At 39.3% G+C, this 248,791-nt stretch overlaps 2 protein-coding genes and 1 long non-coding RNA gene across 13 annotated transcripts; 1 reads left to right on the forward strand and 2 right to left on the reverse strand.

Annotated features, from left to right (window-relative positions):
- Window positions 1–13,217: 13,217 nt before the first annotated feature.
- Window positions 13,218–19,236, reverse strand: LOC120409653. The gene is made up of 2 exons (XR_005601391.1): window positions 19,083–19,236; window positions 13,218–13,410 (listed from the first exon to the last, which is right to left on the reverse strand). It is a non-coding gene; the product is annotated as an uncharacterized LOC120409653 (long non-coding RNA).
- Window positions 19,237–19,500: 264 nt separating this feature from the next.
- Window positions 19,501–113,967, forward strand: TMEM131 (transmembrane protein 131). The gene is given in 42 exon segments (XM_039548392.1): window positions 19,501–19,605; window positions 39,500–39,561; window positions 50,784–50,824; window positions 57,362–57,430; window positions 67,272–67,395; window positions 68,306–68,422; window positions 69,307–69,429; window positions 70,104–70,184; window positions 72,805–72,955; window positions 73,090–73,146; window positions 74,069–74,130; window positions 79,210–79,318; window positions 81,009–81,117; window positions 81,826–81,979; window positions 82,081–82,251; window positions 82,504–82,614; window positions 82,700–82,834; window positions 83,273–83,377; window positions 84,705–84,791; window positions 87,890–88,042; window positions 88,196–88,271; window positions 88,374–88,491; window positions 89,999–90,137; window positions 90,230–90,339; window positions 90,696–90,762; window positions 91,685–91,836; window positions 93,130–93,272; window positions 94,398–94,584; window positions 95,643–95,828; window positions 97,796–97,954; window positions 98,539–99,134; window positions 102,258–102,433; window positions 103,643–103,770; window positions 105,093–105,217; window positions 105,365–105,523; window positions 106,197–106,371; window positions 106,690–106,811; window positions 106,919–107,015; window positions 108,134–108,231; window positions 109,447–109,610; window positions 112,952–113,224; window positions 113,226–113,967. Coding segments are annotated over 41 exon segments (5,523 nt in total). The 5' UTR covers window positions 19,501–19,605; window positions 39,500–39,528; the 3' UTR covers window positions 113,307–113,967.
- A 12,291-nt stretch (window positions 113,968–126,258) lies between these two features.
- INPP4A (inositol polyphosphate-4-phosphatase type I A) lies at window positions 126,259–199,973 on the reverse strand. 11 transcript variants are annotated; one of them, XM_010394222.2, is made up of 27 exons: window positions 199,932–199,973; window positions 193,839–193,974; window positions 175,249–175,311; window positions 172,690–172,908; window positions 171,814–171,858; window positions 170,235–170,353; window positions 170,004–170,120; window positions 168,915–168,994; window positions 167,374–167,485; window positions 166,341–166,431; window positions 165,516–165,663; window positions 162,545–162,675; window positions 162,099–162,203; window positions 161,218–161,326; window positions 159,558–159,572; window positions 156,869–157,052; window positions 155,163–155,381; window positions 153,912–154,050; window positions 150,991–151,023; window positions 147,932–148,104; window positions 146,062–146,185; window positions 145,108–145,234; window positions 144,587–144,727; window positions 143,157–143,254; window positions 139,550–139,662; window positions 139,055–139,209; window positions 126,259–129,228 (listed from the first exon to the last, which is right to left on the reverse strand). In XM_010394222.2, the coding sequence occupies exons 4-27, from the start codon at window positions 172,793–172,795 to the stop codon at window positions 129,096–129,098; spliced, it is 2,817 nt and encodes a 938-aa protein (XP_010392524.1). In that variant the 5' UTR covers window positions 172,796–172,908; window positions 175,249–175,311; window positions 193,839–193,974; window positions 199,932–199,973; the 3' UTR covers window positions 126,259–129,095. The 11 variants fall into 11 exon arrangements, with proteins under 11 accessions (XP_010392524.1, XP_019138355.1, XP_019138358.1 ...); XM_019282810.2 differs by having other exon boundaries at window positions 153,780–154,050; XM_019282813.2 differs by having other exon boundaries at window positions 159,558–159,575.
- Window positions 199,974–248,791: the final 48,818 nt, after the last annotated feature.

Below are 248,791 nucleotides of genomic sequence, written 5' to 3' on the forward strand. Positions count from 1 at the left end.
AACTCAGCCAATATTTAAAAGAGTATTTTCATAAATGGTTTGACCTTACAACCCTTTAACCTGATGAGTCACTCCAGATCATACTACAGCTTACTCATGAGAAAGAATGTAATTTTTGGATCCTTAGCATCTGACCTCACAAAGTATGATGCAAACTACCACCACGAGTGAGAAAACTACGTGCCATATCAGGGTGCTGGAATCTCTTGCTGGAAGAGATGGAGCTTTTGTGCTCCCTCCTGAGTAGCTCCTGCTCTCTACTGACTTCCACCTCTATCCATGTCAAAAACAGTGCAAGTGGATCGAATGCTTGCAAGATCCAGCCATAAGCGTTCTCACTCCTAAAGGGCCTAGTCTGGCAACAGGCTGAGTCTTCTCCAAACTGGCTGTGTATCTGCAATCCTTCATTATTGGTTTCTTTAAGAGGGTTGGCAGTGCCAGGAACTGCCTTGCCAAACATGAAATCCTTGCCTTCACAGAGATCGTGAAATGTGTCTCTCCTGCCCTCCCTCCACCTGGATAGGCAGACACACAGGGACGCACCCACACACACCATCTACACATATACCTGTGATGTATGGGTGTATATGTATATACACATTAAAGGTGGGTTTATTTGCTTTCTCCCTTTTCAGGCTTCAGAAAGCCTATGGTTTCAAATTCTTCCATGATGGCTGCCAGCATCAACCTTTGATAGGAGGGGAAGGACAAGAAGGAAGAATCTCATAAAATCACATGACTTAGCTGGGATTCAGGATAAAACCTTGTCACTCATAAAGAGCATGTGAACATGGACAGCAGCTGAACCAAGTCCACAGCACAAGTTAGCAACGCTTACATGGTTTCCTATTTTGAACTTTTCTATCTTGACGTGTATTTTTGCTGCTACAAAAGAGCAGGTAATAAGAAACTTGGTATTTCTGTGACATTAAGAAACTGTTATCCTTTAAGTACTATTGATCTTTCTGAACGGTTTGAGGTTTTACCCTTGGCTGGTGGTTTGTTGAAATACACCGAAAGATATATTTTGTAGGAGTTGTCCCAAATCAATCTGACACCAGAAAGCCACATCTAGTAGAACAATGTGGCTACAAAACTTCCCTGCAGCTGTTGCCTTTGCAGTGGACCCTGTCCAGATGCTCCCTCCCAGCATGGAGAATGTAAACAGAAGATATATTGCAACCTGGGATTCTCTATTATATTGTTAATTTTTCAGCTGAGAGTGAGGTCCAATTCCTGTTCATGCTCTCTCCCTGACTGCAGATGAGGGCTTTTCCTACTGTTTCAGAGCAGAGGCTACAGTGACAACCCACACCAGAATCACAACTTGACACAAAGTCAGGTTCTCTGGGCTTCTACAACTACAGTGCTGGGGTGATGGGTGGTACTTTGTCCACTCATACATATGCTCTCAAGGCATATTTATCCCCATTCTTCCACCACATCACAGCTACAGGCTGGATTAGTAAATAAAGCAAGCGTGGAGCATGGAATGGGAGGTTAAAACGTCGCACTGGAAAGTCAGCAGTTTTAGTCATCGGGTAAAATCTCCTGTGACGGCATTCCTTTCTGAAACCCGATCCCGGAGAGAACAGTTTACAGAGCTGAAGAGATGTCGGGTAATGATCTACAGCCCTGGCCTTCCTGAAACGTATTCCTCCCAAGCATCTGTAAGCTGTCAAGTCATCCGCGTAGTCCTCACATATGTGTAATACATCCTTGAGCCATGACTTTTCTCCTGTGGTTCAAAGCTGTGTTTTCATGTGGCTCTGAGCACTTTAACTATGTGCAATATTGGGATACAGGTCCAAACAAAATAATTTTATATCAGCTGCCCTATTTTTAGAGGATAGCTTATGTTCTGCTTGGCTAAGTGAACAGAAATGTTTGGGAATGGCCCCCAACAAACTTGTAAGCTGGAAGTTTAAATGCTACAGCTAAATTTAGGCAATCACATGATTATGTGTCCAGTTAGGACCTTATATCTGAAGGATGTCTTCAGACTTTTCTGGGAAGTTAGGATCTGTCAGAAGAATTGCAAAACTTTTAAAAATTGGGTAGTCTTTTCTTCAGACCTGTTATTACATACAGTAATACTGTTGCTAGCTAAACATGGTTAGACTCAGTGATCTTAGAGGTCTTTCCTAACCTTAATGATTCTATGGTTCTCTATACTTTTAATGACTTGGGGGATTTTCTTCCAGATTTTGGAACCAAGCATGAGGAAAGGAGGAAGAGAAAGGACTTCTCCTTGTAAACATGGATATTTGGATTTTTTTTTCAGCATTATTCTGATTCCCAAAGAAACTGTAGCCCACATCATAAACCAACTAAATTAAATAAAGTAATTTTCATAACACATTCCAGTAGTGAAATATTCAGTATGTGTAGAGTTTGAGATGAATGTATCACGTCTAGGACTTTTAGCCAACCTCTGGGATTCATGTTGCAATCACAAGTTGCCCAGAGATTAAAGCAGCGCTCAAAGACAGAAGGCAGCTCTTCTGCATGGGATCTGTCTGACTGCATATAGAAAAGGCATGACTGTCTCCTTATTTCCTGGATAAGGTTGGGCAAAAATGTAATTTCTTTTGTGATTTTAGAAAACATTTCGAAAGATCTCTAAGGGTAGTACTACTTAATAACAGCATCCTGAAATGCCAGCTGAAGGCACTGCTGCTAACAAGGAGTATCTGCAGCTCATGGTTCCTCCTTTTACAATCTGGTTACCAAACTCAATACCCAACCTGCTGTGGTTTCTCACAGTTGTTGATCCTAGGATCTATTTGTCAGGTGCACCTTTAATTACTGATGTAATTATTTCCACCAATGCATGGGTTATGTTGTAGAAACCCATAAATGACATTATTGCCCTACAGGTCATTATCCATGTCATCATCCATGTATCATAGGCACAAAACCACATGCTCTTTATTGCAGAAATCTTTACTGTCATTTCCATACACTTCTCTCCAGGAATTCTCTTGTAAATACCCTCCAAAATTTAAAGAGGTGCAACTTCTATTTGATGAATTTTTCTTGTTTTCACATGGAATCACCAACTGTCTCATCTGAGAAAAAGCCCAGCCCTTACAACCAGCATACTCCCTGCTCCACATTAATTCTTCTGTGTCCATGAGGCACTAGAGATGGCTTGTCAGAGGTGGGATCATTCTGCATTGCAATGATAATTAAGAGAATTTTCAGCACACAATGATATTTGATTTTTTTGCAGGCTAAAACAGACAGTGAGAGACCACCTTCCATTCAAGGTTACTCTACACCTTGGTAAGTATGTTACTCTGAAAAAAAAAATCAGCTAAAGCTGATTAAAGCTGCAGGCAGCTTTCTAATAAAGAACATATTTTTGGTTCGATTGGCATGGTAGCTTCCCAGGACAGATAACATATACTGCTTGGTATTTACTTTAGGATATTCCCTCTCTCCTTCTGAGATTACTGAAAACTTGAAATGTCTACAACATTCTCTGTAGTCTTTGAAAATTACTTACAGATGACAGGAAGGGATCTGGTGGCCTCTCATATTTGTCTTGAGTCTTTTCCAATTAAAGAATTCAGGCAGTGGGAAAACTTCAGCTGTATCTGTTTAGTCAAAAGAAGTCCATGACCAAAAGCTGTTCAGCAGTAAAGCACAAAAAGTAGTGTGACAATTGAGTTATGGAAAATCAACAAAGTAAAATCAGCAGAAAGCATAACTTCATGAACACCCAGAAAAAATCAATCTCCCTGTTGTAGCTGGTATCCTTTGCTCTACTTCAAATAGCTGTATTTAAGTGATTTCTTCCAGAATTTTTAAAATATTGGTGGTTTTGTTCACCATGCCTGGATTCATTGGAAAGGAACAGATTGCAGAACTGAAACATGCATATATATAAATTCTTTAGCAACATACAGCATTTAATTCCTTATTGGTTTTATATAGTATTTGCAGAAGTGTCTAGTAGCTGGAAGAAGGAGTAAGAGGCACAGTCTATGACTGATCTCTTGATAACTTAGAAAATAAATGCTTTTATAGTTGGGTCATTTATTCCTTGTATTTCTGTGTTCCTCTTTTGTCAGAGCCTTTACTGTTAATATAAATTTACCATATGCTAGGTAAGTGGAAGGCAGTTGGATTACCAGGTGTGATGGGACCAGAGGCTTCCAAAGGCCCTTCTCCCTCCTCTGCAAAAGGAAAGCACTGAAGTCACACCACAGGGATAGGAGGTGCAGCACCACAGTCTCAGAGGTACAGCAGATGGCTGGGCAGATCTCAGATATCTTTGGCAATGGGGATTCAGTAACTCTCACTGTCAGAATTACGGAAAAAATTTTTTTAAATGGCCTTCCTTCAGCAAGAAGGAGACAGGCACAGAGACAGGACACACATCCAGTATTTCTATTTATGAGCCCAGAAGGCTTACTAAGCAGTTTCCCCATTAGGAAAAGAAAAAAAGCAGAGCTTTCTGCAAAGGGCCTATTGGACCACACTGACTGTTTGGAGTCATCTGATACACTGGGAGAAGTATAAAGGATTTAAATATCTGAAACCATCACAGTGAGAACTGTAAAAGAGAACAACTGAGTTATCAGGTGATGGCATGTGCTATAATTGCTAGATCATATGGAAATAACATTCAGCAGCTGTTATTTTACCAGCATTAATAACTCTAGTTCTCCCATAGACACAAAGGAATAAAAAGTCTGTCTGCTGCCTACAAATCTTAGATCAAAAGCCATGGGCCTCAAACAAGATTTTTGTCCCAAATGTCTGCATTTTATTCTAGAACTAGATACACAACACAAATTGACTGAACTAAAATATTAATTTGCCTGGTAACTATAATTTTCCCACCCATCATTCTGCTCTACAAAGTCTGAATGAATGTGGACTTATGTTCAGTGAGTCACAGAAAAAATAAAATAATGGTGATCATCTTTACACGTCAGCCATAGCGCTACATGGAAGTCATTCTACAATAAAGAGCCTAGAAAGTTAAGTGATATTTTACTGCCACAATAAGAAATTTTTCTAGGCCTTTCTTTTCCGTGAAGAAGTAAAAAACGAGAGCAAAAACTCCATTATGTACAATTCTAATGTTAATCTTCATAACATCTATTTTACTTGAGACAAAAACTTAAACAAATACTTTATTGCAAAGGCATTGGTAACCCACGGAATCAGTGCCTTAGATCACCTTACAAATTTTTGACCACACAGCAAACAAATTGGCAGAGGTATGAGTCAATATTCTTTCACTCTAATTAAGAGAATAAGGCAGTTTGCCTTAGTTGCTGTTTATCTACCAAGAAAAGCGTATTAGCAGCAAGCCTGGTCACCTAAAAGCAGGACTCTGTAGGATTCTCCCAGTTCAAGGGCCAGATTCAGGTTTAGGAGAGTCTTGTAAGTCTCCCATCATTGCCCTGATGTAACTTAAGCCTTCCTCTGCAAAAACCTGAGCAGGTCTTTAACTCAACCATTACCTTTTTAGCAACTCAATTGCCTCCAAGCTGCAACACCCAGTGCCTGCTCTCTCTGAGACAGGTGAGGGAATAAGTAGTTTAAAAATATTAGGCCAGACAGCACTTCCTCCAAAAGATGGTGCAGTATTTTATTAATAACACGCTATGCAGCTTTATAGTGTAATTGCTGCCTCTGAGCCAGAGGCAGTAAAGGAGGGCACTGCTGCTCTCCATGCTGGGCCTTTCCCTGGTAGCCACTGTGTACTTTGGATTTATGCAGTGGGCTCAAAACAGAAAAAAACCCTTCTAAAGAGAAATTCATTGGCCTTGAGTAGGAGGGCTTTCCAGTCACTGAGCTAAAGGGAAAAAGAAAGGAGAACGGCATCTTGACAGCATGTCAAGGCCAAAAGCTTTTGTCAAAATTTTTCATGTGTAGGCTGTGCATCTTGCAAAGCAGAGTCTTATAAATCTTTTCTTGATGTGCAGGAGAGAAAAAAGCAGAAATATGGCTCCTTGGAAATTGTGACTGAACAGCAAACCAAAAAGCAGCAGAAGGGCAACCTCCACAGAGGGGGTTACTTGCATTGAGGAAGCTTTGCTGGGGATTTCCCTCTTCTGGTCAGAAGATAGTTTTAATGAGGCAGAACTTTGTGTATTGAATTTGGAATGAGTAATACAGGGAGATTGTGTGCCCAAGGGGAGACTATTAGAAACTTTTGTTTTAACATTTACTTTGTAAAGAGTTTGCACAAAAGCAACTCATAGTTTGTTAGTTGCAGAAGCTAACTCCATGGACAGGTTAGCAACGAGTTATAAACACTGAGACAGAAATTTAGGGTGGTTTTCTAAAGGTATCAGCTGTGAATTCCCAGCCTCGGGGTGAGTCATTTAGACCAGATGCAGCATTTCAAGGAAACATTTCTAGTGAAGTGACTAAGGAGTTGGAGGAGGCCCAACTGCAATGCATTCATAGGCATCCCATGGGTCAGGTGAAAGAAGCTGTTTTAGGGGCCCCCCAGGCCAGATGGTATTTGCAGATGATGCAGAGACAAAAGCCAAAGGAGGTGGAGTTGCCCATATAGAGGGAAGCCTCATCCAGAAAAGCAGGAGCTGCAGAGGTGTCAGCACCCAACAACCAGAGGAACATGTGTGAAGAGCCATCCAGGCACCTGCTGCTCTGTGCAGAAATCAACACCTGAAAAGAGTTGTGATTTGGTGAAAATATGATCCATGGAAAATATTTAGAAGTCTGAGGGGGAAGAAAGTGTACTGCCTGAGTAACACTGGGAGCTACTAATGACTGGCCAATGCAGAGTTCAAAAGAAATTCATCTCCCATCAACTTTGGGGGTGTGAAAACTCAGTGGATTGTGTTTTGTGATCAGTATTTCTATTGCTTTTGTACTGAGAGTTGCCTTCATCTAGGGACCCTGAAGGTGTTCTGGGCTACGGAAGCGAGTAAATGTGCTCTGGAGCAGAACTGAACCCCTGCACAGAAATCTGACAGGAAGAGATGTTGCTCCGGGGAGTTCTTTGGGCTTCAGGTGCTTCTAGAATGAGTATGGAGTGACAAAGATTAATTGCTCCCCATGACAGACCTAAACTAGGTCATTGTGTAATAGTATGCCTAAGTGAACCTGTTGGAGTATTTGAAACTACAGCTGTTCCATCAGGTTTTCTCCTTGTCAGGATGCTGTCTCATGTGGCATCAAAAGTTGGGCTCCAAGTAAGAACAAAAATGTGATTGGTATTACCAGATTCTAAAGACAACAGCCAAATATTTCACAGCATGTCATGGCAAAGAACTGTGAAACATCCCACTTTGAATAGGTATTAAGGAAATATTCACAGATGACAAAGAATAGAAGTCATTGCTCTAATACAAGTCATTTACCTTAAATTTGCAAGGATTTGAGCATGCAACTGGGTGTAGTATCAGGTGATATACCACAATGTGCCTTTGCTTTTTTTTTTTTCTTGTCATAATGGATATCTGTGAGGTATTGGGTGGTGGAAAATGGCCTGACCACATCTACATCATCTTGAACTTCCCATGCTGGAACTATTAAAAAAATCTACTCAGCTGCTTCACAGACAACTGAGAGAAAGCTTTGCAATAGCTATAAGAAATGTAATTCAAAATAGCAGCAAACTTTCCTGCAGTCAAGAGCTGAATGTATTATTGGTTTTGACTGGGAGTCTGCATCATCCAGTTACACTGACATTGACAAATTAAGACAGAGCACAGACCACTGTAAGATCTGCAAAGTACCTTTCATATTCATGCTTATACCAGAGATATTTCAGAGGATGAGAAATTACCTAATTTAAGAGACGAAAACTGAACACATTCAGGAAAACCCATAGGAGGGAGATCCAGACCAAGCCAAAAGGTCTCTGAAGCTTTTTTAGATGATTAGTTAAGAAGGCTTAACTCTCAGGGGATGTCATTGGTTTCTGCACTGAAACCTTGAAGAGACAAATTGCACAGGATGGATGGGCCTGGCTGATAGAACAAACATTTTTGTCTCACCAATAATCTAGAATCAGGAATTCAGGATATCCCCCCAGCATGAGCAGGCATTCCCACACTGGAGCCTGTGAGGACTGGTGAGCTTCCTTCAACCACAGAAATCACAACAGTGATCAAACTGATAATGCTTTCAAATTCTTGCTGAACGAAATAGGGAAATGTTGCAGAAAGTACCTGGCTGTGATGCTGTATGGTCGTCTCTGTGGGAAATTGCTGTGTTTGTATTATATCACACTTTTTGTGTTTGATGGGTGAGGAGAAGAAAATGGAAGATGTGCCAGAGCTTTTACTCAGTGCTCCTCTAAGTCTTAAAGTTCTATGTGTGAATGATAAAATAACCTGGAAGAAGAAAGATTTATATAGATAAAACCATGCCTATAATAAGGTCTTCATGGTAAGGTATTTGCTTTATTTCACATTTGATCCCAGCTGAGTGAGAAGAACACCAACAGTTTCACAGTACCCCACCCAGACTTTCTTCAAGAAAATCAGTTCTGTCAACTATAGGACCTGTGTCTGCAGGGATTATACTTTTTGATCATATAACCACACAGATTGAAAAGAAAAAAATTAAGTTCAGACTAAAAATTGACACTGCTGTATAGATAAAAAACAGCCACCACTTGTTTAGCGGGAGTAAGCAGAACATCTGGCCTCTAGTCCTGTAGCTGGCTGGTTGAACAGAGTTTGGGAGCACTGAGGAGCTACTGCTGCCTAGGAGGAAGGGAGTGCCCAGCATTAGTCACCAGAAACCAGGTCTGAATCATTACATGGAGTCCTGATTCAGCAAGTTAAACATTGATGCTAAACAGGAGATGGGTCCTCAGCATTCTTCACTGAAGCGGACAACTGCAGTGAAAAGCAGGGGGACACCAGTGACAGGACTGGAGAGCCAGGAGGACGTAGGACTGGGACAGGCCACCTGGCTCTTCAAGGGCTTGGACTCAGGCATGAGATGGTGGTGTGCTGGGGGGAGGATATCCTATGTCTGAGGAGGACAGTGACAACAAGAGGGTGTATGGGGTGGCCCTGGGAGCCTACAGCCACGTACAGAATTTGCCTTCCCCCATCTATTTTTGCTCCCTCTGAGCAGACGATACGAAGGCTCACACTTAGGCCTCCTGCACACAAGAGCAACTGCCCACAATTACGCAAAGCAAATGTGTGTTTGGAGAATGCCACATCAGCAGTCCTCCTAGGGTGCATGGAGGATTAGAGCCAGCCCCGAATGATGTTTACACAAGAGGATTTGATCTGGGCTTCCTAGTGTGATTCACAGGGCTCTGCCCTGCTGGAGTAGCTAAAAGTTAATTCCTCTTGCTTCTGTACTTGGCCCTGGCACTCTGCTTTTTACAGCGACTGCATCGGTAACAGCAATATTGCAGCAGTCATTACAGTCCAATTTTAACACAGATATTTTTAATTGGCGCTTTTTTTCTCTACATATTTTTCCCAACTGTATTTTTTGTGCTTACAAACTTATATTTCAACTGCAAATCCTGCTTCCTTTATTTAGATGAAAACCAGAACACTAACATTTAGAAATACAAAGTTGCCAGCACTGTTTAAACATCCTTCTTTAAATATGTAGGTTTGCAAAAATGAAACTGGTGCCTCTGTATTTTGACAGCTAAAAATGACATTGGTTTCAAAGATATGAAGCATGAAAAGAAATGAAAGGTTAAACTATAAATAACTCAGTTTTCACTTGTCCTCCAGAAACTTAAACAGCTTCCTATACATTAAGCCACTAAGGTACCAACTCATTCATCAATGACCAGGTGTCTCCCTGTTTAAACAGAAGGCCAAGTAATTATTGACAATTGTATCTGTAAAAGTGAATAAAACAGTACAGAGGTGTTTCTGACACTAATGGAACCAGCCTTAATCTGCTATGTGCAGACACAGAGCTTTTTCATCTTGGAGCAGGGTACTGTGTCTTTACGATCTTTGAGCAAAAGTCTACAGCCTGCTCAGTCATTAGATCAATATGCTAGGTGAAATGTAGTAACAGGTGTGAGAATTTCACATAATATCACTGTAGCACTAGGTTTTGTTGGTTTTTTATTAGGGATAATAGTTTCAAAAATATGCTTCCTCATACCTTTTCTTATGAATTTATATGTTTTCTATTCAAAGCCTTGGTGCCCTCTCTTCCTGCTTTTTGATCAGTGTAACCATTCTGTATCTCAGTTTTCTGGCTTTAAAAAGATACAAGACTCACAAACAACACAAAAATCTAACAAAGCTTCACTACCGAAAGCTTCATTTACCAAAATTTTTAAGTGTTTTGCTTTCCCCATACTTTAGGAGCAATGTGCAGGTGAACTAGAATGTAAATAACTAGCATGTAAATAACCATGTTTTGAGCAGGATTGAGAGTTTAATACCTGGAAGTCTGGGATATGGCCAGCCCTTATTTGGCTTAGGCTTGATTATGATACTGAATGATCTCTGCTTTCTACTTGGCCTGACTTCTGCTATGCAACTTTTTCATTCAGGATGATGGTTAAAGTGCAGGATATTACAGCTAATTTATCTTGGTTTGCTCTTCTTCTTCTTGAAGATTTGTTTCATTTTTAAGTGTGGTGTGGCTTTCTGGATACTTCCAACACCAGCAGATGTTGCTCAAGCAAGACGTTTGACTCCCCAGATCCATCTGTCATTGTTTGCCCAAATGGTTCCCTGGGGATGCTTCCCTTACTAGCATTTCCATGAAAGTAGGCTGATGGCTGGCTACACAATCCCCAGCCAGGAAGTCCCCTTGGCTGCTTTTCATCTAGTCCCTTTCTTCTGATACGTCCAGCTTTGGTGGGCTACAAGGAGACAGGCCTCCTCTGGAAGAGCTATTGAGTTTACTTGATACACTCCTGCAATCGCGTTGTGTCAAAGTACAATGAGAAGCAAAGGAATATTGGCAAGAGAACATCACGTATAAGCTATGATTAAGACATTAACAGAACCATTATTTATTACTCAATTTTCTATCACAGCAACCTAGATCAAAGGTTTTGTCTTTTATTCCCTGTGGAAAACCTTATCTGGATTGAGTCATACTATTCCGTTTTTCTGCGGAACTCTCTCCTACGTGGGTTTTTCAAGAACTTGCAAATGTACTTTCTTCAGCTCAGCCCTCTATGACCATCTCCTCCCCACTTGCCACCTAAATCATTTACACACAAGTAAGTCTGGATTTTATTGCTGACTGTTTCTTTTGGAGCCACAAGAAACCCATTTGTCTTTGAAAAGCTTAATTTCATTTCAAAGAAATTTTAAAAATGTCAGTTTAGAGTTGCTCTGGTTTTAATTTTTTTTCTTTGGTTTCAATATATTGCCATTTTTACATCTTACTTGAACAATCCAGGATTATGTACTATGAAATATGAAATGATATACCAAGAGTGTTGTTGTCACAAGGAAGAGTTTGCTTCCACTGCAGTGACTAGCAATTCACTCTGTGTCTGTGTACAACTGCTGCATTGCCATTGTGGGAACTGACTACTGCAACTAAGCAAAAGTGCCCATGCAGGGTGGTGCATGCAGTTGCTTATGGTCTGAGCCAGCTGGATGTTAGCCAGACTGGTCTGGGTATCAGGTAGCTGCACTAACCAAGAGCTCAGAGCCGTTGGTAAGTCCTGCAGAGAGAACAGTTATGGTGAATGCACACACAGTGTCACATCGCCACGGTTTCAGTTTTCATATCAGAGCTGGCCTGCAGCCTGGTAGCTCAAAGTATAAGAGCAGGCACGCAGGTCTCCACACCCATCCATACAGATACAATCCCTGAGGTATGTATAAGGTCTTTCAATATTCCAGAGAGAACATCAGTTCCAAAATGCTGTTTTCTCTGGGTTCTCAGTTCTCTCTGTTAGATTAAATTCCACCTCCACCCTGATGCATGCCCAGACGTCTATGCCTCAGTTTGGACAGGCAAAGCTGACAGCTCTTGTGTTGCTCGATGGGAAAGTAGCACCTGGAAGAAGAGCAGCAGGTTCTTATTAAAAACAAATTTCTTCCAAAAAAATTAACTAGTTATGCAGGAGACTCAACCCAGGCTTCCTTGGCCCTCCAACCAACCACAGCTCCTCATCCAAGGCAGCACTTCATCTTTCGAATCTTTTTGTACTCTGCTGTGTAAAGACTGGGATGTCTCATACTCAGCCATATTTCAGCTTATGCAGACTGGGATTTGATAGACACTAGATAGAATTTTGCAGGAGAGTAAAACATGCTAGCCCAGTTAGGATGAGCTGGCACTTGGAACTGCAGCAAATTCCTGCAGTACTGGCTATAGCCCATTTGCTCAGCCCCATGCTGTTACTGAAGCGTGTTGCAGGAGCTGTGTTAGTCCTGTCCTGCTCAGTTGGTGCCTCTTCTCTCTTTTTCTGCCCCTTTTTTTCCTGCCCTGCCTGGTGTCTCCTCTGAAGGGTGCAATGGAGGACACAACACTCATGAGCTCTACACCCCATCTCCTCAGACCTCACTCTTTTCCTTGGAGCCTTATAGCACAAAAAGGCTATACACAGCACACTTTAAAAGGTGAAGAGATCACAAACAAACACGGAAGCTGAGGGAATAGAGCCTTGAATGTTCATACTGGGGCTGTACTGGGGCTAACCCTCACCCATAAATATCTCTGTAGTGCTTCTTGGAAGCCTTTATTTCCCAGTGTGAGAGATGAGATAATAAGCACTTGGAGACATGTTAAAGTGATGTCAATCAGTTCACATCAACAAAATTTCAGGGAAGATCTTTTCAAACCTACAAGACCATACCGTGAGAATCTACCCTAGCCTTTGGTCTCTCTCTTTTTTTTTTTTTTTAAATTATAACATGCAGAAGTGAAAGAGAGGCTTACTCACAGCAGCAGAGAGGAAGTCAAACAAGAGTGAAGAGCCATCATTTATACAATCCAACCCAGAAACAGAAATGAAAGAGACAACAGCAGAGCAAAAGGGAAGTGCATATCTCAGAGCCTGTACACAGAATGCTAGTACTAATGATAGCCTAGGCTACCTGAAAGGACAGGTAAGTCCACACATCCCCTTATTTATACTTCCTATCATAGAGTATATGACTCAGTTAAGATGGAGAAAATATTTAGTGTTGTCTAGAGGGCAGTGAGAATGAGGTAATCATCAAACTCAAGCTCCTCCAGAAGTGAGACTTTAAAAACACAGAGCAGAAGATGCACCACGTGCACAGAAAGCAGTAAAAATCAGATTGAACCATTTTCAATTTTTAAGGCATTTAATCAAATTAGAATTTCATCCTGTCTCATCTTGCAAGGTAATCTTCATGTGCAGGTGTCTCTGACTTCAGTCTCCTTTGAGGATGAGGGGCCCAGGCAGCAACCGGAATCCACAGCATTTGATGTGTGCCCTCTTTGCATGCTTCATCTATTGTTTTGTTCAACCTGTAAATTGAAATCAACAGTACCTCATAAAAAACGCCCTCCTGTGATACAGGTTCCACGAGCATTGGCAGGTAATCTGGGACTGATAAACACTGGCCAGGAATCTCAGATGGAGGTGTCTGTGGCCGAGCTTCTGAATCTGAATGGAGGCAACTGGATAAATGATCAAGTGTGTCGGTGATTTCAAACTTTCCATGAAAATGAGTTGCACTTCAGTCTGAGTATTATCTAGCATCTTTTCACCCAAGCACAGAAACCCTTTGGCACTGGCACATCATTGCAATGCTGTTGGATGTGCTTATCAGAAAAGATAGCAAACAGCTGAGTGTATCGCTATTTTGGCAGAATCCAATTTAATTGAAAAAACAGGTTTCCAGTGAAGTTTCAACACTCAGAAAAGCTTTAGGAACTTAAGGATGCAGTCCTGTGTATCTTTGGGCTGAACAAGATATTTGGTTCATGCACATTCTGTTCAGGCCCATTTCTTTTCTATTTCTTTCTCCTTTCTCTGTTTTTCTACTGCATCAGTAGATTACTTCTACAGTCATGGATGTTTTAGCATGAGATGCCTGCTCTTGTGGCAGAAAATTCAATACACAGGATTTACCACAGAATTAGCAGCTATCTAGCATGATTCTGTGGGTACCATACTATGATACCATGTCAGCAGTCTTGGATTTCTACCAGACTATGATAGAGAGGAGGACTGCGTTAGAAAGTTCCAGCTCTGGTGAATCAGTGTGGAGTATGGGTGGAGTAAATATCACAGACCTTGCAGTCACACCAAAATACCTATCCACTACACCTGAAATTGTGGCTGCCAAACATTGGGGGAGGCAATAATACTGTGCTGACAGCAAATGGGACTGTATTGCTGCACCCCTGGGGAATGAATCCGGAAAATCTGGAGCATACTAGCAAGGCATCTAACAAACACACAGTCAAACAGGAGTAGTTCCCTTCACTGACAGTACTCTTACAAACAAAGCTAACCCAGTTTTGAAGTCGTCTGCTACTCCAGATTTTCAGGTGGAATAGAGCCCTTTGTGTTCTATCTCCCATATTCACTATGACCCAGTGCACAGCACTGCATGGGATAGGGCATGAGGACACTGCAAATGCATTAGGTCAAGTAACAGTCACTGTACTACAGCCACACAACACCCCTTTCTAGCCAGCCTCCTCCATGCCCCCACCTTTTTATATATCAAACCTATATGCCAGACATAATTAATTAGGTCATCCCATATCTGCCTGGCCCACTGTGCCTCATGCCAGGATCACAACAGGAGAGAGGGACAATGACATGGCATTTGAAAGACACTGATGTAACAGTATGGAAACATGAACTGGTGGTCAAATAAATGCTTGTTTCATTTCCAGGTGTGTATCCACAGCAACAGTTCACATCCCAGTTCACCACGGTGATACTACAGCTAGCACTATTACCAGCAAAATATTGCATCATTTCTTTTATTAGAGAGATGTGGCAAACCAAAATCACACAGACTGTAATGGCTTTTATCAAGGCAAAGCTGAAAGTGGGCTCTCATTGGGCAAGTGTGTATTAGATTATGAGCCCTATCAGAAGGCTATCATCCCCTTCTCCAAGAAATTAACTTCTGGATCATTACATTTAACTCCTAAAATGTAAAATTTTTAAAAGAAACTAGGGAATTTTTTTCTCATGGGATTAACAAAAATCATATGACATACCTTGGATTTTAATTTAGGTGCATGATCATATGAGTGATTAAGCAAACAGAAAATTGAAGCAGAACAAATAATAACCTCCCCCCATTTACCACTGTTTATGTAGAAAATAAAATCATTGAGTAAAAAGAAGGGTTCACTGAAAATAATTCTTGTAGACAATCCTGAATATTAAAATCCCAATATATCATATCTCCTCTGTTTTCTTCATGCACAAGTTTCACACCACCACCAACATTGGAAATAAAGCCCTCCAATGACTTGAAGCTAGCATGGAAAATGAAGCAGTGGAGGAGTCCTGAGCCACTAGTCCTTAATGCAGGGCTGCCTTCAGCACACAGGTCCAGTATTGGCAAGTAAAAGACACACCACAGATCCATGGGCTAGTAAACCCTGCTTTAGGGTGCTCAAAAACATAAGCAAGTGATGCAGAGCACTGAAATGATGCGAAGTCGTTTTGGCAGCTCAAGCTTATTGAAACATTTCCAAAAGGACAATTTTTCCCTAGCTGACTCAGTAGCAGTATGTGCATTGTTTCTCTGTCATCCATCATAACATTGAGGCAAATGAAGCAATCTAAGGAACGGCAATAAGCATTATCTGGAAGAGTGGTTTTATAGAGAAAGGTTAAAAGAGCTTAATTCATCCAGTTTTGTTAAAGCAGAGGTAGATGGAGGCATGTCTCCAGCCAGCAAATGCTTAAGTAATGCAAACCTTAAGGATGGAAAGGAAATACTTGGGCTTATACATATGGGAACAAGTAGGAATAAATGAAAAGAGGGCAGGGAAAGACTGAATATCAGAAAATCTTGTTGGCAGTGAAGAGTAGAGCCTTTGCAAACTTTTCAGAGGAATTTTTAAAGTAATTTAAAACATAATTTGAAACATACTAACAAACAAGCTACTAGGAGGAAGTCTGTACTAGCAGAAAAGTTGATTGGATTACACAACAGCCTGCTCTATCTCCATTTTTTCCTTTGCTTGGTTTATCTTCTACCAATTCACAAAGTACAAGATTTGGCAAAAGCAAAAAGAAAGTAACTTGAGGCACATTCAGGACAGAAATCTCAATGCTGATTTAAGAGAGTTCATGTGCTCTCAGATCCTGAGACATGGACTCCACAAAAATTTCTCATTTGTTTTGAGTGTAACATCACTTGGATTTGATCCATGTCCCACAGAAGAGGTAACTCCCTGCAGGAGAGACAAGGTGGTTCAACCAATGGATTATTGCTTTTGGAGTCTGTCAGATAATCTCTAGCTAACTGAAGCAGTTGAAGATGTTACAGCTTATAACTAACCAGACTGTCACTCTCCCCAAAATTTCTGGCTCCATATCAAGGTGGCAGAAAACACACATCTATATTTTAGCAGTTCTGGTTCCTTGCCCAGAAAAAAAAAAAAGACTATAAACTATCAACAAAGGTATCTTACATGATAATTGAATGCCAGCACTTTGGTATGCTTAGGAGGAATATTTTAAACCACCACAGCTCAGTAAATGTAGCAGGCTTTAGGTACACACCTTTTCACTGAGGGTGAACCGACCACCATACTCTTCCGCTATTAAGTTTACTCTGTGCTAGCAGTCATGCTAGCAAAGCTGACAATGGCTGCAGGAATCAGAAAGTCTTTCTGATGTGTTCTACTGTAGAACAGGGCATTTCTTCATCTGATGAGTCAGCTGTTGAATTTTAGTGTCTAAATATTTATATAATTTCTGTTTATGGACACAAATACATTTCCATAAGAACTATATTCTATGTCTTGTCATGGTTTATTATAAGAAGCTTTTTTTTTCCAGTATAGAAATTGTTTTTTAAAAACCGTTCAACACAAGCAATACTGCAGTATCCAAATGTTAATATTTATACGCACTGCATGTATAAACAAAGCAACTTGAAGAGTCTCAAATATGTATGAAGTAATATAACCCAGATTAAAGCAGAAATAAATTAATGGAATGCTTTCTTGCTTTATCATTTACAGACATTGGACCATATTGTATTGGTTTTTTCTGCACAGAAAACAGTGGGAGTCCTGGACAAAGATGAAAGGGAGAATACGTACTGTGAGCTGTTTGTTTTCTACTCATAATATCTTTTTCAAAAGACATTCTGTATTTAGCACAAATAAAAACTGCCCATATTTTAATGCTGTAAGGTTAAAGATTCACAGATACCACAACAGTAGGACTCATAGTTCTTCTCTCATTTATATCATGACCTTTTTTTTTTTTAATAGCACAGTTGGCATTTCCATTTTTACTCCAAGGCAGATTTTGCCATGCTTACATCTTAGTTTCATTAGAGTTCCCATTCATTTTAATGGGTAGGATGCTCTACAGCATGAATTACGAGAAAGTCTGTCTGCTTGGTTGTGCAATACTGAATTTGAAATACGAGAAATAGAAAATAGCTGACTTCTTTTTCCAGAGGAGTAATAAGCGTACAGCAGAAGTCCAGTTAGAAGGTAAAATCAAGATCATACAGGGTCCACTGTAACAAGAAAGCACCACCAACTGCTGTTTGTCTTTCTGAGTGCTTAGGTTTGATCGTGCTCTTTGATGTACATACCTAACCCCCACAGAAGTCAATATGTGGGCTTCTGTGCACAGCAGTGATCAAGCTTTATATTTACTGTGGTTTGGGTGGTTCTGAAAACTATGAACAGAGACTCAAGCTCATAAATCATTGATTTGTATATACGCATTTTCAGTGCGGTAGTCAAAAGATTATGCAGCTTTGAAAAATTAGTAATTACACAGAAGCCTTTGGTTCCTCCTCACATCTTCTGGAAATAGCCACTATTGCTGAGAAAGGTTTCAACCCAGTACTCCTAACTTTCCATTTCTCCCTTGAAAATAAACCTCGTTGATGCTGTGGCCATAGTTCAACAAAACAACCATATCCAGACTTTCAAGGTGTCTTTGGGGAGTTCTAACAATAAAGAACGACTGTGTAAGAGCCATAACAAACGTTACTGTTTTTAGTTAGGCTGTTAGTCAGTCCCTTAGAGGCTCTGCATCTATTACACCACCAAGATCTGTTATGTTGTTGTGACAGATGAAACTCAATGATCTGTTCAACCGCTTCAAACCCAGCGTGACGTGTTAATCAGGTGGTGAAATGAGCAGTTAAGAATGGCACGTGGGTGCATACAGCTTTTTTATTCTAAAAAGCTAAGGCAGTTCTTCAGTGAACAGACTTTACTACAGACTTCTCCTTCCCACGCTTTATCCAAGATGACTTTGGGACTATTAGTCTTGGACAGACAATAACCAGTTCCCATCCCTTACTGGGAGCGTCGCCACATGGCACACCTGGTGTAACAGCTTCTGTCAGCACTGGTTCCACGGACCCATTTCCCAGTGTAACCTCCGCTTGACAGACACCAACCTCATATATATAAGGTGCCTTCTCCCCCACTGCAAATTCACTTCATGTGTTCCCAAAGGCCTCATGGCCACGCATGTCACCTGAACAGACAGTGACAGGTACAGGTCTTCCCTCAACAGTGGCAGACGCGTGGTGTCACGCCCTGGCTCCAGCACAGGGCTCCACCGCGCCTCAGGCATGCAAAACCTCCCTGTCCTCCGGTTCTACTGCGGCTGAGGGTGCTGTGCCGAGAGGACCGGACCGGCCCGGCCCGGCCCAGCCCAGCAGCTGGGGTGGCGGGTATTCCCTCAGGGTGACGGCTATCGACACCCCTGCTGCACAACACTCCAGGCCTCTAGCAGGGAAGATAAGACACGGGAAAAGAACAGTAACACCGGAGAGGAACGTCCCCGTCTCCCCAGCAAGGCCGCGGGGCGCCGCGCACAGAGGGAACTGCCCACCCGCCGCCATCTTGGACGCGGCTGGGAGAAGCCCCGGCAGCCTCCGCAGGGAAACCACAGCGTCCCTCGGCCCTCCCAGAGACGGGGAGAAAAGAGCGCTACCGAGGCGGAGTGACCCCACCTCGAGTAGCCGGCGCTTACAGAAGATCTAAAATCACATTTTGGAAAGCGGAAAAAAAACAGAAAAAAAAAAAAAATTAAACCAAAGCGACCTAGTCGGCAGCCTTACGCCCAGAGCAGGCGGGCGAGCGGAAGAACAGCTCGCCCGCACGTAAAATGGCACCTCCCCGCGCGGCCGGGGCGTGGCCTCGCCAGGGGGCGTGGCGGCCCGTGACACGCGCGTCAGGAGCCGCAGCGCGCGCTCGCGGGGGTGTCCGCCCCGCCCCTCCCCGAGCTCCTCCGCGCGCGCGCCGGGGCCCGGCCGGAGACAGACGCGGACGCTCCGTGGACCCGCGGCGGCGGCGGCGGCGGCAGCGCGATGACGGCGGCGCCCGGCTGCCCCCGCTGCTCCCCCCGCTGCCCCCGCTGCTCCCCCGGCAGCTGCCCCTTCCCCCGCGCCGGCGGCTGGGCGGCCGCCTGGCGGGGCGCGGCGCTGCGCTTCGCGCTGGCGCTGCTCCTCCACACGGCCCGGGCCGAGAAGGAAGGTGAGACCCAGATTTCCCTTCCCTTTCTTGTCCTCCTTCCCCCGCTCTTCCTCTTCTTCCTCCGATGGCGGTGGGGCCGTTGGCGGCCGCGGCCCGCGCCCGCTCCCCGGCGACGACAGCGAGGTGGGGGGGCGGCTGGGAGGCCGGGGTCGCCGCCCCTTGTCCCGCATCCCGCCGGCTCCCGCATCCCGCCGGCGCCCGCTGCCCTGGGTGTGCGGGGAGTCGCGGCGCTGCCTCCCCCGCCCCGCCAGCGCAGCTGCCGAGGTGCGGGTGTGTGTCTGTGTCCGTGTGTGTATGTGTGTGTCGCTGACGTTTCGCGGGGGTTTCTCCTCCCTGGCAGCGGCGGGGATGGGGATGGAGCTGGAGCTGCCCTTTAAATAGGGGAAAGGGAAATAAATAAATAAATAAAATACGAGGTTTTCTCGCGTTGAGCTGGTTTCCCTGCGGCAGGCTTCCAGCAGGAGACGAAGCCAAGCCAAACAGACGGGCGAAGCTGCGTGAGAAAGGGCAGAAATGCACGCTTTTGCATGGCTTGGATTTTGATCCCTCACCAAGTGGCAGTGGGACACCCCTTCTCCTCCCCGAACTTTTGACAGGTGTCCGGAGCCTTTGCGGGGTCGATGGCGTCTTCTCCAAACTTTATAAAGTCCCTGTCTGACTTTCCCTAACTTGTAGTGTCTGTGATTTTGGCATGAAATCCTTTCATTGTGGTTTAGCAAGGAAAAAAAGCCCCGAGCGAAACACCTAAGCATAATGTGTAGCATTGCTGAGAACAGCTTTCAAGCATTTCCAAGGTGCAGACTCGTAGTCTGCTTGAAAGCATGGCTGTGTGGCAGCATTAAAAAGCAGCAGGTAAATATAATGTATTACAGAAGTAGGTGAAACAGATTTGCTTTAGATGGACAGGAGAATTTGCTTTTCAGGCAAGTTGCTGCACTGGAGGAGGGAGGAGATCGAGGTCTGACAGGCAGAAAAAGAGTAAGAATAAAAAGGGTATGGAATAGGAGCTTAGCAGTGAGGAACTCATCATGTACCTGGACCAGACTTGAGGGAGGAAATACATCCTAATAATGCATGTATAAGAAAAAATGTAGATATATCTTAATAAAGAAGGGCTCAATTCCAGTCATTTCCTAGTAGCTTCTTTTTAAAAATATGATGATGTTGATATTAAGGGAATTAAAAACCCCAATCAGTTGTTGCACAGCCACTCTTGTTCAATTGACTTTGTCTACACAGAATGTAGAGAAGTGTTTAGAAAACAGTGTGAGTATGATCCCATATCCTTAGAGTGATTAGAATGTGTAAGTTTGTCAGTGTGGCCTGTACTGTCTTGAGGTACTAAAAGAGTTCAAATGCTCAAGAAATTCCTATTTTTAACTCTGATTGTGATTGCATTCCTTCACAGGTAATAAGTTATATGTGTTTATAAGCTTTGTCAGTGATGTCATGTACTGGTATGATGAAATTGATTCATGCCCTAAGAGTTGTGACGGCTGGGGCCATGGTCTGGTTTGGTTCATTTGTGAAGAAGATACTGGGGTTTTTTTCTCTATGGACTTCCTTGGCATTCCTAAATAAACAAAGGCAGTTTTAAATTCACAGAGTTTGAACCGATACGATTGAAGCCCTTCAAGAAAATGGAATAGTTTGTACTGATAATGTTTCCTTCTGTTTATACAATCTATTACTTAAAACTTATCCCAGCAACGCATCTGTTATTTTCAAAAGATGAATTTGTTTCTCAAATAGAACATAGGTTTCTTTTAGTCTTTAGATATCTGACATGTGCTTTTCTTGCCAAATATTCTGTTGCTTAGTGTAGTCTGAGTGATACATTTAAGGTCACTAATAAGTATTTCTTTGATGTTTGTTGGGGTTTTTTCTTAATTATTCATCTTTTATGGACTCCTGAGCAGAATTCATTGGCAATCTGCATTTGTGGATCACGTGTTGGAAAGTGTTGTCTTGCAGTCTTCCTTTTGCTGAGTGCAATGACTGTTTAAACCCTGGATTAAAAAAAAGGCAACACAAAACATAAACCAAACAACAGTTTTAAAGCAAGACAAAGGTTAAAGGAACTTGTGCGATCTTGTCCCACTGATCTTAAGCTAATGTAAGTGCCAGTCTGCAAGAGGTAGTGACTTAGCACAGGAGAGGAAGGACCGCTTTGGACACTGGGCCTTTAGACCAAGGTGGGAGCTCAAAATGAAGCAGTAGTTGAGAAGAAAGGAGGGGAGGGTGTTTAGGCTCTCTCCATAAGTGCCTTAGATTTTACCAGGTTGTGTCGAGTTAAACGTAGTAAGACGCTGTTTAAAAATAATAATCAGGAAGCAGGGAAGTAGCTAGGAATATCCTTTCCATCTCCCAAATGTGGGCATACATTTTTCATTACAGCTGCAGGAAGGAAGCTGTGGAGAGGGATTAGGGCTGAGGTTGTGCATTGTTGCTCCTGAGCACTGCTGAGTTGAAGGTGACTGTAGTAAGACAGTGCAGTATGTACTTCAGAGAAGTTGCTACAGAAAAAACCTGATAGAAGCAAGTGCCAGGTGAATAGTGTGAGACAAACAGATCAGAGTATGACAAAAGAAAGTGAAAAATGAATGTGGAGGACACTCTTTTTCTCTTACCTTGCATATACATGAGGAGAGACTTGGGGGAATGATGGGGCTGACAGAGAGAAGATAATGCCGGCTTCATGTGAAGAAGGACCAGCAAGCAGTTCTTTATGGATGGAGCTGTCACAAGTAGAAAGATGATTGATGCTGGAGTATTCTAGATAGACGTGGCTGTTTTGAGTACCCAATCTTAGTTAAGGAGTGTGAGGGGGGAAAATGTAACATAAACAACTTTGCCTAAAAGCAAGAAGCAAAACTTAAGTTGTTTGCGTGTTCTAGCTGTAAATCAAAGTCTCAAGGAACTGTGACATTGCTGTACACTCTCTATGTGCTAGAGAAATAGAACTCATGGAAATTACCTGGTATCTGAACAGACTGCAGAGCAAAGAAAACTGCATATGAACCAGCCAGAGAACCTTAAACACTGATTTCAGACTAAACACTGATATGTGACTTTTCTTTTTTTGTGCCTAGCTGGGTCCTCAGTGCCCATGTATTGCTGAGGAATGAGTATGACTGAGAAGGTTGTAAAATTTTATGGTTTGGGTTTGGTTTTTTTTTTTTTTTTGCTTAGGAAATCTGTGAACCATTGCAAAAGAATGACATAGCAGGAAAAAATTTCAGTCTCAAAGAGCCTCTTGCTATTTAGGAGGGGCAAAAAATAGCTTTAGAGTTTCTTTGGCAAATATGTATGATTTTCAGGATTTTTGTGAGGCTTATCCTTTCCTAGTGTAATTATCACATTCTGTATTGCCACATAGATTGAGGACAGCTATCAGTTTGTATTGGTGTGCTTTTTATTTAGTGTTTTGTTTGGGTTTTTGGGGTTTGTTTTGTTTTGGGTTATTTTGGGAGGGAAGGACACACGAGATACACAGAACAGCCTTCTGGGTTTTAGGTTGCTGGAAGCCATAGTAATGCCATAACCCCATGGTAAGTAAAGTGTTTTGAAGACAAGTGTCTAACATGAGGATGGTTTTTCACCTGAACTGTTTTGTGTTAGCTACCTTATTTATATACAGTTATATTTATTTATATATGTATATTTTAAATCTTCAATTTATAGAACTCTTTATTTGGCCAGCTGACTTTTATTTGGCCTTTTGAGACTACTTTGATAGTTCTCTTACCTACCCATCTGCTCACAAGACAGGTGCAGATAGAGCAAGGTTGATATTTAGGCTATGTTCAATCCCTGACAGTATTTTTTGAAGTTACATCTTAGTGCTGGATCTGGGAAAAATTTCTACTTAAACATCTACATTATGATACCAGATAGAGCAGTGAAAATAAGACTTTCTTTTTTTCCTAATGCTTGATGTATTCTCTTCTAGCTTCCTAGAAACTAAGTTAGTTACTGAGTGTAAGCAGGATATTGTCATCAGAGCAGTGCACTGATATGTTGGAGTTCTGGTTCCATTTTTGTCATTCTTTCTAATCTCAGACAAGTAACATTTCCTTTTTGTTTTTTATTGGTATCTAAAATAGCAAACCAGGATACTTCACATGAATAGCAAAAGTAGATTAATGTTGGAAGATGATTGGGAGAAAGCTTATATGTTTAAAATAATGTTATAAAAAGTCTCTTCACATACCCTGCTTGTGTGTCATATCCTGCTGTCAGAACTAGTCTACAGCATGCCACCGTTTACTTTTATGCTGGTGTTTTGACCCTGACTTAAATCAAAATGTGATTCAGAAAGAATGACCTCAATCAAACTGAAAACACTCCAGCAGTTGAAGTAGCACATCAGAATCATGAAGACTGAGGAAAACACAGTGGATAAAAATTGACCATGCTGTCTCACTGTGGTTTTGAAACAAGTGTGGGACAGCTGATTAGGTTTGCACTGTGTCTTTGCTCTTCTGAATAAAAATACTGAGCATGTGCTTGGATTGAATAGTCTCTTACTTGCTTGTGAAGTCTTCCGACTAAAATAAAGGAAAAATTGTACTGCAGTGGACAGGAAATTGAGACCCCATATTCTCCATGACCTTCAGTGTAATCTCAGAGTGGGTACTATTCCCTCCCTACACCTTTTTCTCCCTCACTGGTGTGCAGTTACATTGCACATGTGAAGCAGACTGGGGTCCCCTCACCTGCAGAGGTCCATTGAAGCATGCTGTGCTCAGTTCAGGGCCTTGAATTGTCATCTCTTGAAGGAACTTGCTATGGATTTGTGTAGTGCCTAATATGATGAAATCCCAGACTTCGCAGAATTCGATAGGTTTTGCATTATTTAAAACTTTCATTTGTGATTTTTTTGTGAATGATTGCAATATGGATTGCTCTGGGTCATTCAGACGTGTTTGTGCATGTTAACATTTTCTTCATCTGTTTGCAGTAAAGCCTGGACGTTTGCTATGTGTCACTTTATTTCAAAACCTACCCAGTTTTACGCTGCTTAAAGTGATACGTGTTATGGTTCCATGGTGTGATTTACTGAGTCTGTAAGTTCAAAGCATCTTTTCAAACAGTAAACTTGGTAAATGACCTGGGAGTCTGACAGTGAATGGTGGCTGCTGTGGTTCATGTGTAACTAGCAGTAAAAGTTATGTGACTGAAGCACAGGCTAGAACCAGTTCGGTTTGTTCCTGTGTTTGTGGGTTCAGCAAGAATAGAAGTCTGTAATGATGTCTTTTATTTCTCTTGCTTGTACCTTCTGTCCAATGCAGCACCCCTGACTTTGTCAGTCTACAGCATGAACTTACCTGGGTATAACAGCAGCTCAAGAAAGTGCCTTTTTTTTTTTCTCTAAAAGACAGCAGTTGAATTAAATTTCCACTCTTCATAGTAATAAATGGGGGTACTTAGAAGTGGACTGAGTAATACTTTGAGCAGCCTCCTCTAACTGGACATTCTCTGATCAGGTGACTGGGGTAGAGCCTCCAGGGTCACTTCCAGCCTGCATTATCCTGTTGTTCCAAAAGTTGAGCACAATTGGTACTTACAGTGAAAGCAACTGATTTGATGCATTCACACTGTGGGAGTCACCAAACTTGGTTTAAATTACAGTTATTTTAAAAATAGTAATTCCTGTTTTTCAAAACATTTGTGTTAGTATTTCAGCATTTTTAATTATTTATACCAAGACAGAGAATGCAGAATTTCTTCTTGCATAGGGATAAACCAAAGGAACCAGTGACCATTAGAGCTAAATACTTTCAGTTTATATTTCTAGTCATAAGTACAAGCAAAGAATAATCTTGTATCAGATCTGGGTTTGTTAGAGGCAGCTGTTAAAATTTTAATGGGATGCAGGATTGTTGTGTATTTCTGTTTTGTCAACTGTCCTCATGGAATAATTAGTGATTTACTGACTGCAGCAAGGATATGATGCAGCATTTGCATTTAACATTTTTGAAATAGGGTTTTAACATTTTCTCATAAGCAGCCTTGATTGACTTTTGCTCTGGAATATTAAAGGGACTAAACCAGGATCATGTTCATCTCTCACTCTTTTTGAAAACCTTGGGTGTAATGGGGAAATAGCAAAGAGCTGAAGGATTGCCATGTAATTCCAGTCTCTGAAAAGGAGGAGAAAATTCAGGTGTCTCACTAGTTAGAGATTTTCCTTCTTCAATTACCAGACTGATCTTCTCACTAAGACTATCATAGATGCATTTTTAATACCTCTCTTCCTGCTGCCTGGAGTAGCTAGCAGCAGAGAACCATCTGAGAACAGGAGTTTTGCTGACTTTATCAAACTGGTTTTAGAGATACCTGAGTGAAATTTAGTGGAAGTGTACAGGAAATGAAACTACTTATGTAACAGCTCCTTCTGTCTATGTATACAATGAAGCTACAAAATGTTGTGTAATAGAACTGTTCAGGTGACTCTAATGCAACATGCTTAGTTTTTTAAAGTTATTTTATCAATGGATCCATTAATTATTCTTCATAAAGTAGTTTGTCTTAGCAATGTCTTAAGGGTTTTCTGAGGGTTTTTTTCAGTTGAACACGTAGATCTATGTTGGACTGTATGGATCCTGTGTAGTAGGATGTGTGCAGACTTTTTAAAGTTACATAAACTTTAAAAAATCCCAGACAACCCTTGGTTATAGGGTTGGGTTTTTTAAAAATTGTTTAAGTGAGGAAGCACAGCAAATATGATGTTAAACAGATTAAATCGCCATTTGAGGGAGTGATGATAGGAGATAAAGTTGTAGACAGGCATGGTGCCAATTTAAGTAGTTTGAAACACCTATTTCCTACTAAGTGTTAACTAAACCTAATGTTATATGCTAAATGAGTTTAAAGACTGGCTATCTGAAGCTTGTAAATAAATATGAAATCATCTAGAAACATAGAAGAAGTCTTAATGAATCAGTGATTTGCACCAAAATACTGTACAAACATTTACAGGTGGAATTTGTAGATAATGATAAAAACTATCCAGGCAACTAGATAAACTGCAGGGTGTATGGTTTTGTTTTATTCCCAGCAGTGGTTCATGCTCTACCTCAGAGGCTGGCTACAAGGAGCTCTTCCTGGCTCTATTCTGGGACCTGTCCTGCTTTATATCTTTGTCACTGATCTGGAGTTGGAATACTCAAGGGCAAGTCTGCATTTTGGAGAGATCTAAGCAGGACAGAACAATGAGCTGACAGGACCTTCATGAAATCCAAAAAGGACAAATGGAAAGCCTTTTATATGGGACAGAATAACCACCTGCAGGGAATACAACCTGGAAATGCTATACATGAGTCAGCAATGTACCCTGGTAACATACAGGAGTGTAGCCACTGGAGTGAACAAGATGATTATTCCTGTTTACTCAGCACTTAATAGACCACACCTAAACCACTGTGTTCGGTTTTGCTCTCTGCCATCCCACTGGAAGTCTGCAAGGATGGTCAGTATGTGCATGACCTATGAATGGAGGCTGAGGGACCCATAGAGATATGTTTTGGAGGGATCTTGTGGCAGCATGCCAATGTCAAAGCAGTTTATGGAGGAAAATGGAGCCTGACTGCTCATGGTGATGCATGGCAGAAGCCTGAGAGACGGTGGCCATAAAGTGAAACAAGGAAAGTTTGTTTTGTGCCAGGAGATGCTGCTCTGTGATGACCTGAGTAAGAGAGGCACTTGGACACTATAAAATAGCATTGAAAACTCTATTTATTAAAACTAACCATATAAAGAGAGAATAGTATAGATAATCTTGGATCTGTTTTAATGCTGGGAACCCTGAATTGTGCAGCACCAAAGAGACCTTTGAAGAGTCCGTGTGCAACAATGTGCAGACCCCATCCTTAGAAAGGTTACCCCATGTTGTTTTTATTGCTGAATTTCCTTGCAAGAAGAGTACTCTATTCATAGTTTTTGCTGTCAGGTAGAAAGGATGCTCACATGGGAACTTCCACCTGCACTTCCAGATAAAGCAAGGCCACCCAGGTGGCATAATAGCTGGTGGAGCTAACTGCAGCTTCTCTGTTTCAGAGGGCTGTCCGGGCTCCCCCTGCAGCCACGGAGTACGTGCAGCATGGGCCTGACGGCCAGCCCAGACATGCAGCCCAGCACAGGCGTGGGTCTGCTCAGCTTGGCTCTTGTCTGGATCGCTGACTCCTCCATCTGTCACAGTCTTCCGGTCAGGATGGCTATGATCTTCTGGCTTGACATAATGAGTCTGTATTTCACCATGAGGATGGTCAGACGTATAAACAGGTTCTCTAGAGAGGTTGTGGAATCTCTGACCTTGGAGGTTTTCAAGGCCCAGCTAAATGACAGCCTAAGCAACATCATCCAAATTCAGCATTTGCTGTACTTCTGCAGAAGGTTGAGCTGGATGGCATATTAAGGTCCATTCCATCCTCAGTTTTCCTGTCTCTATATTTTGTGTCTCCCCTGTGATCTTAAAACTTAGTTGGAGCTTGCAATAGTTTTGTTGCAGTTGATGGGAGTATCTGCAAGACAGGAGAAGTCTGACTTTCCATGTAACTCTGTGGTGAAGTCAGTGCTATGGTAATAGTAGTTTAGATATAATTTAGGTAGAAGTAGAGTTGTAATTGTACCAGGAAGCTTCATGGGTTGCTGCATCCCTGAAAAAAGTGTGATCATAGAAACAAGACCCTGTCAACCATTCCTTGTTTCTGTAATTGTGGATCACATAGGCTTTATTTGTCCCCTGGTTTTTGTTCATTCTCTTGAAAAATTTGTTTCAACAGGCATATTCGTATCCTGTCTTTCATGTGAAGCGTAGTACAGCTACTAGTTTTCATCTTTGCCAGCTGCTGGCAATATAACAATACATTGAATATTGTGGTTTACATGTTAATATACAAGATGTATTAAAGTAGTACTTAATGATCTATGCATCTGATATGTCTGAGGAAATACTGAGAGATTTCGATATTTAATGTTGCGAAGTTTTTGACTATTCCTTTCTTGCAGTGGAGGACATGGAGTACTTGGTCCTCACTAGAAACCATTTCTGGTTTCTAGTGCATGCTTTGGTATTCTGAACCTGTGCGTAGCTTCAATCTGTGGAGCCAGCAACAGGCAGTTTAGAGGTACCAGAAATTACCATTATCTAGTGTGTACTAAGAAGCACTGAGGCTACTCTTGCCCTCTAAGTTGTGTCTCCTAAGTATAAAAAGGTAAGGAAGGTATGTATGTGTGTAACTTTTGTCTTATGATATAATTACTTTTGTATTACCATATACCTTGTCATCTGCCTTTTGTGTAGCTTAACTAGGTCGTGAAGTGCCCAAATAGTTTGGATGACCTGCATCTTCTGAAAGAATCAAAAGATTAATAAATTCCTTGTTTTGGGAGAAACATGATTACATTTGATACTGAAGGAGAGATGGTTGTCATTGACAGAGACTGAATCTTCACAGTTGAAGTCACTCTGCCACTCAGTACTACTGAATATCATTATCTGATGGAGAAAAGACTGACATGAACTTCCAGTTCATCAGGGAAAATTTGATCAGAGTTTCAGTACTTGATGAGTGCTGTGAATTCTTCCTTGGATTAAATGAAATTTCTCTAGGGAAAAAGACTAGACTAAGGATCTCAGAGACTGAATAAAACATTTATTTATTTAGCATTATTTAATTAATTGTGCTTTAAAGATACCGGTTTTGTGAAAAAAAACCGCTCTAATGTTGAATTTAGCAAAGGTGTGCCTATTTAGGTTGAGACTGGGTACTAGGCATATCAAAGTAGAAATGAGAGGTATTTTTGAGTGAAGATTTGTCTTAGGGGGCAACTTGGTGATGAGGGGTTGTTGGAATCTTCAAAGTAGAATTAGATGTCTTTCCATAACATATTCTGTCACTAAGCCAAAGGGTTTGGAATTATTGGGTGAAATCATTATCTGTGTTGCACTGGGTGTCAGCTTAGATCATCACAGCTGTTTATAAAAGACTCTGACTAGAAGAGATTGTTTATTTATTTCTAAGGAGTAACTGCTTCCAAGGTATTTTAGGTGGCTAAATTGCATTTCTGCAAGCATTTCATTTTCCTGTTGCCTACTTGCACCTTTAATTTCTTATTAATGATTTTGGAGTGTTCCCCCCAAACTGAAATTCGCCCATTTAGTTTCATTCCTTTTGCTGTGTATTTTATCTTCTTTCAAAACTTTCAGCCATTCTTCTCCACCCATTTCTTCTCTGGTTTTATCAGACCTTGCAGCCCGCTTTTTCCTGCTGGTCTGTGCTTCCACATGACAAGTCAACAGACTGCTATGCTCAGCAATCAATAGGTAGTGTTACTGCCACATCATTAACACTACAGCTCTAACATCAGGCCTTTTCTACCTTTTCCTGGCCTTTGATTGTTGTATTTGTAAGCTTGATATGGTAGCTGAACAACCATTATCTCGCCACTCTTTTTTACTTGTCCTCAGGCTTAATAGCTGTTTCCAGTGGACACTTGAGTGTTGCCAGGTGAGCATAGGAGGGGTGGAGATAGTGTGCTTCTCTGTCCCAACTATACTTCTCTCCAGTAACTTGGTATTAACCAAGTCGCAAGTGTTGCACAACAAAATCTAAACAGTTGTGTTGTCCACGTACCCTTGTTCTAAAAATTCATGCAGTTCCACCCTGATAACTGATCAAGAAAAAAAGGGGAGGGAGGCAAAATCAGGGCAGGGAGGAGAGCAGAACTCTCACTTAGTAGGCTGCTGTTTCTGTGCTGTAAGATGAGTGTACATCCTCTGTAGTAGGTAGCAAGGTGGGAGTCAGGACAGAAAACTGAGCAGTGTCCACCAAGCATAAGCTGTATCTCTTACCTGATTGCATTCACATTGCCAGCAAGACATTTAGATGTCAGGAGGTATCTGCCTGGCTCTGTCACTTTCCTGTTCTGTGGAGCATTTTTTGGAAACTCTGAAAATTGCATCTTCCTTCCTCTTTTCTATGGTGTGTAGAACAATGCTTGATCTCTGTGTTTATTAAGGTAATTAATCATCCTGGATGTACCTTTTAGGTAGGTCTTTCCACTGTGTCGATACAACCCATTTTTTTGAGTAAGTGGTGGTCTGTTCAGTGGCTCATTTCATACGAGTGTAAGTTTGTAAGACCAATGTTAATGGTAATAGCTAAAATTATTGTCATTTAATGCATTGTTCTCCTGAGGCTGCAGAAGCCATGAACAGACTTCCATTTCTGGCAAGCTCCATATTGAATGTTTCTATATGCTAAAAAGATTAGAATTCCATTAAGAGCGTGTTATCTTTTCGCACATCAGTTTTCAGTGCTACGTGAGTAGTAAAACTGCCACGATGAAAAGTTTCTGATCTAAAACTTGGGAAATTGAGATAAATCCTTTAGAGTAGTTTGGAAGGACTGTTATTTTTTCCCTCTCATTGCAGGACAACTTACCTTGTTTTTGAGGGTAGTTCCAATTAATTTTATGTCTGTACAAGCTCAATAAAAATGTGTATAGGCATATAACTTAATTTAACATACTGAAATTTTAAAATTGCCATCATTAGAAAGAATAGAAAGCCACATTTTGTATGGCCCAAAGCTGGAAAAAAAGGATGCTATTTGCAGATGTTTGTTTTCTCTTTAGCTTCCTTTTAAATTTTTTGTTCTCTTTAAATGATTTCTGAGAAGTTTCCATGAGTGTCAGGATTATTGTTCTCTTTGGCTTAAAAATAATGTGCACTGAAGTTTTTCTCCTGCTGAGAGAATTATTTCTCCTTTTTATTTTTTTATTTTTAAAATTTATTTTAAAGTAAGTTTTCTCATTCATACCCCCCTATGAATGGAATTGAGTATTATTTTCTGAGAAGCATTTTGGAGCCAGGAAGTAAATATCTTTGGAGGAACAAATGAAATCTTTGAAAACTTTAAAGCACCAGCTTAAAGCATCCGGCAGCTTTCAAAGTAGTATTTTGGTGCTTTTTTCCAAGTGAAGTTTTATGGTCTTTATTGCTACCACGGGAAATCCACCATTTTGGCCAATAGCAGATAATTTTTTTAACTCATTACAAAAAAACTGGATGAAAATAAAAATTGCTTTAGTTGAAGTGGACGGAAATGCACATTTCTGTAAGGTGGAAATACAGACTGAATATAGAATAAGCTTCTGAGAATAAAGATACTTGAATAAAATGTGATTTTTTTATGTCAACCTGAAATCATCTAATGTAATTTTGTTCAGAAAATAACTAAATAAAAGCAGATTGTTAGGTATAGTACATGTTACTTTCAGTGATCTTTTCTGTTTCTATGTGTCGGGGTCCCTTTCCCCCCGCCATGTGGTACTGGGAGAGGGGCCCTGGGGGGAGACACGGGGTTTCCCTGGCCCTGGTCAGCCTCATTCCCCATTGGTTGTTTTGTGTTCCCCTGCACGGGCAAGGACCCTCGGGTCCCGTGATTGAGCAGTTCCTTGGCAGAGCCCCGGCCATGCGGCTGGAGAAATAAACATCTCTGAAACATCTAGCAAGAATCAGTCCATATATATTTCTTTTCCACGGGCCTCATTGTCTGATACATGTGTTGCAGTATCCCCGCTGTAACATCTATGTATGTTTGTGTAGTTTTCTTGCAAGGATATATCTATCACAGAACACATGCAATCAGTGTTAACTGTAAATGAAACCTTTAAACAGTTGCACTGTCTTCTGAAGCGTGAAAGTTGTGAGCCAGATGTGTGAGCAGTGGCTTCAGGGTGGAGACCCTCTTTCTTCCTTTCTCAGTCTAAGCAGTAGCTTCATTGTCTGTCTGGAGCCTGTGTCCTCGATCAGAATCATGCTGTCACTTTCTGTTTCATGGCTAGCTTTAGAAACTCAGTTGGTGACTGAATTCCTAAAAATCTGCATCAGCTTTAACTAAGGGGAAAAGAGATGAGTGGATGAGCACAACGTGACAGCTCTTCTTACTAGGGAAGGGCCTTGCTGTGTAAAGAAGCTTGTCTTTTATCTGAAGGTAGAAATGACACAAAAGTAAGTTAGTGAAAGATTATATGCAGGCTTGGTTGGGTGTCAATGATACACTCAAACTGTGCTGTTGTGTGCAGTAAAGTACAAATCATTTGACTTTTTCTCCCCACTGTGAAATAGTAGTGTGCTCAGGTATTGCAGTGCAAGTGATCTACTGTCTCTGTTCAGCTCGTATTAACTTGAGCATAGGTTGGTGCATATGAACTTACTCAAGTATGTATTGTGTAAAGTCAGAAATTCTTTTTAATCAGTAGTACAAAATGAGGGTTTTAGTGAAGATTCTGTATTTTTGTTATTTAGCTTAATGTATTGCTTTTTCATTTCACATGATGATTAAAGTGCATTGTCTAGGAATGGTTGTATTTCAAATCTAATATATAAATAGAAAATACAAATTTGGCCAGTTGGCTTTTTGAGGGATGGTTGCTAGAGGTTTTAATAATGAAGAAAGAATGAATATGTTTCTATGCAAAAAGCCTTCCAAGTGTGACATTTGTACATGTGATCTTTACTGCATTGTGTGTATTTTCTTTGTTGTGATGACTCTTCCTGAATTGGAAATTTTATTAATTGGAAAAATTATTAATTTCCCCTTGTTATGGAGTACTGGAAAATAAACAAGCAAATTGCCTAGGTAAGTGCAAGAGGATTTAGCTGGAAAGCAAGCCTGCTGGCTGGTGATTCTCACTTGCCTGACATTCGCTGTCTCATAAAAGAATGACCTTTTACATTTCCAGTGAACAGTCACCTGTTGGGATGTAGGCAGAAATCCAGGCTGATAGCTAACACTGACTCTTCCGTCTTGGAGAACAGGCCTTTCTTTAATCAGATTTATTGTGTTGAACACTGAACTGGGACATGTTTCTTGAGGCTCACCAGACTTCTGTAGTCCTGAAGCTGATTAAAATGGTTGCTCGCATACAGTGTAATACTGTTTTCCCTTATCTGTATGGTATTTTATTTTTTACAATGTAATTTTCCGTCCATAATAATTTTATTTTTTTGTTCTGTATCCACCTGCCTGTATTACCCATGTTGCTCAGTTTTCCACTGTTCAGGATGATTGAAATTGTGTGACTGTGCATTAGCAGTTAATTCATAGTCAAAGCTTTAAAAATAACTTGTTCAGGTTTAGTGCTGCCGTTTAACCAGTAGTGATACAAATGTAGCAATTACAATTACATTGACAGAAGTGAGTGGCATTTAGCGCATTGTAATTGGCTCATGTGGTTATAGCTACCTTAAAGTGGGCTTAGTCATTAAGACAAAGAGTTGGAAACTGGACTTCAAAAAAAACCTTAGTGTAAATTAGAAATTATTTAAATAATTGATCTGTCCCTATTTTGGTAAGATATGACACTATTTTCAGAATTTGGAGAAAATTTGGAGACTAGATGATACAGGTTTGTATAAATCCAATTTAAAAGAAGTAAAACTGGTTTAGACAAGACTTAGGAAAGAAAACAGTTCTTGCAAACACGTAAGAGAATATATAAAGATCATTAACATAGAAATAAATTAATGCACTGTTACTGAGTAGCTTTAAGTTATGTTTCAGAATAGTGTTTTTATAAATATACATGCCAGAATATACTTTCCTATTAAAATGAAGAAATTAGCAGTGGCTAAAGGAAAGATAAGTGTGCACAGCCACCTTAAAAATCAGATCTCAGTCAGAGTAGGCCTCATAACCTGTGAGCTGTGGAGATTTTTTTCATTGTTGTGCACCAGGAGCCTTGGCATATTCACTGCTCTCGCATTACATGCAAATTTATGCTGTTCTGTGTGATTCAGTCACAGCTAAAGACTGGTGTTGGCTAAAGTGATTTTGATATTAAGTTCCTGTTTGCTTAGATGTGTAGGATTTTAAAATTTTCTTCTTACTTGATGGTTTATAGGTCTGTATTTTTCTTGTTTTAGCCCCAAATATGAAAGGCTTAGACAAGAGACAATCAAAATAGGGATGTGTTTGAGCAAGATTTGTCTACTAGCTATATAAATTTGTGAAAAGATGCTTCTTAAGCTTTGAGGAATTTAAGTTAATTCAGCTACTGTTGGTTTAATTTTTGTCATGTTAGGTGTTTACCATCAAGCACTGTGATGTTCTTGGAAAGGGCAGGGGAAAGCATTTAGGAATCTACTGGTAATAATGACTAGATAGTGCTTTTATTGTTCCAGAAAGCTGTGGTTTGGGGACTGGGGGCTGTGGTTGTGGTGGTGGGTTTTCTTTTGCCATTTTTAAAGAGTTTGGAAAGCTTGGAAAGTGCTCTCAGTAGAACAAGCTGTTCTGAAGCAAGTGGAAAGACTAGGTTCATGGTCTTTTTCTGATATCTTTTATGGGCTTTTCATAGTAAAACTAACTTAATCAAAGAAGTTGCATTTTAAAGGTTGTAGATTGAAACAAACAGAAAATGAAACTTAGAGTATTTTTAGTGTTTGCTTCTATATATTCTGTTAATAGTAACCTACTGTCTGAGAAGAGGAAACCAAGGATATACAAGCTAGAAGCTGGAAAAATTTGACCCTGAAATACTGTAATATCCTAGTAGCAAGAGTGACTGAAATTGTTACATAGTCTCATGAATCTGTTACATTTGCTTTTTGAAGAAGCTTGAAAGGATAGAGGTTTTCTGCTGAGAGGAATTTGTGTATACCTCTCAGAAGAAAGTATTCTGTTCAGCATAGGGGAAGAGGAAAGGAGACTATGATTTTTCTAGCCTTGAAATCTGCGGATATGAATATGTATCCTTTTCCTTCTTTGGTCCATGAACATTTAAAGTTTGACTAATAGCTATTATAATTAGCCTTCAGGGCTTCAATTGCCTGTAGGGTCAGGAAGAAATTATTTTCCTTATGTGTAATTTGGCTTCTTGGCTGCTGATTTGTGCAGTGGCAGATCACGCTGTGACAGCCGAAATGCTTCCTACCCCAAATATTATGTTGTACCTATCTTGTAGCAGTTGCCAGTCATATGGCAGGGGTGACTGAAATGGCTCGGGCAGCAGTTGTTAATTTGCTGCATTTTACTGTTCCAGAGTATTAAAGTATTTGTATTTGCTACAGTATTAGACTGGTAATGGACCATGATGGTATCAACTCAGGCTTTGGGAAGAAGTTTTTCCAGGGGAAATTGTTAGGGACTTAGCAGAAAACAGTCATCTTCCTCTGTAGCATGGGGAATGGTTCACCTTATAAAGCACACCCAAGTGATCTCATACTTAATTACTTACAGTGACTTTGCGCATTGGTAACAACCTGTTGTCTATTGGTGACGTACATATTTTGTGTAAAAGGACAGAAAGAACTGTTTTGGGGCTTGCATTGCAAAGTTTGTAAACTTGCTTAGGTCAGGTAGCACAAGTGCAAAAATGAGCGACTGCTAATTCTGGAATGGGCAAAAGCGTACCTGGAAGGGCACTGTCAGCATTTCACTTTGAAGAAGGCTTTGTCCTCTCTGTGGTCCATGTTGGACAGTTTGAGAGCTGGTCTTAGAGGGATTTGGGTGATTCTTTATGACTCGTCAGTGGAGGTTTTTTAAAATGTAATTAACTTTGCCTCATTTGAGTGAGGTGACTTGTTGCTCATCCTGAGTTAAGAGTCTGAGAAGCCAGTTGCAAAAACAAGCTTTCATCTCATGAAGGTATACATATTTACTTTCCATTTCCTTGCTTTGATGAAATAACCAATAAAGAGAAACGCAGGCTTGAAAGTTAGTCTAAACCAAAATAAAAGGTATAACCACAGCAACTTCATCACCATCTCAGTTGAGATGTGCCTGCTGTGAAATGGCCAGCAGCCAGGCTTTGCAGTGCATCTGACTTAACCTGGCACTGTCATCTGCCCTCTGAAAATATTTCTTAAATGATATAATGATGAATGGCACTTCTATTTAACAGTGTCATCCACTCAAAATGTTCTGTAACATCTGTTGCTTTGTTCATAAGTTGTCACTAAGATGAAATAACTAAAGAGTGGCTGAAAAAGTGTTCGGGGTCTACAGGTCTGAATTCAAGATGCTTGGGTAGAAAGTTTGGGCTAATTTCTGGGGACTTCACTGTGTGTTGTCCTTGTGGAAGAATGGTTGCTGCTTTCTGCTCTTTGTACTGATGGTGTATCATATTTAAAACAAAGGGAAAAAAGCCTCAAAAAATATTAAGAATTTGTGATTAGATGAAATAGCCTTTTATGCTTTGCTGGTTGTTGATAGATTATTTATATAAAAAGTTGTTTTCTAATGATTTTTTTTGTTTGTGCCTGATGTCACAATCAAATGCTGTGTATTCTTTGTTTCCAGACCAGAGATCTAGAAAGCGATACAATGCCAAAAAGTCCAATCTCAGAGGTGCAATTCATTTTGATTAATAGGAAGGTGTGCTTGTATCTGTAAGTTTTTAAAATTGTGATTGCTGAACTTTGAATAAATCAAATACATGAAAAAATATAATTTCATTCTGAATTTCTCCCCAAGTTAAAAATTGAGAATTTTCCCTCTGTGTCATTTAATCTGTAATTTGGGATTCTTGCACAGAGGATAGGCATGATACTTCTGTGAAATCACAATTAACTGTCATACTCTGCATTTTAACCTAACATGTCAAAGCTTCATTTTCTTACATCTTGCAATGCAGTACACTTACAGAACTTTTTGGTGATTTTAAAACCAAAATTAAACTGTGAACTGAATGTCTTGCATCATATGTATTGCCAGTTAAATTGAGAAGAATTCACTTGTTCTTTGTTCTAGCATTAAACTTTAAACTGGCAGACCTATTTCAGTAATTTAAGTTTTAAAAGCCCAAACTTTCATAAACTGTAGGACTTGATATTGTAAAAGCTTTTTACATGCTGTTTTGGTTTGGTGTTTTTTGGGGTGGGTTGGTTGGTTGGTTTTTCCTTTTTTTTTTTTTGTTTGTTGTTTTTGGTTTTTGTATTTTCTTTTTCAGTGTTTTTTTTGGTTGTTTTTTGGTTTTGGGGTTTTTTTTTGGGGTCTCTTGCCCTCTGTTCATTATAGCTCTTCCATATTAAATGATTGACCAAACTCCTGATTCTTGGATCAGGGATGGATTTTGTTTGTTTTGGGTAACATTAAGGTAATAACAATAAACACACACAAAAAAATACTAAGTTATTGCTGACACAACTGACTAGGATTTCTCATGCCACTGTAAATATTGCAGGACATACATGTTGTTTATAATCTGAGCTCCTTTCTCCTCTGTGGTGATTCTTACACTCCACCTGAGCAGGGCTGCTTTCCCAGCCTGTGGCACATCAGAATTGTGTGGTATGGTAGCTTGAAAAGTAATTGCATAAAATTTTGTAGTTTGGGGATTTTATTTATTTGTTTCAGGTTTTTTGCATACTAAAAGAGACTTTTCGAGATGACTGCAGCAATCTTTGTCTTGTGTTAACTTTTACTTTGGGTCATGTGAAAGCAAGGTTGTGGAGCTTGTGCCTTTAAGGAGAAAGTATCGAAATATGGGGCGAAGTCAGGGATGCAGAATGGGATTTGCAAACAGTGGTATGTTAAGTAGTACAGTGAATTTTGGGTACTGAGTGAGATGTCACCAAAGCAGCCAGTGAGGAAATGTTTGGAACAAATATATGTCAAAACTAACGTTTCTCTGCATGGTAGGTGCCTTTACTCCTGTCTACCAAGAGTGCTTTTTGTTTTCTGAAAGTACTGTCACTTTTTCTTTTAAAGCATCATAGAGTGGCATTGTTGGCAACCTTATAATAATTGTTTTTTATTAGAACACTGAGCTCCAAAGTGGGAGATGAAAGTTTAAATCTCCTTCTTCGGACTGGGATTCAAAATCCATCTTCCAGAAGTGCGCACTGTGTACTGGAAAATCTTAAAATTCTTCCTGTTGAAATTGTTCCTCTTTGTGGGAAGACAGGCATGTTATCACTCACTCAGCTTCATCTAGGATGAATGGTAAATGGTAAAGACAGTCATGGAAAAAGGACGTAGGGTAGAGGAGGAGTTATTTATAGGGCTTTTTTTTGGTAATACAATTTTCTCATTTAAGGTTGTTGCTGCATTTTGTTCTAAAGACCTGCTTTTGTGTGTGTATGTGTGAGAGCAGAATTTTGCAGGGAAAAATGTAGAATTCTTTGAACTTTTCTTTCCTCTTTAAATCATACTCGTTCTTGTACAGATTATTATATTTTACAGGAAGGGCAATACCCTTATTTCTTTGTCTTTAGAAGAAAGTAGCATCCCCTACATTTTAAGAGGTAATGAAAATAATTGCCTGACCAAACTTGTAGAGGAAATGAGTGGAGCATTTGAGGATCCTATATGTGACTGAGGCATGAACTTTTCATGGAGTTTAGTCCTACGGTGCAAACACTTCTAAACTGTTTCAAATTTTAATATGTGACTGTCAAGATGGAGAGGATTGTTACCATGCCAAGGATTAGGCTGCAGTGTGAAGGAGGCTTTCCAGGTGTACAGTTAAGATTGTTGGTGTGTAAATGAAACAGAAATTCAGAAACAAACAGTGTCTGAACTCTTTGTGGGCTTAGACATATTAAACTCAGTTGTTCAGGTACCCAGCCTGTCATATTCATTGAAGTATGGAGTTAGCTTGGTACAATCACTCTTTTTAGGGACCCTTGAAGAACATGTTCCCTTTGGAGTTAAACATTTTTAAGTAAAAGGCTAATTTGCCACATGTGGTACTTCTCGAGCAAAATTAGTGTCACAGATTTGTGTTTGATATTTTGTTAGCTTCTGCGTTGTTATTTTGGTTTGTCATAGCTGTCTACAAAATTATATACAACGGATTTTAGATATTTAAATTGTTCTTTTCATTTATAACTAAATGGGTTCTTGTTAAATTACTTCATTCTTTTTGTTTTTCTTTGCAGCTTTCATCCAGTCGGATGGCATAATAGAAATGCTGCGTTTTGATGAAGGAGACCTATTGCAGGTATGTAATCTGAGTAAATCATCTGAACTAGCAACATTTCGTCTTCTTTTTGACAGCTGCTTTTTGAAACACATGGGTTAGTGGAGTTTTGAAAATAAGCAAACATTAAGCTCAAGTCTGCAGAACCTTTGGACTTTCTAAAGTTACTTTCAACAGTATACTTTGGTGTGTTCAGAGGTTCTGGTTCCCTGATGTTTTGTGGTGGGAAAACTGGTGGGTTTTACCACAGGTTCTCTCTGGCCTGTGTCTCTGTCCAGTTCCTTTTATCTCAGAAAAATTGGGGGATACTTTGTGTTTAACGCTCATCTTGATCTAGAGTTGGGATGCAATTGGCTAACTCATCTGTAGGAACTGCAAGTGTTTTAAGATTCGCAAACCTAAAGGCAGTTCTTGGAACCAAGTTACCACTGGGTTTAAAAAAATTCTAGTTACTACAGTGAAGTAATTACTGTTGCAAGTAGGTGTTTTTCATGTATGATGTTGCCATTCCTGTCAGTTTTCTTTTGGTCTGAGTCAAAGAGGAAAAAAGTTAATTTTAAAGGGTATCTGCTGAAATTTTGAGATGGCAGTAGTAGTTGGGATGACATACATAGCAGCGTGGCTTGATACTAGAGCTACATAGCTCTGAAGTTCTATTGAGTAGGATTTCATATGCACGCATTTTGTGGATTGTATGTATGTTGAGAATATTTTTCTTAAAATTCCTTGATGGTGATAGCCTACTGCTTGAAAGGGAGCAGAGGAGTTACCAGGTGCAGTGCTTGATTTATAATTTCTACGTCCTATCTAGTCCAGACAAGTCAACATATGCGTCAATGTATTACATGTTTCAGATTTATGATGGTGTCTTTTTTTTCCCCCGCCTACCAAGTTGTTTGGGTTGTTTTTTTCTGTAACTCAAGAGTATCTTACTATAGGTGTTAAGACTATAATGTACCAGAGTAAGATACTTCAAAGTTATGTAAACTAGTGACAGGAAACACTGAAGTTAAAAACAAACAGGAAACCCCCAATACAAACCCCTCAAACCCCCCCCCCCCCCCCCAGCCCCCAAAAACCCTACCAAAGAAGCAAACAAAAAAGCCTCAGGTTCCTCATTAGCCAGTTGTTTAGCTGTCATGTGCTAAACACATTCTCATAATAGATATCTGTGTATAGGCTTATGTTTGGATGGGTATAGTGGTGGAAGTTTTCCATATAGTGATTACAGTCTCAGTTATTGAAGCTTTTGACTCTGAATATTTCTTTAACTTGCATGAAGATACCACATATCACTAGAAATACAAGGAAAAAACCCACAAGGCTTAGTTTCTTTTCTTTTACATACTCTATTACAATACACCTGGTTTGACACAAGTGGTATAGTAAAAACGACAGACACGTCATTGGCCCAGTGTTTAAGGTAAAGAATATGTAGTGACATTTGCTCATCTATATTTTAAGTGTTCCTTTTTCTCCAGGATCCTTTTTTTTTAAACTAATTCAAATTAATCTTACAAATCTGTAATTATCTTACTCATTTGAGCACTCCATTAACAACCAGTTCTTAGACCAAAAAAGTAATGGTACTGCTGTGAGCCACTCAATAAGTCATATAAAGATGGGAAAGTAAAAGGATTGTTAATTACACTATTGCAAGGTGTAGCAGAGACAAGAGAACTTCTTATGGTGGGACAAAGTCAAGCAATTCTGCATGTTGCACCATAAAATTTGCAGTGCTTTAGATCTCATTGGGCTACCACTTCCCTTAATATGTTGCTGAATGTTTGATTTAAAGCAAAACAAGAGAGACAAAATTTCTGATAAGTGGTTTGTATGTTTTATATTATGGTTGTGGCTCTTAAGCCAAACATACGTATATAAAGTGAAACCACTTCCTTTTAATCAGAATGATAGCGTATACTGTTTTCTAGCTAATAGATAATTTGGGTTTTTTTCATGTAGATTTTAATATGGTGACCTCTTGTGACTACTTACTGCAATTTAAAAAAGCCATTACACTGCTGTAAAACCAGGCTTATGTCTTGTGAACAGGAGTTACTAAAGTTTTAAACCTACCTTGATGTCACTGACTGTTTCTCTTTCGGGCTTTCCGTAAGCTTCCACAAATGTCTGTTGTTCATTACAAATACCATGATGCAGTAGTAAATCAGTATTGTCTAATGTTATGTCACCTTCAGGTGATTTTTTTTTTTTTAATATAAAAAATAACCAATACAGTACATAAAGTGATTAATAATCAGTGAGGTATCAAAGCTATCTCCAGTCTTGGTTTATCTCCACTTCCCTAAAGAATTTGATGTCTTTAGAGTGGAAGCAAGCTTTTTCTTGTTTGAAAGAGTTGCTTTCCAACTAAGGCTAATCAAATGCCAAGCCTTGAATAATTTTATTTTTAGGGATTCCTGCCACTTCCATCCAGTTAGTGTCAACCCTCTTGATGCTGGTTTTCTTTACTTATTTGGAGTATATACTGTTGGTAAAATACTTACGTGTTTCAATCACATTTCAGGAATTTTGCTGTAAAAAATAAATGAAATGTGTTGAGAAGTCTGGTTTGACCAGTCTGACTGAAATCAGCTATTTATTGAAAGAGAATAAATCTTTAAATGTTTAAGCAGAAAAACATTTCATGGGTAAAAATAAACTGACAGTGGAAATTTCGTGAGCTCATGCTACTGAATAACTAGCAAAAGTAGAGACTGTACTCTCTGGGTGTGGACTTAGAGTTTGTGGTTTAGAAAGTGCTGTAGCATGTAGTTCAACCTTCTGTTTTGCCAGAGCGAAAGTGAGAATTCGGTTCTTTAGCATATGTGTTCAGATTAAAGGTTTATATCTAAATAAATTTATGCTAGTTCTGTCTGTGGGTTAAATTTAAATAATGAGGGAATTTCTTAATTCTGTCTGTTCACGTGAATTGGTTCCTTTAAAAACTCAACTTTTTGAACTCTTCAAATAATTCATTTAGATCCTGAACATAGGGTAAGAATAGTATTAATGTAAATGCAGTGTACAGTTTGGTTGTTTTCTTCAATAGCAGGTGGTTTGCAGATGTCTATATAGTTGTTTGGCACCTCAGAGTCATAGACTTGGTTGATTGTAATGGACCTTGGGAGATCATGTATACATTTATCAGGTGCTGTTGTGTGTAGATGGGCTATGCCTGGCCGGTGCTTGACTGTTCTGTTCTTAAAACCTCTAGAGAAGTACATAGTTGTTTCATACCTAAGCTGATTTTGCTGCTGCTTTTTTCTCAAACGTATGTTCACTTGGGTTTTTTGTTAGGTTGCTTTGCCTCTTCATCAAGAGAATTTTGTGCTATAATCTACCTACAACTTCTTCGTGCAGGTTTTTTAGAGCACTCTTTAACTTTACTGGATTTTTATTTATCAGTACTTAAAGTATAGCATTTATTTGGGACATTGTGCTCAGAAAGAGGACAGAGTAGTTCCTTCCCTGTCTAGTAATGCTTGTTTTAGTAATGCCAAAATGAGTTGTAAATTTTTGGCAGCATTTTGTTTGCTCATATAGTTCGTATTTCACTATGCTTTCCAGGCACATTGTTTTCTTTAGTGTGCTATCAGTTACTCCCTTCCCAGTTTTACATTGAAGCTCTCCTTCATCTGAACTTTGCTATGTCAGTGTCAGGCCATCTCCATCTCCTCCATGTGTCCTGATTATTTCAACCCTTGTCCAGACCTGACAGATGCTTCATGTCTCTGACAATGATGTCATCTGCAACTATTAGGAGGGCTGAAGTAAACTACAACTGTTACTTTTAATAAACTGTTCTTTCATGCTAAGCTGGCATACTGTCTCACTTTTTGAGGACTTTGAAAAGTGAACAGTAAAGGAAAATTTATTTTTCAGAGCAAAGTTTTCTTTTTTTTAAGCTAATAAAGGACTCTTTCCCGGGTAATTCTATTTGTTGTTAGAGCTTTTGCCTTGGGTATCTAATATTCTTCTGCACAGTATAGTTGGGACCACTATTTTCTAGAGTGATTGTTTTTGTTTTGTTTTGCTTTTTTTATTCAGACTGAGTGTTTGGAAAGTACTTCTGCGTATGTAGTAGTATTTTTAAAGTAGCGTATTGCTAAAATAAAAAAGGAAAGTGGTAAGACTTTCCAGTCAACTTATCTTAACATGAATCTGCTGCAATAATCATAAGTGTATGAAACAATTTTTTACAGGTGAACTCCTAGAAATTATTTTACTGATAATTACTGGTTTGCAGAATAGCTGAAATAGGGAAAAAAAGAAAACTTGTGTGCTTATATATACTTAATACATATTTGATGTCTTTGTTCATAAACTGCTGTAAACTGCTTATTACAAAGACTGGTAGTGAGAACAGTTGTCCTACATGACAAAGAGACAGGACCTTAATATGACTTGCAGTGGCTTTGTAACACAGAAGATGTGGAACCAAATTACCTTTGTGGGACTCAGCAATGCTGATGTCTTACTGGAGGAAGTTTAGTATTTTCTGCATGACCTATTCTTCATTCTCAGTGGCACAGCAAAGAATTCTCTTAACAGAAGCAAGAAGCATTCAGTTCTGGTATATCAGCAATAGTGTTCTCAGGGAGCAACGTCTCAGTGTATTTTTTAATTAACTCGAATTTTCATATTGTATGTTGACTTTTTAAAGGGGTTTGATGTGATGCCCGTTGATATCTGTGTAGCCAAAGCACTAAGAATACAGGCCTTGTAGGTAGCAGTGAAGTGGCTGGACCATTGACCTCGATGGGTGTATTCTACAGGACAGAGTTCAGCTGGCAGTCAGTTACCTGTGATAGAGCTTGGAACTGAGGACAGCACTGCTAAATGTTGTCTTTAGCAGCCTGGTTGGTGGTATGGAGTGTACTCTCAGTGAGTTTGGAGATGATACCAAATTGGCCAAAGTAGTTATTACACTGGAAGGCAAGGCTGCTATTCAGAGGGCCTTCGGCAGGCTGACAGGAACCTCGTGACATTCAGCTCAGACAAATGCAAGGCCTGCACCTGAGAGGGAACAACCCTGTGTCACAGGATAGGCAGGGCTGTGACAGCAGCACTGAGGAAAAGACATGGGGGGATTCTGGTAGACAACAGGTTGAACCTAAGTTCTCCGTGTGCTGTTGTAGCAAAGACAACTGCCAGCCTACTGAATTGTGAACAAATGTGAACCCAGAAGATAGGGGGTGTGATTTTTCCCCCCACCCGTGGGGCTGCAGCTCGAGTATTGTGTCCAGTTTGGGCTACGCAGTGTAAGGAAGGCACTGACATACTGGAGCAGGCACAGCAGAGGAATACAGGATGATCAGGGGCTGGAAGGTGTCTCATGTTAGGATGTATTTTTTCAGCCATTAGAAAAGACCAGAGGAATACTGATTGCTGTGGGCAGTGTGGAGAAGAGGAACCAGATTTTTCACTGTGTGCACTGGAAGGATGAGAAGCTTTGGACACAGGTCCAAAAACCCATGTCAAGACAAAAAAAGGCTGTTAAATTGAGGAGGTTCAAACACTGGACCAGGTTACTAAAAGAAGTTGTAGAATTTCTATCTTCTGAGATACCCAAAACATGATGGCCCAGAGCTGTGAGCAACCTGCACTAATGAGATCTCCACTGAGCAACAGCTGACTTGATGGCCTCTGGAGCTTTCTTTCCCGTATGTGTGATTTTTATAAAGGAGTAAGAGCCATCTTAGTTCATTGCCATTGCTTGTGAGCAGCTGAAGTTCTTCTGCTTCTTGTACTGGAAGAATTGCCATCCCCAGGCTTTAGATAAAAATAATTGGTGCCCAGGAGTGACTGTTGCAAAGCCAGTGTCGGTCGCATGTGTTGCATCAGCTACAGTCAACTGATGTTTTTGTTTCCTTATGTGAGTCTGAGTCATGAAAGACCATGGCAAGAATGACTTCAGTCCACTTCCAGCTACCTTTCAGATTACAGCATTCATTTTTTCATTACCTGAAGCAAGATATTCCTCATTAATTATGTTTCTTTTAATTATGCTAATTATTATCATAGAGCTCATGAGTGCAACAATGAAGATTTAAGCTGCCATCTATGTATCACTTTTTGTAGCAACATTTAGTTGCAAGCAGCACATACCTTTTTTTACAAAAAGGGACCAGCCTTACTATGAAATAGCAAGATGTAAAATGTTCTGAGTCTTTCAAACTGCAACAGTCTTTTAAATTGGTGTGGATACTCTCTTTTGTAGGAATGCAGAAAACTTTGGTTGTTGAGAATTTTGTTAACATTAAAGAAATATACTTGTCTGGAAACCCCAGATCTTGACTAAGAGGGTCTGCCTCCTTGCTTTGCCCCCACCATCATTGTTGAAGACTTCTGAGCTCTAGTTTAGTTGCTTAAACATAGGTAACCAGTGCTATTTGAGATGTCCTGGGCTATCCTGGGCATCTACATGGACCTGGCAGATATGGCACAGGGTGTAGGAGAAACCATGTCCTTCTGGATGTCACTCTGAGACCAGGCAGGCTGCCCTGGGACATTTATCTCAAGTGGCAGCAGATGCCTATGTTTAGATGACTGAATGTAGTGCTAGGTAATATGACCTCTTACCAAGAAGTGGAGAATAGCTATTATAACAAATTGGTGAGACATTAAAATTAACTTGGTGGTTGTGATTGTTTGTTTGTTTGGTGGGATTTTTTTTTTTTATGTTCTGGCTGAAGTTAGCAACCATGGGTATTTCTTTAGAGACAGCTTCAGGCTGTAAAGTATGGATTTTGATTCTCCATCTATGCAAGATTATTGTCTGGTGTCTTCCACAATTATACTAAGTCTTTAAGGTGTACTTTGAGGTACAGATTCTCTGTGAAATCTGTCTTGAGAATATAAGCCTGTGGAGGGAAACGATTCTTAAGTCTTGAAACCATGGTGTTGGCTGACTGCCTGCCTTCAAATTTTCTAGCTCACTGTGTGCAAGTTTTCTCAAGATCTTTATACTGAAATCCTCTTGGTTTATAGTTTAATCCTTTTAGGGTTATATAAGAGATTAAATTAAGGCATGATACTGTTAGTAGCAACAGCCTAAATGTTATATGCTGTCTTTAAATTAAAAAAAATATATATTTAAAAAGTATCATCTATCTTCAAGGCTTGAACACAGCCTTTTGGGCAGAAGGATCATAGATACTGCCCAGTAATGGTAAAAGGGGTGATTTTTCCCTCTCTTTTTTCCCACTCCGTTGTATATTTCTACTGTTTCTTTTGTGCTGACCTTAGGTTTTGTTGTTAGGGATTTGGATTGGGAAATTAATCCAATTGAGGAGGTTTTTTTTCCTGTAACTTATCTTATTATATATCTTGAAATATTAGTAGTGTGCACATGCATTGTGCTTCCTGATCATTACAATATTTTGTTATTTGTAATGCTTCTCCAACACAGATAAGATCTAATAAATGTTTCATATAAATCATATCTTGCTAATTCTGCTCTTTTACAATGTATCCTTTATGGAAGAAAAGACAAAGCTGTATTTTTTAAAGAGCATAATTTTATTTCTCTTTACCTGATAAACCAACAGTATTAAACAAAACATACACATTAAATAGTGGTTTTGCTTTACTTCCTGGCAGTTTTGTGCAGTCACGCAGGAAAAATAGCAGGCCAGACTGCAGTACAATAGGTCCAGAATTATACTTGAAGATCAACTTAAAAACAAAAAAGCCAACCAAAAAAACCCCAAACAAACAAAAACATATTTAGGATTTGTAACTGAACACAGTTGTATGTTTTTGTTTACTGCATGACTTGAAAGATTGACATGTAATAAAAATGAGTGGTAATTATAGAAGCTGCCACATGAGATTTATTTTTGGTTTAGTTCCATGATGCTATGGTTGCTGAAGCTGGTATGCTACTTCTTTGCTCTTGATTGACCCTGATCCAAAAAACAAAAAACCCCAGCAAAATCCACACAACAAAATACCCACAAAAACAATCAAACAAACCAAAAAGCAAACAGCTCCTGCTCAAAAAACAGAAAATGTCATTTAAATGAATTTATAATGCTGCTTGTGTTTAATGGACATCTGTAAGCAAAAAACAGGCTTTTCCTTTTAAACATGAATCTTTGATGCGTTTTTGCTCTTGAATATATCTCAGAAATACCAGTCTTATCAGAATGATTTGTAATTTTATACCTGATCTACAGATATTTGTCTTAATATTTTCATAGCAAATGTGTAATTTCAGAACATTGGGGAAAACCTTGGGTGTGCAGTCAGATAATTCAACTCCCAACAGTTAACTACAGCCATGGCAATGTAGTAGTTGCACTTTTGTCAGTTATGTGTATTTCCGTTTATTTCTGCATTTTTCTGGAGTTAAATTTGATCTCCACTGCCCTCTGTCTAAAAGTTGGCCTGGGTGGGGTCTTAGGCTGAGTCTTATATTAAGGTATTGACAGCCAATTATGATACTTAAGAGTACATATAACTAACAACTTAATAGAACATGCTGTCTTGTTAGAGCCAAAGCTAGTTGTCAAGGATGGGACAGTGCTGGTAATGGCTATTTTAGTTGCCCTGTCATAGGATCTGAACCTGTTAGCTCCATCATCTGACTGTCAGGTAACTGCTGGTAACTTAATTATGTGCTTTAGTTATGTTTTGAAAGAAAAAAACCCTTTGTTGGTGAAAGAAAGATTTTATTTAATTCTAGTGATTAATGTGCTTTCAAGGACATTGGTAAGGATTACAGGGTTTTATATATGGCTTTATATATCTGTTAATTTCACAGAGTAAGTTTGGTTGTTGTCATTTAACCCCAGCTGGAAGCTTAGCCCCGAACAGCTGCTTGCTCTGCTTCCCTCAGGGGATGGGATAGGGGAAGGAAATCTGAAGAGTAAAAGAGAGAAAACTCATGGGATAAGATAAAGACACTAAGATAAAGCAAAATAAAGAAATCACAGAATTATAATCACAGAATATTTTGAGCTGTAAGGGACCCACAAGGATCAACGAGTCAAACTACTAGCCCCGCACAGGACAGCCCCAAGATTCACACCATGTGCTTGAGAGTGTTGTCCAAACACTTCTTAAATGCCTATTTCAGTGCCAAACCACCGTCTGGGTGAAGAACCTTTTCCTAATACCCAATCTAAACCTTCCCAGACACATGCTGTCACAGAAGTCATATACCCACTGTCCTTGCCTCAACCCATAAGTTTTCTCATGGTTGAATTGAGAAAATAATGTGTGGCAGTTTAAAACTGGAAGATCTGCCTTTGTCATTCCAGTCTGAGGAAAATACAAGGTATGGAAGGAAGAGATCTGTCTTTTTCTGTTTATTTCTTTAGATTTCAGAGCTAATTAACTTGTTAGGCAGTACTTCCTAGAAAGTTTTAGATAGAAAACATTTTGTACCTTAAGCGTTCATCACTTAACTAAAACTATTTTAAATTTCTTCCTTCTTCATTTTAATTGACTTTCTCTTACAACGTGTTGTAAATTGTTTCAGAGTAGTAAGTATTTACCTGTATCTTACTGGAAATAGAAAATGGAGTGTGACATTGGAAGTTAAGAAGCTGAACTAAAAGCTTATGAGTATATGAGTAGTATACCTTTGCTGGGAAGACTTGGAAAGATGTGTAAGCTTTTTTTTTCTGTTCATTAAAATAATGGTGTTTTAATGAAGAATAAGAAATTGACTGTTCTCCTAATTACAGTACAAATGTCATAAGTAAGTTTAAAGGAAAGCTTGCTGACATTGAAATTACAATAACATAAAACAGCTTGTTTTTTAGTCTTTTCTTCACTGAGGAAAAACTGCACTGATAATTTTGTACTGTGAAGTGTAATTTCATGTGAGCCCCTTTCTGTAATAACCCTTTAGCAAGGCAGTCTAGCTATCTATATCAGAGGTTTTAAACCAAAAAAATCTGATGAATGCTCTGTGTTGCCTTTCAAGTTACAAATAGATTAGCGTTGTTTTACAATGGTAAATAATACCCTTCCAGTTTTCTTTAGTTTGTTGCAAATTGGAGGGTGAGTAAACCAAATAACTTCATTCTGAATCTGGAACACCTCTTAGATTTACAATCCAGAATTGATCCTTGACATGAATCAAACATTAATGTTTGTCGACTCAGTGATTTAATAGGAGTAATTATAAAATTTTCAAAAAGTGTCTCCAAATAGCAAAATTAAAGTTCCTCTAATAATAAAATCTATATTTTAAGCAAAGATCATTTTTAAGAAACTATTTAAAAAAATAATTTTGGCTTAGAAAAAACCAAAGAAATAAAGTGTAATTTGTAGCTGAACTAGAAATCAGTGAAGTGTCCAGCAAAGGGACTTGATTTTTTGTTCTGAAATGAGATACAAGTTTGCATTCCCATTGCAAACAAGTGCTATCCTTGTGCTAGAGGTGAACTGGGTCTGATGAGCCAAGGTGCACTATAGACTTTATCAGACCTGTGAGCTTTCCTCCCACGCTCAGGAGATAAATATTTAGCTTGGCCATGACATGTCTTTAACAGGACAACTAAAATCCCCAGTTTGATCACCAAACCCTGTGGGAAGACAGTTTTCCAAGTCTGCTACGTTTTAACATGAGCTGTATCAGAAGGGCATTCCATATGCAGGCTTCTAAACCAGTTGGTATTTCTTAGGCAAGAGTAAACTAATTGGAAATCCCTAGACAACCTAACCTCCTTGTTTTCAGGTAATTAACTGTAATGTCCAGCAGAGTTGAAGGAAGTGTATGAATTATAGAGGCTAGAAGATCATTAGCAGAGAAGGAGATGATGTTTCCTAGTCAGATGGAGATTATAGCCTTCTTTGTTTTCTAGGTGTTAAATTACATCAATGACATAATTACTGAACTGTTTCTTGTTCTATATGCTTTTCTTTGTAGTTTGTTTCTTACATCTATGCTAGGTTTTTCTTTTGTTTCATATAGTGTTTTTATTTCCTGGACTTTTATCCTTCTCTCAGTTTTTAGGTTGTTAAGTTGCTGCTTGTTTTATAGTTTGTGGGCATTCCTACCACTGGAACTGACCGCAGTTCTTGTCCAGGGCCAAACTTAATTTCTTTAGTTGGAAAAAAAACAATTTACATTTTCTGCTCCAGTTCAGAACTTCTTTTGTCTTTCAAGCTCTGATTTACTAACTTGTTGCAGTTGCCAGGTTGTTAGGTTGGGGTTTTTTGCCTGCTGGGGGTAAAATGCTGTTGGTGTCTTAAATTTAATTTTTTTTTTTCTTTTACAGACTGAGACAACTTTAGGCCTCAGTTCATATCAACAGAAAAGGTAAGCATCTTTCTTAAAGTTTAATACAGACTTTAATTGTGAGGTTTGTGATACTTTTCATAAGAGTAATAAAGGTTTAGTGTAAAAAAGATCAAATACAAACCATGTGATTTTTTTTTCAATTATTTTTCTCATACAGAGGAAATGAAACTAAAATGTGAGGTAGTTTTTAATACTGAACAGCTAAATCATAGAATGGTTTGGGTTGGAAGGGACCTTAAAGATAAGCTAGTTCCATCCTTCTGCCATGGGCAAGGTTCCTGTCCCTCACTATCCTATCAATAAGGAATTCCTTCCTAATATCTCATCTAAACCTTCCCGCTTTCAGTTTAAAGCCCTTTCTTCCTCGTCCTATCACTAAATGACCTTGTGAAAAGTCCCTCTTCACCTCTCTTGTAAACCATACTAGGTACTGGAAGGTGGTCTAGTGTCACCTCAGAGCCTTCTCCTTCAGGCTGAGCAGCCCCAACTCTCCCAGCCTGTCTTTGTAGGAGAGGTGCTTTGTCCCTCTGATCATCTTCGTGGCCCTTCATGAGGAAGAAGCTTCACATGTGGAATAAAAAACTGAAGAATTCTTTAATTCCTTTTGTAATGTATATCACAGAGCAATTCTGTGTAATTAAACTCAGAGCTCTGCTTGTAGATTTCTTTAAAAATCATTTTACTGTAGTTTCTTTTATTGAGGAGAAAGTGGGTTTGTTTGCCTGCTTCAAAAGTTGTTGGTGTCCTTTTGAAGAAAAGTTTGATGCTATTTTTGATAGATTCTTCCCCACATTCCTTTTTCCCATCATAGAATCATTAAGATTGGAAAAGACCTCCAAGATCACCAAGTCCAGCCTTCAGCCAAGTGCCACCATGCCCGCTAAACTATATCATAAAGTTCTACATCTACTTGTTTTGTGATCATGATGTCACCTCTTCCCTAGGGAGGCTGTTCCAATGCTTAACCACATGATGATTTTTTTTCCAAATATCCAACTTGAATCTCCCCTGGCACAGCTTGAGGCCATTTACTCTTGTTCTGTCTCTGGTTGTCTGGGAGAAGAGTCTCACCCCTTACATGGCTGCATTCTCCTTTCAGGTGATTGTAGAGAGCTGTGAGGTCACCTCTGAGCCTCCTTTTCTCTAGACTATAAAACCCATGACTCTGTCTTGTCCTCTCCTGTCCTGAAGACATAATCTGTTACTGAAGAGCTTGCCATGTATAATATCTGAGAAGGAAAATAAGTGGCCTCTTTTTACCCTGGTCCCTGATTTTTCTCTAGAGAATCATCAGATACTCTTGTTTATTTAATGAGTGCATTGAACAGTAACAATGAAGCTTATTTCTTGTACAGTAGCATTCAACAAACTCAAAGTGCATTTTCAGTAAATACAGCTATGTTTTTTCCACAACCTGTTTTCTGTTCCTTTTCAGGAAATCTAGTAAAAGAATTTTCCATTTCTGATGAGTTCCTGTTTTACTGTGTGTATAGTTGCTTAATTGCAGGCTTAAGATCCTTCTTTTTGCAAGTTTTGAAAAACCTATGAAATCTCCAGCTGTGGTCAGGAATGCAAACTCACTATGTGCTGCAGTATGTCAGTCAGATTGCAAGTATGAGAACATGAATTTTTAGGAATGACAATTGAACTAAAGATAACAATGATTAGTGTATTTCTATGTCTTGGATAGAGCCATACTTTATTGATATTTTTAAAATGGAATAGTATCTTGTTTAAATCATCAAGTCTCAATGGCAGAAGGAAGTGCCTATATTGGCATCCACGCATTAGGTGCAATATTTTTGTTTCCCAGAAAACAATTGAATTTGGTGGTTCTTGAGATTGAGGCCATTGACTGGATTGCCTACAGGATTTTTTGTTTTAATTTCTCAGCTAAGAAGATTGTTTTCTGTATTGGAAACTTAAGTGTTCTGGAGTGTGTTCTGTTAAAACACTGGTTTAGATATCTGAAAACAAATAGTCCATTCCACTTAGGAACGCTGGCCTATTTGAAGTTCGGACACAATGTGATGAAGGTCTGCATCACAAGCTCTCTGATACCATGTTACATAGTAAATACCAAATTTGCTTTCTGTTTTTCTCTCTCACTGCTGTTATTAGTTTTGCATGACTCTTTCCTTTTTTTCTGTGATTTTTTTCAATGGCATTGCTAAAAGCAATATTTAATTTCTCTAGATGACTTGTCTTTGCTTGTCCTTATTAGAGATTATAATATCTTCTTGGTATAGCTTGCCGATATTTTTTCCCTATTTAGACAGTTTATTCAGTTCTCTGATCTACTTTTTAGCACTAATTGGAAGGAGGGAAATGAACTAGCAATTTAATTTGTTTTGTTCATGCCCATGGTCAGGTTACAGTGCATCTATTCAAGCTTCTCCCTGTTCTTTCCCCAGACACTCCCCTTTGGGAATTGTTAGCTTTGAACTTTGTCTAGTATGAGTGTGTTTTTCTGATACAGGGTTAATGTTGACATATCTGAGCCAGCTACTATCTGGGTAGCCCTGTTAAAAAAAATTGTTGCTCGTATTTTTATTCATCGGCCTTTATAGCAACAGGTACGGCCAGATACTGGAGTGGTTCCATTGTTCGGTGGGAGTTCACTTTCTCACTGAACCTGTGATTAATACCCATATTTCTAAAAAAATTTTAGTTTTTAAAATTAAAATGTCTTTTCTGATACATGCAGCTCAGCCTTATTTTTAAATATTGAAAAGTTGTGGATGCACGCAGGTTACTTACAGAACATTTTTGGTAAAAAGTCTGCAGTGTCTCTTTTCGAGGATTCTGGCACAAAAAGTACCCACTGTGAAGTATTTTCCAATTTGTCATTTTAAAGGTTCACATAGTTATTTTTAGATATGCTTTAATTTGATTTTGTGGTAATGGAAATAAAGTAGCAGCTTTCTAAGAGTTCATGTTGCTAAAAAAAATCATGAGATCACTTGCTGTTTCACAGCTTAATGCTGCTGTCTTTATTTCTTTACAATTTATGGCACAAGAGAGGAAATAAAACCCTTTAAACAACAGCTAAACTAATGTGGGAAAAATAAATGTGGAGTATGCTTAGATTTGAATTTTCTACCATAGTAATTAAAGATGTTACAGATAAGATTCCACAGAGCATATAACTCCTCCAGAAATCCCAGAACAGCTAGAAAGGTAAGGTGAGGATACAGAGACACAGTTGCTGCCCAACTTTGCAGAAATCTTTAAATACTGTATGTGACAAGCATTTTCTTCATCTCCAAGTGCAAAGATGTGCATTGATTATCTAAAATTGGGTGCCTAGTACTCTGATAAACAGCAAAGCATTATGGAAGTACTGAAGAATGTCCTTAAGACAGAAGAATATTGTGGCTCAGCACAGATGGATACCCATATCAGCTACAGTGTTTGCAGGCATTGCTATTTTGACCGTGTTTATGACAGCATTTGTGACTAACATTATTGAGACATGAAGTTGCACATCAGTAAATTGCATCTGGTAGTAGGTTGCTTCTGGGTAGCAGCAGAACCTTAGTCAGTAGTTGAGGTAAATGCCCACTCAAATATAGCATGGATGGAACAGGGAGGATAATGATCCTGCTGAGGGACTGAGTGTAGTTCACTCTCAAGTCTCATTTTTAAAATCAAAATTCTTGCAGAAGGAAAAAGGTATTGAGAATATTTAAATCATGGGTTCAGGTGCCACCTGGCCAGTTCTTAGTCTGCTGATGCTTGTTGGCAGGTATTAGCAGTCCTTTCTTCCAGATGCAACTTTTCTTTTTTGTGTTGTTCTTCTTGTCTTTAAAAGTTAGAAAACTTGGAGGGGTAGGGAAAGAAAAATGTTTAAATTGTGATATAAGACCGGGAGCCATATTTCTACATGCATACAATAGTAATTAACTTCATGTTGTTATGCTGTAAAGTTGCCCTACCCATGGGTGTATCCAGCATTCAGTGAGCAAATGCCCAGCAGAGCAGACATTATAATCATTTCCTAGTCTGCTGCAAGTTGACTCCTGTTGGGCCCTTTAGTAGGCAAAGTTTGTGAATCCCAATATTGCTTGTTCCTGTTTGAATCTTATTATAGTTGTTACTTTTGTTATCATAGTTGGCATTCATTATGATGTCGCTGCCTTTGCCAAAGTTTAACCATTTTAAGTTTTTTGTTGTCCAGCTGACTTTCCAGGATAATATAGCTCTGTGGCATGAGAAAATGTTGCCTAAATTTTACACATATGTGGAGAATTGAGTATGTCCTGATTGTTCAAGTTAGGCCAAGTTACTCTTGACAGTATTTTCAATGCATTTGAAATAAAGATTTTTTTAATATAATTTTGTAAAGATTGTAAATATTTTTAACATTTTTCTATAAAAAGAGTTGATATGTCATTCTACCAATAATTACCAATACAAAAGAGGTGCTGTCTGACTGTTCAGGGTTTTAATTTTGGAAGAAATTGACAGAATTATTTTTAAGATCACTTTGAGTGGTTTCTGTTTAGCGTTACCTTGACAATGGAAGTACAAGAGCTTTTTGACCTTTTTAATTTAGAAATGCACTCTAAATGGTTTTTAAAATTAGGCTCTAAACTCTGGAGACATACGATTCACTCGTTTTATCCTTACGAAACATAACTGCTCGTATAGTTTTCCAGTTGTATTCTCCTGTGTCCAGTGTCTCTGTAAACTTCATATTGTTGAGCATTTGTTCTATGGTTTGAGGTTTGACTTTAGCTGAGAAGGTGTACCTAAGCACTCTCTTATTTGACAACTGTAATGTGTCACAGCTGCACTTAAGAGTAGCAAGAATTTTAGGGGTTTTTTTAAGATCTGAATGCAGTTTTTCCTCTTGGCATTTTCTTATATCTTCACTTCTGTTGTACTGTGATCTGCACACACATGCCATATGTACACACACATATTTAAGTATATATTAAGGCTGACTGGATGTACTAAGCCCACTCCTGTCCTGATAGTGTTTTATTACTTTTATGTGGACAAAGTTTTTTTTAGTGACTAGGCTCTGTAGCATTGAAGATGTTTTGACATCCAAACATAGAGAGCTGGAAATTGATTAGCATGCTGTGTATTATACTTGAAGTGTGAAGTTTCAGTTGTGGAGTTTTAGAGTGAGTCTTTGAGACATTGTAATTTTATTTAAAAAGCTTTTGATTTGATTTTGATTGAAGGATACAATTAAGATTTCCTAACCTATTCTTAAACTTTTACTCCTGTAAATAGCTTCCTTGTTGAAGTGGTTCTGGAGTATGGAAAGACATCTGAATTTTGGCAATAATTAGTTTTCCTGGAATTGCACTGGATGGAATTGGATTGATCTTAGTTCAAGGCCCCAGCTTTCATAAGACAAGCCACATGTGCATGTCCCATTTCCTAGCTGCTCCTTCTTGTTGAGGCAGAACTGTGTAGTTCTGGGTAGAGAACTGGGTATGTGGAGTAGCTTTCCTTACCCAGGACAAGTGGCTCCAGCTCTGTCTTTGGGCATCTAGGATTGATACAAAGTCAGAAAACAATGATCTAAACCAAGAATGCTGTTTTAATATCAGAAGAAAAAGCATTTGAAGAAAAAAAAGAGGCTGTTGGTCTTGCCATTCAGGAGCCATTGATCATCTTCTATTCTTTAGCCTTCCCTGTTTATTTTTTTAATGTTGTTGTCTCTCTGTTTTGTTTTTTGTATGAATAGGATTTTTACTTGGCTCAAAATAAAGTGTTTCAGTTACAAAGATGCTTAACTGTGGTCACAGTCACATCATTCTGAATAATAAAAAATGTTTCAGTCAATGAAACTGCTTTGTATTTTTTACTTACAAGTTTTGTTGTGGGTTAACTATTGTGCTCTGTGTAACTATACTGATAAAATAAGCAATAATAGAGAATGCTTCCAGATACTTTGTTGACTTCACTGTTAGATTGTGTGAGTGCTATTTAAGTTTTGGTCTTCATCTACTAGAATTCTCCTAAAGAGATGCCAGTGGGGGGTTAGTATAGGCAAAGCTAAGGAATGTTTCCAGAGCAGAGTCACTGTCTCCTGGATATTGCAAGTTTTGAACAGTATTGGCTGTTTTCTCACGTGGCCTCAGTACCATCGAATGGATCCAAGATTTTTTATGTACTAGTACAGAAGTAACTGGAGAAACTCAGGGATGTGTATGTAAATTACTGTTACACATTGGACAATATCCAAAAAGTCTTTCATAGCAATGTTTGGATATTGCAATGAAAGATGATGTCAACCTGTTTAGTGTGTTGCTTCACTCAGCCATCATTATATAAACGAGAGGTTTACACTTCAATTATGTCCATTTTCAAGATATCTGCTCTTGCATAATCTTTCTTGGAGACACCACGTAAACATGTTATAAAATTACGGTATTCTGACTAGACAAGTTTGTTTTGTTGTTTCTTCTTTTGAATTAGTTGCTTTGCTAGTATTAATGAATATTGTGCTAAGAAAGCACTGTTTGAGGTGGGAAGGGAGCAAAAATGTGTCATTTAGTAGTATCTTTTACAGCATTTCAATTTTTCTTGCAGTGTATCCCTGTATCGGGGAAATTGCCGACCTCTCCGGTTTGAGCCACCAATGCTGGACTTCCATGAACAGTAAGTTGAAAAAGTTGAAAAGTCTTTTGATCTGCTTAGTTATACAAATTTAAAAAAACCGACCAAGCAAACAAAAAAAACCCAAAGAAAACAAAAAAAAACCAAAAAAAACCAACAAAAAAACCCCCACCAAAAACAAACAAACAAACAAAGCCCCAAAATAAAAACCAACCAAACAAAAAAACCCCCCACCCACCACAAAAACCAAACAACAAGCAAAACCCCAGAAAACAAATAGGAACAGCATTTAAAGCTGATGGAGAAGGTTGTATACATAGATTGCATTAATAGATTGTGTGATTGACCTACAGAGAGATGCTGTACTCAGTCTTAAGCAGCATGTAGCGACCTGTCAACTGCCGTGGTTTTGATTATGTAGGTACTTGTACTTTTTAGGTACTTGTACAGCTGCTCTGCAGAGTGGGCAGTTTTAAGTCTGGAACGTGATGTCCTGAGGTGAGATTACCTTTCTGCTTGAATGTAACCCACGTCAGGGAGCATGTACCCTAGCATATCAGTTTTACTGTTGCTTTGGTGGCAAAGAAACTGATGGTGGATCTCCAATTATTAGAACAGTAATGTTGAGTTGTGAAAATACAGCCTCAAGGAGAGCAAATAGCCTCCAGGAACCTAGCTCCGTGCTCTCTACCTTGCAGCTGGTTGCTGTTTCCACTAAACAAAAGGGAGGAGGAAGGAAATTAAACATTTCATCGATGTACCTGTTTGTAATCAGTTCCTCTGAGAATTACATCAGTGTTAACTTGTCTTACCATTACCTGATTATTGTGTATAGGTAGCTCAACAGTCAAAATTGGTTCTGGAGTTGGTGTTCGTAGAGCCTCTTTGTATGATTGATACTTTGACTAGCGTAAACTGCAGTAAAGCCATTTCAAACATTTTGTTACCAGTTCAGCCTGGAAGAATGAAAACAGCCCAGGTGTGCCTCAGCACAGCATTGCTTCCCCCATCCTCAGCCAGTACTGCTGCTGCATGAAAGGCTGTTTCATTTACAGAGAAGCCACAGATAATTAATAAAAATATAGTACCCTTTTCTGTTGGAAAGAGTATTGTACAGTGTGGTGACTACAGAGTTGTGCAAGGAAGCTCCTGTATATTGACATGGTATATACTTGTGTCTTTCTGAAAGAAGGGAAGATGTAACTGTATATTGTTTGCAGAGTAGCTTTCCAGAAATAACCTCTATACAAAAAACCCCAATGTAAATGTCACTAAATAACAAAGCTATATGAAAATGCCTCATTTTACAGAACTTATTTGTACTCAGCCTAACAAAATTGTGGCTTTACTTCTGATAACAGACAGAATAAGTCACTCTGCCCTCTCTTCCTTTTTGCTTCAGAATTTCCTTTAGTTTTTAATATTGTGTGGTTTTGTTGTTTTTCTTCCTAATGTCAGTAACTGGTCCTAGGTAAGAGAATATTGGGTTTCTAAACTGAATGGCAAAATACATAGTGGTAAACCCTACTCTACTGCATCTCTGCTGTAAGAAAATTAGGTTATAGTTAATAAATTATTTCAGTGAGTGCAGTACAAATTCAAACTTGTAGAGCAGTGTGCTTTTAGTTAGAGTTACTGTAAACTTACCTATTGGTTTGAGTTTAAGCTATTTTCTTTTAAAAATTGTAAAAGTTTTCAGTTCATAGTAATTCCAGACTTGGATATTGAGAATGTATTTTATGTACCTTTTTCTACTATGAATAAATTTGATGTTCTCTAACATATCTTTTAAAGGTTATCTAAAGTTTGCATGCTTATGCTCTGAGGAATGCTATACGTGCTTCTTTGTTTTGTGGATTTCCAAAGATGATTTTTTTTCCCCTTGCTACAAGTAGATCCAAGACAGTATCATAAATATTTTGAGTCATTCTTCATTGTATTTCAGCTTTTTATCTAAGCTGTTATTGTCAAAACTGAAATCACTGAAAAAATAGTATAGATCTAGTACACTGTTAAAAGTAGCACAGTCTCGTACTTGGGAATGGCTCTGTACAATACCTGCAAAACTGCACTGGGGGATTGCTGCCTTTGGTCAATTAAAATAAGGAACCTGTGTGTTAGATCTTGATTCACCGTGTGTTCCTTCTTTGGTTTGGGTGGGGTTTTTTTGTGGCAGTATATCATTGATTTATCTGTTGTCACTAAGGTTGTAGTCTCAGGCAGAAATCCTCTTCTGATTTATTAAAACTTATTTAAGTTGCCAAAAGCAGTTTTAGAAAAGGTTTAGATATGGAGTCCCAAAGTTTAGTTTGCCATCTGTGAACCAACTCTGAGAAATGCTGAGTAACTCAGCCTTGTGGTGGGAACAAGCTGCAAGTGCCAAGCACCTTTGGAAGTCAAATAATGCAGATTTAAGCTTTTGAGTTTTTTGCCTTTTAAAGCAGACAGGGTTTTCACATTCAAATTCTGGCTTTTCTGTCTTTGTTATTAATGGATTTTAGAAAAGGCATAAAATGCATGTTTAGTTTCTGAATAAGTACTATACCCAAAGGGTGTTTTGTTAATAGGTAGCATATAGTATTTAATAAAGCAAACTTGTTGCAAGTTCATGTTTATGCTGAGCTATCAACATGTGTCATACCTAGGCTAAAGAAAGTTTTAATATTTATTTTCGGTTGTACATCAAGCCATTCTACCTGTGACATTTTTGGTCTGCTAAGAGTGTGTGGGTTTAATGTTTCAAAAACATGCCAACTTAAGCTGGAATAATATTTAATAAAAGTTGCTTTATCTAAGGATCTCAGAAAATCAAAACCAGTATTAAGTTGATAAATATGTGCTGTGGACACACTTCCTGTGTTCCACCTGGAGATGAGATTACAGTCGCCTTCTACTTCTGGTTTATAACAGTTGGAGGTTTTTTTAATGCTGTTTTAGTATAAAGCAAACACTGCCATATTCTGTCACTTTGAAGGTAGTCCAGGTAATCTCACATTTATCAAAAGAAATGTATGCCGTATGTCAGGATATGCAAAAGGATATGCAAATCTTTAGCTCACTTGAAGAGATCCCAAATGTTCTCTGTATACATTAAGCCTCTGGGAATGGGATAGAGCTGAGGCAGGTTCTCCCGTATCACTGTGCCAGGGGGCTGCTTGGACTAAGTGTGGAATACTCATTTGGTTATTTAATGTGTAAACCTCTTTCTTGTGTCTCTGAAGCAATACCAGTCTTTTTCTGGAACAAATTCTGCAACATGTTGGGTATTGGAGATTCAGGGCTTTAAAGAACACAAGAAAAAAACCTCCCACCTAAAGCCAGCTCCACAATTAGTTGACTTTTTTTGTTTACCAGCATTCTGTTCCTTGTATTCTCTCTTTTAAACTATTACTCTCCCCTGTTGTTAAATGGGAATAACTGAGGTGTTCTAACCTACAAACAGTAATCATTGTTACCCTCCATAGCTTTGGGATTTGGTTGCTCAATCTGAGGCTCTTTTGACAGAACAGTCATTATCTGTATGACTTTGTGTTTAAGACAGGTCTGCATATTAGAGGTCTTACAGATGGTCACCTGGGGTGAAGGCTGAAGAATACTTTTGCAGGGCAGTTTATATTCAGTTCTTACACCTGCTTTGTGGGAGAATGTGGATCTTCACAGATCTCGATACGTTGCCTTCATCTTTGTTAATTCAACTCTGACTGTATCAAAAGTAAAGTTTAAGCTCTTCACAACTAAACTTTTTGATAGAGGTAACTTTTGATAATGGAGCACTTGGGTATTAAGTATTTTAGGATACTGCCACAATATAAGCTAGAACCGCTTATCAAAAATTTTTTAAAATATGGAATTATTTTAGATGAAGTTGACATCCTACCCCTGTTTTATAGAAATGATTGGTCAGGTGTGAAATTATGGTCTTGGTTACAGTAATATTTTAATCCTTGATCAACATATTTTTCTGTGGTGAATGGAGGTTTTTGCTTCACTCAATTTGAGCAAGGTCCCATTCTCAGACAAAATTTTCTCATGGGTAGGACAATGTTCTTAAGTTCTTTCTTTCAGTTTTGTGTTGATAAACAATTTCATTTTGCATTTCCTTTGAAGTGTTTTGTTTAGGGGATTTTTGTAATGTTTTCTTGTTTGTGAGCTCTAGTATTTGGCAGAATATTCTATGAAAGCTTGAGCTGGCTTGAAAGCAATTGCTTGGCAATGTTTGCATATTGAGACCTTCTTGCAGGTGTGGAGACCTTATGTTAGTCTAAGTAACGTAAGGGACATGCTTTACTTTAAGGACAGGATAATGTCAGAATGGGTAAAAATCTGGAGAATACAGCCAGGCTAAACCTGTCTTGATATACCTGTCTTTGAATCTAGACTGCACTGCCTGTAGTTACACTTCTAACTACATGAACTACGAACAAGAAGGCAAATAAAAAGGGGGCATTTAGAAAGCCAAAGTGTATCATGAATGTGCCATACTGCAGTGTAAACTGATTTACTCCCTTGTAAGGCTTGACTGCTGTAAAACTTAGGGGAGGACTAGCATAGTAAGAAAATGGAGAAATGATATTGTTAACAATATAGCTGTTGGAAGTTTTCCTGAGCTATAGATTAAATACTTGCATCTACTAGATATACAATAGATATAAATGTCCTTAAAACCATGGGAGTTACTTCAAGTAACATGAGGTAAGTTTAGCAAAATGGTCTGTTTTCTTCAAGAACTCTAATCTCTTATACAAAAAAATAGTGAAGAATTTTAGCAACTAGAGAATTTACTCAGATTGCTATTTTTCCTACATTTTACATACACTTACAGCTGCTGAAAGGACCTGTAAGTTGCCTGTAACATACATCCAACTATTTACACAGTACATTTGATACACTTGTAATGTGTGAGAGTTGGAGATTGTTGGAATTTTAAAGAAATGTTGCAAAAGCAAACTTCATTTCACTTGGAGTTTGCTGAACGTGAGAAATTGTTGACAGTAGATTGACATTTTGTCCAGATCTGCCTCGGGTTTTTTCACATATCATGCTAGACTGCACAATGCGGCCAAAAGTTCGTTACAGTCTTAGATTCATTCCAGTCACACTCGGTGACATGGTTGGATAAACTCTACTACTTGTGTATGTGGTTTTGACAACTGTTTGGAAAAGGCATGGTTTTGTTGTATGGAATCTTAAGTTAGATTCCTAACATAAAATGGGGCACTTGGTCCATTTAGCATGTTACACTGGCACCAACTTTTTGTCAAGTCTAGTGTCAAAGAACTTTCTCTGTTTGTTAAAAGCCTGTGAGATCTGGAAGCTGAAAAACAACTGATTTATAGGTTAGTACATATGCAAAACCAAAACCCTTCTGTTTTCTTTTGCTTTTCTGAGTTGGAGACGCATTTGAGAATGTAAATGTATGTGCTTCAGCTACTCTTAACTTCAGATGAAGAAGCTACTTGCCTGTGTCACTCAACCATTTTTGTGTGAAGCAGGAAGAATGCTCTGCTTGCTAATTCTCCAGTTTTGTACATCGTGCAGGCTTCCTTTGTGTAAGGAAACTAGCATTTTCTTCAGTACGGGCACAAAAGGCATTCCCTTTCAGTTTCTAGAGGTAACCTTGTAAGACCAGCTCGTTTTGTTTTTTTTAATTAAAAGTAGTTGGATACATTACAAGTCAACACCCAAGTTCTTACTGTTGGAGCTTGCTCAGTCTGATCTTCTGGCTGGAAAACTGTCTTCATTGGTTCAGGAAATTCCCAAGCCTAGGAGAGTGTCCTCGGCACCTGACTTTGTATGCTTTCAGCATTACACTCTGCCTTCTAGGCATCTGTTACTCACCCCTGTCTGATAGGATACTGTATGACAGGATACTGATTTAACCCTTGTGACACTTCTGATATGTTGCGTGACAACTGGTTTTGCAATTGTTTCTGCAGTTGCCAGAGATGCTAAATGAAAGAAATACATGGGGGAAAACATATGTCGCATTCTCAAAATTCATGAGGAATTTACCAGAACTGAATATTGAGTATATTTACCTATATTCCCAGCATTTCAAAATGTAACTGGGAAGCTTTTGGTTGACTTCATTTCTCTCTCCAGTCTCATTAGAAAGAATTAAGAGATGGAAGATGAAGAATGTATCTGCTGAATTTATATATTTTGCTTTTCAGTAGAAGATTTGTATCAGTTTTCATAAATCAAGTGAGCATTTTACAGAGGTGTTTAAACAATATGCAGTAAGAAAAAAAATTAATTGTGCTTTTAAAAGGGCATTTTCTCAATTTATGTTTGCTTCACAATGAGTAGCTACTTATTTTTGCAAATCAATTTTGGGCCAATAACGCAAGGACTCATCTCCCCAAAATTTGCAGGAGCTGATTTCCGTTGTTAAAAGAATCTACCCTTTGATCCCTGGAACAGCAATGAATTCCATTACAAGGACATGCTTACAATACACTGCAGGTACTAACTCAGACTTTGGAAAGAGTTGAGTTGTAGCAGTAAAGAACATGAACAGAGATTTCTTTACCCATTTGACCAGGCACCTCACCCTTGTTAATTAGCATCTTCTCATCTAGGTTATGGTATCGGTTTTTTTATCAGTGTAGGTGGACCTAGCATTATGCAGGGACAAAGGATCAGGAGCAAAATCTTACATGCTTTGATAGTTCGTGTTTGCCTGAAGGTCTGTGTCTATACCATCTTCTCACAAAGAAAAGTGCTAGCTGTTGACTGCTCTGGGAAATTCCACTCTAAAATTGGCATCAGCTACAGCCGTACATGTGCAGTTCATTGTGGTTTGATAATCTGCAGCTTGGAGAGCATCCCTCATGAGATTATTGCTTGGGATGCAGGTTCATTAGAGGTGTCTGGTGCACTCTGCCCTACCTGGATTTTACCATGTCTGATGGCAGAAAAAATGGGTGAGGTTTGTGAGGTCCTATTTCTGTATATTTGGCTAACATCACACTTAAGGAATATAAGGAACGCTGTATCTCAGCCAAATGTAATATCAGACTCATTGTTTCAAAATCAGAATGATCAGCAAAGGAGTAGAGTAAAACAAAGTCCTATCAGAATTCCTTTTTAGTGCCTTCTCCCTTTATTACCTATAATTATACTGTAGTAATTTAGTCTGCAATATGAAATTAGTGAGCTGTGTTGTTGGTCATGGTCATGGCTGTTTCCCTACCAGTTTGTTTTTATAGACTTGAGCCTATCGAACAGATGGATTGTCCCTTCTTTTTAGAACTGCAAAAGCATGAAGGTCCTAAAGATTTTATTTGCAAACTACCTTTCTGGCATGAGCTGACTTGTGCTTCACTATTGCCTGTTCATTCAAGATCATTTTCTTGGCTTTGTGATGTTTCACACATGATGCATCACAGGTGTCACTGAAGCGAACTTCTGATCTTCAGTTTTCAGTACATAACTGTTTCTCTTTAGAGACCACAGATAATACACTAGTCATGTCATTTGCTCACATGTAATACAGTGATTAAAATCTACTCATCTCTCTCTTCCTGCTGTTGTGGTTGGAAGGAACTGTTCAGTTTGATTCTAGGTTTTGCTGTTGAACTCCTCCTATGAAGAGTGGTTGGAGTGCTTTGTTACATACTAGGAGGATAATTTCCCCTTCTTGACAAGCTGCTGAATGTGCTGTGGGGAAGAAAAGTGTCCGAAAACTGCACTGTGGCAAGCAAAAGAGTTACACTAAGGCGCTGGGAGCATGTCTTCCACTAAGGAGAGTGAAAAATTGTAGTGAGAACTAGGGAACAAACAGCTGATCCTCGGGCTGAAAGAGCTTTCTTCAGTGGTGGAGGAGATTGACTGACTGTTTTATTTCTTCCCTTTTAAAAAAAGAAATTGGCGTTGGATACTGGTTTAAGGCTTGACCGCTTTGTCTAAACAAGGAATTTGCTGCAAAAGTGTTGACTGGTATAAAAGCTTCTGCCTTTCATAGTTACCAAGCAGATAAAATACTCAAGGCCATCTGTAGTGATGTCAGTGAAAGAGTGTTTGAAGCAGTGGGTTCTGAATTCAGGAGGTGTTGGGTAACTCCTTATCAGCAGGCACTTTTCTTGGTTGTGGATTTGCATGTTTGTTGTTATGCTGGGATTTTTGGTGGGGGTGGGGGTAGAGATGAGGAAGTTTGGAGGGCTGACTCTCATTTGCATTCCTCTGGTCTGGTAAGCTTTATCCTAGCAAAAGAAGAACAGGTGCATAGGTTTACTGTTTAATTCCATTGATCAACAGTGTAGCAGTTACAGTAGTTAATGCAAAATGTCACAGCTGATAAACCATTTCCCTTTCTGACATCCCCATGTATGCTAGCAAGAGATAAAAATATATTCTGTTAGGGCTCAACCCAGGTGTTTGGTTTTGTACAGGTTTTAAAAGGCGAGAGAAATTGTGATCTTTGTTACTGGTGAAGTTAGAGGAATCAAAATGAGATTTTTTGACAGTGAAAGAAGGATCGAGAACAAGTGTTTGCTGTTGGAGACATGAAATTAGGTGACATGAAATTTGGCAAGCAAAGCAAAGAGTTTTACAGTGGCAGAATGCAGATATATTTTTGTTAGTGATGATGTCCTTTATTGATAGTTAATAATTGTGTCTTTGAATTGTCTTAGCATCTGCTTCTTTAGCCCGTGTTTCATGTGTAGGAGGTTCTGTAAGCACAATCACTTTGAAAATTATGGCATAGTTTGTTTATTGTCACTAAATTCTCCATTCAATGGAGCCTTTAATTTACAGCAAAGTTATGTTGCTTCATCTCTTGAGATATACTCCACACCCCCTCTCAGTTGAAAAACTGAGACTGCAATAGCACATATTAATTTGGTCTGTTAAGGTTAATTGAGGATGGCAGAACAGCTGCCTTTTTCTCGTCAGCATCACTGCAGGTACTACAGGTCGTAATTCTTATCAGTAGTTTTGGGTGTCCTTGCAGTGCTTGGAGCAAGTGACATGGGGGAGAGTGCTGGATGGAGTACATGTAACCTGAAAGTTAAGAGTTAACTGTTTTAAATTCCAGAATTCCAAATGCAGCGATTTGTAATCTGCACGCTCTATTAGTGCTTTGGTGCTGATACTTAACATGTATGAGTTAAAAGGCATGAAAAAAATTCTGAAGAGAAAGTCTGAAAAATAATTGCTGAAACTGGAGCATCTATTGTCACCTCAGCTGTTGTAAGCAAAAAGAAACAAGCCAAAAGTTTGTGTTGAATAAATTTGTTAGCATGTCTTGTTACTGAAAAATTGTGCAGTTGTTTGACTGTGTAACTTCCATGTTTTAGGTTCCTAAGTTCTAGAATTTGTCTCAAGCCTTTATTTTTTTACTTAAGGTATCAATTCAAACAAAATACAGAAATAAAATAGTTGTTGCTGTACATGTCTGCATACTTAATTCTGTAGACAGTGTTCTAAAATATAATACCAGAAAAATTCTGGGTTCTGGGTAAGCCTACTTACAGTATATCATAGAAAAAATTGGCATTTAGACTTTTGTCTAGGGTGTGTTCTGTTTATTTTCAGTTGCTGTGTGCACCCTGTCTTAAGATAATTATTTAGAGGTTCTAGCATAGGAATAGAAAACTTTGCTTCTTTTCATTCTGAAGTAAAAACCTCACAATGGAATGAGCATGATGCAACATTAGGTAAACCTTCAGGAAAAGTAAGCAATAAAATAATGGAAGATAGGTTAACTAAGTAATTCTTCTAGGTCCAAGTTACATACATTACTTGAAAAAAGCATTAAATGCAAAGCTGTTGTCAGTGTTCATCACTTTTATGCTCCTATCTGGTATAATGGGAAAAAGTCCAATGCTCTATTGTCGAGATTTCTAACACTTTGAAAATATTTTCTCTATTTTGACAGGCCAGTTGGAATGCCAAAAATGGAAAAAGTTTACCTACATAACCCTAGCTCAGAAGAAACAATTACATTAGTATCAATATCTGCTACAACATCACATTTTCATGCATCGTTTTTCCAAAATAGGGTAAGTTTTTTTGCTTTCTCAAAATGAGCTTTTCTTCCCCCTCTCCAATCTGAATGGAAGCTTCTTTAGAAGAGTGACTTACTGCAATAATTACACACCTAGAAGTATTAAGATACTGCAGTTCTTCATCTCAGAGCAAATCTGAGCTGAGCACAGAAACACAAGGAGTTCTGACTGCGTTGGAAATGTATATTGTAATTGATGGTTTAACAGCAGATCTCCTTTGTTGCTGAGGTGAGTACATTTCCTTAGAGCACTTACAGAAACAAACTGTTCCTATATTTCTTCTGAATATTCCAAGTCACATGAAGTTGTGTTAGTGTGCAGTAGTCACTCCAATGTACTTAGAGCTGTAAGTAACAGTTCCTGTGTTACAGGAACTCGCACATTCAAAAGCCTGGTGTCAGCGGCTGGTTAACTCCTAACCTGCTGTCAGGTAGAGTCCTCGAGTTTCACTTTTGTCTGCAAGGCCTGTGGCTTAACAAGAGCCATTAAATGTGAAAAAATTCAGAAAACCTGTCCATAATAAATAACCTGTGGCATTTATGGAAGTCTTGTAGCAATTGCATTTCTCCAGTGACCTTTGAACTATCAGTCTAAAATATTTTTGTGATAAGCTAAAGTCTAAATTCAGAATTCAGTGCAAAAATTCAAGTAAATATGATTCTGTACTAGATAATAGTTTTAAATGAATTCTATTTTTATTAGTTTGTACACATTTCATTTTTCTGAAAGTTCTGATTTTCTCTTTCCAAATCTGCAGTTGACTGCCTTAACTTCAGTATTCCATAAAGAACACGTGAGAATCTTCTGTAGCACAAAAACTTTTATTCATCTGCATGATGCAATTTATTCAGTAAACAGTTTTCCTTATCCTTCTGCTTGCTTGCTTTTATTTTATTTTTTCCAGAAAATTCTTCCAGGAGGGAATACGTCCTTTGATGTAGTTTTCCTCGCAAGAGTAGTGGGAAATGTAGAGAACACTTTATTTATTAACACTTCTAATCATGGGGTATTTACTTATCAGGTAAGAGAATTACACTCTTTCCAGAAAAGTGAAGTGTGAGTCAGCCAAAGCAGTATCTATTATGGGATGCTTAACCATCCAAGGATATTTGCACAACATTGGTGGGTTGTTGGTTTGTTTCTTTTTTTCCATCAACCCAGTTGAAGAAGTTTCCATCCCTGCTGTTTGTTGTAACATGGGTACACCATTGTAAAGATCAGTAGGGCAGTACTGTAAGCCAGATCAATGGAATTAAATTAAATTCTCCCAATACCTTTTCTTGTGTGTGTTATTTTACTGGCTCATTGTAGTGATCTAGCTCATCCTTTAGCTCTTGACTTATCTGATCCAGTGGCAAGACAATGTTATTCATTAAGCTGGCAAAAAATTACTCACTGGAGATTCAGAAAGATAATTCAGACAGATGAGAGAGACTGAAAAGTGAAAAATGAGAGAAATCTTCTTGTTGAAAGAATATGACTCTTATCATGACAGTGTTTTGAAAACAACAACAAAAATGCTTCCCAATATGAATAGTTTCATAATTATATGATTAAAGGAACGTATCATATTTCATTAACCTTTATCTGGTATCTAGTATTCTAGAGTGTCAGAAAAAAGGGTGGGTTTTTGATTTCCTGTTTTTCAGTATACATGTAAGTAAATAGTAGAAATAGCCTTTAGAGGAATATAGCCTAAATAGAGGAATAGCCTTTAGCTGCAAACTAAACCAGTTTCTTTATTTCAGAGCTTTAGTATGATACTGGTTTTAAAGGTTTGGTTACAAGTATACTATAAAATTTATCAAAAAGAGTTTTTGATGGATTGCTAAAATGGGTATGCATGTTAGGCTCTGCAACAATTGCATACAGCTACTTAAGTTTGTGTTTCTTTCTCTGAACCAGGTGTTTGGCATTGGAGTTCCGAACCCCTATCGATTGCGCCCATTTATTGGGGCACGAGTTCCTGTAAATAGCAGTTTCTCTCCTATAATAAATATACATAACCCTCACAGTGAACCTTTGCAGGTGAGCCTAAGAGAAAAATCATTAAATGCTCGTTTTTGGTATTAAACTGAAATTTTGTTTATTTTGGTACTTCTTAAAATTCTGTTTGAACTTTAGAGCTATTTGAGATCATGTCTTTCATATTATAAGATTTTTTTTTTTCTGCTCAGATGCAAATCAGTTCTCGACATTGTAGATTATAGTCGCAGATCTCTTAATTTCCAAAACTGAGGTTTTCTGGTGAAATTTCAGTTTTTAAATGGTTGTAATTTCTGAAAAATAAAGATTTAAACTTCACTGATAATTAGGAAGAATACTGAAGCAAACAAAGCTAAACAGATCTTTTAATCCAGTGATGCCTCTTGTCTTCATTCTGTCTGGTTTGCACAGCATAAGTTGTTGTTTCAGTATACTCCAATATGTAATGTTGGAAAACATTCTTTTGTTCAGGCAGGATTGATGTCTTTACCTAACCAAATGCTGATTCTGTTAAGTGATTCACAAACTGTAAAATGCTCTAGAAAGCACATAAAATGTAGCACTAGCAAATGGCTATATCAGCATTAAAGTGAATTTGTAAGATATTCCAGTGGTCAAATAGTCATTAAGCTATGCCATTGCACATGATAATATCTGATAACTAAGCAGGATCCCTTTAAGCCTGAGTGCTAACCTTTTCCTGTTATCCACCTCAGGTGGTAGAAATGTATTCCAGTGGAGGTGATCTCCATTTAGAGCTTCCAACAGGTCAGCAGGGAGGTACAAGAAAGCTATGGGTGAGTAGTTGTGTCTTGCAGCACTTATTGTACTTATTGGGAGTTTTTATTTTGATATGAGCTTAGGCTTTGGGGTTTTTTTACTAGCTTTGACTCTTGTCATGTAATCATTAAAATACCCCATAAAAATGGAAACAATAACAGGGTCTGTTAATGTTGTGGTAGTAGGAGTTGAATGAAAGGTTTAATTACGATAAGCCATATGTGTAGAGCTGTGCTGTTTTGAAATGCGAAGAACAAAATGATTCCCATTAGAATGAATTACACCTACCTGAGCTTTCAGTCCTGGAGGCCTGTGAGCTGGATCTAACCCACAGAAAAAGTATACATGTTTTTTTTGTGTTGGCTTTTTTGTTGGTGGTGGGGTTTTTTTAACTTAGAAAGTCCTTCCTGCAAATTACTATAAATGCACACATGGGTTGAAAATGAAGCTGAACAAATTTAGGGAAGAAAAATCTATCACGGACTACTAAATAAAACAGCAGTGTGTCTAGCTGAAGTAAATCGCTAGGTCATGAGTTGAGAATGGCTGGAAACTGTTCTGGAAAATATTCCTACATGCATGCCCTGCAGCTACTCCCTACTCATCATGTCTGCTGCTAGAGTCAAGGTAGTGGAATGGATGGACCCATGGTCTGGCTCATGAAATCTGATTTGAAGTAACACAAACTGATATCTTTAAGTGAAATAAAATTTAGAATAATCCCGAAGGTATGGTTTTTGGCTCCATGCTGTATGTCACACCATTGATAATGTCCAGCTAGATACAAAACTTATTTTCCTTTTCAGTTAGAATGATTTGATTTTGTGATGACTGGTTTTTGGTCTGGGAGAGACTTCAGAGCCATTGAGCCCTAAGCTTGTCTCTTGCTCAAGTGTGTCATTACAGTCATGTGACAGTTATATTTGTTTTAAGAGGATATTTCCAAGGCAAAGTAATTTCCAAGTGAGTTGCAAAGGACAATCACAATACTTAATTCTTGTCTTTTCTGGAGAAAGTCCATTAGAATGGCAGTATTTTAGTTTTAGGTACAAAAGTTGCAAGGAAATAAGTATTAACACAGATCACAACTTTTTAAAAAATACAGTGGAAACAGATGCTGAGGGTTAGATGTTCACATGAAAATGGATTTTAAAGCATAAATGTCCTAATGTTTTGACACTGTTTTAGTCAATTTGCATTGCTTCTATAGATAGCCCCTTCCTAGCTGTCAGGAGAACTCAAGGGAGATGTTTTTCAGAGCATGTAGCTTTTCAGCTTCTCTCAGCCAGGTTGCCAGTTAAAGCCATGAGGACTTGCATGTGAAAGCTTCTGGTGTCCTGGAAGGACTAATCCTCTTGTTTCTTATATCCATCCATTTTCATACCCATTGGTATGCATTTTCATATAACTATTGGTATTTCAAAACAATAAGACAACTTGAAGAAATCAAACCAGTAGGAGGAAACACACAGGTACATCATTATATTGGTTATGTCAAGAGCTGTACTGTGGTTAGAAAAAGCTTCAAAGTAGAAGAAAATATTTGAAATATGGTGATGATACTTTGACATATGGATATGCATAATTGTATAAAATTGTTGTGATGGCAAATGCTTGAATGATTGGATGAAGCAGTCTGCATATGCAGGAGTATTTTTGTAATCACTCTTTGAAGTTACTTGAGGGATCTGACTGACTTTGGATCTCTAGTTACACATATGGAAGAGTCAGATCACATCCTTTGAAACATTAATAAATGGATGCATTATGTTGGGTCTGTGAATAAATGTGAAAACAGAACTTGAAATCTTCTTACTTTGATAATCAACAGTTTTCAAAGAATACATCTGCAGTCATTGTGCCTTAGAAAATTTCATATCAAGGTTTTCGTCTTCTAGTTAAAAACAAAAATCAAGCAACCAACCAAAAATCCAATCCTCAAACCTTCTGTAGTATGGCAGGGAAGACAATCCAATGTTAGTATTTCAGCTGTGGTGCTGAGGTTCGTCTTGTGCTGCAGCTGTGTCCAGCTAATGCAGAAAGAGTTGTCTTTCAAACCCTGAATGCCAATTAGAACTGATAGGTGTGGTACAGAAACTAAAATATGTTTTTACTTTGTCCTGTAAATTACATGGTGACTCTCAAAACCTGGAGCTCCACAAGCTTCTGGCTACACGGAGTTGTGCACTATTTTAATTTGTGTTTAGCACTGAAACTATATGGCTTGTGTCTCCTTTGGAGAAAAAACAATTAGAATATGCAAAGTCAATATTTGATGTTACTGTCAACATTTTTTCTGAATATCTTTTGTTTATTGCCAGATTCTGTTAATTTAGTCTGTGTTTTTACCACAAATTTAATATATAAAACTTAGAATCGTAGAATCGTTAACTTAATCAAATGGGACACAAAAGTTCTCTTGCATATACCTATTTTTAATCAGTGTCATATTAGATGATTACAACTATCCTTTATGAATTTAATGGTAATTTTAGTTCTATGAAGCCTGTCTCTTCCTGCTGTTGTAGCTTTTTCTCTTAACACAGTTATACCCAATGCTTCTATTGTAATTATTTGGTGTGACAGCTTTTTTTGTAATTACTGTGCTCTCATAGATATGCTTTGATTATTTATCAGGAAATACCTCCCTATGAAACAAAAGGAGTGATGAGAGCCAGCTTTTCTTCAAGAGAAGCAGATAATCATACAGCCTTCATTAGAATAAAAACAAATGCCTCAGACAACACAGAATTTATTATTCTCCCTGTTGAAGTAGAAGTTACAACAGGTTTGTGAAAGAGTGGTTGAGGTTTTGTTGATTTTTGGGTTTGTTTTGTGTTTTGGTTGGGGTTTTTTTCAGTTATTCAAATTAATTCTTAGTATAATAAGAATATTGTAACTTTTTTCTTTTTTGTTTTTAAGCACCAGGAATCTATTCATCAACAGAAATGCTAGATTTTGGTACACTAAGAACACAAGGTAAACCATTCTTCAGTTCTCCAAGTATTTATCAGGAATAGGGTGGGGAGGGGAAAGCCCAGTTACCTTTGTACTCTTCAGGGTTGCTTGTGGAATGATGCTTTTAAAAAGACAGATAACAACAGCAGGTTACAACAGTGCACAGATGTGAGAGTACTTGGGGTGTGTACAAGCAAGCAGTAGTTTGCACACCAGGTTGTAAGTCCAATAGTAACATTAGTGTTACACAGTTGCACATCGCATAGTCTGAAAAGCATTTCGGTTCACTTAGTTTGTGAACTTGTTTTGAAAGATTGCTTCACATCTGGGTAAGTTTTAATGATTTTCGGACACAGCGAAAAGTGAAGGTGTGCAGACTTGATCAAATGTTTTATGATAGGATCTTTTTTTAATTGCCACTTACACATTTGTGCTTAACATTTTATGCTTACATTAATATTATTTAGTGATAAAAATATATATATCAGAAAGTAATAAAACTGGAGGTATTTTTTTTGAAACTGTAAGAGGGATTTATTGCTGAAGAAAAGTGGTATATTTTTTTCAACCAAAAAAAGATAGCTTCTGAAGAACTTTTCCTTGCAACTTCCTTAACATGTAAAGATTTTCAAGTAAGAGTAATTTCTTCTGAACATGGGTGCACCTGACAAAGTCATTCATTGTGGTATTTTTAGTCTGTTCACTTCTTAATGTGTAGAAATATGAGTGGTAAGCTGAAGCATGTAATACATACTAATACACAAAATTGCAGTTTGTGTCAGATTCTTCGGACTACCTATTTTGACTGTTCTGTCATGTTAGTATAACTTTTTAACACAGAACAGTGGAGTTACAGAAGAAGCCAGCTAGTGTAAATTACTTTGTATAAGATTCACATGTTAAAGTAGCCTAATAGACAGGTGTGGTTTTTGTTCTTTAACAGATCTGCCAAAAATTTTGAATCTGCATTTATTAAATTCAGGAACAAAAGATGTGCCAATTACAGTAAGTTTTATTTTCTTTCAGTTTGAAACTTTCTACTTGGATTTACTTTTTCTCATAAAAATTGATCATTCACATTCACCATATAGTGTTCAGAATTAGAAGCTAGGTTATGTGTGACTGAAAATGTAACTTAATAGTAGAGCAAGTAATTGTGATGCGTGGTAAAATTAATTTGCTTCATAGCCTTCTTTGAATGCTCTGAACAGCATTTTTAGGCTGCAATATCTGAACCTTTGTAAACTTTTATACTTGAGGACTGTAATTCATGTTCAGTGAGTGGGAGAGGAATACAGAGTCTGTGAGATTCTTTGTCCTCATCATACACACATCACATTTACACATCAGTGTAAAAAGCGGTTGCCCAACATAATTTTTTGAGATAAGCAAATAGTAGCTTTCAAGAGCTGACTGTAAACTGACCCTTGTTTTCTTGAGCTTATCTTCTTTGTTGCTTGAAATATGAAAAGAACTCAAACACTCTAGGGCCCTTAGCAGTAAGACCACTGCTGCTGAATGTGAAGTGCAGCCAGCTTCAGAATTCTAGCATTTGGATTTTCTACTTTCCATTTTTATTACAGAATTTTGGCTCTAGTCTGGTAGTCCGCCCTTGTTCATTCATACCTTTTCCTGTGTGATTTTTCTCATTGCCCACTATTTTTCTCACTTCTTCCTTCTCCCCTTCCTGTCTTCCTTCTTTTCCAGATTTATTTGTGTAGCTAGCTATACCTTGTCCCAGTGCACTTCAAAAAGTGTTGAAGTGTTGAAAAGAAACCAGAGGAGCCAGAAGAATGACTGAAGGATTGGCAAAGGTTTCTTACTGAGATCTTGGAGAGCAGTTCTGTGTTTATAAAGCTTGAAGCTGTAACTATGAGGAACAGTGTTTTAGTAGTAGAGATCTGCAAAACTTTAGGATACTGGAAACTGAGGCTAGATGAATTTAAAGTAGAAACAGGACACATTTTTAGTGATGAAGATAAGTTTTCACAGTGACAATAGTCCATTGCAGTACTTGCTAAGCTGTTATTCACTAATAATTTTTAAGTCAAGAGAAACTTACGGTATACTGCAAACAAGAGAAACTTACAGTATAGCGCAAGAAGATTTTAATTCATTGAGGTCCTAATGCTTATTGCATTAATGAGATCAGGTGATCCTATAGGAATCATGGCTTTGTAAGTTATAGCACAACTTCCATAGAGGGCTTTGAAAACCAAAAAGACCTGTATATGATTTTTGCATTGAGAGGGTTGGTAAATTCATTAAATTATTTTCCAGCTATATTTGACAGCATGCTTGTCTTCTTAGATTTTACAGTTTTTCCTTTTTTTAAAATTTATTTTTTAAAGTGTGTAGTATACTTGCTGAGTACAATGCAGATAACCATATTTTCAGACCATCAGTATCACTTCTAATACCTGGTAGTGTAGAGCCTAACTCATACTCCTCCATTTAAAAAAACCCCAAGCCTATCCATTTTTTTAAAAAATCTGTGGTCTTCAGACTATGGGCTGTAAACCATAAATATCGATCTAATGGAAGGCCGTCACTTGATAACCATTATACACATCATGACAAAGCTTTTCCAGATAAATTATTTTTTTATTGTGTATCAAAGCAGTTAATTTGGTATTTTTAAAGCCTTTGGGAGTCACTTTTGCAATGAAAAAGCTACCACACAGGTTCAGACATGATCCGTTTTTCAGTGTATCACATGGAACATCAAGTCAGTTGTTCTTTTCATTAAGGGACTCTGTGAATTTCTGCTGCTGTACCAATTAAGGAATTTAAAAGTGGTAAGCAAGAGTAAAAAAATTTTGGAGGGAACTTGGTGAATAGCTTACTTCTAGGAAAGCTTGACAAATAGACTTCTGACCCTTGAGAGCTAGGGTTTAAAAGTAGTGAGACAGAGCTGTGTGACAAATTTCATCTTAATGTCAGAAGAAAAGGCCAGGGCTATATTTAGCATATGTTTAAGCTGGGTACTGGAGGAACTAAATATCTTCAGGTCATCAGTGTGTGAGAGACCGCTAATACTGTTGCCAGAGTTGTAGCTGTTCTGCCTTCAAGTACTTAGTCATGCTGTGGTCCAACAAATTGGTTGTGGAAAATAAGAGCAAGTCACTTTCTTTTTTGAGTTTTTAAACTCCTTGTAATATCGCCCTCATTTTGTAGGGTTTGTTCCATTATTAAGGAGGATAATGCTTATTTCGTGACTGGATGAACTAGTCATGCTGCAACAATTAAGCCATTCTGTCAAAAATCTGGTAAATGTAGATTGTTGAACACTTTCGTTTATCCCTTCTCTATAATGAAAACTTTGTGTTTCCTTAAGGCACTTTGGGCCTATTTGACTGCCAAAAGCAAAGGGACACTTCAAAACTTGAGGTCGTGACCATATTTGATGCATGAAGAACCAGGAACTTCAGAACAGCCTTAGTGAAGCTGAATTGTATCAGTTCGAAAACAAAAGTGTTTTGTATAAGGAAGTATTTAGTTCTGTCCCAACTTTAGAATAGGGGTTAATTTCTCGTAGCAGTCTGCAAGAAATAGTTTACTTCTGTGTTACGTTTTCATCCACACGTTTGAGTACATGTGTCTTGAAATTATCAAAGATTACAATTTAGTAGTAGTTTATTCCATGGCTGTTCTGGATGGTTCTTTATGGAGAAAGTGAGCTTTAGGTAGTTAGGGGTTTCTCTGTTTATACAGAAGGCCAACAAATTACTGACAGTTGTGTCTGTAAAAGCTAGTAAAACGGTACAGTAGTGGTTCTGACACTAACGGAACTATCCTAAAACTGCTACCTGTAGCCACAGGGCTTTTTTGTCTTTGTTAGGTGGGCAAGACAAAACTAGGTTCAGGAGCCTTCTGACTGGTAGACAATTACAGCTGAACATGTGCCAGTGTTTCAACCCGTACTCTTTAGTTTATTGGAATACATGTAGTCCGAGAGTCCTGAAACCTTCAAAGTCTTTCTCAAGAACTCCTGCAAAAGCACAAAGTTTTAGCCCCCCTTTGTGTCCTTTAGAACATTTAAGGTCTTAATTTTTCTGCAGTTACGCTAAATATTGAGTGTGTCTTTACAGAGCGGGGTCAGGAATCTTGAGTGGGGCCATGTGTTACTGAAGCATGTCTATTTAAAATTATTTTTCCCTACAAAAGTTGCTGTTAGATTAATTTTCTGAGAAAATTGGTAGTATTATGTTCTTGATTAAACTTTTATGTACTTCCAGGATCTGTCCATGTTTGATGATTTTTAATGCATATTTCAGGACAGGTTTTACTTGAGCTTTAATGAAATAGGTTGAAATTTGAGGAAAGTGAAGTTGAAAGGATTCTTAAGGATGTTTGTTTTTTCTTTAGTTGTCTTAATTCTGTATTTCCCTTTATAGTATGTAATCAAGCAACAGATGAAAAATGTGCATTATGTAGTTCAGAAATTTTCAACAAAACAGTGTAAATTCCTTCCTTAACTAAATTAACCAGTTGTAGACATTTTGAGTAAATACTTGTAGGTTTGTTGTGCACTTGTGGTTTAAGAGATGCATCTCTGTAACCTGCCATTTTTCTGGCAACAGGCTGTCCTTCTGAATATTTCCAGTTTGATTTACTAAATGAAATCAGCATTATTTCAGACCAGTAATTAAAGGAAGCATTTTTCATGAAAAGAGCTTCTAAAAATGGTTGTCCTCTCTGTTATGCAAAAGTTGTGAACTTTATCACAGCTTTGGTTTCATCTGCTTTAAGAGGGTTTTTTTTAAGGATATGTCAAGATTTCAGTTTTGTAGTGTGGATTTCATCAGAAGAAAATTGAGATAGTTATTAATTGACTTATGAAGAGAAATACCAAATATCTGCCCCCCATGTTTGCAGACATGATGGTGGACAAAGGTCAATGCTATAAATCCAAGATACGAAACTTCTGGTTGAGTTAACTGCGCTTATTCGTTAGCTGCAGGACTAGTGCTGCTTGTTCCTGCTAAGGATCATGTGGTCTGCAGAACTTAGTTATTTATGCACACTTTTATGGCTTTAATTTACAATCAAGGACAGCTTGGCTTGGGAGGACTGTAATTGGTTTGTACTGCTAGCTGTCTGCCTTGCTCCTCCCTGACCAAGAAAGGCTCAGCTGCTTATCAAGCAGGTGCTAAACCTCTGCAGCCCAGCAGAAGGTAAGGCAGCACTCATTTCAGTTTCAGTAATACAGCATCCTGTAATTTGCTGTGGCTTAACAGCTGCTACATGAGCAGCTGAGCTGTTCTTAAAGCAAGAGAAGACAGCTGGGGAGGAAGAATCATGGCAGCCATCCTAATTTTAAGCAAAACAAGAGTAAGAGCTTTTAAGTGCTTCATGCCCAGTTTCTCTGTGGAATCTAGATAGAGAGCTTGCTAGCAATCTTTATAGTCTTCAGATGACGTGGAATCCCTTATCCTACGGCATGGTACTATGAGTACCTCTACAAATCAGCTCTGGCTAATAACTGACACAATAGCTCATTTACCTTTTCCATTTAGTTTAAAACAGAAATCCTCAGATGAAAAAAGTGACCTTGTAAAGTGTTAGTGTAGAAAAAGTGTCATTGCAGATCTACAAAATGTTTCTCTATACAGTTAGTTGTTTTTTTCTCTGCAGACTTAGCATGGGATTGGAAACAAGGGAGATATCTGCATCCTCTCTGGTAGTTTCACAACTCAGTCAACAGCTTTGTTAATGAGTGTACCAGGAACAAATAGCCTAGCTATTGTAACCCTGCAGCATTAAGAATAAAAATTAAATCTTAATTTAAATAAGGTTTGTTTTCTATTTTATTAATATTTTCTGGCCATACTGTCACTTAATTCAACATCCCCAAGGAGAACTCACTGTTACCCACTTTCTTGTATATTGACTGAGTAATTTGTAGGACCTGAAAAAAAATTCTAAAACCACTTCTAATGCTGCTTTGTCATGGGAAAGACAGACCTGTAAGAGCTTGGCCAAAACTAGTTGCAGTTGTATCACTGTGAAAGACACATGAAGGCTTCACAGCATGTTAGCAATGATAAATTTACAGGTGCTTCTTATTTTGATTGTTTGCAGAGTGTTAGACCTACACCACAGAACGAAGCTATAACAGTACATTTCAAGCCCGTTACGTTAAAAGCCTCTGAAAGTAAATATACCAAAGTTGCAAGTATTAGCTTTGATGGTAAGTACCACTCCTCTCTTCTTATAACTTGTCAAGTGCTTCTGAAAACTTACTGAAGTTTCATTGATTATTTTCACTCTCTTAACAAAATGCTATTTATAATTTTGAGAAGGAAATGGAATTTTCCTACCCGGAAGAGGCTTATAGTTCTTCTGAACTTTAGTTATTTCTGAAAGGATTGTCTTTGTTCATGATCAGCAAGTATCTTAGACTGGTAAATACAGATGAGAAGAGAAGGTATTCTTGATTTTTCTAATAAACATCGCAGTATTCTTATGTTAAGGCACTGATTATTTAAATGTATTTTTATTTTAAACAGACATTTTAAACAGGGTGCTGAGACATCTTGTTTAAACTGTAATTCTGCCAGGAAAGGTTGGACCGAGTGATCCTTGAGGTCTGCTTCCAACCTGGTATTCTATGATTTTTCTCCTATATAGTGTGACTTTAAATACTATGCTGACACTTTGCAGAAAGGCGCCTCTGTTTTTATAGAGATTTTAATCAACTGTTAGAATGGTGGTAACTACTCAGATGTTACTGCTTTAAGATGGTAGTTGGTGCTGTAACTCTTTCTGCCTGGATTGCTTAAAAATGGAATCTTATAGATGCAATGCTTGTGGTAGACATAATTTTAGAAGTAGCATGGATAAAGAGGAGAGGATTGATTTTTATTATCATTTATGGATTAGCACTTTAGAAATTTATTCGCTCATGGTTTCTAAGACAAGCGAAGTATGTTTTAGCTTATAAATTCTGAAATAGATAAATTCTGTCAACTTGAGGTGATAATATATTCAGATTTTGAAGCTGGTGGGAATTGTTATATGAGGACCTACTGGCTAATGTATGGTGCATCTTAGAAGGAATGGTGGTTCCTGGGAAAAATACCCAGTTAAGCTGCTTAATGTGTTTAAGAAATTGACTTGACAAATTCTTATCAGTGAAGCAGCCAGCCCTAAATATTTGCAATGTCAGCTGTCCTAATTACATGCAGGGGCTTTGGGGGCTTGGTGGTTTCTCTTAATTAGTATTTGAATCCCCTTGATTTTTTTGGCACTACTGCTACCCAGCTAACATCGCTTGTTCTGTGATCTTGGAGCAGACCTGTGAGCATCACTCTTGGTGCTTGTGTAGTTTGGGTTCTTACATGGATTCTACTTCTATTTTTGTCTTTCATTTCTTCATTATTAAGAAGTTGTTATGTTTCTGGTCCAAAGTTCCTTTCAACTGGTAGCTCTTAGTGAGGGGACCCAGCAATCTCAGGCTTCTATTCTGTTGGGGAGGGATATATATATAGGGTTAGGGGAGGTATATATATCTGTATAGTCCATACTCTTAGTGGGCAGTTCAGTTCATCTGGGGTCCAAATTATCTTCTGGACATGTTCAAGTTATTTATATGACAGAAACAATCAGGCTTCCCCATTGTAGATAAGCTTGCTAAATCAGGCAGGTCATCTAACTGTTGTTAAATGGGAAGAATTCAGAATTGGGATCTCGTTTCATAGACTTTACACCATGTCAGTTTGCTTATTGAAATTAAATTTCCTTAAACTCCACTTTTTTCCTTCCATGGTAATTAATTTGTGGGCTAGCTCTGTGGTTTTATTCTTCCATTCATTCTAGTCTAGTTTAATGGATCAATTTTTGTCAGCTTTAACAAACTTCCTATATTCTTGTGTGTACAGCATCAAAAGCTAAAAAAGCATCACAGTCTTCTGGGAAAATAACTGTTAAAGCAAAAGAGAAGAGCTATTCCAAACTTGAAATACCGTATCAAGCAGAAGTGTTGGATGGGTAAGCTTCCAGTAACTGAACATAGCTCAAAAACTAAATGCTCTAAATTAGAAGGGAATATTCTTGTTTTTAAACAAATGGAGGAGGCAGGTAGTCTTAGCCATTCATAAGTTGGTTTCAAGGCTTGAGTTAAAATTGTCCTTAGTGAGTTGTTTTTCGGAGCAGCTGAAGACTGCAGATGAGACATTGGAAATATTTCTGGTTTTGCATTTGCTGTTCTACTTCTATATGAAATACAGGTAGAGAAAATACTTCTAGTTTTAAGCAAAATTTTGGAAGAACTCTGTGTTCCTTGGGTTTTGTTACTTATTTACAAAGTATGGCTAAGTTGACTTTAAAAACATTTTTGAATGAGGTGCTGCTTTATCAACACAACTGGCAGAGTATTTTGAAGGCAAACAAACTAAACCTTACCTATCAGAATTTTTGTGCTGCAGATGCATGATTTGGTTAATAAGAAATATGCATGTTTTACAAATTGTCTCAATACTTCAACACTTTCTTTTAGTCCTCCTATTATTCTGATTTGCATGTTTTCTTATCTTATTTGATGTACTTAGTTATTAATGTCCCTGTAGTGCTAATAATATAGTTTCAGCATGCAGTGGGATATGTACCTTTTCTGCTGTTTGATGAATTCTAGTCTATGTGTAAGGAAAATACTTTGAGGACAATCTTTATTTTCTTTACACTGTTTTCTTTTAATAGATATTTAGGATTTGATCATGCTGCCACACTCTTTCACATCCGTGACAGTGCTGCTGATTCTGTGGAAAGACTGATCTATCTATCAAACACGTTCAGTTTCGCAGTCCTTATACATGATGTTGTGTTACCAGAAGAAGCAAAACCAATGTTTAAAGTAAGTCCCATTTCAGTGAATGCTTTTACCTAGTAGTAAATGCTTAAATGTGATGCACTTTGTTCAATTGTAACCTTGGTCTTCATTGTTCACTGATCTAGGTCCAGAACTTCAGTAAACCAGTCTTAATTCCACCTAATGAATCCAGATACATTTTTACACTTAATTTTATGCCTTCCACATCATCTGTTCACATAGATAACAATATTCTACTTATCACCAATGCTTCTAAATTTCACCTACCTGTCCGAGCATACACAGGATTTCTAGATGTAAGTATTTTTTTTCCATTTCTTTTTTTTTTTTTTATCTTCTGTCTCATTAGAGGCAGACTTCATAGGACTCTTTAATTCTTTATTCTACTTCTGTGTCTGCTGAAAAATTTTTTTGTTCCCTTTAAAAGCTTTAGTTTTACATAGGAAATTTAGTTGTGTTAAAGTTACTAATGCATTTTTTTATGAGCATAGAGTTTGAGCACACTTTATATTTCACTTATGCTAAAATACTTTTATCAATCTTTCTAGTACTTTGTACTGTCTCCAAAAACTGAAGAGCGATTTATAGATTTTGGCATATTGAGTGCAACAGAAGCTACCAGCATTTTATTTGCAGTCATCAACAGCAATCCAATAGAGGTAAGGATGCATTATTTTTAGTTTATCTTTTAAAAAAATTACATCAGTGTGGTTGCTGAAAACAGTGCCTTTTGTTCTTTTTAAGCTGGCTATAAAAAGTTGGCATATTATAGGAGATGGCTTGGCTGTAGAACTTCTAACAACTGAAAAGGGAAACAGAACAACAATAATTGCAAACCACCATGAACTACAAAATGCTACTGCTTCTGATCAGTCTTCAGTAAGTAATCCTTTGAATCCATTGCTCGAAGCTAGATTTAGGAGGGGAGAAAAGAGACAAACCTCTGCAACTTCTTTCAGTTTCATTTTGGCAGAGGAGAGATAAGAATTCTGAATTTTTGTCTGAACTTGAGTATGATAAAGCATATAGACTTACTAAATTTATTCTAAGGAGCAGCATTGTATTCAAATTGCTGTTTATGATGTTTACCCTTTAAAAATCTAACCAATCTCCATACCCTCAGATGATGCTCATCATAAATCTGGGATGAGTGGGAATTCATCACCACAAGGAATAGATAATTTTTGTGTTAGTCACTTATCTATGAGAATTTTTTGTTTATCACTGACAGAGGTTTTAAATGGTTTTGAGTCTGTTCTTAGTGAGGTTTCGTTTTGTTTAATGGAATACATTGGTGACTTTTTCTACCATTTATAGGTGATCCTAGCATCAGGCTATTATGCAGTGTTCAGAGTGAGTCTAATAGCGAAGGAACTTGAAGGAATTCATGATGGAGCTGTACAAATCACAACAGATTATGAGGTATATTTATTGTATAATAAATGGGTGTTGCCCAAAAGATATGTTCAGTCTTTAAGTGTTGTATTAGTGGACAGACTGTGGCATGAGGGAGAAGTTGAGGTTGGAAGGGAACTCTGGAGGTCAGGTTATCTTTGCAAGTTAACCCTGCATCATACAACAGTAGTGCTAATTATGCTTCTATTATGATTTTCATCCGCCTTTCAGAAATATCCATTTAAATCTAACCTAATGCTTTGCAGTTTGGGTTCTTCAGTGACATGACACATCCTGAAAGCATCAATGCATGGATCTTGGGGCGTATCATGTGCTGACAATGTGCTTTTCTCCATACTTTATCAGTTACTGAAACTGAGCTGTAATATCAGACTTTTTTGTCAAAACGCAATGTGAAAGCTGTTTTGGAGAGTCATAGAATCATTAAGATTTGAAGAGACAAGATACCACCATGCCCTCTAAACCATACTGCAGTTTGCCACAATTTGCTGGCAGCTGATGAAACAGAATCCTTACACTGATTATTAGGGGAGGGAACAGCCAGTTGCCTCAACTTCATGTGCCTTATTTTTGCAGGAGACAGTCTAATGAATAATGCAATCGGTATTTAATATCTTTGTGTGATATATGGAAAAAAACCTCAAATGGGACTCTGTGCTTATGAAGTCAGGAAATCATGTCACTGATTGCATGGTTCTCATGGTGCTACAGAAAATGGGAAATTCCCATTTCTGCCAGTTGTCAGAGATTTTAAGCTTTTTTGTAATGTATCCACACATGTATGTGACCCTTCAGTTACGGATTCTGAAGCATTTAATTTTCTTGCCTGTTACAAGTTATTCTACTTATATTGGTACTTGAATCTCATTGACATCCCTTCCACACTACTTTTTGGGTGTGTCTTGAGGTATTACAATGACACCTTACGATGTTTTGAGAAGTTAGGTATATCTTTTTCCCTCATTTACTTTAAAGATGTTACCCTCCTGTTTTCCAACAAAGTAAGCCCCATTCAAATGACACCTATATAATACCCCATTGGGGAGCTTATGTTTTCAGTATGCTTTTCTGTTCCTTGTAGAATAGAACTGAGGATGGCTGAGTGAAGGAGAGCTTCCTGACAGTATGGAGTGACTGTTCAGAATATGATGATGGGTTGAAATCTTAATTCATGTCTCCATGTTTTAAATGTCTGTATAATCCTAGAGTACATTAATTGTAGAATTTCAGGGTTTTGTTATTCTATGCAATTTAAAAGTGGAAGAGACATTTAAAGGCTGGAAATGTAAGAGGTTTTTTTCTAAATTTTTCTTGGGGTTTTTTTTTTGTCCAGATTTTAACTATACCAGTGAAGGCCGTGATTGCTGTAGGCTCGCTGACCTGCTCCCCAAAACATGTTTTTCTTCCACCCTCTTTTCCGGTAAGAGAGTTGGGGAGGATTAAATGTTTACTTGCTGTGTTTTTCCTTCATATCCCCTTTTCAAGGGAGACCACTGTCCTGAGTTCTGTGTCAAATTGCTGGAGAGATTGTGCTACTGAGCTGTTATGATCAGTTTGTCATTATTTTGGGGGATGTTTGGAGTTTTTCTGCCACGTGTTCCAAGCATGAGTTGTCCCTACATCTCCTCAATAGCCCACTTGAATGGGATCTTGGAATACTCATGTAATGGAATAGATCTTATCAGAGAAAGATAGGTTAGTGAGCAGGACTTCATTGAGTGTTTGCTGCAATTGCCACTAATTCCATCTTCCTTCTGATCTCCTGTGTCACAAATTCTTCTGAAGTCTTTTGCTACTCTTGAGGTCAAACTGTCATGGCTACAGTTGCAAAGATAACTAGTTGTTTTTTATCTTTAAGACCTGTTTGGTCTTTTTTTTTTTACTATATAGCCTCACCATTATATGGATACTTACCACACTGAGTACCACACCTAGAACTTCCTTATGAACTGCTTCATAAGCTTTTGATAAGCTAAAATAGCTTAAAGATCCACTTCCCTTGCTTTCACTGGAGATAAAGCAGTTTCTATATTCTGTATCTGAATCTATTAGAAATTATTATTATTACTATTATGAAGAAGAAGAATTCCTGTGAAGAATGCCCCTTTTGAGTGCCACGTTCAAATATTTTGTTCCATGTTGGACCTTAAAGTAGTAATATTTTTTTAATCTCCTTTGAGTTTGTTTTAGCTGAAATGGCTAAAGAACTTCTCAGTAATTCATAGTAATAAGCTCACAGTCTTGGTCAGCTTGATTTTTGGGGGGGCTCTGTCTTGTTTGTTTGTTGTTTGTGGCTTTTTGTTTTGGCTTTGCAGTTTTGGTGGGGGGTTTTTGTTTGTTTGGATTTGGGGAGTTTTGTTTGGTTGGTTTGTTTGCTTTTGCTTTACTTTGTTTAGGCAGATACTACTTCTTGTAGCATCTGTGTTTCTCAGGCATAGCTTCCTTGATGTCATTATTCTTTCTCTTCCCCAGATTGTTGTGATTTTTATTGTCTTCATGCTTTTTCTAGTAATGTTTTCAGACAATTTTTCATTCAGGGGACCTTTGGCCTCCTGAATTTTGTCTGGGAGTATAGATTAAGATACAATTATCACCTTTGACAAGATTATAGGCTATTTACTGTGTTCAAGCCCCAAGTTTTTCAGAGCAGTCAGCTTCACTTACTACTTCCATTAGTTGATCACTTAGCTCTTCTTGTATTTGAGAATATTAACAGCAGACTTACTTTTACTTTTTCTTGGATTCATTTCAAACTAAACTCATGCTCACTGAATTCATGCTACTCTTGCATTTAGTTCTTCTGTAATGCCTCTATTACTTATGAAAATAAGTCTAAAATAGCATCAGTTCTTTTTGTTTCAGTGTTTGGTAGAGAAACTTGACAGTTACACCATCCAGGAATAACTAGGTGCTACTATTTTAGTAACACATGCTTTTCAGTTCATACTTAGGATGTAATTCTCCTGCAGCTGCCTGGTTGCCAAAGCTGTCTGTCTGTTTATAATTTTAGCGTATTTGTACCTAAGTGTGATTTCTGGTATTCTGTTGAAGGTTGTTGGCAATACACTGACAGTGTATACAAACCTTGTAAAGGTCAGTGTCTTGATTTAAACAAATCTTAGCTGTGTTGACTTCTGCTTCATAGTGTCATCTTTACCTCACAGTGCCACCTCTCAATTCTTCCCTGATCAAAGCTCATCTTTGAGGACCTCTATGCTGGATGGCATTGTTCTGTTTCTATTATTACTGATGAACAATTTTTTTTCCCATTGTCTGTTGTTTCATGTCTAAATGCTATGTGAAGGTCTTAGTAAAATACTATTTATTTGTTGTAGACACTTTAACAAACCTGTGTCTTGTCCAGTTGATGACTGTTTGTTACTCATAGGAATCCACAGATGAAGCTCTGACATACCTTCTATTCAGTTTAACAGGACTGTATCATTAAGGATTTATTCTTGTAGTTTCTTTCCCTCTGCAATTACTACTATTGACACTGTTGCAATATGTGACTGTTTCCCGAGGCCACAGTCAAATTTTGAACCTGCAAAAGACCTCGCCCATGTCTCCACTTAAACTTAGAGAATTTTTTTTTGAAGTCTAAAGTATTGATTTAAGGGGAACAAGAAAAACGTTCATTAAAAGATAGTCTTGGGTATTTATATTTGCTCATACTGATTTTTTTGCTCATACTGAAGTCTCACCGCCAGTCCTGAGTTGCACTTTTCTTCTGCTTTTGTTTTTATTAATTGTTTCCTCTATACATGTCAGAGTTGGGTGTTGAGGTAAGGTGTGAAACATGAGCACAGAATCATTGATTTACAACTGAGGGCAGGGGTAAAGCTTGAGCATTGTAAGGATTTTGATCATGACAATTAAAATGCATTTTCTATGCTTAAAAGATAAAATAATGTTTGACTCAGAAAAGGAGGCAGGGTTTAAGGGTGTGGGGAAAAAACTTCCTGTTTTCTTCTTAAATGTAGTTTTGGTGTCTTAATTGCATTTGGGAGCAGGAAGGAGGTTTTAAAATGGCCTCCGTCACCTGTAGTGTTTGTAATCTTAGCTTCCCTTTACTCTTCCTTTTAGATTATTTCTAATTAATAGCAACTAATTACTATTTCTAATTGCTAGCAGTGATCTCTTATGAAAATATTGTTTCCCTTCAGTAATAGGAGGCTCAGAAAACTGAACTTTTCTCTTGCCTCTCCTCTTCTGATACTTCTTTTATCATGATTTGATTAAGGAGAGCTGTTATCCTAGCTCTTCCAAGATACTTCACGTGTTCTTAATTTTCAAAGAAGGATGAACTGTGTTTGAAAGCAGATGAAGGAAAGAATACAACTTCACAGAAACTTACTATCTTGAAGTGTTGCAAATGGCATTTCTTTAAGATAGTGTAATTAAAAATCTCAGTTTAGCATTTCAGCAGTGCTGTGGTCTTTGCCAGCCTGCATAAATAGATACATATGCTAGGAAAAAATGCATATCCTGCAGACTTACTTCCTTTTATTTTTTTAGGGGAAAGTAGTTCACCAGAGCCTGAACATTATGAACTCCTTTTCTCAGAAGGTGAAAATACAACACATACGGTCCCTGTCAGAAGACGTAAGGTTTTATTATAAGAGGCTAAGAAGTAATAAAGAAGATTTAGAGCCAGGAAAAAAATCAAAGGTTTGTTTATGCCTTATTTCTAAATCTTTGTAAGTTATCTTTTCTTTATAGCATATGTTAAGTTTCTGTGTTCAAGAGAAATCTTCTTTCTTTTTTCTTTGGTCATCAGATTTACTGTGCTGGTTAACTGATCAGCTCTTACATGTTTTGCAGATTGCAAATATTTATTTTGATCCTGGTTTACAATGTGGAGATCATTGTTATGTAGGATTGCCCTTTCTATCTAAATGTAAGTAATGTTCAACTTTATAATGAAAATCATTTAAAATAAGTTTTCTACTTAAGTAATGATTTTACGTGGAGATTTTTAAAACCACAGTATTTGTTACAGCGGAATCTAAAGTTCAGCACAGCACAGCAATGCAAGAAGATTCATGGGATTCTGACTGGGATTTGCATGAGAATTTATTCAGAGAATGGACAGAAATAAAAGAGAATGCAAGCCATAGGTAAGTATTTTATTCCTGTTGTTTGCTCAGGCCTTAAATCAGTAATAATTCTGTGATATGTGTGCTCTTATTGAATACAAAGCTTCTTAAAAGCTGTGCTCTTTGAGAGGGGGCCGAGAAGGAATTGCTTGGCCTACTCTGCAAAACCTTTAAAGAGAGCATTCTAAAAGTTAAAAACAGTAATAATTTCCTCAAATTAAAGAAAACACTGAAAGTTACTATTCACTGAGTTGCTGGAGTTCTTGAAAGGATTGTAACAGCAAGGCAGTCTCTACTCTACAAAAATCTCCAAAAACAGATTATAGTGTTTGTTCAGTATCCCTGCTTAAGCTGTTTTAAAATAGTAAGTATCCTCAATATTGCTTTTAACATTTCATAAGGTTTTCTGTTGTTACCACACCAGGATTATTGCATTTCAGTGAATTACAAAAATTTTCTTATATTTTACCTTGAGGTGATCAATGGTCGCTACTTAATATTTAGAAAAAGTCAAATTCTGTAGACTGCTACATACCTTTTACATCTGCCTTCTCACACATAAAGTTGGTTTAATCTCCAGGAGACACGAGTTAACATTAACAGCAAGTGTGTGTCTTTTGTGTTGATAGCATCCAGGTTACCCTTTCAAAACAGGTATGTGAAGAAACAAAATGTCTGTATGCAACCAAATAGAATAACAAAAGCATTCCCCCTTTATCACTTCTGTGTTATAATGGTGATATATTAATAACTCCGGAGAAAATTTGATCTAAACAGAATCCTCTATTTAGCCACACCAGTAACTTTCAAGAATGTCCTATCCCCTACAGTAAGAGAACAGTAAAGGAGAATGCTACTAAACATTAGTTCTGAATAAGCAGTAGTTCTAGCTTGAATATACAATGCTTTAATATTATTTATTATTATATATTCTAGAGTATTTAATACTTTTAAAGAGAGTTAAAATTACCCAGCTGTCCAAGGCATCATTCAGGGAAAGGACAGATAACTTCTGAAAACAGAGGGGTTGTGACTTGCACATTTGGAGTCTCTCCAAAATACTTCTCTGCGTTTGAAGTCTAGTATTTTGTCTGTTTTGCTGACTGGAGAACTCAATACTGTTAGTGTTGTTTCAGTTCATGCTGGAGAGCCTGTAGGAAAATGGAACCCAAATCTGGTGTGGAGGTTGGTTAATAGCAAAGAACTTCATTCACCGATGGAAATAGTGGCTAGCACCAAGTGGGACTTGTTCAGATTTGCTTTAGGTTTATTAGATAGGTGTGCAGGCACACAGTCTGTGTACCCATTGCAGTTAGAGTAGATGTACTGATTTACTGTACATGTGCAGGCAAAATCCATTTTCTGGATTGTGGATGCTATATTGGAGTTTCTCCCTTTCTACTGTTTGTACCTTTTCAAATTATCAAATATATTTTGGGTTATTTTTCTTAGTGATCTGAATCTCAGTTACACTCTCAAAATTTGTTCCTGCAAAATGTAAAAGTAAGTTTTATAACTGTTCCTCCAGACTGAATGCTGTATTTGAAGTAGACACAGATCTTCAGAAGGATGTCCAGTTGAAAATTACAGCAGAAATGTCCTGGCCTTCCATCCTTAGTTCACCACGCCATCTAAACTTCCCTCTAACCAACACAAACAGCTCATCAGTAAGTTCTTTTTGTGATAATACCATTTTAACAGGTGTTTCTGATTGCATTAATGGTAATGTAAACTTCTAAAAAATTGTCTTTCTGAATAGGAAGAAGAAATTTTTCTAGAAAATCCAGCTGATGTTCCTGTGTATATTCAGTTTCTTCCAGTAGCTCTGTATTCTAACCCATCCACTTTCGTTGACAAGCTGTTAGAACGGTAAGTGGTGTTGTGGAATCCTTGGGGTGTTCTCACTCGGTGGAAGAAATGCATTTTACATGGAATGAATGCGTGATATGGCAGTTGTGTTGGTGGTTAGTGTTGGTCACCTGTAGAATTTGAATTCTATTGCCGTTGAACACACATCTGTGTTTTTTACTGAGCTAAAATGTGTTTACATTACTTCTTTAACTTGATGTAAGGGGGGGGGGAAATAAGAAAAAATCAAGTTAGGCTTTCAGCTGTGTGTTGGGCTACCATAGGTACTTGATTTGTGCTCAAATCCATAAATACAAGTGTGTATTGTATATACCTGTGAGACCTGTGAGAAAGAAAAAATTGCAATTTCATTTCAGGTTTAATTTGAGTAGGCCAGCTAATTTCAATCAGAGGACTCTAGAGTTCCAGGTCTTCAGAAATTGTGTAAGTATTTCAGTACATTCTTGGTAATTTTAAATTCAGGTATTTTAATGTTTTAATAATAGTTCAGCCATACATGCCTTCAAGTTTAGGTATTAGTATGGAAAATGGGATATCTATTGGATATCAGGAAATTGGGAAAAGAAATATTTCTTTAAATGTGACTAATGAAGTGTCACTTTTTCTATATACTTACATCATAATACAACTGTTGAAGTTAGAGGAAGACTGCATTTACTCATTCTCTTACTGACAGGATTATTTTCCTCAGCATAGTGGTTACTAGTTCTAAAATTAGGAACGAATTTATTTTTCCATTGCTTTGTTGGTTCTTTTAAGTGATTTGAGTATTGTGGACTACTTTTAAGCGTGTGCTTTTTCATATAGAGCATGCCACATCCTAAGCACTTCTTTTTCTATCTGACTTTTCCCCTTCATTTGCAGTTTGTTTTAGATTAACATTCGATGCTTGTTCAGTGTCTGAAGACAAATGGCAAACTTAGCAAAATACACTTTTTTGTGCAGTTGTTCTATTTTGTTTGCTTAACAGTGGAAAATTCTGAGAAAAAAATATTCCATAATGGTTTGATGCTAATTTAGTGTTTGAAATATATATGCAAGAACTTCTGATACCTTTCTTCCACTAGCACTTTATGAATCTACATGGGTGAAGTTTACCTCAGTTCTGTTCTGTTGTTCTCTCTGTGTTGTTCTGCTTCTCCATTAACATAAGCAGTTTACTAATAAGTAGGGAAATTTTTGTGCTATCAGAGTTTCTGGTTGAAAAAACAGAATATGTCATTGAGTAGTATCCTTTGTTTACGACAAGACCACTTTTCTAGCTAAAATAATACCATTTCTATCAAATACATGTAAAAATGTCCTATTTTTTAATGCATTGCTTTTTTTTCCCCACCCTCTTAAGGTCCAACCACTACAGACGACTGTGGGACTTACAAAGGGCCTGGCTCATCATTTCATTTTAAGTCTAATATTAAAACCTGGTGAGAGAAAGTCTGTCAAAGTAAAGTTCTCTCCAGTTCTTAATAAAACTGTTTCATCATTGATTGTTATCAGGTAAGAGAGATATTTCTGAAGTAAGTGTGGGTTTTTCTGTGTTTTTCTATTTATATGTAAGATCATACGTGCGATCAGCTGTCAAGAAACTATTGCTTTTACAAGAATAATCGTAGAATCACATGTCTGCAGAAAGATTTAATTTAAATGTAATTGTGACATGTTTTACAGTATTTTAACTGTATTCAGTACGTACTCAGTAATGCAAATACATAATCCACTATTATACTTACCACAGAATCACAGAAGGGCTTGGTTTGGAAGGGGCCTTTAAAAGTCATTAGTCCAAACCCCCTGCAATGAACAGGGACACCTTCAGGTTTCTCAAAGCCCTGTCAAAGCTGATCTTGAATGTTTCCAGGGATGGGGCATCTACCACCTCTCTGGGCGACCTGTTCCAGTGCTTTAGCACCCTCATTGTAAAAAATCATTTTCCCTTTATCTAATCTGAATCTACCCTCTTTTAGTTTTAAATCCATCCCTCCTTGTCCTGTCACTACAGGGTCTATTAACAAGTTTGTCCCCATCTTTCTTATGGACTCCCTTTAAGTATTGGAGCTCCTGTGTGGTCACCAGGAGGCTTTCTCCTTTCTAGACTGAATAATCCCAATTCTCTCAGCCCTTCCTCATAGGAGAGGTGCTCCATCCCTCTGATCACCTTGGTGCCTCTTGTCTGGACTTGCTCCAACAGCCCTGTGTCTTTCCTGTGCTCAGGACCCCAGATCTGGATGCAGCACTCCAGGTGGGGTCTGAGCAGAGCAGAGCAGAGTGGTAGAATCTCCTCCCTCACCCTGCTGGCCATGCTGCTTTTGACACAGCCCAGGGTATGATTGGCTTTCTGGGTTGTGAGTGCACATTGCTGGGTCATGTCTAGCTTTTCACCCGCCAGTACCTGGAGAGTTGATTTCTGAAGTACATCCTACATCTCTTGAAAAAAGGGTCTCTAGTTAGAGATGCCCTTTGCAAGATCAAGCTGCAATGCAAGTTCAGTCTTTCTAGTAAAGAACATTGAATAACTATTTCACTTATATATCAGGTGTGATGCCTTAGTAAGAGAGATACAAATTTTAACTACTATTCCATTGGGGTTTGTATTTGTATGCTATGATGTGATTTCTTAAGAGTTTTGTCTTGGAAACACTATGTTTGAGACCCCTGGTGTTTACTTCCATGATGTGGGGACTTATCTGTGGAACAGATTATATATTTGTTCTCCAGATTTGGGATATAGACTCATAGTCTATAGAGAAGCTTTTATGAATGTTTCCCCCTGCCCTTTTCTTTTTTACACAGAAATAATTTGACTGTAGTAGATGCCATAATGGTACAAGGACAAGGAACAACTGAGAGCTTGAAGGTTGCAGGCAAACCTCCTGGTCCAGGAAGTTCTTTACGCTTTAAAATCACAGAAGCATTATTAAAAGACTGTTCAGAAAGTGAGTACTTCTTGACCTAATATGCTGAACAGAAATCTTATTTTATGTGTAAAACTTGAAATGTGTGGAAATACTTTTCCCCTCTTCTAGTGCCCCAGAAATTCAATTCCTTTAAATGCATTAAAATTGCTACTTTATTTAGGCAGAATACAAAATGTATTACGTTTTTCATTTTAACATGAAAACTAGGAAAGATAAAACAGAAGCTCTTTGTCTACTAAAATTCAAGACAGAGGAGGTAAAGATCTGGGCATATTTACTAGCAAAATCTCTAGCTCCTAAATTTAATACAAATTGGATCATGGGTGCAACTTTGTGTACTTCTTTTCCCCACACCTTCATAGTCTTTCCTCACACCTTCATAGCCATTGGGGAAGAAAGATTGGGTATGTTCCTTGATGAAAAATTAAATTCCAGGCAGATTCTACTCTGAGATCAGAGAGAGGTTTTCTGCTCTGTGGCCTCAGGCTTACTTCTGAGAGGAGAGCTGAGAGTACATATATTACCTAACAAACTGGTAAAAGAGTTTTAGTTGTACCTGGCATTAAAATCTGTTGTGCTACTTTGCAGTCTTCCAGACATTTCTAAGGTGCTATGTTAATTATTATCTGAGATTATTCTGCTTTTTTTGAGGGGTGAGTAAGAAAACTTGAAATAAAACTTAGTCATTACCTTTTACCTGTTGTGATTAGGGATTTTTTTGCTAATAAGACGTGTTGTTAAGCCATGTATTTTTATTTTTAAGACACACAAAGAAAAAGGAACAACCTGTTTTAATTCTTCTCTTGCTGGGACTATTCACATAATACCACAACATTAGGCAGTACATCAAAGAACTTTGCAACTTAGGTGATATCTTTGTGGGGTCTCAGTGCTGTCAGAAGTTAGGGGGTTTTTGGTTTTTTCCCTCATGAGTTAGAGGGCTCTGGAATTGTACAAGTGCCCTACCTTGACAGTGATGGGAATCTGGCTGCAGAGATATGTTTCCTACAAGTTAAAGTTTCCAAGGACCTTGCTAGTCCCCCTTATGCTGTAATACTGACAGAACTCTCTTCTGCTGTAGAATATGAATATAGTGAAGGATATCTGCTTAGCATAACACTAACCACTGCTGTTTGCTTCTAGAAATGAAATACAAGGAGCCGAATTTCACACTGAGAAGAACATTTAAAGTGGAAAATACAGGGCAGCTGCAGATTAATGTGAAAACTATGGAAATCAGTGGCTACACATGTGAAGGATATGGATTTAAAGTAGTTAACTGTCAGGAATTTGCACTAAGTGCCAATGCCTCTAAAGACATTGTCATATTGTAAGTGTTTTTTCTTAAATCTAAATGGAGTGTTGCATTTGGAATTTTAATTTTGTTTCAGAGAAAAAGTCCCTTGGTTAAATTCTGAGGGCTTTTTACTGAAGTTTGAATGTATGGGGGGTTTATACAGTATTACACAACTATGACATTTTCTCTCTTCTTGCAAACACTATTTGATTTTTCATACCATGTTTTTGTGACTGGCTATAGTATTACTTCTATTACTATCCAGTAAGTATAACTTGCTGTGCTGGAATATGTTACTATATGGGGTTATATTAATTTCCCTCTTTTGACTTGTGAATGCACATGGGACCTAGACCTACATATCGCTTTGGTGCATTGCAGTATGTAGAAAAGAGCCTTTGGTATAAGGATTGTTATTGTAATGCACAGCATTTTAGTCTTGAATATTTTGTCTGCTGCCTTAATGATAATGTTTGTGTAATTCTGTCTGTTTTTATTGTAAAAAAATCTCTGCACCAAACACTGATCTTTTAACAGTGCTTTTTTGTAAAGTTAACTATTCAGAAAATGGTATCTAAAAAGTTCAGAAGCTGCTTCTGTTCTGCAAGTGGATGTATGAAATATTGCTGCAGTGAAATAGTATTTCACTAGTATTTCTGCACAATTTTAGTTTGTGATGAGACTGTGACGTAGTGGTGATGCTTTTGAAAAGTCACGTTTGTGACTTAAAGGTGAAGTGTTTAAAATATTTATAGCTCACATAGTAGTTGGTTCCATTACTTACTTAGATCTGCTGTTAAATTTTTACTGCATTCACAGCTTTTATTAAATGGTGGTAAAACCTTATTTTCAGTTATTATAACTTTGTATGGTACCTCAGGAGTACTCTAGTATCAGATGTGTTAAGCATAGGTGTTAATGAACATAGTCAATTACATCACGGAGATTTGAAAGATACACAAGTATTTTTAGGCTGTGTGGTAATTGGTTGAGTTACAGGTTTTTTAATTTGTAATTTATGTTATAAAAATTGCCTCAAACCTTTGCACTGTTCATATGGAAAGTTCTAATGTGCTTTATGCTGTTTCCAGGTTTACACCAGATTTCACTGCTTCCAGAGTTATACGTGAATTAAAATTCATCACTGCGGGAGGCTCTGAATTTGTATTTATCTTGAATGCATCGCTTCCATATCACATGTTGGCAACGTGTGCAGAAGCACTGCCCAGGCCCAACTGGGAACTGGCACTGTACATAATCATCTCAGGAATAATGAGGTAGTGTGTGTGTGTGTGTGTGTGTGTTTGTTCTTACCGTGGTACAGGCACGAACTACCGCTGCTCGAGCACGGGTTACGGAGAAGCACGTGTGTATTCAGCACATGCAGTAATTGTTGTAAAATAAAACAGGCTAAAAGGAGATCAAATTAATAAACACTCCTATAGATTGAGCCTGAACTGTTTAAGGCAGAGGACTACTGACTTTCTGCTCAAACCACGGACAAAATAATACACTTCTTGCTTGAACCTATTTTCTTAAGTGAGATACATACTCCTGTTAGTCCTGGTAATCTGTAGGGGTTTTGATAAATAAGGCAAACTTGAAGCATATTAGGTATTAAAGCACTGTTGGCAGTGAATTCTTGTAGAAATGTAAGCATCCTTCTGGAGTATTGTGCTTTAGAGAGATATGAGGCAGTGACTGTAATGAGCTTAGCAGATGCCTTGGATGAATTTAACTTTGCTGCCACTTGTTATGTGACAGACAACTGGTGATACTAATAATGGGATTTCTAAGAACCTGAAGGACATTGTTTGCAACACTGCACACTCACAGGTTATGTAGTAGGATATCAATGCATGTTTTTCCTCAGCAAACAGATGTGTCAATTATACCTTGTTGAATTAGGAATTGAAAATGCCACCATTTTCATAGCCTTAACCTCTACTTACCTTTATTTGAAATTAGAAGTTGTAAACCCTGTGTCCCTTCTCACCTCTTGGATATGAAACACCTTACCCCACTGCTTTTGTGCAGAGAAAACCCTAGCATGGAAACTTACCAGTATGAGTTTTTACCTACCAGTAGCAACAAATGCTGGTTTTCTTTTCATTAGTGTTAAGTTTATATCTTAGTGTGAAATGTATTGGCACTGTAGATGCCTCTGAAGAAAAAGTGTTCTTTCTGTGTGCTGCAAATCCAAAGCATTATCACATACATGTCATATTCCTTTTTTTTCCCCCCCCCCACAGTAAGTTACTGGCTCTTCCATTTTGCAAATGTTCACTTAGGTTGTCTTTCCTTGTAGGGATTAACAAAAGAAATAGAGAAGATAAAGTTACAGCCCACTTCATTTTCTTTTTTGACTCTTCAGCACTTTCCTAAGTAATGCAGTGTTTAGTGAGTAAAGTGCATTTCCCAAAGTAAGAGGAAAATTTCTGTTATTTAGGAAATTTTGTGTCATCGCTAACACTGCATTACTTAAAGTGCTGAGTGAGTACTTGTGTGGTCTCCTTCTATATATGTGCTAGAAATGTATAGGCTGAGTTTGTTTTTAGTTCTTTGACAGAGTAAGTGATGTTTGTCAGCTCCTAAGTGTAGTTTGCTTGGATAATTTTATATGTGCTGTATTTGTTAATTAGACTTTACAAAGAATAGAGAATACTAACCCCTTCCCTTACTGTACCTTTTTCTAAAAAATACAAAAATACATCTTAGCAGCAAACTAGAGAAGATTTCTAATATATTTCGTAATAGTCCAAGATTTCTGTGCATAAACTGCCTCTAACTTTTAGGATGCCATCATGTATGTGTTTGCTAGTTGCCTCTAGAATAACTCTTCCATATCATTGCGAAGTTATCCTTAATTTCTAGGAGTGAGCACTAGGAGTTCATATAGTCTGTGTTTTTTATCTTGATAAGGTGGTGTTTATTTTGGCCTACCGTAAATCACTATTGGTTTGAATAGTTACATGCTTGTGGCTCCAAGTTTTGAAGTCCAGCTTGCTTTCTTTCGGATTTATACACTTGGCATCTAGCTTCCATTCTCAGTGCTGGTGATTTGCATATCATGCCAATCTTGTGTATGTTATATTTCTATCAGACGAAATTGTGGTTTGGATGCAATTTTCAGTGTTTTCAGTACAAGACACAAACTTTCTGTCCTGTGTGATTGGAGTCGTTAGTTTTTAAATGCTCAAAACTAAGAAATAAATCCTTAGATGACTGCCTTTCTTCTCTGCAGTGTACTCTTTCTCTTGGTAATTGGAACAGCCTATCTAGAAGCTCAAGGAATTTGGGAGCCATTTAGAAGACGCTTGTCCTTTGAGGCCTCAAACCCTCCCTTTGATATGGGAAGGCCACTTGATCTCAGGAGAATAGTTGGAATTTCATCTGACGGAAAGTAAGTAAATGTTTGGGCTTCTTGTGGTACTTTTCCAATTTATTTCTTCTTTAGTTATCAGGCCAGTAAGAAAGTAATACTGCTCTGTAGAACAGGTGAATGAATAAGCAGATCCTCACAGTTGCTTATAAAAAGATGACTCGAATGAAAAGATTAATTTTGTGATTGTGAGGAATATTCTTCTTTTGGAAAAAAAAAGGAAAGAAAAAAAAGAAATCCACCAAAACCCAAACCCTGCCAAGTTTCCTGTTAATATTTTCAAAAATGAAATGTATAGACTGCAAAAAAAATTTCAGGCCAGAAGTTCCTACCTTAGGTGTCTTAAGTAAAGATTGTCTCCTTTCAGTGTTCCCTTCATCATTTATACCAACAGTTATTTTACTGTGTTTTCATTCCTATGTACAGCGGGCAAGGGAACAGGAAATGGTAAAGCTACTGATTTTCCAAACCAGTTTTAGGCATTTTTGCTGGTCGTAAGCCTAGAATAGTGTAGTTCAAGGCTTCTTTTGGATATAGTGATTCTCTTTTCATGGTGAAGAATGGAAACATTGTTGAGTATGTTTCAACATGTGTTATTCTTCCAGCTTGAATACACTTGGATCGGATTCTAATCACAGTTCATCCAGAGGAATTTATGGAGCAGGCAGTTCGTCATCACGATCCAGTGCAGGGAATCATAAGCAATGCAATGCAACAGCACACCTTCACAGCAATAGAAATGCACCTGATGTTGAAAACATCAAATCCAAAACCAATTCAACTATACCTAACAGGACTTCAGCACAAGCAGCTTCCATGCAGTCAGTGAACAGAACAGGCCCCTTTACCTTGGATTCAGGTGCCACAGCTCAGACTCATGCCGCAGGCAAAAGAGCCAAGGGAACAAGGCAGAACCAGCAGCTGATGCAGCAGCAGACACCACCTTTGGCAGAGCAGGCCCTCCAGCAACCCCCAGCATCCGGGCCCCAGCAGCAAGAGCAACAGACTGAAAGTGCTTTGCCACAGCTCCCGCTTCTCGGCCCATCTCATGGCGAATGTGCCAGCAGCAGAAGGCACAGCTCGGAGGATTCAGATCTCACTGGGCTCATAGAAACTATGGAAAAAGACTTTGACCACCCAGAATCCCCTTCCCCTGATGTGTTTACAGAACAGCCCCCATCTCCACTAGCAAAAAACAAAGGTAATACAATTCTGCTTTAATGGAATGATTCACTGTGTAAGCCACAGGACAAGATTTAGTCAGCTGTAAAGGTTGTGTTTTCATAGTGTGGAAAGGGAGCAGCGTTTCTCTGCACTTCCCTGCCCTGCGCTGTGTCCCTGTGTCTTGAACACTTGTGTTACCTTATGGCAGTGAAGTTCACTGTGTGGTGCTAGCTTGTCATTCTTCCTGCAAAAACAGTGGCGTGTTTTGATGAAAGCAGGTGTGAATATCTAGACACCTGATTCTATGAAAAAGAAAAATGCTTTTTGTTGCCACTTCTTTGCCTTTGGGTTGGCAGCTGTCCCTCCCACCTCCATCGTTTGGACTTGGGGCTCAGGGCTAAGGAAGGGAAAAGGAAGTTGTCCTAGTGTATTGTGAAAAGTGAGGCAGGGAGGAGGGGTAGAGAGGGAGATGGATAAATAAACCCATCTGGTATTGTTTGGGAATGGAATTCTTCATGTCCAGACTTGCAGTTGTAGAAAATCCTTAATGTCAGGTGGTCAGCAAATTAATATAAGGCACCTGTGTCTATATATTGCATTCATTTTTGGATGAGGCTAGAGTTGAGTTGGACTTGTTTATCAGTCTTTCTGGTTATGTAGTGCTTAAAATAATGTACTGAATTTCATACATTAGATATGTTTAGACTTTTGAAATTATGTCAATTATTTCCTTCTTATGAACACTTTGTTAGAGTAGGATTTCTAATTATGATTTTTGTATTAGCAATTTCAGTTGCATCTCAGAGTTACTTGATTATTTAATCTTAATGTGTTTATTTCTAAATTATTTTTCACTTTTTGCTACCAACACTTGTACAGAATTGGCACTGGTACTGTGTTGCTTATTAGAGATAAAGTTAAGAAACTTAGTCGTGGGAAGGCGTATAAACACTGCACCATCTGTGAGATCATGCAGCACCAAAGAGGAAGGCTTCACTCTGTTAGGTGGTAATGAGTAGAAAGTTTGTAATTAGTTCAGAGTGGATGCTAGGATGCATTTGGACTTTCAAAGTGGAGACTCTGAAGTGATGAGATGTTTTGGTGTCTTGCTGAAATAATACTGCTCTGTTTCTGGGCTGTTTTGTTTTTAGTTTTCACAGCGGGAGGTGGCTGGGAGAATTAAGAGAACTGCCATCAGTTTGTCAGGTGTTCATTCCGTAAAGGCTAAATGGGACTCCAGAATGTGATGTGATGTGATGGTAGGGAGGTTTTATGGACAGTGTCCGTGTTGGCAAACAGTGCAGTGTTGGAGCTCTGGAAAGCAAAGTGTCTGGTAGTGAGGATGCTACATCCTCATGGGTTACATATGAGCGGGTGTGCAGTGGACTGATGCAGTCTATGTACTGAATGCCTGAAGGCACTTTTGGAGCACATCTTCCATTTCTAGCTCCCCTTAAGAAGCAGCCCTTGCACTTGAGAGCTTTTTGTGATGCAGCTGCACACAGTACATGAAGACCACCACGCTTGGTTTCAAAAGCGAATTCCCGCTCCATATAATGTAGTGTGCCCATTTCCATCTGTCCTCTTTAAAATGTAAAAATGTAAAACCATAGGGGGAGTTCCATAATCTATCAGCACCTACATACACACATGGGTATTCATCTTTAGATAAGTATTTAGAGCTAATCACAAACATTTGCAGAAGCAGCAGCTTCTGGACTAAAACTGTCATAAGACCCTGTGCAGAATTCCTGTCTTTATAGTCTTCTGTTTCAGCTTCCAAATACTTGGGTCCTAGCAGACTGCTGCGGAGGCTGCATTAGATTTTTGTTAAACAGCTGCTTTATGTTACATTTTAATGTCATGATAACATTTTATATAGATTTTCTAATTATGAACATTGAGCTGTTTAGCAATCCTGAGTGTAGATTACATTTTAAACAAATTTTGGAATGAGGCCTTCTGAGGCACAGCCAAAATGCCCCCAATATGCTGGAAGCCAACCTTGAAAAAATTTTCATAGGAAGATTTACTTGTATTTACATATCTATTTGCATTCATGCCAAAAAGAATATTTTTATCTCCAATATTTTTGTTGTTCTAGGTACTGAAAACACTGATACTTATGTCTTAAAAAACAAAGTTTGAAGGCACTGATATGTATCTGGTATTGGCTAAAATACTGAAGGCAAGTTTCTGGTTTGGTACAAACTTTACCATTTTGCCATATAAAGTATAACAGCTGTCATGGTGCTTCCAGTCTCAATTCCAGCTCAATCTATTACATATTCCAGAAGAGGCAGAATCCAGTTACTTGAGTACAGCAACAGCACAGGTTACTTGAGTCTTTATTTGAGAGAACAGTTAAATCCATTGAGGAGGTTGTATGCAGGCACTGTGTGGCTCATAAATGAGAGTGCTTATTCTGAAGAGTAGTATCTTAAGAAAGATCCTATGAGTAAAGGCACATACTACAGCTAGTAAGACATAAGAATGTTGTGAAAGCTCATGTCCTGTGAGAGCGTAGCAGCAGGCAATGCTCATGAAGACTCCACACACACACGTGCACAGTTGCTCTGTGTTGAGAACAGTACACGCTGTAGGAATAAAATACGTCAGGAGGAGAAAGTATAATTGGTGTGAGATTTTCAGGCATTGGTAGTTTGGGTTTTTTACCTCTTTGCTAGACAAATACTGTTAGTGGTTTTTCTCATCCACACTAACCTTATTTCAAGTTTGTGTTTTGTTGGATTTTTTTTCAACTGACAAGTGTGCTGATCATTTCTGTTCTTCATTTGTTTGGATGATAGAGCTTTTGCCATCCTCAGAAGTTTATGCTTAATGTTACGTGGTTAAACTGTCAAATTGGATTCTATGGTGTTTAAAAGGAATGGCAGGAACAGAGCAGAGAGGACTTATAGGCAACCAGGTGCCCACATCCACAGGCAATGGGGACACGGCTCAGGAGTGTAAATGTGATAGTGGAGTTCAAGGTTCTTCTTTTGCTCACATTTGGTGCAAAGGGGTAAAAGAGGTTGGTGTGTCATAACAGGCAACAAACTTCAGAGGCTTAATCACATGGGATGGCCTCCAAAATGAAGGGAACTAGCCCATCTCAGAGTACTGCTGCTGAGAATCTGAAGCACCTTTATCTTTCTAGGAAAAGGGAAAACAATTCAGCGCAAGGCTAAGCCACAGAAGAAGCGGGAAGAAAAGGACAGAAGAGGGAAAGGAAAGCAGCAGGAGGATGAGCTGAAGGATTCCTTGGCAGATGATGACAGTTCTTCAACCACAACAGAAACCTCCAACCCAGATACAGAACCACTTCTCAAAGAGGTATGGCACTGCTGAGAAAAGGAGGCCCTTGTGTAGCCATGTGTCACCTGTTGGAGTAGGAACACAGTCTCTTTCCCCCACACCATCCTCAGCTTTCATATAATACCTAACAAAGGAAGAATGTTAATTAAAAATCACTTTTCCTGATTCTTGCCTTCACTCTGTATCAAATCTGCACCTCTGAGTGTGAACATGCTTGAGTCCTGTAGTCTCAGGACTAAAAATTCCCAGGTGACTGTGGCTTGAATAAGCCAGCAGCTATCAGCAGCATCGTGGTAATTGTCTCCTGGCCTGTTCTATTTGCAGAATAAAACACCAAAGTGTGGACACTAATTTCATTCAATAATTGAGGTTCATGCTAAATCCATGCCTTTTGTCAATTACAAAGGCTCAGATCAATGGTGCTAACTTGTCAGCACATAGGTAACTTAATTACCTTATACAATACCCGTACCTTTATTTAACTTACTCAGCTCACATGCTCCAAGGTAATAAACTAAAGTCTACAATTTCTGTAGTGGTTGGATTGCCATAAATATTTTGTCCTAAAGCAAACTCTGACTAAACAAAGCAGAGGTAATGGCAAAGGGAAGAAAACCAAGCCTAAATTTTGATGTCTTAAATTTGAACTTTGTAAAAGACAGGGATTATAGCTGTGGGGGAAAAAAAAGGAAATCCGTGTGATATATTTTAAAGGTTATAGTTTAGTAAGTTGTCACTTGAAAATTACTGTTGATTTTTTCAGGGTAGCTATTTGAGGATATACTTGTATTTAGAAAGTCTTAGAAGTGTGGTTAAAGAAAATAATAAATTGAATGGTGAAGTTGCTCATATTATTTGCTTTGTTGAAGAGTCTATTTTAGGTGGCCTGGACTGCATGCAGCAGATGCAGTAAAGGTCTCAGTACAGAGCTAGCATCTTACTCAGTAGACTCAGAGGCTGTCGCCAGGGGAGCTGTGTATTTGCAAACATCAGATCTGCTCGAAGCTCATTAATTTGCTATTTTGATTTCTGCTTCTCCAAATAGAAAAAATACAAACCATATTTTATGGGTAAACTCTCTAAGACATAAAAAGAGACCTTCAATACTGCAAAAAATGCACGTTTTCCAACAGCATTCTTTTCTTAACCTTCTTTGTTATCCGTGTTCTGATGCAAGAGGGCAGCTTGCTTTTCATGATTATTAACATGTCATTATGTCTTTTACAGGAACCTGAGAAACAAAAGGGAAAAGTTGTAGCAGAAAAACCTGAAAATGAAACAGTCCCAGTAAAACAGAAAACCAAAAAAGTGCTTACAAGTATCAAGAAAGAAATCCCTGTAGATGTGAAAACCAGGTAAGCATAATGAAGGCTTTTTAGTAGGGAAAGTATCATGTTTAAAGGGAAGATGGATTGATAAGAATAACTGTATTTGACTGTTGTGGCTGCTAGTTTGGCACATGCCAACAGGTACCTTTAAGTAGCTTCATCTTCCTTCCTGATATCAGGGAGGAATATCTGAAGCTTGCAAATAATAAATTACTTAATGGAAATACAGCACGTAAGTGAGAGCTAAATCCAGCAATGAAAATCAGGCAAAGCAATGTTAAGGTTTTTATAACAGGTACTGCATACAAAAAGTGGGGTTAATGTTTCTAGGGGCAGCACACTGAGCCCACGTTAACGTGAGTGCCTTCAGCTGCCCTTGGTGAAACTGCAGCCATGGTTTCCTTTTTCATCATAGAGTAAGGTCAGTTTTGGATACATTATTAAAGGAGGATGCAGCCACTGCCAGTCCCTGTTCCTTACTGGCATGTGGTTGATTGCAGAGTAGAAATAAGAGGAAACATGAAGAATCTTAATCTTATTATAGCTAGTTCATTCCAAAATAGTATTATGAAATCGGATTGGTGTCCAAGTGCCACAAAAGTAAACTTTACCAAACAGAGGTATGGTATATCAGCTGTGTTTTTCCTGTTGTAATTAATAGTAGACTGAGTTTGTAGTTAGAAGAAATCAGTTTTCTTCAAAGTATTTCTGAAAACATTGCCTGGCAAAGTCTCCTCCTTATTTATTCTTACAGTTGTGTACTTTGCTTTATCTTACAACTCATGTGTTTATTACATATGACAGTTTTCAAAGTCCACAATGAAAGCTGGCTTGGAATTCTGCAAGAAACGGAGAAAACTGTTCCTCCCTAAAATGTTTGAGAGACAGAATCAAATACCTGGAGAAAAAGAGCAATATACAGCCAATTGAATTTGGTGGTGCATTTGAGCAGTTTTATATTATTGGTTAAGAAACAATCCTGTACATTTAGGGCAATAGAATATTAGGAGCATGGGATCTAACAGAGTAGAAAAAGGGCAGTTGCCATTTCTTGTTGTCTCTGTATAATCAAATGGGTTTTGCGATCCTGGAGCTCCCGGGTGAGATCTGCTGCTGGAATGTGAGTGAGCCTAATACATGTGTGGAGCAGTGTGGGTAGAAAATGAGCCAGGGCTATGAAGGGTGGAGTTGCATATAGAAGAAGTACAAAACTCTGATTATTCATAAGAAAGCCAAAGGAGACCAATATTTTGTGAGACAGTATGGCCTGTATATATATTTTTTTCTTTTTAAAAAGTGCTTTTCAGTACTTCAATGCTTTAAAATAAAATAATTCTTTTTTCTCTCAGTCCCTTGGAATTGTCTTATACTCCCCCACTGGAAAACAAGCAGCGCAAAACCTTTCCATCCAAGATCTCTACACCACACCTTTTGTCAAGTGGCTCTAAATCAAGAAACCTCCCCAAAACGAGAGGTAGTGTGAAGGTGTTTTTTGTAAATGCCTCAATGATTTTATATCATTGTCTGTAACCCCTCTTGAGTGCTTAATTCTAAGTCTGGTATGAGAAGAAAGCTAATCAGTTTATTATCCACACGCTTGGTTTTTGTTTTGTTTTAATAGGTCCAAGCAGTAAGTTAATGGAGAACAGACCATCAGTATTAGCAAAATTTCTCCCCAGTGGTTCTGGACAGGAGTTAGGAAACACCAGCAGCTCAGAAGGGGAAAAGGATTCTCCACCACCAGAGTGGGACTCTGTGCCTCTCCACAAAGCTGGCAGCTGTAAGTAATCACTAGACAATGGCAGAATGAGTGTTCTGCAATTAATATCTGTAGATAGGCTTGATCTGTTTATAGATCTTCCTGTCTTTTCACTGCATAGCTGAACTCAGTTTTTCTGCTGTAGGCCCCCATATTGATAGCATCTGGTATGATTTGGGAGGTTTGAAAATGGTGTGGGCAGAACATGGGTCACTCTGCAGCTCTCCAGTGATGAACAGGATTCAGAAGCTGCTGGGGAAATTGAGAAAATGAGAATTACTGCTCAAAAAATATGTATTTTCTACAGTAGATGGGGTTTTGCCCATCAGGTCTGCTCCAGCCAAATTTGGAACCAATGAGATTATTTGTCCTTGAGAGGGAACACTGAAAACACCTTAATGCAGTGGTTAGCTTGGGACACTGTTAGAATCTTTTTGGTTGCATTGTAAATCCCTTGTGTGGGAAACAACTCATCTTCCTCCTGGTTGGTTGTGTTGCAAAATAGTCTCTCTGAAAATAAACAGTAAACCTGAATAACCACAGGTGAACATAGAGAAGGAGCTGCTGCTTCCATCACTGGGAGCAAACAGCCTTTCAGAATTCCTCCATTTGAACAGAAGGGATAGCAGAAGTTTGAGAAGCCTTTGCTATAATGTAAATACTACAGGAAGATGTTCTGTGTTTCTCTTTATAGCTACAGACAACCTCTATAAGCTCTCTCTGCAAACCCTGAATGCAGACGCTTTCCTGAAGCAGCGCCAGCCCTCTCCAACACCCGCCTCTCCATCTCCCCCTCCTCCTCCCACATCCTTTGCTTTTGGGCCACGAGGAGGCACTTACAGCAGCATCGTGAACAGCAGCTGCAGCAAGTGAGTCCAGATCCTACCTCCTACTGATTTCCCAGGCACCAAGCACTTGTGGAACTGTGCTTAACAGAGGGCATCTCCCTATTCCCAGACCCATTTCCTCTTCCCATGGAAACTGCTTTTCTGCAGATACACCGCTGTGCATATTTTGCCTTGCTGTACAGCTTGGTAGATCAGAAAAATGTGCAATGACGTGAACTGTTGAGCTGTTATAAACATTTTCTTGAATGCTAGCTTTAATTGCTGGGTTTTTAATCAAACTGCTGAAGTCCAAAACCTTACTCTTTTTTCTCTCTATTTTTTGTTTGTTTCTCTTTTTAGTGAAACAAAAAGCAAGCAGTCCAATGGTACCAAACATAAACTGGCAAAGGCAGCTTCTCTTCCAGGCAGGAATGGAAACCCCACTTTTGCTGCTGTAGCTGCGGGTTATGACAAAAGTCCAGGTACTAGAACCAGTTTGGAGTTCTTAATAATTCTAAATATTTCCTGAATAGTCTGTTATTTTGCTGGGGTTTATTTTACTCCTTTTTTTGCATTCGTATTCTTGCAGGTGGCAGTGGTTTACCAAAGGTTTCTCCAAGCAAGACTGATGTTTCCAGCAATATCAGCATTTCCCACACAGTTGTTGACAGTGATGGCTCTGACAGGTAATTTTTATATTCTCTAGGCAAATACCTGGACCCCTAGAAAAGAAGATTGAGCTATTAATGGCATTTTGAAGGGAGTGACAGAATTCATTCTGCTTAGGTTTTTTTGCAACTATTTTTTAAAGTCTAGGCACAGCATCTTCTCACCTTGCAGAAAAGTTTAGAAGTTGCAAGTGACTCAAAAGTAGAGAGGATGTTCTGGATGTGATGGGAACTTTCTCCTCCTCATTCCAAGTAACTCAACCATCTTGTGTTCCTGGGCATCCAAACAATGAGGAATCAGCTTGGCTCTCTCAGTACTGAGGAGGAGTGTGTACCAAGGTCACTTGAAGGTTCACAGGCAGAGTTCCTCTCTGTACAGCAATACCTTCCACTCCCCATTTTAACACCGAGACCAGAACTGTCAGTGGGCTTTGTGTTTTCAGTAGGAGCAGGATAGGGCTGCACTCAGTCACATTCCCCAAGGCATATCCCTTCTGATATTTTGGCAGTGAGCCCCTGTCTCAGTTGTAAAAAGCAGTAACCTTTCTGGAGTAGGAAAGAGACTTGAATTCAAGTTTCCATATGCAAAGGAATTGCTTTCTGAGTGAAGTTTGTGCGTTGAAGTTTTTGTTTGTTTTGGTGGATGTTTAACACTGGTTCCAGTTAACTCATCTGTTACTTTTAAGAAGCTTGTCCATGAGTGTATTTGTATTGCTTCCAAGTGACTGTAAATTTTATCTGCTTGAGAAAAAAAACTGTACTATGGCTTGGACTCCATGAGTTTTCTGAAAAACTGATCAAAAGAGCTATGCTCATATTTGATGCTCATTCTACAGATTAAAGAGCATTGTGTCTGTATTACTGTGTTACTCCAAAGTGAGTGTATACACAGGAAAATGGTATTTCACCAAAATATTTTGTTAAAACAAAACCAAACTGATTTCCTAACTCATGATTGCCATTAAACATATATTTAGTAAATGTTTAACTATATCTTTTTATATAGCTATATATAAAAAGATATAGTTAAACATGCATGCACACATACATTTGTATATAGATTAGTAAGTTAATACTGTCAAGAGTACTGTGTTAATAAGTTGTGTATTGCCTTCCTGTTTCTCCATAAAATGTAGTTCGGGCTTGTGGAGTCCTATCAGCAATCCCAGCAGTCCCGATTTCACACCTCTCAACTCCTTCTCTGCATTTGGACACTCTTTTAACTTAACTGGAGGTGAGTTTTTCTGTTCAAGTATTTTTCTGTATTCAAATACAGGTAGAGAAATGTGTCTTCATTCCACTGGTCTAAGTACAGACAGTGTTTCCATCTTCACTCCCAAAAGGGAAGACTATGTAGGAAAGTGTGTTAAAAATTTGGTGGTATATTCTGTTTCACTCCACAGAAAGTCAGTGGAATCTCACATAGTGTGTGGGCTGAGAATGCTTGGGTTTGGAGTTCCTCTGTTTCAGTAAAAATTCTTGATTTTGGGGATTTTTCTTAGTCTTCTTTTTCTCCATTCCTCCCTCTAAACTTTACAGTCCCACAAATGTGCCACAAGGCCTGTGGTTTCCTGAGCATAAACACCTGCCTAAAACCATGGCTCTGTTAAGTGAGGCAGTGGCCCAACCCTCGTGTTGCTTTCCTTTCGTGTTTTCCTGCAGTATTTGTATAGCTGCAGAATGAACTGATGCATGCTAAACCCAGCAATTAATTACTGTATTTAAATATTTGGATAAACTTCCGTAAATGAAATTGAGATGGGCAGGCCTTGGGATTGCAGGGCATGGATAATCTGTGTACTTAGGAAGATTTGTGTACCATACTTGGGCATGTGGGGTGTGTTTTGAGGTGGCTGATAAGCAAAGCAAACTGCATGTGGCATCAGTGTCTGCTGAAAAAATGCTATCTACTGCAACAGTTTGATGTCTGCTGGAAATGCAAACAGTGGCAGCTGCTGCTGTGGGCTTCTTTTTTCTTACTCAGCAACACTTTGCACCCGTGGCTCTGAGGGACACCAGTAAAATACCCGGGATCAGTTCCGTGTGGGAAGTGGGTGATCCACAACTGCTGGTGCTCCCTTTTCCTTCTCATAGCAGAGATGGGGTCGGGGCTGGGGCTCCTACCAGGAGTCACCTGGGAAGGGAGTGCTACAAAGCAAGTGAGTGCTGCAATTACGGAGAGCTGCCAGGACTCTGAGTATTGCTGTGCTTAGGCTGGCACTGAGTTTCCCACAGCAAATGTCCAACTCTCTTTCCCCACTATAATCATGACTAACTTTGTAGCCCTGTCTGAGGCTGGTCACATGAGATGAGGTCTGTATTGTGTGACCTCTTCTAATCTCCCTGTAGCAGAACCTGCTAGAAAAATATGAGGAATAAGTGTGAAAAGTATTGTTCTTGGAAAAAGAGGAAGAGTAATGTACTCAGTTTTATTTCATTTTATTTTTAGAGGTTTTTAGCAAGCTTGGTTTAGCTCGATCTGCTTATGGGCAGGATGTTCAGAGAAACTGGAATGAATTCAATAATGGTCCATCATCCATCTGGGATCCTTCAGCTACAGATTCTGTACCCTCCTGGCCAACAAGCTCGAGTTCCCCAACTCATACAACTGCAGTAAGTATTCATTCCAAATAGTGGTTTATTACTGTTACCAACCTGTTCTGTATGTGCCATCTAATTTAATTCAGAAGAATTGAGGGTGAAAAGACATCAACTGAAGAATAAAGGAAGAGGGAATTTACACATATTCATCTTGGTGTAGTTAAGTTGACATGGCTGTTGGACAAAGAGTTATTAGTCCCTCACTTGCGGATGATGAATCCATGTACACTGTTTCCCATAAAAATATTTCTCACAAGAGCACCTTGCAGCACTTAGAAAAGTGTGATCTGCTCCCACATCCTTCAGGTTTGCTCCTGTGCCTTAGCTGGACACTGCATATGTCACTTCCAGTTTGATAGGCAGTTGCAAAATAGCCAATATGGTAACTTCCACACTTTGATTCTGCTTTCTGAATCCAGTATTGCACCTGTTTGTAAATTAAAAAAGGTCCCAACAAAGCTATTAAATGACCTTAAATATATTCTTTTCAGTATTCAGAAACACTAAAGGACTGAACATAAGGTGAAGTCTTTAAATTGACTGCTAATTTCGATGAAGGTTTTGAGTATAGCAAAAGAAGAAGAAAACCTCCAACTTTACAGATTGTAGTGCTGCACTGTCATCCTTGTGTCAGACTAAAACTTATGCTGCAACAGCTGTCTTCACTGCCAGCTGAAATCCTTCTTCATGTTGACTTCTGAAAATGTTTTTGTAGTAAGAGGCAGTGTTTACTTCACCTGGGAGCAGTTCAGATGGAGTGGGGGAAGGTAGGGACAGGGGAAGCCAGAGAATGTCACACAGCTTCTTATAGACACAGGCTTGCTGATCATGTGGCTTGTCATGTGGCTACAACCAGAGCTGGAACCTCACTGAAACCATGTAAGGAAAGATGTTTGGATTTTGGTCACATGGAGGGCAGGTTTCTCAGCATTTGATAGAGGGAGGGCTTGAGGACAACCAGAACAAGCTCTCTAGCTCCTATTTCCCAGCTGCTTCTGAAAAATTTAGCAGTGTGCTTCAAGAAGCATCAAGATGGAAGCCAGACAAATGGTATAGATGAAGTGTCAGCTACTCCATTTAAGTACTTTGATTTGGGAGGAGACATTTTAGGAGCTAACTCAAGGAGAAGATCACTTAATAAACAAGAAGCAAGCAGCAAACTGACTGAAATATTCAAAGCTGTTATAAATGATAGTGATATTTTCAAGTGCTTATGTCAAGCCGGAACAGGAAAGCTTGGCTTTTCCTGTTACTGAGCCTCCTTGCTCTAGGTGCCTGATAAGAGAGCAGGTACCAGGCCAGGGCCCTGCCCTTTCCTCTCTTCTGGGACAAGAGCCAAAGCCATTGTTGCAAACAGCACTTAGGCAGTGGCTTCTGTGTTACCCTTTTATTCTAGGAAGGTTTCTGGAGAGTTGATTTTGATTGTTCTCCTTCCTTATTCCTCTTGCTTTCTCCTTTTATGCACAACTCTGCTTCTGTGCTAAGTAGCATTTGCTTTCTGGATCCCATCTCCCCTCAGCCTTGCTGCCTTGCTAGCACTTCTCCCCAAGTTTCTTTCTGACCACATTCCCCTACTCCCCGTTCCTCTATTTCTCTGTGTGTAGTTCTGCCTGCCAGCCACTTTGTACCTCCTTCCACCAGCTTTGAAAGGGAATAGCAGGTGCTTCTCTGCTGCTCCTTTCCTGGTTGCTTCTGATATATGAGCAAGTGCCTTTCTATCAGGACCTCCCAAACACTTTTGGGACAAGTAGGAACAAATAGTTCCTGGCTCTTGCCTGCAGCAGGAAATAGGGTGGACTTTTAGTGTGTTAGGGCTGGTGCCCGAGCAGCAGAGTGAGTGTTTCCTGCTTAGTAGTCTAATGCTTGTATAGCTTAAACATAACATTTATTTTTGTAACAGTACTAACTGTGACCCTGGTCTGGCTCAGTTTCTCAGTGACATTGGAGGGTCCTGATGATGTTGGCCTGCTTAACCCCCAAGTAATGCTCAAAACTCCTGTCAAGCCCTTGGTAGCAAATTCTGTGGTGTGTTAGCATCCAGCCAGTTTTGGGTATGATTAGTCTTGAGCCTATCTTCTTCATTCCAGAGCAGAGAATAAAAACCTGAAAGGAAGAAATTCTCAGATTCTACCTTGTTTTCTTTCCTAAAGGGATTTTTATTTAAATCTTCAGATGCAGGGTACCCTGATACTGGTTAACCTTTAGTGTGTGTTATCTAAGGGCAGAGATCGTGGGAAAGGGGTGCCCTATCTCCAGCCACTAAATCCAAACATAAGGATGTTTGTACCTTACAGCACTTACTCAACAAGTCCACTGCCTTTTGGGTGTATCAAGTTTCCAATATATTTGCAGATTGAATTTACAGGATATGTACATTAAATCTGTTGACACTGGGGTATGTAGTGCCATAAGCCCACATGTAGCAGGTTCTGTGCTAATATTAGCAGAAAGTTATGCTAACCTTTCTCATCTCCATCTTTGGCTGCTTCCGGGTATCACTTTCTACCACACCACGGGTCAGGTTCCTCTGCTTGCTGTTTGCTACTGTTTGGCCTTTAGTAAAATACAGTTGACAGAACCTGGGCCTTGTGTTCCTGCATGTGTTCTCTAGGCTTGCTGTACCTGTCCTATATATCCCAGATGCATTTGTGATGTGCTGGAACTCACCTGCATCGGCACCATGACCATTTGTCAGAGATTTCCAAGTGTCAAGGACAGACTTTCTGGAATTCAATGATAAGTGGCCAATTCTCCTATCCCCTCTCCCTTCATCTGGAGAAAATTTGGATGGGGAAAAAGTATATACTGGGAATATGGGTTAGGTACAGTGGGACTGAACACAGGCAGATTCATCCAAAACAGACAGGTCTGACTACAGGGAGATAAATTTGCAAACAGCCAAAAAGATCAAAAAACAACTTTGCTGTTCCCTTCCATTGCATCTTGAATTTTGTTGGTTTTTTGATACTTAAACCATGTTTATCTGCCTCATTCTAACTGGTTTGTTTAAGCTTAAATGTTCTGGCCCTTGTGTGTTGAATACTCATAGTGCTTAATTTAGCAGTGGTGTGGGGATGTCTCAGCTCAAATGAGAACAGCTTGAAAGCCTGTAATGGGCTGCACTCTGCAGCCCGTGCAGCTCCCGGAGTGTTTGGCTGCAGGAGCAGCGTGGTTCCTCTGGGCAAGCTCTTGTAAAGGGAGCTCAGCGCTCCATGTTGCAGTGAGGATGAAAGGGGTTCCAGAGCAGGCTTCTTGTTGCTGCTGCTCAGACAATTTTCTTTTTGGGGGGCTGTAAACAAGGTGAAAACTGAGGCTACCAAACTGCCACTTACCTTGTTCTGTCTTTACTGCAGTCGATCCTGGGCAACCCCAGTGGCCTGTGGTCCACCACTCCATTCAGCAGTTCCATTTGGTCAAGTAATCTTAACAGTGGCCTTCCCTTCACCACTCCAACAAACGCCTTGTCAGGCATCGATCTCATGGGTAGTGAAAACTCCGCCGCTGCTCCACCGCCACCCGCTGCTGCCACCGTTGCCAATCCTGCTGAAGACATGGGACAGACCTACAATCCTTGGAGAATTTGGAGCCCAACGATTGGAAGAAGAAGTTCAGATCCTTGGTCAAATTCACACTATCCTCATGAAAACTAAAGCAAAAAGAAAGAACTCTTACCCAGGTCATGATACAATTCTGAATGCAAATTTTTGAAACGTCATTTTCAGGCCATTGCTTCCCCCTGCCCCACTCCCCATGTCGGTCATGCTTTCATCACTCGCTCCTTTTTGAAGTCTGTCCTGCAGTATGGTAGTGTGAGATTGCAGATAAGCTTGGAAATGTCTGGGTGTGGTCACAAATCCCAACTACAGCTGAAGCCTGTAAATATGAACAGTTTCACTCGTTTCATATTTTACCATCTGCCATCTTTATTTAGGAAACAATTTGAACTCTAAAATGGTCCTGGCATGCAATGCTTTCATGAAAAGTTTGGGTTTTTAAATTTTTTCCAGTGTTATCCTCCAAGTTCTAATTTAAAATCAAAAGGCACTTTGTGCTAAAATGCAGAGTATTTTTTTAAAATAAGGCTGTCTTTGTTAACACAGGTTGTAAGAATGTAAAAAAGGAAAAAAATCAACAAAAAATACCAACAAAACCAACACAAAACCTTAAGAGCAAAGTGGCTGAATGTAAGAGCATTCTGTTGAGACTGTAATACACTTTGTGCTGTTTGTACATTTGTAAACCTGAATGCATTTTTAAGTTGAACTGAAATGCACACAGCCAAGACTTGTGCAAGAAACAAGATACCATGTGCATTTCTTACAGATACAACTTTGGGTTGTACTTTAAAATAAATACGCTTTTTTCAAGATTTGTCTTCTGTAGTTCTGTTCCCCTTATTTTATTATTTTCTGAACTTGTGTATGCATGACTCCACTTGGCACAACCTTTGGGCCAAAATCTACTGCACACAGAGCCTGTGTTACCAGAAACTTCACTGCAGATGAAACCTGGCTTCTCAACAGCGTGGGTTTGTATTGCAGCAGAGAATAGAAACTCTTCTCAGGGTTATGCAGTGCCACCCACTTGAAAATTCACTGGATAGCAGAAAGCTGGAGAAATAACTACATTCTTGAGTTTCCAGGTATCAGGCATAAGAGCAGCTGGTGTTTATGCTACGCCCATACCTTTGTAACACTGTTCTTGCATGGGTCTGAACAAGAATGTTACTGTTCTTAGATACTATTTATCTGTCCCTTGAAGTTTCCATTCATTAACAGTAAGGCAAGCCCCACTGACTACATATATGCTCTGAGCTGAAGCCAAGTAGAGATGAACCCTTCCATTGCCAGAAAGCATTAACAGACACTAGCACTGTAAATTTACTTATGACTCAGTGGCACTGCTACAAATTTACAGCAGCAGATGTTTATCAGAATCCATTCTGTAAAAGAGTAAGAACTGTATATTTTAGTTAATATTCCTTCTAGCATGAAGGTTTTGTATGCAACAAAATATGAGTGTCCCATTTATTTAACCAAGTGAGCCCCTTTCCAGCTTGCATTATGTGAACAAACTCTCCAAGTGCGAGGCTGCTGCCTTCCTGGTGCCACCAGCAGAAGCTCAAAGATACAGATCTCTCAAATAGGAACCTGCTGGAACTCCTTTGTTCTTAAAATTTGAGTACTTTTAGAGCCATGCAAGGTCATGAAATGTTCAACTTGGATTTGTATGCAATTTCCTTCTGAGAAACTGAGCAAACAAGTCTCTTACTGCATGGAAATAAAGAATAAGCAATTAAGCTCCTGACGTGCCAGGGCCTGCTTCTCTGCAAATGGTGCTTGGGAAGATAACTAGCAGTAACTTCAAGGTGAAAGGAGCTGCTTAAGGTCATATGCCACCTCTTTTACCCAGCAGGTGTTTACATTGGAATTGATTCCATGGAGGATAGAAGCAGAAATTAATTCTGAGATGCTAATAGTCTGCAGTGGTTTAATCAGTGAGGACAGGAATAAAAAAATCTGGTTTAATAACATTTCCTTTTGAACAAGACAAGGCAAAACACAAGTAATTTAGATGCCTTTCTCTGTCCCCTCCCCTTCCCCCCAAAATTGTGAGCCATTCCCTTGTGATAATGCAAATAACCTTGGCCACTGTTAAAATACTCTTAGTTCTTGTTTTGGAAGAGCTTCCTCTTGAGCACCAGTTAAACATAAGTTCCAGTGAAATGACCTGAACTGTGGAGATTTTTGACACACAGTTTTCAGTTTTCTAAGAGGGGAAAAATCATGTCTTTCTCTCAAGGGAAATATCCAAGGCCTAAACACTCCCTGAGAGTCCTATCTTGTTTCTCCAATGTAATTTTGGAGAGCAGCTTCACTTTGTTTTGCCGACTTAAAGAAGGCAAAAGAGCTGCCTTAAAGAGAGTCATAATTGCAATGGACAAGAATTTGGGTGAAATAAAATCTAGGCAAAAGTCTGGTATAACTAAAGAAACCTCTGTGTATGGTAAGTACAAGTACAAGGCAGCTTTTGCTGCCTCCTGCTGAGGTCCTTACTTGCCAGCTTCTATGGTATAGTTACTCTTGACATGCGTTGAAGACTCTTAAGCAGCAGGTGAGGTGGTAATATGACAGAAGCATCCACAATCACAGAGTAATGGAGAGGACAGACCTCTTGTGATCTTATGATGAGGTAAAAATAAAAGGGAATGAAATTTTGACAAAGCACATGCAGTCTTGGATGAAAATCTAGATGGGGTTGAAAACATTGCAGCGTGCTGGGAGGACAACCTGAGCATGGGGAGATGCAGGGTCAAAAGCTCAGCAGCAAGGTGACTGCAAAAGCAGCATGAACAAGACTGAAGCTCAGACATGAGGGAAGTTCTGTCTGAAGTAAAAAGACCAGAGGAAAAATATCTTTAAGTCCTCAGAAGACAGGCTGTCCTAGAAACCATGGAGCTCACAGCTTTGGATCATTTGAAACATTTCTTTGGAGCAGAATCAGGGCCAATCTGCCATGAGTCACCTCTGCTCTTCCAGACCTGGAAACTAATGGGAGTGCAAAGTTCCCAGCAAGGAAAAGAAACAAGAGAAACAATTACTGTTAATTTTGGTAATTAGTTCAGTGCTCCTAAAGGGCAGTTCTGGCCTGTTACTAAAATCAGGAAGCCTGAGGTGGGAAGTATGGCCCTAACATGTGAAATCAGTTTAATTATCATGAGCTCTATTTCCAAAAGCTCTTGAGAGGTACTGGACACTTCATTAAAGTGTAAGGCTGTATCAGAACAGGATCTACAATTCCAGTCAAGGGACAGTGAGTGTTCATTTAACAGATAGAGACACTCTGGGCCCAGCTCTGTCAGCAGCAGTGCAGGATGTGGCTGGGCCACTGCCCTGTGAGAGAAACACGGAACTGGGGGAAGCTCCAGGGCAATGTAGGATGAGAATGTGAGTGAACAGCAGACTGCCAACACTGGAGCACTGCAGTGAAATTGTACAGAAGTTGTGCTCTGCACTTCAGCTGACAATGAGCTGTGCCTGACTGAATGAGAGGTAAAAAGAGGAGTACACAAAGTATGAAGCTGTCTTTCGCTGACACTATTTCACCCAGATGTTTTAACACAAAGTACAGCTTTAACCGGGCTTTGTCTGTTTTCCCAACCTGTAATTATGAGCAAGTTTTCTGAGTTCTGGTGTTTTGGCCTTATGAAATAACTGCAGCTCTCAATGAGTCAGTTTGTTAGAAGAGGGATTGAAAATAACCCAGCTTCTACTGTGTGGCTGGTGCAACTGGAAGAGCATTCAGTCACCTTGTGTTAAACAGGTTCTGCTTCAAAACAGTCTTTTGCCCAGAACCTGTTTTTGTCTAATGCCACTCACTGATGGACCTAATGTTCAGCTGTACTTTAGTCACGTACATCCTAAAGCAGTCTTCAAGATGATGGGATCAGCATGCTGTTCAGCAGTCCTCTGAACACAACTTCTAACCATGCTTGCGGCTCCTAGTGTGTTGCTTCATGCTGTGTAATCCAGCAGCAAGCAGGGCATGACTTTTTTAATGTGAGTATATATACATATATATATATATATATATATATATATATATATATATGTATATATGGAACATGAGAACTGTCCTGAACAAAATTTAACTTTTTTACCTTTTTTTTGGTTTTGAGCAGAACTGTGTACCAGTGACTGCTCAGATCCGAGGACATCAGTTGGATCAGTTGATCTTAAACAGCAGATTACATTGTACCAAGAGAAGTGCAGAAAGCAGAGGGAAGTGTCAGTACAGATTTTATGTCCTCTTTATAAGAAAATCCCCTTGAGATGTTTCTGTCAAGCTGGGATCTCAAACAGTAGTCCTCCAGAAAGGACCCTATATCTGAAAATTTACTGTGCTCTCTATTTGCCTATTGTGAAGCAAATGTTTGAGTCAGAGTGTCATTAGCACTGGATAAAGTGGGATCTTCAGGAGGTACACTGACTCTCCTGAAATTTTACAAGATAACACTCAAGTAGTCCTTGAGTGGCAGCAGGAAGTGAGTGGGTTGTTCTCACACTGCAGTAACAGGCTTCACATGGGACTCTCTTGCAAGCTGTGAAAAATCACAGCTCAATTACTTGCCCTAAACAAGCCAGAGGATCTGGAGTGTAGCATCCATAAGAGAGAAAAAAGGTATTGGCTGGGGGAGGGCACAAAGGGAGTGGGGGTGGGTGGAGAGACAATCAAATAGATACAGGCTTACCATTTTATAGTTAAGGGGTTAATAAAATTTTCCCAAAGGAAAAAAAAAAAAAAAAAAACCCACAACACAAAACCAATTAGCTATTCTGGAAAGTTTCCTGACTGTTTTTAGTATGAGTCCATGGCAGGATGAAATCACTTGTGTTTCAGCTTAGTTACAAGGATCTTGCTGGGAAACAAGTGTACCAGGAAAGCAGCACCTGGAGAAGCTTCCGCCTCACCCACTGTCACTCCCTGGCGCACTCTGGAGTTACTGTCAGTGAAGACACTGCTCACCGGAGAGAGAACATTAACTTGCTTTATGGCAATGTAGGACACAAGAGAAGCCAGTGAGGACGGCCCACTGCCTGTCAAGAGGGAAATATGCAGAAGCTGTAATCAGAGGAGAGACTGAAACACTCCTTCAGTGGCTATTGCTGGCTTTCTGGAAGGGGGAAGGACTTTTATCCCCTTTGGCTTTCCATTGCCTGTCTTCCTGCTCTAGCCTGTCCTTATCAGTCAATTACCAGCAAAATCCTGCCAATGCTGAAGAGTCTGACAACAAAGAATGAAGCAGGTCCCTAAAAACTACACAACATTCTTCATTAAATGGGTATGACTCAGCTTACAGCTCACAGGGGAATTCCTGATGTGCTAGAAATCTATTTGGACAACAGTAATTTTAAGGAATATTCATTTATGTCTTATCCCAAACCAGGAGTTTATTCCTATGAGCTTCTGATGCAGGTCTAGCTGCCAAACCTAGCCCACATTTGCTCATCTGCCAAATTCTGCTCTGTGGCTGAAGACTGGATCTCCAGTTCAAGGGAGGGGTGGGGTAAAAATCAACAGATCTTAAGAACACATCAATAGTATCTTAATGCTTCAGTTTGTATAGTTTGTAGAGTTTGTATAGTAAACTATACAAAGGCCATGGCAGAAAATATTATATTAATGCTTTGAAATAATGGGGAGGCACACAAGGAATAAAATAGTTCAGCTGCATTTAGCAAGTTAGTGAGAAATTCAGATTTCATGTGCATGTGAGGAAGGGAGGTTGGAAAAAAGAGGTTTAGATTGGCAGAGAAAACTTCTTCACAAAGAGTTGTCAAGTATTGGAACAGGCTGCTCAAGGAAATGGTGGAGTCACCATCCCTGGGGGTATTTAAAATACATGTGGCACTTGGGGACATACTTTAGTGATGGACTTGGCAGAGTTAGGTCAACAGCTGGACCTGATGATCTGAGGAGTCTTTTCCAACCTAAATGGTTCTATGGTTCTGTTTCTATAAAAGATGGTCTTTTCTTTGAAGCAGCTGAACTCAACATTTTAAAGAAATGCTCCAAAAGGAAAATTCATGACAGCTCAAACAGAAAGCAAACACCCACACTACAACTATCAGCACACAGAATATCTCATGGTTATTCAGAAATTAATTTCAGATGTGAAAATGTGGGAGCTGGGCACTGGCTGTCAGTTGAACCCACAGTTCCAGGTATGTGGAATGAGAATGAGGTGCATTGTGAGCTGACTTAGTGCCCTTGCATTGATCAACTGCATGAAAAATCCATATGGTGCAGTTATTAGAACAATAAAAACTGAATATTGCTCAAGTCAGCTGGTTCAGCACCAGAGAACTTCAGGAACGGACAGTATTTGTCCTGACTTAGCAATTTAATGGAGCCTCCTTGTGAAAAGACTGATTTAGTCTGTACAGCAATAATTCATGGGGGGAAAAAAAGGCTTTTAGGAACTCTGATTAAATCGGCACACTGGAAAACACTTCCCCAAACTCAATAAATTTGAGTAATGCCATTTCCTCCCTTTGCAGAGTGAAGAATGAGTTCCACTATTGGAACAACAGCCCCCCTCTGTGGCTGCAAACAGCAATCCGGACACCACAGCAGTGCCAGTGGCTTTGGGATTTCCTCTAAAGCTTTTCCTTACACTTTTTCCTGAAAAAAGCAGTTCAACTTCAGTAGTATCATTTTACTTTAATTAGTTGTGCATTGGGAAAATAAACACTCCTTTTCCCACTGTCAGGCTACACAGCTACTGTTCCTCAATAGTGATGTGCCAGGAGTCCTGAAGAAAGAGGAACTAGAAAGTTCTTGCAGTTCAGTAGGGAAAGTCCACAAACCAGGGCAAAAACCAGTCATACCAGGCTTTTACTTCTCTTCAAGCATAGAATCACAATGCGCCAGACAAGCCTAATGCAATCAAACTATTTATTTCCTGTATTTATTCTGGTATTTCTTTCATCAAACTAAAAGGAACAACTTTTCTTTCTTTCCTCTTCTGCATTCATATGTTCAGTATCTCTTTTTCTAGATCTGCTCATCTCACAAAATTATTTTCCCAATATAGAATAATTGAAAGGATTCTGTACGTTCAAGACAGCTCCTCCAAATCACATGGAACATTTTTAAAACTCATTTCTCCACCCCTATTTGAGAAATTTTATGCAGTTATTTTGTACTTTTGTTCAAATCTCCAAACACACACATTGGTTTCGGCTCTCCCCCGCTATCTTTCCATCCTCTTTATCCTTGTGAAAGGCCTTTGCTGAGATTTTTTTTTCCAGGGCTCTGCATCCTCTCCCCTTAGAGCATTTCAGTTCTTACTCTTAGTGCTGTCCCACTAACTAGTTCCAACTCCCAGCACCTGACAGGGCAAATGATTTACTCACCATCTATATTCCTTCTCTTACTCTACCTTATTAAAATGGAAATGTTATTGCACTGTGTGCTGCTGTGTCTTTTTTCCTGAGACCCAAAGGAGCCCCATGACTGCCCTGTGCAGGACTGAGGTCACCTACATACCAAGATTCATGAATAAATATTGGTTGTACAGAGAAGGGCAACCAGACTCATGAAGGGTGTAGAGAACATGTTTTATGAGACAGCTGAGGGAGCTGGGGTTGTTTAGGCTCAAGAAGAGGAGGCTCAGGGGGAACCTCATTGCTCTCTACAACTGCCTGAGAGGAGGCTGTGATAAGGCGGGGGCTGATCTCTTCTGCTGTGCCTTCAGTGAGAGGACCAGAGGAAATGGCCTTAAACTGAGACAGGGGAGATTCAGATTAGACATTAAAAAAAATTCACTGTTCAGGTGGTCAGGCATTGGAATTGGTTGCCCAGGGAGGTGGTGGAGTCACCATCCCTGGAGGTGTGCAAGAGGTGTGTGGATTTGGCGCTGGGTGATGTGATTCAGTGGTTTAGGGGTTGCAGTGATAGTGCCAGGTGGGCAGTTAGACTGGATCACCTTGTAGGTCTCTTCCAACCTTGATGGTTTGATGATTCTATGATTATTCTATGATTAAAGGAAAGACCAAATTCTTTAAAGAAAAACCCAGCCTAGGTCTAAGTGCCTTCAAAGCTTCCGCCCCTCTCAGTACCACTTTTCTATTGGATTTTAGCCCTGACTCGTGGGTCAGCTTTTCAACAACCAACTGGCAGCATCAGCACAGTCCCTGCACCTGCAGAACACTGCAGTGGCACTTGAGTACCAATACAGGGGATGACCCTGAACCACCCCCACACGCCCACACATGGTCATTCTCAATCCCTGCAATTCCTTCCTTAGAAAAGCTGCCCACCTTTTTAGTAGCACAATTCACCAGTTTTGTATTCTCTAACTAACTATCAGTCTTGATCTATGAAAACAAGAAAAGTGATCATATTGCTGTCTATCTACATCCACAGCCTGACAGTAGACAGGAATGTATCAATAAAACAAAATCAGTAATAAAAAAAATCCAAAGAAAACAGCTACAGTTTATTGATGAGCCATTGTCTTTCAGGTTAACTACTTCCACCACAGAGACAAACTCAGAAGTTAGTTCAAGTACTCTGTGCACAATCTGCATAAACATCATAATCCTCATCTTCTGAGGACTCAAATGATGAGAGCCCAAGAAGAAATAAAGAAGTGAATACTCAGAGAAGGGGAAGTAGAGATGTGACACAATGGAAAACACCATAAGGGCACTAAATAAATCAACTCAGAGCTAACACTTCTGACAAACACACTTCCAAAAATGCAAATCATTAAAAAAAATTGTGCAAATGCATGTGGAAATTTCGTGCTATGTTTACGCTGCCCTTTCACAGATATAAGGTAGAAGCCACTGTTGAGACAGGATGTGAGATAGGGCTGGGTTTTCCTATCACTAAGTACAGATATATTGAGGCTTCTAATTCAGGTTGGTAAGGCTTGAATCTATCTGGTTGCTCAATCTTACCTAATAACTGCCTGTTTGATTAAGTAATTCTCACTTCTGTGCCTGTCCAAGCAGGACCCAGAAAATGAGTTTCTCTGGCCTCTGGGTAGCCTCACCAGCCAAACAGCAATGCTCACAAAATGCAAGCCCCACTCCAAGAACCCTGTTCATGGAGGGAACATTTGGGCCACAGAATTACAAACAAGAGGCTGTTTCTTGCCTTCACCCCAAACTGTGAAAAACAGGTAGCTAACCTAGGATAAGCCCAAGAAACCGTTTATCCCTGGAAATGCCTCACGGCATTTCCTGCCTGCCTTACTGACAATACCTCCTGGCAAAATGAGACGTCACTTTCCCATCTCTCCACTCAGAAAAATCCTCACTGAGTTCCCACAACCTAAACCAGGAGCACCTCACTGCCTTACTGAAAAAGCCACCTGGTGCTTCTGGAGTTGCCTTCTGAGGATGACTGAGGGAAAGGCAGAGAAGCAAAGAACAGAAAAAGAAGAGCCCAGTTTCCTGCATCCTGTGCAACAGCTCATGCAGTGAAGCTGCAACAAGAGTTTGGAGAGGAAGGACCATGCCTGCTGCTGATGGATTTCTGAGGACTGCAAAGCATCAGAGAGACTGGAACAGGCAGCTCTTGAGGACCTTGTCCACAAGCCATGTTACTCAACCAGGTGTGACAGACGTGGCTGGGGTAAGGCTGTAGCAGTGCCTGCAAGGCCAGAGACAAATCCCTGTCTCTACTCCCAGCACTGGGGTGAGAGAAGGAAGCCCAGGCTGAGGTGAGTCTCACTGACAAACTTCCTTATTAGCAATTCCCAATACAGAAAGCCTCAGGAAGATCATCAGGCAACCAAGACACCTACAAGTTGGGCAAGCTATAGGTTGCAAGTGTCCTTTGTAGATTTAGTCAAAGTGGCTCTTGCAAAGCTTTGCTGATGGCAGCAGTGGAGACAGAATCTGGAGTGTGCAACTCACTCCAGATCCAGCAACACAGCCAAGGATGAAAGGTGGATTTTGTGTGCTGAGTCAGCTCACATTACCCCACAGGACCAATCACAGATAGATACATATGATACATAGATACACATGATAAACACAAACATTGCCCATTTCCTCAGTAAATAAGCACTCTACTGGCTGATATTTCTTAATAAGCTTTACTCTAGCTCCTGCCATCAGCCACGTCACACAGGTGTTCCAAAGTGATCCACTTCCAGAGACTAATCCCACAGAGGTATTGTAAAGCCGTATTTTCCACACAGAAAGTTCACCTTTTTTTGAAGAACTAGAAGTGTCACGAGAGAATTCTAAATCTAGCAAGGAACTGAGAAAAGTCAGAGACTCCTCTTCAGCCATTTGCCTACAGACCTTGAGGTTGTGGATACGGCCACAGCATTTCAAGGGAACACCCACTCACTCACACAACTTGAAACTAAAGCTGATTCAAAATATATATTTGTGTGCTGTGAATCCAAGGCCTGACACACTCAAGGGAAATTTGGTCAAAACATAACATGAAGAACATGGAATGAAACACCACGGTAAGAGGAACAGAATGGGGCAGGAATACCCCCGAATGAGAGAGTTCTGATGTCAGAAAAAAATACAGAAAAACCCATCAGAAGAACTGTATCCTATTGCAGCTAACGAATGCTTTTCCAGACCCGACAGATGTCTCTCAAACACCTAGGCAGGATCACCTCATGTTTGTTACAAACCTATTTTACCAACATTTTCAGAGCATTTCTATAGCAGCAGTTAGTCTCAATGATTTCAATGCTAGGTTCTAGCGCCATCATCTGCCTGATACCAACATCAGTTGGTGGCAATTCAGTCAACATCTTGATATATCTAAAAAAAAGTGGGTTATTTCAATCTGCTTTTCAGAACTTCTCAAATCTCTACTGTATGCTTACAGCAGCATTTTGAGACATGGCTACAATTTAAGCAATATGTAGACAACTATTAAGAGCACTTAAAAGCTATCTTGCCTTAATGTAAACGTTTTACTGCTGTTATTTTATGAACTCCAAAGATCAACTTGCTTCTGTTTCAAAATGGAAATTGCAGGTGCCACCAATGTTCTGAGCCAATGGAAAACTAAAAGATAAGCAGCCACCGGAGTACGGTCTTTAGGATGTTTCACTAAGTGCGGGATCTAACAAACACTACAACAGGACTCTCAATCTTGCCAGATTAAAGGATGCTACATTCCCAGCACATTTCCACAAGAGATGCTGCACAGTGGGAAAGCAGATGGTCCGTGCTGCCAAGCAGCCCTTGCCCACGAGGAGCAATGTTTGAGGGAACGTGTGGGAGCACCACACCACCAGGCCGGCCTCGCTTCCACAGCGGCCTCCTTCCCTCCTTCCTTCCCTCCCTCCCTTCCACCACTCTCTCTGCCCAGAGGAAGGCAGTGGCCACTGCTGTGGGGCCACTCTGGCTGGCCAGCACACCCAGTGTAGGTGGGAATATGGAGGTGGCTGCAGGTGGAAGAGGGCAAGTAGGAATCCTGGCCACGCCATGGTGCTCCCAAACCTCCCCCATGCGCCTGTCACACAGAATCAGAGCATTCTGAGTTAGAAGGCACCCACAAAGACCATCGAGTCCAACTCTTCAGTGAATGGCCCATACAGGGATCAAGCCCACAACCTTGGTGTTATTGACACCACGCTCCTGGGAGTTTCCTGTGGTAACCAAGGTTTTGGCCATTCCTGATGTCTGGTCCTGGGGCACAGGCTGAAAGGCCTCCAGTCCCAGGTGACCCCTGTGTCCATGTTGGTCATTCTCGTTACTTACCCGTTATTTGCTTACCCCTCTTCAAATCACGTTGTGAATAAATGGATAAACTGCATCCATCCCGAATTGTGAAGGGCAAAATATTTTATGAATTGGGAGAGAAAGTGTGCCTGACATTTAAAGCAATGTGAGAAAAAGAGGTTACTGTTATGTTTTCCCCTTCACTGCCGATAAGTCTTGTAGTTCATTGGGAAGAGCTGTTTTAAACAAACCCACATGCAGTCAGCAACAATATACAGATCCAGAGTTTCTGAGGTGGGTCTTAGAAATATTTAGGAATTCATAAACTGAAGAAGGCTGAAAAAGTTCACCCGTGGTCACCAATATTGCCTACAGTTTCTTCTGATGAGGACTCTTTCTCTGTTTTAAACGTGGTTTGCTATTTTTTGTTGTACCCTTCTTGGTTTTCTATTCTCTGTTGCATTTTTGTGTTTCATCTATTAGTATTTCCTCTCCTTTGTCAGAGTACACATTTCAGACTTTAGGCTGATACATTTGTGGCATCAGGTAATCCCTTCTGAAGTGCTGTTGGTGCCTCTACACAGATGCCTGTATCAGCACTTCAAGCTCTGCCTGAAGACTACAGCAAAAGTCATGGGAAAAAGATGGGAGTTCTGCTCCACAGCAAAGCACTTGGTCATTGCTGCTCCCAGCAGCTCCCTGTGGGATCATTCACAGCCCATGGGCACACACAGGCCCTTCACACAGCCACAGGTCCACAGGCAACCCAGACTCATGGTCACCACGGGTTCCGCACAGAGCAATCATTATGGAGGCACATTCACCACCTTCAAACACACAACATCTTCTGATAGCTCAGAATGCCTTTTAAAGATGTTAGATTTTCAACCATTTTTTAAACACCCCACCTTTTTAATTTAAGAATAATACTGGTAGATACTTTTTTGACACCAATTAGAAATTTTGAAATTTAGAGAGAGAGAGAGAGAGAGAGAGGGACAGAGACTTTATTTAATTTGAAATCAAAATGACAATCAACAAGGACAACCTATCCCTGCTGAAAAGCAGCCCAACTGCTCAAGCTGCTGGAAGGATGAGTTGGCTCAATGGGAAGCAACAGTAGAGAAAAAATTCTAATGGAAGGAAAAGTGAAAGAACCGAGAACAAAACTCAGGAAGTTCTTACAGAACTTTTTCATTTAACTGCTGCTGCACAACGTGTGGCATGTGGGACAAGCTGGTGCCTGACTTAACTACAGAAAATTGGTAGCAGCTGTTCTTTAGCAGGGGTTAGAAGTAACTACTTCCGGACTTCACATCTGTGTGAAATGTCTCCCTACACAACTTGGCTTTATATACTCTCCAACAGGTAAAAGTGTATCAAGTCAAAGAGCCTGAAAGTGTTTATTTTCACTTACCATGAACACATTAAAAGCAAACCACTGTTATTCTTGTCAGTTCTTTATTGGTTTTCATCCTAAAGACTAGCACATTTACAGCATACATGGATTGGATGAACTAGAATATATAAAACAGTAGCCATATGTTTATGATATATTAATACTGCCCAAAACCAAATAAATAAAAATATTTCAATGCACAAAGCTTGGCAAATACAGTCGTGTTGGGACAAAACTGTGTCATATTATACAATAATTTTACACGTATAAATGAAACGAAAGGCAACTGTGCTGTAGGTACTTTCACAGAACATACACAGAACATACTTGGCAACAGTTTTCTTCTTTTACCTTTGTATGTTTTATAATTTAAAAAATGTACTCAAAAAAGGAACATTAGATAGAACTTCATTTTACAGTAATCCTTAGATTCGCCTCTCCTGTGCAACAGAAAAGCTCCCTTCCCCCTTGTGAAGGTCCCATGTGGATTTCATGAGTCACAGCTTTCCTGGAGGAACTGCGGGAGCCCTCGCTGTCGGTGCTGCCCTTGGGAGGACCCCGAGCTGTGCGTCCCGTCAGCGCCGTGTCCAGGATGCGCCACGGGGCCACCGCGCTCGGCGCGTCGGCACAGGCAGCACAGCTCCCCGAGCACAGCCCCGCGGCACCTGGGGCTGCACCTCCACCACACGCAGACAAAATTCAGCAACTTTTTCAGATTACATAAGCATACAAAATAAATAAAGGATTGCTAAGCTCTAGAGCAGGTCTAATGATTGTTGGCCACCACCTAAGAGAGTGGCGCTGCTAATGGTTACAAGAGACATCTTGTTATTTCCTTCTGAAGCTGAACATTGGAAGATTTTTAGTGTAACAATACAGGACTTAAAATTAACCATGTTTGAAATATACAAAAAAAAATCAACAACTCATAAAAACTAAGGGATACAAAGAGCACAGTTTATACAAAAATAAAGTAGCATTTAATAATGGGCCAGGGACTGAAGGCTGAGCAGAACTAATGGAATAACATGTCTAAAGAGATCCCATTGAAATTTTTTTTATCCTACATTTGTTTACTTATTAGCAAAAAATGAAACAAAATTATCATTTATTAATTGGCAAACAGGATTTGCAACATTTCCAAGGGACTGCTCTACTGTAGATGATTTGTTCAGACCTGGGGTAGGTACAATACATTGCTTTTGCACAGAATTCCATGTTTTGCTGTCCTAGAGAGTCTGAAATAATGGTAACAGCCTAGTTCAGCAGAACTCTCTGACCTGGCTTTGTGACATGCTGCTCAGTGATAAACTGCAAAAAGCAAAATGCAAAAACTGCTGGACCTGTAACCCCCAAAACTACATGGGAGCAGAATGAACATGGCTGATTGATAGAGCAGTGACAGCACAGACAAACATCAGTGAGAGGGAGAAAGAAATCAGAAAACAGCCATATACTTACCTGGCTGTTGCTACTCCCACAAGAATAAATGGGCAGATTTTTTCTATTCTAAAACTTAGATCCTTAGAAACCAAGAAGGAAAGGACGGTGTGCTGAATGAAACTAGCTAGAAATTATTTGATCCTGTTAAAATTTGGAAATGAATGTTTAGCTGCTTTATAAAATGCTATCTTAGCTTCGAAGGCATTCTTTGGGAGATTATTTCTGAAGAGATCTGTTGAACATTTTTTATCAAATGCTATCTAACTGACCACCTTTTTCATAAGCTAGAACCCACCTGTGGTTCTCAGGCACAAGCAGTAGCACTGAGCAGTTCCTTTCTATCAACACAGGGCATTGCTACATTCCTCAGAAATACCCTGACACCAGTCACACTTCCCCCCACCAGGATTCTCAACAGGTGAAATGCGAAGGTAAACAGAAACCAATTTTGGTTTTGGAGCAAGAGGAATGCATTGGGCACTTTGAGCATTTTTGTAATGACATACAAAAGCAATACAGAAAAATCGTACGCTGACCAAAATAATGTAACACCCCAAGATACTAATGCTTACAATCCAGAAGTGATATAAAAAAACCATGGGTAAAAATGTGCTAATTAATGTACAACACCATGGAATATACTGAACATGTCATGTGCAACATCAACAACTTGCTTGTTGCACTTGCCTTAGAGTGGGGAAGGGCATGGGGAACTGTTGCTGACATTAATAGTTAAGCGTCATGATGTTTCTGAAATACTTTTTAAAATCAGTTGTGTGCCCAAGGCCTTATCTGCCAAAGGTGACAGGAATTTGTTTTATTTGAACAGAATTATAAACCAGACCTCACATGTCTGGCCTTTTATATGTTGTTAATTTGACACATGAAGATGGCATCCTATGTACAATAAAACAATTATTTCTCCTGGCGCTTATTGTGCCGATTTTTTTTTTAATTAAACCCCCTTTTATCGATTGTAACAATGCATTCTACAGTTACTAAACTGTCTAGGATCCTTTTTATTTACAGCTTCTGAGTTTTACTCTCAGTTTTAAAAAGTTTAGGAAAAGCTCAATCTCAAATCAACTCAGTATAAAAAGATGTTCTGTGGAACAGCTGCCTAAATGCCGTTCCTAGAGTCCTTGCCCATCCAGGAGGTACCTAGCTATTTGCATATAGGTAATTATTAAGTAGCACAATATCTGCTCATCTTACATACACTGAAGGCTATTTAAATGGGCAGAGAGTCATCACACTATTCTCAAGCTAAGGTGTCAGAATAATTGTTACTATAGATTCCAATTTGGTAACATGCTCTGTATGACCTAGCGAAACGTACAAAAAGGTTATTTATGTCTTCTGGATGACGAAATCATGTGTTAATCTAGAGTGTACCCACATGTTTTAATGGAACAGCAATTAAAGGACATAGTATGCTTATGTTTCAACTTTTCCATAAGTTCCTTCTGGAGGCCTGTAATACTTTGGGAAAGCCTTCAGTTGCAGGGAATTAAATGCATACTTGCGACATCCAACATTCTTCATTGTATTTTCTCGGCGACAACCCTCACTGGGGAAAAAAAACAAGCACAAAAAATGACAGCAGTAAAAGGGGGAAAAAAAAGAAAAAAGACTTAAACTAAGATGAAATGAACTGGTTATTTTATAGCATTAAAATAAAGTCGGTTCTATTTAATGAGCGTTTAATTAATTTGCCACTGCAAATATTAAAAAAATGACTCATCATACAATGCTGGTAAGAAGCACACAGAATGGACACAAGCTATGTCTGATCGCTAGTTTTGCATTTCTAGAAAGCAGCAGCACATCTACCGAAAAGGTTCTTTCGTGCCGGTTTCATGTATTTCAAGGTACACTGTTGTGGAGTTCACATGCCATTCACTGCACAAGGGATCCCAAGGGATTGCTTATAAGCAGTTCTGCTAACTTACTAACACATAAAGCTGAAAACCAAAACCTGCTGATCTCTCTGTAAGAGCTTTAAAGTAATTTTATTGTTCCCTGTATATCAGTATTGTAAGTACTTACTTCAAGATTAGAGCTGATACAAAAATAATGTATGACTTTCCAGTTATCTCTGCATGCATAAATGGACTTGAAAACCAACAGTCTAAAAAGAAGTCCTAATCATGAAATAGCAGTGCAAAAAAGACTGGCTGCATTGACAGTCATCACCCCAAAGAAACAAAGCTGTGCAGAATTCAATTTTCCCCCAACGTTTTGGTGCAACTGCCCCACATTACAAAGAGGTTCTGTGCTACAATAGAAAACTACTCCAGTTATAAGGCTTCTTTACACTTGTAAATCTAATTCAGAGTTCCTTTGATTATATCCAAAAAACAGACATACAAAGAGGAAGCACTATGTTTTAAACACATATTATAAATCAATTTAGGCTTGCAGGAGAATGTCTTTCCCTGATTGAGGACTGGAACCTAAACAATGAATACTAGACCTTCATGGCAAAGTGTACAGTACAGCATCTTATGGTGGAAATGACACATTAGTCCTGTCTTGGAGATGGCTGCAGCATCTACCAGGTAAGGTGAGATTATCTGATTCAAAAGAAGGGTTTGGATTCTGGTTCAGTTTGAAAGCTCTCGTGCTCTTACAGACCTCACCGTTCTTCTAATTTTGGTTCATGGAACTGGCTGTAACTGTTCTGTATGTAACACCTAGTTTGGCTTCATAAAATATAGTAAATTTTTTTTTTCTTTTTGCTTTAAGGAACAGTTTAACTAAGTTTGAAATTTGTCTCCAGAGCACATTCTGTGCTTGCCTTTTATAGAATGGATCATCTGTGATGACACTATTTTTCTGGCACTGGTTTGTGTTTCAAAGCTCCCCCGACAGCTGTTGCAGCCAAAGAGATACATCAAAAGTTTGCACAAGTCATACTTCGGAGTACTAATAAAAGCAGTAAGTTTAACTGGCAAATATGGGATGCTAGGTGAGCATTTTGACTCCAAAGTGAATCATTCTCTTTATAACACATTTCACAGCATCTGGTTATTGCACGTGTCCCTCATGGAGCACTGACAAAGATGTATTTCACACATTTCACATGCCATCTTCCTTCTCTTGGAGGCACATAAGCAGGATGCACTACTGCATCTGAAATCTTGATGCCTTAACAAAAGCACAGACCAGGCTCCAAAAGGAAAAAAACCCAAACTTGTCCCCACCTACGTTCAAGAAGAAAATAAAAAACCTACATTGTTTTCACAGAGCCTAGGCTTTCATTCCAAATGGTTTTAAGGTGGTCTTACTGCAACGCTAGTGGTAATCACAAGCAGCACCTTCAAACAGATTAATAATCTCAGGGAGTTCAGTGGATATGCCTGCCACCTTACTACCAGAGGGTGGCTGGACACTGGAACAGGCTGCCCAGGGAAGTGGTCATGGCCCCAAGTCTGCCAGAGTGCAAGAAGTGTTTGGACAACGCTCTCAGGCACATGAGGGGATGGCTGAGCCAGGCCAGGAACTGACCCTTGATCCTCGTGGGTCCCTTCCAGCTCAGGATATTCTGTGATTCTACTAAAGTTACTTTCACATCTGGTTAGGCTGAACCCAGGACACTCTCCACATTGCAAGGTCAAGGCCGCAGTCCAACCTGACAACTGCTCACTTTGTAAACAGGTAGCCTGGGGCACCCAGAGCAAACAAACCAGTGCTAAACAGAAAGAAGAGATGATGGGTATGGAGACACAGCAGTATCAGGCATCAGCACAGCACAGGGATATGTCCAAAACCACCACACCCTGATAAACCTCAACAGCAGTAAGGATGTACCAAAACTAATTGCAGCTAAAAATAAATAGGATACGTGCTTTATATATATAGATATATAAACGTATAAGTCTTTGTGGGTTTTTTTTTTGTTTTGTTTTGTTTTTTTCTTTTAAAAACAAAATTGGAAGAATAGTGAGGAAAAATATTAAGAGATAGTGTACTGTACAGTCTGATTTCATGAAGACACAAATACAACCACACGCTTTTTTTAAAGTTAGAATTATTAAATCCAAATTTAGGATTTAATTCTGATTTTTATTCTAACTGTACTTTTTTGGTTTTTTATTTCAGCATACTTCTCTCAGCAGCTCTCAATTCCATTAAAATTGATAATAAAAGCTAAAGCTACCTATGTCTTTTGAGCAAGTTAATAATAGTAGAAAATACAAATCACAGTACTAGTTCTCCTCAGAAGCCCAATGTCATCTCAGGCACCAAGCGAAGTAAAACTCTTTATGAATTTATCAAACTACATTAAATGAGGTTAGTTTTTTTATCAGCTATTGCTATTGACAAGCTCTGCCAGACCACAGCAGCAACAAAATCTTTCAGTTTAAACAGGCCTCCCTTAGTTTGACGTTATATACAAATGACAATCTAATTTCATCTGCAATTACTCTCCATCACTAAACTAGGAAGCCACTTTCGTCTCACCACTTAAATAAATGTTAACTTACCATTGCTCACTTATCACTAAGTCCCTATCAGCATCATAATTTATTAAAGCTGTGCAACGCTTAAAAATGGAAGTAACACTAATATTTAGTCTAATGTAATTAAAATAAAGCCGAGTGGAAAACCTGAAACCCACCTACAAAAGGAGTTAACTGATACCTCCCTCTTCTTACCTGAAAATTAAAGACCATTATCTTTAACTTCTAGGATGACCCTATTTTACAGTAAGTTCTATAACAGAGTACCTAAAATAGATAATGGATCATTAGCAGGCTAATGCCAGTCACATCCCCTTCCTAACCACAAGTCATTCTCCTCATGTCTTTAATACATTGCAAAATGCAGATCTACAAATAGAATGAAATAATTCTGCATGCAGCACACTGCAAGTTGTTTTCTGAGTGTTTTCTAGTCTATTAGAATATATTTAACCATGAGAAAGGAACAAGACTATGGTTCTACAAACTGTTCAGTAATGTAATTTGGATATTATGCTTTGAAATTAAGGTATAAATTTGTTACTTCTTTAAATAAATTTCTTACAATTTCTTATAAACCCCACCCATGTTTTTATTTTTCTCTTCATACCTCATAAAAATGAAAGGCAAGATTAGCATACACCTTAAATATACAAAAAGATACAAATTTTTTTCAGACAGAGTTCCTTTCTCTGGAATACATGAAACAAATAACACAAAACTGTATTTGGTAAGAGATCTCCAGGCCGGGTAAAGTAACGAGGTAACAGGCCAATGTCAGACTATGTTACAAGCACTGAAAGCAGAACAATAATTTAAAGTTTCAATACAATTCTTTTCGATAAAATAATTTGATGTATATTTACAGTTTAGTACAATAGAAACGGAAAATTGTAAGGCATAATAATAATTCTTGGCAGACAATGCTATGACACATTCCTTTGTCCAGCAGGTACCAAGTGGCAATACACATTCAAGCACTTTTTTGTTTTTGTGTTTTTTGTTTTGTTGGTTTTTTTTTTTCTTTTTTGTTTTTAAACTCTATTTTCACTTGCAACGTAATCTGGCCACCAGGTATGCTATGCTCAGAAACAGCCACACAATCAGTAAATTGGGGCTGAGAGCTAGTAAAGGAATGGAGTAGAGGAGGCTGGGATCTAGTCTGAAATCTCGGATGGGCACCAAGCCACTCAAGTTCTTCTGGGTGACTATCTCCCGTGTTCCAATGCTGTGAAAAGGAAGAAGGTTGGGAAGAGGGAAAATAAAACAGAAAGGAAGACGGACATGCAAATGAATGGATAACAAGAGATGGCAACACAAGGTGGTCAAGAAAATGAAAAAAATGGAAGAACGCACAACAAAACCAGAAGATGAAGTAAAGAAAGAGTGGAAAAACATCTCAAAAATATGTACCAGTACAATTATAGAAATAAGGAGAGGGAAAGAGAATAAAAGAGAAAAATAAGAAAGAAGTACTGTAGTCCAGTGAAAATAAACACATGTAGGTTGAACATTAATGGTTTTCCATGTTCATTCTTTCAGATTACCAAGCAATAATACCCCATGCTGCTCTGCCATGCTTTGGCATGCTGCAAAGAAGTGGAGCTCTGAAAAGCAAGCTGAACATGAATAACCATTGTAGTATTTGACCCTTTCAAACATCTTTCCATGGGGGCTGCAGTGATTTAATTGAACCTCTTAACTACCTGTCCAACACAGTAATTAAACCAAACCACCCACCTATTTTTCTGCTTGGATATGAATTTAAGCGTATATCAATAGGCATTTTTCTGAAGACATGCTGTGTGCACCCACTTCTTACATTGAGCACCGAAGGCTACAGTGGAGAACAACTCTTCAGATAACCTGAGGCTTTGTTGTGTGGTCTTTAATTTTGGATCACTCTTATACCCTGAGCAGTCCAACTCTTATTTTTAGTTTACAAAGCAACAACTAAATAACCAAAATGAACAGAAGGATGGAGCACCTCTCCTACAAGGAAAGGCTCAGAGAACTGGGTTTGTTCAGCCTAGAAATGAGATGGCTTAGGGCTGACTGAATTGCAGCCTCCCAGCACCTGAAGGGAGCAAACAAGACAGAGGGAGAGAGACTATTTACAAGAGCATGTAGTGACAGGACAAGGGGGAATAGGTTCAAAGGGAAAGAGAGGTTAGATTAGATACTAGGAAAAAATTCTTTACTCTGAGGGTGGTGAGGCAGCCATGGATGCTCATCCCTGGGAGCATTCAAGGCCAGGCCGGATGGGGCTTTGAGAAACCTGATCTAGTTGAATGTGTCCCTGTCCGTGGCAGGGATGTTGGAACTAGATCACATTCAAGGTTCCTTCCAACTCAAACAATTCTATGATGCAACCTGTAAGCCTGATGCTGTTAGAACTTGTGCACTTGCTCCATCCATAACAAGCCATCCATAACCTTGATGGTTGTGTAGCGGGGTTATGTAAGCATCAGGCAGTGGCCTGCAAGAAATCAGACATACCCTGGAGGTGGTGAAAAAGAGCATTCAGATGCTGGTGACACATCAAGTCAAATGGAATTAGGTGGGCAGGGAACTAAAACAACTGTATTTCTGATCTGGATTTGATCCAAATTGGTGATCAAGATATGTTTTCACTCCTGCTGCCCACACTGGGCAAGGGCAGATTGAGTCTGTGATGCCTACAAATCCCAACTACCTTTGTAGCAGTGGGGAGGGGTGTGTGTGTGTGTGTGTGATCAGGAGAATCAGCCAGTGGAAACCTAGTGCTTACTGGAAAGCAGCCAACAAAGGCTCAACAAATAGCCTGGAGGAAGAAAAGTGTTTTAGAATATAGATAAAATGTAAAACAATGGGAGAGGGCAAGAAGGAAGGTTAAAAATGACAAGATGGCATTATGAACATCACATGCCACATCTCCACCATTAAAAATCAGTATCAAGCTACTCAAATTTACACAAAGACGTATACACAGACACATATGGTGGGAATGGAGGCAAGAGCTGGAAAGTGCTTTTCTTGTCACTGTTGGCCCATGTAGATGCTTCCCCCTGAGGGGTGAAAAGTCAGCTTTTGGAAATATCAAATATACCAAATTGTACGGTGTCTTAAATCAAAACATTCATCACCAGACTACCTCTAGGAGAGGACTGGGGTTAAGACACAGCAATTTCCCTTCTAATTTAGCTTGCATATAGGAATCCTCTCTGTTAGGAGAGGCTGGGGCTGCCCCATGCTGGACACTGCTGGTCCCAGCCAGCTTCAGTGACCCACTGAAGCCACAGCTGAGCCCTCAGCCATGCTGGTGCCTCAGGGAAAGAGTGTGTGAGAAAAGGCAAAGCCCTGCATGGCAGTGAAGAGTGATGGGAAAAGACCTGAGAAAGAGCCCTGTGAGGACCAAAGTCAGGGAAGGAGAGGAGAAAGAGCTGAAGCAGTTTCTCCCACAGCTGTGGAGAGGAACTATCCACACTGCAGCCCATGGAGGACCCACAGTGCAGCAGATGAATATTTACTGAAGGAAACTGGAGACCATGGAGAGCCCATGCAGGAGTAGGTTCATCCTGAAGGACCGCAGCCCATGGAAAGGACCCACACTGGAGTGGAGGAAGTGCAAGGGGGAAGGAGCAGAGGAGAGCTGTTATGGACAGATTGCAAATCCCTGTTCCACATCCTCTGTGCATTGCTCAGCATGGGGAGGAGGTAGAGGAGCTGAGAAAGAAGCAGTGGAATACTTTGGCCTGGGACAAGAAGGGTGGTGGAGGTAACGTTTTTAATTTTTGTCTTTATTTCTTAACACCCCCAATCCATTGGCAATAAATAAAAACTTTTTCTCTGAGTCTGTTTTGCCTGTACCAGTAACTGGCAAGGGATCTCCCTGTCTTTACCTCAACTCATGAGCTTTTTCACGTATTTGTTCCCCCTGTCCTGTTGAGGGGAGGTAGTGAGCAGCTGGGTGGGCATCTGGCAAGTGGTCTAGCTCAACTCAACATGATTTTATTCTTAAAGCAGGTCAATCAGTGAAAAAATCCAACCAAGCCTGGTTTAATCATAGCTGTTTCATTGCAGTGAGTGGTCATACCCAAACATGACTCCTAGGACTTTGTTATGTAATCCTTTTAGTCAGCACCATCATGGCAGCTAGAAGACATGATTTTCCTCACCTCATTTCCAGCTGCTTTTTAAGAGCCCCTGTCAGAGACAGCTCTTCTCTGTTGGCTAAACTGCTTGTGTTGCAACTTCCTAATTCATTTAATTATGGGCTACCTGAAACATGTAAAGGATTTTGCTGCCCAGGATGATTTTGACTGAAACTGCCTTAGAGCACATTCCCACGAACAGCTCCACTGGCATTTCTGACAGGACAGAAACCTGGTAGGGGGAAGGAGGGCAGGGAGTCAAAGATGGGGAGTGTGGGCTGCAGATAGAAGAGGCTATAGTTGGACTTTGACTCCTGTTCTGCCTTTACTGGTGATGTAGCTATTTCCTCTGTAGCCTGAACTTCCAGACATATCATCATGATTTTACATTTTGTGGGCCGGGATTTACTGTGTGTTTGATTTAGGACTGGAAAAGCTGTAACTTTTTTACAGAAAATGAGTTTACTCTACTAGGATATTTGTTTCTAAGGTGACAGCCACGAACTTGTATCGGTGAATTTCTACAAGAATCTACAAGAACTCTCCATGTTCTCTCCCTGATGTCCCTGCTCACTGAACACAATTATCACAGATACATAATTATCATAAGACTAGGAATGAAGGGAAGACCTTGAGGACAAGTAACTGGGAATTAACACCTCTGAAGATCAACATCACATAGAAGAAGATTATGCTTTCTTAATTTTTTCAAGAACGGTGTAAGCAAGGATGCTTTTCTTCTCTGGGAAGTTGTCAGTAGGGAAGAGATGAAATACTTTGAGTCTCACAAATTACTAGTACTTCTTCCTTGTCCTTCAAACTGCCTCAGAAACTTCAAAAGTCTTTAAGAACGAACCAAACCTTCCTTTTCCAGTACAGTTACACAAATAAAAGATCCAAGGTAAAAGAACAAAACCCATGTTTTCTGAATACTCTGGAAGCAATTTGCTACCCTTTCTTATCCTGTATCTGTCATCTAGGTCAGGTCAACCTGTCCAGGCTGGAATGGGATTTGGTGGAGTGGAACTCCGACCTATTTGTTCCATAATCCTATATCTCCCATTAATCTTTTAATTAATTCTGTGCCATTGTTCCTGAGTAGAGTTGACAAATGATTTTAAAAACACAACCACCTATCCCAAAGAGCAATGAGATGTGAGAAAGAGTGATAGGCTTGAAGAATGGTCTAATCTTGGTTTTCCTTCAGGACTAGTCAGTATTTGTTCTGCAAAATCTCTCCTAGTCCAAGATTTAACAGAAGAGAAAGTCATGTACCACACCTGCCAGAGGAAGTCCCTGATGTTGGTAGAACACTCAAGCCATAGGTTTTGATTAAATTGGCCCTCTTTCAATATCCCTGTGTAGGTCAACACAAAGCAGTATTTTTCTTAGGTCAATACTTTATCTGATCCTGTTATATTAAATTGGTCGACTGAAGGACCAAAACAATGTTATTATTAACCTTTCTCTCTCGTGTCCATGACTGCATTAAAAAAACCCAGTGACCCAGTAAAGAATTTGAAGAAAGTAACAAGATGCCCACTATTTTTCCTAGTTGGTTTTATTCTTATTAAATACACAACTGTGAAACTGTGTAACAGTTTCAGATGTCTATGTCAGCAAGCTGCATAATTTAAATAAAAATGTTGGAAAACCACTTAGTCCATTTTAAGTTAGTAACTTCTCCCTCACAAAGCTGTTTCAAGTTTTGTTTCTAATATCAAAGTTTAATTAGTTCTTGAGTGCAGTCTTCATGTACTGTCCTAATTCTGTGACAATGTAGCAAAAAGTGCAGCAAAAACCTGAAAATAAAGAAGTCCAGTGCCACCCAATTAGATGTAGCTATAAATCCCCAAATTACTAGGGCAAGAGGCTGCAAGTGTTATTATATGAGACACTTTTCTTCAAGGTAACTGAAGAGTAAGAAAGGGTCAAACAGCAAAAACATACAGAAAGGATAAGAGAATTGAACACTCTAGAGAATTTGGTGAAAAGACACACAGTACAGTACATTCGGTAAGAGTGAATGTTGAAAAACAGGACTGAACAGCATTGTTGAACTACATTGATAAAGACTAAAGCTAGATTTCTTATCCTTTCTTTTGGTATGTGACTTACGGAGTTTTCCAGCAGTGCTTGAAACAAGGCATTGAACAACAGTAAACAGATTTTATTATTTTTTTTAAAGTACAGTACTTAATTCTGCAAACACCTCTGCTGCTTCAGAATACAGAACATCATTATATTGATATGACAACAGCACACTGACACGTTGTGATGAAATTTGGTTGCTGTAGTGTGAAACACTCATACTGACATTTCACCCAGTGAGCAGTGTTTCACTGCTAAAGAACACATGTGGCAAACCAGTGCAAACTGCAGGTGTCTGTGTTTCAAAGAACAAAAGACAGGTCATCCCTGAGTAATCTCCCTGATCTAGAACTAAGAAACATAGTGCTATGACAGTTCAGGTAAAGTCATCATTAAACAACTTTCAAAGAAGCACCAGTTTCCTGTTCTGTAAGCTCAGCATAAATGGAAAACATGTTTTCACATGCTCGTCTGAAAAGTCCTCATTTTCTACTGAAAACTCAAGCCCATCTGATACAAATCTGGTAAGAACCAGCTTTAGCATATGCAACTCACATGCACAGGAGGGATGAATTCTAGCAGTCAGTTCTACAGTTTCCTGACTTCAGTTTACTTTTTTTTTCTTTTGATGGAAACAGAGACCACCACTCCTCTGCAGTTTGCATGGTTCCTTATTTAGGAATAAGTGATGCGGTCAAACTCTTACCTCCTCATACACTCCAGAGCCTGAGTGAAGACCTGTGGAGCCATTCCATGTTCATGCTGTAGGATCAAACACTGCTCCAGGGTGACCGACATGGCAGTCCTATCCTTGGCACTTTTACAGCTCGTAAATCGAACACCATTAAGTCTGCGGCATATCTAGAAATGGGATATACAGTCCATCACTTCTTCTACATGCATAACCTTCTGTCAGAGAGAACACCTGTACTTCCCCTTAGAGAGACACAAATGTTGTGTAGGGCTTTGATGTCAAAGTTAGTCATCTTTCAGAGAGCAGAACTTCACTGCATTGAAGGGAAAATTCTGATATGGAAAATACATTTTATCTCCCCATGTCCCATTCTAGAGGAGGTCTAGCCTGGCAGCATTTCCAAGCTACATGCCAGCAAATGAAGAAATTCAAACATATCAGTAATAAAAAAGTGGAAAATACATATGCATACAGCTGAACTATTCAGACACTTAGATGAATAAATACCTCAGCAGCTTGCCAAAGGATATCAACATTCTTGTTTTTCCTTGCATGTACATTTTGTCCCAGGAATCTTAACAGTTCAGGCAGGCACGTCTGACTACGAGATCGAGGTAGACCTATAAAACAAATAAAACCGACGCCACTTATTCTTCTGTATTCAACAGATCTTTTACAAAGTGTTTATATATGCCTGTTGCAAACACACTTGCGTTTTCTTGAAACTATCAAAGCTTAGAACAATTATTCAAGTTCTGAATTACTTAGTACCATCAACAAAACAAATTCAAGCTTAATTAAACTTTATTGGAAATATAAACCCCAGTTATTTAAAACTTCAGGAACTCAGAATCTAATAGCAATATAATAAGAGAATGAACAAAGGGAGTAAGATTGGTATAGTATTTTGGTTTGTGTGTCACAGAGGTGACAGCAGAACATGCATGTCTTCAGAGAAACTCTGAAGCTATTGTATATACTGCTCACAGTTTTTATTTTAAATTTGCAAGCTGGTCAGCTTTCAGTTACAAGGAACACCCTCTTTGACAGGACGCCTCATTTTCATGATCTGTTTATTAATATTTCACTGAGCACTTTCAGTACTCATCTTCTGTGTTTGAATTGTTGCACACCATCTCTTACATATGTAGCAAGATACTCCAGACAATCAGTTACAAGTATTCAACAGGATGTCTTTCTTACTGTTTCTTTTTTTTTAAAGGCGTAACTACAGAGAACACCAACTAAAGCTGTGACTGAATAAATAAGGAGGTATGCACTGCAAGAGATGACATTGTGACAAAAAAAATCCTACCTGAGTGACAAATGAGGTTTTATTTTAGGCCTACTTCTCACAGCAAATAGTATGTTAGACTAACCTGACCTCCTCCTACAAGAAGGTGATGCGGTGAGTAGATGAGGGAAGGCTGTGGACATTGTTTACCTGGACTTTAGCAAAGTGTTTAACGCTGCTTTCCACAGCAGTCTCCTGGACTAAGTGGCTGCACATGGCTTGGTAGGACATACTGTTCACTGGGTAAAAACCACCACCTGGATGGCCAGGCCCACAGAGTGCTGGTGTGGGTCCCCAGGGCTCAGTTCTGCAGCCAGTCCTGTTTGATATCTTTATCAAGGATCTGGAGGAGGGAAGCAAGTGCACCCTCAGTCAGTGGCAGATGGCACCAAGCTGGGCAGGAATGCTGATCTGCTGGAGGGCAGGAAGGCTCTACAGAGGGATCTGGACAGGATGGATCAATAAGCCAAGGCCACTTTTATAGAGTTTAGCATGACCAAGTGTCAGGTCCTGCACTTGGGTCACAACAACCCCAGGCAGCGCTACAGGCTGGGGACAGAGTGGCTGGGAAGCTGCCTGGTGGAAAAGGACCTGGGGGTGCTGGTCCACAGCATCTGAATATGAGCCAGTGTGTGCCCAGGTGGCCAAGAAGTCCAGTGGCATCCTGGCCTGTGTCAGCAATAGTGTGGCCAGCAGGACCAGGGCAGGGATTGTTCCCCTGTACTCAGCACTGGTGAGGCTGCACCTCAAATCCTGTGTTCAGTTCTGGGCCTCTCCCTGTAAGAAGGGCACTGAGGTGCTGGAACCTCAGTGGTGTTCAGAGAAGGGAAACTGAACTGGTGAAGGGTGTGGAGCACAAGTCTTATGAGAAGCAACTGAGGGAGCTGGGGCTGTTTAGCCTGGAGAAAAGGAGGCTCAGAGGGGACCTTATTGTTCTCTACAACCACATGAAAGCCAGGGGGGCTCTTCTCCCGGCAATCAGCAACAGGACAAGAGAAAATAGCCTAAGCTGCACCAGGGAGTTTTAGATTGGATGTTGGGAAAAATTTCTTCACTGAAAGAGTGGTCAAGCACTGGAATAGGCTGCTCAGGTAAGTGGCTGAGTCACCATCCCTGAAGGTATTTAAAAAATGTGTAGATGTGGCAGCTGGGGAGACAGTTTAGGGGTGGACTCGGCAGTGCTGGGGAAACAGTTGGACTTCATGATCTTAAAGATCTTTTCCAACCTAAAAATTCTACATTTATATTCTATAATTAACAATTTTGTATCTGTCCTGGTCTTGTCTGCTTAAACTCTACACCTAGAAAGTAAGTAATACCTGTAAACAAAAAGAGGGTACAGGCCATCTCCTCTTTCTAAAGACAAGGAGAGCTAATACAACAAGGACAAGGAGCTAGTGAAGCAAAGACTAATTAATTTCTTAGAAATTCTGCAGATCTTAGAATTAAGAACACAGGGACAAGAACAGTGAATAAAGAATCAACTTTTCTTGTGGACTGTTCTTGAAGGGAACATTTCCTACAATCTGCCAACAGATACCTCACTGGGCCCTTTGTCCCCTAGAATGATCTGTAGGGTTTTCCTTTTGCCTACCACAGACTGCATCACTGGGCATAATCACCTGGTTTGCAGTTAAATGTAAATGCTATTCTCTGTTGACAAGGGTTCAGAGAAAAGTAGATGTCACTTTGTATATCCTCAATATCACCACAACTTTCAGGAGAAAAAAAAAAGGCAAAAGCTAAAAGATGACTGGATCAAACATAAGAGGTTTGGGGAAGAGACAAGCAAAATTAAAGAGGAGAGGAAGGAGCTGAATGGGAATTACTATTATGAAAGACTAGGCAGAGACATGAACAAAATTCATTTTAAACTGATTAATTTTTGAATCTTACAAGAAAATCTGATTCTAGACTTCTATACAATAAAAAAATTAAATTTTGCAGCTAACAATCCAGACTATTAATTATGCAGGATTATGAATGCCTGGATGGAGGGAAGCAGGTTCTGCTCTCAGCCATATCAAGAACATTCAGAGTAACTGGACGTGCAATAACACACTCCACAGATAGAATTCTTAACTATCCTGTTGCATGCTGTTGCATTTGAATTTCTGGAATAAAATTGCAACAAATTGTAGGACACATGAAATAACCTTACAAGAGATTTGATAGCAATAATAATGAATTGATGAATTTTCACCATTTTTTGTGGTCACATGTAAATAACACTTATGCCACCGCCTTCTCAAAAAAACCCCAAGCAGTAACAAGCAAATTAACCAGTAAAAAAAAAAAACCAGTAAAATCAAAGCTTGTAGCTATTGTCTCTCTTCCAGGCTCTCTGCTGTTGGCTGTGGATGCAACAATTATAGGAAAGTGCCAAAGGAAAAACAGAGGGAAAGTCACTGATTTCCTAAAAACTGGCAGTTGCTCTCTGTGCAGGTTTTATCTTAAGTGCAGGGAACATCACCAAAAACTGCACATAAAAGTGCTGCTGCTGCTAGAACCTGTCACTTTTACACCTTTACCTTACAACAATCTCACTGCCTAGCTGGATGATTACACAGTACACACTGCCACTTAGAAAAAGATGTAAAAGTAACCTTAAAAAGGAAAGTTAATCAGTCTGACCTTTAAACCTCTTGAATTCGCTCTACTTAGTACTAAAGTATTTAAAAAGAGTTGCATCGTTTCTTGGAGGTTACTAATGCTGGTGTATCATCGACATTTACAAAACCAACGTAAAGCAAACAAATGAAAAAATCAGCCTGAATTGTGCTGTTCAACCAAATTTATCATTAATTACAAAATACTTACAATCATCAGGCAAAACTTCCTTGAACTGCTCAAAATATGAATTCAACCGCACTAAGCTTTCCATGTTAATTATTTCTTGCAGTGAGGTGTCTCCAAACCTGTAAAAGGAGAAGGAAGGAACAATTAAGCCCAGGGTAAAATGTTTCTCTTCTTCTTTGAAACAACTGCTCTTGGCAATATGTAAACCAAAAAACAGTTTAAAGATCAATCCCAGGAGTTCCCTAACCATTCAAATGCCAGGTGAAATGTAACAGAGAACTGTTGTAATGACTCATTACAGAGAAAGGAAATATATGAATGTGAGGGGGAAAAAGGGAAGGAAGGTATACGAAAAATCTTGTGGAAAATAGTATTTTAAATTCTTTGGCTTTCATGTCTCTCTTTCAATATTAAATTCCTACCTGGCAAATTGTTTTACCTAAATTTAAACTTTTAATAATGAATTTACTAGTTAGTTCATAAACCAATAATAACAACCACAACATCAGTAGGTAGGACTGAGAATGTTGACTTCATGTATGTAAATGAAAAATATGGATCCAGGAGTAATAAACCATGAATAAATATTGCCAACAATGCCCTGATTTATCTCATCTAAATATCTACATACACAGATGTACACACAGAGTGCTGACATCTGTAACTGTGCTAGTCATCTTGGGCTTGCTTTGTAGGAAACAGAGGACAACAGTAATTTCTGGAATGCTTTTGTTAGACTTTTTCTTGCTGTCCACCACCACAGTGCACACTTCAGCCTGGTACCGAGGCTGCTGTCACAACATGCATGTGCCTGACATTGCTGGAGTTCTCCATTAGAGCAGTGCTCTGTCAATGTACTCTTTACAGGATATGGCCACAATAGAGGGAATCTGCTAGCTCTTCCAGAACCAAACAGTTTCACTAGAAAATATAATTACGTAATTATGCTTTTCAGCTTTACAATAGCATTGTTGCATTACATAAATACTGCAAGGCTATGTTAAAACAGACGTACACCTTGCCAATTATCCTGGATTTTGACAGTGACCAGGAGAGGGAGTCTCAGGGAGAGTGCAAAACCAAGACAGCATACGCAGCAATACTCAGAATGACCTCTCAGCCTCTAGTGATCTGTCACTCAGAGAGGTCTTAAGTCACAAAGAGCTGTGTGCTAAATAGCCCTTGATAGATCTCCTCAGTGTCAATTCACTTCTGAACCACATAAACCCACACTAGTCTCAAACCCATGAGGTAAGGAGCTTCACAGTTACGTGGTATATAAAGGACCTCCTTTTGTTTGGCATTTGACGGATTCATTTAGAACAGAGTACTCTTGTTTGTGTACTGGAGAAACTGAATCGCTGTTAGTTATGCAAGAGTGCAATTCCACAGCAACGTAGTTCCACTGCTGAACTGCCAGTAAGGCTGAGCTTGACTGACTGGATACCTACTTCTCTGCTAGGGTTTGCTGCTCATTGATTCCCACGTTGAAAAGAACAGGCTGAACCCTCAGTAACATTCCACTTTGAATCTCACGCGGCAACAAATCAAACAAGGCGCTTGGCAGGGGGATCCTCACATTAAATCCGTCACTGAGAACAGATAAACAGCTGTTAGACATGGGGATCAAAAAGCTACATTCCAAGAATATGTGATTTATCTAAAGAGGGATAACACCTAGAATATAACATAACCATTAAAAAGCAACTATCAGTCAAAACTGACTTTAAAGAACTGCCACAACTTGCTTCTAGTCAGAAAATCTATTCTAGTTCAAAAACAAACCCGCAGCAACCTGTAATGTTGCATTTATATCCTCATGGACATTCAAATAAGATCTGCCAGTATCCTGACAATAGCTGATTTTGCTCTGCTCATTAGTACTGCAGTTCTTCTACAACTTGGGTAGAAAAAGCAAAGTTTTGGCATGTCCCCATCTCATCAAGAATAAAGTATATTTATTGTTTTTTACCGATTTCCAGTGATGACTGGCAGCATGTCAGTAGATGTGTTTGATGTAGCCTGAGTTACTTTAAAGGTTACATTCCTCAAGTCCATGATTCCCAAACTCATGTCCTCCAGCATTGCCAACTCCTCACCTAAATCCAAGAGGAAAAAGTGAATTGTAATTACTTGTTATGCACAACTTTCCTTTGTCAATTTGATGACAATAGTAGATCATCGCTCCATGAAGAAGTTCCACAGATGAAGAGGTCCTGCAGCTCAGGCCTCCCCTTTGACCTAGAGACAATGCCATGACTGATTTTTTGAGTTCAGCAAGTTTAGAAAATACCATTTACCTAGAACAGTCCAGACTACTGTCCTTCAAGTAGTTTATATGCTGATTTTCCAAGTTAGATGATGCTAGTAAGTACTTTTCAGCATTGTCAGAGCCATGATACCCTTTGTACTGGAGAAGCTACAAGGTATTCTGGATTTGTCTGGAAAAGCATTCCCTAACCAGCATCCAGACAGCTTTTGAGACACAGGAGTGAAACACTCCTGAGTGAAGTACTTTCCCTTTTTATATTCTCTCTTCAATCACACATTGTGCTGCAATACTACACAAGTTTCAAGAAAATTCAAAAAGTGAATTTTGGGCAAAGTTTCTCCCAGCTTACCAAAACTTTAATCCATTTATTTTCTGAAAAAACCCAAAGACAACTGTGATACGTTTTAGCCTTTCTTAAACCTTTGACATTCTATTATAAAACAAATACACTTTATCTTTTAGATATTCAAGTAAGAGCAAATAAATTCAGAGTTGTTAGATATTAAGTACTTCAGCTATAATCTATCTTTGCATTTTAATTTTCAAAATAATTTTATAGCTGAGCTGCAAAACACTCAGATCCCATTGTAGCCAATCAAATGTAGAATTTGCTGACTCAACAGCTAATCCCACCCACTGGCCTCGTGCCTTTACCATAAGTGCTCAGCAGGCTCTCAAACTGTGCCAGCAAGCCAATGGTGTAGAGTTGTCTTAGAAATCCGTCATCATGCAGGCAGTTCCTCAGCTTGATAATGAAACCACAAATGAGTGCTGTCAGCTGTGAGAGAGGAAACAGACAAGAATGAAATGATTCAAGATAAAAGAGGTTCTTCAGCCCCAAACAAAAATGATAGCATGTATAAGAGGTGCCATAAAATCTGTCAAACAGATGCTCTTTTCCCTTAAACATCACTCTTCCTTGCAGCTGAAGAGAGACAACCAACCAATGAAAACCCAAAACATTAAAAAAATCAGATTCAGGGCATGCTGCCTTCATCTGGCAAGCTGTCTCAAAATGGGGCTGCTGTGGATCTCACACCTTTTTGTTTTCTGAACACGATCACTTGTGGTAGGGTCTACAACTTAGGAATTACAAAAATTTCTCCTTAGAGAATTGTTTTAGTTTTAGACAGAAAAGCAACACAGCTAGTTCCAAGCCAAGAATTTTGATATTTGGTATGAATAAATTACTGCTTTTCAAAAATGGCATTTGAGAAAGCTTAAAAATGCAGTATCTATTTGCATTATGCAGATTCAAACTCTGGTGTTACAAGATATTCAGCACAAGATCCTGAACATCTAGTACTAAGGGCAGTACTATGATCTAAGATTAATTCTAGTCTTAATTCACTGTCAGCAAAGGTATTTCCCAGGTTATTGCCCTACACTATGTACACAGGTGTATGACTTTGTTATAGAATTAAACAGAAGAGAATAAAGTTCTGATCATGATAGGTAAACATACTCAAAGTATTGAGTTTAAAAATTATCTGCAATATGAGGTGGGTTTTATATAGGAAAATTCCCTCATTTTATCCTGATGAGATCACAGATTCAAAGAATCATTAAGGTTGGAAAAGACCTCTAAGGTCACCAAGTCCAACCCAGCACCACCACCATGTACACTGCTAAACCATGTCCACAACTGCCATATCCACACATTTTTTAAACACTTCCAGGGATGTGACTCCACTACTTTCCTGGGCAGACCACTCCAGAACTTAACAACCCCATCCATGAGAAGTTTTTCCTAGTATCTAATGTAAATCTCCCCTGGCACAACTTGAGGACATTTCCTCTCATCCTGTCACTTGTTTTACATTTTTGATATTACATTTTGGGACAAAAGCCCTGCCAAATGATGTCCAGGAAATAAACTGTTTGAAATAAATGAACAGGATAGTGATTTCACAGGAAAGTGATTTCACACTATAGAAGTATAGAGGGCAGAAGAAATTTTTTTCTCTGGGCAGTGGAAATTTTTTTAGTGCAGTGTCTGCACCTGCTAGTCAGTGTCTGACACAAGAGATGCCAGCAGGTGCAGAAACAGAACTTCTAAGAAAAAAAACCCAGAACTAATTTCTCTTCCCATAGCTGGGCTTCTCTCCTTAGATACCATATGTCCTGTTGGGTTTCTCAATGCAGAAAACAACAAAAGGTAACTGAGGGAGTACACTTGCTACTCACAGACCTTTTTGCTCCCCTCTTTCACATCTTACTTCTGCTTTAGCTTGGAGACATTGGAAGGCAAAGGTTGTTTCTGTATACAGCAGTATATTTTCACTAGTTCTGGGATAATTTTTGTTTTCAATAGGAAATGTGTATCCAAGGGGACACCTAATTTATGTATTGTCAAATGCATATAAGTAACCAGTAAAGACAGGATAGCACAGCTTGTGAGGAGAAATCAGTGTCAAACCTGGGAAGAGTTCTGATAAATTCTGGAAAGAGTAATCTTTCATATTTCATAGAAACCCCACCAAACGTGGAAGTGAAATCAAATCATGCATATTTGCTTGCTTACAGTCTGGCAGAAGACAACATCCCTGCGATACTGAAGGCTCAGGCAGAGCCCTATTGTCGGGGCACTGTCCTGCATTAATAAAAAGACCATGGCTTTCTTTGCCTTGTCACTCATCATGGCTACGCAGTCAGTGAGTGTGGTCAGCAAGGGATAAAGAGCTTCGCTCCATTCACCTGGTTAAAAGAAAAAAAGAATTAGCAGCAGTGGAAGCACTTTATTTGAAACAAACACACATTAAGAAGAAACTTCCCGTTTCAGGTCAAAGTTGTTGATAATTCCCATTTAGAACTCACTTTATTTTGGCAGGATTGTTACTCCCTGCTTTGTAATAATTAAGTAATCTTACAGTGTAGTTATTGCATGAGGAAAATATGGAGAATCTGTAATCTGTAAGGCTGTTAGGACTTTCCATGTAAAAGTTAGCAGAATTTGTGCCCACACAACAAGCTGTACAATAGCTGATTAGGAAATCATAACAGAAACATGAATAACTATATACAGAAGTGTATATAACTGCATGTTCATGTTCAAACAAACCCTTTCACTGCACACACATGGACAGACAGTAAGGAGCCTATTGTACTACAGAAATAGGGACCATCTGCTTAACCATTTCTGTCAATGAGATTCTCCCAAATATCTTGCCTTTTGAATCTCTAGGCTCATAAGTGTATCATTCAACTGCCCCACCACCTTATTGATCCTTATTGCACCTCAGTGAGGCAAGATGATGCTCATCTCCTATTTGCAGCTAAGATTAATAAGGCGGAGAGGTGAGAAATTAATGTAGGTACTCTTTTAAGTGTTTTCTGTCTCCTGAGTGGTTTTAAAGGCTTTAAGCTAGCTAACAAGAAATACTAAATATAGTGATTTAGATGGGAGTCATAAAGATTCTTGGAAGTAGTTTGGAGCTTTTCTTCCACTGAAATACAGAAGATATGATCTAGAGGGATTCTCTTCAAGGTCCTGCACAGGAAGCACAGAAATGAAACTGAATTGTCCAAGTCCTATTTTGGTACCCCAAATATTGTGCCATTCCTTTTCCTTAAGAGACTACTCAGCCTTAAAATATCCCACATGCTCAGTTCCTTTTCTTTCCTTATTTCATCTTTCATCTTAATCAATCACCAATTTAAAAAAAAAAGCATTTCCATGAGTTTACAAAAAATTATTCAGATGCCATACCAAAACTCATTCTCTCTGCAACATAAAAAGAATACAGAGCAGGGCTTTGGTTTTGCCCTCCTTAACATAAGGTTGAAACAGAAGAACACTTCTCTTTTTAAAGGGAAGGACAATATGTTTTATTTTTTAGAAGCACCAGAGCTCACAAACAGCTCACACACAACTCCCACCCCAGCTGGCTGCAGGAACAAGGCAACATACAAACCAGAACCTGCATGAATGAGACACTTGAAGCCCCTGAAAGGAAATTGTTTGGGATTTTGACTCAAAGGCAGAACTAAGAGTCAGTAATAATAAGTGTTCCTTTGATAACCAGCCAAAGAGGGGAGCTCTGGAAGTCTGCTAACAGAAACATATCTGGCAAGATTAACAGAACTATCCTTTTGGCTTTTGTTCTATGCAGTAGATAGATAACCTAACAAACTACACAAAGGGGAAGTTGTTTGACTCTGTTCCATTGCCTTAAAAAAAAGCAGGAAATGTCAAAAGAACAGGCAAGGATTCACAGCTTAAATTCTATTCAATATTTTATCTCAATATTAGTCGATGCCATAACATGGCCTTGTGAACACTTAGCAAAATACAGACGACACTAACAGTGTTTCTCTTACTGCATTTAAGAGCTTTTCCATAAACAAATGAGAATGAGAAAGAGAACTGAAAGTATCTTCCAGCACATCATCTCATTGTCTGGTTGTACACACATGTATATATTTACTAACTCAGTGAGGATTTAAAACTGTAGTGTGTCTGACAGCACCTCATTTGAAAGATATGTTTATCTCTGGTAATCAAAAAGTACACTGCTGAAGATAATGCAATTAGCAGATGGGGTTTCTTCTCCCAACATTCACATACAATGCAGAGGCTCGTCTGGGGTGGTGAGCAAAAATCCTCTGTGCTTTGTATTCTCTTGGTTTAAAATTCTTGCCATGAAAGAACAAACCCTTGTCAGTCTGCAAAGTTCTAAATTATTTTTACTACTTACTTCACAGAGGTGTCACCTGTGTTCTTTTATTTTTTAGTCAATGGTAGTTGTTATCAACAGCAAACTGGAATAAAAGGAATTGCACTCCCAGTCTCAAATTAGGCTGGAACAAGGTAGGGATGTTGGGAAGGCCTACAAGTTTGCATAGCAAACTTTTGCTGACTATATACTACTGATTATTTCATAAAAAAATAATGTCTTATTAAGAGAACCGAATACATAAAGCTTGTAGGACATAATGTCAGGTGGGAAAAGTTCTTGCATTTTTCACCCTAAGGGTCTCTCTTCTCCAGAGCAATAAAAATATTATTAAAACAGCTACCCTCCAGGGCCTTAAAAAGATATTTTTAGTCTTTTCATATTAAGTACAGAAGGAAGAAGGTTAACACTGGGATGAGACTCCTAAATTCTGTATCCTGAAACATGAGACTTGCAATCCCAAATACTACTTGGTGTGCACCCACAACAGAAATTTTCCATCAGCCTTGTTGACTCCTCCATGTTCTGCTCAACTTCTCATCCAGAAAGACCAGCTCAACAGCCCGTGTGAAAGGGCGTGTCTGAAATGCCACACTCCCACAGACTTCAATGACATTTGGAATAGGCCTCAAACCACTGTCACCTACATCAGTTTGCTAAAACACATCAGCTGGAGAAATCAAAGAGGCCATGAACATTCGCTCTCCCATATCTGGACATACAAAATGACCAGATACCCCCTGCACTCTTAGGAAATAATAACTTCTCAACAGCTTAGGTAACTCACGTGGTGTTGCAAAGCACTGCCATTTCAAAATGGTCCATCTTAAAGCAAGGCACTTGTTCAGTTAACTATGAACAAACCCCTGCAGTTTTCAGAAGAAGCAGAAGCCATGAATGCACATACCTGGGGCAGATTCTTCCGGAGTAGGGCTGCAATCTGCACAGAAATGGAGGGGCAACATGCATGATTAAGGAGCAGCAACACAGTCTAAACACAAGCAACTCAAATGCTCAATGCCAGGGTTCTCAAACATTTTCACTGAGTGAAGAGGAGCTCAGCAGAAATACTCTGTTGCCCATAGGTACCGAGGGCATGGGCACCTCCTCCACTCCATTGTTCTGATCAGAGGAACACCTGGATGGGGACTTGGAGGAAAGCCAGTACCTGCTAGCTCAGAGGCTTGCTGTGGATTACCAGCAAGTGCACTGTCAATCCCCAGTGATCCACAGGGCACAATTTGAGAACCACTGGTTTACTGCAATTATAGAGTATGCTGGCAGTAAGGCTGCTAAACAGAAAAGACCAGCAGTAAGTTCAATGCACTTAACAGAAAATGACATTAAGGCACCCACAATGCAAGAGTGGTAAAAAACCAGTACCTTGCTACCTTAGTCAAATCTGTTAACAATTTCTGAGATAATTAACAGAAACATTAGAATGTATATTAAGGGCTGAAACCCCACCAGTGAAGTCTCTGAGTATTCCATACTCACTTCAGAGGGAGGATCAAGCTGTCAGATGAAAATATACAATGCCAACAGTAAAAAAATAATGTATACCCTGTTATAGCAAGTCTTGCATCAATGAAAAGTAGTTTACTAAGCTAATAGGATTTAAGCTTCTATATCTAGAGTCACTAGTCAATGAATTACAAATCTGAACATAACAACATAAAATATAAAATTCAACTAGTGTGCATCAGGACAATCATCTCAGCGAGATAATCAGAAAAAACTTCTCAGTAAATTAAAATTCATCATGTTCACTAAAGAAACGATATGTCCCCATGTGATTTTAGTAATGAGTATCTAAGCCTATAGCATATGTACATTTGAAAATATATTTTTTAAGTTTCCTTTCTACTATTTCAGGCAGTATTTTCTTTCACAAACATTCATTTCTAGAGAGATCCTCTAAAGCCCTTCAATAAAATTTTACTGTCTCTCTCTTACCAGTTCTGGAACTATCTTGCTTGGCTGGTTTTGACATTGCTTTCAAAATAATTTCTGTCTGCTCTCTACTCATTTATTCAAAATTCATAATTACTAACAGGAGAAACATTAATTCTTTGAATACACAACAACAAAAAAAGTTGTGATTCTGAACTTAGAGAACCTTCAATTCTGCCCCAGGTTCTGTCAGTTAAATAGAAAGATTTTTTTTTTCCTACTTTGGAGGAAGAACAGGGAAAAGTTACAAAAATTCTTTGCACTAACAAAATCTTTGGTAAGGTCACGCAGCCAATTCCACTTTTACATGGCATAAGTGTCAAGATACAGAGCAGATTTAAAAGATCCACTGAAAATGGAAGAAAAATATTGTTCTAAGGTGTTTTCAGCATAAAATTGTCTTGGGAAAAGCTTCTGATATCACTCATCACACATATTTCCTGGGCTTTTTAGTATTAAAAATCCACAACATTTAATCATTCATGTGAATGTGCATTGAAGGTTACTGATTAAACTTACATGTAAATACATATAAAACTTCATGTAAACTAGCTAGCAAAAAAAATATTTATAGGTATCAAAGTGGTAGAAGAAATTTAGTCAAAGATTAATAGCGTACATATTCTGAAACAAGAACCTACTCTCCTATTTTTCAATAATACACAAAAATATCAGTCTAATCTAGAACATGGTTGTCTAAGATACTAAGTAAACTACATGTAACATGCAAAGCTACACAAAAAAATACTAACATTTATTTTCATGTCCTTTTTGCTTTTTTTTTCTTAAGGCACTGCCTTCCACTGCAACACTAACAATGTGATGGACATGAAGTCACAGACACACGTAAGGGACAAAGGGCCATCAAATGATAAGACAGAACAGGACAAAGGAAATGAGAACACAGATCAGTCTTTTTAGAGCTTCACTTCGCCCACCTGCGCTATTAAGTGGCCAAATCATAGTGACCACATGTAAAGAATGTGAGAGTATGTCAAATAAGTACATAAGTAAATGAAATACTGAAATTTAATTCTGAAATTTAATGCACAGCTGCCAAACTGTCAATCTAAACTGATAAGGATATATTTCATTCACATGCTCACAACTTTACACTGGGTTCAATACAACATCCAGTTGACCTTAAATTTTGAATGGATTATTCAACTAAGAGCTTGCACTGCCAATTACTACCTTCCAGCTACAAGAAGTCTAAATAATGGAATGCCTCAGCACCACAATTTGGGTTAAAATTTGCTTTGAACTCCATTAGGTTCATCTGAATTCAGCTCAATCTAATGGGACTGCTTGGGCTCCTCTCCCGTGCTTTAGCAGTCCAGCTGGGACCATCAGTTTTTCAGTAGTGCCTGAACTTGTCTCATGATTTAATTATCTGTAATAAGCTTTGATTGCTGCAAAGAAGCTGAAGCCAACAGGAAAGCTACCAGAGGTGGTGTGTCATGTGATAACCCATACAACTGCTTTACCAGCTTAAAACACACAGCGTGAAAACCAAGAGCCACTGTCATCAATGGATTTGGCAATGATTTCAGTGGGACCAGCATTTCAAAATAAGTAATGGGCTTAGCAGCTCCCAGTACACCAACAGCTCCCTCTGCCTGACATCACTGCTTAACACCACCACTGAATTAAAAACACACAGAGGGCTGTAAGGGAGGCTTAGGAATGATGCCAACACGCAGGAAGAGAGCAGCAGTGAGAAGCAGTGTCTGGCATACGCACTTGTCTTGAGAGAATGGCATGCACAGGATGGTGTGGATGAAGATGGTGGTGAGGATGATGAAGGTGGTGAGGATGATGAGGTCTCATTTAAATCTTCTGGATTTATCCAGTAGGCACGACTGTCCCGATTACCTTTCTTACTAGTACTGCTGACGTCACACTGGAAAACATCTTCACAGCTGTCACTTTGCAAGCGCTCCTTCTGGAGAAGTTTGTCCACTCTCTGTATGATACACTCCAGACTTTTGTCGACGTTCAACCAAACTTTCTCCTTAAAGAAACATTTCTTTTTCAGTTTAAAACCAAAAGAGACGTTGGGTAACAAATCCCTTGGCAATATATTTCCTCCTGGGATTCTAGTCATAACTCCTCTGCAAAGCTTCCTCTGGGCTATTGTGGTTACAGGTGTGCACACACAAATTATGAATATATAAGTAATGTACACCAGGATGTCAACAATATGTAGTGACATGACTTGTGTGGTAAATAGCAAAGCTATTTTCTGTGTACATTTGCCAAACAATTTTAAGTTCCTCTTCCTGCACTATTATTCCAATTTCTAGATGGCACTATTGTTTACTCTTGAAATGTTTGACATAATTGTATACAATCACACATCTTTTTTTTCTCTGTAACTCAGTGAACAACAGATAAAATTACTGTATTATAATACTGTCTAAATACTGAATTAGCTTTATTTGTATCTTATTACTGTGACTTTGACTGTAAGTCAAAGTATGCCAAAATAATTACAACTAGCAAGGGTCCATTTCCAAAATGAATTGAATCTCTTTTAAAAATTGGTATTTCACAATGTTAATAATTGCTTTAATTAATGTTGACCATTTGCGAGATTTAGTTAACTTCTGTTTACTTAACACAGTGACAGAATTTACACAGTCCAATTCTCATTTTGATTGGCAGTGTGGTAAGGAAAATCATTTAAATACATGGTGCAAACAGTTTTAAAATGCTGTTCATAATCAAAGCAGTGATCAACTGCAAGTTCTAAATGGTTACAGGGGAATTTTTATAAGAGGAAGGCTAAATTGCATAGCTAGCACACACAAAATACACTTTATCTGGGAGAAGTGCAAAAGCCCATTGTAGTACGGTCAGTTTTTCACTTTAAAAGCCATTTACTTTCTCTTGGACCTCACCTTAAAAATGCTATGCACCTACTGTAACAATTTCCACTGTTTAGGAGACCCAGAAATATTTATTAAAGACTGCTTGTATTCCCATGCCAAGGAGTAACTGCCAGCAGGATAGAGACAACATCTTTGCTAGCTGACCAATACCTCCTACATACTCATCCTATGCATTATTAAAAAAAGAAAGTAAAAAGAAGAAAGTATTCATCACTCCACTATGCAAACATACCCATTCCTCTTCATGCCAGTCCACCTGCAGAGAAGATCGGCTATTTCTTCCCGTCCATCTGGCCACAAGTGTATCTTGGTCATTCCTTAGCATCACTTGTTCTCCTTCTCCAGAGGTTGGAGATGCTTTTGAAGCTATATAGTCTGGCCTTGCAGCATTCAGTCCATGTATTGAATTTGCCAACAGCTTGCAGTCACAGACTGTGACAAGTTGCCGGGTCTAAAAAGCAATAAGGCCCCACATTTTAAAAAGTTTCATTATTCCATACACAATTTATACTGCAGTTTTTCAAGGAAGAAAGAAGTAGTATTCTGTAAAAGAAACTATTGCTTTAAGGCGCCTTTAGAATACCTTTACAGAATGACCTTAAAAAATAGTATAGGATCCCAGAACACAAATGATACATTTCCAAAGTCTGTACTACCATATTAGACTTGCAATTGTTGAAAATTTCACTAAGGAATGTGCAATTCAACTTTATTTGCACTTCATTCTCCATTTGATGAAAGATTAGAACAATGTGCAGACACATGTGCAGTGCTTGAGCACTGGAATGGGCTCCCCAGGGAAGCGGTGGCAGCACCAAGCCTGACAAAGTTCAAGAAGTGTGTGGACAATGCTCTCGGGCACATGGTGTGAGTCTGGGGGTGCAGGACCAGGATGATCCTGACTGGTCCCTTCCCACTCACTGTATTTTATGATTACATAGTTCTTTTACCCCACACAACAGCTGCCACACCAGAAGGATCGAGCTTCACCCCAATCATCCTGTCCGAAATCAGAACAAGACTTAAGAGGACGGCTGAAGGTATAACCCACTATCAATGCAATTTGTTCCCTGTCTTATTTAGCCATGCTGTATTATAGGATTTCTGTAAGCCATATGAATATGAAAACTATGTGGCCTATGTGTCTACTAAAAAACCAACAAACAAGACATTAGTATGTTATATATACACATAATCCAGTTGTAGAAAATCCCACAGCTCAGTTATACACTGTACTCATTTAGAGTATTATAATAAATAATACATTTACACGAGGTCGCATTATACAAAACTGTATGCATATCCCTTCCACTGGGACAATTTACAGCAAGCTGATTTGCCACTACTGCTGTTTAGAACCTTCAGACTGGCTTCAAGGACAGAAGGGGTCAGTAAAACTGTATTTGGGTTTTTTTCTCCCTCTAAGGTTGTGTTCAGCTGTGGGTCCAGTCTGGTTTTTGTTAGCACACATCAAGAAATAACTGGTTTACATCACTATAATTCAAGCAAAGGCTGTGTCACCATTATTCCTTATTTCACCAGTGGAAAAATACAGAATTGTTTCATTAACTCTCACACAGTTGCTGCTGCTTGACAGATGACTCAGAACATTAAAAAATCCCAGGTGATTATGGAGAAAAGGATATAAAAGAAAGTGAAGAATGCACATTACTGCAATATGATGAATGGAGGGAATCAGAGGATATTGCTCTCCACTGCACTTTCAACAGGAGGTGAAGGCAAGGGTGTGGAAAGTAGGAGACAATCTAAATAAAACCAGGAACTTTTAAAGGCTGATACAATTTTTTTTTTAGGACTGTGCATGTTACAACACACTACTGAAAAAGGTAAAATAGATGTTTCAAGAAAACCTACTAAAAGCACAGACAGAAAAAAAAATACACTGTGCTTCAGCAGGGAAATGAATTATTCTCCTACCTTATCTGCTAGGATGGCAAGTGTTCTTTCAAGGCCATTAGCTGATCTATCCTTGGCAGCTCTTGAGAGCCTTTCTGCATAGTAACTGACTTGTGTTTTCAGGGTGTTGATTTGTGCAATAATTTCCTTTGCTCTAACGATGTCCTGTGGGATGTATATTATAGACTGGGAACTTGTTGAAGTGCTGAAAAAGAAAGACTGATTTTAGGGGGGAAATTGATCTAGAGGTACACACATTACAGTGGCATGCTGGGGAATTAATGTCAGACAACAAAAATTTACCTAAACTAGTGATCAACAGTGAAAGTCCAGTGGGCAATTGCACAGCAGGAACATGATCCTAGAGACTTCTCTGCCTTTACTGAAAGCATTCAGATGCAGATTTACTAATCCCTAATACCAAGGGGCTGTGGGCAGAGTTTGTACACCAGAGGGACAGTTTTGCTGAGGAGAACATGGGTGACAGATTTTGCCATCAGATACAGACCCACTGTTTGCAGAGACATCTTGCTCCATTCTCCCTCTCCTTACAACACAGATACTTCACTGAGGCCTTCACTGAGGCCTGGTTTACAAACATGCTTTATCACGTATCTACTAACACCATGAAAAGAAAATCTGTGCTCCTTCTAACAGTGAAATGCCACCCAGATCCATAATACAAACACTGTGGTATTAACAAAAAAGTCCTTTTGCTAGTATATAATTTCCTCTATTGCAGACCAGGATCAAGTTACACCAGCACAAGCAATTCTGTGATACGTAAAAAACCAACACACATCTTCAGGCTAATCCAAGGACACTGTCCTTTGTGTAGTGTCTGCTCACACACACTTAATTTACTAAACTAGGGACAAACCTATCTTTATATGGGGATAATGCAGCTACACTAAGACTGCTTATTACAGTGGAGAATAGTTTATGCCCTTTTAAGTTTAACTGTCTGCAGAAGTTGCTTATCCAATCCTCAACAGACGCTCTATAACTGCTGGAAAGAGAACAGCACTTCCAAAGATTGATTTAATCCCACCTGAAAAAGTCATTCACAAAAGCTGCCTTTTAGCTTAGAAAGTTACTCAAAGCTGAAGCTGTGCTCTTATTAAGTATGAACTATTTGGAACCAACTGACCACTACTCCCTTTGTCAGGCAAAATGCTGGGGTTTTCCTTCCCAGTAGGAAAGGTACCCAAAGACCAGGCCTTTACATCATCTCCAGCTGTGACAAGTATGATTCATGACATGGCATCAAGCATGAGGTGACACCAATTGTGTATTATCTTAATTTTATTTTTTTTTTTACAGTCATGAATGGCTTCAGCATAGTAACAGCACAGAAGAACCTACTGTTTGCACCAATCTCAGCACTGTTAAATGGAGACAGCCATGCTGAGAAGCTACATGGAGAGGAGTTTCTTTTCCAGGCACAGATACCACAGATCACAACCTCCAAGGAGTGTGAACTCCTCTGCTACCCTTAGAGCAATGCTGTTAATTTCTGCAACGTATCTGTGAGGTAGGACAGGAGGGTTGCGTGGGGCACACTTTAAAATCATGCCACAACTCCAATTCTTGTCCCTTAAAGGATATTAAGGCAAGGCAGAAGCTTAATGCCAGTATCTGCCTGAGCTCCATTACAAAAGAAAGATGAGGGATTTGTTTTGAAAGGACGTAACTCAGAACTGATTCTTGAAAGAGTTTCCCTGTTTGGGCTCTGGTCGCCCACCCAAGTGCGGCAGAGAACAACCACTCCCCAGTACTGCTATGCCATGCAGCAAATTAATCTCAGCTTTTAGGACTTTCCCTGTACTTGATTTGTGCTTTCTAGTGACTGGTGATCTTAGTGACAATTCCTCTGAGCAATTTCTTTCCACGACAGTGTGGTTAACATGCATAAAGACATATTTGGCAGAAAAGGCCATGCAGCATATTGAGATTTGATTTAGAATTATTATATTTTTAATCATAAACATTTGCTAGGATGATTGGTGGAAAAAATTTATGGTGTGAAGTTCACATATACTTACTTTCCAACCTGCAATTGCTTTTTCAAATGAACAGCTCTCATTGTATTATAACAGCAAACTGTAACACAGACTTAAATTCTCAGTGAATTAGGGGTTCAACCTTAATAAGAGTAATTTAGAGCAGAACTTCTGCATTTTTGAACCATCCAGTAATGTCTGCTTTTGATAGCACTGAACACCACAACATGAGAAAAAATAAACAACAGTTATGTGAAAATGTTTTAAATAAAGACATGGATTACAAAAATATAAACCATGCCCAATCTATCACTATTAAGATTTTAAAATACATAGAATTATCTTAATTATCTTCCATCACTGGCAGAAAAGTTTCTCATTCCAGATAGTTTTCACTGGAAATAACAAAGGAAAAGATATAAATTCCTTGTCTTCTGATTTTCAGTTTTTTAACTTATGATCAGAGAGAGCCAGGAAACTAGCTGTTCATTGCAAACAAACATTGCAGATGAAATGAAATTCACTCACACATCATGTTCTACAAAGCAGCTACAATTACTTAGAGCACAATTAGGGATGCCATGATGCTTGACATTAAAAAGCCCTGCACACTTTAAAACACACCAGATCTCTGCCAAAGAAAAGAAAAATAAAACAACCCAGAGAACAGAAACCCTCTATAGAACCCTCAGAAACAGAAAACTCACCAACACTCCTCATAACTGCTAAAAAAACAAAAAACCAAAATAAAATTAGCAGATTGTTAGCAAATACCAAAAGCAGAAACAAAACAAAGTATGTTTGGGGAAATAACTTATTTGAGTCATTTTTTCAACAAGGTGGGTACATGAACTTGGAAGCAAAAACCCACAGATTGCCAGATGACCATGGGATGATCTGGGGAAATGCTGTGAATGCACCAAGCACAGTTATGCCAAGGAAAGGAGAAGGAACTGAATGTAACAATGAAACTGAGGAGATGGATCTCAGTTCTACTACACTCGTTTTTTTGATAACAGAGGAGTACTTAAAATGAAAGTTGTTCTTCAAATGTTGAACCTGCAGTTTTCATGGACCCAGAAGGAACAGTTCTGAAAAGCTTAGAGGAAAAGTACTGGATAGAAATTAAACTCTCCAATCAACTTAATTATTGGGTGAGGGGAAAAATAACAAATCCACATGGGAAATTAGCTATTGCAGAAGTAAGGACCACTTCAGTGGCTACTCTGACAGAAGGAGGCTATTTCAAAAAGCCATAGTAGTATCAAACAAACAGAAAGGGTGAGCCTGGCATACCAGTGTTCCCAGGTTTACATTTTCCTCTATGCCTATCCCAGTGCACTCTCTAAGACTGAATAATTACACCAGGTATTTTTGCACCAATCTTTGTATCAGTACATATCTGACTGACATTCACAGGATGCTGCTATTCATTTCTCTACTGCCAAAATTAATTCTGCAGTTGGTTCCCACGTCATTCCCTCCTCTCTATCAGCTCCAAATCCTACTAGTCCTTTCTTTGGAAGGGCATTGTCAAGGTCTCCTTTCCCCTGACTACGACTCCTTGTCCTGCTGCTCTTGTTTTCTCTCCAATGCTCCATACAGCAGCAGAAGCAATGCAGACCCTGCAGCACTCTGGTTCCTCTGGGAGCTGGAGTGGGTGCCATGTTAGCAGATGTGACCTTCCCAACTTCTGCACCTTCCTCTAGTTCACACAGTTACACTTCTACAGAGGTCACTAGGCAGTCCCTGAAGACAAAACATGGGGGTCAGGTATCCCATCTATACAGCAGAGGCCAGATTCAGAAGCCTAAACTATGCATAAACTTTAGGCAATGCAGGAAGACCTCCAGCAATAGTTTCAGAACTAAAACCATTCTGTCAACAAGGAATTTACCAATCAGGTACAGCAGGTTTCTACTAAAGAGAGCTCAGCAACAGGACCTTGAAGCTATGAGAGGGGTGAAAGTCTCCTGAAAATAATGGGTTGAAAGCATGATGTAGTGCAGCTGAGGAGGTTCAGCAGACAAATGTTCTGACCCACAAATAGGCAGAACCCAAACCCAGCACCTAAAATAACTAAATTAAATGAATCAACAAGCATTCAGAAAAATCGAAGTTTTCATAGAAAGGCTCTTAGAAAGCGCCCATCACTAAACAAATAAATACAGTAATATAAGGAGGAAACTTACTTCCCTTCCTTTCCTTGGAAAAAAAACCCCACAGAAAAATCTTCAATACAAAATATTGTATAGTAGTACTATTGAATGAAACAAAAACATAGAATGGAGTGATTTTCCAAATAACTGAGCATGGACCAGGAAAAAAAGGCACAATAATAGCTGACACAATAGCATTTCTACTTACTGTTTCTTTGCCTCTTCAAATTTATGCAGCTTTTTCCTCAAGCCACCTGATTTAAAGCCTTGACAATGAGCTGCTGGTGCTCCTATGGTGACTATGTCGTAGTTCTGATCTGGGATGGACAAAAAGGACTTACAAATGAAAACTTGTCATCTTTAATGTGGGCAAACAATTGTGTAAGTTCAAAAACTTTTCTGAAAGTAATTTTTGGAAAACTTTGCTGGTGTTTTGAAAGACATGGAAAACTGAGTTGTTCTAGAGGCCCTGGAAATCCATCAAGTACTTTTTGAGGTGAAAGACCCATACATGAATGCAGGTCCTCTGTTTCTTAATCTATTGACAGTGAAAAAGAAGTCTTGAACACTGGTCTTTGTACAAAGCCTGACATTATTGGAATCCCTCACATGGACACAAGTGTGTCATGGGGAATTACTGTTAAAAGAAAGGAAAACCCAGGTTATTTATGAAGAAACAAGCTTGATGTGAACAAATGTTACTTTGCATAACTGTACATGATGATTCCAGAGAAAAAGCACACAAGCTTAATCAGAAACAACAGTCAGAACCTTTGTTATTCTGCTGCAATACAAAATGTCTGGAAGGGACACAGCAACTTAACCCAACCCTAGTACAAAGGCTAACTTGTGCCACCTAGAATTCCGTTAACTCCAGAATCTAGTTTTGCCACCTGTAGAACAGCAGTAATTATACTTACATCTCTTCTTTTGCAAAGAGATTTGGAATCTGAGAATAGAAGGTGCTATAAAAATGCCAAGTAGCACTACTAAAGTAATTTGTAGAAACTTGGCTGTATGGTTGAGGATGGAAATTTTAAAAAATGGAGAGAAAAGTAGTAAGATAAGCAAAGAAAGGGAAACAGATACCTGATCCTCCATCATCCTGGACTCTCATCCTCTGTATATGTAAATTTGTAGGAACGAATTCCAATTTTTTATCAGCTTTCAAGCTACTGGCTTTAAATGAAGGACCTGAGAAATGCAAGACAAAAGTAAGCATAAAACCCTTCTCCTTGTGCCTATACTAAAACATTTGCTATGTGCTGAAAGTAAAGCAGAGAAAATTAACAAAAAAAAAGAAACAAAATCTCTCTGTTACTGTTCACACTTGTCCTCTACTTTCAGAGTAAGATAAGAGAATGAATAAAGCAGGTAAATATTCCCATGTAATTAGCAAACTCACAATAAATATTAATAAAGACAAGAAATATAATAGCATTTTTTACTCATCATAAAACATTCTGGGTGCCCAATTTCAGAGAAGCACTAATAATAAGGCAGAGAAGAATCACATTTTTATCAAAAAAAATCACCTTTATACTGGTGCAAGTCAGTTAGATTTTCCTGGTAAGTTAAAATAATCGTTTGGTACTGTGTAACTATTTGTCGACGAAGGCTTTCCCAACATGGAGACAGTTCTCCCAACTCTTCTAGTTCACAAACCCTGGGGCAAAAAAAAAGAAAACAGGGGGGAAAGACAGGTGTTTATATCCATAGTCCACTTGACCAAGAATGGCTTTCACATTGCAGCAATGGAGCACCATCCTCAGCTGACACATTCTCAACGTACGGTGGTCTGAGCTACTCACCAGACTGGAAATGCTTCCAAACACATACCAAAGCACAGCCCAGAGCACAGGTTGAGCTCTAGTCCGAGATACATTGCTTCCTCACAGGCAGAATACACTGTGCTCCCCCCAGGAGCCTCAGGTGTTGGTCAAAAGCAGAGCTTCCCACCTTTCTGCAGCTCTCAAACTATATGAGGATTTGTAAATGATGGGAACTCTCATCATGTCAGGTGACTCGGGACAATGGGGACCTTGTAAGGACACCTTACTGAATTGTGGTGGCTCTTTAAATAAGAACTATGACACAGATTAGGTGGGATATTAGCACCTATCAGATGTTGGGTACAAGGATTCAATTCACCGGTAAGGTATGTACACAACAGTTTGCAAGGCCAGGGAAAGCCTAAGAAGCATAAGCATTAATAAGGGTTTGGAGACTGAAGATGAGCCAACAAAACCTTCATCTGAGATCCAGGATTTTGGGCACTCAGGGTAGAATAAAGGATGACTGGATATCCCCAAATACAAACAGGAGAACCCCTGGCTTTCCCCTTGTACCCTGACTGCCAGGTTTCCAGTCACACATGGCAATCCTATGTTACATACTGTTTCCCAGCAGTGCTGCTGAGAAAACACTCATGTCACGTTTGTATTACTGTCTTCTTGGATTAATACATTATTCGGAATAAAGAAAGAAGGGTAAAAAATAAACAAGTCAACACCAGACACAATTCAACAGCACATTGTCCCAGAAAGGTAGAATAATCATCTGTCAAAAGGATCCAGCAGTTCTATTTGCAGTTCTCTCAATATCTCTAATTCGATCGTTTTAACCAATTGTGTATGTACAATTTAAGACATCATTTCACAGAGCAATTCCCACTCCACGGTACTTAGGATATTATCAAAAAGAACTAAATTTCCAAGAAAAACATCAGATTGATTTGCCAACAGGCAACAGCATATAGTATATGTATTAGTGACCTGGATAAAGACACTCCCAGTTTCATCTTGAAACATGCTTTCTCCATAAGATGCTATTATGATTACCTCGTCAAACTCCCTGCTCCAAACCAGCCATGCACCTGAGCCCTGGTCTTCCTGAAATAAATTCACAGCTTAACACTTCAAGTTTACTTGTTTGTCCCATAGAGCCAAGACAGCAAGGAATATGTATGCCATAAATAATGAGGCAGTCAAAATATCACACCCCTCAGTTACATGTTTCCTTTCAAAGGGCTCTGGCCCAGAGGAGTTTTATCTAAGAGACAGCAGTTGTGATTATCCAAGGACATTTCAAAAGTCACCAGGATGTGAAGACAGAAGCAGCTGTGCTTTTGTAGCCGTCTGTCATTCCTCTGGGCTGCAGCACTGAGAATGGAGAACAGAGCGCTTGGTCAAATCTGAGTGACTCTGAATACAAAGTGTGATTGTGCACGTTACTGAGGGTCACCTCAACAGAACAGAGACAAGGCAGCCTTTCTCAGTAATTACACAAAGGCCTATTTACCTTTGAGCCACACCACCCAGTGTACATACACAAGGTCATATTAATAATCACCTGGGCTGTTATTAACCTGTACCTGTTTACAACAGGCATCCACTGATCTCTGCATGATTTTAGCAAGAGCCTCTGAACAGTCACATTTCAAGGCTAAGCCTCCAACTTCACTGTCTACAATCTTACAGAAAGACACATCTTTTCCCTCATTCGCCCTAAATTCTCCTATCTTCAAGTCCTTAGACTACATCCATCATACACGGTACCTAATGGATAAGCTTGCCAACTCTTTATTATTATGGTTGTACCTCATAATGAATAGGTGCTTTTAAACCTACTGTGAGAAAGCTGTAGAGAAACAAAGACAAAAAAAAAAAAAATAACCCTTGACTAAATGTGCAATGGCATATCCCTAGCCTGCTCCATCAAGGTTGTAGCAGGACACCTGAACAAGATACAGCATTCAATCTCTAGAATCTAAGTGCACATCACTAAAAACATAACATCAGAAAAAAGAATCAATGTGAAGTTCAGAACCTCAATTAGTTTTCCCATGCATTATAAGAAGTCTGCATCTTCCTGTGAGAATTTATCATTTTCACAAAATATGAAAATGAATGGATTAACCCATGATTTTATTCCACAATATCCCAAAGGAACTGAAATGTCCTAATATACAATAGTAAGAGCACTAGTTAGTTTTACTTTTAATTAAGGTCAGATTTAGTTAAAGTCTATAGGATTGAATTCAAACAGAGTCAAAATAAAATAAAAGCCCAATACTCAAAAACACAGCTAAAATTCTTTAACATTCCAATCTTGGCCTTTATAAAGAATACATAAACCATTAGATAGGCAAAACACAGCCTACAAATGTAGGGAAGAAACACTCATAAAGGAGTATGTTGCCTGGAAGAGAGTTAATTGCTTCAGAAAGAAGCAAATTCATAACAAACCTACAAATTGCTTAACAGATTTCCTTCTCCCTCCCACCTTCTAAAATGAGACAATGTCATTACTGTACTACAGCACTTCATTTTACTTGCTTTTATTCTGCTTTGTTTTCCATTCAAAACTACTCTTCTGACTCTTGAAGCCATTTCTTATCTCACTGAGTAGTCAGTGCATTAACACAAATATATTCATTCCTTTGTAACTCAATAACAGCCACATCACTGCTGTACTACTGCACATGTAAACCTTCCCAAAACTCACCTTGCTGCATCTTCTTCTAGAAGCAGCTTCACAAATTGTCTGGGGATGTGCAGTGACAGGATGCTCTCTGCCATCTGCTCCAAGATTCTCAAGTGGTTTCCATCAGTGGTTGGGAAACGATACATTCGGCAAATGGCACCACCAAACACTAGAGAATTAAAACCATATTATTTAAGACTAGGGTTTGATTTAAAAGTATACAAAGTATCTTCTTTCTTAAAGTAAATGGCTTCAGTTCATTAACATGCTGAAACACCCTGCTGTAAAGATCTGGTTAACCAGGCATCAGTCTACCTTTTCCAAGCATGGTCATTCTGCAAGGACTGTTCTTCAAGTGTTTGTGGGAAACGACTCCACCCCAAATCACTTAAAACGCTACTAAGGAAATTAAATGGAATACATATTTAACTTTTAAAATGCTTTTTCTTTTCTTTTTTTTTTTTTTGTCTATGTACCGTGCATTTTCCTCTCATGCAATCTTTTCCTGGAAAACTAACCTTTCTGCAAGATTCTTTTTTTAAAGCAACTTGTCCCTCTCCTCAGCCTGCAACAATTGCTTAGGAACAGACCATGAAATTGCATAGAAAATGTTATATTACAGTCAACTTAATGGCAAAAGTCTGCTTTTGCTGTTTTTACAATACAAAATAGTGCATATGAGAAAATGATTTATTCTGGTATGACCCTCAAAGGACTGCTCAGTCAGCAGCCTGTCCCTATTCAAGTGAAACATCTGCTGAAATGCCCTGGGGCCACAGGCACACAGGGAGAGATTAGCTTTTATTGATGCCTAAAGCTTACTTGTTACAGCCCAGGACAGCTTACCAGATTTCAGCAGTGCATCCTTCCGCAGTGAAGCATATTTGGATCTGATTCCTAAAGATTCTGTTAAACTTTCATCAACTGGCAACACAGTCTGAACAAAAACAAAAAAAAAAAACCAGAAACAGTAAAGAATGAAACCTCAGTGCCCGAGCAATATGCAGTGATGACCTATCACACAGACTTCAAAGAAATATTCAACTCAACACATGCTTTAAATAAATATTTCAAATATTTTAACTGTGGACAAAAAGTATTGCAGGCTGAAATAATAAATCCTAAGCATTTCTATTAACATCTACTGCACAGTTCAAAATGCCACAAAAATTTTCATCCAGCCTGTCAGTTACTTATGTTAGCACAGTTCCAGAGTCCTTACAGGTACTGCATCAATAGGCATGAACAGATCTGGAGGATAAAAAGGGATTCTAATGCACACTGTGAATCTAATACACATATAAAAGTGCAATGATCACCAAGATATTCAAAACATAAGGTTTACAGAATTAAATATATGTCTAGGCTGACAAAGTGCTGCAAACATCTGCTCTCAAACAATTATTTGGGGATCAGGGAAAAAAAAATCCAGTAGTAAAGTAACCTCTTCAGTTTTACTAAAATTCTGGGAATTCCCTAGCAACCTCATCACAGTTTTGCTTAATAGCACTTTCCAATTCACAGTGTGAAATGAAATACCACATCTCTCTGAAACTGGTTATCCATGCACAATGTACACCAATTACTAGTATCAGAAGCCTCTTCCAATGAAGAACATGACTACTTGATACCAAAGCTTAATCACTTGATATTAAAATTTTTCCCAAGACTTTTAACCCCACACATGAGCACCAAGAGCTCTACAAAACTCAAAATGGCTTCATCACCATTAGGCTGCTCCTTACAGCATTTTGAAAATGTAAAGCACTACTAAATATCAAGATGGACAGGGAAGTTGCCTGCAGATGTCAACCTAGCTTGTTTCAATGCTGGCAATAAGTCTGCACCCTTCTAAATTTGATAAAATGTTCATACTCACCCTTCCATTAATTGTATCAGGTGACCTTGTGACTGGAGGCCTTTGGTCAGATTTTTCCTCCATCTGCCATCCAATAACTGTGATGTTACCTACACGGTCACTTTCAGCCGACCTGCAACAAATACTCTGCGTTGAGATTTTTTTGGAGGAGGACCTGTTCATCAACAAGGAAACACTTATAAAAGGCTATTGATCTTCAAACTTAAAGAACATTTTAAATAGGAAGCTTTTCAACTTCATTTGGAATAATTTTATTACAGCTTAGTCCAACAGGAGAACATTCCCCTTATTCTGTAGGGATGCTGCACGGAATTGAAGGCAGCCTAAAACCACACATTGTTTCCATGCTTCTGTAAAACCAGAAAGAGTCCACATTTTACAATTAGGCAAAAGCAACTTACATTGTGAACATTATTGGGGGAGATATTTGAATGTACATGCACATGTGTGTGGGCTGCCTGTGCATTTCAGTGTCTGAAACCAAACTTTTAACTCTCATTGGGGCAGTTTAACTCCAACTGGTACAGTTGCAACTAGCAGATTTTGATAATATGTGGACCAAGCAGAAGTACCACCAAATCTTCTCAACAGAGAAGTCAGTCAAGGTCACCAGTTATCAAGCTGATCACACCTTGTGCTTCTGCAGACAGACTATTTAGATTGGGAAAACTGGGGACCTGACATTCCATAAAGAAAAACTGATGCTAAAAAGAAGGATCCTGAAAAGAAGTGGTCTAGAAAAGAAGAAGATCAACACTTTCAATGGAGGTAAGACCCCTGAGGCAGAGAAAAATCCTGGACATAAGGGCGTTGTGTGCAATTACAAGAGATCTTCAGGAATCTGGGCACCAGCACCTGAGACAGGACACGAACAGCTGGGCAGCTGGACAGCAGGAACCAACACAACTTTCTGCCCCACCTTCCCAGAGCAGCAGCCATCTCCCTGCTGGGGAGGGAAGCCAGCACCGTATGCACACATGACAGAAAGGGTAGCAAATAAAGTGAGTGAGTCAGAGACAGAGAAAAGTAGGGCAAAAGCCACTCTCCTGCTGGGTTTAAAGTACACACAGGTACCCAGATCTATCATGAGTGTCATTTATTCTGTCTCATCCGTGACATAGTAATTTTGGCAGAGACTTCATGTTATTATTTTAAGATGGAGTCTAAATGGTATTTTAAGATAGCTGTTTACATGTAAAAATACGGTGAGACAACTAAGACAAAAAAAAAAAGTTGCTGGAACAGGCTGCTGGGGAGGCAAAAGAAATATGCACACAAGGTGACAACAAGAAAAGGTTTAAAAATCATAGAGTATACTTATAGACAGTGCTCTGTTCACAGCTTACATATAGTTAAAGGTTACATGATGATGAGAACAAACACATGTATTCACACACTTTGATAACCAGAATATACTTGATACCAAAACAAGAGAGTTTAATTAAGTCCATTTTCAACTTAGTCATGAAATAAGAGGTTTTCATCACATCTTAAGCATGTTTTGAAGAACTAACACTTAAATGAAGGAAAATATTACAAACCTTAGTGTTATGTGCAATCTGTGGTACTTCTCCTGAAGAAGATCCTTTACGGTGAACGTCCCAGAACCCAACAAATACATCTGAAAGAAAATGAGTTCCAGAACTGTATTTACCTTTACAGTGAGCAAAGGCTCTGACCACAGCATTGAAGTCTAAAATATAATTATTATGCATAAAAGTCCAGGAGCAAAAGCATAACTAAATATGCCATACATAATTAATTAAAACCTCTTAAAATTTAATATATTTGGTAATCTATAATTTTTTTTTTTTTCTGGAGGACAATATGCATTTTTGTTTCTCTAGGATATGAGTGGAGGCACATCAGTATATATGAGCTTAGGCCAAGCAATACAGGAACATTGGAAGCAATGACTGAACAGGGCTGACACTGGATCCTTGACCCAAACTTGTCTCCTCCTGAAGAACTTACCTCCTCTGGAGGTATTCATTTTTCCCTAGAGCTTCCCTATGAAGCACTGAAGAGAGAGGGACAGCTCTGCTGCCCCTGAGGGACCCATAGAAGAGAAGACACATGGGGCCTGTAACAGTATTCTGGACAACAGTCTGAGAATAAATGGCCTGTATTGCCAACAGATCCAAGTAGCAACATGGGAGCGCTGACACTGAAATTTTTTTCAGTACAGGAACAAACCATACACCTGAACAAAATCTAATGTATCAGGGCAGGGTGATTTCTGAAATTTAGCTGCTCTGTTCCAAAGGACAGTTTCATTATGGCATTTTGGCACAGGCTAGAAGCCTCGGTTAGGGGCGTTGAATCCTATTCATGACTTAGTTCACCAAAGATGTCCACAATATAAGAGCACAAGTGACAGGACCTTTTTAATTTAAATCCATGGTTTCCAAACTTGCTGCAGACAAGCCTTATTTAAGAAAACTGGCAATGCTTCTCACTCTGCCAAATCAATCTCATTTGTTCCTCCTTTTCCTACCCATCTTGTTTTCTGTATGATCAGTGCTGCTATCCCTTTGTTTACTTCTGCAGAAGTTACTAATTTTATCTCTTTGCCTCTCATTTCCTTGCTCCACACTGACTAGGCAGGCAACAGAATAAAGAAAACTTACTGTTCCCTGAGATCTGTCTTTGACATCATACACGGAGAGTTTGATTTGTGTCATTTGATTGATAAGAGAGTCTTGGAAAAAGGCAATGCTGCTTAGAAAGATAGGATTACTCGTTCCCTGTAATCATAAACAAAAAGCCAAAAGTTAATGTAAGGTGATGTTTGTTAGGAAGAAATGATTCCTGTGCTAGCTTCAATTTTAAATCTAATCTAGAAGTACCTCAGCACTTACCTCAATAATTTCTGTCTGTGCATGCTTCGTCCAGAATGCCTGGGGAGGTGTAGTTACACTCACTGCTACAAAACTATTTGGTTTTCGATCTAGCGATGGAGTTAGCAGCTCACTGCAAGCTTTAGGTATGCAACAGATAAATAAATTTAGATTCAGGATCTTTTTCACATTGCTGTAAGACTCTACATTTTTATAAAACTACATTATATACCCTGAGCAATCAAGCCACAAAGGGCTTAAAATTCATTCTACCACCACACTGTAAAAGCAGACATGACTCACCTTTGTGCATGCAAACAGTAAACATGCAATCAGATCAGTCTGGCTCCAAGCTCTAGAGCTGCAATTTAAACTTGTTCTCTTCTAATACATGCCTATCCACTCCCTGGCAAGCTCATTCTAACAGCCTACATGCATAGGTTTTCCCCTGGGAATCTCATGAGCGTGGCTGCATTTGATTCGAAGTCACGCTCCATTAAGCCCATTATCAAATGGCATTTGCCCAGGGAGAACCAACAGAAGCGCCTGAACACTGATCAAGCAGCAAACACTACTGAGGAAAACCAGCTTGTAATTGTAAAATGACAGCAATTTATTTCCTCTGAAATGTTACTGTGAGTTTAATTACTGGGAAAGGACTGTGGTGAGTAGGAAACAACTCTCAAAAATTTCAGTGAGTGACTCTACACAATTACATTAAACTTCAGAGCCACATTCTATCTAGATAGATACAGTTAACTACAGTGTGGTCCAACTCTGCTTCAGCTATGTGCAGGAAGTTAGTTCTGAAATTTACCTAAGCAGCTTTGTAATTCTAGATATTTTTGATTTATCTGAAAATAATTGAAGTACCTCATTCAGCTCTGAGAGCGCTTAAGATTATTATTCATAATGCAATTACACACATCTACAGAAATTTTCTAACTTTTCATTAGCACACTGTTATGAGCACAACCTTCCAAATACTAGTCCACTATTAAGCCAAGAAAACCATCCTGCAGTTGAAAATGTGGACTGAATTTTCATGAAGAAAATATTTTTCACTTGTTCTTCAAGTGAGGTGAGTCAATGCACAAGCTTCTTGTCCAAATTCAACCATCTCAGGATTCAGGTCACTTGTGTCTTGCATTATCACTTGACAGCAAAGACCCCAGAAAGAAGGTATGCATAATTCACAATTCTTAGAAAACATTCTGCCCTAAAATGGTGTTTCCAGCAAATCTTCAGTCTGCTTGAAGACCTGAACTGCTGACATACTGACACTGAAGACAGTTTCACTGCATCTTCACATAAAAAAAGTAAACATTTAATAACAATATTCACATAGTAAACATTTAAAATTTTATAAGACCTATGTTTTACTTATAGACTCCTAGAAACTCCACGAAATGAAACTGCTGGCTGCTTATCAAAAGATACTGTACAGGCAGTGTGAAAACTGTACCACATCTCCATAAAAATCAGAGCAAAGTTGCAAACCTTACTATATGAAATGCACTTCAAAATCAACACTTAAAAAACCCCACACATATTCAACATCATGCATCATTAAAGCTAGCATAAAAATCACTAAGCCTACCTAAACTGAACTCTAAAATCGGCTCATCTGGATCCTGAATGTTTCCTGTAAATCAGAAAAATTAACACAAGATTAGCCAAACATCACTGCCACGTGAATTCTTTCCTGAAGTTGCAATCACACAGAGAAAGAAATTACATTTAATACAAAAAAATATTTTTCTTTAATTAAGTGAGCCATGGCTGGTATCTAAAAAATTTATCTGGTAATCCTTGGTATCTAATAATTATTTGGAAAACCTGGGATGATCTCAGTTTATAAAACATACTAAAATATGTAAAGCAATGTGAGATTATATGCAATATGGGAATATTAAATGCTTAATCTCAATAGAAAACAATAGGACTAAAGCCTGAGCCACTATTAACTCCAAATTATTAAATCAGTTATGTCTACTCGCTGGTAATTAATAGGACGAAGTTTGAAAGTACCTGTCTCTCTCACTAATGAAATAAAGTCTCTGAGGGTTACAATCCTAATTTACTAACCATAAAAGATAAGGGAGATAAACCTCAGCTCCCTGAACTCTCTTGAAAATTTTATATAATGTCAAACAAGGAGGTTGCCAAGACTCTTCCTAGACCTTGACATTATTTTGTTATTTTCTCCCCATTGCTTTTTTTTAAATGATAAACATAACTACACAAAATCTAGCTTATTTTTTTAATCCTTCTCTGATTTTAATGATTTGTCTATTTTAAAAGTAGTAAATTCAAGATTTTGAATTTTTTTTAGTATAATTCCTTTATCTTATTACCTCCAGATAACCAGACACGTCTAAATCTCCGAGCAATTAAAAGAAAAAAACCCACATTAGTACAAGGCAGATTCTGAAAGGAGCAGCAACAGAGCAGTAGATGATAGGAAGGTACAAACCTGTTAGAGAAAGGCCAACCATGTCAGAGGTGACATCAATGGTGGAGGCCCTCTGCACAGTGCGGGATTTGGCACCATGGCGGGGACTGTGTTCTCTTGCTGTCATTTTCTCATGAAGAGCCCTTCTTTTCTTGCTGCTTGCCTTTACTGATGTTTGTCTCACAGAGTAGCAGAGTGCAGCAGGTTGTCTCCAACTGCTATTCCTCTAACATTACCATGCTAAGCAACAGAGAAAGCAAAAACAGACATCAACATTTCAGGCCACTATCAGCTAATGTTCTTTTCAACAGCAGCAAACCTACTGCCATACAATCACCTCAGGTCATTCAAATAAAATGCTCAAGGCAGATCCAATGCACAGTAACTCCATTTGCATGAACCGTACATCTATAGCATTTTACAGTAAATTGTAGAAAACTGGACCACATGCAAGAAAGCTTTTCTGTCAGAGAATGGGGCTTGAGAGAGACATGTTAACAGACCAGCTGCTCTTCTCCTTTGTCTAAGTTATTAAACCATGAAGTTTCCTCGTTTTCGTAATCCCTGGTAAGCACAAGTAAATTTGTCAGATGGGGCCTCTGTCTGCAGAGGAAGGACTAGGGATAAGGACAAAGGGACAACAGGTCTGCAGAGTGCAGAACAAAAGGGCAGGAAATGTTGTTAGTGTCAGCACACTGTGTTGTTCTAGGCTCTACTGCCATGAGAAAGGGATAATGAAAACTATAAATAAAGCCTACTGGGTCAGAGAGAGGTTGAAACTCTGGGATGGTGGTGGAAAGAAAAAGCAAAAAAGGATGCCTGCTGATGTGGTGTGGCATCAGGTGCTTTTCCTCTGCCCTACACTTTTTTGAACTACAGATATCCATGACAGTTCTTCCCCTCACAATGCCTATGAAGTTAAAAATTACAGTAGGAAAGAAAGCCTACAGAAAATTTGGTTATGATTTTAAATATGGATGTTCCTTCACTCAGCCGTGCTAGCACTGCAGTTATGGAACTTTTGTATTTGTTTCAGACTATTGTGACAAAATCCATTAATTTAGGAAGTGAGGAGTAAAATCTGATAAACCTGAAAGGTACTAATAGAGTGACTAACACCTTCACAGCAGCCCCTTGTTCATTCTACAAAACATTTGAACCACATTGCAAAAATGGAAGAATATTTATTTTCCTTTTAGGTTGATGGACCTAACAATGAGCAAGATGCATTCTAATTAAACAAAACACCTAGCTTATATTCTGTTCTAAAATGCCACTTTAAACCTGTCTGAAGGCCTCCAAAGGAATGTTCAACCTGCTTAACTTAAGTCTCTGAATTTAACTAATCAGCATCTCCCTCTGCAGGATTTCAAAAGAATCTTCCTCTCTCCACGGGGTACCCAAGCTTCTTCTTAACTACCACTGCTTCACTGGACATCAAAAATTCAAATTAAGCATCTAAGATGCAATTTAAGCATCTAAGACAACTGAATTGAACGCAGCCCTGGCCATCTACATCAGCTTAGGAATTAGATTTTAAATTAGTACCTCATTCTAGGGAGGAAGGAATTCAGGCTGTATCTCCAAGACAGGCCAGTCTGTTGCCACTCAGAACTAAGAATTTTATTCAAGTCAGGTTTATATAATATGTCACAAGTCAATTCCACATAGGAAAAATAAATAAATTCTTGAATGGAAGAAGCAGAAATTGAGATCTCTGAACATCCCATCCCCAAAAGCTCTGAAACTCAGTGACAGCATACAAAACAACACTCTGCCTATAGATACAATTTCAGACAGCCAAAAATAAAAGCAGGCAGTTTTCCAATTCATATTTAATAGTTGAGGTAGGATAAATTGTGGAGTTTATCTAATCCAATCCCCTTGTTCAAAGGAAGCTTTTCAGGACTGCGTCCAGTTGGTTTTGGACAAGAATGTATTTCTCTGGCCAACCTGCTTGTTCCAAGGTTTGATCACACACAGTAAAAAAGCTTTGTTGTATTTATTAGTGTTTAAGTGGCTAGTGAACAACCAACCTTTCTCAAATAGTACTGAATGTCCTAGTATTTAGTCAAATAAAACTTCCATCAAAACTCTTTGACAGTTTCCAAGGCTTTCCATTCTCCTATTTTTTCCCTTCTTTCAGCAATAGGCTTTCCTTGGTTTGTTCTTTATATAATGTGATGTTTAACAGTCTGTAAGTCTCTTAAACCTACCTGCCTGATGAAAAGATGTACAAAATGTACTTGCAGAGATTTAGACAGGATCCCATAGTCCCTTCCCCCAAAATCTACAAATAATATATCAGAGAATAACTATCATGTTCACCAAGGTACAGGTCAGCCCAGCTGCTTTTTAGCTAAAATCTCTGCAGTTGATGACATCATTAAAAACGGTCAATCCTTGATAAGTTAAAAGAGGGCCATGTATCTAATTTGTTTTGAACCTATTCCTATTTAAATATTACTGAATGTAGTAATTTTCCAAGGCTCGCTAAGATCTCAACTATTCATTTAAATTGCAATATTAATTTACCATCTAATGATACATCTTTACATTACTTACAAGTATCATACTTACAGAGGGCTCTTTTCCTCATGTGGGGAGGGATTTTGTATATCATAATATCAGTTAAATCCACATCTAAAAGAATTAGGAAAATAATCATCATAAATGCACAATCATTATATACTGCATAAATCACAACCAGTGGGCAGGTACCATTCTCAGATTAACTGTAAATTTCACTTCTGATTACCAGTGCTCACAATAAAGTTGACTGAAAATAGAAAAACTGTATCATCTTCTACTGGACCTCACCCAGCACTAGTCATGGCAATACCCAGTCAGAGTAGGAGCACAAAGAAATTAGCTTATGCTGAAAAGAACTGACTGCAAGTCAGCATTTGGTGAGTGGGTAGAACAGCTGTAGGAAACATATGTTAACATGTTTACCAAAACGTTTGGTGCTATTAAGATAAAGGAATATATATGATATGTTGAGAATAAGACAGCATTTGTTACTACACTTGCTTTTCTACAGCTAAACTTTTAAAATGTTGTTGTTTGGAAGAGTTATAACTGCTACTGTCAGAAGAAAAGATCCTGTGTCAAAACACAGAAGTTCAAAAGATCAGGGTGTATGTCTCTTACTCCATTGTGTGAAAATACTATGTGAGGGAGGCTTCTATGAACAGCTAGCAATAAGCATACAGTAAAAGTGAATTATTTTTAAGCTTACTACAGGTTAAATGAAGATTTGTATTTGATAATGCTACCATCTCATTCAAGTACATTTATATTAAAAAGCTATGTGTTTTAAGACCTCCCATCTATCCCATATTACAGTAAAAGAAACACGGAATTCCAGTCTCAGTTTCTTGATTTAATCACCAGCCCTACCAATTACCCAAGACTGCTTAGGAATTTAATATGAGCTCTTATCACTTACAGAAAGATTTTATCTCACCTAAATAATAGAGGAGGCAGGTATCTGATCTCAGCTCACTGCTCAGGTTCGCTGTATAGTCAATGGTGAGACACAGGGACTTTTGGAGAACGAGTCACTATTTTCCAAGGTAGGTGGGATGAGTCACCCCATGGAGATACTGCTCTCTAATTATAAAAATTATTTAGATTACTAGCTTAGTCCTGATGCTGCAGCTGGGCAAACTGGATTCCTCCCACTGTTGTGCTAGCTCAGGCAGGGGTGAGTTCCCTCTACTCAATTCATAGCCAAACAACAGTTGCTCTGATTCCCCTCCTGAATGACAATTGTTTCAACAATTTCAACCTTACAATCATGTTTTTGATAAAAACCAACGGAGGTAGCATTCTTACCAAATTAAAGGTAGTATTAATAGATCACATAGTTTCCTTAGATGGTACCTATCCTTAAATGGATAGTTTCCAAAGACTGGTACCACTCAAGCAGACAGCAATGCCAAAGGGCAATGTAATTCATGTCGAGGCAACCTCTCCTGAAGATGGCACGATTTATCTACACATTAGTCTTTGGCTTTGCTCTTACTAATACTGCAGACAGTGGATGTTGGCAAGATGTGCAGCTTTGCACTTCATGAAGCTTTGCTGCAAGCCCAGTTTCCAACGGACACATGAGAAACTGTTGTTCACCTCCAGTATCAGTAACGGCCACATCCACAGCTCAGAAAAGGCTTCTGAACAAGCCTCCCTTCCGTTATGTGAATATTTATTTGGCACTCTATTAGTACAAAAGCATATGACCAGAAGAAAAGGTCTTCATCTGATGCCACTTCTACCCTGCTACCCTCAGTCCTGTCAGTCAACTGTGAAAAGCAAATGCCATCCTGCTCAGCTACGTGGCCTCATGTCTTCTGGGACTGAAACTTTGGGACATTTGGTCTCACTCTGCTTGCAAGATCTCAAGCAAAAATGATGATCAATCATCTCAGCCCTAGAATAAACCCCTGATGATTAGTTTGTACAACTACAAGCTAACACTCTCCTTATCTCACCAATTGTTTGGCAAAGTGCTTTGGTCTGTTGCCTTCTTGAAAAAAAAAAATCTCCTACTAAAGTACCCCTTGAAACAAACGTGTGAGGTAAGATCAAACCTTATTTCAGCCTAACATCTACTTTTTTGACACTTCTTACACAACTGCAGGAAACAGGATTTTTCCAATACACACATCAATAAGCAGGAGAAAGAGGATACTCCAATTACTGACTGAATCAAAGTCTACTTTGAGACTGTACTTCGCTACAGCCGTAGTGCTCTGGGCTTATAGCATTTGATCAGGTAAAGAGGCATACCAAAGCAAAAAATGCAACAGCAGTAGAAGGCTAAATGTTACTGATACATCTACACGAAGAGAATAATAGACAAAATAGGAGACTGTGACAGTTTCCTTAATGCTTTAAAAAAAAAAAAAGCAGATGTAATCCTACTGAAAGTTTACCATCATCTCCAAGAGGGTGTGAGAAAGTAGGTGTGGGTTACTTACTGAACTGCAATTAGTTTTAGAGTCTCAAGGCTCTCCAGACTGTAAAGAACCATTCCCCGAACCTTACAAATTAGGCTCCCTGTTCCTAAAAAATACATTTTGAAACATCAAGATGGCTCCTTCAGCCAACTGCATTCTTCAAACATCATCTTCATAAATAGTTTCTCCGATTGAAAATGTTTTAACAATACACAAAATTATGAAAGTGAATATTGCCTGATTATATTTTGGATCTGCAGCATGGCCTGGTTTCCAACTAACATTCTATTAACTATATCAATATGGACAAAATAATGGAAAGGATGAAATGCCAGATTATGCTAAGTTATGAATATGTTGCCTTTTGTGTAAGAGCACCATCTCTAGTATAACTAGCATGCAGGGAGTGTCTCATTATTTATTAATTACCTCCAACAATAGAAAACCTTGGTAGTGAAACAAGATTTGCCATGTTGGCTCAAACCCAATCTTTCAGCTATTCCAGCAACCCACCTCCAACAGCTGTTTCAAAGATGATACAAGGAACTTTACTAACCATGCAAAGATCTGAGGCGAAGGTCTGGACCAACCTTGTCACTCATGGCTGCAGAGGCAGCCCAAGAGCAGAACATCAGCTCAAAGGACAGCAGCTCCCACCTAAACCCTGCTAAACTCAATTAAGAGCTATTTTCTTTACAGTCTGAAATGCATTTCATTCTTCTGTCTCATTTAATGAGACTGAATGTCCTGAATCTCGCACAGATCAAACCAGGACAAGTCAAAGCCATGAATTTGGCACCTTGAGTCATATTGTTCCAGCCAAACTCATGGGGGCAGCAACACAGAGTATGTCTACTGCAGATCCATAGGCTGACGACAGTTTCAGTCCACTCATTCCATGGTCTAGGCCTTGGGAAGGCAAAAGACTGCAAGTGATGCCAGCATCCAGTATGAACCTTTGCCTCCCACTGACACTACTTCCCCATAAATCCATACTCAGCAGGTGCTAATCTGTCAGCTCCACAAAGAGGCTCTATCTCCCCCCCTCAGTCTGCTTCCTAAGCCTAGGTTTCTCGCACAAGCTGGTTAAATGCCCCCTTCTCCCACACACCAGAATCTTGATTAAAAAAGACAAAAATATTATGTTTGGCCTGAAGAACCTTCTTGTCACTCTCTGAAGCTCACCTGAGGATTCTGAGTAAGTGAGTAACTGCAATGTGAACAGGGAAAAGTCTTCCATGACAAAATGAAATCAACTAACACAAGATACAACAAATATATTTGTGCAATGTGGAAATCCCTGAATGCAACCTTTCAGTGATATTTAGATAAAAGGACATTTCAGCACCAGGAAGTGGCTTTCTTTCTTTTTGCTCTCCTGTCCACAGATCCAACTTAGTTGCAGGTACGTTTGTAAGTCACAAAATTTCTTCTTAATCCTTCCCCACTATGAAACTTCAGCAAACTCAAATAATCTAAAAATCTAATTTTACCTCTTTAATATATTTGAGTACTTTTTATAGGAAACTGCAATTTAGGCCACTTAGTTCTTTGTGCAAATTAAAACTACTTGTCTATTTCACAATAGAAATACAATTAGCATTTTTCTTAACAAGATATTGTTTTAATTTCAATTGTCATTGCAGTATTTTTATTCCTTTAGTGTTTCTGTGAGCACAAAAATACGCAAACCCAGAGGTGGAAGCGAGCATTTGTAACACATGTCTGTTAGCCAAAAAGGAAAAAGCACAGCTCTGTTTCACTTTGCAGAACAGCTTTTACCAAGTTGAACACAGCCCAATGAGATGGAAAATGCTGAGTTTTGCTACAGGGCTGTTTGAAGTCCAACCCTCTCAGTCTCCTCTGTCACTTTACCAGCAGAAACTGAAACAGCTTACAAATGGTCTTTACCCCAAATTAACCTTTATCCTCTTCATAAGAAACATGCTGGGCACTTTGTGGTAAAGTTTCCTGTGCACGGGATGACTTCTCTCCTCATGACCTGGGGTTCTCACACTGCCTACAGAGACATGGAAAAGCCCATGAGAACAGGGGGCACTTTTTCTGTTGAGGACTTTGGACTGGAAACACTTCCCTGAATCTGATGGCCCTCCCAACACCTGCCTCTCCTAGAGCAGCCTTTCATCATAACCATGAAGCTAACAATGAAGAAATGCACTGCTCCAGCTGGAAAAAAACAAAGAGCTTGACTCCCTCTCTGAGCTTCTCCTGCTGCAAGAAAGAATGAGGCAGGGGAACAAAGGCAGGGAAAAAACCCAATGGAACAAGACAAACAAACAAAAACCAAACAAACCCACAAAAAAACCCAACCACCTCCCCAAAACACACAAAAAAAAAAGAAAAAAAAAAAACCAAACCAATGAACCAAAATAAGACCCCAAAAAAACAAACAAAAAACCTAAAACAAAGTAAACAAACAAAAAACCAAAACAAAAAAACCCCCCAAAAACTCTAAAAAAACTCCAACAAAACAAAAACCAAAAACAAATCCAAACCCCAACACTTTATGACCTGAAATGGAGATGAACCAGACACACATAACATTTGCTAAAGATTTCATACTGCTGTTGACAACAGATCAATGGGCATTAACATATTCTCCCTCATACAGGCAGTGAGAAGGGTACCACACACAAAAAAAGAGGGATAAAAGCACTGAAACTTATCTGTCAGCAGAAGTTTTAGTTAAGTCTGGATTACAACCAAATGTCTAGGGAACTATCTGACCTTTCTGCCTATAATATTCATCCAGTCCACAGACTAACATAGCACTAATTAAAGTTAGTGTATACTGGTCAAAACAGCCCAGGAATCACAGTGTACTGACAGCACTGTCCTCTATGTGTGTGATGGGACCTGATTGTCTGCACTGCCATCACTGAGCTTCACCTGTGCAATGGGACTGCACCTCAGAGTCACAGCCGAAACTTTATTTTCCTGACACCGCATTTTCCCACATGGAAGGAGTGACCCATTAGGTCACAGGCACAACAAAAAAATCTTCCAAGCACTCTTCCTTTCCACATGGCATTGTTCTGACTCACTGTGATTCCTACACTTACTGTTTTAAACATTTATATAAATGAAAAATAAACAACAGCACCCAAAGACAAACCAGCAATGCATGAATTCTTTCTCTAATATATGGGTTTTCAATAAGATATAACTAATTGACTCAGGATTTGAAACAGTATCAAGTATTTAGAAAATTAAAAATAAATGTTAGTGTAGGAGTTGTATTCCACAAAGGTTATTACTAAGATTTAGGCAGCACAGCAAAACCATCTTAATTAGTCTTAAGCTACTAATTCAAATCTGATGTTCTCCATCAACATTGTTTTGTACTCTTGAACTGTGTTTTGTGCATGTATTTCTGATAGATGTAACTCTTTTTCTTACACAGTGCATGCCTAGACTATGCCTCGTGGCTCCAGTACTGGATATCCTTTCAAATAATTTTATGTTGTTCCAGTATCTGATTCCTTTGTGCTACTTTCATTTCTTCTATTTCATCTTCCTGGAAAATAAAATTATTTGTTTGCTTACACTGACCTTTCTAAGTCAATGGGAGAGAGGGTTGCTGCAGGCCAAGCTCCTGACTGCATGGCTCTTTCCTGCATTTCTTTCTCAAGTCATGTGAACAAGTGGTGGGATGCTGGCAGTTTGCAAGCATAAGCATCTAACTCCACTGAGGCCAACAACAGTCTATGCTTCCCACCACTGTTCCCATTTCAACGCCTCAGTGGAACAGCTGTCCCAGTGAAAGGAATCCTTTTTAATGCCAGTACTACCCTGTGGGTAAACAGTAAGATCACCCTGTAACATAGAATGGAGGAGGTATGCTGTTTTGGTTTCCTGCCAATTTCTCAAAATAGTTTCCTTGACAAGTTACAGGAGGCCTGCCACTAGTGGTGTCCCCCAAGGTTCAACTGGGCCCACTACTGTACAACTTATTCATCGAGGACTTGGATGAAGGGGCAGATGCCTCCTTAGCAAGTTTTAGTGACACAAAGCTGGGAGAAGTGGCTGATACCACAGAGTGCTGTGCAGCCCTTTGAAAAGACCTCAACAGGTTGGAGAGATGGGCAGAGAAATCACCCGAAATTTAACAAAAGCAAGTGCAGAGTCCTGCACCTAGTGAGGAACAAACCTGGGCACCAGCACAGGTTGAAGGCTGACCTGCTGGAAAGAAGCTCTGCAGAGAAGGACCAGGGGGTCCTAGTGGACAACAAGCTGTCCATAACAAAGCAGTGTGCCCTTGGGGCCAAGAAGGCCAATGGTGTCCTGGGATGCATTAGGAAGAGGATTGGCAGCAGGGAGGTGAGGGAGGGAGGTGATCCTGCCTCTCTGCTCAGCCCTGGTGAGGTCACATCTGGAGTGCTGTGCCCAGTTCTGGGTTCCTCAGTGCCAGAGAGACATGGAGCTCCTGGAGAAGGCCCAGGGAGGCCAATAAAGGTGATTAAGAGACTGAAGCATCTCTCTTACGAGGAAAGGCTGAGAAGGCTGGACCTGTTCAGCCTCGAGAAGAGACTGAGAGGGGACCTCATCAGTGTATACAAGTATCTGAAGGGAGGGTGTGAAGAACCAGGCCCTTCTCAGTGGTGCCAAGCAATAGAACAAGACACAACAGGCAGAAACTGATGCACAGGAAGTCCCACTTGAATATGAGGAAGAACTTGTTTACTGTTCGGGTGACTGGGCACTGGAACAGATTGTCCAGAGAGGTTGTGGAGTCTCCCTCACCGGGGATATTCAAGAACCATCTGGACACAATCCTGTGTCGCGTGCTCTGGGATGATCTTGCTTGAGCAGGAGGTTGGACCAGGTGACCCAGTGTGGTCCCTTCCAACCTGATCCATTCTGTGACTCTGTGATTAACTTGTAGCAGAGCAACAGAAACCCAATCATGTAGAGCTCCCAATCATGACATTGGTGATCATCAATCACTTTAAAACATACTGGAATAATATCTGGAATATATTGAAATTGGCTGTATCTGGCTGCTAAATTAAAAAAGCCTAAATCAGCAGCACAGAACTGGAATAAAGAACACAACCTACAAAGAGAATAGATAAGTGCCTGTCTTTGAAGCATCATCATAAGAGGAAATCAGACCAAATGTCACTGACATATTTCTATGAATTTTATTACAAATCAGTATCTAAGATCGACAGCTTTCTATCAGAATACTGTATTTCAACAATTGTTCCCTACTTGTGAAAATTCCTGTAAGGTTTCCCAGTTTTGACTTTCAGCCTTTACCAAAATACTGCATTCATTGTTGAGGTATGATTGAGCAAAAGAGCGATTATAGAAAATAACAGCTGGATATTATGATGTTAGCTCTGAGACAGAAAAGACAAAAAGTTTGGTAAGAGTAACAAAAGGTATTTCTACTGCTCCGACGGTTTGCATGTGCAAAATGAGCAAACATATGAACACCTGAGGATAAATAAAAATGTTGCAGGTACTTATTTCAGAGGTTCGTGTCTCCTCACTCCAACATATTATGGATTAAAATGCTCCATTCATACAGAGAAGGTAGCAAGTACTTGTGCAACTGCAGTATGTGTTGTGCAACACTTTATTCCACTATAACATTCTTTTCTTTCACTCTCAGCTACTAACAGACCAGATGTAATAAACATTTCAGCCCAAAATTCCAAGAATTCAAAGAAAATTAAGACTCCTACAGAGTATGGCCACGGATTTCTGAAGTACAGGGCTTTTAAAAACAATTTTCAAGTAACTGTAACCACAATCTACTGGTTTGTTTTCAGCAGCTAGTACTGATCAATGTTTAGAACTGGCGCAGTTTAGTGGCCTTCAAAAATTTATTTAAAAAAATAACAAGTGCTGCAGGGATGATAGCAACAATCACAAAAAATATATAAATGGTATGCAAAGACCAAAGAGAGTATATTAATGCTGAGCTCCTTGCAGCACTCAGTGCTTAAAAATATGAACTTAAATGTCAGAGTTTCATCAGTTTTCTAAGCACTTACATGAATTCTAAAACTGGTATACTACAGGCCAAGTTTACCTGAATCTCACTTATTTTAAAAGCAAATTTTGCATGAATACAAAAAAGCCTGAAAATATGAAGGATGTATCCCAAATTACTTTCCTTTCTTAAGTTCATGACTAACTCACTCTCATGACTGATATATTTGACTTCCAATTTTTTCATGTTAAGGCAAGCCACAGTGATGCCGACTTTTGCTAACTTCTGCTGCCTCCCACCACACTTTATCAGAAATTCATAAGCATGCTGCCTATCTCAGCAGTGAAACCTCCACACCAAGACAGCAGAAATGATAATTTTGCCCACAGCTACCTGTCTTGCTCTTCAGGCCCTGGTGAGAGCAGCTGTATTTCAGCCACACTACATTTACAGTCCATCACCTCATCAAAGCCACTTTCAGCAAGAGGTTAAACTAAGATACTGAACTGTCACAGTGTGGGCACATGGTCCTACATCCACTCTTTCTGCTGGAGAAGCAGTACCTTCTGGCCAAAGAGTGGGACCAAAAGCTGGATATAAAGACTGGGTCAGAGCAAAAGCTTAATCAAGCCTGGAGTCTTTTCTGAGAGCAGGCAATACTAGAGACTGAGAAAAACAGTATAATGAGAAGCACTGGTATTCTGTGTGGCACTCCCATATTCAGCTGACAAGCATCCTGAGAACTTCTGAGCCAGGCATCACACCCAGACATCCGTATTTAAGGTCTGGAGGTAACATGACAGACAATGTGTCACCAGCGTCTCTCGCTGGCCCCTGCAGCTGTTACCCTGTAGCCCTGTAGATACCACACTGCCATCACCAGTGACTGGCCAGAAGCATTGCAGTGGGGCTTGCAAATGCTGAGCACTTAGGCTTTTCAGGCTTGCTTTGTTTGAACTTTTGTTGACCTGCTTGCAACTTTGTTTTAGCCTGCAATTAAACTTGGTTCAGCTGTGACAACAATTTTTCCAACTGCACGGATGTCTGTGGCTGATTTGTTTTTATTTTTGTTTATACTTGCATGGTACCATCACCATTTTACAACTCAACACAATGACGTAGTGTAGAAAAATACAGGCCTGGTATGATAGCAGAGGCCTTCAGACTTGGAGACACAGCATGGAGTAGAAGCATGGGATAAAAAGAGAGAGGGTACGGAGCTGGTACTTAGAGGCACTGTGGCTATAGCTCACTCATGGTCACTTAAAGAACTGCAGACTTAAAGCTGCACAAAATTGGTTTTAGAGTGATCAAGTGTATGTATGGTATCACATACAGTAAATCTAGATGTAACTCAGAGCTGCAGACCAACGAAAAAAGAGCGAAGTTTCAAAGCTTGTCAGCAAATATAAAAATGATCCCAAGTGGACCCTAGAGTGGAGAAGAAGAAACTACCAATGTGAACATCATAATCCTCAGATATTCAGATCCTTCAGTATCTGAAGTCCTTTGGATGCTGACAACTGCTGAAATACCTCCACATACCCACCATCAGAATGAAACCACCTTACAGTCCAGGGGAGGAGGAAAAAGGTGAGCATTACAGCGTGATAAAGGTAGACACTTTATGTGTGCAATGAATTTAACTGCACTGTTACTTGTCGAGACTTTCCCCTATACAGAAGCATTATTTCTTTTCAGTAATTACTGGATCCAGCCAAGTAGTGATTCCTGGATCAGGCTGTAATGACTTTTAATTATAATAACAACAACTACTTATCTTTAGATATAATGTGGGTTTCATCTTTGCACTTATATAATAAAAGATTCTGAGTATAACAGCACTTATGTGGAATTTTGTGCCGTTCTTCACTGTTTACATGTACCAGCAGATGCTGCAGTCCCGTGCTTTGTGAGATAATTTCTTCAACAGTTAGGAGCACTAATTTTACTGTTTCCAGCCTTTTCAGGTCCTGCAGATCTCATCTTCACTCTACAGCTTCATTTACAGAGCTTTTACAGAATAAAGATGCAAGAATGAGAGCTAGCTATAAGAGGCTAGTTAGGACAGTTTGTGATCATTTGGATAACTTCCAAGTTACAAGCACAATATATTTGCTTCCACTGAAAACATAACATGATTGTCTGCCCACAGAGACACTACTGTGAATCATGGAGATCTTTGTCAAATAATTTTTTTTAAAACAGCAAATGTCACAAAGCTCAGCTTTTTAACTGTTAGAAGTGAAATAAACTAGAACTGCTTGACAAAACTAAATGGAACATTATTAAACTCAGTTATCAATAGCTTTCAATCTTTTCTGATTTGAAAACGCCCTGAAAATTTTCCAGTGGAAGAACAAGCTAATTTAAAGCTACTGATCGTGGGTTGTATTCCTCAGTCACTTCCCACCAATTTTATTTGCATAGTTCATGGACAATTTAAAACCATCAACTTAAACATTATAAACAGCTGTTTCCATCTGCTCAGAACTACACAAAATATTCACCTAATATTCTAAATTTTTCCAAGCTTGGTCTCAATTTAGAAGCAAATTTGTATTTGGAAAGTGTGAGCAAATGTCTTTCTGGGTATTTTCCAGTTCTGAAAAGGGAAAGTCTATTAATAACTTTCTTTATGCAACTAAGAAAGAAAAAAAAGAAAGCAATCTTTTTTCAATAATGTAAACTTTTTTCGACCAAGAAAACAAAAACAAAGTGTAACTGAAACCCTACAGAGCAAATAGTTCTTTATAAAGTATACAGTTACAAATAATTTCTACATTTGCTAATTCAAACAAAAGTGAGTTAGAAAAAAAATCAGAGCCTGGCATTACCTACGCGGGAGAAGTCAGAGACCAGTGGCTGAAACGCAGGAGAGTAGCCTCAACCTTTTAATACTGAAGCAACAACAGTGTCAAAGCCCTGTGAAAACCCAGCTACTAAAGGATGATGCAGAAAAAGTGGTATTAGTGTGCATCCAACAAGGACTTTGTTAATTCTTCCACTCTGAATATCTCTGTGGCCAAGTACCTTAGGAGGGGTGGCTCTGGGGTAACAGACCAGATTTTAAGAACTCTACAGGCAACAAGCTACCAAATTGCATCCTTATTTTGGCTATGAAATTATCTGAGTGCTAGAGAACGTCAGGTATGCAGCCTCAGTTCACAGTAAAGACTGTGAAAGTCACTAAAATACTGTCCTCTATACTTCATTTACACTCTACAAGTTATTGTATGACCTAAGCCCCATAAATTGTTTAGCTAATTTAAATGATTGGTACTGTAAACTACAATCTTACAAATGGATGAATGCTTTCAGAGATCCAGAGGGGTTGAGAAGGTATAAAAGTTTGACTGTACAGTCAGGTAGAAGATGCAAAAGTTAACATATTTATTAACATTTGCATAAAAGCATGTATCATGAAACTGCAGCTATATCTGCCTTTTTTATCTGCAGATAAAATTAGGTTGCCTGGGAGTGGACAACAGCAGCATCCAAATAATTAGAGTTAAAACATATTCAGTTTTTCTCCCCACTGAGAGTCCCCAGGCCCATCCTCCATAAGCAAGAATAGAATTTGCAAGCACTTATCCAAATGGATTTTCCTAATGTGTTCTGTCATATTATACAAGGACTCCTTAACCTGCCAAGATTAAAACTCAGAAGGCAGGATTTAACTGGGCAAAATACACTGTGAATTTCTCCTCAGTTCTAGGAAACCAGTGACCATGTGGTAATTGCTCTGTTTTTCAGGCACTTTTACAAACCAAAATCCCTTCAGTTCTCATGTTCAGATTTTCTTTTTTGATCACTAATATGGAAACTGACCTCAGGACAAAAGATATCTTACTCCTTTAGTGCTAAATGATTTCAAAGCCAAAACATTAAGTTACAATATGCCAGTGTCATCTCTGTTGTGATGGATGCAGCTGGACATAGAAAAGATCTTTCCTATTCTGTGAGGCTCCTATTTAGCAAACGTATTTAGTCTAGTCTAATGAAAGATGTTTTGTAATGGATGCCAAGTACTTATTGGTACTTACTGGTGCTCCTGGGGAAGGGGAAAAAGGACAGTTTTTAAACAAGACCTACAAGAGTGGCACCAGATGACTGGAGTTGTACTGGGACAGTTACAAGCTGCTTTAAGACTTGAAGAAAAATCATGAGACATTATTTGTCTGCACTTGCCTCTTCCCTTCACTGCATAGCAAGATATCCAAACTCAATTACAGACAAGCTGGAGTACAATCAAGAATAAATATCAACAAACACATAGTAAAACACAATCAACTAAAAGCACTCATTCCCAGTGCTCTGGGCATCTGTTTTGTCCTTGGTATCCATAACCACTGCCCCTCAGCTTCACTTTTGCTCCCAGCAGAGCTTTCTCAAAAAAACAGTCCTCAACAACTTTTTCTTACAAGTTTTTCCTCCTTTCATACCAAATACTATCTGAAAGCATTTATCTCCCATCATTCCTACTCAACGAAATAGAAGACCTTGTGTGGCAGGGTTGACTTCATAACTATTACTTAACCCATCAAAGCAAACGGGTTAACACATATAACCCTTTGTTTGAGGATAAAATGCACCAACAGGCACCACACAAAACAATGCTGATTTGTCATACTTTGAGTCCAAAACAGAAAAAGCTTTTCTTCTGGTAGTATATGTTTTTCAAAGATGATTCATGGAGAAATATCAGGAAATTATTGAAGTTTTTTATTATTATTAAAGTAATTCAGAAACTAAATGCTACTTTTCAAGCTATAGATAAGTGCCACGTCTTAAATGTTTACAAAAGACTTTTTTTCAGAATCTATCTTTAACAGCCATTTAAGTACACTGTTAAAGAACTCATCCTTGAACTAGCAAAGAGCTCATCTGTTTGATAGTGCATCATTGTTGACTTAAATGCCCTTGAACACTAATTTCTATTTTTACCTACTTCATATTTCTATGGCCTATGAACTACAAAACAGTAACAAAATAAAGCAGTGATAACTTTTTTTCAGTAACAATGGAAACATCAAAATCACTATGTTGATAAATAACTGCAATTCTATGCCAAGTTTTAACCTTGCTATACTGGCATGTGAAGATACTCATAACTCTTCTGCTAAAATGTTCAAAAATATAATGAAAAAGTTTCAGAGCAGCAAACAAAACTATTTATACGTTTATATAAACAATTAGAAAGTAAGACCTTTTTTCCCAATAACAGTGGATAGTAGATTTTGCTGCAAAATATGGTATTGCACAAAACAGATTGCAGTCTGATTGTTTACCATCTTTTCTGTATTTCTACTACCAACAGATTACTACCATGGCATTTCAATCACTAATTTGACATCCTTCAACTTGTTTTTCACATCTTCTTTCCTAAAGCTGTTACTTTATTTCTGTGAGGAAGCTGTTAACTTTTTTTCTGTTCTTAAAGGTTATTAAATCTCCTTCACAGTAGAATTACAGACTTCCTGTATTAACCTGGGCTCATGCATTTAAAAAAACCAGAATACATGGAGACTCCCAGTTATTTATTTAAGAAAGAAAGCAGTTGAAAAATATTTTAAAGGAGTGTTTTCCTTTAGTTTCTGTGGCAGTTTAGCTAGGGAAAAAGTTTCCCTTCTCTCTAAACTGAAGACAAAGTCTTTACTCTGCACTTCAAACCAAAATGAAAGCCTTAAAAAAAGGAAAATCAAAAGCAGCTCACACTGGCTGCTTTGCCTCCCACCACCCATAAAAATCACAGTTGGTGCCTTACAGGTTTAGTTTATAAAGTCAGGTCTTGTTCATCTAGTACTAACAGTCTTCACTGAAGACTAAGGGACCTGTCATGTTTATTAGGTAGAGCGTGGGTCACCTTATGGGATGGGATTAACAAACATTAAGAGTGCCAGCTGAATAACATGAAAAACACCTCAAGGTGGAGATCTACAAGTTTCTGAAAAATCACAGAATCATTGGAATAGGTTGAAAAAGACTACTAAGAGTAGATTGGAAAAGACTACTAAGATCAAGTCCAACCACTAACCCAGCAGTGCCAAGTCCACTACTAAACCATGTCCCCCAAGTGCCACATCTACATGTCTTTTAAATACCTTCAGGGATGGTGACTCAACCACTTCTCTGGGCTGTTTGTTCCAGTGCTTGACAATCCTTTCAGTGAAGAAATTTTTCCGAATATCCAATATAAACCTCTCCTGGCACAACTTGATCAAGGCTGTTTCCTCTTGTCCTGTCACTCGTTACTTGGCAGGAGAGGCCAACCCCACCTGGCCACAACCTCCTTTCAAGTGGTGTAGAGAGTAACAAGGTCTCCCCTGAGCCTCCTTTTCTCCAGGCTAAACAACTCCAGCTCCGTCAGCTGCTTCTCGTGGGACTTGTGCTTTAGACCCCTCACCAGCTCCATTGTCCTTCTCCAGACCCAATCCAGCACCTCAATGTTCCTCCTGAATTGAGGGGCCCAGAATTAGACACAGGATTTGAGGTGTGGCCTGACCACTGCCAAGTACAGAGGACGATCACTACCCTCATCCTGCTGGCCACACTATTGCTAATACAGGCCAGGTTGCCACTGGCCTTCTTGGCCACCTGGTCACACCCTGGCTCATGTTCAGCTGCTGTGGACCAGCACCCCCACATCCTTCTCTACTGGAAGCTTCCCAGCCACTCTGTTCCCAGCCTGCAGCACTGCCTGGGGTTGTTGTGACCCAAGTGCAGCACTTCACCTTGTTGAACCTCAGACTTTAGGCCTTGGTCAAAATCCCACTATCCCAAGATGCTTCCAGGACACTATGCCAAAATTATATATGTACATAACTGGAGTTTCCTCCACACAACTCTTTTTCTCTACACCTGCAGTTTGAATGTTTGACGGTATTTGGCAGCTGCCTGGGACAGCTCCAAAAATCACCTTATCTCAGACCACAGCAGATTTGACTGAAGGAAAGTCTCCAGAGTGAACATGCACAACCACAAGTGAAAATGCCTTCACTTAGAAACACCAGATCAATGTTCAAAAGTCCCACTAAAAATAGCTCGGTGTTAAAAGCCGAGCAGCACTTTTTTTCTTCTTTTTCTTTCTTTGCTCATGTAAAATTGACAAAAGGCAAAACTACCATTTCAGACAGCTTATTACTAAAACGTTTCCAAAGACTATGCTCTTATAAGGGCCTGTGCTATAATACGTCTTTCAGACTATCTTATCTTTGCATTCTAGACATTTCCGGGGTTAAAATTTAGCAGGAACTACATTAAGTGTAAGGTTTTTCTAATACAGAAATTACAGAATGATCTTGAACATAAATATTCCACAAGGAATATATTCTTGTTTCAAAACAGAATCAACATAAACACATTTCAAGAATAAATTATCTCTGTCATGCTTGACTACAAACCCCCCAAATACCTTGGCAAAATTTATTTTTAGTTCTTATAGCATATATTCTATCCTAACAGCAAACATACTATTAAAAACATCATATGCAAATAAGTTGGAACAACCTTCTCTCTTGTACTGCGCACAGTTCAGCAGAGATAGAGTTCACGTAGATCCCGTTGTATTGTATAAAAATATTTAGGTTTTTATTACTGTTTAAGAATCTGCGTGAACAAAGCATGAGGACAGTGTTTACCTTGATTAAACACCATGCTATGAAAAGGTTAAGCAAGGTGCACAGTCTTTGGATGGGATTTACTTCACTGAACTGTATCAAAGTTAAGCAAAACAGGCAACTGGATAGAACTGCATAGGGAGGGATAGGAATCTTCAAAAGGTCATTTTTTCTGACTTGCAAACAGCTATCTTAAGAGACTATGAAACAAGATTAAATTTGCATTCCAACATCTCATGTTTAGTAATGATCTGCAACAGTAGATTGTGCTTATTTGATCCACCACCATCCCCCTCACCCCTCATTCCCTCCTCACACACAAAGAATCTGGGTTTGCTGGAAATTTTTCTGTTTCTTTTTCTTCCCCAATATGACTGTGAGATGTCTTTTTCCTGAAATTTAGAGGTGGGTTCCCTCAGACCTTATAATCTTTTACAGAAACGTCTTCAAGTGATGTTGTTCCAGTTTTTCTGGGCATCCTTATAAGTGACAGCCATGCAGGCCTGAGATGCTCCAAGTGCTGTCTCTCAGGAAGAGGCTTAGACAGATTTTCAAAATAAACCCCCAGTTTACTAGCCAGAAAAACATGACTTGGAGCTAAATAAAACCTAGAATACAGAGGGAAGAAAAGCCATATCTAAACTGGGACAGATTCTAAATCTAAGGTAGTTGACCATGACTCTAACAAAAAATAAACCTGAAAAAGCCCTGACACATTTTCACACTTATCTTCTGAATCCTCCCCTCCTTGTCATCCCTCCTCTTGGACTGTCACTCAAAGCACTGTGTTTCCAACAGAACAACCCCCTTCCAAACTACCGACAATTCAGTCCATAAACAGAGTTTTTCTTCACTGTGGCAACTTTCCAAGTAAGGATTATGAGATCATCATACAATTGTTTTTATCACAGAACAATAACAACTTAGTACTACTATACAATAATTAATTAGGAAGAAGAAGAAAAAAAAAGAGAAGCCATACTACTCTCTCCTGATATTCTTCTGGGCACTTAAAAACCTCAAAATCCCAGGCTGAGCACTTATTAATAAACAAATAACTAGAGAACTAAACATAGTGCTGCCAGAAGTACATTAAAAATGTTTCTGGCTGTGGTATTTTCCTCCTGCTATTTTATGAAGATTTCGGGTAAAGAGCAACCTGATCAGTATCTTAATAGCTGACAAAGTCAATTAGAGCAACTAAGGATTTGCAAGACATTAGAATGTACATTAATCACCCTTGGTCAAAGGATTCAGCTCCTTTTTGAACCCAGTATTGGGACAAACCAGCATCCAGGCAAAGGACAGCTCTTCACTAATGTACAGTTTTAAGTTTCAGTGTTTATCAAACTGAGAAGGTATCTGGGACAAGGACTGTCACTGACTGTAAGTGCTGTACCCATCATTTGTCACTACAGGCACATCAGAGATCTACAACCACAATCTCCAGTTCAGAGCAAGCTTTTCTCTCAGTGGTCGTTAAGTTTGCTATCCAGCAGTCAGCTTCTAAATGTATCTTTGTCACAGGCTAAACTTAACATGCCTTTGTCCAGCCCTACAAATTCACTCAAAGCCTGATTTATCACAGAGCATTCCCTGTGTAATGCAGGGCAACTGCAGGGCAATACAGCAGACAGTAAGCATCACACTCTGTAGGAGTGATCAAAAAGCACAAGCTGCCAAACAGCCTAAATCCAAAGAATCCAAGCAATCATTGCCCTTCATAAATCTTTAAGCTTGTCCCTAACTGTACATCAAGCATTCTCCTACTGACTACTGTCATGTATTATGCAATTATCGCCATGCATTCTACATAGGTTAAATATTTTATCCATGTGCTAGGTGCACACACAAATTCAATCAGTAAGACATGCCATATATTCAGTTCACATCACCCCTAAATCACACAAGTAGGCACTTCTGTTTTGGTATCATAATCTTCCTACAATACCATACTGTTACACATAGACCTGCACTAGTCCTCCAATGGTCTGCAGAAATCCTGCTTGTTGGCTATCACCTAGCTGATATCAGCCACATTTCAAAGCTCCCCATGACTCCAGAAGCAGAGTTGCAGCAACTGTATTTCCCATTTTACCAGTGTTCCTGACATATCCAACACAGCTGTCTCAGACTCCTCTTGTAACATAAGTACTTCTTCACTGTAGCTTTTCACAGAATGGTTTGGGTTGGAAGGGACCTTAAAGACCAACTAGTTACAACCCCCCTGCCATTCCAGTAGATCAGGCTGTTCAAAGCCCCATCCAATCTGGCCTTGAACACTTCCAGGGATGGGGCATCCACGGTTTCTCTGGGCAACCTGTTCCAATGTCTCACCACCCACACTGTAAAGAATTACTTCTTCATATCTAATCTACCCTCTGCCTCTCCTACACACTGAGGTGAAGTTTCTCAGATACTGCAAGAAGTGTTGCACACTTATTCCAGATCAGGTCCCAGCCCAGATGCACCCAGCTGAGATGCCCTCCCTCAACTGGAAATGCCTCTTTTGACACTTCCATGTAACCCATACATCATTTTCATGATGGTGTCAAACTGACAGACTAAAGACAAATTTGAACCCACTTACCCTCATATATATATACCCACATACCCACTTACCCTTTCTCCTTCAAAGTCTTCCATTGCTGAACTCTCTCTTCATAGGAAAAGTTGTTGCATTACTTCCTAAGCTGAGGCTGTAGCACCATCCAGTTTCAGGCATTCAGCACTGATGCCAGAGTCAGGTGCCCAGGCTCTGTTAACAGTCAAGACAGAAAGCAGGAGTTGGGTGCCTAATTAAAAATCTGCCTCTTTCCACTGATTACATAAGAGCTCAGACTGTCATACTGCTAATTTTGACATCAAGGTTAAACTGGGTAAGCGAATTCATGACAATGTGTGGCCTGACACTTCGCTGGGTTGAATTCCATCCCTTTAGTATTATCTAATTGTCCAATTAATTGTATAGTCATTCCACCTAAAACTGCACACTAGAAATTAACATCGTCCTCCCATCTGCAAGTTTCAACAGCTTGCTTTCAATACAGCATGCCAACAATATCAACCAGAGAAAAAACAAAACAAACAAAAAAGCCTCAAGAAAACTAAACAAGTCAACTCCCAGAGAGTAATTCATCACTTATATCTAGCTCCTTCTGTCTCTCCTGTGCCAGTTCTTCAGGTGCGTTTACATGCATGCACCTGTTCTTCCTCCACCTTGAACAATAATTTTGATGCAGCACCATGTTAAATGGCTCAGTAGAATCCAGAGAGACCAGATCTAGCCCATTTATTTTTCTAGAAAACCTACTTTCTTATTAAAAAAAGATACTAGGCCAGTTTGACATGACCTATCTCAGCGAAATAGATTGTGTTTCATCCTCCCTCCACTCAACTCCCATGTCTTTAATTATTCATTCCTTAGAAAAAAATTTTAAGGTTATTAGGGTCAAATTAACAAGCCTGAAGTTGCCTAGATCACATTTTCCATATATATAAAATTCAATAGTATGAGGAATAAAAATTCTCTAAAAAATCCTAGTAATGGATCTATATTTCAATCACATATTAAAAAAGGTACCTTTAAAAAATTCCCAATTTGGAAACTCCCAATGGAGCAACTTAAAAAGTCATTCTGACAGCCAGAAAGTCTAATGAGTTTTAAAATATGAGACATGGAAAAACTGGATGCTTCTTCTCAGAAATGTAAAATCATGAGTAAAACACCCAAGACCTTCTGAAACCTCCTGATATCACAAAAATACAGGATATAGCTAAAGCCCTTGTATACCTTTATATGCGTTGGACTCAAAGATCTTGGGGATCTTTTCCAGTCTTAATGATTCTATGGGAAATCCCAGTGCAAATCTGAAATGTTTGCGGGATTCCGTTACACAAGCCTCTAAGAGTTGCACAGTACCTTAAACTCTCATTATGCAGTACAATTTCTTATATTCACAAACTGTTGAATATGTTCATGTGGACTTTTCAATTACTTGGGTCACTCAAGCATGCAACATCTGGAAATGTTTCTGCTATAAGGCATGATGATTTTCTCGATAATATTCAAAGGCTTTTTAAAAGAATAAATACACTACTCATTTCAAGAAAACGGTTCAACATGGTGTAAAAATATGTCTTTTGTTTTTCTTCCTCTTCTTGTTTTAACGTTTTGGTATCTCTACCAGCTTGACATACAAATGCAAAAAAAAAAACCTTAAAAGCACAAAACATTTCCTTAGTCTGCAATTTTAAGCTCTTCTTCTGACCCACATTTGCATTTCTCTGCTTTGAGCTGAAAGTAATCATCTTGTTAAAAGGTGATATTTGTATATGTCACCTCCTTCAGACAAATTTGGCCTGAATTTTAATATACTTACTTGTTGATTCATTCTTCTAACAGCAGAAGCGTGAGTTGTGCATCTTGGTGCTTTAGAAGTAGGTTTGCAGCTGTCTGCACATGTCACACAATAGTCAAAACAGGCAAGCAGTTAAGATTTCCTCTGAATATCATGGCTAAAAATGTCTAATTGTGCTAAATTAATAGCTATGGGGCATCCAATAGGAGGGGTAGAAGTGGGAGAGCAGGCACCAATCTCTTCTCTTTGGTGACCAGTGACAGGATTCCAAGGGAATGGCATGAAGCTGTGTTGGTAAGGTTAGGTTGGATATTAGGAAAAGGTTCTTCACCCAGAGAGTGGCTGGGCACTGGAACAGGCTCCCCAGGGAAGTGGTCACAGCACCAAGCCTGACTGAGTTCAAGAAGCATTTGGACAATACCCTCAGGCACATGGTGGGATTCTTGGGGCTGCCCTGTGCAGGACCAAGAGTTAGACTTGATGATCCTCGTGGGTCCCTTCCAACTCAGGAGATTCTATGATCAAATAAATTCTGGTTCCGCAAGGCAACCCAGCTTAGGGGCAGCACATGAGCAGATGCATAACTATAAGCTTCAGTTCCACTGAAGCAAGCAGAAAATTTAAGATTTCTCCTGGTGTAGATTTTAAGACTGACCTGACTTTTTGGGAGACCTCAGATCACTGACAACTGCTCCTGACTTTACCAAGGGCTGCAGCTCCCCAGTGTCTACAAAGGACTTTTATCGAGATGTCTGACTTCAGATTAAAGATACTAATTTGAAAATTTTCCCTGCCCTCCCCAAAGTTATGAAAAATCCTGCACTAAAGTTAAAAATAACTATAAGCCTATTCTGCTACTTATTCTTCAGAGAATAGCATGCTAGTAATGCCTCAGTCTGAAGCAATCTGCAGATTTTTTGTCTTTTATTGCAGTGCTTCAAGCTATTGCAGTCTGTATGTATGGGGACCATACAGAACGTTTGCAAGTGTTTGTACTGCACAGTCCAGACCTTTTGATGTATGGAAGTCTGTACCTGAGGACCTACACACTCACTTTCTCTCTTATCTTCCTAGCTAAATGGAAAATACGAATGGAAGTAGGAAATGATCCATATGCAGAGTTTCCAAAAAGGAAAGTAGCATGGTAGGCAGCTGGTTTTGAAAGTTGGTTTAGATGGTTCACATTAAGTGTTAATTCTCTCAGTATGTTTTAGTGAAACAATTATTACTGAAATCCTCATTATTATTCTGTGGTAGTTCATCTATGTATCTCCCAAGGATAATGCTGAGATTATTAACAATAGGTACTGGACATTTTGTAATTTAAACATTGTAATAGCTTTATAATTAAAATGCAAACACAGGAGTAAAATTAATGTTATCAAATTGAATGCAAGCTTGGACAGGATAAAGTTCTGAACACTTTAAAGGGCTTGATGTAAGAGTAACATTTAATTCCAGAAAAAGCTTAATTTTTGTGCTTGCACAGAACATAATATAAATAAAATATCTGTAAAAAGTGACAGCAGTCATAAGAAAGAGCCAAAGTAATAGCCCACAGATCACTGTTGTTTCCAGATACTTCAAACATTTGAAATTCTACCTCTGCCTTCTCCCTGACTATGTGCCCTCGACAGCTGTTCTCACTAGCTATGTGACATCATGTCCTCTTACTCTTCTTTCTTTCCCTCTCCCTGCATTCAGGCTCTATTCAATATCATCATGCTTTTGTTTAACATGTTACTCAAACTCAGTTCTCCATCCCTCTCTTCACTGTTAAAAGTCATGGTTAGCTCTGTATACTAAAGCCAGCAGTCAGAAAACCCCCTAATGGAATACAGAATATTATAGAAAGGCCAAGTGCCACACATTATGTAATGACCGCACATGTAGTTACTGCAATTATACATGCCGTGTCTGCATGGGGCATGAATTGATCTAGCATGAACAAGAGGATGATGAATATTACGCTCTAAGAAACAGGATCACTGCACATTTAACACAGCCACAGAGTCACACATGGCCTGCTCTGAATTTATACTTTAGAAACTGGCAAGAAGGAAAAAGGAACAAACTAGCAAATGCTGGTGGTTTTTGTTAAAAAAAAGCCCAAACTGTAAAAGCAGATAGTAAACTTGCAGTAAAACCTAACAGCAAGAATCATAAAGCAGCTTGCTGTTCTTATATTAATGAACACCTCTCCTTAGTCACCCATGCTGTTTGTCCACTCATTATCTACAGCAGCATATAATTTAGCAGGGCACATTTTCTATAGATGTCACCCAGAGAACTGACTGAAGAGAGAGCTGTGACTCTTACTTAAAAAGGGTGACAAATACCTGTCGTACACATATTAAGGAGCCTCAATCAAAAAAACTATGTGGAGATTTACATATGCAACATGGAGTTTGACTCCCAATAAAGAAGCCACTAAATCTACATCAGTGGAAAGCAAGTATGCACCAAAATAGCAAGCAAGCAGGCAAACAGAAGCGGTGGCGTTCTCTTTTCCTTCTCTCCTATTTTCTCTCCAGACCTACTCTAACACAAAACTTCAAGCAGGTAGTGCGATCTGACAAAATATGGAGCGGGTTGCACAGCCAGGGCCATATTTGAGAAACACTTAATTAGGATGATATGCTGTCTCTGTAGGGCAGCCCCAAATGCTGGTTTTTAGCTCTATTGTAATGGATTTCTTCGCAAGTGTGGAGACAGACCCCACATGGGAGAAGTCATAACTGTCTTGGGGCAGAATGACAATTCTTTTTTAATTTCTTCAGCAAGAAGCTGCACTGAATTGGATGGAGATGAAGGATTGCCTCAGGCATTTCTTTTCCAATGCAGACAATGCTGGCAATGCTAATTTGCTGCTGGCAACTTTATCCTGGCCTTCTTGGGATGGAGAAAGATCTCTAAGTGCATGCCTGACTCCCAAGTTGATCTTCACTAAACAGTTCAAGATGGTGAAAGGAAAAAAATTACACAAAAGCCCCTAGAGCATCCTGTTGTGCACTCTATTCCATTCTGCCCCAATTAAATAACCGAGTCCATGGTATCGACCATTTGCTTTAATTTCAGATGTAGGCACAATCATGGCAGCACACCTCTTTAGACTTTTCAGTAATTGATCCTCAGTCTGCATTAAGACACACATTTGACACAAGAAAAGCAATGCTGCAGGAGAAAGTGAATCTGCTGACTTTGTCTGCTTGATCTTACGAACGAATTTGCTCTCCCTTAGCAGGAGGCAGGGGAATAACATCTCTGAGAAGTCAATACTGTTCACCATTGACTCTACTCCACCATTCATTATTTGCTGAACTCTGTAAAAGGGCACTGAGGGCACTACCTCAGGGACAAGGCCACTGAGGTTCACCCTTAATTTCTGCACGCAACCATAAGCATCACATTTGACCAAGAGCATCCTGTTTCACCTCTCTCTACCTCCTACTCCCAGACCAGAAAAACCTCCTGCCTCTACCAGAAGACTCATTTTATTAGTCTGCTTCATACTGCCTTGTAGTTCAGGCCACATCCCCCATCTCATCAGCACATGTGGCCCAACTTCTCTTACTCTCAGGAATACCAGAAGCAGCTGTTCAGCTCAACATACAGCTGCTCTGCACACAGGAAGCAAGAGGAGTCCTATGACTGAACTTTGGTTAGAAACAAGTGGCCAAGAGTCTTCTCACTTCTGCTAACAGGAACCCCACCAGGACACAGATTTCTCTCTCAGGTCCTAGTAATGTGACCAACAGCCTCTGCACCCTGCCACACCACAGGACATAAAGTAGCTCTTTCACTGTGGAGAAGTAAATACTTGACAAAGGTTTGTGAAGTGCCCAACAGGGTTCACTCCCCATCCTGAAGGATACTGCTGTATGCTACAGCAATGCTCAGTGACTGGCAGATCTGCCTTCTTCCATCTCAGGATGTTTAAGGAGGAAAACTAAAGAATGACTGGTTTGTTCCTATGGTAGAAACAGGTAACAAATATTGGCCTTTCAGCACAGGCTGTACTTGAAATCTCACAGACTTCCAGAAACACAAATTGGTTCAAATACAAACATATCACACTGTCAGTAGCTACTGAACTACCTCACCTTCTGTGGACAATGCACCCAAATAAGAACAGAAAATCTCTGGCCAATATAATGAACTACCCCCAATACAATCCATAGGGTAAAAGCATGACACTGGTACCAGAACACAGGATCTTGTCAGCTTCATTATTTCCCAGGCTGAAGTTCCTTCAGATTTGTCTGCCCCTAATTTATGATGAATCTTTGAACTCTTGCATTCAGTGTCAACAGATCATCACACATTACAGCAGTAGTCACTAAAATTATCTTACCTTATTCCACCTTTCAGAAATGAAATTCAGCATGTGTATCCAGTTCTTTTTTTAATGAAGTCTGAAAGACACAAAAAGGACAAATTACTTCTGACTGAATCTTTTTTTTTTTTTTTTGGGCGGGGGGGGGGATAAGTAATAAATATAGGAACAAAACCCCACTAAAAACATGTGAAAAAATGCAGACTGTTAACATTTTATAACATAGCTTCTCTACCATTTGAAACAAAATTGTTCATTCAGTTTCACACCTTCACCTCTCTATTTACACTCAGAATTACAGAACAAAGCCATTAACTGTATAACTGGGAGGTAGCAAATAACTCTATGGATCGAACTATTTATCTTAAGGTCGAAACACAAGCTTTTTCAATTACTATGCTTTCCAGTGTGATTTTTAACCTGAAATATCTGCCATTTTGCTTCAACAGAGCATGTTAGAAATCTTTGACTGTGGTACCACAAAACTGTGGCAAGTCAACAGGTTCCAGTATGGAGAAGATGCTTCACTATCAAAATGTACAGATGGAGCAAACATAGAAATATATACACTAAGATTAAGAAAGGTAAATCTTCATTTCACAGAAAAATGCACTGATCAGTCATAAGCAAAGCACTCCTCAAAACATTAAATTCAGGGAAGATTCATACATAAAGCAATGTTCAAATTTGTGATGCAGTAATCAAGATGCAATTCATCAGTTTACAGCAAAACTAGCAAAGCAGAATGAGGACTGAAGTAAAAGAAAGACGTTAAAGAGTACTAAGATAAAACAGTACACTGCAGACTAACAAGAACTTCTGCTACCAACTGGGACCTTATCAGTTGAAAAAAAAACAAGAAGAAAGAAGACCTTCGAGTCAGATAAGACAGCCACAAAAAGGGAGAGAGCTGCACTAGGGTGTAGCAGGCAGTGTGCTCTTGTTGCTACAAGAAGCAGCAATGAACCTAATTCAGGAACACTTGCTACAATAAGCTGAACACCGTCCAGCTCAGTCTGCAACATGTAGAGAAAGGTTTGTGCAGACAAGGAAGAGGCACCTTCTGCAAAATACTGTTAAACTCAGCAAAGTGGAAGCTCAGCTGAGTTACAATTTGCTCTTCAGAAATACAAGACAAGGGCTTACACCACTGTGGTGAAGAAAGTGTTAAGATAAACAGGATGTTAAAGTAACAAACCTAACCTGATTTATAAGCCTAATAGCCAAGGATAACCTCGTTTCCCATATAATAGGAGTGTTATGCCCCTGTTAAAACGAGACTTAACAACTCAGGAAATTCCATCCAGCCCTGTGCTTTCATGGACTCATCAGCAAAGCATCTAATATTTCTTACAAAATTATACCTCTTCACAGAAGTGGCCTGTAAAGCACCTTAGGTTTTGTTCTCTTTTCATTGTCCAAGGTGAAGGCAGAACAAACTCGAGGTTCACTTCTATGACTGTCAGTTCAGAAGTTACAAAGCATTTAAGTAACCCTGGCTTTTTGTCCTCCATGAGGACAGACATCTAACATTATATTGGAGGTCTTTTCAGGGTAAGTGTGATATGCATGTTTTCAGAAAAAAAAAGTCACACACTATTTAAAATAATTTTTATTTCATCAAATTCAGTTGCAAAGTTCCAATTGAATACCCTTTATAACTTCAACTGTATTTATTTAGAATGGTTATTTTTTTCTTTTTCCACTCTAAAAGCAGGCCAAATACTGTGAGCTCCCAGATACCATGAAAGCCACTCCCAAGTCAAGTCATTGCCAGTCACAGTCACAAGATCAAGGGCTGATACCATGGACCTACTACATTATAATCCTGTAATATACTGTACCACCATTCACCTTCAGGACACCTAATATAAATACTTAAACCTGGTCAGTTATTATTCATTTCATTTAAATGAAGGAATTAAAATGGCAGAGATGATAAAGGAATCTAAAAATTCTATTTACAACACTGTGACAAAAACCAGATTAGTTCTATGGTGACAGGAAAATCCTTTTCAACTTTGTGGCTTAGCTCATGTATCTGTAAAATAGAGACGATGTAACTACATCGAGCTTCTCTGCTGCCAAGTTATATTCGTAACTTGTTCACTACCTTCAGGAAGTCACACCCATCTTGCGAAGCAACACTGAGATTAGTGACGTGTTCTAAAATCAGCCCATCAGTGAGATTTTTTAAAAAATATTGCAACTTCTGCAGAGAAGGCAAGACCTACATACCAATGTCTCTGGAAGTTCTGACCTCCCACAGATGCCCTCCTGCTCTGCACCCCCTTCTGAAAGGAACTTTGGATTTTCAACTACATTTCTAGAGTCCATCTTTAAATTCTCCTCTTTGACACAACCACAGTTTTTCACTGTATTCCAGTTCTGTTGCACTTTGGTACCTGATTAAGAATTGTCAAAGTGCAGCTTTAGCTATAACAACTAAACTGAAGACCAGCAGCATATGCCCAGGTATTACATTCCCAGAGATGCCAGTGGCACTTGCAGATGAATGATTCTAACTGTGCACCAATTCCAGCCACCCTTTTGCACCCTACACTGTAAAGCTTTTTAATTATATTGCCCTATAATATCCGTAAAACCATAGCAGAGTGTGGTAACGTACTACTGTAGACCGCACCATAGGACCATCTTCTTGACATGTTCTGCCTTCTGCCTCTGGCCTTTTGCACTAAGACATCTTCATGACAGAAAAAAAAAAGAGTCTATTAAAGACTGCAGCATGGTTTTACTTAATTAAAACCATATAGAAATTGTTTTGCAATCGACTGATGATGGCAATTCAAACCTGAGAGCTTGCTGTCAGATTTTAAAACCAATTGAGATCCTTCACTATAAGGAAATTATCTACAGTGAGGCTTTTTTCCTCCCCAATCACTTATACTTGCATCCAGGGTTACTACACAAACTGAGAACACCAGTTCTCAAATAAATCTTCCACACTGTTATTGCAAAGTACTGCAGAAAGTGAAGCACATGACACTATTTTCTGCAGAAAATCATCAGTGTGATAAAAATAACATAAAAATAACAGGGAGTATACATGCTCCCACTGGAAAATCCCTCACTTTCTCCTCCATGTTCCCTTCTTCCTTCTTTCTGACTCACTGAATAGCCGCTAAATTGTTCCAGGAAGGAAGGCACAACTAACACTTTTCCTTTGCAATTAAATGTGGTGTCAACACCTCTGAAGGTACCTGCAACCCATGACACCAGGTGTAATTCTGTCTATTAGTTAAACAGGGAAAAACAGCCACTTTGACTGGAGGCTAGCCTTGATAGCTTTTATCCAGGTACAGTCCAACAGATGCGATATTCCCTCGAAAGTTTTGCCAATCTAAACTATTGTCTCCCATTGCTTGTCCTCAATTTTCCCTTCCATCTGTCAGCAAAATGGCACATGTTGGTTATAACCTAAACTTCTTCTAAAAAAAACTCCAAGCACACCACATCAAAAGCAAACAAAACAAAAACATGACTCCATCACCCTACCCCACTTCTCCCCAGAATAACCGGACAGAAAAAAAGCAAAACAGAAAGGTACAATGCAAAACCAAAGCTGACAGGATCGAGATGGGGAAGAACTGTTTGCTGATTATACTGGCAAATTCAAGGAGCAAGAACCTCTGCAGTGGACAAGAAGCTGAGGATGAACCACATGACAGCAAAGCTGCAAACTAACACTCATTCAAAGCAAGTTGTTAGATCCAGTGTAGCTCAGAAGATAATTCCTGTAAACATATTTTAAAGGCTCAAGGTTCCAATAATCAGCCTACAAACACAGGCAGCGTGTTCCATTCCTAGTGGAGAAAGCAGAATATACAGTGTGTCCTGCTGTGCTCTGATCTTCTCCTTTGCTTGTGGCAAATAAAATACTGCATTCTCTGAACTCTTTTGCAATTATATATGATTTCCTGAACTCTTTCTTCATTCCCCATCTTGAAATACCAGTTTACAGGAACATAAGAACATAAAGAAGATAAACTCACTTCATCCTGAGCAAATCATTATTGTGATCAATGTGGCACCTCTTTTTGCAGTAATTAGACATCACCATTACATCAAAATACACCCTCCAGAAAAAGAGGAAATTTGCCTTGTCTTCATTGACTTCCCCAGAATTATTTCAGATTTGCTTGCATTATGTATGCAACCTGTACTGTGCGCATTATGTACACAACATTAAAATTTCATCTGTTCTCAGCTCCTGGTTGTGAAGAAATAAAACACACATCTGCAACTCTATATCACTTGGTTGCAGCAGTGCTTTAGCATTCCTCATGCTAGGCCATGCTCCTGAATGAGTCACAACTTCACAATTTGAATGAGTTGGGCAGAAACACAGGTACAATTTACCTTGCTCTGCACCTGATTTTTATTAAAAGAAAATCACAGCACACAGCAATACCTCCCCAGGTTGAACACACATGGAGTCAGAACCCAGAGCATTAGGTCCATTCCTCAACATTGTCAAATGCACACCTCCACAGTCTAGATAAAGAGTGCAGTCCTGCAAAATGGGAAGCCAGGAAGAGAAAATTACAAAAGATAGTCTCAAGGTCAAACCAGTTTGCACAAGTGGATCCTGTATTCCATATTCTATTTTACTATTCCATATTCTAATTTACATATTCTATTCCATATTTCTATTTACTAAAGAGAAGACATAGTTCCATTTTGCAAGCATTAAGGACCCAACCATCTGCTATATGTTTATGCAGAAAAGATGAGGTGACACCCAGGACCATGGTGCACCAACTGTGAACAGTTTTGTAATAGTATTGACAGTAAACGAATGGTGTCCAGTACCTAAAATTCTTACTCTCTTCTCTCATTTATTCTATCATTGTCACAGTGAAACACATTTTAGTTAGCTACCAAATGCCTACATTGCCTCTCTCGTTTTTTTTTTTTTTTTATCATGGGAGGCAATGTTTTCAAGCCAGGTAATATTCCACTGTAAAACTAAACATCCAAGGAACAATGGCTGGAAATTATATTCATGCAGTTTAACCAACTGATCATTTTCTGAAGATGTTCAGTTTTACACAAATTCCCAAGATGTTGAGACATAAAAATGGGTTTTCCTTACCGCACTGACCTTGTAATGTTCATTTTATGAGCCCCCAAATGCAGCTTGAGAGCTCATGTAAATGGGAACATTGGGTACTTCAGCCATGAAACGTGCAGCACAATATGGAGAAATCTAGGCTGCATTATTAACTTTTCAGATAAATAGTCATGTTTACTGTGAAGGCTCTTTTCTCAGAAATATAAATCACAAAGGAGTGGGGGAAAAAAGTGCAAGTTCTGGGGAAGTTGGGAAAGATGTCATACTTTCAAAAAATAAATGCTGCACACCATAACATTCTTCCTTCATCAGCTACCACAGCCCTCCCAAATGCCTATTTGACACATACCTTCTCAGCAATCAATTTTAGATGACTGCAAATGTTGCTAGTGACAATAATGCACTGTGCTAGGAAGAAACAGCTCTTCCCATTTATCCTGGATGCCTTGCTCATGACCGGAAGGGGGATCAAATCTTCACACAAATTGAGTCAAATGAGTAGGAGAGCTCTTGTCTCCTGCTTATCACAAATATAACACCAGCTAAGCAGATCTTCACTGGTAAGTGTTCTGTCCTCCACTTGTCTTTCTGCTAAATTTTACATTAAATTGCTATTTAAAGACACCCTTGGTTTTTAAAGAGACAATTCTTACCTGTGCCAAATTTTTTCTAGCCCTCAATAAAATCTTACTGGTGGCCCCCTGTGACATTTTGATTTTCCATGAAATTAAAGACTATGGTGATGTTTACATACCTGAAATATAAATCCCACTAACAAGCACAGGAAAGAACATGCAGTTCTTCTTGAGCTATTACGAAATATTTGCATCCCACAAAAAGGCAAAGCATTTACAAGGAAGTCAAAATTGAGATGTGGGTGTTGAAGCCAAACCCCTCCCTTCCTCAGTTCACACACACACAGACACTGGCAGCCTTCCCTCACTTCCACACACAAAAGGAGCTGCTTCCTTCACACTCTCACTGTGCAAATGGAAGTTTATCCTTCCATGTGCCCAACCAGGGCCCCCCCTCACTGCTCTCTGTACCTTGAAGGTGCTCATCTCTTTCCACTATCCCCATGCACTCTGCCTCTCTTACTACGTACCAGCAAAATCTGCCTCTCTTACCATGTACCAGCAAAAGAGTAGTCACTTTTCCATGCAACTTTTCTGCATAAAATCAGTGTCCTGTAGACATATCAGCATTATAATTTCATGTTCTCATCAGAATCTACAAAGCTATGGGACAATGATGAGAAATCTTTCTTATGTAGGCAGAACTACAAAGGCCACATTCTTCCTATTACTCACTACCTCCTATTTACCAAAACACAATTGAAAGCCATTTATTTCTCTCAGGAACAGAGAATAATTTAAGTAACTTTTCCCAGACACCCACATTTGAGAGAGTTTATGACAGAAAGAGCTCACTCTAGCCAGCTCAGTTGCATGCATTTTTATGTCATGTATTTAGAGCCATGATACTAACATTTAGTGATAGTAATACCTGTGACACAATCCTTTTCATACCAATCCACCATACTATCATAAAGAGCTCAAAAGAGCTCTTCTTCCAAGTTTTCCTGAAACAACAAAGGACACTGTCAACACGGTACTATTTATTTCATGTCCTTGTATGTGTACTGTACAAATCAACATTTTATCATTTTGTTCCATATGTCTTCAGGAGAAGCCCTCCCAATTGCTTGAGAGAAATAAAATTTTTTTCCTGGCTTGACTGAAGCCAGGAAAAAAAATAAATCTTATGCTGTAAAGTCAGACCACTTGTGTCTATTTCTGAAATGAAACAGAAGAAATTTTTTATAGCAGTTTGTATTTCAGGAATCTGGGACTTATAATACATTCACCTATCACACACAGGAAACCCGATGAAGTTACTGGCGTTTAGTGCAATCCAAAATACTGCAGTGCTGTCTTTTTTTTTTTTTTTAACAGCATATTTACTGCCCAAATAACCTGCATGCTCTGTTATTCACCTCTGCCTGTAGCTGCTTTGCCATCTGGCACTATCAGGTATTTATCTAAAAAGTAAATTTGAATTAAGGATCATGAACCCACTCCCTTTAAACTGTGTTTCACCTGAACATAGAAGGTCAATTCACAGTTACGCGAGACATCAAACCTACCAATTAGCTGCTGTTTATTTAAGCTCACACAGCAGTCAAAGGTACTCTGCTGCTTTTAAAGGCTAAGCATCAATTTGAAATGAAAACTGAGTTAATCCCGGATTTCTGCGTCCCTATAAAACACAAGGAGAATTCTGCACAGAAATAACATGCCATCGTAATCCAGGCCATAACCTCATTTAACCAGAGCAAAATGAACTATCCTCATCCTTACACTGGCTCTGACTCCGGAGCAGGACAGGGGGACTGTAGTCATGAAGCCAAGTGGAAACTCCAACCCTGAAGGCAAATGAAAGGACCATCACTGTTATATACCCATAGGATGTACCCCTCACAGTTTATTTAAACTAGCACAAGCCTAAAAATACACAAAGGTTTAAGCAGACAAAAAATGAGACCGCGACTTTTTCTGTATGATGCAAAAGCTTGTGCAACACAATGAGGTGGAGCCCCTCTTAGCAGTTCAGGCCTACCAGGGCAAACAGGACGTGTTCACTGCCTCCCTCTGTGTCCTCCTGCTTGAACTGCTCCAAGATTAGGTGAAGAGCTTTTCAGGACACACTATAAACAAAGATTTAACAGCTCTTTCCCCCTCCTCTTTAAAAACAAGGCAACAAATCTAATCCCTACAAGAAGACTTCTTCAGAAAACAGGAAAAGGGGCCAAGGTGATGCCCTCTAGATGCTTACACATATAGAAGACCCCCAAAATAACTGACATAAAAATTGTCATTTCTAAAAATTACACAAATAAAAAGAAGAGTTCTCTGACAAACAAGATGCTTCAGTATTGCAAATGGTGCTATTCATACTGCTCACATGCAAGGATTTTATTCCAATATAACTCCAGTTTACATGGGCCTATTTCAAACATGCAAAAAAAGAAATGAAAACTTGTAAAAAAACCCCAACTCATACAAACTTTTTCCCTCCCTCCCTCCATTTCAAATTCCTATTTGAAAATAGAAATGCTGTGCTGTTCTGTGACAAAGATGCACTACACAAACACCAATATGCTGCATTTTCATACACGGCAGAGTCCTTTTTCAGGAAGTCTAATGTCAAACAGCATGTCGCTATAGAAAATATGGCAACCATTTTTTCTGGGGAAAAGATAAAAATCCTTATTCAGTGCATGAACCATCTTTTGCTCTGTGTAAAAGCTTCTGATACAGCAGTGGTCCAGTCTGGGTTGATCATTAATTAAAACTGTAATACAGTAAAAAACTATCACTCATATTAAAGATGACTCACATAAATTAATTGCAATGACAGGATCAGATTTCCCTCAGGCGAGGCTAGTTATAAATCATTGCTGATGCAGCTTTTGCATAAAATAGGAGAGTGCTTCCTCCCACTAAAGAATTTCAGAGAAATGCTTTATTTTCTCTAGGGCCCTCATTTCTCCACCTACTACCCACAGCAACAGCTCTTGTTTCCTGCAGTCATTTCCCACTGTCATGGCAGGGAGAGGTAGAATATGCCCAAGGATGATGCTACTGTCTGTTCTGAAACTTCTGCTCAAGGACTGAGAGAGCAGAACACCCAAGAGATCAGACTTAATCCAGCAGCACTGCTCCCTGATGGCCAGGAAGGCTGACAAAGGGCTCAGAGTAACACAGAGCATGGCCGCAAAAGAAGTCATGAAAAAAAGCAGGAGGTTTTACAAAGGAAGAAACAGATAAAGGACAGTTGAACACCCCCCACCTGTTGTTTGCAACACAAGCAGCACAAGGAGCAAAAGGGAAGTGCTAACTTTCATCATCTTTGTGGCTTTGTGCCACTCAAGGCTTTCCCAGGCGGAAAACCTACCAAGGGGAGAGAATCCACACCAGAGCAGCTCAAGTGAGAATCAAAAAGGGGGCTTAAATTTCAGCAAGACGTTCACAAAAGCTTTAAAGAGGGTAAACATAACAAAGCATGGCTCTGTAGCAATGCAAAGACAAGAAAAACAGCTGTGATATCCTGTAGGTTAGGAACAGGAGGGGAGAACAGAGAGCTGGGATCTTCTGTTTGGGTTTACAGAAATGAAAGGCCAAGGAGATAATGAATTCTCACAATTCAAGTCCTGCTAAAAGTACCAGTGAAATAATCCCAATAGCTTCTGCCACTTGTTACCTCTGCAGCCTAATGCAAAGCCAACTTAAGGTGATAAACCCCAACTTTCAGGGTGCCTAGAGAGCAGGCTTTGACAAACCCTATTATACTTACTACAAAATCCCTGCATGGAAGGATCAAATGCAGCTGGTTCTTTTGCACTTAACACAGATATGTTCACTTCCCTGCACAAATCTCTCCTACCTTTGATATTTATGTTTTCAGTCGTAACTTGCTAATATATCCCAAAGAAGGCATGGAATTATTGACATGGTATCACAACAATCAGTGCTAGAATTGCATTAGTTCTTCCCAGAAGCTCTCCAATTCACATAGCACAAACTGTCTAGCTATCTTGCATGACTGGAATTTTTGTTCTTTTTTCAGCTGACATTCTTTTTCACTTAGTGGCATCCCTGTAGCAGACAGAGGGACACAGCAGGCAGCACAAGGACGATGTGAATCAGAGGGAGTTCTCTCTGGTGGTCAGCTCTTACACAAAGAGTCTATGGACAAACAGGATGGAGAGGACCTCTTCAGGTTTGTGTTGATTCAGGGGCTGTCATCCTGGTTTTCAGATGTTAAGCATGTTCTTGAAATGTCTTTTGAAAACAACAACTTTAACATTAATTATTTAACTGCATCCACAATGCATTACAATAAAGAAATTATGTAAACTAAACTGAAGATAATGGAGTTTTACTATAATAAATTATTTGTTGTGACGATACAGAATTCATATCTAAATGCATACTTAATGGCAATCATGAAGGCAAACACAGTTCTGACACAATCTTAAAAAACAATAATTCAGATCCAAATCAGTGGGAAAATTAAGACTGTAAAGAATGTTTTATTTCTACTTTTTTGGATTTGGGAAGAGGAGACTGACATGTGCCAGAACTTTGTTAGTGAACAGTCCCAAAACCAACCCTAACACTGTTTAAACTATACTATACTACTATAGTATAAACTGCATTTATAATGCTGCAACATGAGAAATACTTAATATCAGAAGCACAAGTTATTAAAATTAGTCAACAAAATTTTTCCTCTGGGAGTTGGGCATCCATGACTGACACTGTTTTAGAAGTGCCTCTCACACTGTAGTTTTCCAAGTTGGATATCACCAGAAGTAAAAAGATACTACAAATGCACTAAGAGACCTTACTTTCCATTTTATTACGAAAACTAATCTGTTTTAAAAGAGAGAGTAACACCAAATCTGGTTAAGTCATAGCAATGAAAACACTGTACATCAGCAAATGCTATAAACTAGCAAACAGAAGAACCCGTGCAGTCACCCCAAGACAGAACCTAAAGTATGCTGTCATTTTTAAATGCTATTACTACAGCACTGTATTTCATCAAGAGAAGATGACAGTGGTCCCTTTTATGTAAATTCTACAAGGAAATGAGTGGCAATTCCAAGTACCTGAAAGCAACCTAGTAAATTATCAGGTTTTGAAAATACCCTCATGCTCTCATTCGCAAAACAAACACAAATGATCTGGCTCCCTTATTACTGAAAGCAGCTGCCAACCTCACTGTAAGATGCACTTTAAAAGGACACTGCTTTGCAAATCCAAAATTAATGGGAAAAAAAAAAAAGAAAAGAAAAAAAAAAGAAATTAGGATAAATTCACTACTGCAGTTCAAAACCAGAATCCCTAGCTTATAAAATCTCCTGTGGGGAATACAGCAAATGCCCAAGACTCAATGGATTCTACATGAACCTAACAAGTGATACTAGTCTAACTTACATTAAAATTATAGCAATAAATTGAGTAAAATAGCAGTAAAACCATTACAAACAAATGTTATACCGACTCTGCATATGTCAACACTAACTAGAATACGTCTCATTTTTTGCATATAACTAATTGTTAGAACAGGACATATATATACATCTATGTGTTTTTAGTGGCACAAGATGAAAATCACCCCAATATCTGAAAATACCATTTATAGTATTTGAAGAAACTGTTTACATCTAGGCACTGCACGGATCACATGCACAGTCCCAGCCTGAATGCTGAAGGCGAAACAACACAGTGACTCTAAAGGTAAACAATTATTTTGCTACTTCTAATGCAACTGCTTTTTTTATTCTATTAACACAGGAATTCAGTAAGCAAGAACTAGAGAACTGCAGCACTCTCCAAAGAACAGAGCTGCTTAAAAACTACTTGTTTTCCTTGCCCTACCATCTAGCAGCACTGTTTCTTCAAAAGAGGTCTTCTGTCCTTAACATGGCTGCCATGCCTTACATAACATCAATGAATGAGAAAGTTATTTTGTTTCCTAGGACACGCACTGCCCATTAGCCATATGATTCTCCATATGGCACAGCAAACAGTCCAGACAAAGCTGTGCAGTAACACAGCTCCAAAGATCAGCATCCTCTGAGAACAACAACAGAAATTCAGACTTCACAAGCTCCAAATTCCCTTTTGTATGTATATAAATAAGCAGGCATTCTTACCTTAAGAAAACAATACTACTAATAATAGCAGTGCTCAGTAGAGCCTCCTCTGTTTCATTTGTGCTCGTAAAAAAAAATCTTGGTGCAACTGTCTGCTGCAGCAGGTAATCAATAATATAACCTGCTTCTTCTGTTGCCAGAGCTGCTCCATCTGAACGCTAGCTAACGTGAATACTGTCAGTGTGAGTCATACCAGTGACTCAGAGCAGATGCAGAGCTGCAGGAGGAGTTTAAGTTTCAAGGCTTCCTCTTGCTCCAGCTCCCTGTCACACAGGCACTCACTGCCTGCCCATGTCTCTGTGTACCTGCACACTACCCCAGCTTGTTCTTTCAGCAGAAGTTGGATTTTATCCTCTGCATAATCTTGGAGAATTGGGTGGTTTTGGTTTGTTTGTTTGTTTGGGGGTTTGGGTTTTTTTACTCCAGAATAGCAATTCTGCTTCTTCGCTGCAAATATATTTATCGTGAATGCAAAAGCTTGCTCTGCAGACCTAGTTAACACCATGGTACGTCAGGTGATGTGCTACTGCAAGATACCTGTGGGCTCACGTATCTCATCAAGACTAGGGGCAGAACTCAAAAAACCCAGGAAAGACCATAAAATAAAAGTATTGAGTCTGGGCAACATCCATTTATTTGTGACGACTTCATAGCAAAGTGTCTCTGATTTCATTAAGTACTCTGGGCAAGGCAAATTTGGTCTTAAATGCAGTGAGATGAAAGAACTGTGGGAATGACTGTAGGAAGGGATGCACATGAGCAGAAATGCTGTGGGCCTTTTTACCAGTCGTAAACACCAGTTTACCTGTGCTAAACACCAGTTTATCAGGGAAAAGAGCCTATAGGAAAAGAGAACAGCTGCATTATAAACAGGAATAGTGCATCTGGGTTTAGGGTTGAGTTGATCTGGCAGCCTCCCCCACAGCTATCCATCTCACTAGGCACTGATAACCTAGTCAAAGGAGCATTCTGATCATGTATTTATTTCCCAGGCCTGCCAGACTCCCCACCACAAAAAAGGCAAGAACAGGCATCATGAATCCAAAGTTAGGCACTTAATGTTGGACACTTTTGATATGCAATGCTGTACTGATCCCACTTATTTCTGAAAGGTTATACCTTTCATATATTATACCAAGCAGTTGCAGTATTTAACAGATCCAACCTTCAAAAGAGGCAGATGAATCCAGCTAGTACTGAGCCATCAGGTTAAGCACATGGAAACAAATTACAGTGGGATGAATCAAGCAAGTATTGTCAAAAGAAGCTGCTGGCTGAAGGAACAATGCTATTAAAATGCGTAGACCTGCTTAACAGTCACTCATATAAACATCCCAGATAGTTTGGGGAAAAAACACTTGGTTTATGTCAAAGCATTTATAGCTGAACATCTTTCCTCATGCTTAGCAAATGTCCAGTTGGCTATCACCCAGATAAACAGATTTGTGTTGAGATTTCTCATGGAAAGGCTAATATCAAAGCATGACTTTCATGGGTCTGCATGTTTTGTCATTTTAAAGAATTCCTTCTTTTTCAAAGCCCAGTCAAATGAAAGGTACCCTTGCCCATTCAATCCAAGTATGTGCAGCACTCTTCAGTATGGTATCTTGTTGTTAAAACTGCTCAACAAACTGTACTACTGATGGCAAATGATTGCTCCATGTATCTCAAAGCAGCCAAGAACACTGCCTTGGCAGGGATCAAGAGATGAGAAGGAACCAAGCTGAATAAAACAATCCTTGAAACATGGTCATGGAGACAGCATAAACAAGGGGGATAAAGAATAGCTGGTATCTATGAAGATGATACACTGAATTGAACTCTTTCCCCTAAAACCACTAGTATTCTATCGCTTGGAAAATCCCATGTTGAATCCCATCCTTTCCCCCAATTTACTGATGACAGTGAATCTTTGCTCCTGTCAAGATTCCAAGGCTTCATTTTCGTGAATGCTAAGGACCATGACATGTCAGGGAAAAGAAAAAAACAAAAAACACAACAGCAGCAACAAAAAAACAAACCTAGACCCCTGAGATTTTAATCAGGAAAACTAACATGGTCCAAATGGCATCTATGACACAGGCAGAGAAGAAGACAAAACTGAATGATACTTCTCATGTCTGGGGGTTTGGAGGATGGTTGCTTGCTTTTGGGAGGTGGGGAGTTGTGGTTTTCTGTTTGTCTGCTTTAAAATATATGGCATGCAATTGTATATCTACATTCAATTTTGTGCTGCTGTCCAGCTAAGAGCATAGATCTGGATCAAAGCTGACTCAAAGAAAAGAGCTGTTAAAGGCCTCAAAGAGATAAAGCACACCAAGAGCAAACACCCACTGTGTAAAATGCATATACTTGCCTGAGCTGCAAAAGACCTCATCTACAAATCAGATGTGATTTAGCTGCTGTAGGCAGCAGTTTCCTGTTGTTTAATTGATCAGTCTTTTTTGCTGGATCTTCTGCAGTAGAAAGGGGTTGGGTCAGGGGCTGAAAAGTGGGAAAACCTGAAGCTTCTTAACCCAGCAGAAGTAAATGTACACAGATGTGGATGAAATTTAGGACAGCCTGCTGAACTAAACACTGCTGCAAGAGATTCTGCATTAAGAGGCAGGGTAGACTACTATATATTCTTTAAGGTCTACAGACAATATTTTTTCCCTTTTCACTTTTAGGTAACAAGCAAGCAAAGGCTTTTCTTATAGTACCTATTCAACATGCTACTAGGCTCAAGAATCTTGTTCCTCCTCCTCATCTCCCTGTCTCCAGGAATTTGTTTGGAATTTTTTTAAAAGTCATCATTAAGCCAGCAATGGTGGAAATGGTTTCCCACAGCCTATTCCAGATTGTCAAATTTCTTATTAACCTGCTTTCTCATGAAAGCTCAAGATTGTCCTTACTGAGAACATGAATCTCTGCTCCTGTTTCTGAGCCTTATTCTTCTTAGGTTATACTGTCTGGGAATGGGGGTGGGGAGGGAATGGAAAACATTTTTAAAAAGCATTCATTTTCTTCAAGGACAGACCTGGCTCCTGATGCAGTACAGCAACAGAAGCAGATTGAGAACAACTGCCAATATCCACAGTGCCTCCATCCACCCTCACCTCCTAGCTTTCCAGTCATCTTTCCAACAGCTACACACTCTGTTGCATCCTAATGTTTTATAATCTTGTTTTTCTGACCCCTGTGCGAAGGTAGGAGTTCAGAGATAATAATTTTTGAGAAGCACGGACACACATTTTAAAGATAAAAAGCAGAGCTAATTTCCTGAACAGGCTCATACTCCCTTTACCATTGATATGGGCATTACAATTCTTTCCAAAGTACCAGTGAGCAGCTGCATAGGGAAGTGAGCACTATGCACACACAGAGTAGAAGACATCCACTGCAAAAGGAGCATGTATTTTGAAAATATATATAGGCAAAAAGTTGAGAAGATAAATATTTTTTGCATTATCTTACAAACACAGCTAACTGACTTGACACATGTCCACAGCAAAGCAAAATGCAGAAACTAGATCTCAGTGTCTTGCTCACTGGACTGTCAGGCATCTCTGTTGGTGCATCTCACTAGCAGGTCCCTTTCTTCCATCTAATTACCTTTCTTGGGTATTTTGATATGCCGTGACAAAAGCACTGTTTGCTTCTCAGGAAAATTAAGACTCCTGCTGGGAAAAGTGTCAGAACCAGAATCTTTACCGTGCACAGACAACGAACAGAGGAAGCCACACATGAAAGCAGATCTTTAGTGATTTGGTATGGGGGGAGGGGAGAGGATGATGCACTTACCACAGTTATCTCAAAGTTTCTGAAGATAAGTAATAGGACACATTGTAGCAGTTGAACTTTTTACCTTCACTACATCATGCACCACTCCGTAGCATCTTGCAGTCCTCTCTAAAAAGCAGTTAGCAAAGCAACCCACAAGAGGCTGTGGGAAACCATTTCCACCACACAAGTACATCTCTTCCCTGAGACCACCTCCTCAAGTTACTGCTACAGCTATGACCCACGTAAAATGTATTTTTTATTACTCCCTAACAATCCAGAGCTACACAGACTGCACTGGGAAGAGACAACGAAGTGACAAGCTGTCAGTAACACACTGCATGCAGATCTCGGAGGGAAGTAGTTCTGCAAATCCAGTGAAAATGCAAAAGACAACCTAAATGCCCATTTCCTCTTTATTGTCTGTTCTCAGCAAATGAAACAACAAACTGCAGAGACTAAGATAAATGAGGTAAACAAGACAAGGACAATATATCTCATAGCAAGAAAGATGTACCGACCAGATGAGAGACTGGTTTACAGACACTGCATATATAGACAATACATAGCAAAGGCTTGCTTGGGTAAGAAGGACTCTCCAGATTGCACTTGATGTCAGCACTGTCAGCTGATCTTTTGGCAGCCGGCCTGCTCACATCTATCCGCTTCTGCTCTCTTTTTCTCTCTAATGCTAACATCTGCCCATGTTTTGCATTGACAGAAAAGGTCAGCAAGACCCTAATGACACATTAAACCTGATAATCAAGCAATGCACCATTTACAATTTGTGTGCCCGCTCTGATTCCCCTTATATTCAGAACTCTGCTTTTTCCTAAAAAAATCCCAATACAGGGCAAGTGCAGAAGAATCTGTAATCTCAAATCTGACATATATGCCATAGAGTTCAGTTTGGATAACAGAGAAAGCATGTCAGAACATACCTGGTCTCCCCAGGCTTGCAAGAACATTAAAATTTGTTCTATCTATATAGACACAAATTTCTTATTCCAAACAATCTTTGTTTTTCTATACAATGCACAACTACCTTTGTAACTCTGTTACAAAGCAGCATGCCCATTTTCTGCACTCATACAATCACTTCAATTGAATCCTGTGAATCCTAAGAAAAGAGACACCCAAACAAACCCAGGCATAAACTCATTTTGAGGCAAGCATGTCTGACTTATACATCATGGTTCTTCGTATTGTCAAACAAAATTCTACACTCTCATGGATATTCTCTAAATCCACTCATTTTGCTCATTCAACATACTCTATACATTTTCAAACCGAAGTTTTTCTTGTTGTCTTCACAATGCATGACTTGCAGGTCTCATGCTGGTGACCTATGACTGGTAGGTTCGTCAAATGCCTCAGAAAGAACAATTGTCAATGCTGGAGAAAGTGGATGCAAAGACTTATTGTTTTCCCAGTACCATCTGCTGCACTGGGCAAACCAAATCAAAACCCTCTAAGACTGAATGCAAAGTTGGACATTTTTGATGACTATTCCTGCAGCATTTGTTATAAAATTTACTCCTCATTTCCACAAAGAAAGAGCAGCTGTAATGAGAGAGTTCTGTGGTTGCACAACAGATTCTAATGCTTTGTCTTGTCTTCCCAACTCATCTGTAGTCCCTTGCAAGTTAACCCGTCCCTATTTTCAGCAGGGAAGTCATCTTTCGATAGGTTCCTAATTAGTAAGGCCATGAAAAGTAACTGCTTATCTAGACATGTTTACAGGCCTCATTCTCTTATTCCTACTTTTGGCATTGTTTGCCTCCATCGTGAAAAAAAAAAAAAAGTCCTGCTCTCAGTACAGTGCAGCACTTCACAAAATGCTAAGAGGACCCCCAAATGTAAGCTGATCAGTAGAAACCTAATAAAATGAAAGGCCATGGAGTTAAACTATTTTTCATCTCTCTCAAAATTCTTTATTTCTTCTTTCAAAATACATTAGAAAACAATCCAATCATAAAGTTATCTGCAAGCTCACAACTTTTAAGTCATTATGTATTTGTGGTGCACTGCAAATTATTCTCCAGATTAGTTCCACCCAATAATCAATGGGACCACTCAAAGACTAAGGTACTGTACACACTGAATTGTGCATCCAGCGGGAGCCCAAGGTGGAAAAGCTTATTAAAAGTGTTGATAATGGAAGTGTTTCTTTCATGATTAATCTAAATTTTGACATTCAGAACTTAATTGACTTGAGATCATCTGGGATTTTTCCTAAAATTAGGTCACAGAAAAAGTTCACTAAAACTAGCACTGTGGTGTTTCTAATGGGATTTCAAAAAATCTTTATGTCAAAGGCTACATATCTTATTCTAAGAACAGTTAACTCCAACCAGGAAGCCTACAGAGATGGAAAAAGAAGGCAAGTAATAATGATTAAAATAAAGAATAGATTCAGAATCTCCTTATTAAAGAAACCATTTTCTTTTCTGGCAGGTACATAAAAATACAGACCCGAAAGAGACCCACCAGTTATGACATCTTTTTCCATGTATCTCTTGGAAGAGCAGGTGCTGTGATGGGTTTCTGTTTTTCTCTTCAATGAGTTTCCCTTGTTTATGTATAATCCATAAGCATGCATTAATATATTGCTGTATGTTTAGATTATTTGCACCTTCTAGTAGAGTAAAAGGCCTCTGGCATGGGATGGCTTGGGATGACTAGGGTGAGACCATCTGATTACAGATGTTTGCATCATACAGTGTTTAGGGAAAAGACTTTGAGTCCTTGAATTTTATGTTAACACACAACCTCTTGTTTATAGTTATACTGCACCAATCTAAATTGGTAAGATTACTAGCATCGTCTTTTTATATTACAAAGACAATAAAACGAGTATTTTTTATCAACCTCCTCTCTCCCACTTCCACCTTCTTCTAATTCTGTGATGTACTTCAGCTGTTTGGAATTGATGGCTGCTCCTGAACCTGCCTGATGATGGTCACAGTGGTCACAGCCCACAGGTCCTGCCACTGCACCCCTGGGAGCTGCAGCTGTCCTTTCCAGCCTGGCTGGGCCACAGAACCAAGGCTTCCTTCACACAGAGATTAGTTTGGTGAAAAGGACAGGTCTGTTGGCAGGCATTTTGCATCTGAAAGAAAGCGAGGGTAGAGAAAAAGAATGCACCTGGAGATGAGGTCACGGTTATCCTCATTACCTGTTCTCTTGATCACCTCAGAGCTTTTAACCCAGACCAGAGGAAGGCGGGTTTTCCTTCCCCACCTCGTTTTGGGTTTTTCTGGGGGGGAAGGTGTGGGCCTGGATGGCTATATTTTGTTGTTTTGGTTTTCTTTTCAAATGACAAAATGAAGCAGATTGAGTCTGAGGCTCAGAGGCACAAGTTTCCAGGGCCCACCTCATTTAGCTGGTAATGATTTTACTCATTACTTGCCTGACATTACGGAAAGAGTCTTGGGAACTGAATCTTAAGCTCTAATTAGTGAACTTAATATTGTACAAGCTTTCTTTAGGGTATTATTAAGTAATTCTGGGATAAAGCTTAGTTTTGGAAGGAAGATACCCATTTATCTCCCATCCAAATCTTGTGAGGTTGACTAGTCAATGCAGAACTCTTTAAAGGACTATTTAACAAATGATAGTCACATTCCTAGAAAGGTGCACTCCAAACTAAATTCACTTTTGCAAGTTGAGGATTTCAAAAACTCATCAAATCATTTTAGAGATAAAGAAGACTTACAGGAAAGACCTGGCTATAAACACAAAACCACCAGTACAAGTCAGCAAGAGCCATAAAGACAGGTAGTATAAAAATACTTCATCAATTGCTATATATTTCAAAATAGCACTAATTCTCTGTTAATTTTTCTTGGGAAAAACAATTCTAGTAATCCTCCATTCAAAGCCTTCCAAAATAGGCTATAGTACATTAATATTTGCTGATTATATGAATAGTGAACAGAGACAGCAAGTTGAGCAAAGAACACCACCACAGAGCATGGAAATGACGTGATCCACACCCATAACTGTAGAAGGACTCTTAAAATACACAGGCAGTAATTCAGCATTACAGCTGTAGTTAAGATGAAAAAGGAAACAGAAACATTAAAATTAAAGACAAGTAAAAGCTATCCTCACACTAAACCAGTTTCAAAAGTATGGGTGTCTTTTTTTATGAAGTGGGTCCAAAATAGGGTAAGGTTTAAGCAGCACCTGTTTTGGGCAGAGTTTCTAAATAACCTGCCTTTTTTAGGAATTCCAATAATAGGCTAAAACCACACAAATACTGCCTAAACACTATTTCAAAAGGACTTGACGCTTTGTCATCTTTATATAAATAAGCTTAAAATTTATTTTTATAGACTATAATAGGTAGACAACACAAGCCTTTTTCTTGCACAAAAATGGGGCATATTTCTTCTACCTGCTCTTTCCCCCCAAGCCCTTCCTCCCAAAAAACAACTGATTGCAGGTTTAAAAATATAACTAAGACATGAGCCCTTTTACAGACAGTAACAAACTTTGCATGAAACTGGTAGCAATCAGCACCTATAAGAGAGTGAAAAGGAAATAATAATTTTTTACTCACATAGAAAATAATTCCACACAGGAAAGCAACATATTTTTGTTATCTTACTTATGATCTCTTAGTTTGTTTGTTTTTAAGAGAAGCCTTTCCAGGTCTATTATTCCAATGTGCAAGCTCCTGTAATTTAGGTACTAAAAAGATGAAATAGGTAAAGTTTTTCATTGACAAATGTCCCATTAAGGAAAAAAAAGGAAAATAAAAAGTGGGAACTTAAAGTACTTCATTAAAGAAACAAATCTATTTATTCCTCCTACAGATGCAGCCTGCTAACCAGCAATAAAGGAATATTTAAGAACAGGAGTTAAAAAAGTCATGACTTAAAATTCTGCAATGCCTCTTACCATCTTAATAGGTTGAAAATTACTACAATTCACACTACCTCTTACATGCAAAGTGGAGGATGAATAGACTACATTAACAAGAATGTCCAAGAGAGTCAGGAAATACACTGTATTCTCTACTTTCTCAGCAAGAAGATGGGAAGAGTGCAATTCAGAGCACCCAAGCTAAGCAGGAGATATGTTGCTGACTTAGATTCTATCAGGAATCACCTCTATAAAGGCAATTGCTTCCCTTGAAAACCACACAGGCAATGAAGTCTGCTGGTGCTAATATGCCCCAATCAGGCCTACCAACAAATAAAAAATTCCACAGAAGATATATAGAAATGCTGCAGTGGCTTAAGTCAAACAGCCATCCAGCAGAAGCAGAGCTCAAAATAGAACATAGATGGGAAGAATCTCTGATGACATTTTTTACAAGATAATATAAGAAACCGAGGAAATGTCCTAGCTGGGGAATCAAGACTCTCAGTAAGGCAAAGATCAATATTACCATCAACAGGATACAAGTTTCAGTTAAAACACCAACCTGAGAGCAGTTCTTAGCATATGGTCTTGAAAGGAGAGAACTTAATAGCACTGTGGTGGCTCACTAATGGGGCAATCCCGTTTAGAGAAGAGGAAACAGAGACGCGATGGCAAAAGTGTACAGCAAGTCATCTTAGGGGAAAGTGTGGCAGGGCAGGAAAAACAGCACAGTTAACGCTGATGAAGAAAGATGCAAAGAGGTGGATTCAGGACAGGAGGAATTCAGGCAGAGACAGGCATACGTTTCCCCGGGCAAGAGTGAGCTGACTGATTGACAGGCTGCTCAGAACAAAAGGAAAGAGATGCCTGGGAAAGCTGTGACAGTAAAGGGAGAAACAGGAGACAAAAGGACCTGGGAAGAGATCATTAGGAAGTTTCACAGAAGTATTATTTGGCAACAAAAACAATGTTTGCTAATTCTCTGGGGGAAAAGACCCAAACTTTTCCAGCTGAGTCTCCCGTTTTGAATTTAGGCAGAAGAGTTTTAAGGCTGTACATAAAACTTTGCTGTAGTTAAGTATGTTTCTTGACAGTAGCAAGGCCTTTTCCACTGACACAGCTGTCTGAAGAGCCATGAAGATCTCTATAGGTTTCAGTCTGGAAAAAGGTCCAACGGCATTTTCTGATGAACATATCATTCCCTGAAAGTTTGAGTCTGACTGTCAGGAACCCAAGTGAGACACTACCAACAAAGCTCTTTTTAGTCAGAGGCTTTGAAAGCCACTTCCTTCCTTGTTCAAGGGACTAACCATTTACTATGAGGCAATAAATTCTTACATCAAAGCAAGTGCTACTTCACGTTAAGTATTTAAGGTCTGCTTAGCCTCTTTAATGCAATAAAGGCAATAATACTGAATAAAGGGAAAGCAATACCATGCAAGTTTCCAGTGCTTCAATCAGAAACTCCTGGCTGGGCATTAAGCAGTCCTCAAAGGTTTGGCTCCTGAAGCTGCAATATGGAGCTATGCAAATCCTCCAGGATTTCTGACCATGCTGGAGCACAGTTACACAAAACACGTGACAGGCTGAGCTTGGATGCTGTTTTGGACCACCCATCCCTGAAACTCCTGGTCTTTTGGCTCGTGACAGAAATACTCCTTTATTGTCAGTACAGCTTTCTCCAAGTGTCGCTTTGCCGATTGGCACCAGTGCCATTTTTCAGAATTGTGTGGCACCGAGAAAAAAGCCAACAAGAATAAAAATATCAGTACCTCCAGAAGAACTGCTGTGCAGAGCCTCCACAGGATATTCTACTGCATGGGCTTCAGGCCTGGAAAGGCACCATGGCAGGTGTGGCCTCTAATACTGCAGAAGCCACACAGAAAAAGTAAAAATGAGAGTGCAAGTTTATGATACTCTGTTATCAACACCCTGAAATTTGTAACAGAGCCACCTGAAGCAGTTACCTTTTATTGTCCTCTTTAAGTCCACACACTAGTTTTTGTACTTTGAGCAGCTACTTAGTACAGGGTCTTCTTGAAGAGCTGGACGTCAAATACAGGAGGAAAGGATAACTAACAGGATTGCTTTTTTACATCTTGGAAGTTTGGGGGGCTGCTCATCCTTTTTCCTCCAAAATCTGCTACTCCTCAGTTTTCTCTAAGTACAAAGAACACTGATGAAGGCAGGTGTGAAAAAGGTAGATAAATAGGGAGCAGTACTATGGTACTCCAATCTCAGCCTAGTTTCTAAAAACTAAAGACATTACCAGCTGAAATACAGGACAAATCTGGCTTAAATGCAGCACTGTGGAGAATATCAGCACCAACAGAATGAAAAACTGTCTTTAGCTCACACAACACTCAACATATCCCAATTTGTGTACCAAAGCAGACCAGCCCTAGTTTTTCAAAATAGCCTAAAATTAATCCCAGCACGACATGAGCCACTGGATAGCATCCTTAGTATTCAATTTGGAAGAGCACTAAGAGCAGGTGGTGCAGAGCAGCATGTCTCCAAGCTAATCTCTAAACTGTTACCAAGTCCTAGAGTGCTCCTACTAACATCTGCAAGCACAAAAATGAGGCAATTCAGGAAATTACTGTTAGTCCTTTTTCTCTTCCCTCAGTCTCTCAAGTGAGCCTGAAAGCTAACAACTCTAATAAGAAAGAAAAAGAAGAAAAAAAGCCAAAATCATTTTTTAGGTAAGTAATTAGACTGGTAGGTCTTTATTTTAGACAGAGATTACCCAGTTAAATATCAAAAAAAAAATTCCATCTCCTAGATATTTTTTATCCTGTTGCCTGTATGAACAAACAAAATATAATCTATTTTTGCACTATACAATCATCATGGCTACTAAAGGATGAGACTTGTACACTTGGGACTAATTAAAGGTAATGTCAACACTTATGCACACATGCACCATAATCAAGCACTTACCTTTCTTTGCAGGTGAAAACACAAAATTAGTCAGCCATTTTTTTTAGTCATTTTGCTCTCTTTTGTCAAGTCTGTCTGCTTTGTCACCCTTCAAATTATTAAAACAGTGCTGCTACAAAATCATTCAGAGCAAGGTATCTGCTTGAAAAATATCCCTATAGACAGGTGTAACTTTAAAAAGTTAAAGCAGAACAGTTTTTTCCTGGTATTCTTTTAAGCAATGTAAAATTTGTGCCAAAGAAGTAACTCTTGTATTTATGAGAAAGCCTTTAATATATTTCTCAAAAAATGTCACTTAGAACACGAAGCTACATAGACAATCAAACTTGAATCTCTTTAGGATACATTCAGCAAATACTTCAAGAGGACAGTACAGAGGTACAGGCCTACCCATCTTACTGCACATACGCATCCACATCTGGCTCAATGCTGCACGGAGAGACTGAACACCAAACCAAGGAAAGGCATGTTTGCAAAGAAAATTAAAGCAGAAAAACATCTCAGGATGAAAGTACTGCGAGAAGCATTACGTAGACAAGATATACCCTCTGTCATTATGTTGCCCCAAGGCTGGGGCAGAGTCAGACGTTTTAAAGCACCTATAGACATACATAGTGTATCAGAGTTATAAACTGTGTGATATTCAATGTTTTCCCCAAATGCCCAATTCCTAACATTGCAAGACTAGGTAAAAGTCTCAGATCTGACTCCTAAAATTAAGTAAAATTAATCTCTACTCTTCTGTGATTTAGCAGAGGGAATTTTGAAGACCTGAACCACAAAAGTTCAAGTGCAAGAACGCTATTACAAGGACCTCCACCTTAGGGTTATTTGAAACCTCATCAATGTTTACACCTAGCTTGAACAGCGAGTTTTGACCACTGGCAGCAAGGTAGCTGCACCCAATCACAGTCACTTGGACTGGAACACTGCAGAAATATTTAGACCGGGTTCAAGTAGCAAAAGGAAGGATGCATGTTGGCACAAAACACAAAAAAAGTAAGCTAGTTCCCTCCATAAGGACAGTGCTTTTCTCTCAAAAGAACAGCACCAATGTGAGATTTCCCTCTAAAAAGTCAAAGCCATCTTCTGTCCATCGCTACATGGCAGGGTGCTCTCTGCTCAGTTATGCCTGCCCTATGCCTCCGTAGCTATACATCCACAAGCAAAGCAGCAAAGCCACCTCCCCTTCTCCCTCTAGTAACTCCTTTCAGTTTGTTTTTAAAAAATGCTCAAAGACAAAGTAGTTTTCCCTATGGTTATAGGTAATTTCATTAACAGAACTTATTTAAAACACTGACTCCAGGCAAATAAGTTCCTGTTCTGCAAGTAACTTCGCCAATGCCAGTACAACTTACTCAGCACAAGAAAGACACCACGGCTCGACTTCAAGCTGTTTTCAATATGTAGGATTGGGTGACAAACAGGAAGAAGTCAGTTTCCCAAGGCGTGAGTTTTGTGCCTCTGAGCACAGGAAGAGCAGAAAGCCAACATACATTATCAGTCATGAGTGTCTCAGACGTCTTGTGCAAACCTGTCCCCTTTAGAACTAAAACTGCTAGAAAGCACTGATCAATAACTATATGTAACTGAATTGCTTCACTTTGTGTAAGGCTGAAGTAATCCATCTGGCAATGAATAAAAAAAAGTCAGGGAATCTGTAAGGACATAAGGCACATCCAAAGGCGAGACTAGCAAAACCTAACACATCTGTGATCCACGTTTCTGGGGTTTTTTGACAGGTATAAGCAAAAGTGACAGCAAAACTGGAGAACCTCTACTCTAAAATGTAAACTACTTGAGAAATCCTTCTTAGTAACTGTTTCCTTGTTTCATGCTTAAAACAGAAAACCACTTTAAGTATTCCAGTGACACAAGTTAAAAGCACTAAGAAAACAAAAGTATTTAACTTTGCAGATACCTCAGGTTCCTCTGACTACATCTGCTGCTTTCAAATAGCAATCCCAAGATCAAAATGAAATCTGTTGGTGTTTTAGACCTCATCCTGCCTCTGGTTCACACTTGTTATCCTCATAACCCTTCAACAGAATGAATTCATGCCACTAATAGGTCATATAATTTTTCACCTCTGTGCTACAAGACATTCTACCATGTCTACCTGTAGAGGCCCCAGCAAGTCAGTTCAAGCCAGACTGGTGTTGGTTATACCAGCAAAACCTGCAGAAAAAACAATCTGAGCCAGCCCTTCACTCCCATCCTACTTCCAACAGCAGGCTCACATCTCTCAGCATGCAGACAACTGGGCTGAAGCCCAAACAAACACAAGCGCTCTTACAAAAGCCTCTACAAAAACAGTAGTGCTGATGCAAGCAAGAACATCCTGTTTCAGCTCATTTCAAACAGTTACCTAGAAAACCCTTAACCTTGCTTAAACTATGTTTAATTGCATTACCTAATCATTTCTCACTTCCAAAGGTTTGCAAAGTAGAAAGAAAACAACAAAGTTAAAGCTGTGCTTTTCTGTTCCTCAAAGAAGCAACAGGCAGCCACCTGAACTCCCACCTGCAAGAGCTAAACCTTTCACGTTTTGTTGATGAACCAGAACATGACACCATTCATTTAAAAGGAATTACTTTTTTCATCTAAAACTAAAGAGCTATTAGTTCTAGTAGCATTTCTGTTTTCTGTATATTGCCTCTTACCTTTCCTCATGTCAGCTTGTCCTACTTCTCCTGCTACAAAAACAAACAGATGTTTCTTTCCTTTCTACGATTCTATAATGTAACTCCAGTCTGGATGACTTCCACAGAAGGAAAAGTTTGATCCAACACCCACTGATGTCAGAGGAAGAGACAAGTCAGACCATAAAGAGAGGGAAATAGCCAGAATGTAAAAGGTCTGTTCTGACCAATTTAATGTCTGGCTTTTGCAGTTTTTAATGACACCAAGAAGTGCCAAGAACAAAAACTCCCTCAGCTGGAGTCCTGGCAGGTATCATAAGCAGACACAATGGGTTTGTGTAGTCTTCATTCTCTGTGTACTTATCATGAACTCCATTTGCACAGTGCAACCTATTTATGCTCCTGCTACAGAACAGAACTTGAAATCCTTTTTTTAAAAGGGAAAACCCCTCCCCAAACCTCAGAAAAATATTACATCATTTCATCCTATCTTCTGTTACCTACAAAAGTTTCTATTGACCATAGTTACCTGAATACACACTCTGTACAGCCAAATTTAAGAGCTTCTGTGTATATGGAACTTACATGCATATGTAATATCGCATATTTGCAAATGTTTCTCACCTACAGATACTTAGACAAACACCTTTTTCTGAGCAGAAAACCATCTACAGACGTCTCACTTATCTCTCTGTGCCCATAGCCAAAAAAACAATAAATGTACGTTCAAATAATTTTACCTTAAGCAAATCTGTCATTACTAGGTCAAATTCAAAGAGGAAAGTGGCCAGTAGGTCAAAAGAAAAAAACATAGTATTTTGATTGGCCTTTCCATTGTTTTTGGAGAGCTCCTGAATAACACACTACATAAGAGACAGCTACCAATTGTATTCTGTTTCACTGAAATTAAAAGCCAATTTCAAGGGTAGCAACAACTCTGTCCAGCAAACAAATTATCATAATAACTTACCATCACAAGTTGTTTCTGTTTTTAGACTTTGTTTTCCTTGAGCAATGAGAAAGCACTGATTTTAATTTCTCAAGCATTAAGAAAACTCTCCGTCTCAAAGCCTACATTCACCCTGCCTGGGAAAGAATACACACTTTTTTCCAAAGCAACATCATTATTGATTGCACGGCAACTATCAGCAACTGCAACACACTTCACATCTCTCTGGGTTCTGTCCACCCATGGCCACTCACTCACTCCCTCTATCAGCGATTCTTTGGACAAAACCAGCAACAACAAAGGAAAGCAAAGCCTGCAGATTCTAAACCAGGTGGTAACTTGTACCAAAACATAAACAAAACCACCCCAAAACCCGAAGAACTATTTGTGAAGTTTCTGCTTATACTGTTTCTTGGGATATTCTAAAAGGACTGGATCTCAGCAGTCAACAGCCACATTTAGCCTTTTATGTCATCCTCCTGTGAGTCGTGTTGCATTTTTCCCCCATGATGCAAGTAGCCATAAATAGATGTGAGAATCCAAAAATATGAAATTAATTTTATGGGATTTGTTTTCTTTACTTAAAAAGGGATGATGCTGGAAAGAAAGAAAAAAAAATCAAATCATACAGTGCAATACATTAATTACATTTAGAATTGTCTAGGGAAAAGAATGATCTGAGCAAATTCAGCATCTGAAACGAAATCCAGAGTTTTACAGCACACCAAAATAAAAACACGCAGAAATACAGAACTTTCCCAAAGTCAGAGTACAGGACGTATGTTTACTTTATGCAGAAATGATCACTGTACATAATGGACATCACTGTCATGCCTGATTAATAGACATCATAGTTCTTCCCTTCTTTTTGATCTACAGCCCCTCAGAACTAAAAGGAATTTGACTAGCTTATCGATGATGTTGCCTTGGTCTGAAATGATTTACTTTTCTTTCATCAAGAAAACATCCCACAGTCAAATACATCTTGATAAATGTATTTTTATAGAGACCCCAGGAACTGAATGTTTTTCTTGAGTATTTATTTTTCACTAACTAAAGTCAAAGAAAATCTGAAAATGCTACCAGAAAAATGAGGATTCTGCAAATTTCTAAAAACATCTGTGAAAATGGTAACTTAAATCATGAAAAGAAATGTCTTCAGAAAAATATTTTCTTCACAAAATATAAATAGGCATCCTGCCATATTTATGGTACATTTGTTTGTCTTCCAATTATAAATTTGAGGAATGAAAACAAAAAAACCCAGAGTTTCTTACACCTACTTTTGTAGAAAGCCCCAGAGAGAAAGATTTCCATCTTGAGATCTCCAAGTATTTCTACTCTCAAAGACATTTTACTTTGACTTAACAATTAGTGATTTTAGAGAGTGCATACTAAATAGATGATTTTTACTAAAGTAACACAAGCAAAATACTATTGAAATTTCATTTATATGAGGTATGTTAGAAAACAGAATTGATAATATCCATATCAGCAATTTCTAGCTTTGCTGCAATTTTAGCTGAGAAAAAAATTTTCTTCAAAATCTGGAGCATACAATTGCTAAAGAATTTGGAAAGTGTATGAGAGCACAGGTATCACTGGAACTTTCATTCAATGAAATATTGATATTTCATTAGTATTGACCTTGAAGCTTTGGCTTTCTTTTTCTAGCAGTACATCTGTTAGCTATCAGAAGAGTGAAACATTGAATAAACGTCCTAGAAAATACATGTCTGCATGCAGAAAAATTAACATTATTCAAAGTTTCCAGACAAGATTCAATGTGACAAATAAGTGATGCATCATTGCCACTGAAAGTAAAATTATTATTCTTTCCTTTCTCTTACAACTTCAGTACAAGTCCAGAAGAAAATGTACAGAATTTTTTTTCATCCCAATGTTTTCAAATAGAATTAAACACTGCATGTTTCACTTTCCTGTTTCTTGTTTAGTGAGCAGGAATGACTGCTTTAAAAGCTGAAGCAGTCAGTCCAAGCAGAAGACACATGCTTCACGTTCTTCAAACAAAGGTCTTAATCTGAATAAAGGAAAAGGTTTAATCATTTTGCACAGTTAAGCCTGTACATTTATGAAACATTTTTGACAGGAGCTTTGAAAATTGTTTTTCTAATGTTGGTATGAAACCAAGGTGATCTAAACAAAGAGGCCTTTTTTCTCTATAGGCAACTTTTTCATTAAATGGGTCTTCCAGTTCAAGGCCTGCAGTGTGAAGGAAAACACACTGCTATTGCTCAAGGTTTATATGTTATTGAAGACTTAATTCCTCTGAGCTGTCAAAACACGACCTCTCAGCAGTTCAAACTTTCAACCAAAAGAAAAAGATGACATTCACAAACACCTTGAAGATCACAAGGGAGACCTAGCTAGAATCAGAGCTGGCACACAAGCCTTTCTCCAATGGACAATTCTCTTACACAGTTAATCGCCAGCCTGAAAACAACATCCCCTGAGACGCTCATTTTGGAGATAACACTGCAGATCTGAAAGTCCTTCCAGGTGAGCATTTTTATTTTGCTTTAGTATCAAGCAGTTCTGCTGTGCCCCGTGGCTATGGCCCAACACTGCCCTGGTGCCTGCTCATGCTGTCAGCAGCAGAGAGGGGCTCTCCACTCGGAGCAGGTAGCATCCTGCATTGCCTCAGTGCACAAACAGCCCTTTCCCTTTCCCTCCTATTCTTGGCAAGGGAGGGACAGGGAGGATGGTCCCCCACACTGACCCCTACATCTGAAACGTATGTGCACATGCAGTCCATGGCAACCTGGATGCCAGCTTGTTCAGCTGGGGTTAGTGGGACCATAGGGTTGCGCAATTAACACCCCACCAGGATGATGGGCTAAACCACTGTTCTCCTCTCGGCTCCAGTCCAACAACAGGAAAACAGCTCCCACTGAATTATAACTTGTTTTCAGCAGAGAGCATGGTAGTCCAGATCCCAGCTACAAAGTGCTATGTTGAGTAAATTACATGAGAAGTTTCTTCTCCTACATGTCCAAAAACATAAAAATGGCTCTACCTAAGCTACAGTATAGCAGTTCCCCTATTGCCCTGCCCTGGCCCACTTGTGTTCACAATCACATCTATATAACCACTGCTAATGACTCACTGAAGCACATTAGTAATCTGGGATTTATGCCATGTTTTTTTTTCAGTCAAGACTGATTAAAGTGATTTGGCAATACTGCAAACATAATTCAGCATCCCTGGCACTGTTTAGAAAACTGTGATCACAGCATCACGTGTATGAAGACAGGTGGTCATTTACAAAACTACATACTGATGCATCCAAAGAACATATATTCAGCCAGCCATTTGAACTGTGGCTGAAAAAGATGGGTTGGAAAAGAAGAAAATAAGATCCAAGAGGGTATGAATAAGCAAATACCCTGTTCTAGAGAGGATAAAACTCAGCATTAAAAATAGATACTCTGTGCAAAACTCAAGTGTTGCATTTTACATTAACAAATTAAAAACTAAGACTTCTATAAAAATATAGATAGTTGGTTTCGATACAACACACCTTCTCACATTAATTATTTAAATATGTTATCAAATTGCAACAATGTTTCTCCCCCACACCTCCTCTTTCCTTTCAACGTTGCCTGAAATCTGTTCTCCAATGACAGGAGCAAACACACTTTGCTTCAAGCATTCTTCTGACACCAAGAAATGGAAGCAGGGTATCAAGTTAATTAAGAGCATGATATTAAAAGCTGTGTTATCAGCAAAGTGAAGGTGCAGACAGCCGCAGATTTTCTGTGACTCTTTATGAGAGAAGTTGCCTCCACTTCCACCTGAAAGCCAATATCTAGTGCTCTGAATATGGAAATTCAGTTAAAGCCTGGAGGTCAAACAGCAAGAGATTTTAGATTCAAGCAGATGTAAGAGAGAAATTCCAATTTCAACAGGTAGCGACTACAGCTGCTATAAAGGGCTATGCCTTTGTTTGGAGGATTTTCACACATACAGTTGTTAGCAAATCCTTTCCAGAGGAAAAATAAGCCAGTCAGCCTGACAGCGCAAACAAATGACAGTATCACATTTCCAAAGCCTTCCAATGTGTTGCATGTCCCTCTCATCACCCACCATCATGTTTTGCAGTAAAAATCATCTTTATGGGGACATCACAGAGCTCCCACTCCAGCTTAAGGGCCTTCCTGTTCAGGCCCTACTACTTCCCTACTACTCATGTTACCAAGTTTAGTCATTTTGTCTGTAATTTTAAGGATTTCCACACTGATCATTACTGCCAGGAACACCCCTCTTGAGCCTCAATTCTGCTTTCATTTCCATCCCTGGTAGCACCCAATGCTGAGTGATGCAGAGGAATTCAATATCTGATAAATGCAATGTCATACACACTCACCAGTACCAAAATATCACTTTCAAATGTGAATGTGACAGAAGGTCTCTGGAAAGGAACTTTTTTTAGCATTTGAAGCACACAGACACAGAATAACAGGTCTGAACAGCATATGGCAGGGTTTCTTTGTGTAAAAATCAGACAGAAAAGAGCAGGACATGCGCCTGAAAGGCAACATGGAAAATGGCTTTAGCTGGGCCGTCAGAAAAAGAGAAGAGTTATCAACTATGCTGGTACTTTGGTAAATGTAAGCACATTCTATGTACACATAGAGGTGCAGTCACTTTTTCTCCCAGAAAGCTTTACTAAATCATATTGAAGAATATTCAAATGAATGCCCAAAAACATGTAAAACAACCCAACAAAACTATTTAATGATAACAAGGAAACATGTAGCTTTATCTTCCTTTTCAACCTCCCTTTCAACCTACTCCCCCATTATGTTACTCACAGCGCCTGCTCTCAGCCGTGTGCAACACATCATTTAGGAGAAAACCAGGTCTATACCCACATTATTTCCAACCACACATAGCACAACAGGAGAGCACAAATACACCCTGCACCGTTTTATCATTCCACTCCCGTCAGCAAACACCAATCTCAGATAAATGCAAGACTCTATTACAAAGTATCTCCACTAAAGAAAGCAAACAAAAAAAAACCCCTAACTTTTCTCTAGAGTTACCCACCTGCACAATGCATTTAAACACTGTTAACCAAACCCTTCCTACACAAACACCCATTCACCTTGTAAAAGGGTACAACACCTCTTCAAAAGCAAACAGGGAGGCAAGTGATGGAATGGGGAAGGGGACTGACTGCCATTCGACACCTTGGAAAGGCTTACCCTTTGGGAAGGTCAGGAAGCAGCTCTTCAGAGACAGAGGCTGACTAGAACCACCTCTCATGCTGCCTAGTCTCCAGGAGGATAGAACTGCTCATTACCTGTGGGATGTTGCTTAATTTTAGTTCAGTAAGAAACAAAAACACCCTTAATATCCCATATACCATGGTACTCAGAGCCACCTGACAGGAAGGATTGCAAGCCAACATTTTAGTAACGCATCAAACTTCCAGCTTCAACACAAACTTTCAGCCACAAGAGTTTCACCTTGACAAACAGCCTAACGAAGCACCCTGTCAGAAGTAAAACGCTGTTTGTTTGGACCAAAAGAGTAAAAGTGGTAAGTATGTTGCAGCTGATGGAAACAGGAAAGATGAGACTGAGAATGCAGTTACCGACAATATAACAAACCATTTCCTTGGTGTCAATGTCTTGTTGAAGACATAGTCAACTATCAACTATAGCTTTATTTTTAAGTCATCTTTCTTCCTCTCTGGAAATTAATTACATTTGCATACTTCTTTCTACCCACAGAGTAGCCATTAAAGAAGTTTTCATGTTACTAATCTTCATCACTAAAATCAAAGTAGCTGAAAGTATTTTAGGATAACCATGCAAACTGAAATATTATTTCTATACACATCAGCTACAATTAATGATTTTCTTTGATTTAGGTATCTACAGTAGTCAACATGGGAACATCATGCTTTACTTCTAAAAAGTAAAAAGCTTTCTTTCTTCCTTTTATAATTTAGCATGCTAATTTTGAAAGTAGAGCAAATTCTTATCACTTAAAATTCTACACAGCCTCTGTACTGGACCTTCAGTTCACACAGAACCTTGAAGGTACTCCTTTCAAGCATTACTTCAGTATTTTGAAAATTTATTGTGCAGAGGGCTGCTTCTCCTTTCATTTTCTTTCTGAGAAATGCAAATCTCCCAACTTCTAAACTTTTGTGTACTTTCACTTTTGGACTGCTAATTCTGTTAATGCACTAGTACCAAAATTCCCTCAGAGTTCACAGTTCCCCTTCTGTTTCTTTTTTATTTTCCCTTTTTTAGAGGGTTGTTTTGGTGATTTTTTTTTTGCTTTTTCAAATCTTCCTTCTTGCAGTTCTTTATGTTCTCCTGATCTTCAATCCCAGTTCTAAAGTGTCTTCCATTATCTCCTTCCCAGCAATATCATCAAAATGACAGATATTTTCCCTATCTTCTCCATAAATTAATGTCAAGGTCTTTTAAAGTGTGTGTGCCTAGAACCCATATATAATCCTGTCAACAGTTCACAGGCAGCCCATGCCTCTCAACTTGGGCTCTGCAAGTACCTTTTCTGTTCAGGTATGTATCTCTTTCCACCTTCATGGCTTCCCTGTTTCAACTGATCTAAATTCTAGTCTAATCCCAATCTGGAATCATAACTGCAGCAATGAGGAAAAATCAATTGAAAATAAAGCCCCGTAACACTCATATTTTCTTTTTTTTATTCCCAAAGTCTTGCAACATTTTAGGTAAATTGAGGCTCTCCTCTTTCCAGAGCCACACAGCCATTACCCTCCCCAGAGGGTGACTTCACTGACTCTCTAACCTGGATGCTAAAAACAAACAAACAAACAAACAAACAAACAAAAATAAAGGCAAGAAAATAGATGGATTTTTAGCACTTCTTCCTTCCTCCAATCCTTAGATCTCACAGTTTAAATTATACCAATTATTCACAACTGCTAATTTATAAATCTCAGCAGCAGGTCTCAGGTGGAAAGTATTGGGCCAAGAGGAGCACAGCACTGCCACAACACTGCTCCCTCTGCACCTTGCTCCTTGGCGCTACCCACGTGCTGGGAACCTCAGCCTCAGCAAAAGGCTGCTTTAACACTCCGCTTAGGGTTAGGGTTATGCTTAGGGTTAGGCTTGGGAAAACCATAAAGCCTAGAGCTCCAGGGACACTGGAACTACAAAAGGCATGCCAAGGGGAACACGGGGCTGCCACAACATTGCTCTCCCCACACCTTTCTCCTTGGAACCACCGCCTCACAAACGGCTGAAGTACACCATATTTTAGAACCTTGGAATGCTTCTGGGAGGGCACTCGACAGGAAGGGTCACGGTATCAGAGCAGCCTGAAACTAAATTTTTTCCATGAAACACCTGTCTCAAAATCTTTATTTCAGAAACTGTATTGCTCCTGATTCTGCTCTGCTGCAGAAATACCACAAAATGGACTTGTCTCCTTTCCACTAACTCATCACTTTCTAAGCACTCCAGGGAGATGCAATACATACAGATACTGATGTCCGCACCAAGCCAGTATCCTTTGCATAATTTTGCACCATGAATCCTTAAGACAATGAACCACATACAATGAAACAAATCCAGACATGTTTAGAAGCCCATATAAAAGTGGGGTTTGTCCATTCTCATAACCACTGTCAAGGGCCTCAGAGAAATCCAGAACTTTTGTAGAACTTGCAACAAATATTCACTCAGGATTCACTGGTGCTTCTGATAATTTTACCTGTCTCAAAATACTCAGCCTTCTCCTGAAAGTCACAGGTCCTTGCAGCATGTATTACACATAGGAAAGACAAAACCATTCACCTTATTGGTATCAGAATGAACTTTGCAAACGTGCCTGCCAAGTCAACTTGTTAAGAGGGCAGGACACGTTAGCATGAGCCAGCATCATTCACAGGCATAAAAAAATTGAAGACATGAGGGGTTTCAGGAAGAGCAGAATTTCAGGTGATCACACAGCATGCTATTTTACTATTTTTAATGGAGAGCTATGTAAAATCTCCCAAAGCTGGGAGAAAAATATAAAGTTTATGGCAAAGATTATTTCAACAAGCCTCACAATTTTGAAGGCTTCCTGTGATTTCCAAATGTCCAAAGTTGACAATACCACTGCCACTTATGTTTCTTGATACCCTTTTTTAAATGCTGCATGTAAAACTTAGGCTCATGACTTATTTTACTTGAGACATGTCTCCTATGGCTTCTCCTAAAATAAACTTTCACTGGATTCTGACAACCAGTTTCAAAGAACTGTTTTCCTTCACATCAATCTCACCAGTACAGCTCACCAGGTGCCCATGCCAAATGCAAATTTCCAGAGTAAGAAGTGGAAATAGGAGGGGTAAAAAGGTGCATTGATAAACCTCCACTCTCAGACTGAAAGCTCTCACGGGCATCCTTGCAGAATAACTACTCTACCACGGTGCAGAGGTATTCCAGCCCCTACCTGCCAGACATGGTGTGGAAGACAGATTCAAGTGGAAACTCCTGGGATGAACTATCCTGTTCATATACGCACAGCAGTGGAGAGGACTATGTTGTTTGCCTTCTTTCTTCACACAGCAGCAGATGCCTCAGGAGCAAACACATTCTGGAAATGGTAGCATTTCAGCCCTAAACAGGAGATGTTCAAAGCAACCCTGGATTGCTACAACAGAATGGTAATACAATGGCACTCTGCTGTTCCAAGAGTAAGAATTAACATGTTACTTTCCAAGCTGTAGAACCCTGAGTTAACTCTTAGGTAAGGGAAATGAGGGGGAACACATGCTTTTGTCCCTTCAGGGCAACAGGACAGAAAGAGAACAAGGAGGAAACTTAACCACAGAAATAAAGAATTTCTATTCCTATGCCAGGTCTATGTGAGATGTGACATTTATGTAACAAAACATTAGAAGTTTTCACTGCTCTTCCTGGAGGGGGAATCTCTAGAAAAACACCGATCCTCACAATTCATTCCCCGCATATTGATGCCCCAAGTACCTGCTTTCTGCTAGGACTGGAAAGCAGTATTTTTAGAACAGCTCTCAAAGTCTCCCTGGGCTTAGCAGCCAGTCTAACTGCTGAGCTGCTTCTCCAACAGCATCTCTTCTCCCAGGGCACTATTATCTTGCTGGGAAGTAACAGACATTATGCACTCACTGAAATACAGATATAGATATAGATATAGCTATAGATACAGATATATAGCAGCACAATACGTACACCAAGAGCAAACAGTGGCCCTGTGATGACTTCTAATGGCTTTGTTTACATCTCACCAGTCCATTTTTAGCAGTACGCTCATTCTACCTATGAGATTTTAATACAGTTGCTCAGTTCACATCCAAGCCTGCAGGGTGCTGAAGATCCCAGTTTCTGAGAGCACCTGGACACTTATTGCTCTGCTGTAACTGGGCTACCTATATTATACAACAGAACTGCAAAATATTTTACATAGGCAGGTTCATTTGATATGTTAATGAGATTTAATCTGAAATCTCCTCAAAATTGCAGAGAGCGCACACATCCAAAACTCTCATCGCAAACTCTCTGCAGGAGCTTTCACACAGATTTCTTGACTGACTGTGTTTTGCTGTATTTTCCTTTTATAGAGTGGTCAGTAATCTTCTGGTCATAAAAGATTGCTTGCTTCCAGCTTAAAAGCCTCTTGGGAACACAGAACTGTAACCTGCCATTCATATATTAAGTACAGAACATTTCAAAACACCACAACACAGGAATCACAAACTGAGAACCTGATACAGAATTAAGAGGACTTGTTTCCATATCCATGTCTAGATCAAGTGAAGCTGTAAATCCATAGCTCATGTTGGATATCTGTGTCTCTAGCAGTGCTACCACAGCCACTAGCATTTCCAGCAGAAATACAGTTCTTACTGATACTTCTTGGAAAGAGTAATTTCACTAAAATATAGACTGGGTCAAACTAACAGGAACACTTATTCTTGGGTAATCTGTTCTTGCCAAAAGAAACATACTGTGGAAAAGATTCAGTCAGAGCATATGTAGTTTTCTCAAGTCTTACAAACTTTGTAAGATGAAGTCTGTCTATTACTTGAATTAAAAAACCTTTAAGTCATGCTGACAACTTAGATGGCAGCAACCATACACTTTGGGTTATTGCTCAACAATGTTTCCTCACAGTTGTTTGAGAAAAGGTACATTGCTTGGGAAGAAAAGGGTTTTGCTATACAGCAAAGCAAAGATGCACTTCAACATTTCCACTATTCTTACCAAAAGGGGAAGAGAAGGAAAAACTCTATTTACAGTGAAAGCAGTTCCTTGTTAACACAAGGAACCCCTATTTTTCTAATGGCCAAGTCATTTAAATGCCATCACTAGTCCCACATTATTTTAAAAACCTCTTATATGCTACTGCATGTCAAATATTACGCTGCCATGCCACTGAATGATAGCTGAGATACACGGGCTCCCATGAAGTGAATGAACAGTTTGTAAAGCACTTCCTAATTGTTCAGCAAGGAGGAGCAGTCAGAAGCTGGGACCAGTAGCATCTCTACCTGTAACTATGCCCGCTCAACACCACTTCTTAAAAGACTACTATTTTCATTTGCTTACATTTTTCCAAAGTGTGTGCCCAGAAATTTTTCATGCTGAGTGTTTGTCTCAGACTGGTTTTTAAAGAAAAATCATCAGATTCAGCTCAAACAGTTCAGCTACTACCAAGAATAAGATCTAAAGAAAAAACGTTGTGCATAATATGAAAAAAACCCCCAAAACAACTGTCAGCCTTTCTGTTCTACTCTAATCCTTTAAAAAGTCACAGTAAACACAGATCCAGTAGAGGCTAATTCACAACTAAATCTCCAGAGATGCCAAAAGAATGAGTACTCTTGATTTCCACATGTAACATAGCTGCACATACACTGCCTTACAAACACCTCAAGGGCTGCAGAAGACAGTTCCTTTTAATAATCATTTGTCAGTTTGGCTGAATATTGAACGTGAACAACAGAAACTGTATTTCTGTGACAAGTCTTCAGGAATAAGAAAGAAATATCAAATTCAATAACATAAGTAAAAATGGTCAAACCAAAGGAACAGGAGAAGTAACTGAAGAGAAATACTGGCAAGTTGTCAGAAGACCAGGACTGACATCTGGAAGTAGAAATAAGGTCAGAAACAACTTGGCTGAGAAGAAACATTGCAGTGAAGAGCTGGGAAATTGCCAAGAATGGGCAGACCAAAGAGGTGGGACAAGCAGCATAAAGAGAAAAACCAAGGGGAGAAATCTAAACTGGTGCAAGGAGACTGGGAACCATCTCTGGGAAGGGGAGAGGTGCTGGACACAGATTCAAGGGAGAACCAGCCAGCTTCTGCAGAAAGAATAAAGTACCAACTAACTTGGGTGTCCAACTCAAGACACTCACAATTCAACTTTGCAAGTATACAGCCTTTTACATAATATATGCAGTAATAGATGGGAGGGCTTTTACATAATATATGCAGTAATAGATGGGAGGGCTTAGCCTTTTCTATGAAACTGAAACCAGATCTTAAATCAGGCACACAAAAACTGAGAAATATTGTACTGACCAATGGCAAAAGGAAAATTTTCAAAGACTTGCCTTGCACCACACAGAAACTCTGGGGAGTGGTAGGGTTGTGTCACAGGCCTCTGGAAGGATGCAGCTCTCAATTAAAAAAACAACTTTGTCCTCCTCTTCCTTTAATCTCCTGCTTTGATCGCTGTACAACTTCCAATTTCTGCAACAAATAAAGCTGTTACACTCACTCATGGTCCTTACTGAACAGTTCATCCCCAGATGAGACCCCTCCTGTGCGCTAAATAACAAGAGAAAAGTAGATCATCTAGCTAAAGATTTAGCATAATTGGAATCCATGAGGCCGAACTGTGGTTACATGGATTGCTCTTTTAAGAGAGCTATTTTGACAGCAGTGTAGGTCATTTGCAGTTTAAAAAGCTGTATTCATACCTATAACTGTCATGGTTATGTGGAGCAGCACTGCTTTCCATTCGGCAGGGAACCAGTTCCAAACACCTCTCCCAGTCTCAGAAATAATGATGGATGGTCCACCCACACTTCCGGAGCAGAAGTTATGAGATCACTAGAAAACCTCGAGGACCATGTTCATCATCCATGTTCGTAGAAATATGCGACCGGACAACAAAGCAAGTTCCTGAGTCTACAGGGAGTTAAGTGTCACAGGCCAAAAGTTTCCAGCTTCCAGCTGTGACACCAACTTTTAAACATAGATATATATACAAGACTTTTCTACTGACATTATCATCTACTGGTACTATGTTAATTGCTGCTGTAGCTGTCTGTGTGATACCATATAATTTTGAACTTTAAAAAGTGACCCATAAAACCTGGAAGGGGTAAGACAGCCATGAGATAATTCTCTTATGCAGATAACGTCTGTTCTCAAAAATGGAAATGCTGAGAAATGCTCTACAGACTTCTGGACCTGGACAGGAAGACTTATCCCAGATTTTACATTTTATGTGTAGCGTCTTCCACAAGACAATACCTGAGAACCCTTTTTAAAAGAAATTGCACAATGTTCAATAAGTTTTAATATTTACAGAACTGTTATTGAATTAACAATGCACTAGCACTTAGCACTTTATGGTAAAAAATTTAACATAAAAATGGCACAAAGAGCTTGGCAAGCAGCTCTGGTGACTGAAGATATTACCACAGTGCTGTTCAAGTTTATGACCTCCCAAGCAAAGTCAATGGACCAAATCAAGTGAACACTCTTCAGAAATGTCAAGCCAACAGTTTAAATTAAGCCACTGAACTTTGCACTGAAGTTGCTGAAGCATAGGAACACATTTCATTCCACCTGCCCTGCTGTGGGAGGCAGTAGTTTCCAGCCTAAAGAATGTAAAAAGTAGCTACGGGATTGAAAGAATTGTTAGGGGCAAGACAAAATGTAGGTGGGTAATGGAAAAAAACTAAAAAAAATTAAATCTTTAGAGATTTTTAGAGATCAATACCTACTATATTCAGCACAACACAAAAAATACCCCCCACATGTTGGTTTTTGAAAAAGCACTGTGAAAAATTAGAGGCTTAGCAAACTATAAAAAATGATTCCCTTAACACTGGTCGTCACAGAGAAAATGTAGAAAAAGATCTGGAAAAAGAACAGAAGAGACTCCAAGCAGGCCAAATATTTTTAAAATTCTTGATACAAAGCCATTTCATTCTGAAGTCTTATTATAACTCTTAAAGACTGAACAATTGTTTAAAAATTCTTCTTAAGTCTGAATCCAAGCCTCAGACTGCCAAGGGTTAAGACCTAAAGCAAACACAAACCACAATTATAGAAAGGTCCAATGCCTAACCTTAGCAGTAAACCCAGCACTGCATTTCAACACAATAGATTTAACAAGAGAGAATCAGTGGAAGAACAAATTCTCAGCAAATCTCTCTGCCTCCACTGCTAGCTGTAATTTCCACCTTAGAGACTTGATCCACTCATGGCAAAGAGAAATTCCAGGCATCAAACTCTTACTAATCACATTTCATTTTGCTGGAAGGAAATTAGAGAAAACTCAGGGATACAACAGGGTAAAGCCAGGTAAAGCAGTTTTTCATGCATAGAGTTAATCTGGACTTCCTAGCCTCGTGTAAAAGGAGGGAACCAAGCATGTGCAGAGGCATTCCCAAGGAACTGATTACAGTTGCAGGATGCTGCACAGTTTGCAACACCGCAGTAAGGGTACCTTAGGTATAAACTGCCCCAAGGAATTGAAGTGTGCTGTTTCCAAAGATTTGCAACATCGGTACATATATGCTTCCTATAATTAGTCATATGGTGGGAAGAAAAATTATTCTTCTAAAAGTTCAGATGCATGGTAAAACATATTATTTTGTTAAGGAAGACTAAAATACCCATGCTTGTGAGAGCTGATGACCCCAACAGCTCTAAAACGTCTTACCTAGCAATGGGAGTTAGCAGCATGCAAACCTTGTACCAAGCCTTAGTCTGCAGGTTCTCACTCAGAGTGACACAGCCCCATTTGCTTCCCATATGCTCAGATTCACGATGCATCTGCCAGGGAAGTCCAGCTGTAAAGCCCAGCCCCAGCTTCTGCATCCTCCCCAAGCCCACTCCAGCTAGAGCTACAGGTTTGCAATACTTCCAGATTTTTTTCAGAAATTACAGCTCCAAAGTGCTCCACTGGCAAATGCTACGTAACATTGATGAGAAGCATACTGGATGAAGTTTTCTATCACTATGTCCTGTATCTCTTTCTATCCTCCTTCCTGTACTCTCTTACCCTCTACACTCATTTCCCTTCACATCCTTCCTCTACACCCTCACTCCTTTTCTCCTATGCTACGCCCTTTCACCTCAGTCAGTTACCTCCTTCACAAGATCTGTTCTGTCTGCAACAAACTGGAAGAACACAGCTGTATTTAGAGAGAAGCGACTCACCCACAACAGGCTTCTCTGTGAGCACACCACAGTAACAGATGCACAAACAAGATGCAGGCATCCATGAGATATACAAGCATATCAAAGGGCTCATACTTGCATGAGTGGGGCAGGTCTAAACGTTAACACCTCAAGGATGTCAATGTCTTTTTGAAAATATCTTGCTGGTTTCATATAAGGTCTAAGCAGCATCTCACTGCTGTACATAATAAGTACCTTTAGTGAACACTGATGCACATTCACAAACCTCTGTTGCAGAGAAATCCTTGGTCACATACTACAAGCTGGGCAGAAAGTCTCCTTCACCTAAGGTCAAGATCTCAACTTGCCTGGAAATTAGGGGAAAAATCACGTTACTCTCTTATATATCATCAAGACAGTTTTAGCTAAGTCAGGATGTAGCTTGGTACTTCAATTTCCCAATTCACTATTTATTGCGTATTTGGTAAAATTATCATAAATTCAATAATTTCACACTCAGTAGAAGTTCAGAAATAGCCTTCTTGCTGAGTGAATATACTTTACTGAAGGCTTCAATTGCTGTTTTCAGGAAGTGCTAACATATTTCTGTAGTACTGGCACCTGCCTTTCCTCTGCAAGACAGAGAAGTGGGTGGATCAATGGGCTGACAGAAGCACAACGTCCACCTGTGTTGGCTCATGGAACATCATTAACCCCAGTTTCTGGTAAAACAGAGCAGTAACTGCCAGGAAAGCCTGGAGTGTTTGCCTTCCATTTTCTCCTGTACACCTCCCTTACCATGTACCTCATAAACCACAAACACTGGCTATGACCCTACCACTCCCCTGTGCCGTCAAGACACATGCCCTATTCTCAGTCACGTCCTTAATTTACAATGCTCCTGTTATTTTCTGTACTTCACTTGATCTGCTCCTCATTCTCGACCTGCTTTGTTCCTTGGTTTTGCCTCACATGCCACCAGTCTGTGGTGATGCTTCCCTCACAATAAGCAAAGCTCTACAGAGAACAGAACATGGGAAGCAAAGGAAGGAGGGCAGTGGTAGCAGGAACTGCCTGTGAAGCAGAAAAGGGAAATGCCTCCTTCTATCTGAGAGCCAGAAGAATCAACTTCATCTGTAGCAAAGAGATTATCATATTAGATAAAGCAGCAATAGGTGTGATTTAAACACATTCGAGGCTATGCCTCTCTGTCCAACAGATGTGAATGAAGCAGACACACCCTAAAGCTTTCTTCTTTCAAGGTCAACACTTTCCAACAGTGTTTCTGCAAAGGATCTCTGTTTGAGATTTAGGTAGATAATCCAACAATGGAGAGGAAATTCAGTTTGTCAGACAAGAAACAGGAAGGGAAGTGGCAAGCAGAAGCAAAGAGCGCATAAGACCGAGCTCTGAGCTGTGGTGCCTGTGTTATTTGATCTCCCACCTCCAAAGAAAACAGGTAGAGGTTTCAAACTTCATCTCCAAGCAAGGCAAATTCTCTTCATATCCAGTCAAGAAATGGGGAAGTTTTTCCAACAAAGACATCTACAAATGGGGTCCAAGAGATATCGTTATACTCTAATGGTGTATCTTACACACTAGCAATTCAGCAATTAAAATTTGCTGTAGCAGAGCACAGCCCAGAAACCTGAATTAAATCTTAACAAGGAAACAAGAACTGAAAGGGGATCCTTGACCTTCTCATTTTCCTTTCTAATTCTAGTAAAATAATACAGAGACTGAGGAACCAGAACATACAGGAAACAAAGCAGTCATTTCTCCTAGCAGTCAATTCACTCCACAGGGAGAACTTCCATTTAATACAGCATCTGTACAATCAGACTGGACTTGAACAGGTCTAGGAGATGACTAATGACATCCAACCCTCAATATATCTGAGACCTTAAGACTGAAAATTCTGCTACCTGAGAAGGGGTACAGCCTTCAGTCTCAGCTGACAGCAAGTGAGACAGATATAAGCAAGTTTCTGCAGAGGTGTCATCATTGTCTTCAGTAAGGGAGCCAAACACCCTCTGAAGATGACATGGCTCTTTTGCCACACTTTGGCAGGGTTCTTTCTTTCTCCATGGCTCCCTGCAAGCTACCACCCACTACAGATTAAGTTAAAATTAGCTTATTAAAAATAAATTAAATCATAGGCAAAGTTGTCATGTATCTAGCAAAATGCAGACAGCCTAGATACAGATACTTGAAAACAGCCCTGAAATCATATTTTTCTATCAACTTAGTACTGCAGCAGGGAACAGTGAGTAAAAGAGGCCACATCCACCTCAAACTTTGAAAGTGCCAGAACTTCTAAATTTAAGAACACTGAATGTCAAGTTCCTGCCAAAAATACATATGCCCCCCCCCGCCTGCCATTTGCTCCCACCTAACATTTGCATAGAGAGTCACAGAGACTTGTGAAAAAACTGGCAAGATATTGCATTCTCTGATTTCCTAGAAGCAAGGCAGCCCACTGAATTAAGATCTTCAGAAGCAGGAAGAAAAACTTAAGCTTTTAATTAAGAGCTTTTGTGAAAAGCATCAGCACACAGTTGTTCTGCAGTGGGAAACTGCAAAGTAATCTTTTTTTCAGCACAACAGGGTTTTTTAGAGTTTGAGGGCAAAGATGAGTTTCTGCCTCTGTTGCTTAAGAAGTAACCCAGCAAGACCTTCCCAGCTGGGTCTCTGCTGCCGGCCTAGACAAGCTCAACACCAGAGGCTTTCTGCAGAAGGATGATATCGGCCTGGGGATGGAGAGCTTCCGCCAACACCGTGCTGGACCGCCCAGGCAAAAGCCCCTCTAGTGTCTCTGCAGTCCACGCTGGGCTCTGATCAGCATATATTGACTTTGTTCATGGTACGGGGGGAATGTACGCCACTGGGATAAAGCTTCAAGTTCATTCTTAACGCTGCTCCGCCAAACCCACATAAGACGGATGAGGGTGCATCCGTACTGCAAAGGCATTTCTACCATATTTCACAACCATATTCCAGCTCAATAAAGGGGCAAAAATCTGAAATATGCACCAAACCAAACACACCATCTGCTTCCTTTTAAGGCTTCTCAACATGGGAAAGGAATCATGAAACCCGGCCTGTAATAAATTAGGGAGGTTAAACATCATCCCTGTATTCGATGTCTGGCTCCCGCGTCCCCCCTCGGACGCGGCTGTTTACGCGCTGTACCATCCACACACGCTGTTCACACGCACCGCCGCAGCCCGGCACGGCTCGGGACGAGCCGCAGTGAGCGCCGAGCGCGCACCGACAGAGCCGGCAGCGCTGTCCGTGACAGCGCCGGGGCCGAACCCCGGCGGGCAGGGCCTCCCCAAGATGGGGGCTCGGCCGTGCGCGCCCGGCGCGGAGCCGCCTCCCGCCGCAGCCGCACGACCCCGCCGCGCTCGGCGACCGCCCCCGCCCGGCCCCGCACCTTCTCCCCGCTGCCCCCCGCTCCGCGGCCGCCCGGCCGGACCCCATCGCTCACCTCCGCAGCCGTGGCTCGCCGGGCACCGCCCCGCGGCAGCCACCGGCCCCGCGCCCCAGCGGCTCCGGCGCCCGCCCGCTCTGACGGCGCCGGGAGCGGCGGCCCCGCCCCGGCCCTGGCCCGGCCCCCTGCGGCCTCAGCCGGGCCGGCAGCGCCCGCTCGGTCCGCCGGGGCTGGAACGGGAGCGCTTCGGGCTGCCCTCGCCGGCCGCCCGAGCCAGGGTGTCAACTCCGGCTCCGGAGGATCCAAAAAATATAGAAACTAGGATTCTCTTGTATGTTCATCTGCAGTCAAGCACTGGAGGTTTTGGAAAGAAAATGTCACCGGTCTGCAAAGCACCCACACCACGGCTATGATGTTTGAGCCAAATTATTTGAGCCAACAATCCAGATTTGGTTTTGTTTTCTAATATTTTATCACTGAATCAATTATATTGGAAAAGGCCTCTTAGATCGAGTCCAACCTATGACCATGTCAACTAGACCATGGCACTGAGTGCTGCATCCCGTCTTTCCTTGAACGTCTCGAGGGATGGTGACTCTACCACCACCCTGCGCAGCCCATTCCAATATCTAACCATCCTTTCTGTGAAGAAATTCTTCCTAATGTCCAACCTAAATTTCCCCTAGCACAGCTTATCACTGTGTATTCTTGTCCTGTTGCTGGATGCCTGGGGGAAGAGGCCAACCCCTACCCAGCTACAACCTCCCGTCATGTGGTGTAGAGAGCACTAAGGTCCTGCCTGAGCCTCCTCCAGGCTAAACAGCCCTAGCTCCCTCAGCTCCTCCTCGTAGGACATGTGCTCCAGACCATTCACCAGTTCCACTGCCCTTCTCTGGACATGCTCCAGCACCTCATTGTTTTTCTTGAACTGAGGGGCCCAAAATTGGACACAGCACTCAAGGTGTGGCCTTGCCCATGTGGAGTACAAGGGGAGAATCACTTCCCTAGTCCTGCTGCTCACACTGACACATGTTAGCATGTTCTTTCCATCCATCCATCCCTCTCCACACTTGAAGTTGCTCAATAGCCTGTCTCACTCACGTGCATGTACTGAAATTGCTGTGTAGCTGGAACCAGAGCTCCATTTCTTAAACAATTTCTGTGCCATGCTGTTATGAGAGATTTATCATGCTTGAGCAGTGTTAAGAAACATTTGAAAGAATGTAGGAAGAGGTCACAGTCCAGCTCTGGCTCATTCTATTATCTTTACATGGTGCACAAAAGCCAAGGAGAACACAGGTTACCCACAAATTATCTTGTGGGAACTCCCAGGAGGGAGGTGAGGGGCTCCTGCATGGAGGAAAGATGCTGAAGTGGGGAATTATGCACACACACTTGTCTGGATGCCTCCAGCCAACCGTGCATGACCCAGAGGACCACTGCCAAGAACCAGCTAAATCAGTCCCAACACTGCTCTAGTGTAAGAATTTTAATTTGCCTGTTGCAGTTCCCTCACGCTGGAAGCTGCCAGCTGAAGTTCCCAGTACAATCTGAATTGGGATAGAGAAGCCAGGAGAGGCAGCTTGAATTTTTCATTTTTCTTTCTGCATGTCATTGGTGAAATTCCATTAAGGACTCCCTGCTTCAAAATCACACAGAACTTAGAGAGGTGTTTTCAATCCATAGTTAAACATGCGGAATTTTTCACATTTACCTTTGCACATAGTTTAGCACAAAGCTAATGAACCCTGCCATGTTTTTTAACAAAGAGACAGAAAATAAGAGTTCCTCTGCATACCATGCAAACTTAAAGCCATCCTCACATAAAAATATTAAATATACTTGGTGAGAACAGGCTAGAAAGCAAGTAGAAATTGTGAGCACCCTTCAATTTAAATACACATCTGACAGCATTAAGAAGCAAAAAAATCATAGTTTATTTGCAGCTGATGGCATTTTCAGTCATCATCAACCAAAATACAACCTTTGTAAACAGCAGCCTTGGACAGCTCCCCACCAAGGACTCTGGAAGAACGATGTTTACTACTGATATTAATTTAGTATTAGGGAACCGAAACAGCACTAAAACCCAAGGGATCAGAAGGGCCTTATGTTGCACTAGTATTGAAGGAGAATGTGGAGAATTACCATGTTATTTGTAGGCAGAGCAGTCTGAATTACCCAGGGCAAAATACAAGAAAACCCAGCTGGGTAGGAATGGATAGGCTAGAAAGGTTTTCCATTTACCTCATTTTTTTGTTAAGATTATGTTTTTTTCATCTGAGAAATCCGTAAGTAACAAATCTAACAAATAGAGGGGAGTTGTATTTCAGTAGAGTACCTAGAGAGCTGCTCTGAGACCATTACCAGGTTTACGGTTATTTCACATTTTCTTCAAAGGCGTGTAAGTATGTATAAACTCACTGACAATTTTATTTGTGGACAACTCAACAGCTGATGCTGTGATAAACAAAAGAACTAGGCTATCACATAAAAGTTCTGGAACAGATGATAAAGCATACTGTTCAAAACTTTTACTATTTTTTAATAGCCAAATCTCAGGTTATACATCCAGGAAAAGAACACAATGCTATACCCTGGGGAAACAAGCCATACACTGGGAAAACATCACAGTGAAAAGCTACTGACTGAAAAAGGCATCAGGGTCATAAGGGACAGGGAACTGAACACAAGATACCAACTCAACATAGTGTGTTAAGCGACAAAATGTGACACTCACCTCGGAAGCACAATCAATAGTGTACAAAGAAAGCAGGGGATTTACCTGTATGTAGATCAATGAACAAATCTGTAATAGAAGTTTATCTCCTTCCTAAAAGCAGATGGCAAATCTGTGAAGGGACTAAGGAAGGCAGGTATAACACAAGATTTTAGGAAGTCAATCCCTGCACTTCATTGCAGAATATTAAAGGCTTTTTTTTTCTTTTACTTTCAAATGCATTCCAGCAGGAAAACATAAGATACTACTCACTTCTTTGTAGAGCCATCCCCTCTTCTTCTCCCAGATGTGAAAACTGAAGTCAAATTCTATCCACCAGACAGACATGCTCTTTCTGCAGAGGGTATACTGGCTATTGAAATATTCTATCAAAACATAATTAGATTTTATGCCCTTTTCAAGAGCTGATGCCTTCCTCTGGCATATAAACCTTCACAGGTCAGACTACATGAAAGGTGTCAAACTCTTACCTTAACTACTACTATAAAACAGGAAGGGACCTGAATGTCCAGGCTCAGCTGATAAAGGGCTTTATGGATTTTCTGCCTTTATATTGAACAACACAAATTTATATACATCCGATAATCAATCGCCTCACCACACCACTTACCCTCATCTTCCTCAGCATGCCAGCAGTCCAACAGCCTGTAACAAATTTCTTCCTGCTCAGAATCCCAGAAGTCATCCTGCTATGACTGTTAGTGATGTATGGCTGCTACAGAACCAAAAGCCTGAGACAATAGCTAACACATCTTAGACCTTTGTGACCTCAGAAAGACTTCAAAACTTTCCCCACCAAAAAAGCCTCAAAAATTCCTGTCACAAATTGACTTGGAAAAGTTCATATTCCTCTTCCTTTGAGTGGTAATGAAGGACAACACAATACAATTTTACAGTAGCACAGTTTATCATTAGAACTTACTAACTGCAAGTCAATTTCTGCTTTGCTATTTTTCCGTAGCTCCTTTTAAAGCAATAGTAGCAATATTGCAGATTTTTAATATCTTGTTCTAGGTCACAGAGATTTACTTGTATCATTTCCTCTGTTACTAAAAATCTTTAGGGAAATCATTCTGTTTCATTTCACTGCAGCCCATTAGTACCTACAGGCCAGGCAAAAAAGAATATTGCACAGGAAAACCTCCGTCAGGACACACCAATCTCAGCTTGAAATAAAAATGTATTTTTGATGTTTAGCTATGAAAATACATTATTACTTGAAATATATTACCTTCTACTAACCTGATTAAGCAACTATTAAAGCGCTAATCTTGTTGCTTCTTCCACTTTCA

This window comes from Corvus cornix, chromosome 1, assembly GCF_000738735.6.
Source record: "Corvus cornix cornix isolate S_Up_H32 chromosome 1, ASM73873v5, whole genome shotgun sequence".
NCBI classification, from domain to species: domain Eukaryota; kingdom Metazoa; phylum Chordata; class Aves; order Passeriformes; family Corvidae; genus Corvus; species Corvus cornix.

Bases quoted from the DNA above. Each gene is read 5' to 3' on its own strand.
- INPP4A (XM_019282806.3), bottom strand. From the start codon at position 172,795: ATGACAGCAAGAGAACACAGTCCCCGCCATGGTGCCAAATCCCGCACT. The intron at 170,354-171,813 runs GTAGGCTTAGTG...GCATACCTAAAG, and splicing joins GATTTTAGAGTTCAGTTTAG to CTTGCAGTGAGCTGCTAACT. The intron at 145,235-146,061 runs GTAAAGGCACGA...TCTTGGATTTAG, and splicing joins GAGCCTGCTGAGCACTTATG to GTGAGGAGTTGGCAATGCTG.